General features: G+C 42.9%; 4 protein-coding genes and 2 pseudogenes across 6 annotated transcripts; 2 read left to right on the plus strand and 4 right to left on the minus strand.

Moving 5' to 3' along the window:
* The first annotated feature begins 12,688 nt into the window (after window positions 1-12,688).
* Window positions 12,689-44,219, plus strand: LOC308422006 (bisphosphoglycerate mutase-like; annotated as a pseudogene). The gene is made up of 3 exons: window positions 12,689-13,036; window positions 42,203-42,281; window positions 43,456-44,219. The product of its transcript is annotated as a bisphosphoglycerate mutase-like (transcript).
* A 23,411-nt stretch (window positions 44,220-67,630) lies between these two features.
* CDC123 (cell division cycle 123) lies at window positions 67,631-113,651 on the minus strand. The gene is made up of 13 exons (XM_080917737.1): window positions 113,433-113,651; window positions 110,304-110,375; window positions 102,301-102,358; window positions 101,744-101,776; window positions 95,442-95,537; window positions 94,298-94,404; window positions 86,358-86,406; window positions 83,052-83,127; window positions 81,168-81,290; window positions 80,275-80,303; window positions 70,960-71,088; window positions 68,734-68,871; window positions 67,631-68,195 (listed from the first exon to the last, which is right to left on the minus strand). Exons 1-13 carry the CDS (start codon window positions 113,504-113,506, stop codon window positions 68,169-68,171), a joined length of 1,011 nt encoding a protein of 336 aa, XP_080773863.1. The 5' UTR covers window positions 113,507-113,651; the 3' UTR covers window positions 67,631-68,168.
* Window positions 113,652-113,835: 184 nt separating this feature from the next.
* Window positions 113,836-136,215, plus strand: NUDT5 (nudix hydrolase 5). The gene is given in 11 exon segments (XM_080917781.1): window positions 113,836-113,974; window positions 123,226-123,331; window positions 124,578-124,645; window positions 127,743-127,744; window positions 127,747-127,837; window positions 129,239-129,288; window positions 130,365-130,472; window positions 131,828-131,923; window positions 132,462-132,563; window positions 134,066-134,119; window positions 135,603-136,215. Coding segments are annotated over 10 exon segments (744 nt in total). The 5' UTR covers window positions 113,836-113,974; window positions 123,226-123,268; the 3' UTR covers window positions 135,713-136,215.
* A 1,817-nt stretch (window positions 136,216-138,032) lies between these two features.
* SEC61A2 (SEC61 translocon subunit alpha 2) lies at window positions 138,033-162,484 on the minus strand. Its single transcript, XM_080917916.1, has 12 exons — window positions 162,354-162,484; window positions 160,551-160,618; window positions 159,183-159,248; window positions 152,908-152,986; window positions 149,180-149,311; window positions 148,943-149,052; window positions 144,715-144,868; window positions 143,698-143,858; window positions 143,232-143,429; window positions 141,202-141,393; window positions 140,731-140,807; window positions 138,033-139,069 (listed from the first exon to the last, which is right to left on the minus strand). The coding sequence occupies exons 1-12, from the start codon at window positions 162,358-162,360 to the stop codon at window positions 138,883-138,885; spliced, it is 1,431 nt and encodes a 476-aa protein (XP_080774042.1). The 5' UTR covers window positions 162,361-162,484; the 3' UTR covers window positions 138,033-138,882.
* Window positions 162,485-164,551: 2,067 nt separating this feature from the next.
* DHTKD1 (dehydrogenase E1 and transketolase domain containing 1) lies at window positions 164,552-201,822 on the minus strand (the record flags this gene model as incomplete). Its single annotated transcript, XM_080917823.1, has 17 exons — window positions 164,552-165,104; window positions 166,290-166,375; window positions 168,237-168,406; window positions 168,846-168,928; window positions 169,863-170,027; window positions 172,665-172,771; window positions 174,112-174,262; window positions 176,473-176,612; window positions 177,379-177,463; window positions 178,596-178,908; window positions 180,041-180,239; window positions 181,320-181,491; window positions 182,878-183,147; window positions 185,894-186,088; window positions 187,017-187,228; window positions 189,531-189,686; window positions 201,657-201,822. 17 exons carry the CDS (start codon window positions 201,820-201,822, stop codon window positions 165,000-165,002), a joined length of 2,775 nt encoding a protein of 924 aa, XP_080773949.1. The 3' UTR covers window positions 164,552-164,999.
* Window positions 193,591-196,202, minus strand: LOC308421666 (large ribosomal subunit protein eL6-like; annotated as a pseudogene). The gene is made up of 2 exons: window positions 196,163-196,202; window positions 193,591-194,493 (listed from the first exon to the last, which is right to left on the minus strand). The product of its transcript is annotated as a large ribosomal subunit protein eL6-like (transcript).
* Window positions 201,823-215,260: the final 13,438 nt, after the last annotated feature.

A 215,260-nucleotide genomic window follows, 5' to 3' on the forward strand; every position in this document is an offset into this window, starting at 1 on the left:
CACACACACACACACACACACACACACAGGCTACACAAAGCTCCTAGAGAGGAAGTCCCATGACATTCCCACTACTGCAGACACACCCAGTATTGGCACTCAGTAATTTATACATTGTGACTGTTCCATAAAGGTATGTTGAATGAATAAAGAAATCAACCTAAGTCGACTATTTGATACTTACCATGCCGGTAGCAATGCTGTGAAGGAGCTTGCTTTCTTGTCCAAACTCCTTAATGATGTTGGTTCATTGATAAAAAGCTATTTCCATCTGGAGTAGGTTGTTGAAGGGGGAAATATAGCTTTTTAATGGAGAGCTGGCAAATCACACCCAGAAGAACAGACCCAGTGGCCCATAGAAAATGGGAATGCCAAAGACACATTCATCTGTGCTGCATTATTCTCATTCCCCCTCACCAGATGCCATGTAAAATCAACAAAAGCTCTTGTTCCTGGAAAGAGCAATTAAACGTCAAGTCTTCCGTCCTTTAAGAATGCTTTGTGAGCTGGAGAGATGGCTCAACTGTTAAGAGCATTGGCTGCTTCTCCAGAGGATGAGGGTTTGATTCCCAGCTCCAACATGGTGGCTCACAGCTATATGTAACTCCAGCCCTGGGGGGGGGGGGGGGGGGTCTTTCGCCCTCTTCTGGCCCCTTTGGGCACTGCATGTATGTGGTACACAAAAGCAAACCCCCATCTACATAGTTTTTAAAAATAAGAAAACGTAAACAGAATACTTCAACCTTGATTTTGTAAACTTCACAGTTCTACTCATTGGAAGATCAGTCCTTAGACTCTCCTCCGAAGTAGATGCCCATTCCTTCCTGCTTGCCTATTTTCTGGCTGGAGGAGCTGATAGCTGCCAAGCTCTGTGATTCATCCCTAAAGGGTATGACCCATCACTAAAGGGTTACTAGTTTTACACTCATAAACTCTTTCCATCTAAACCCAATCTATATGACCCAAGTGGAGTACTGAGCAAATGGTATTGGAGAGGCTGCACTATCTACAGAAAATGTGCAGATTAAAATTTGAAAGTTGCCTCTCTCTGGACCATTATGCCTAATGTGATAAGCCAGTTAGACAAGCAGGGATCAAGTAGCAGTTTAGCAGTGAGGTCCAAGCCCCAGGTGTCCCTTAATTCGCACATATACTTGAGTGTAATTCAAAGCAGTGTGTAGACAGGCTGGTGGCACATCACCTGGATAGATCATTTTTTAGAACACCCACATCAATTCAGGTTTTCACATGGTGACAAGCTTATTCACGGTACTGCTTACTTTATCTCTGAAAATGTAGTAAGTTCTGTTTAGATTTTTGTTTGTTTGGTATTTTTGCCTAAAAATGTATTAGTCAGAAGCTGAAGAGATGGCCCCACAGTGAGAAGCACCCACCTTTCTTGCAGAGAGCCTGGGCTCATTCCTAGAGCCTACCTGGAGTCTCACAGCCTCCATAGCCCCAGTCCCAGAGGATCCCACGCCTGTTCTCACCGCTGCAGGCAGCAGGTACATATGTGCTCACAGACATGCATGCGGGCAACACGCTCATACATAAAGATACATACAAAATTTTTGAAGAGGTGAAGGGAAGAGCTCTCATAAGTAAGGCCCTGGGGTAAAAAAAAAGAGAGAGAGAGAGAGAGAGAAAGAGGGGGGAGGGAGGGAGAGAGGGAGGGAGGGAAGGGGAGAGAGAGAGAGGGAGGGAGGGAGGGAGGGAGAAAAGGAGAGAGAGAGAGAGAGAAGGAGGGAGGGAAGGGGAGAGAGAGGGGGAGGGAGGGAGGAAGGGAGGGAGAGAGGGAGGGATGGAAGGGGAGAGAGAGAGAGGGAGGGAGGGAGAGAGGGAGGGAGGAAAGAAGAGAGAGAGAGAGAGAGAGAGAGAGAGAGAGAGAGAGAGAGAAAGGGAAAAAAGAAAGGGGAAACCCCAAATAAAACAAAAATATATGGATAGTCAATACCAAGATGTACTAATAAAATTAACTTATCTCCAAAGAGATACTTGAGCTTTCTTCTAAAAATGTCAGTTTACATGTATTATGAGGATATACACCTATATTTCTATACCCATATGTATACATCACCCTGTGGCAGACTTTTTTTTTTCTGGGCATTGTGATGGAGGAGTTGTAACCCTAGCTTTTTTTTTACTACTTAAAAAAAGGTGTTTCATTCTATTTTATTTGTGTGAGTGTTTGGCTACATGGTGTGTCTGTGTACCACATTCATGCTTGCTGCCTTCCAAGGTTGGCAGGGGGTGTCGGCTCCCCTGGAACTGGGAGGGCTCTAATCTGTGCTGAGAATCAAAGCTGGGTCTTACCTGCTGCCAACCACTGAGCCATCTCTGGGATTCCTTACTTACTTTGGAAGGAAGATTGTTTTTGTTGTAGGAGGTTATTTGTTTGTTTGTTTGTTTGTTTGTTTGTTTGTCTCAAGACAAGCTTTCTTTGTGTAGCCTTGGCTGTCCTGGAACTCTAGATATCCTCCTGCCTCTGCCTCCCAAGTGCTGGGATCAAAGGCAAGTGCCACCACAGGCCCTGCTCTTACTATTTTCAAGCTAAGCTCTCACTAGGTTGCCCAGGCTGGCCTTGAATTTACAGATTATCTGGCTCAGCTTCCCTGGTAGTTGAGATTACAGGCCTACAGTCTGGGATCCCAAGGACCAGCCTAACCACATTGGTAAGACCTCCATGTTTATCGAGAGACTCAATCTCAAAAACTAAGGTGGAAAAAGACTGAGGAAGATTACCAGACATTAGCCTCCGGATTTCTATACACACACACACACAGAGAGAGAGAGAGAGAGAGAGAGAGAGAGAGAGAGAGAGAGACATCCCACCACAACAACAATATATGAATAAAATAAAGTCCACAAGGAAGGGACTTGTAATATAGGAATTTCGAACTAATAGCTAAGAATTGCTGGGTACATATTTGCCAAAGGCCCTGGTCTAAATGCTTTGCCTGCCTGCAAACCCATGCCACATTTTACTCTATACAGAGGAAGAGACCAAGACTTGGGAAAGCTAAGTCATATGTCCCAGGTCATATGGGTTGAGTGAAGGAAACCCAAGTTGTCCTTCTCACAGCTCGTACTGCACAGAGCCTCTGAAAGTGTGTAACATATAAAAAATACTTTAAAAAGAAAAGAAACATACAAAAGAAAGAACCTGTAGGTCAAAACCAAACTAAGATTATTACATCTCCTGAGGTGTATTTTTACTATTCAAACCTCCTCCCTGATTTCATTTCTTTCTTTCTTTCTTTCTTTCTTTCTTTCTTTCTTTCTTTCTTTCTTTCTTTCTTTCTTTCTTCTTCTTATTCCTCTTCCTCTTCTTCTTCTACTTCTTCTTCTTCTTCCTCCTCCTCCTCCTTCCTCCTCCTCCTCCTCCTCTTCTTCTTACATAAGGAAGTTTTAAATGAACAGGGACATTAATGATTCTGCATCTGTGTGCCTTAGGTCTGAGAAAAGTGCACACTTTCCCCAACTATCTCCCAGATGTGCATTTTACTTCTTCTGTTGACTAACATTGAGACACTACCTTGCCAGTTCCTATTAGAACTAAGAGTCTAATCTTAACAATAAAATGTTTTTGTCAGTATGCAGAGATGTGCTGTGGGAAGTAAGGGCAGTACTCGCTGCCTTTCACATAGGGAACTAGGTCTAAGAAATGGGATCTCCCATGGTTATCTACCCCAATGTCATTTTCTCCATCTGCTACAGGTACTGAGAATCTTATCCATTTGCTCTGTGTGTGTGCGTGCATGTGTGTTGTATGTGTGTGGTCACATATGGCCACATACACGTGTAGGCACACATTCATATGTATATGTGCTCATGGAGACCATGAGGTTAATGTCTGGTGTATTCTCCACCTTATCTGTGTGCATTATTTTGAATTTTTATTAATTCAAATTAATGTCTGTGTGGCTCTGCGCCTGTTGTCCTGAGGCAGCTGACAAGAGGACAGACCTACTCGAGCTAGTTACAGGCAGTTCTGGAATGCCCAATGTAGGCATTGAGAACTCACTCAAGGCTTCCTTAGAAGAAGTGCTCTTAGGCACCGAGCCATAGCTTAGGTGCCTCCACGTCCCTTTTTGAGATGGGATCTCTTGCTGAACCTGAAACTCATGTTTCTGCTAAACTAGCTGGCCAGCAAGCTCCAGAGATGCTTCTGCCCCCCCATCCCCGTGTTCCCCTGTTTCTCTGTTCCCCTGTCTCCCACACTGGTATAGGGACAGGTATGCCCCCATACAGGGCTGGGGATCTGACCTTGGGTTCTCATGTTTTCACAGTCACGTGTTATGAACTAAGCCACCTCTCTAACCCATAACTGGAATTTAATAGTATATTTCAAATTGCTGAGAAAGACAGAATTGATAATCTAGATGATACACTATGAAAATGAAAGATATTTAACAATGTTTCCTTTTATAATATGCATACTCACTTTAAAATAAAGGGAAAATCTATATAGTTATTTACAGTAAAGACATTTTTATTATTCAAGCTTTATTTTCAGTTTTATCTTCTTTCTTTTTTTTTCTTTATTTTGTAAGCAGAGCTAGACTTAAACAACCACTGAAGACTTTATTTTTGGTTGGCTGGCTGGTTGGTTGATTGGTTGGGTTTTGGAGGCAAGGTTTCTCCATATAGCCCTGGCTATTCTGGTTGTAGACTAGACTGGTCTTGAACTCAGATCTGCCTGCATCTGCCTTCCAAGTGCTGGGATTAAAGGCATATGCAAACATACCCAGCTCAGTGAAGACTTTAAATAAAGTTTTCCCTCAAAAAACCCATCTCTCCCATCTTTTAAAAAACCTTTTCCTATTTAAAAACCAAATTATACGTCTTAGAGAAAGTATGATTTTAAGATTTTTTTCTTTCAAGTAGTTGAAATATATAGATATTAATGTTGAATCAAGAAAAAATTTAACTTTAACAAGTGTCTTCAAAAATTTGGTAAATACTGGATTTATCAAATTATCAAATGATCATATATATTGTCCTATATCTGGGAATTTAAGGACAATAAATTCTTGGTTAAGGCCTGGGTAACTGTAGCCTATTTAGCCAGCCATTTCACACTGTTCTAATGTTACAAGAAACCTTTCTCCTACCCAGCTGAGTGTATATTCTGTTATGTTCTATGCCTTGGCATTCTTAGAAACCATTGACAATAGAAGTTAGGTAGAACTGTTTTGTATAGTTCCCCACAATAAACTTGGACCACAGACCTCCCAGGCTTTGACATCCTACTTAGCAGGAAGAGACACACATGTGGGTAACTGATGTCCTGGCTGGCTTGTTGGGACATGAACGTTAGGCAAGTCAAGTGGCTAAGCCACAACTGAATAACCCACCCAATGAGGACAGGATAACTGTACTACAAATGCATGCTCCTAAGGAAGTCTCCTGTCCCTAATTCCTGATTGGTGGAATAATTTGGCACAGATGTTCATGGATTTCAGGCTTCAAAACACTGTAGGAGTCTGGCTCTGGGTCACAGGCAGCTTCCTAGTCTGGTTTACAGCCCTGATCGATCAGTCCTGGGGTAAATGCTCAATAACCTGTCCCTTTCTGACTGAGTCCAGTGTACCTGTGGTTTGTGGGATAACTCCTGGGCCCTAACACTGTTCCCTAATTCCTTCTCTTAATCTTTCTCCTCCTCCTCCCCCCACCTCCACCTTTTTGCAGGGTTGAGGATTAAATCAAGTTTTGTGTATGTCTGGCAAACATTCTACCACTGAGCTACATCAATAGATGTAAAGTCCACCACTGATGTGCTGGCCTCGGGAGTGTCCTTCAACATTCCAGAGAGCCTCAACTGCCCAGTGAAGCATTTGTAGCTTAAAATAGACACTATGTTAGAATACAAGTGGAGTACAAATCTTACCCTGGAGATGTTTAAATCTAAAAGAGGAAGGAAGACTCATACATAGAAGTAATAAAATGGATTTAGGCTCTGTGGTGGTCCAACTTTATTGTCAACGTCATGGGGTTTAGAGTCACCATGGAAGCCCATATCTGTGATATTGAGAAAAGTTTGCCTGAGGAGGGAAGTCCCCCTCAAGCGTGGGTAGTACTGTTTCACGGATTAGGGTCCCAGACAGAATATAAAGGAAGAAGCCGGTTGAGCACAAGAATCTATTAGTCTCTGCTCCCCAGCCATAGATACAATGTATCTGCCTCCTGCTGCCCTGCCTTTCCACGTCCTGATGAACTGTATCCTCAGTCTATGGGACAAAGGAAACTCTGATGCTGCTAACTGTCCAGTATTTGGTCCCAGCAACAGGAAAAGTATCTAGTACAGACTGTGATGAAAACACACACAGAAATCAGTGCCAAGGGCAACTGAAGACTGCCAAAATCCAGCAAGCATCAGAAGTGACTGTGCAGTAAAGATGCTTGGTCAAGACTGTCTGGAAGGACCAGGGAGAAGTTGCCAAGAAGACAAAGTAAGGTATGGATCTAAAGATGGAAAAGCATGCAAAAACACCAAACCAAGAATGGTGAAATCATCATAATAGTATACTATTTGTCCCAATCCCAAAATTACACTGGGTTATAACGACAAAGATTTCTTTCTCAACATGTGCCATAAGTTGTTCGGGGACCTGAGTGCAGTATGGTCTCAGACTCTACTAGCTGCTGTGGCAAAGAGAGCTCAATTCAGGTCTTAAACTAGCAATTAATTGTTGTATCTCCAAAGTGACACATATAAGTCATTAGCTGACAATAGTAGCACAGCCCCACCCAACATATAGGAGCCAAAACATGGGATCTTATCATTGTACCCAGAAGGCAGAATGGTAGAAAGGCAGCCATCCCTTGGTATTCTCTAGAGATTTGGTCCTTGATCTTCCTCCTATCCCCAGGATACCCATGTTTGTGGATGCTGGAGTTCCTCACAACATTGTATTTTCATAAAATCTACCTACTCCTCCCTTACACTGTAAAGCACCTCTAGTTGAAGTATAGTGCCTAACAAGATGTAAATGGTATGTAAATAGTTGTTCCCTTGAACTACTAAGGGAAACATGGCAAGGTCTATGTTCAGGACAGACGCAATTTAAAAACAAAAGACACAAAAGCAAACATTTCCCATTCCCAGTTGGTTGAATCTGCAGGTGCATGGAATGGAGGGTTGAGCACATTTGGCAAACAGCACTAATGACCAGCAAAAATACCACTATAGCCTCCGATTTCAGCCAGAGTGTGCTGTGTATTGGGTTAGAGAGCCTAGCAGGGAGTCCTGTAGCAGATGAGCCTAAACAACCTTAAAAGGTCTGTTGGATTTGCTTAGACTAACACGAAACTGTTAAGTGCTTTGATGAATGTAGCAATCAATGCTCTACACTGACTCTGTAACCAATAGGGAGTATAAGACCATGTGGTTGGTAGATTTTCTGCCCAAGGTGTGATACAACCTTGACCTTGGTAAATAACTGAGTATCTTTGAGTTCAGACCAGAGACTTCAGAGAAAGCCAAGACACTGGATGTCGGTGATGGATCCGGATAGCTAGTGTTAAAGGATCTTCAAGTCTGGGTTGAAGTCCTGAGGATGTGTCAAAGACAGCCTCATTAGCCAGAGTTCTAGATGGTGTCTGCCATTGCAGAGTCCCTACAGGTGATGAAGTCTCTCAGCGGGAGTTCATTCATTCATGATCTCCATAGATCTGTGCCTGAGCATCCTGTGGCTGCTGAAGGACTTTGCAGAGAGCCTGATGCTGGAAGCTAGTCAGCAAGTAATTGGCTCCATCAGTCCGCCTAGTGAGAGCTGTTTGCTCTTTCAGGCTTTTGCCTTAGGGCTACGGCCATAAACAGTCTACAGGGCACAACAGAGAAGGGTTTTGTTTGTTTACTTCTTTTTTTAACATAACTTAGCCTAAAGAAAAGCACCACCCAGCACCCCAGTGTTGGGTGCCCTAAACACTGAGCAGAGCAGGGTGTTATGCAGAATAGAAGAACCAAGAGCTCCTTTGACATCTCACATTCTCCTTCCTTTGACCTAATAACTAGGGATAGTGAGGTATTTCTGCAAAGCAGTTTGGACTGCTCAGGAAAGGCAGCTGACAACATATGGTTTTAATAGTATGCATCTTTTTTTTATTAGCTGTCACATCTGCTCCTTTTTTGAGGGGACAGGGATCGGGAGTTTTGTTTTCCATTTGGATTACAAAATAAATGATTTCAGAAGAAAAGCCATTCCCTGAGTCACCACCTGGAAGACTGGCAGTAGATGGGACATTTTATATTAGCTGTAAATAATACTAGGGTGTCACAAGACTCTTTGTCCTGCTGGAGAAACATAAAGCAAAACAAAACACTATCAGTTAACAAGTCCCTACCAGGACAACATCCCTAGAAGCCCCTTGGCTCTGCAGGCATCAGCCTTGTATAAATAAAAATAAATAAAGCCTATGTAATCTATCCGTGTTCTACATATATGGCTTAGTGGCAGGGTACTTGCCTAGAATGCCCACAAACATGGGTTCAACTCCCAACACATATAGAATCCATAGTAGAAACACGTGGTAGTTTTCTACTTAAACCAACTTAGACCTATCCAAAAGATCAATGCTTTTCTTTGGGGAGTGCTGGAAACAGAACCCAGGATCCACAGATATTAAGCATGCACTTTATGCTATAACCACAGTTTTTTAGGAAATGTGAATGATGAAGGGTAAGAGAGGAGGAGGCTGGGTGTGCTAGCCCACATGAGTCTCAGCACTGGATTAGGCAGAGAAAGGAGGATCGTGGAAAGTCTAGGCCAGCATGGTCTACTCAGGAGTTCCAGCCCGCCCTGGCCTACATAGCAAGACACTGTGACTTTAAAAAAATAAAAGGAAGGCTGTTACCATTTTGTCTAGGCTCCACCCCAGAGTTACCTGGCAACAGCCAGGTGGGCCTGACTCACTATAAAAGGGGCTGCTTGCTCCTCCTCCTCCTCTCTCTTTTGCTCTTGCTTTTGTCTTCTTGCTCGTGCTTGGCCTCTCCTCCTCCCCCTCCCCCCCCACCTCTCTCTGCCATTCTCTGCCTCTATTACCCTCTCAACTCCCCTCCCCATGCCCTGAATAAACTCTATACTATACCATCATGTGGCTGGTCTCATGGGGAAGGGATGCCTCACCATGGGCCCATGGAGGCCCCTCCTTCACCCATACCTCACCATACTTCAGACATCCACCAAAACACATCCCACCCCCCGCCCCCACCCCCACCCCTGTTTATCTGTGCTTGCCTTCCATGCACACAGCCTCACAGCCCCAGGATGTAATTCTTGGCATCACAAACCTAGGATGGTGATACACACTGTGATCCCATGGGGAAAGTAAGAGTAGAAAACAACGTTTGAAGTTCAAACTTACCTCAGCCAAGAAGTGAGTTTGGGGGTAGCAGGAGCAATAGGAGACTGTCTCAAGAAGAAGGAGGACTGACCGGGCTGCTGTGGTTTTCCAGGTTTCCTCAGTATCCCTAAATGCACCCGAAAGGAGAGGGAAAACAGTCATCCAAAATGTTACAGTGCCACAGCTTTCCCAGCATGCCTGGTCGGGCTGCTTTTCTCAGAGTTCACCAGCTGAGTGAGGCATCTGAGGAATTTACACCTCGGACATAAGCAGTCTCTGGGAACATCAGAGGATAACTCAGCTCTGGTGTGCATTTGGACACTTAAGCTGACAGTTGGGAGAGATTCTTCAATCAGCCTGGACAGGAGCCTTCTACTAAGCAAAGGCCACAGAAAAGAACTTGGGCCCAAATACTCCATGGCCCTTTAGCCTTCCACTGAGCTCTTCCTCTCTGGGAGCACTATGCGTCCACATCTCAAGCATCTCCGGTCCCCTGAAGGTTAACGAAGCTATTTCCCTCGGAACCAGCCAGAAACAACACTAGACGTGGGTTTATTTTTACCCCACGCTTTGTCATCTATCATTACTGAAAAACTAAGAGACAGGTTTTGGCTGAATATGCTGTGGAATATTCAAGATCTCCATGCAGAGTCTGTCTGGCCCTCCGCCTGCCCACATTTATCGCCCTCATTTGCAGTGGTCCCCCTTCCCTCTCCTGCCAATGTTCCTCATCAGCAAGATGGTTTGGATTCAAAACAGGACCCTGTCTATCTCTGTCAGGCTCCAGAAGGATCCTGTGATGGCATCAGAATGCAGCACAGGTGACGTCATCAAAATGATGCCACTGTGACGTCATCAGAGTGCCGCACAGGTGGCGTCATCAGAATGCGGCGCCGGTAGGGTCATAGTTCCTTTCATGGAAATATTTCTGGGTTTTTTCCCCCCACGTTTTCAGAATGTTTCATTGGGGTGGGGTGGAGCACTGAGCAGGACAGTATGAGTGGGGTGGTCAGAGGACAGCTTTCAGGAAGCCACCCTAGCCTCCTACAGTGGATTCTGGGGGTTGAACTGGCTGATCAGGCTTGCTCAGTGACCCCCTTTTACCCATGCAGCTATTTCACACACCTGAAACAAACCTTGAGAGCCTTAGATGATTTCTATAACCAGAGGGACTGTAGATTGGGAAACAAATTTTAACTTTTTTTCCCCAGTGTCTTCGCTGCAGAGGCTAAGGAGAAAAGAAAGATGTTTCAGTAAGGAGTCTTTTCTCTGGATTTAAGGATATTTTTCTTGGGAGGAGTGTCTTTTTACTGACTTCTAAGGAGGAAATCAAATTGCCTTCTGATGCGGTGCTTTTTTGAAGCATGCGATACACTGTTGAAGCATGCAGAACTAACTCCCCACTGCCTTCTACCCTCCAGCCCCTTGCTTTTAGCTTCCAAAGCCCTCAGTTTAACTGGCCATTTGTCTCCCCCACAATTTCAGCTTCTTTTCTAGTCAAGAAAAGAAGCCTCTTAAAGTAAATCCAGAAGGTATAGATGGTTACTGTGGGTCCAGGTTCAAGTCCTGCCCTGACCTCTTGACTTATTTGTATATTTCATTTCAAACTTCCTTCCATTCTGTCTTCAACTTCTTTGTAAGAAGCATCAAACTAGTAGCTGCTCTTTTCAAACACAGAAATCGTTCTTCTAGGGTAGCCTTTGACAGGTAGGAAAAGTGAGCAACAGAATTTTCCCGAGGTCACAGGGTAGGTGGGAAACACCTCAGACAACACTATAGACTCGAAGAAGTGGAGAGGTTAATGTGTCAACTTGATTGGGTCCCAAAAAACCCAAGTTAAAGATGACATTAGGCCTTTCTGTGAGGCTGTCTGAGGTGAGACTAGCATTTGACTCAGTGGATTGAGTACCCCAAGGTGTGTGGGTGTCACACAATCCACACTGGGATCTGGATACTTTCAGGCCTTCCGGTGTGGCCTGCGGTTATACTGTGGGTTCTTGGGCCTCCAGTTCAGACAATAGATTAGGAGACATCTCAGCCTTCACAATCACATAAGCCAGTTCCTCCTCGTATCTCACGATATACTCACCATTGCTTCTGCTTCTCTACAAAACCCTCAACTGGGCCTCAGTCAGTTTAGTACTTGCTATGCAAGTATGAGGACCTGAATTCAGATCCCCAAGAAGCACATAGAAAGACAGACTGTATGACTGTAACCCCAGCTAGCTGTGGGGCTGGATGGGGCAGAGACAGTGCAATACCTGAAGCTCACAGACCAGCCAATCTATTCACACACACAGAGAGAGACACACACACACAGAGACACACATACACAGACCCCAGACACACAGACATACACACAGACACACACACATACTCACAGAAACACACAGAGAGACCCCACACACAGAGACACACAGACATACACACACACACACACACACACACACACACACACACACACACACACGTGCACACACGGCCTTAAATGAAAACTAAGGGTTTCCATCCATGATCTTCAGGGTTTACATTACAAATCTCATCCGAAAATCTCCATAGCAAAACACACAAAATTCATCTGTTGTGTGACTAAGTACTAAAGCCTTTCCAGTGTAGAAATACCTGGAAAGAAGTTTCTATTTCTTTGTGTGTCACTATCTGGGTCAGAGACTAGCACAGGGGCATGGCTCTGCAGCCAGGGAGCCTCTTCTGTTGTGCTGCCAAGGCCTGGCTGGGACAAACAGCTCTCCTTCTGTTGAGAAATGAGAGGAACAGCACTAGGTTCTCAGCTCTGACTTATATGCTGGCCTCTCACACATTCATCCCGGCCAACATCTCAGGCTATCCCCCTAAGGGGTTTAAGTCACTCAGCAATTAAAAGCCAAGATGCTGGGAATGTGTAGTTGGGAGCTTGAAGCTTATTCAACACCCAACAATAACAAGGAAGTCCACCACTGCGTCCCTGAGCTTGCTTCAAGATGTCACTTGCATTGCCCAAGCACAGAGCCCCGGCTTTCTTCTTCTTACCAGGCCAGCATATTTAACAGTAAGTAAACAATCCAGGCTTAGGATTTTCTCCCAAGCCCTCCCAAAGCGCCTAGAAGGTCAGTGCGGGTTTTTCCCCTGGTGTTTGGCTGATTCAGATCTCTCCTCTCTCCACCGTTGCCTTGAGGAGGCCGCAGTTCCAGGTTTTCTGGTTTCAGAATAAATTGGCAGAAATCTGAGGCGATGCCAATACCGCCCTCCTGCCCGCAGGCAACTGGGTCCCAGTGGGAGGTCTCTTAGCAACCGGGCTCAAATCAAATATTTGGGCGTCTGGACACATTCTGATTGGAATGAGATCATGAACGAAAACTTCTCTCTTTCCTTCAACTTAGCTACCGAACATTACGAAAGGATGCTGAGTCCTTGCGCTGGCTCCCTGCACTGGGTAAGCGTGACTCACGCGGCCATTCAATTAGAGCCAATCTACACCATCGCAGTCCCAGACTGGCAGGCCACAGCTCCAACGTCTATTTCTGGCTTCGTATATATCCTTAGACAAGAGGCTCTAACTTTTTGTTGCCGCTGCTGTTGCTGCGGCGGCTGCTTGCGCCTGCGTGAAGCTCAGAGTTTTAATTTGATCCGGTCAGCCCCTCCGTGCAGCCCTTTCCGAAAATCAGATGTTCATAGGACCACAAGGGCAGCAAAGGTAAGTCCAATTCTGAAGGTGCCAGGAGGAAGGAGAGCTCCGGGTACTGTCTTGTTCCATCTGCCATGTCATCCTTGCCTCCAGTCCTCTGCAAGCGACAAATGGCAAAGGAGTGGGAGAAGGGGCAGACAGATGCCAGCCGAGACAATGTCACATCTTTTATTTTCCAGCCTCAAGTCTTAGGTTCACGCTATTTTTGTTCATTCAGAGAAGACAATCTGCATGGGATCTGGCGTTGATTGCTAATTGAAATAGGTAATTTTTTTTAATGTACAAAGGAGGCTTTATTTTAGCTTTTGTCTATAAAATTGAGCTTTTAAAAATAACTAGTTTTTTTTTTTTTTTCAGCCTGACTGTGGTGCACACACCTTTATTCCCAGCTCGGCAGAGGCAGAGGCAGGCAGATCTCTGTGAGTTTAAGGCCAGCCTGATCTACACAGAAACCCTGTCTCAAAAAATAAAATAACAATAAAAAACAACAACAAAAAATTCTAGTGTTTAATTTTTTTACTGTTGGACAATTTTATACATGTATATAATATATTCTGGTCACACTTGCCCTTCCAGCCTTCCGAAATCTTAGTCTCTTTATCTCATGAGAGATAGGTGGGTGGCTCAGCTCACCCAATACCACACAATAGGCTCATCTGTGTGTGTATCATTGGTAATGAGCAAACCCCTCCATTCCTGACATGAGTTACTTCTGTGTGCCCAGATGTCCAGCTTCTCCATCCAGACCCAACGGCACTAGCATGACACAGCCCTCATCCCTTTGTGCGTGCTTGCATGTTCTTACCCACTCGGGTGTGTTTTCAGGCAAAGGGCACACAGAGGCCAAGGGTGAGTGTTGAGTGCTTTCTTGGTCTTCTCCATCTTTTCTTTTGAGACAAGATCTCACTCTGAACCTGGAACTCTCCAGTTCTGCTAGATGGCTGGCCAGGAAGCCCCAGGGCCCCTCCTACCTCCGTTTCCTAACTCCAGGGCTACAGGTGTTACTGTACCACATCATTTCCGTGGCTTCTTAAGATCCAAATTCAGGTTCTCATGCTTCTGTGGCAAGTGCTTTATCCACTGAGCATCTCCTCAGCCTCCCTTGTCACCTTTTAAAGACACTGACCATAGTCTTGGTGGCAAGCATTGTAAAATTTCAAATAAACACTCCATGAATTTAATTGACACTCAGACCACAGAGAGGTATCTTCTTTGGATAGTACTGGAACACCAGAAGATGTCCAGAAGGCAGGAAGGTAATAAATGGGGTGACACTGGTTTGTCACCTCCTCTCCAAGGCTTTTGGCCTTGGGCAGGTCAAACAATTCCTCCCAGCTGATTTCCTTACTCAGAAAATGGATTTGGCACCCCAGCTTTGGTTGTTGATTATTGAAGGTAGCCCAAGTTTACTAAATCAACCCTTGGTTTAAAACACACATGCACAGACAGACAGACACACACACACATGCACACACACACCACTTATGCTCATGTTAATGACAGAACTTTTGCTAAAAGAATTCTGATTAGAAGAAATATTTAGGGTGAGGACTCTATTTAAAGGCATTAAATGAGAAACCAAAGCAGAGCCAGGTTAATGTTGACTAGCTTTGTAAAATAATAAAAGTGAATAGGGTTCTCTGCATCAGAGGTGAGTTAGGGACTTCATCCTGAAACCCATATTTTGCAATATGTTTTTGGTTTTAAATAATATGTATTTTGGCTGAGTCCTTGGTTATATTTACAAAGTAACCCTTTCCCTCGGGGCGAGCATACTATACAGATTCTCCTTACTGAGATTTCTTGGGAAAGAAAAAAATGGAGAGAAAACCACAAATTTTCCATAATCCCAGAACGTACCTTCTAGCTTGGGACACAGTCAGGGAGCGCAACTGCTCCTGTGCTACTTTACCCAAACCAAAAAACAAAGGCTTCCACTTTCAAATTACGAAACCATGAAGATTAGTTGGTAGGGTTCAATGTGTTTGACTAAGGGAGAAGAAGACAGTTTGGCTAACCCAGTTCAGTTGGAAATAAGAGCTGGGATTTGAACCCAAGTTATTTTGTAGGTCTCCTTTGGCAATGACAAGATGAATGATTAAGACCAAAGCCAGTGCACAAAGCTGGATGAAATATTTGCTTAATTTTCTTAAAAGTATCCAAGCCATAATGAGGTAGTGAAGAAGCATGAGCCAAAGTCAAGAAGACAGCTAAAGCAAGGTATTCCTGCTCTGGGGGCTTTCAGCCTGAGGCATCAGTCAATCCCAAAGAAAAGCAAGTGGGAGGTGAGCTAGCTCTTCATTTGATAAGGGAATAAAAATCCCAAAGCCCAGGGACAAAGGTCAGGATCAAACCATTGCAAACGTGTTAAGCCAGGTCCTCGAGGTTCGGAGACATTTATTTTACATTTGTTTTTATATACTTTCCCACCCAGACCTGGCACTGAGTCAGCACCTGGACTGCCACAGGAATTCAGCTGTTAATTCATGAGTGAATGAATCAAAAGACAAAGTGATTCAACCCTATCATCTAATATACTCTAATATAAGGAATATTGACTACCAGGAAGGTCTCCCAGACAAGGGAGAGAGTGGCAGCTGAGGACTTACCTCTTGATGTTGCACAAAACAGAGGGAAGACTAGAAATAGCCTGTGATGGTTTGAATATGCTTGGCCCAGGGAGTGGCACTATGAGGAGGTGTGGCCCAGTTGGAGTAGGTGTGGCTTTGTTGGGGAAATTGTGTCACTGTGGTTTGGGTTTTGAGACCCTTAGAAGATGTAGAACTCTCAGCTCCTCCTGCACCATACCTGCCTGGATGCTGCCATGCTCCCATGATAATAGACTGGCCATGCTTAGTCTACTATTTTCTCTCTCTGCTCTGGACTGTACCCTCCCCAATGTCTACAATAAAAACCTTCTCTATACCTCAGAGTGGTCATGTACTCATTTTGTATGTCTAGTGCTGAAACCGCCACTCTTACACAGAGACTAAGTAAGAGTTTAAAAATGAGTCTAGTAGGATAGTCTCATTTAAACCAGAACAGTAGCCTGACTCCTGGGAAACAGAAAAACTCATAATTTCTTTAACTCCCCCTATGATACATTTGCAGCAGTATCTCTAAAATTACTAGTTTGCTTTATTTTTTTGTCAAAGGGATCTGGGGCTTAACTCAGTGATAGAATATTTGCTTGTCATAGTCAAGGCCCTAGCTAGGTTCGATCCTCAACACTTCCCTGCAAACTAATTTAGGATGAAAATAGGCTTATATGAAATACATACTCTTTATACAAAAACCAACAGTTTTTGAAATCCTTAAAGAAGCACACACCAAACTCTGTGACACATGGTGGTCATCTCAGCATTTGGGAGGCAGAGACAAAGACTGCTTGTTTAAAGAAAGCCTGGGCTACGTGGTGAGTTCAAGACCGGTCTGGGCTCCATAGTAAGATTCTGACTTGAGGAGGGAGAGGAGGGAGACGAGGAGAAAGAGGAAGTGAAGGAGGAAGAGAAAGAGGGCAAGGACAGAAGAGAAGACGGCCGGCTACCCTGAACTCAGCGCCAGCATCAGACCGTCTCTGAAAAGACTGAAGTCAGCACCGAACACCAAGACTAAGTTTTCACCACAAAGAAGATTTATTTGCCCCAGTGGGACAGAGACAGGGCATATGAGATGAGAGAGAGACAGAGACAGACAAAGAGAGACAAAGACAGAGAGACAGACAGAGACAGAAAGAGGAAAGAAAGGGGGGGGGGATATTTGCCTTTGGGATAAAGGCCTGCTTCTGGATAGAAAGGACACAGATATGTCTCCTCCGAAAATGTTGGTTTATAAATGAAATAGGAGGGAAGCCCTGTGTTAGGACGAGTTGGTTTGTTTTGATTGGCATGTTAATTAGAATAGCCCAAAAGGGACTTTTGGTTGCTGGGTTTCAATGCTTTGATAGAGGGACCTTGGTAATCAGCCTTAGGAGGAGGAAGTGGCCAAATAAGGGCCAACAGTTTAGGTAAGGAAATGGAGAAAAGGTCAAGGCTCCCGGAGCTATGTTGGCCAAGCTCAGACCTATGAGACCCCTTCACCTTCTATACCTGAACAGACTTTCCATGGGTTTGTTATGTTTTATAACACAGCATAATGCGGCGGGGAGGGAGTACCTTAGTGGGCCTGCGCCAAAGTGGCCCCCTGAGGAATGGTGCCATATGACAGGCCTAGGTTAAAGTAAATTTATTGGGGGAAGGGAAGGGGGGAGCACAGTAGGAGTAGGCGTAGTAGGCTTGTAGGTCGACTGAATAGCTGAACTAGAGAACCCATGAGCAGGTGGATGTTCCGGGTAGGAGAGAGATGAGAAGGAACAGAATCCAGCGTGGACTTTGAAATGTATAAAAGTACTTGTGATACTCTGGGAGCCTGGAGCCGAGCCTCCACTGTGATATGCCATAGGTAGCCATTGGTCCTGTCTGTCAGAAGTAAAGGAAACAACTACTTTTGGAAAATGCGAACCAGTTTTTGCAAGTTCCCGAGGAACGCTGGTTTTTATTTAACTGCCAGAAACCCAGGTTGAGTTCAGGGTGAGCTCACTTCTGGACATTTGGAGTACCTTTTGGAGTCTGGGAAACTGGAGTTTCCTTCAGACTAACAGTAAGTCGTTCTAACAACTCCTGCTTTGTTTGGGGGGGGGTGTCTCCCAGAAGTCTTTGCGCCAGGATCAGCTGCCTCGGGCCACTAGGGAAACCCTGTGCTCCACGTCCCGACCACACTCTTTCCTCTCTGCCCCACCAGAGTCCACCCTAGTCAGAGTCCGAGGAAGTAGAGTTTGTATAGCAGATCTTGCCCAAGCTCTGGCCTTGCAGTTGCTGAAGGGCTAGGCAGCAGATCTCAAAGCCACTCTAGGGGCAAGCCAGCTCAACAAACAAGCTAATTAGCAGTCAAAACGAAGCCATTTAAAGTAGCGTTATGGCCAATCGAAGCTGACAGCAGAAGGACCCCATAGGCAGTGACTGGCAAGCCCTGGTTCTCTTTCTCTCCTTTCTATAACCCCTAGCATGTCACAGTGTCCTTGTGACTGCAGGAGCTTAGAAGAACAGGAAATGGCAGACGGGAGTGATTCCTTCCATATTGTGCTAGCCTTCACAGTGTGGACAGCCTTTAGCTCTGGAACAGTGTACAGGGCTTCCAGAGGACTTGGGAGTCCTAGTGGAGTGATTAGCTCTCTATTCAAGTGGCTATGTGAACTTTTCTTGACCTTCCTGGTTGCATCCTACAGAGGACTCCAAACAGTCACCACCTGTACTGGCTGGTTTTGTGTCAACTTGACACAAGCTGGAGTTGTCACAGAGAAAAGAGCCTCAGTTGAGAAAATGCCTCCATGAGATCCAGGTGTAAGGCATTTTCTCAACTAGTGATCAAGGGGGGAGGGCCCAGCCCATTGTGGGTGGTACCATCCCTGGGCTGGTAGGCCTGGGTTCTATAAGAATGCACACTGAGCAAGCCAGGGGAAGAAAGCCAGTAAGTAACATCCCTCCATGGCCTCTGCATCAGCTCCTGCTTCCTGACCTGCTTGAGTTCCAGTCCTGGCTTCCTTTGGTGATAAACAGCAATGTGGAAGTGTAAGCTGAATAAACCCTTTGCTCCCCAACTTGTTTCTTGGTCATGATGTTTGTGCAGGAATGAAAACCCTGACTAAGACACCACCTTCAAAACTGATGAGTGGCCAGGAGGGAGACCCATGTCATACAGTCGGCCAGTGGTCATGTGACTTTGCTGCTCCATCAGTTGGGCACTGAGTTAAGTGACCAATTCGTGTATCCACACCTTTGGTCAACCCTCTGGCCTTATGTCTAGGAGCAAATATGTAGAGACTGTCAAGGAGTTGGTTATAGCAATGGGAAAAATCAAAGCTCGCTGGCTCAGACCTGTTTCCACCTGTTCTTCATAGGCAGAAAACAAGGCTGGAAGGTTGGCTGGAACTACGGAATTGCTGTTTACATTTAGCAATTCTGTAATTCTTATAGAAACCAGAACCACAGAAAATCCTAAGCAACACATGACCCACGGCATCAGCAGAGTCTCTAGATATAACTTGTGCAGCCACAAAAGGTGTTGTCTTAAGTAGAAAATGTTTTAAATACAGATTTTTTTTTTAGGGGTTGATTTAGTAATTAAGATCTCTTATTGCTTTTGCAGAAACTCAGGTTCAATCCTAGCTCCCACCACAACTACCAGAAACTCAAGTGTGGGTATTGGGGGTTAAATAGGAATGACTCGTGTTTGAATGCTTGGCCCATAGAGAGTGGCACTATTAGGAGAAATGGCCTTGGGGTAGGTGTGGATTTGTTGGTGTCACTGGTGGGAGTGGCTTGAGGTTTCACATGGTCAAGCCATGTCCGGTGTTGCTCACAGTCATTCTGCTGCCTGCAGATCGAGAGGAAGGAGGTCCTTCTCCAGTACCATGTTTATCTGCAGATAAACATGCTGCAAGGTTTCCTGCCTTAACAATAAAAGATTCAACTGTAAGTCAGCCCCAATGAAATTATTTCTTTTACAGGAGTGGATGTGGCCATGAAGTCTCTTTACAGCAATAGAAACCCTAACTAAGACAGTGAGTCTGACCTCCTTGGAAACCTAGCACACATGTCTCTCTCTCTCTCTCACACACACACACACACACACACGCACACACACATGCAGGCAAACTTTTATACACATAAAGTACTAAACCTTTTTTAAAAATTGTAATGTAGATTTTTATACCAAACTCTAGACCCCTGCATTGGAAAATGAGAAGCTTGAAAAACAATTCTGTTTAGCTGTCACCACATAAGGCTGAGTATCCCTTAGGCAAGGATAAGCTAGGAAGCCTAGTAGACCAAAGGCACAGCAAGGCTTCGTGGGCCCCAAAGCATTTTGTATGAAAAACCAATTTTGTTGGCATAGTTTTCTTGTACAACCATGAGAACCAGAGCTCAGACCCCTCTACCCACACTCCCAGCCCCCAGAGTCCATGTAAAAACTGGGCCTATCTGCAATTCTTGAGCTGGGATGGAGACAGGGCCCAGGAGTTTGCTGGTCCGAGACATCAGGTTCCACAAGAGACCCTGACTCAAAAAATAAGATCGAGAACTACTGAGGAAGATACCTGATATTGACCTTTGTCCTATACACCACACACACCACAAATATACACACATATACATACACATATACATACACACAAACACACCACACACATACACACACACCACACCTATACACACACATATACACATATACATTCACACACATACACACCACACATATACACACATATACATACACACACATACACACCACACATATACACACATATACATACACACACATACACACCACACATATACACACATATACATACACACACATACACACCACACACATATACAAACACACACACAGCACACACACACACACACACACGCACACTACAAAACTGCTAGGGACTCTCTACAGGCCTAAGCAGGTAAAAGTTTAGGTCACTCAACATGCCTTGCACTTTCATGGTAAATCCATCGAAGCCCCACCCACAGCCAGACCCAGGAAGATTCAGCCTGGAGTCCGGGTATCTGAGGCTGTGACTTTCTGCCTGTACCTTATGGCCACCAGCCCTTGTTACAGTCCTAACTTTCATATCTAGTCTCAAAGGCAGCCAGACCCTTTAAACTCTAGCAACGCAAATGAATTTCATGTCAGGTAAAAGGTAGCAAAGGAGTCGTTATTCTTTACATTTCTTCTCTGCTGAGATGGACACAAGAGGCTGAAGGTGTGTTTGGGTGAAAGGGCACTCGCTCAGCATGTGTGAGACCCTGGGCTCTATCTGCCCCAAGAAAGAGTCCAAATATCTGCCTAGTACTAACACATCAAATGAAGTATAAAAATCAACAAAAAGCAAGGGCAGGGAGAAGGGAAGTATCTGTTTAGTCTACAGTCAAATTTCTACTCGTTCTGGAATGTCCCTGTAGCTTACTAAGATTACCGATAGTCTGGACTACTAGTCTCTAAATGGATTTGTTTTGAAAGGTAAAAGAAGGACATGCAAACATTTTCCCAAATGCACAATGAGCCACAAATAGAATAGGAAGTAGACAATCTGAGGACTTACTGAGCTGTGTATGGCAGCAATTTCTATGTACTGAGCACTGTAGTAGATATCACAAGGGGCTGCCCCATAGGGTCTTCCAGTCTAGCTGCAGAAACAGGTGCCCACAGAAAAAGCCAGAAAACAGACCTGCAGCAAGCTCTGGTAAGAACTCAGAGGCTGGACTTGGCAGATGCCCTCGGAGTAGAGAAGATCCCTCTTGTACCCTGAGACCTAGCTATGTATGTGACTCTGAGGAGGAGAAGGGCTATCTGGGAGTGTCAGAGGCTGGGCGAGGGAACCACTGGAAATAGGAAGAGAGACAGGAAGCCCACATGAAAGGACCTGAATTGCAGATGACGAGTTTTGGATTCTTCACTGCAGTGATATGGAACAATGGAAACAAGAAAATTGAACACGGGACCTGTCAGTTTACTGATAAACATGGCTGGCCATAGGGTTCTTGTGGAGAAGACAGAAAAGCCCATAATTCACCTGCAATCCTACCTAAGATGACTGGTCTTGCTTTGTTTTTGTTTGATTGATTATTTTCCTTCTGCTTTTTATTTCTAAGCATTTTTTAAAACATGGAACATGTTTCAAACATGGAATGTATCTCTCACACAGTTTCATAACTGGAGACTTTCTCGTGTGTGTTTTTTGAGAATAACACTCATACTGGTTACCTAATGCTACATTTTCTTTATTGTCTCTATTACTAATGATTATTCTCTATTGGACATTTAAGTCACTTATCTAATTTGGCAACTAATTAATTAATTATGCTACAATGAACATTCTGGTGTGTAAATATGGGTCTACTCCACTCTAATTAAGTCAGAAAATGAAATTAAGTATAGAAAATATTTTTGGGGTCAGATAGATATTGACACATTGCCCGTGTTCCAGTGGATCGGCTCCAGGCCCACCCTGTGGGCAGCGCTAACTGGACTCACAGAGTTATAAATAAATAAATAAAATAAATGGAGGGCATGCAGTTGAAGAATGTGATGGGGGGGGGTCCTGGGGAGGGCTGAAGTAGGGGAGAGAGATACAGATATGATCAAGATGCATTGTATGCATGTATGACATGTTCAAATAATAAATACTTCTTAAAGTTTGCCAGTTTACACGTCTATCAGCAGTAAATGAAGGGACTGTTTTCCTGAATATGCAACTCAGAACACAGTGTCTTCAACACGGGTGGCAGTCTCCGGTAAGGTCGTTCAGCTTGCATGTGAGGGATTGAGAAAATGTGGCTGCAGTTAAAGATTTGTGAATACGCCATAGTCAAGAATGAATTTAAGGGCTGGAGAGATGGCTCAGTGGCTAAGAGCACTGACTGCTCTCCCAGAGGTCCTGAGTTCAAATCCCAGCAACCACATTGTGGCTCACAACTATCTGTAATGAGATCTGGTGTGCCTGAAGCCAGCTACAATGTATTTATATGTAATGCATAAATAAATATTACTTTTTTAAAGAATTAATTCAAAATCGAATACACACAATGAATCCGACTCCCACCTGTACATGTCTGTCCTGTCCACGCACAACATCGTAGCGCCCATCACCAGATACAAGGCACATGTGTGCTGTGACCTGCAGTGCTTTGCCAGTAAGTACAACAGGATTCTGCTCCTGTGAAGACATGCTTGTCTAGTTACAGAAAACCAGGGCTTCTGATATTGTTCCTACCATCATCCCTTAGCATGTAAGTGTCAGAGTCTGGATTGCATTCCGTCTAGAACATCTGATTTCTAAAATCACTGATTGAACTGCTAACTTAAGATTTATTTTTAAAATTGTCTAATGAATTTTGGCTTGGGATTAGCACAGAATTTTCAACAATTTCCAAAATGCCCTAAACATACATCTACCATTTTGTTCCGTATATTTATGCAAAGTGGTGTTCTCATCATTGACAATAACAAAATCAAAATATTGATCAACTCTGAAAAAACACTGAAGATGCTCTGTGTACTGCAGAATCAAACATTGAGCCAAGGCTTAATGTTTTACATAAAAAAATAAGTTCATCTATCTCATCAGAATGTAAATTTGCTTTCACAGTTAATAAATATTAAAATTATATTTATAACAAAGAACTGTCTCAAGATAAATTTTCTTAGGATTTATTGTCAGTAAATGTTTGAGTTGTAGCCTTGCTTTTATATATCCATGTACTTTTAGTCAAGTAAAAAAATCCTCAGGGCAAGAAAGGATCATGAATTGAAAAAGCTTAGGAAGTCTTGTCCCAAAGTCAAGTATATTTTAAATCCTTTGCTAATTGAGAAGTAAAAAATGGACACATGAAATTGCACCTAACCATCTGTGTTACTTGAGTCTGAATTTTTCAAAATATATTTCCACTAATGAATGTCCCTATTTCAGTTCCTTTTTTTTAAATCTTTGCCCAGAGCAGTTATTATAATCTGGTTGTCTTCAATACTAAATAAATAAATAAATAAAGTAACAGCACAAACCCAAGGGCACAAGAAGCATTGTGGCCCGTGTACTTCCAGCCACTAGTGAGGCAGAGGAGCAGGCTGCTTGAACTTCGGAGTTCAAGACCAGCTTGAGCAACATAGAAAGGTGCTATTGGAAGAAAGAAAGGAGGGGGGAGAAAACGAAGGGGGAGAAGAAAGCAAAGAAAGAGAAAATAAATAGAAAGAAAAGCTCAGCATTTAGGAGGGCTTGATGCTATTCCAGAAGACCCAGGTTTGGATCCAGCACCCATATGGTGGCCCACAGCCATCTGGAACTCCAGCTTCAAGGCACCCAGTGACCCCTTTCGGTGTCAGCTATCACCATATACAGGATATCCATAAATATATGCAGAAAAAAACACCCATAAGCATGAAATAGAAAGAAAGAGGAAGGAAACACACTTAATTGACATTAATGTGTCTTTAATATGTTTATATTGTAACCAAAGCTAGTTTTATATAATATATATGTTTTTTAAAGATTTATTCATTTTATGTATATGAATACACTGTAGCTGTCTTCAGACACACCAGAAGAGGGCATCAGATCTCATTACAGATGGTTGTGAGCCACCATGTGGTTGCTGAGATTTGAACTCAAGACCTCTGGAAGAGCAGTCAGTGCCCTTAACCACTGAGCCATCTCTCCAGCCCTATAATATATTTTTAATGTATTCATTTTTCCATTGTTTATTTAATACATTGATTATTTTGTTATCTTCAAATCTGAAGCTGTTTATGTTTTTACTGTCTCCTTAAAACTTGTTTTTCATGACTTACTTTTAAACTACCTTGAATTCAGTTTGATGTGACTTCACCTTTGACTGGTAATATATACCTGAGGAGGTAAATATACCTGAGACTTTTCCATCCTTCCTCCAGGGTTCATCTTACGATAAACATTTATTACTTTTCCTGGTGTCTGCTTGCATGTTTGTTGCTGTAGTTAGATATTAGCTATTCTCTGAAGCCCCTGGGTCAATTGCTTGGTCCCCCGCTCAGCACTATTGGGAAATAGTGGAGCCTTTAAGAGATTGAAGCTCATAGAAGGTTTAGATTGCTGAGGGTATGCCTATGAAAAGGACCGTGGGACCCCTATTTTCTCTTCTCTATCTCTGTACACCCTTCTCAGGTAAGCTTTTTACCATCACACCACCACAAGATGCTGCCTTACCACAGACCCAAAATCACTGGGGCCAACCAGTCCTCCCTGGGGACCTCCAAACCCATGAGCTAAAACAGCCCTCTTCATAAGCTGATGGCCTCAGGTATTTGTGACAGCAGCAGAAACTATCCCAGCATCCTTTTCTGTTTCACCATCCATTCCAACAAATATTTTGATGTCAGGATTCTTAGAATGTCCATGCAATATTCTTCTGTTCAGTTTTGTTTCTGTGGTCATAGTTACCTGTGGTGAACTGTAGTCCAAAATATTACATGGCAATTTCTAGGAAGAAACAAACCCTAAATTTTAAGTGGATTTTTTTTATTACAATGTGTAGTTATAATAGTCTTGCCTTATTATGGTTACTCCTTGCCATGCATCTTAGTTGCTGTTCTATCACTATGAAGAGGAAACTCTGACTAGGACAACTCTCACAAAGAAAGCATTTAATCAGGGGCTTGCTTATCACCACAGGCAGGTGAGAACTTATCTCCTGATGCAGAGAGAGAAAAACCTCAAAGCCACCTGTACCTACTTCAACAAGGCCACACCCCCTAATCCTTCCCAAATGGTTCTACCAACTAGGGACTAAGCATGCAAACATGAGCCTATGGGAGCCATTCTCATTCAAACCACCACGCCATAACTAATTCATAAAACAAACTTAGTCATAATTATGTATGAGTAGGAAAAGTACGTTACACACTCCATATCTTTTGCAGTTTCAGGCATCCATCAATGGTCTTGCGACATATCTTTTGCACACTACAGGATTGGCTGAAGAAGAAGCTTGCTCCTGCTTCAGAAGCCTGCCTGTGCTTTTATAAATAATCCCCCATGGCAATGAAGAGCATCTATTTCTCTCATTTCTTTTCTCCTAGTTATTACTCATGTAAAAAGACAAATGTTCTTCAGAGAAACAGATGTCTTGCCTGAACCTAAGAAGGATCTCACAATTCTCTGCCTCTTTTTTGGTGGGGAAAAAAATAAAAATAAAAAGCGTGTCCTGGTTTTGCAAATGAAACACTTACTGAGTTGGAAAAAAAAAACAAAACAAAACACTAGTAAAATCGGACCATAAATTTGCTCCATTTTTTTTTTTAAAGAATTGGGAATGAATGCGTTAGCCTCAAAGGCACCATCATCTGTAGTGGAACTAAAGGTTTTGATCATAAGAACTGACTTTCTTATGATCAGAAAGAACTGCGTATCCACCCTCTCTGGGAAATCAGGTCAATGTGCCTTACCAGCTAGCATCTGTAAGAGCTCATAAAGGCATAATCTGTACTTAGTCATCACCAGTATCAGTAGATGGTCCTTGCTAGTCAATCATCGCATACTTATAGGAGGAAGAAAATATGGGAGGGAGGGAAGAAGGAAGGGAGGGAGGGAAGGAAGGAAGGAGGGAGGGAGGAAAAGATGGAACTCAGACCAGAGCTCTAGGATAAATAGTATGTTGCCATCTTTCAGCATGGGTTTTGCTGTTGTTTCTTTCTTTCTTTCTTTCTTTCTTTCTTTCTTTCTTTCTTTCTTTCTTTCTTTCTTTCTTTGAGACAAGAAATCAGTACATAATCAAAGCAAACCTAGTTTGTAGCAATTCTCTTAGCTCAGCCTCCCAGTTGCTGGGATTAGAGGCATGAGCCACCATACCCTGCTTAAGTCTTTATCAGTTAAGTTTATGATCTTAGCAATTTGGGAACTTTTACATGCCTTAAATATGCATAGGAATTTGTCTGTCTATCTTGAACTGCCAAAATAAGTTACAAGCAAGATAATACTAATAAAAATATAAATCAAGTAATGAACAACCTCCTTCACCTCCTGGACTCCTTGAGATCAGAAAGGCAGCCTGGTGTTGTTTGTTTTGGTTTGGTTTGGTTTGGTTTGGTTTTTTTGTTGTTTTGGTTTTTTTTATGTGAGTTACTGAGATTGAGATGAAGGTGAGGTGTGGAGTGGGGTGGGGAGGTGTCTATCTGTGAGAGTCCATATGCTAATGTTCTGCTGTGTAGATTAGCACTGGGCGAGGGGACAGCCCACTGAGGCATACATGTAAGGGGCGGACTTTTTCCCCATGTTTTCTTTGGGTTGGGTTCTTATGAAAATTCATGTTCCTAAGGAATGTCTGAAAAGAAGTTGGCTACATCCAAGCCTCCTTCCAGCCCCCAAATCACACGGATGTAGGAGCAGCTGGTCTTTCCCAATACTAACTATCCTTAAGAAGAATTCCAAGTGGGCAATCAAGCCACATACAGCAATTAGTTAGGTTTTGCTTTGTTGAAAGCACTCTGTATACACCCTAAACCTGTGTTCTAGACCACTGCACATATTGGTCACTATTAAACTATTGTGAGCACTATAATGAAACACTTTAGAGACGGCCTACCCTCACTAAATCAGAGGAAAGTCTGATCAAACTCAGATACAATCTAGCCCTAACATTTCAAAGAAAAAGGCGACAAGCCCAGCTAGCTGGTTATACACCTAACAACTACCTCTGCAAAGGGCCCTTTTAATAAACTGGGAAAAGAGGTGAACTTAATGAACCGTGTATCCAAAGCAGAGAACGTGTCAGCCAAACCATTTTCTCTGAATCAGCCCCCACTTCCTGTTTTTTATTCACCCGGGCGGTCTTTAGTGAAATGGACTTCTTGAAATGGCGTCGGGCTGTTAATTCTAAATAAGGAGTGTATGCACTTGGTGAGCCTGTATTGTAGATTAGAGTGCATCACCCTACCATTCACTATCAGCCAAGCACATGCAGCCAACCCTTGGTTAACCACTGCTACAACCTCCTTCCTGTCAGTTCCCAGAGGCTGACATCTTGGGTTGAGTTGTTTGTCGTGTGTTTTGTGGAAACATCTTGTTTTGTAGCCCAGGCTTGCCTCAGGCCCTCCCAGGTCCCCATCCCAAGTGTTGGGATTACCAGTGTGTACTACCGTCTCTGGCTTTAGGGGTTTGATGTTCAAATTTATTTTCTCCTTGTTTCTCGGGATCTGCGCTCTTCATTCAACCTGCTTATCTCCCCAGCTGTCAAACCCTGAGCTGTTAAAAGCACAAAATGCAAATTTTTGCCCATAATCGCCCAAATAAACCCAGTCAATCCCAGCAATGGGTCCCAGAAGCAGGTGGGAAGTTTTACAAGCTGCCTTGTATGTGATTCACGCGTGAACATCCCTTCATCCCTACTGAGACCCACAACAGCTGTAAGCAAGACAGCCTGGTGGGCAGGAAAACAGTCTTTGGAGTTTAGACGTGCCCAACTCCCAACCTCAGCCCTACCTGTGGTGTAAATCTATCCTCTAAGCTCCTGTTTCCATGACGGTAAAATCTGGAGGATTCACACAGTGAGCAGGACATTCTGCCCAGAGCATAGAGCGCATGCGTAAGGTAAGAGCTAGCAGCCGCAGCGACCCTAGAATTCCTTACAAGGAGGTACTGTGCTCGGCCTCTTAATAAGGGACAGAAAGGACGAGATTCTCTTCCATCTCCCCGCTGCTGACATGTGACTGGTGTGTGGAAGGTGTTCCCATTCAAGTGACAAGTAATAGTTAAAATATTTGATAATCCCACGAGCTGCCCAGTAAATCAGACCTCCCACATGGGAGCTGGCTCTTGACGCAGCACAGCTGTCTCCAAAGGAGCCACTGGAAACTAGGCCAGGTCAGGTGGATTGTCCAACACATAAAGCAATTGCTGGAAGCCTTCGAGAGCTGTTGATATGGAAGAATGAGCCCCAGAATGTACAGGGAGTAAGCAGGGAGTTGGGGGAGCACCTTTTAACTCAGCTCAGCGCCACAGAGGCTCAAACCTCCCCCCACCTACCCCCCACCTCCCAGCAGATTGACTTTCCACCAGCAGATTGACTAATCACCAGCAGATTGACTTTCCAAAGGGATCTCTCTCCAGAAGTTGGAAAAGAAGTTGGCTTTGGGAACTGGAAATGCATGTTCTTCCAGAAGGTGTTTCAAGGAGTCATTTGAATTTTCTAATCAGGTCCCCAAGGTATAGGTTATCAATCGGGTCATCAAAGGTAAAGCTGAAGCAGAAACTCAAAGCTTGAGCAAAGATGGCCAGTGACCTACTTTTTTGAGTCCCAGCAGCAAGGCAGTGAAGAAAGCCTCCATGTGCCTCAGTTTCCCCATCTTCTTTTTTAAAGATGGATCTATTTTATGTATATGAACACATTGTAGCTGTCTTCAGACACACCAGAAGAGGAACATCAGATCCCATTCCAGATGGTTGTGAGCCACCATGTGGTTGCTGGGAATTGAACTCAGGACCTCTGGAAGAGCAGTCAGTGCTCCTAACCAGTTTCTCCATCTTCAAGTTGTACAAAGATAACGCAAGTTGGCTCACATAAAGCATTTTGACCACGTGATGCACTTTCTTTAAATAAATTGAGATTATCATCAAGCCTATGAGGTCACAGATTAGGAGCTTCAGAGGGCTGCAGGGAGGAGCCCAAACATCCAACAATAATTGTGATTTATACATGAGCCCTGTGGCCAAGGAGAGGTCTGCCAAGGGCTTTCTGGGAGTTAGTTCAGGAATAGCTATCACCTCCAGTTTATCCAAGAAGAAACTTGGATCCAGGGAAAGCAAAAGAGTTTATCTAGAAAGATTGATATCACTTCCTATGGTGGTTTGAAGAGGTTTGGCCCAATAGACTCATGTCTGGCGGGGGGGGGGGCAGTGCGTGGCACTATTAGGAGGTATGGCCTTGTTGCTGTGGGTGTGGCCTTGTTGGAGAAAATATGTCACTGAAGCAGGCTATGAGGTCTTCTAGTGTTCAAGTTCCACCCAGTGTGAAAATCTCAGAGCCCATTCTCCCCCCACCCCCTGCCCCGGCTGCCTAGAAAGGCAGTCTCCTCCTAGTTCCCTTCAGATCAAGATGTAGAACTCTCAGCTGCTTCTCCAAAATTATGTCCACCTAGATGCTGACATGCTTTCTGAACGTATAGGCCAGCCACAATTAAACGTTGTCCTTTGTAATAGTTGTCTTGGTCATGGTGTCTCTTCACAGCTGTAAAACCCTAAGAGACTTCCTTTTTCTACCATTACATCCCTACCTGTTGCCTCTCTCAGGTGCTGTGGCCAGAAAACAAGTTCCCTTTGTAAGCAAGATGTTTATCAATAATTTTCATCTTAAAGTGCCAAAAGGCTCACACAACAGAGACAGGGGAAAAAGCTTAATAGATACACCTCCAAGGAATATCCATCCCTCACGCTGACTCCCCATGAAATCTAGATTCCCTAGAGCAGTGGTTCTGAAACTGTGGGTCAAAAGCCCTTTGGCAAACTTCTACCTCCAAAAATACTTATATTACAATTCATAACAGTCACAAAATTACACTTACGAAGTAGCAGCAAAAATAATTTTATGGTTGAAGGTTACCACAACATGAAGAGCTGTATTAAAGGATCACAGTGTTAGGAAGGTTGAGAACAGGGCTCTAGATCATTTCCCAAGGGCTTCTTGAAGGAGCCTCTGAACACTGATACACCATTGGCTCCTGAATCAAGAGGTGTATTATATAAGGAGAGGGGAACAACTGGGATGGCCCAAGTTCATGAAGTCTTGTCTTTACCTGTCCAGGTAACTCAGAAGGAAGTCCTCACTGCCCACAAAGACACAGCACTGAGGAACTCTGTGTCAGTCATTGTTCTATCAGGAGACAGAGAGAAAATACTCGGGATGCAGCTCTGTAGTTGAGCACTTCTCTAGCACATACAAGACCCTGCATTCAATCCCTAGTAGCACAAAAAGAAGGGGCAGGAACCAGATTAGAAAGGGAAGGAAGGGAGGGATGGGCAAGAGAAAGAGGAGGAGAGGGAGGAAGGACAGGAGGAGACAACTTAACAAATGCTGTGCCCCTGGAAACAGAAGCCAAGGGTGCTGTAGATATTCACCATGATTGTTAAGCTACCAGGCCTGGAGACGTCAGCCAAGAAAGATGAGTGAGGGAGAGATGTGATAAGTGAACCTGAGCATGGTACAAAGTCCTTATCATCTAGAGGGTTAGTATTGGCAAGAAAGCATGATTCTAGGTGCCTGTAGAGAGGGAGGAGAAAGTCTGAGGAGCAGCAGGTCCCCGAGGACTAACTACATATATCTCTAAGTAGCCAGAGACTGGAAAAGAGGAAAAGACAATTCTTAGCCCTTTGGTCTCAAGTGGAACATCTGGTTTACTTAAGAGAGAGCAAAACTATTTATCCCATGTTGCCAGCAAATTCTCTGTTTACGGAGAATGACTTTGACCTTCGGCTACTTGCCCACCACTCCCACTGCTGGGATTTTAGCTGTTTCACCATACCTAGCTTTATACAGTCCTGAAGTTCAATCCCAGGGTGTCAGGTATGCCAGGCAAGCACTCTACCAACTGAGCCACATCCCCAGGCTCTAAGAAAGCAAATCATTACTGGGTATCGACCGCAGGCCCAGCACAGGGAATGTTAGAAAGAATCTGACGGTTGACATTCTCTGAATGTCACCCTGGGACAGAGGTAGAATCTATTTCATGGGGCAGACTGACTCATCTGAGGTGGCTGAAGACAAGCTCCGGCCAATAGCAGGAAGCATTTCTCTCATCTGTTTCCCCAAAGCCCAAAGCTTGGTTTAGGGAGGTTGAAAGTCATAATGCTGCAGACTCTGAGGGGATTCATATTTTGACAGAGGGATAGATCATTCCATTCCTAATGGATGGATTATTGCTTTTCTTTTGGTTTCTCTCGCCTTTCACAGTTTCCAGTTTTTCCCTTATCGCATGGTTGTGAAGAAAACATCTTTAAATCCTTGAAAATCAAATTAAAGTCAGGAACCTGTTTTTTTCAACTTAATAATTTAAGAACCTTTTCCAGGGAAGCCGCCTGGCACTCAGTCAAAATTTATTCTCACAAATGTGAGAATGTTCTGGAAGCTGACTCTTGTATGTTTGACAATGAAATTCCTGCATTGTGCAGGATTTTTTTTTAACCTTTGTTTCTTCTCAAATAAACAACTTTCCTTCCGAGGCGCATTTTACTAAAGCCACAGTTTGTCTTGCAGATGAAAATGGAGCAAAATCTCTGTACTAATGAAACTAGGGAGATCTATTTTGTTTTTTATTATTGTCTGATTTGGCTTCTTCTCAGATTAAAAGATAGTAAAGGGGTGTATCAAAAGCTGTTGCCTGTCCATGGGATATGTTCTTCCAGCTGGGCTGCCTTGTCTGACCTCAGTGCTGGAGAGGATATGCCTAGTCTCACAGACTTGATATGCCAGGGTTGGGGATAACCAGGGGAGGCCCCACAAGCTCAGAGAAGAAAAGGAGGAGAGGGGGGAAGGACTGGGGGTAACCAGGACAGGAGCAGTGAGTGGGATGTAAAGTGAATAAGTAAAAAAAATTAATTAAATTTTAAAAATAGTAAAACAAAGATACACTCAGTTCATTTGGGCTTCATTTGCTCCACTGTTTGCTTTTGTGAGACAGAGTCTGAATATGAAGCTGAAAATGGCCTCAGTCTTTAATCACCCTTCTTTAGTTCCCAAATGCTGGCTACAGGCATAGACTACCACACTGGGGTCGGATCATTTCTAATGGCAAAACACTGTAATAAGTTTTCCGAAGTAATATCACTAGTGAAAATGATGCTTTATTTAATAATTTGCATTTTAAAAGTTAACCATCCTGAATTTACCATATGGCCTCCTAGAACCAACCACCAGTGTTTGACTAAGGGGGATGAAAAATACATTTTAATCCTTGCCCTCAGGGACCTATCTTCTTCTATACTTGGGTTCTGAACTATTCTAATAAATACAATGAAATAGCGCCAGTCTTGACTAAACCGTCCTTGGATTAGCCTCAGAAATAAAACAAACAAAAAGATTATTTGCCTCAAAATTGTAATTGATTTGGTCCTTAAAGCAATTTACATAAATGGATCCAATGGGTATTTTGTTTGGTTGCAAGTATTCAATCCACTTACTGACTCAACATTTATTGAGGAACATCCCAAGTATAAAGATCTATCAGTGGATAAAAGCCCCTGTGGCTTGTATCAGCTGGTGAATTCTATCAGCTTTCTTCATGCTAGAATGCAGTAACAATGAGAAGATGTTCCTAGAGCAACTGTAGTAAGTCAGGGTGTCTTAGTTATGGTTTACTGATGTGAACAGACACCATGACCAAGGCAACTCTTATAAGGACATTTAATTGGGGCTGGCTTACAGGTTCAGAAGTTTAGTACATTATCCTCCAGGTGGGAACATGGCAGTATCCAGGCAGGCATGATGCAGGCAGAGCTGAAAGTTCTACATCTTCATCTGAAGGCTGCTAGGAGAAGACTGGCTTCCAGGCAGCTAGGACAAGGGTCTCAAAGCCCACACCCACAGTGACACACCTACTCCAACAGGTCCACACATCCTAATAGTGCCACTCCCTGGGCCAAGCATATACAACTCATCATACAGGTCATCACTGTAACAAGTACAAGACATGATTTAAAAGAAGGAGAGATTCTTTTCAGTCCATGGGCACTTGGGTAATTATGTCCTGGACAATGGTGAGTCCGGACACCATGGTGGAAGAAACTGGAGGAACAGGGTCATTCACCTCACAGAACCCAGGAAATGGGGAAAACATGGAAAAACTTGAGAGAAGATATGGCCTCCTTTAAGTAGGCCCCACCTCCAAAAGTTCCCATCATCTCCCAATGATTCTATAGAATGAAGACTCTGTCAAAAGGTTAACCCACTGATAAGGCAGAACTCATGCACCAATCACCTTTCGATGACTGGGTCCACTGGTTTAACTCATACCTTCAGCACTTGAGTCTTAGTCGAACTCAACAATACTGGGATAGATTCTCTTCTCCCCATCTTAAAGTGAACCATGGACCTGAAAGATGTCTTAGATGATGCTTTCTTCATGACTTTACCTGGTTTTCTTCAACAGGACATCTTAAAATTGCAAGGGTCTGGTTCTATTTCTGCCTCTAAGCAGCTTCAAATGTTCCCCTGGCGTTTCTACTCAGTGAATCCCTCTTTGGAAATTAAATGCCACTTAAATGAAGCCTGAAGTATTCCAAGTAAAGATTCTGCAGAGCAAACCCTTCAATGGGGAGATTTCTCCTGTCTCTCTTTAGGTGAGAAATGTCTTGGTAGATAGAGGCTATAGCCAGTGTGGTGGTATTCAGCTGTTTTGGTTTCCTGGTGCTCACAGTTGTGGTCTTCCCCATCATTAAATCTGTTAGCATGACAATATTCTATTTGTGAGATTAAAAGAACACGGCTTCCCTCAAAAAGCATGCTATGTGTCTTTCTTTACATATATGGTAAATTTCTTACGTGGAAGCTTGGGAAATACATTTCAGTATATCCTTTAGGAGGCCTCTCTTAAGCTTTCTCCAAATGGAGATTTCATTTCAGGCTCTAAGGTATGTGTTATCAGTTCTTTTCAACTACTATTACTGATCATCTACTGTAAAGGATATATGCCAGGATATTGATAGAAACAGTGCCTTTGAGTGGGAGTGGAGATAACAGAGGGGCTATAATGGAGTGAAGCTTGAGTAGAGTCTCTTAGTGTATGCCCAGTTCTATGGTAAAACAAACAAGCAAGTACACGCTTCTGAAACATCAGGGAGAACTCCTCAACTAAAGTTTAGGATAATAATATTCTAGTCAGGAGCAACATCATGAGACAACAGTCATGTTAGGAAGCACAGTATTGGAGGAACTTCAGTGTAACCATGCGTTACACTAAAAACTTGGGAGTGTTGAGAGCTGAAAGGCCCTTGGGTATGCGTCATGCTATGACTGCCATGGATCTGTAGCACAGACGTGTTATGAATGGGCATGTGGGGCTGATGAGTTGGCTCCTTGGCCAAAGACATTTTCCACCAAGCTTAACATCCTGAGTTGGATCCTTAGAACCCATATGGTAGAGAAAGAAGACTTTCACAAATTGTTCTCTGACTTCTATATGCATGCTTGTGGCAAATGCATGTGCACACATGCACATACACACACACACACACATACAGGCACACACACACGCATAAAATGTAATAAAGATGTTTTAAATAGGTAAACAGGTATACAGGCTTTCTTTATGTCACATAGTCATGGGTTATCCTCAACAGGTAGTATCAGGGAAGGAAATCTACCTTCCTGTAAAGGCAGGATTGGGGAAAGAGAGACTAGCGCAGAAGTAGAAGAGGCTGAAAGTCCTTGGATCCTTGAAGACTAGCCATGTCTGCCCCTTGTCATGGAAGCCCATTTCTCGGACCACAGAATAAAATAGAGCTACATCATGGAAGACCTGATTCATCGATCCGAACCCAATACCAGAATTCTTTCCACCAAAGAATCCAGGAGGCCGTCTGCTATAGTTTGAATCTGAAGCATTCCCCAGGAGATTATGTATTAGAGGTTCAATCTCTAAGTAGGTGATCCGAGTGCTACCTTGTGGAAGGAACTTTGCTCACTTGGACACCATGCGCTCAAGAGGACTTGGAGCTCTGCTCTGCTCTCTGTCTCTCCCTCCCCCTCCCTCTCCTACTCCCCCTCCTCTTTCCTCTCCCTCCCCACCCTCTCTCTCTTGCTTCTATGAGCACTTTCCTGTTTTATGCATTTCTGACATGCTATACTGCCTCACCACAGGCCCAAGAGCAATAAGGCCAGCCAACCAAGAACTGACACCTCTAACACTATAACTAAAAAGTAAACCTTTCCTTTTTAAAACTTTCCTCTTTAAACTTTTATTAGAGTAACAGAAATTTACTAGCCCACCCTTTCAACACCAAGCTGCCATCAGATGGGGTTTGACTGAAGAGAAGCCACCCTATTTGTGTTAAGCCCTCACTTTGGGAATATGACTATATGCTTAATGGGACTTCCAAGCCCTTAACATCCCAATTACAACCATATATATACACTAAACTGTGTTTAGTAGCCTGTGTGGCCTTGTAAAGTCCCTGAGGATAGTACAGCACATGAGTTAGAAGTACCAACAGATGAGAACCCATCTGGCCCTGGAGATGTATCTCAGTGGTATAGCCCTTGCTTGCCTAGGATGATCAAGACCCTGAGTTCAATCCTCAGTACAAGAAACTGAGGAGGTGGGGAACAGGAAAAGGAGGGGGAAAAATAAATCAGAACTCACACAATTTTCCATGTGGGCCTTTTCCACAACATTACCTTTCTTGCTAATACCTTGCAAGAGTACTTGTAACCATCGTCCCAACTCTTGTCCTGAGCAGTTGAAAGGCCTGAATGTAAGTCTGTGTTCTGGTGCTGCTTCTGAAACCGAAGAGCAACACTAACCAAACTCTTGGCCAAGTGGTTTTTTTTTTTTTTTTTTTTTTTTTTTTCTGTCTAGATTTCACAGAGGTTAGGACCAACTCCAAATGGTTCTGGTCAAGACCAAATGGAAAGGCTGAGATGGCTTATAAATTCAACATGATGTGGTGTGTCAGCTGTTAAAACTCTATCATTACCTATGATCAAATCTCGTCCGATGGGGCCGCATTTGCAGTGCTGAGTAAAAGCAAAAGCCATGTTCACCGTCGCCAAAAAAAGTCCATGAATAGAAGAAGGCTTTCCGGGTTTCCAGTTAATGACATCAATCTCATATCAGATGTATCATCTTAAGATTCTTTCTTTTTTTTGGCAGAACTTCTGGGTCCAAAGCACAGTTCAGCATAAGCTAAGGCCTGGCTCCGTCCCAGCATATTAATCAATGGATTAATTCTCACCAGCCATTAACTGCAGTGACTTGGCTGTGGCAGTGTGTGTGAGGAACCCAAAACCTCTGGAGAGAACAGCAGGGAGCCTTCCGTCTCCTGAAAAGGAAATGTCAGCTCACCTTTGTCTTCTGCACTTCTAAAATCTTCTGTGGAACAAAATGGTAAGAGGAAGAGAGTGTCACTGAAGTTGAGAGTCACAAGGACCCATCCTCGTCCAGGCTTCAGTCTCGTAAGGTGATCTGCCAAACGATTAGAACTGTGTAAGATGGTTTTCCTTGAGGTGACTTACTCCTCTGACTGGCACCTTTTCCTTACATACACATAAGTAGATCTCCTCCAGGGACTTAATCTTCATGTTCTTAATCATGTATCCCAGCCCGGTGCCAGGACTCCCATCTCTCTTTTTATTTCACCTCCACGAGTTCTGAGGCTTCAACCATAGCCACAAGCCTCTACCACAACTGTAACCACTAAGACTACTGTCTGCCTAGGCCACCTAATCCTGGGCCCCCAGGTCCCCCAGGTCCTCCCACTGCATAGGAATCATCCAAATTTGGTGTTTCCCTATTGTGATTATTAAACTTCTATGTGTATCATATTTTGCATGGTTACACGTGAATGCACATTTGGCAGCCAGAGGTCAGCAATGCCTTCCCTCAGCTGCTCTCTATCTTGTTTTTGAGGCAGGGTCTCTTACTGAAGAGATCACCAACTCAGCTGCATTAACTAGCCAGCAAGCCTTGAGGAGGATCCTCCTTCTTGCATTTGCCCATCACTGGGATTACAGGCATACACCACTCCGCCTCTGGAATTACAGGCATACACCACTCCGCCTCTGGGATTACAGGCATACACCACTCCGCCTCTGGGATTACAGGCATACACCACTCCGCCTCTGGGATTACAGGCATACAGCACTCCGCCTGGGTTTTTTTTTGGGGGGGGGGTTGTTTTTGTGTTTTAACCATAGGCGCTTATGCTTGCCCCTAAGGACTTTGCCCAGTGAAGCGTCTCTTCAGCACCTAGCTGTGATTTTGAGTAGTGATAGCATAAAGCTTACAATCTTAACCATTTGAAACATTGTATCGTTAAATACATTGTGGTAGACGGGGTCTCCAGAATGTTTTCACCATATAAAGCAGAAACTCTAGACCCATTAAGCAATTCCTCAATTTCCCCTTCCTTTTTTCCCCAAGGACTTTTAGTTCATGACAGAGTCTCCCTTACGTAACCCAGGCTAGCCTTGAACTCACTAGTAGCCCAGGCTAGACTCAAACTTCCAATCTTGACCATCTCTGTCTCCTAAGTGCTGGGAATACAGGTGTGAACCCCAAAGCTTGGTTATTTCTATGGCGTTTTGAATTTCTATTGCTCCCTTCCAATTATTTTGTTCTCCAGCTTTGTGCCCATCCCAGTCAATCACTGGCGTATATCATCTTTACCATTGTTACAGTTTTATGATGCTGGATTTCTCTCTCCTCCACTCCTAGAAAAACAAGCATTCCTTTCTGTGCTGATGCCTTCCCTCAGGGCGCACTTCAGGGTAACTGAAACAGGTACTGGTGGGTATGTTTGGAGCCATTTCAGAGAGAAGAGGACATTTCTTGATGGTCAGTGAGGACCAGCAACCAGACCTTTGCCAGCGTCTTGACAACCTGCCTGCTCTTGTGGAACTGACCACCTACACAGGAAAGTAATCAAGGCCAGACAGTGTTCACTTATTTGTTTATTCATTCGTTATTGCAGTTCTGGGGATTGAACCCAGGGCCTTGGGTGTGCTAGGTCAGCTGCAGTCCCCAGCCAAGGTTATAGATTCAGTCAACACCGTGATGGCAGCTCCTTCATCTGGGGGAGCTAAGAAAAGTAAGTCTAGAGTGACTTCACATGAAACATTAGAGTCGTCATGCTAAGAAGGCAGTTTAGGTAAGCAGAGACCCAGTGCTGAACCACAGCGTGTGCTGGGATAGGTGAGGATGGAATGTTCCAGCAGCCAGACTGTATTGCTAAGAGTTCAATGACGGAGGCTGGGGGATCAGCCCAGAGGTGAAGAGCTGAGTGACTGGGTTTCATCCTCAGCAACATAAAGAAAATGAAAAATCCAGAGATGAGATTAGAAAGATAAGACTATACCAAATTGAGGAAGGTCTGTGAAAAGTCCGTGAGATCTCCTGCCTGAAGGGGAGGGGAAGGGCGCTTGCACAGGGCAGGGGTGCAGGCCTGGAGCAGCTACCACATAATAAAAGCAATGTTACCAAGTACCTCAGCAAGATTTTGAGGGTGGCTAATTGCTGGAGCCGTGTCCTTCTTCTCCCAGACAAGCCCACATGTCCTGTTTTACCAGTCCCTTGTGGTTTTAAACCATATAAAACAAAGTCTTTCTTTCACCCCAACCATCAACTCCCTTTCCTGCTTCATTTAACCCACAAATGTTTCCATTGCTTCACAGAAATTTCCCTAAGAGGAAAACTACCCCGCCCTCCCTCCAGCTAGCAAAGTAATCGATTTCTACCTGGAACAAGACCATGTTGTGGCCCCGACATGTCACAGACTGGGTGTTCCAAGACGACAGCTAAGCTTTCTACATCACTCTCAAGATGTTCACCAAGAATTTTCCGAGCTGGGTAAGCACTTAGAGACCACCATCGGAACGCAGGCAGTGGGCTCCTGCAGTGGTGAAGGGGACAAACTTTTGTCTCTATTTGGAAATATGGGCACTTGAACACAAAACAGCAATGCAAGTGAGCTGCTATGGAACCATGAAAGGCACCCTGGTTCCTGGCTGGGCTAAGGCTAGAAGCTGTAGAGAAGCCCTTTGCCTACAGAGCTGTTGTCTAATCTGCAGAAGGCTTTTCTGTGCTCCCAGCTGTGGCCTACAGCCCGCCACCTTCAAGCCAAGGACTGACGACCCCCGTGGGACCAGCCGGAGCTTCCCTTCTCCCCCTCATCCCCCGGGCTAAATCCAGCCCGTGGGCCTCCATTCTGTTCTCAGCTCTTCCGCAGCATTCAGAGGCGCCTGGGTGTCCAAGAGCCTGATAACCAGACGACCCCCCAGCCTCATCGCAGACCCAGGGACCCCAGAACCAGCTCTGTCTGTTCTCCTGCCTCAGACTGTGCTTCCCCAAACCCCCAGAGGGGTGCCCTGCGGCTTAAGACCTGCCCAGCAACAGTGTGGGTTGAATGCTGTCAAACTTCCCATGTCCTGCGTCCCCCGTCCCCAAGTGGCTGTGCCCTGTGGCAGAGTAGACATGGGAATATCCCACTAACCCTACAAGCTGATCCTGATCTAGAGAGACAAATGAGAGGCTGAACTTGCAGTGAATCCCCTGGAGAACACTACTGTGGTCCCAGCCTTGTGGGTCTTGTCTCAAGTCTCTTCCCCACAGCTCAGCCTCGAAGCTGGGGACAGAGCTCAGTGATTGTACTATCAACTTGAATTGTTAACTTGACGCAGTCTATGGTTGCCTGAGAGAAAATCCATAGAGGAATTGTCTGGATCTCATTGGCCTATCGCCATGTTTGTAAGAAAAGGGCAAGAGGCCTGGGGAGACAGCTCAATCAGTAAAGAGCCTACTGTGCAAGCTCAAGAACCTGTGTTCAATTCCCAGCACCCACACACAAAGCCAGGCTGTGGCGGTGGACACTTGTTATCCCAGGACCAGGAGGTGGACACCGGAGGGTCCCTGAGGCCTACTCACCAGTCAGCCTAGTCCAATCTGCAAAGCCCAGGTCCCGCTGAGAAACCTTGTCTCTGGAGTGAAGAAATGGCCCAGGAGTTAAAACTGTTCCTCTCACAGGATCCTAACATCCACGTGGTGGCTCACAACCACCAGTAACTCCAGTCCCAGGGGATCTGACACCCTCTTCTGGCCTCCAGAGGTACTGCACGCATATGGTACGTATACAGACAACCAACCACACAGAGAAAAATAAGTGAGCATTTAAAAAAAAAAAAAAAAACAAACAAAACAAACTTGCCTTATAAGACAAGATGAACGTATTCTAAGATGCAATACTGCATTTTGACCTCTGACATCCACATATACACAGATGCACATGCACAAATATGAACACACAGAGTATAAAATACCACTGAGAAAAATTAAATACTCGAATGTGTGGCTGGTGCTCCTGTGACTCAGAAGACTCAGTTTGTTAAGGTATCCTCAACTTCCTCCAAACCTGTCTGTAAACGCAATATTAGCTCTATCAAAATCCTTCCAACAATTTTCGTAAAAATTAGCAAACTTGTCCTAAAGTAAAAAACTTATCTAAAATGAACTACGGTTTTTTTTTTTTTTTTAAATAAAAGCAAACTGGGATTTTTTTTACCACCCAATATTAGAAGATACTAAATTACAAGAGAGTGTGGTATTGGGGAAAAATAGTAAATAAATCGACAGGACAGAATACAGAGCAAAACATTTGTCAATGCGTGTGCATGCCTGCATATAGAACATATAAAATTCATCGCTGGGCTTTCAGAAATGGTTCCCAGAAAGTTCATTTTGACAACTGCTCTGGATGTACTAAACATCCATATAGACAGACGGTAAGGTCTGATATAAACAAGGCTGGACAGCAGCTGCCCCCCTTTTATTTCTTTGGTAACAACAAGCTGGAGTCTGTAAGGAAAAGATGACGGGGCACCAATGTTGTGAAAGGATAACGATCCGAGTTACAGCACCAATGTTAGGGGAAGGATGAAGAGAGTGGGGGGCACATGGCCCATGGAGGTGCGGGGAGGCCTGGGGGCAAGGGAGATGCCTCTGGGGGGCCCATGTTGCGAATCCCTTCCCTGAGGGACCAGCCACACAACAGTATAGTACGGAATAGAGTTTATTCAGGTCATGGGAGAGTTAAGAGGGTGGTAGAGGCAGAGAGAGAGAGAGAGAGAAGTAGAGGAGTAGAGGCCGGCCATGAGCACATGGGAGAGAGGGGGTAGGGAAAGGGGAGAGCAAGAGGGCAAGAGCACAAGGGCAAGAGAGGCCAAGAGAGAGAGGAGGGGGCAAGCAGCTCCTTTTATAGTGTCAGGTCACTGGGGCGGAGCATACCTGGCCACTGCTGGGTAATTTAGAGGTGGGGTATACCTGGCTGTTGCTAAGTAACTGAGGGGTGGGGTTTACAGAATCCCAACAGAGTCACCAGGAAGAGGAGTCTCCACTGAGAAATTCCTGCCATCAAGTTGGTCTGTGGGCAAGCATGTGGGGCACTACATAAAAATTATTTAAGACGGCTCTTAGACTCCCTATGTCAAAACTAAAATTAAACATCCTTAAGAGAAAGCAGCTGGGGCGCCCCTGTGCTAGTGAGGTCTGCAACAATCTTCTCAGGCAAGAGATGGAAAGGAAGAATCATGTGAGAAAGGATGGGTAAGTCCAACGTCGTCAAAGATTAAATACGTTTGCTCCAGCCATATCATCAAGAGACTGAAGACCACAAGCCACGGGCTGGGAGAACTGTGCACATCTGGCAGCGACCTTAACTGCAACGGGCTGGGAGAACTGTGCACATCTGGCAGCAACCTTAACTGCAACGGGCTGGGAGAACTGTGCACATCTGGCAGCGACCTTAACTGCAACGGGCTGGGAGAACTGTGCACATCTGGCAGCAACCTTAACTGCAGAATATAAAAAGGGCTTTTCTAAATCAAAAGTAAAATGACACCCCCTTTTTCCAATGAGCAGAAGACTCTGGTGGCGATTTTGCAGAAGTTACAGTATGTAAGCAGTGTCTGGGAGGGTGAGCAGAATCCTCAGTCCTCGGGTAAGTGTTGGCAAAAAACCATAACAATCAGAACATTCTAATATTAAAGGGACTATAATACCCATGGGCCAATTTGAAGATGATTCCCATCTAAGATTCCTTCTTTGAGGTCACTCCAGCTTGTGTCAAACTACTGGGGGGAAAAGTACACATACCAGCCAGCATTGTTTATATTCGGCTTATTCTTAATAATCCAGAAATTTAAAAGATATATATACAGAGAGAGAGGGGAGGGGATTTAAAACATTTTGGCGCATTGATATAATGGAACACTACTTATCAATAAAAATTACTAACCTCTATTAGGATCAAATTACTAATACATAGAACAAAATTCATGAATTTCAAAACTACTATGGTTGAAAAAAAGATGTCAGACACAGAAAGAAAATACCAAATTAGCCTATCTGTATGAAATTTAAAATAGACAAAGAAAAACGCTAAATGATAGAAATTAGAATACTGCTTGCCCCTCTTCTGAGAAACCAGCTAGAATGGAGTATACAGGACCTTCTTGGGCTAACAGAAAGTGGTTCATCTTGAGGAGATGGAGTGAACAGATGTCAAAATTCATCAATGGTACACCTAACACCTACATGATTTACTGTGTGAAACAACACCTCTATCTGCTAAGTATTGACTAAAGAGGTTTGCCATGTCTTCTTTTGTGTCCCCAGCTTAAGGTCAGCAATTAAACCAACCCCTAAAACAGACTGGCTGATCCCCAATTCTGTACATTCTGTGACACAGCCCCTCTTTGGGCAGTGACTGCTCTCTACATGGTCTACTGGATAGTGGGAGCTCATCTTATTTGCATAAGGCATCTTATTTGCATAAATTGAGTTCTAAAGGAACCCTTATAGTTATTGGTGGCAAATGTAAATAAACCTCACCACTAGGGAAATTAGTATGACAGTTCCTTGAAGTAAAAACTATCATATGATCCAGCTATGACGCTCCTGGGTACATAGATATCCAAAGGACTCAGAGGCAGAGGACAATAGCCAAGCTATGGAACCAGCCTAGGCACCCATCAATAGATGGATGGATAAAGAATGTGTGGTGCTAGGTTCTGGCTTCTGGGCTACAAAAGAGCATCTGTACTGGCAGTAGCGTCGCTGAGGACCAGTTTCCTTGCAGAGGTACTGATGCTCTTGAACATCCTTCCATTGAGAACTCCAGGGCAGTTCAGCCACCAGCATATCCAACCACAGACTTATTATACTAAGACACGGAGAGGGTCAATGGAATAAGGCGAACCGATTCCGTAGTTGGGTGGACCAGAAACTTAACAGTGAAGGAGGCTCGGAACTGTGGGAGGCAGCTTAAAGCTCTCGACTTCCAGTTTGATCTCGTCCTTACATTCATCCTTAACAGGTCCATTCTCATCGCCTGGCTGATCCTGGAAGAGCTGGGGCAGGAATGGGTTCCTGTGGAGAGCTCTTGATTGGTCAACAGGGAGAAAATGGCTTTGAATCATGGTGAAGAGCAGGTAAGGCTCTAGAGGAGAAACTACAACGTGACCCCACCTCCTATCCAGGAGTCTCATCCCCACTTCCACGACCTCTATAATGGCCGGAAGTACAGACTGTGCCATGTGCCTTTGGCTCGACTGCCACGTTCAGAAAGCTTGAAGGATGTGCTGGAGAGACATCTTCCCTACCGGAAAGAAAGGAGTTCTCCGGAAATATTAAAGGGCAAAACCATTTTGATATATGCTCACAGGAATAGCAGTAGAGCCTTCCTGAAAGATCTGGAAGGTATCTCGGATGAGGATATTATCAACATCACTCTGCCCACTGGAGTTCCGATTCTGCCGGAGTTGGATGAAGACCTGCGTACTGTTAGGCCTCGCCAGTTCCTGGGCAACCAGGAGGCCATCAGCCAGCCATCAAGAAAGTGGATGATCAGGGGAAAGTGACACAGAGCAAAAAATAGTGTGACCAGGAGCGAGTGTGGGGTAGCACGCAGTGCGTTCCAGTGCGGGCATCTCCCCCGACCCGCTCTGACTTGCCCACTTTCTCCAAGGCTAGGCTGTGTGGTAGAGTTTGTGTGGATAACTAGGAAATGTGTCAAGCCTAACTTAACTTTTCTGCTACTCACGTTTGAACTAACTTGGCAAAGTAGTAGCCAGTGGGGTTTGACCAAGGGTGTTTTGTGTTTTGGAGACAGGAGAGTAGCAAGTGGGGACGAAAATGTTTAACACTTAACAAGTCATTACGGGGACACCACTGACAGCCCTGTTCCAGTGAGCGCGTCACCGCTTCAGTCAGTCACTTCCCAAGAAGAATGAAGACTACTAGGTAGCACTTGGGCAGTTTAGAACAGAAACCCATCGAATGGCAGTCACAAATGAATCCTTGGGAGGGCATCCAAGCACAAAAATAGCACAAGGCCCTTTGATTTCCCCTAGCCCAGTGCCATCCTGTTTGCCGCCAGTAGAAATCAACTTCCGACAGTTAGAAGGACCAGGATATGCGCAGAGGCAGCAGTTTATATTCTTCTGTTTCATTCTTAGCTTTTGAACTTCAATCTTTGGGGACTTAACAGTTAGATTAAAATAAAGCTTTGTGACTGCAAATAAAAAATAATGTGTGGTACTATATATATGCATACATACATATATGTGTGTATGTATGTATATATGTGCGTGTATACACATACATACACATACACATATTCATATATATGATCTGAACTGAGATTCCCCCGTACCCATGAGCATGGTACCAAGTGCTGGGGGACAGAGATGGGCAGATCCCAGAAACTCACTGGCTAGTCTAGATGAGAGTGACAGAGAAAGCACCGGATGACCTTCACACACTCATGCACAGGCATACACAATAAAAAAATAATCGAATAAGAAGAACAATGAAATTCTGCCATGTGTAGGGAAATGAATAGGCATAGAGACCACTGTGTTACACCAATTAAGGCAGACTAAGAAAAACACATTTCTTCTGGTTTCTCTCATGGGTGCAGTTTAGATTTTAAAAGATAAAACCACGGAAGCAGGAAGATTATTTGGGAAGAGGAAGGGAAACAGACAGGGCTGGAGGAGGTGGGGACAGAGAGAGTAACAGGAGCAGTCAGAATGAGCAAAGTTCACTCTGCATCCAAAGACACCAGAGTGAAAACCACTGTTTTTAATACCATATGCTGGTTTTAAAACACGATGTTTTCAAAGAGATGTCCACTGGATGGAAGAGCATGGAGAAGTCAAAAGGCTAAGAGGATAGTATGTGCTCGTGACTGAGATGGACTTCCAAATGGGGCAAGTCGGGGTGTGAGCCAGAGGGAGGGGACTAAGGACAGTAACTGGTGTGGGGTGGGGTGGGCAGAACACAGAGCGAGATTTATTACAAGACAGTAAGCATGTATCATCGCAAACCACACCAAACACCAATATAAATTTCGTTGGCTTTTGAACCTACTATTGACCCCAGGATCTCTGGCATCCTAAATATAAGTTTTGTCAGGCCACCCGAGGAGATATAATTTAGCTGTGAGAAACTAAAATATGAAACAAAAGTTGGGAGAATTCTTAATAAAATGTCTATAATATAGTCAACAAGAAGAATACAATTATAAAAATTACATCCACAAAACTTGTAATAAACTATCTCCCTTGTCTTTCTAATAAATTGTGTGACCTAATAAATAATAAATAAATGCGACCACAGAGAGCCCTATAGGTATCAAGACAATAAAGTTGAGTTGATGTGAAATGACTATAGGTTTATTTTGTAGCTACCTATAAACTTGTATATTCATAGAGAAGAAAGTTTCCTCGTATCAAATCATCAAGTGGAATTTTTTTTTAATTGAACAACTTTATTTTAAAAAACAAAGATAAGTGTACAGATTTTAAAAGCATTTTTGCATAAAAGTATATGAATACATTTTTGTCAGTACTTGATGTTTTTTAAAGGTTTGATAGTATGCATTAAAATCTTACTAGTTACAATGAGCATAAAGTACATGTAAAACAAGATGTAACCTGGAAATAGTCAAAGTTTTCTTGGTGTGTAAAGATTAAGCATAATGGTTTTTCATTTTCTTTTTTCTTTGTTTTTTTTTTTTTTTTTTTTTGGCCTTTCTTTTTTTTGAACTTCATATAGTCTGTGAGTTGTTTCTGGGGTGTTCAGAGCTTTCTGGGGTTAGTATCCAATTATCAGTGACTGCATATTATGTCTGTTCTTTTGTGACTGGGTTATCTCATTCAGGATGATATTCTCTAGATGCATCCATTTTCTTAAGAATTTCATAAAGTCATTGTTTCTGATAGCTGAGTAGTACTCCATTGTGTAAATATACCACAATTTTTATATCCATTCATCTACTGAAGGACATCTGGGTTCTTTCCAGCTTCTGGCTATTATAAATAGGGCTGCTATGAACATTGTGGTGCATGTGTCTTTGTTGTATGTTGGAGCTTCTCTGGGGTATATGCCCAGAAGTGGAATAACTGGGTGTTCAGGTAATAGTACTATGTCCAATTTTCTGAGGAACCGCCAGACTGATTTCCAGAGTGGTTGTACCAGTTTACAACCCCACCAACAGTGGAGATGTGTTCCTCTTTCTCCTCATCCTCACCAGCATCTGCTGTCATCTGAATTTTTGATCTTAGCCATTCTGGTTGGTGTGAGGTGGAATCTCACAGCAGCCAACAGATTGGGAAAAGATCTTTACCAACCCCACATCTGATAGAGGCCTAATATCCAAGGTATACAAAGAACTCAAGAAGCTAGACACCAGAGAATCAAACAACCCTATTAAAAAATGGGGTACAGACCTAAACAGAAAGTTCTCAACTGAGGAATATCGAATGGCTGAGAAGCATCTAAGGAAGTGCTCGATATCCTTAGTCATCAGGGAAATGCAAGTCAAGTGGAATTCTTGATGCTGAAGAGAATTGGCCTCTTGGTAGTGCATGCCTATAATCCCATTTTTCAAGAGGCTGAGGCAGGAGGACTGTTGTAACTTTGAGGTCAGTTTGGACTATATAGTGAATTAGAGGGAAAAATGAACTTGATAGCAAGTCCCCGTGGTTCTCAAGACAGGGAAGGGGAGAGAAAGAGGAAAGAAAAATAAAGAGAGGCTAAAAGAAGGCCAGATCCCTTCTTCCTTTGTTGACCTTGACTATAGCTGAGGAACACATCACTTCCTGTCATTAATCATTGCCAAGTTTTCCACCTTCCTAAGGAGCATCATCAGCTGTCTCTTCCTTACAGAGTCTGTTCCTTCCTTTCTGCAGCTAGATGAAGGTAGAGGAGATGGGCCACACTCTGATATGCCTTCTTCATCAGGGAAATAAAGCCATATTTCCCATACCGGAAGTCTGTTTTCTATTAGTTCAAAGCCCTCTGCCTACTCAAGATAATTATATGGGGCTCTGAGTTTAATTGTGTTGTGAATTGTGTGTGTTGATTTCATCTGTAGGACACCAGGGTAGCTTTGTTTTGTCTTTAACATGTTGATGAAACCCAGGACTTTGCTTATGTTAGACAAACTCTCTCCCAATGAGATCCATCACAGACCCAACACCAGTATTTCATTTTATTTCCTTGTTTTAAACAATGTCTGGCCATTAGAGCCCTGACTGGCCTTAAACTTATGGTAATCCTCCTGCCTCTGCCTCCCAGGTGCTGGATTATAAGCATGTACCATCATGTTCAACTCCGAATACCAAATACTTGATGGTAGGGATAAATGCTTTAGGTGGTAAAGTTGGCTCACCACTTCAAGCTCAGCTACTGTTTTATGGAAGACTATTCTATTAATTGTTCAATATAAGTATCTAAAGGTAGTTGTGAATTATTATGTGAAACATTATGAATATTAGAGCAAACAAAACCAGTGACATCATCTCAAAAGCTAAGGTATAATTAAGTCCATGATCATTTTATTCAGCTTATATTGAACATCTACTGTGTTCTAGTTGTTTCTCTAAGTATGACAAACAATTCTCACATGATCATGAATTCTGGGCATCCTGTATGTTCTGGGATTTGACTTATATCTCCACCGATTAGTAACTTAACAAGAAAAACTCAAAGATTCCCATAGCAGTTCATCCTGCCCTTAGCTGGCCCCAACTGCTTGCAAGTTCTCCTTTGGGATAATTCACAGTTTCACTCATGACAGCTATGGGAGTTATGATTGGCTCTCACCCTCCACAAAGAAAGTCAAGTTGTTCCTTTCTCTTACTGGCAACCAAGTATTCTAACTACCTTCTATGCATGACTCAACATAAGTTGAAGGACTGTTTTTCTTAGACCTGGAAGTTGACAATTTGCCAAAGAGATGTTCTGTTTCCTGCTACTCTGTCAGAAAGATGTGCTTCCTAGGTTCAAACAATGTTAAGGTGCTAAAGTATAGTCGTCTTTCTAGCCTCTGTTTTGGTCCATATAATTAGAAGCACAAGAAGAGCAAATTAATCTTTAGGGATTTTGTTAGTGAATCACAAAATCCATAAAAGGTTCAACTTCTGGCCCCTGGCATGGAAGACCTTGGCTTTTCATCCTGACTGTGGTCTCCTCTGTCCCCTGGAGGCAGCAGCTCTCAGGACTTCTGATGAAAGTGTTCACTCACTCTATGATGAAGAAACGTCCAGCTTCAGTAGAAGGGCAGTGGAGAGATGGCAGAAAGAATTAGCCTGAAAAAAAACCCTACAAAGTTTTAAAACTTAATTATGCTTCAAGACAATAAAATAATTTGTTCAAAATGTTTGTGGGAAATGAGTTTGCATTTAGATTCTCTTCCCACTCAAATGATCAATAGCATCTGAAAGGGCAAGAGAGAATCTAGTTTTCCTACCCACGTGCTCACCGTGAAAAGCTAGTCAAGAAACTACTTTGGCAAAACAAAAAAGAATTGAGAAACAAGAATGAAATATGGTCAGAGGAATGGCATCAGTTAAGTGGGGACCAGAAGGGGAAGCCATTAGGCTGCGCAGGCAGAAAATTGTAGAACCAGAAGACAGAATTTCTGTTTGGCTGAGCTCATTTATATTTCAGGAAAGGCTCTTCTGGAAAAACTCACAGCTCTCTGAAGATATTTAGCTCCATTTAGCAGGAACTTTGGTCCATCTCATCTTATTCCACAGTTTCAAACCCACTTACATGTAGCAGTATCACACATTGTTTTTGACACCAGTAATTTTCAGACCCCAGCCTGGTGCCTTGTCAAATGATCCATCTCTAGCCGTCCCCCAGGGATTTCCTACTAACAAAAAAAAGAAAATGGCTGATTTCAAAGATCTTAAATGTGTGCTATTTTTCAGAGGCAAAAAATTAGGACATGAGACCAGAATTGTAAGTAAAATTATATTTTTCAGAACCAAACAGGAAGAATACTTAAGATCACACAAAATTCTTGCCAATTCAGAACAGATGTAACTAATATTGTTCGGGAGCACCTGTAGAAGCAAGACCAGGTGAAAATCTGAGGTCCCCAGACAGTAGCTCTCTGATGATCTCCTTGCCAATGGACCCCTTATCCCAGAGACTCACCCTCCTCTTATCAAGGTGAGCACCCACGGTGTTCCCACTGGCTCACTCCAGAATTCCACATTCCTTACATATTTGTTTGATGATTGCACATGACATCCTAGATCAGGGACAGGTGGTTATGTAGAAACCATCAAACCCAGCCTCTTCTCTCTTATCCCTCCCTGGTGGCCCCGCACTGTCTGCCCTACTTAACCAACAAGTTCTGCAGCTGGGATATTTGGGAGCTGTAATGCTATTATGATCTTGGGAGTAGGATGAAGTTGGGGTAGGGCATCTTACTAACAACTGCAGCTACTTATCAAAAGTGTTTCTGCTTACCTCTTGTAGCAGCCTGCTTAGATGGTCTTGGCTAGGTGCAGTGGCACCTACCTGCAAACACAGAACTTGGAAGGTAGAGGTGGAAGGATCAGGAAGTTCAAAGTCATCCATGATTACACAATGAGTTCATGAATTCAAAATAAACAAATAAATAAGGTTTGGAAAGTACAACATTCTATCTCATTGCAATCCCTGTGTTATTTTGATGTTTATTATTGAGTGGGATCCTCAGCAAACATAGAGCTATCTGGTCTACCTCTTAATGAATTCTGAACACAATCCCTTAGAACAATTCTAAGAATTTACACCCACAGCATACACTTCTAGCCCCACCTCCCGTTTCCAGGGCTCCAGTAAGTGACTCATCGGCCTTGGCCACCAGAATGCTGTGGTGACAGCTGAGAGATAAAGAGCTGCAGGCCTCCCTTCCCTCAGGACATTGTGTCATATTAAGGGAGTTCTAACCACAGAAGCTGATAAGACCTGGGCAGATTCACTTCCCCACGGAGATAGTTTCATACCCAATGATGCTGGTCCTGAATCTAGAGAGGCAGTAGAGCCCTACAAATATTTACCTTGCCACATGGCAACAGGGAGGTACCAGAGAGAGGTTTATTTCACTTTAAGGACATATGCGTCTCATTCCACTCCCACAACAAATATTGAAAAAGATAGTTGTCCAGGCTTGGTGGTCTAGGGCTTTAAATCCAGCACTGAGAAGGCAGAAGTTGTTGGATATCTGTGAGTTCGAGACCAGACTGTTCTGCAAAGAACATTCTAGGACAGCCAGGGCCATACAGAGAAATCCTGTCTCAAAACCACTCTCCACCCCCAAAAAAGAAAAAGTGGTTACTGTACCAGAAATGAAAACCATGTGACTGCTGAACCCATTTAACTTCTGATTCACTTGCTAACCCAGGAACATCCAGTGGTGTGCTATCAGGCTTGCTGACATGTGTGTAGTTAACATCACTTACCCTGGAATTCAGAGTCATCCTTCCTTAGACAAACGAGTTATCACTGCTCCACTGAGTTTCCTAATTATGCTGCTAGTCTCCCCACATTTGAATTAAGGAAACCAAGGGTCTGGAGCTTAAATCAACAACTACAAAACACAAAAGAGAGAGGGCATAACACACAACCCTCTTACATACTCCACTGGCAACTGGGGAGAAAACCCAGTGTCTTCAGAAACAGAGTTAACCAGGAATTTCTCAGAATCTGGAGTCAGAAGCCAGGTGGTGTTTCTTTAGCAGCTGTTAATAGGGAAGACTTAGTTGAAAGGCACAGCATAGTCAAAAGATGTAAGAGGAGAGTCTCCATCATTAAAAACTCATACAGTGATTCAGACTTTTGTCTCCATGGAAACAACATCATCAGCTCTGCCAAGTGTCTCCACTCCAAGTACAAGGACCTAAAGTAAGGAAGGCCTTTCATTAACTACAACACACTAGGCGCCATCTTGTGGTAAGTCTCTTAGCAACGTGGAAGAAGCCACAGACTGAATTTTTTCCAAAATTGTCAGCAGTGGAAAACACCAAGAGTTTTCCCTTCCAATTAAAAACTAAAAAGAAAAAATAAAAAGAAGAATAAGGAAATGGAGAAGGAGAAGGAGAAGAAGAAGGAGGAGGAGGAGGAGGAGGAGGAGGAGGAGGAAGAGGAGGAGGAGGAGGAGAAGGAGAAGGAGAAGGAGAAGAAGAAAAGAAGAAGAAGAAGAAGAAGAAGAAGAAGAAGAAGAAGAAGAAGAAGAAGAAGAAGAAGAAGAAGAAGAAGAAGAAGAAGAAGAAGAAGAAGAAGAAGAAGAAGAAGAAGAAGGAGAAACCGTGACACTCTCCCTGGGATCTAAGAGTTAATAAGTATCAGTTGTGATTTCTTCACCCCAAAGTCAGCAATCTTTAGAAAAAAAAGGAAGAAAATTTGAGGAAGTAACTTGGCAGTTTTACAGAAACATGTTCTTTAAATGACAATGAGCGCCCCTTTTATTGGAGAAGCGTCCCCCAGAGTTTCAGGGCCTAGGCCCTGTTGCTCTGTTTGCTGCCTAGATGGTTTAAAAGGAACAATGTGTTCCACATAGAGTCACGGAAGGTTTCACAGAGCCCTGGAGGAACCTGAGGTCTGAGCATGTGGATCCTAGTTCCTACTTAACTTTGTTTTTCAGAAATTATTAACCAAGGCCATCCCTGTGGATCTTATGAGAACCAGGTGTAGGCAGTCCACTTACTCAAGAAAACTTTCCCCTAAGTGTGTGTGCCAGCGAGACCAGGATTGCAGCTAAGCTCGTCCGTCCACGGTGGCTATCAGTGCTCTGTTTCAACAGTACACCACACTGGTTAGAGGTGGTGCGAAGTTCTGTATTTTGTGTGGTGACAATACTAACATGTTTGTTGACAGTGTTGTAGAGCTAGACTATGTTTAGTGTTTTGTTACTCCACCCAGCTTCACAGCAGAGAGACTCCAAAGTTCACCGTTAGGTGGGATGCAGTTACCATAACACCTGAGACCATCACCCTACAAAGAAAAGGCTTGGATCACAGATTTGATGCTCTACTCCATGACCAATTATGTTTATAGCTTTGGACTTTCAGCAAGGCACCACATCATGGTGGACGTGTGTGGTGGAGCTAAATAGCACATAAAAGAGAGAGGAAGCTGGGATTTCTCAGCCCCCTTTAAGGGCAATAATCTAATGTTCTGAGGCAGCACACTAGGTCCAATGTCTTAAAATTTCTGCCACCTCTCGGTAGTGCCCATCAGGGAACAGGCTTCTATAAGCATGTCTAACATGTCAACCTATTCTGCTAACAGGAGCTCTGAAAGTACCCTAGCACAAATTTAGAAACTTAGTTAAAACATTAAGAAGTGTGTGTGTGTGTGTGTGTGTGTGTGTGTGTGTGTGTGTAGGCCCAAGGACAACTAGAACTGTCATTACTCAGATGACCCACACACACATTTGCTGAAACAGGCTCTCTCTCATTGGCATGATGCGCATCAAGTAGGCTATAGTAACTGGTAGTGAGGCACAGGGATCCACCTTTCTCTGCCTCCCTGGTACATACCACCATGTCGTGTGTGTGTGTGTGTGTGTGTGTGTGTGTGTGTGTCTGTCTGTGTGTCTGTGTTCCACATATTTTATTTTATTTTTTACTCACTCACTTTACATCCCACTCAATGCCCCTCCCTCCTAGTCACCCCCTCTCACAATCCTTTTCCCATTCTCCCTCCCCTTCTCCTCTGAATGGGTTGGGGTCCCCGGGGATCCCCCCACCCTGCATGCCCAGTTTTTTAAATGTGAATTTTGAGAGAGTGAACTCAGACCCTTTGGTGCAAAGTATTTCTGCAACTTTTCACCTCAGTCTCAAGACATTTTTGTGATTTTTTTTTTGTAACCTAAACTTTTTTCAAGCATGAACTTTGTAAATAATACAGTTACTTTGTTCTTGCAACATAAGTACCTTTGACAGTTTTGCAGAACATTGATTAGCACAAGACCCACAGACCTTTTTCTTCCTGTTTGTGTGAGGCATGAGCTTAAGGGCCATTCACCAGGCAAGTTATAGCATTGCAATATATAGCTTGCAAAATAATTCAGCTTCTTCACTAAAGCCTTGTAAATCCTTCTCGTCCTTCACAGAGTCAAGTTCATAGAAGATACTCGAGGAGGTTCGAGGCTGTCTGGCTGTTGACATGTCTCATACTGATGAACAGAAGACACTAAGGCCCAGACCACAGTGGTATTGAGTAAACACTTGGTTGTATTACAGAAAGTTTAATCAGAATTCTTATCCCAACCCCATGAGTTCTTCGCTTCAGAGTAAAAGGTAACCGTTATCAACCACCCACTGGCGTACAGCAGTGTCAAGATCCTCACTTGAAGATGAATTTGTAGAGCCTACAGGATGATGGAGAGACAGTATAAAGCTTTTATGCGATCCCAAATCAATTCCCAGGGAGAGATTCGGGGAATGGCTGCATGCAAATGACGTCTGTGTCAGGGAGCATCTGACTTTAGCTATCTGAAAGCTAGAAAAGTGTGACATGGAATGCCACAGTGCTGACAGGTAGGCAAAAGATGGATGTGGCTAGAGAAAAAGCAGATCAAAGCAATGGGGCTGCAAGTCAGCCAGCCACTCCTGAGGAGGGACTTCCTTCATGGGGAGCTACCACAATCACCACAACCACCACCACCATCATCACTACTACTACCAGCACCACCAACAACCACCACCACCATCACCACCACCACCACCACCACCACTGGCAAATGCCCACTCTTTCATGCCAGCTCGGCCCTGCCTCTGCTGTCCCTACAGCAGATCCAGAATCAGGTAAAGTGGCTATAGATAGAAGAGGTATCACACATGGCTTTTGGTGGCAGCCCAGCCTAGGCATCACCACAGCCTCAGGTAAGCACAGGCTCCTCGTAGCTACCTATTCCTCACTGCCATCAAGTCTCCAGTTCCATCTTTTTCCACACTCCTCCTGGGTGTCTGTGCTGGTTTGTATATGTTTGCCCAGGGAGTGGCACTATTTGAAGGTGTGACCTGGTTGGAGTAGGTGTGTGACTGTGGGTGTGGGCTTTAAGACCCTACTCCTATCTATCTGCCTAGGAGTTAGTCTTCTACTACCTGCCTTCAGGTGAAGATGTAGAACTCAGCTCCTCCTGCACTATGCCTGCCTGGATGCTGCCATGTTCCTGCCTTGATGATAATGGACTAACCCTCTGAACCTGTAAGCCAGCCTCAATTAAAGTTGTCTTTATAAGACTTTCCATGGTCATGGTGTCTGTTCACAGCAGTAAAACCCTAACTAAGACGACATTCCTTTCTTCAGGCAGGCCCGGGCTGTGCTAAATATATGTGGTTTAATATTGAATAGTAGTTCTGAAACTCAGCAGTACAGTAGACTCACTTGGGGGAATTTAGAATTAGTGGGCCTCTGAGATTTCTGTTTAATTGTTCTGGTGGAATCTTTTACCGTTGAGATCCATACATACTCTCCAAGAGACTAGAACACACAACTCAACTTCTGGATTAAGTGGGTAGATGAGAAAGACACTCCAGGAAAGCAGGGAGATATAGAGGAGCGCTCTCCAAGTGGAAAAGCTGTCTGGCTGCCGGGAGATGAGGGTCTTTTTAGGGTGGTGGAAAGTAGACTTAGATGGACCAGAGTGACATAGTAGTAGAGTGGACACACTCTGGCAACAAGAAGAAACACAGGAAGCTAGAAGAAGCCAGACTAGCAGCCTCTGCCCACTGCATGCTGGGTGTGTAAGTGTGAGAATACCCGGGTCTTTACTGTTGGAGTGCTGGGATATAAATGCGGAAATGGGCAGAGAAAACACTGTGCATGACGGTAGGCTGGGTTTGCCACGTGGATAGATGTGTATGGAGAGAGAGGCGGAGGTGGATCTATATGATGTATATGTATATATATATATATATATATATATATATATATTATATATATATATAATATGGACATTAAGGGAAAGCTTAAGTTGTAAGGATTCCACGCTTTCAAGGCTGAATGTCAAGGAATAGGCCGTGAATGGGGGAGAAGAGTTGCTGGTGAGTAGTTCAAAGCATACAGCTAGCAGGCGTCCCTCCATGGGATTTTAATCTTCCTCAGCAGAGCCAACATCTCACCTGTTCATATCCGTGACAGCTTAGGTGGAACAACTGCTCAGCCCACTTTGGTTGGCGAGAAACCAGTGAGGGAAAGTGGGGACATCCAGGTAGCCATGCAGCTATGGGACAGGGATTAGGGACAAACGCCATCTTTAAAAGAATATTTGAGGGCGTTAGAGGTGTATCGTAGAGCCTATATTTAGAGTGCCTGACTGCTGGGTTCCACCCCTCCCCTGCCAATCAAACAAATCACTAACACCTAACACAAGCGTGAGTTTACCACTGTTATTATCATTACTGGTACGTGCACGTGAGGCCCCACTTTTCTTGTATGTGAAGTAGAGATAAATTCTGACTAGGATGTTTGAGCATTCATTGGACAGAGATATATATACCTTTTACCAGGGAGAAAGCAAACACCCTCAACGCGATAATGTCACTTGAGGCGCATGCACCATTTTTCATCTTCAAAGCAGTTTGTAGACCCTGAAGAACTGACTGCCAGCTCTCCATAGATAACAATAAATTCATGCCGCTGGGCACAGCCTGACCCATGTCTTCAGACGTAAACAGCAGATCCTGCTGGTGCACAGTGGCTGGACAAGATCACTCTTGTGAGGACAGATAGGGTGGAGGTGTGGAAGCCAGAGGGACTAATAAAGGAAGAAAGACAGAGCAGACCTGCAATCTATCTACTGACTGCTGTGAGCCTGGGAGAACAGTGGGGAAATCCTCACAGGGGTCTGGCCAGGCTCCCCTTCCATCCACCCCTGTTTGTGACTGCACAGAAGTGTCCAGAGATCATGTCATTCCAGCACATCCCTAAAGCCTGTTATCTCTGATGCTCCTTCCCCCGGGTGCCTGGCACACATGCTTTCTTATTTCAGATTCAGGTGTTGCATGGCATAGCCAAGGGAGCCAGCATTAACAGCCTGTGTGTGTGTGTGGTGTGTATTTGTGTATGTATGTATATGTGGGGGGGTGTGGCCCTGGCACTTTTTTTTTTTTTTGCTGTCTGCTCATCTTTCTCATTTGAGGCTGATGGCTGTGTGCTGGGGATGCACACACCATGCCTCTGTGTTCTGTTCGATGTAACTGGAGGCAACACAGTGAGATTAAGGTCTGGCTTACTCCTGCTTAATAAACCATCCCATGAAACTGAAGATGAGCCTGCTCCTGGTCAGAGAATTGCTGGCAGAACGTTGGAGCAGACCCATGAACTATGACGCTAAGGGCAGACCAGTGGTTCTCAACCTTCCTAGTGCTGTGCCTCTGTAATACAGTTCCTCGTGTTGTGATGAGCCACAACAACCACAACATTGTATATCAGATATGCAGGATATCTGCTATGCAACCCCTGTGGGGGTTGAGACCCACAGATCGAGAACTAGAGCGCCTTTTTGGCAGTTCCTGAGACTGCTGATCCCTTTCTGTTGGTAGCTAGTCCCCAAAGCCAGTCCTTTCTGGATGGAAGTGAGAAGTTCACAGGGCACAGGAAGCAAATGTAACTTAGGAGGCTCGGGAAGCCTCTTGTGGTGGATTCTCTTCTTTGTCAACTGGATTGAATGTGGAATCACCTAGGAAATGTACATCTGAGCACATTTGAGGATAGTTACCAACATTTATTAAGGAGGGAAGATCTACTATTACTAGAGGGCACCATCCTATGGAGTGGAGAACCAGATGGAATAAAAGGGAGAAAATGACAAAGCCAGCTAAACACCAGCATTTATCATCTCTCTCTGCTTCCTGGCTGCACATAATGTGACCAGCTGCTCATGCCCCTCAAAGTGTGATCCAAAATAGACTCTTTTCTCCTTAAGTAGCTTTAGTCAGTATTTTTGTCTCAGCAATGGGAAGAGTAACTGTTGGGTTAGAACTAGCAGGTCTCACACAGTGCCTGTGACTGCCCAGCACTTTCACCTCACCCCTACCCTAAGCCTCTTCCTCCCGGGGCCTGGGCTTCCCATCCCTTCCTTTCCTATCCCTTCCCTTCCCTCAGCTTCTCTGATTCTATATAACTGACCATTTTAGTCCCCTTCTCTCTCAGCTCCTGGCTGGCCCTGTTCCTGGAGGTCTCTTGGTCTGCTTCCCCACTTCATCTCCTCTTCCTCTCCCCAACTCTCTTCTCATGTCCCAGTTCAGCCTACGGGCCCTGTTTCGTCTGGACCCTTCCAGATTCCTCTGGCTGTCCTTTCATCTTCATTATCTACAATAAACCTTCTCCTCAACAAAGAAAACTTGTATTAGGGATAACATTTAATTGAGACTGGCTTACAGTTTCAGAGGTTCAGCCCATTCGCATCAAGGCAGGAAGTATGGCAGCATCCAGTCAGTGCTGGAGAAGGAGCTGAGTGTTCTGCATTGTGAGATAGCTGTAGCTAGGAGAGACTGTCTCATGGGCATCTAGGAGGAGGGTCTCAAAGTCCACCCCCACAATGGCACACTTTCCAGCAAGATCACACCTACTCTAAGAAGGCCATGCCTCCTAATAGTGCCACTCTGTGGGCCAAGCATATTTAAACCACCACACTTGGACTTGCCCATTTATGGTAGATTCTGGCAAAGGATCTGGCTGTGTTTTGTCCATATCCTGGGAATGTAAGTGAGGCTGAGTAAAAAGTAATGGGCTAAGTTGTAAGGCAGAGGAAATTTCAAGTCAACATAACTTCTAAATGGCATGGTTACTGCTCGCTACGCTTACTCAGATTTACAGGAAAACAAAGCAGACACATGTGAAAATGAACAGTTTGGCAAAGAAAGAAGCATAAAAATGTTTTTAAAATTGGAGATAAGGGGGAATTAAAAAGAGAAATTAAAAAAAATAGTACCATTACCGAGAAACATCTGGTCTTTAAAGGGAGGGGTAGGATAGAATAGGAAAGATGCCCTGAAAGCAAAACCCAACCATCAAAGAAACTAAATTGTAGGTGTAAATATTTTCCAATCTACTTTAATAAGGGTTCAACCTCTCCTCTAGCCCACGACCCACCAGAGATAGTGGAATAGAAAAGTTATTAGGATGTAGGGGAAGTGGACCCATTCAACAATAGTTCTTTGGAGGCAAACACAATCTTCTTGGCAGCAGTTCAGTACTGTAGCAAACACCAAACCTGACTCAGCAACTGCAGACCAGTCCTCTAGGCAGGCAGACACCACACACGAACCAGCAGCTATAGTTCAGTCCTGAAGAAACTGCAGTGCTCGCCAACTGGCCTGAAGTGAGGCCGTGGAAATGGCAAGCTGCCACAGGAGCCTAACAAGGAGCTCCTTGGTGAGTTTTTCACAAGCTGAGCTAACACCACTATATAAGGCAAACCGGTACGTGCTCAGAAACACGTCATGTCCTCTCTCATATGCACATCCCAGATTCTATTTTTTGTATATGTATTCATATATCACTGCGGTAACTTACAGGGGTTCAAACGCTCAAATGCTCCTGGAGAGGTCTGCACTTATCTTAGGACAAGCAGGAAGCTGAGGAAAAACCTTGAACAGTAGACCATGACCAGAATTGTGGATGACCAAGGCTATCATCAGCCTCCCATGGACTAAGGCTTTCTAAAGCTGGCATCTAGACTTGGGAAGACTTTGGAGCCACGGCATGAGGGCATATGACTGCAAGCCCAGCACTGAGGTATAGAGGCAAAGACTGGGGCTACACAGGAAGATCCTGTCTTAGCTGAGGGCACAGCTCTGGGGCAGAGTGCTTACTTGGAATATGTCCAATCCTAGGATTCAAACCCCAACACTGCACAACAAAACCCTTCACCCAGTGATGTGCACCTTACAAAACAAGACTAGCTTGTTACCTTATATATAACACTATATTTGTGAAGGAAGACCTGCTGTAGTCTGGCAGCAGAAGCGCCCTCTGCAAGGAGATCCCTCTGTGGGATGGCCTTTGTTGTGTGCACTGGGTGTCTACCATCCCTAGTTGCTGTGAAGAAACACCATGACCAAGGACATGTCTATAAAGGAGACCGCTGTGGACTTCCTTAGAGTGTTAGTCCATTATTGTCATGGCGTAGAGCATGGAACCAGACAGGCAAGCATAGTGATGAAGAAGTAGCTGAGAATTTATATCCTTATCCACAGGCATCAGGCAGAAAGAGAGACTTTGGAAACCCCAAAGCCCACTCACAGTGACACACTTTCCCCAACAAGTGACACACTTTCCCACACCTCCAAACCCTTCTGATCCTTTTCTAACACTTCATCAATTGGGGACCAAGCGTTTAAATATAGATACTGTGGGGAACATTTTTATTCAAACCACCACACTATTATCCAAGCTATGAAGGGACCTTTACTGATGTACTTAAAGCTACCATCGGTCAGAGTCAGGAGAGGGTATCTTGCTGAGCCTGACCAATCCACTAAAGCATTGGTTCTTAACCCTGTGGAATCAGACATATATACATATATTTTATATACAGACATATATTTTGCTACCCTTATGAGTTATAATGTATAATACATAATAATACACATATACATTATAACTCATAATGGTAGCAAAATTACAGTTATGATGTAGCAATGAAATAATTTTATGGTTGTGGGTCACTGCAACATGAGGAACTGTCAAAGGGTTTTGCTTTAGGAAGGTTGAGAACCACTGCATTGGAAAGATTATTGAGGAAGATCTGCAGCTTTTCTGTAGAGAGGCCATTCCACCTGGTGATGGGTGAAACCTGGGGCTGTGAGCCTCCAGACCACTTGCCTTCCCTGCCTGCCCACAAAATGCCATTGCTCGGCTAGCCCACTTGAAGTCAGAGGTCAACCTCTTATCACAAGTACTCACACATAACAGGGACATTTAATACGCACGTGCATATGTTACAGATGTTTATCTCACCTTAGTCAACCTCTTTGGTTGGATTTCAATGCACAGTTTATAATTCCCTTGTTGATGAAAACTGGCAAATTATGTTGAGGAACATGTATTCTAAAGGGGTTTATTACATCAGCACCATGGCTAGAAACTGGTCACTAGTAAAACTGAGGACCTGCCTTTCTTCTAATACATTGTATATTGTGAGAGCCCATGCCCTGCCTGGAGGCTGGGCTTTTAATTTTATTTGCTGTGACTCAAACAATGGATTCTTAATCAACAATCCCTAAAAACAGTGCAAAGTCATTCTGAGGAAAGCCTATGTTCTTACCAGATTCTCAAAGATCCATTTCTACTCCATAGAGTAGCAGTGGCCTATGTCCAAGTCATGTCATTTATACTCATTTTCCCAGTGAATCTACATAGGTCATTAATGTGAAGTAATATCTTGTTCCAAACTTGCTGTTGACATTTTGTGGATTCTCTTTTAAAGAAGGGGGCATGGAGTGAGCCACTTGTAATCAAGAGGATGCAGCTGAAGTCTTTACTCGATTAAAAGTCCATAAACAAGAATGAGATAAGAGCCCCTAAGAATTCTACACATTAAATATTATCTTACTTAGCTAAGGCAATCACTGATGCAGAAAACACAATTCCATGTTCTTCAGTTCATCATGGGCCTGAACAAAACGAAATGGTGATAGAGACTCTCAATGTCGTTCGTTTTACAGAGCCAAAATGGTGGTGCACACCAGCAGTCCCAGAGCTCAAGAAGCTGAGGAAGGAGGACCAACAGTTTAAGGCCAGTTGTGCTACTTGGGAGACTCTGTCTCAAAAAAGTCAGAAACCAGGGGATGAGGAGATGGCTCAGTTGTTAAGAGCATTTGCTATGAAAGAAAGAAGATTCAAGTTAAAGTCTCCAGAAGACACATAAAAACCAGACATAGCCAAAGGTTCCTAAAATCTCACCCAGCACTACGGGACAAGACAGAGTGATCCTGGAAAGTTGCTGGCCAGCCAGCCTACCTGAACTAATGAGTTTTGGTAAGAGGATCTTGTCAAACAAACAAACAAACAGAAGAATGACAGAGGAAGACATTTGACACCTAGCATGTCTGAATGAAAATGGCCCTTACAGGCCCATAGAGAATGGTACTACTTGAGAGGGATTAGGAGGTGTGGCCTTGTTGGAGGAAGTGTGTCACTTGGAGGTGGAGATTTCAGAAGCTCAATCCAGGCCCAGAATAGTCTCTCTTCCTGCTGCCTGCTATTATAGATGTAGAACTCGTGGCTCCTTCTCCAGCACTGTGTCTGCTTGCATGCTGCCATGTTTCCTGTCATAATGACAATGAACTAAACCTCTGAACCATAAGCCAGTCCTGAGTAAGTGTTCCCCTTTGTAAGAGTTGCTATAGTCACGGTGTTTCTTCACAGCAATAAAACCCTAAGATAATACATTCCTCTTGCCTCCATGTGCATATATGTGGGTAAATATAACCCCTACCAACATGCATACACATACACCACATGTACCCACAAAACCAGACAGGAAGAAAAAGTTTGAAGAGAGATTTGTACTTTATAGATCTGAAAAACATGAATGGCCTAAATTTATGCTAAACAATCTCCTTAGGACAATGAGCCACTTCATAAAGGGTTATAGGGAAGTTCTCAGAATTGAACCAGTTATCTGTGAAGGTTTTAACAATGACGATGAAGAATAAAGTTAGGCAATTTAAAGGAAGTGTTCTCACAGGGGCTTGGTTACAGCTGTCTTGGGGTTTTATTCCTCTGAAAAGACATCGTCATGACTACAATTGTTATAAAGGAAAACATTTGGGCAGGGCTGCCCTACAGTTTAGAGGTTTGGTCTATTATTATGGTGGAAAACGTGGTAGCATCCAGGCAAACATGGTGCTGGAGAAGGAGCTGAGAGTTCTACATCTCGATCTGCAGGAAGCAGGAGACTGTCCACTGGGCATAGCTTGACCAAAAGAGACCTCAAAGCCCTCCCCCACAATGACACATTTTCTCCAACAAGACCATGGCTAAATAAACATGGGCACACCTAATAATGCTACTCCCTAGGGACCAAGTATTTAAACACATGAGTCTATGGGGGCCATACCTATTCAAACCACCACAAGAGTTAACCAATCATGAAGACCCACAGCCTTGCACAATAAAAAAAAAAAAATCCTGTAAGCTCTCTGTTCCACTTTAGACTGTTATAAACTTTGATTCAATCTACCTTTTAAACTTTATTTACTATTTTGTAAAATCTTCATCCAGATAAAAACTGACATCATTATACCCAAGAAAATAATTTTAATTTCCTTTCCTAACTGATTCTACTCTCATTCTTTCCCTTTAAAATTTTTTATTTTATTAATGTGCATATTTTTTTTAGTACTTTTTGGTTTTTAAGACAGGGTTTATTTGTGTATCCCTGGCTATCCTGGAGCTAGTTCTATAGACCAGGCTGGCCTCAAACTCAGAGATCTGCCTGCCTCTGCCTCCTGGGTGCTGGGATTAAAGGTATATAGTGCCACTACCTGGCTTCATTTTTTTCTCATTCTTAAAGGGATAAAATCATATTTGTATTCATGTTTTATGACTATGACAAAATACATGAGGGAAGAGGGGGAAAGGGGAAAGACTTATTTGGCTCAGAATTTAAGAAGTTTCAGTCCATGGCTGCTGGGCCCTATGCTTTTGGGTCTATGGTCCATCTCTGTGAAAGTGAATGCTGGAGGCCATTTACCTTGTGTGGTGTAGCAACAACCTCTAAACTGAAACATTTTAATCCTGTAGGGAAGGGTGTAAAGACTAGAAAGATAACTAGCAAGTCTCAGAAAGACCAGGAAACTTAAGGTTCACAAAGCTCCTTCTTTGTTAGGCTATGCATGCAGAGGATTGCTGGGGAGAGAAGGGGCGCTTTGAGCTGCCTGCAGGTCATGCAGAGAGCTTTTGTGAGTCAACACCCAGGTTATCGTGGGCTTTCAGTGCTGCCTTGAGTTGTGCATGCTTCTGTACATAACCCCCAAAAAAGGTCATGTGTGGTAACACATACCTTTAATTCCTGCACTCAGAAGGCAGAGGCAGGTGGATGTCTGTGAGTTCGAGAACATTATAGTCTACATAGTGAGGTCCAGGAAAACCAGAGCTACGTACGTAATACAGAGACCTTGTTTCAAAAACAAAACGGGAAATTAATCCTATTTGTTCACTACATGGGATTTTAGTCTGTTACTTGTTCCCTCCCTATCTGGGATGAGCAGACATTTGTTCCTTTCTCCTCAGGAAGTCAAACACCACCTTATGAGAAGCAACAAGAGAATGGGATAGGTAGTAAAAGTGGTACACGTTTGTGGCCTCATTACTCAGAAGCAGGAGACTAAGAGCTGGGGAAGGCTTGATGGTTGAAAGAAGTGGCTGCCCTTCTGGAGGACTGGGATTCAGTTTCTAGCACCCGCGTGGCAGCTTGTAACTGTCTGTAACTCAATCAGGGGATCTAGCACCCTCTTGTGGCATCCACAGGCACTGCACACACATACTTGTAGACAAAACACCCCCACCCCCATAAGTATTAAGAGGAGAGAGGAGGGAGAGAGAGGGGGAAGGGGGCGGAGATAGAAAGAGAGATGGAGGGAGATAGAAAGTGGAGAGAGACTACTGTCCCAACATTCTCTTTATACCCCAAATGATCTAACCTCTATCCACTACATCTTATTTTCTGAGGCTCTACCATCTCCCACAGGCTACTGACCACTCTTTTAGCATATGGGATTTGGAAATGATTTAAGACCCAGACAACTTAAGGACAGCCTTCTGCCCACTTATTAAAAAACTCTGTAGCAGTCCAGGCTCCTCCTCTTCCACTGAACCGGTGAACCCACGTCCCTTGTTACAACTGAATCCCTAATGGATGTGTTTGCATTCACAGTCCTGAAGACTGGGAAGTTCAGATTCAGAAAGCCACATCTGACAAGGTCCTCATGCTCCACTATAACATGGCAACAAGGATGAGTCAAGGAGGAGCATGGGGAGGGGGCGTGGCAAGACAAGGAGGAGCATGGGGAGGGGGCGGGGCAAGACAAGGAGGAGCATGGGGAGGGGGTGGGGCAAGACAAGGAGGAGCATGGGGAGGGGGCGGGGCAAGACAAGGAGGAGCATGGGGAGGGGGCGGGGCAAGACAAGGAGCATGGGGAGGGGGCGGGGCAAGACAAGGAGGAGCATGGGGAGGGGGCGGGGCAAGACAAGGAGGAGCATGGGGAGGGGGCGGGGCAAGACAAGGAGGAGCATGGGGAGGGGGCGGGGCAAGACAAGGAGGAGCATGGGGGAAGGGCAAGAGAGCTGACCTCTAATATAACCTGCTCTCCAGAAACCAATCCATTCTTGTGAGAAATACTCAAGTCTCTTCAGAAATACATGAATTCCTTCTACAGGCCGTGCCTTTCACTACAGCTACAATATAAACCAAATTCTAGTGTGAGTTTTGGTGGGGACAAACTACATCCCAATCTATGTACCCTGAAGTCTTTCACCCTGCTTCTCACCTTTACTGCCCATCTTTCCCCCTTATTTAATCTCAGTTACCACAGATTGAAAACATGATCTCTGGCAGATAGCCTTCTAATCCACCACCCTACTTTCCAGATAAGAATCAGAAAAACAGTTCAGGAACATGGATCAGATCATGTCTCTCTTTTGCTTAAACTGAGTGGCACATTTCACTTCAGAATGAAATCCCAACATCTAACCTTGGGATGACCTGGCTCTCTATTCGTTTCTTATCTTGTCACTGTGGTCTTCTGATTGTTCAATTTTAGGGTTGTTATCTTCTGTGCATGTGTTCTTGTGTGGAGTTTTGTGGTATGGTGTGTGTGCGCGTGCATGCATGAGTGAGTGAGCCCATGTGCACTTGTGAACATCAGAGGATTCCAGATGTCTTACTCCATCCCTCTCCACTTTATCCCTCGAGACAGGGTCTTTCATGTACCTAGGGCTCAGCTAGCAACCAGCATGCCTCAGGAATCCTCCTGTCTTCATGCCTACACAGTGCTGGGGTTAGAGGCGCAGGCCACCATGTTGATTTTTATGAGTGCTAGGAATTCAAACTCAGTTCTTCACACTTGGAAAGCAAGCACTTTTACCTACTAAGCCACTTCCCCAGTCCCTCACGTGATGTTCTTGTGACTGCTTTCTGTTCTGTCTAGTCTGCCTGATTAGGTCCTCCTCTCTTTAAATTAAATGTCCATTTTGAGTCTTTGTTTGTGTTCCCTGCTTATCACAATGTCAGCTACTTAGTTGTTTGTTTTAATTAGGTTCATGCAGGTAGGGTCATCCAAGCGCCATACCTGTCACTTAAAAGTCCTAGGCCCTGCAAGCATTTGCTGAATGACTGAGTACACAGAACTCAATACTCTGTTTATGCTCCAGTTTGTGTTCAGAGCAATGCTTTAGATTTCTCTGATTAAAGGAAGTCACATGTGAAAGAGTTATTTCTTTACTTAAGTCTGACAGCCCAGCTCTATGCCATGGAACTTTTAGCTAATATTTCCCTACGGTGCCCTTTGTCTTCATTTCTCAAGCCTCTTCCTAATGCAGATCATGCAAAAAACAGTGGGCCATCTCCAGGAAAGACATCTGCTGGCCTTAGCCTCTCCTAGATGGCTCCTGACACCCTTATGTTTTCAGTAAGTGTTCTCACCCACTGAACCATCTCCCTGATATCTTTTTGAACCAGTAAAATACCTTTTGACAAAGCCAGTTTCCAGAGCTAAATTTAAATGAACTCCTAACACTAACATTAATTTCCCTCTAACATAGTTGTGGCACCCCCTAAGCAATAAAAATAGATAAATAAGTAAATGGTTTTTTAAAGCACAACACTTCAACCCACATTCACCACAAACAATTATTTTTAAAGGCAGTGATATGTTGAACTGGAAAGCCAAGTGCTGAGCATGTAATGCTATAAAGATAACTAAATAAAACAACAACCAAACCCTTTAAGTCCTTACGTATAATATCTTACAAGCTTAGTAGGGGGAATCCGTTTTACTCCAGCATTCTTGCTGAGGCACACCTGCAACAATTATGATGGTTTTGGCAGCACACCAGACCCACGGCCTGGGAAGCTAATGGCTCTTCCTTCCAGGCACCTGGGCAGTCAGTGAGTCCAGAGCAGACAAAGGCTCCTTTAGGGAAGAAGAGAATTACTACAAAGAAGAACTTTTGATAACAGTGGTTCTATCAACTTCGAGTCCAATATAGTTTTGAAAGAGCCAAAGTACAATCAAGTCTGATAATGTCACTAATATGTGTTATTACATATGGAAGCTGTCTCGGTGGCTTGATAGTGAGAAATGTCTTACCTGTCCTTGTAGTTCTGTGCCCAAGCTGAAGTTAAACTCAAAGGAAATTGTAGGGAAATTCTCAAGGCAAGAAAAATAATCCCTATTCTAATGAATTTCCTATTTCAATATTTAATTTTTACATGGAAAAGTAAAGTTGATTTTATTGCATTTTATGTTTTGCTTACTATGTCCGTGTGTCATCATATTGTGGATGTAGAACTCAGGAAGTCAGGACCACTGGCAGGAGTCAGCTCTCTCCTCAAACTCGTTAGGCTCTCTCACAAGGCCCATATCCTTAGGTCAGCACACAAAGTGCCATGTCTCACCACAATATCGTCATACATACGGATCTTTAGGATCATTATACTTTGCTCTCAGTCAGCCCCTTCCCGGTGCCCTAGACCGTCCTCAACCCCCGACCCCCAACCTCTGACCCAAGTTGCTCCCTTTCTTTCCTCCAGTGCTCACATCTGCTCTCCTTTTACATGACATCTAATACCCTCTCCCTTCCCACTTCAGTTAAGCTCTCTTCCTCCTCTCACGATGTCCTACTATTTCTGTAAATCATAAATGTGGCCACCTACCTGAAAGGTATAAGAATAGAAACAAAAAAAAAATAGACAGATCTAAATAGAACGAATAAGAGAGCAAGTATTTCTTAGAAAGTTATTTTATTTTCAGAACAGTATGAGTCTTAATTAGGCTTTTACCACTGTGAACAGACACCATGACCAAGGCAACTCTTACACGGACATTTCATTGGGGCTGGCTTACAGGTTCAGAGGTTCAGTTCATTATCATCAAGGCAGGAACATGGCAGCATTCAGGCAGGAATAGTGTAGGAGGAGCTGAGAGTTCTACATCTTCATCTGAAGGCTGCTAGCAAAAGACTGGCTTCCAGGCAGCTAGGACTGGGGTATTAAAGCCCACACCCACAGGGCCACACCTACTCCAACAAAGCTACACCTCCTAATAGTACCACTTCATGGCCCAACCATATACAAACCATCACAGTATGCTTCCTTATGTTTAAGATCTATTTATTATGTTATTATTTTTTACAAGTACCAAAGGCCCTCCATCTTTCTCCAGGTAAATATACATGAATATAAAAGCTGATGATTTTGCATCCTGCCCACCCATCTGCACCTAGTTTGCATCACTGGGAAGTTGTGTTCTATACGAGGCCTCTGAGTAGCTGTTTCCCTCTTGACTTATTTTCCAAGCACTCAGTCATCCTCTTGCTGATTTCTTTTCTGTCAAAGGAAAACAAGAATATGTTGAAAAAGTATAATCTGACCACTGTTTTGTTTTTTCTTTTTTTCTGAAAGTGAAACTTTCTAAAGGTCCTCACAAAAGGTGTAGCTAGAAATTATAGAAAGATGATCTTTGACTAGCTTGACTCCTTGGTGACAACCTCTGGCATCTCAATACTTTCTTCTCTTTATTACATAGGAACACACAAGCCCACATTCACAATTACCATGTGGTAGCAGAAGAGACTAGATCTTCGAGCCCCATAACAACATACACAGTTCAAAGATAGCAGAATGCAGATTTTTCTAAATGACTGTGTGTCATAAAAGTATCTTCTGTCATCCCAATGATAAATCATTCCATCAGCTCATAGTTTCTGGTTACTTATAAAGCAGCCTAACTCCTTCATTGTGACTCTTTAATCTATAATCATAGAATAAAGGTCCAGGGGGACAAGGGCTGAAAGAAAGTGTCACAAAGCACAGCTGAACCCCAACCTGAAAAGATGACAGGCACATGAGTTCCCGTATACGTTACCAGCTTAAGAAGATCTATGAGCTTGTGAGCGTCTTCCCCGGTGGAGAGGTCGACGAAGTCCTTGGGCAGCCCATAGCTCAGATAGGGGCTGGGCTGGACCGTGACTTCACTGTCTGTGCAACGGAAAGCCGGAGAGTCCTTTGCACACAGAAAACGGGGAAGTCTGTCATTTTGCTTTGAAGGTCTATTCTCCAAACTGAAAGAATGACACTAGCACAGTCCCCATGCCATTGTTCTCATCTGCACCAGAGCAGGAAGACAGCAAGTCCCAAAGCTACCAAGGAGAGGATGGTTGATGTCCAGCAGAGGAAGACAAGACAGGAACTAGGATACGTTGGGACCAGGAAGCCCTAGAAAGTGGCCACATCTTACACAGATAAACTGACCACCCGACAAGCATCAGCAGCTGTGTGCTGGACCCTCTTCTGGGAATGAGAAGTGGTGAGACTGGGAGACAGACGGTCAGTAAGTGACAAGAACGTGAGCCAGACTGTGTCACACAGTGAGAAGAGTTACAGACACAAAACTGAGCAACGTGCTAAGATGATGAACGACAAGGATTGTCTTTAGAAGGGTGACCTCACTAAGGGACATCTGGGCACACAGCAGCCTTTGGGGGTAGCTGGAGCACAGACTTCCCAGCAGCAATGGGCTTCTAGGGTTTCTGGAGTAGAGGGAAGTGTTTGTCCCTATAGTCCAGGGACAAGCAGGGCATGTGCTGGGGAAGAAGTCAGAACCACGTGCTGTAATATCCCAACCTCTTATAATTTACACGTATAAGAGATGGTGCACATGGAAATGAGTCCTGTAAAGCCACTTCTGTTCAACAACTGTGTCTCTCCTACTTAACTTACGGCCTCTTTCCATCTTTCAACTTAATGGCTAACATCAAAACGGCATCAGTGACAAAGTCCCTTCACTGGCTGACATGACAAACATGAACAGCGTTTAGCACTGTGCCAGCTCCACAGATAAGCCAAGGACAGGAGACGCCAGCCTTTGGAAACCTGAGTCCGGTGCAGGGTGTAGCACATCAACAGGTACTTGGAGTGGCTTGGCAAGGACCGCATTAGGTTAACATTGATCTGACTCAGAAGTGCAAAGGAAAGACCAGAGATGGTTCAGGACAGAGGAACGATGGAAGAAATGGAAAGACGAGCAAAGTACAACATGCTCCTCATGAAGGCAAAGAAGCCAGGAAAGCAGAAACAGAGTGCGTATGTCTCCAGAGAAGAAATGGCTTAAGAGCAAGAAGGTGCCTGCTGGGCATGCCACTAAGAGAAGGGCTGTGTGTCCCTCACCAGAGGTCAAAAGTCACTTAGGGTGCTTGCAGGGCAGGGTCTAAAGAGTGGTAGGACAGAAGCTGGCTGCCAGAGGACTGAGGAAAGCAGCTGACAAAGTGAGGGGGGCAGGTGGCGAGGGACAAGGGAAGCGGGCTGCCTTGAGACACAGCTCAGAAGCGCTTACAGCAGTTCCACAGCTGGACTTATTTAGGGTTCCGGCCTGGGCGTGACCATGGCCAGGAGGTTGTTTACTCCAGCAAGGGCAACTTAACTGCAGCTACCACTCCACACGCCTCTACCTCTCCTTTAACCATAAACTTTGTCTATGGATCCTCAGGCAAGCATGTATTATTACGTTTAAGGGTAGAAAAGGGTAATACAAATGTATTTAAAGAAAGGCTAGCTGTGAACATGGGAGAAAAGAAGACTGTAAGTGAGTTAAAAATATGGTTAAAGGAAAGAAATTAAAATGGGATCTTCAAGAACTTGGTTGAACTTTAATGGACAGGAACAGACAGAAAGGAGGCTGAAAAGCAGACAGCGCAAGGCTTAGGAGGGCAGGCAAGGCTCTGCAGACAACTGGGCGGAGTAGTTTCTGCTTCCTAGAGGAACTGAAAGGATCTGCTGAGAGGAAGGCAGGAACTACGACAGCTGGAAGAGGAGAGGAGCCTAGGGAGTGGAACCAGCCTGGGACCAACTGAGATGAAAGCTGACCAGGACAGTCATTATGAGGACAGAGGTGACACTGTGAGGGTGAAAGTTCTAGAATAAGCAGAAAAACTCAGCTTTCCAGGTAAGGGACTGAGCCACACAGCCACCCTGTTTAACACTGAGACAGCAAGGAAGGTAAGAAAAACTGTGTCTTAGACCCTTTCCTAGTGGTCCAGGTTCTGACTACGCACAGTCAAGGAGGCAGTGAACAGACTGAAGTGGTTGGTCTTACCTGCTCCTGAGCATCTCCTTCACTGACTTCACCTCGTAGGTTATTCTCCGATGTTAGCTCTTCCCAAGTAAACAACAGTGAGTCTGTGACTTCCCCAAATGGATTAAAGTCAATCAGCCACACCTTCCCCTAGTACAGATAGAATAAAACAAACAACAAAAAGAAAAAAACCCAGCTAAGTATAAAATAAAAGCACACACAACCTATGTTTTCTTATTTAAAAGGCATTTTCCACTCAGGAGGCAAAGGCAGGTAGATCTGTGAGTTCAAGGCCAGCCTAGTGTACAGACTGAGTTCCAGGATAGCCAAACACAACCTCAGAAAAACAAAACAAAACAAAACAAAACAAAAGGCATTTTTCTATATTTTCCCTTACAGATCATCAATGCATTTATTCCATGTGTCTGACAGAAATTGAAAGCATATAAAGGAAAGACGAAAAAGACTCTATCAACCTCTAAAAGGGCTTTCTTGTCTTCAGAGACAGGCTATTAGGCACTCACTTAAGGGAAGAACGCCCCAGTCTGTTCCGCTGAGTGGAGCGTGATTGGTCGGTATAGACCTGTCTGAACTGTGCAGTCCTATGAAATCAGAGCCAGTTTCCTTGACATTTTTATCTTTGTTCTTCTGGTTTACATTCTGTAAAGCTCTGTCCCCACCCTCCAACCAGTGTGTGTGTGTGTGTGTGTGTGTGTGTGTGTGTGTGTGTGTGTACAAATTTGGACCTGCCAAAGGAGAATGCTGAGACAGCATTTTAATCTAGGTTAAAACACAGTTTTAGAGGAGAGGTCTTAACAGCGCTTGCTTTAGAAATACCCAGCCAACAGCATTTCAAGTTTTTGCCATGTGTTAAGTGAGTAAGGTTTCTATTTTATATAATCCCCAAGAGAAATTCTACCAGTTTCTCTTGCCACTTGAGTCATTTGCACACATCAGTCTAGCACCTGATTCTATATTCTTAGATGAAATAATACTAAATAATACTAGCTATCGGTCAAAACATAATGCCAGATTTGTTTAAGGAGCTATTAATAGGAAAAAGACACAATTGAATTCACACTGCAACAGGTAAGTGAACAAAACACCAAGGTGATCAAAGAAAAATCATGAAGCAAGAGACCAGATGACAGGAGATGAGGATGGTGATTGTCTTTGTCAGGGTTTCTGTTCCTGCACAAACATCATGAACAAAAAGCAAGTTGGGGAGGAAAGGGTTTATTCAGCTTATATTTCCATATTGCTGTTCATCACCAAAGAAAGTCAGGACTGGGACACAAGCAGGTCAGGAAGCAGGAGCTGATGCAGAAGCCATGGAGGGATGTTGCTTACTAGATTGCTTCCCCTGGCTTGCTCAGCCTGCTTTCTTATAGAACCCAGGTCAACCAGTCCAAAGCTGGCACCACCCACAATGGGCTGGGCCCTCCCTCCTTGATCACTAGTTGAGAAAATGCCTTACGGTTGTATCTCACTGAAGGCATTTCCTCAACTGAGGCTCCTTTCTCTATGATAACTCCACCTGAGTCAAGTTCATACAAAACTAGCCAGTACAGTGATTTATATCTGTAATTCACAGCAGTCAGGAAACTGAGGCAGGATGGCCTTGAGTTCAAGGCCAGACTTGGCTACTTAGAAAGATCATGTCTCTAAATAAAACAAGAAAAAACATTCCAGTTTCCACCTGTGCCTGAAGCTGACCTGGTGCCAAAGCACTCTGTACACAGACCCCACTGGGAGGGTGCTGGTCTCCCAGGAGGGCTGACACATCAGAGAGCACAGGTGAGACCACCACTTCTGCTCTGAGGGTCCCACCTGGAGCCCTCAGGACACAGGAACCCAGGAGCAGTCTGGGACAGGATCTTTCTGGTTTCCACCTGAGCCTGGAGCTGACCTGGTGCCGGAGCACACTGTACAAAGGCCCCACTGGGAGGGAGCTGGTCTCACAGGAGGGTTCACTGTCAGAATCAGCAAGACCAGCTAACACCAGAAATAAGCAGATGTTGAGAGGCAAGTCCAAGAACCTAAACAACAGAAACCAAGACCAGCTGACATCATCTGAACCCAGTTTCCCCACCACAGCAAGTTGTGGATACCCCAACACACCAGAAAAGCAAGATTCTGATTTAAAACCACAACTCATGATGATGTTAGATGACTATATGAAGGTCATAAATAGGGCTGGAGAGATGGCTCACTGGCTAAGAGCACTGACTGGTCTTCCAAAGGTCATGAGTTCAATTCCCAGCAACCACATGGTGGCTCACAACCATCTGTAGTGTAATCTGATGACCTGTTCATGTGTCTGAAGACAGCTACAGCATACTCATGTACATTAAATAAATAAATAGCCATAAATAACTCCCTTAAAGAAATACAGAACAACACAGGTAAACAGGTAGAAACCCTTAAAGAGAAAACACAAAAATCAACAAAACAGATGAAGGAATTGAACAAAGCCATCCAGGATCTAAAAATGAAAATAGAAACAACAAAGAAATAAAAAATGGAGGACAACCCTGGAAATAGAAAACATAGGAAAGAGATCAGGAGTCAAAGACGCAAACATCACCAACAGAATACAAGAGATAGAAGAGAGAATCTCAGGGGCAGAAGATACCATAGAAAACATTGAAACAACAGTAAAAAAATGCAAAATGCAAAAAGCTCCTAACCCAAAACATACAGGAAATCCAGAATACAATGAGATGGTCAAACCTGAAGATGATGGGCATAAAAGAGAGCAAAGCTTCCCAACTTAAAGGGCCCAGAAACTATCTTCAACAAATTTATAAAAGAAAACTTCCTAAACCTAACAAAAGAGATGCCCATAAACAAATAAGAAGCCTACAGGTTGTGCCAAACAGTATGAACCAGAAAAGAAACCATCACATAATAGTCAAAATACCAAATATACAAAAAAAAAAGAAAGAATATTAAAAGCAGTAAGGGAAAAAGGCCAAGTAACATACAAAGGCAGATCTATCAGAATCACATCAGATTTCTCAATAGAGACTATGAAAGCTAGAAGATCCCGGGCAGATGTCACACAGATCCTAAGAGAACACAAATACCAGCAAAACTCTCAATTAACATAGATAGAGAAACCAAGATATTCCATGACAAAACCAATTTTATACAGTATCTTTCCACAAATCCAGCCCTACAAAGGATAATAAATGGAAAACTCCAACACAAGGAGGGAAACTACATCCTAAAAAAAGCAAGAAAGTAATCTTCTTTCAACCAACCCAAAAGTAGACAGCCACAAAAACATAATTACACCTTTAACAACAAAAACAAGGAAAAATAACAATCATTGGTCCCTAATATCTCTCAACATCAATGACTCAATTCCCCAATAAAAAGACATAGACTAACAGACTGGATACTTAAGGAGGACCCAACATTTTGCTGCATACAGGAAACAGACTTCGGGGACAAAGACAGATACTACCTCAGAGTAAAAGGCTGGAAAAAAATTTTCCAAGCAAATGGTCCCAATAAACAAGCTGGAGTAGCCATTCGAATGTCAAATAAAATCAACTTTCAAACACAAGTCCTTCTTAGAAGGAGGAACAAAAATATTCTTAGGAGGAAATACAGAGACAAAGTTTGGAGCAGAGACTGAAACAAATGCCACTCAGAGTCTGCCCAACCTAGGCATCCAACCCATAGACAGCCACCAAACCCAGACAATACTGCTGACAGGAGCTGTGTCCTGAGAGGCTCTACCAGAGCATGACAAATACTGAAGGAGCTGAAGGGGTTTGCAATCTCATACGAACAACAATATCAACCAACCAGAGCTCCTGGGGACTAAATCACTATCCAAAGAGTACACATGGACCAATCCATGGCTCCAGCTACACATGTAGCAGCGATGGCCTTGTTGGTTATTAATGGGAGGAGAAGAAGCTTGATGCCCCAGTGTAGGGGAATGTCATGGCAGGGAAGCTGGACGGGGTGTATCAACACCCTCATAGAAGCAGGGGAAGAGGAGATGGAATAGGGTTATGAAGGAGAAACCAGGAAAGGGGATAGTATTTGAAATGTAAATAAAATATATCTAATATTAAAAAAAAAGAAAAACCATCCCCAAACCAAAACCCTTCCCTCATATAACCCAGCAAGATTCTGTTTATACGACAGCTTAACATAAAAGCATTCAAAACAATGAATAATTCTCAAAACAAACCCAAGCCTGCAGCACTATTAATATCAAATAAAATACATAATGAAAAACACACAAAAGCCCATTTTACTATTAGGAATATAGAGCGTCCCTACTTAATGATAAGATTTCAATTGAAATGATCTGTTATGGTTAATCTCACTTGCCAAGTTTATTGGACTGAGAGATACCCAGGAGACTGGTAAGACACACTTCAGAGTATACAGCTGAGGCGTGTCCATGGAGAAGACCCACCCTAAATACTGGCAACACAAACTCCAAAGGGCCCTCAAGGGGAGAAAAGCAAACAGAAGCCTACAGCGCAGCTCTGTTCCACGGCCCCCTTCTCTCATGTCTTAGGCCCCAAAGGCTCAGTGATGGGGCCTAGTGACCATGATCTGAAACCTCTGAAACAGTGAGCCAAAACCCACACTTCCTCCTTTTATTTATACTGTGTTTCATCAGAATAGAACACAACTTCCAAGTATATTACTTAAAAACCAACACAATTAGAAACCAAAAGATTTTAACATACATGGTCATTCAGTAACTAATAAATCAAGTAGCAAAAAAAAAAAAAAAAAAAAGAAAGGATTGTTTCCATGTGATAAAGTCTACACATAAAAAATAAATAGCACAAGGAACCCCCTGCCAGTATTGCTCATCTGCAACCCTTCCTTGAAAGTGTGTTTGATCTGAAAGGCATGAACATTTCCTCCTGAAGCTATGGATTTCAGCAACAAGCCTGGTCTAGATCCATGCCTCTGCAGAACACAGCACACAATAGACTTCCTTTGGCATAATCAAGTTACAAAGCTAAACTTACAATAGCATGGCTCAAAGTTAAATAGCATTCTGCCCAGAAAGCAATGAAACAAGTTAACAGCAACACAAGTCACAGTTGAGAAGACTAGAAAGACAAAATTGATTTTCTAAGACTCTAAAATAAGAGGCAGATGGGTCTCTGTGAATTCCAGGCCAACTTAGTCTACACAGTGAGTTCTAGGGTGGCTAGAGCTACAAAGTAAAACCCATCCTCTTCTCCCATCCCCTCCCTCCCTCTCTCTCTTTCACACACACACACACACACAGACACACAGACACACACACACACACACACACACACACATACACACACACACACACTCATACACATACACACACACAGAATGTAATAAAGATTTTAAGTTCCAACCATACATCATCATCCCTAAGGGAGCTTCTGAAACATTACTCATTGCCCCATCCTAGACTTACAGAATGGGTGGGCCAACGACCTGACGTGCTTAGAACAGTTAAGACTCTACAGCACTGAATCAACTTGCCCAACCACAATAAACAGAGACATGTCAAAGTGTCACCAGGTACAAACCCTTCAGTTATATGTCACGAACCAAACTATTTACAGACACAAGTTAGCTTTCTACAAGAATAGCCACAAAATAATATATTCAAGAAAGTGTCTAACAAACTCTGACACACGTACCATTGAGTAAATGCAAATGAGTTTTACAATATGGTCTACGTCTCTGAACAGAAACTGTCAGGATGTTTAGACTGGCGTGCTTCTCAAGTTTAAAAATGTAACTAGCTTCAGATCCGCAGGATCTCAGCTACCATTACTTATGAACTGGTCCAACTTCACTTTAAGAAATTCCTCAATTCTTTTACAGGCTAAACAGCTGCCTCTACCTGTCAGCCCCACTGAGTTTCTGATCAGGACATTTGCCAGGGACAGGAGGCAGTTTGACAGGTTCTAACATTTCAACTGCCAATATGAAAGAACTGGTTTAGCATCTGTACAATGTAGGCAGATAACACTCACAGCATTATACAGACTGAGATGCAGAATTAAATGATAATAAAAGCCTTCTAGAAAAGGAGCTTGTTCTAGACAGAAGGCTGACTTTATCTTGCCCTAATTGCCTAGGTACTGCCTGCAGCAGACCATTCCTCACAAACACGTACGACACTTCCACATCAAGATAAATTCCCCCACTGTCCAAGGTTGTCTTGTTTGATGCTTCCTGTGGGCAGCACAGCAGACACACCGCTGACCATGTGAGCGATCTGCCAGTGTCCTTAGCAAGAAGCAGAGAACTGACTCCTGCCTACAGTCAGATTTGAACTCACCCTGCTTCCTCATCTTCTGAGGTGTCTTTCCACCCAGCTGAGACTTTCCCAAGCATCAATCCTTGTCTTTATGTCCATTCATCTATCTTTTTGTGTTTGTGATTGTGAGTGTGTGTGATGTGTTCACATGTGTGTGCATACATGCATGTGGAAACCAGAGCTTTATGCCAAGGTGTCTTCCTGCATTTCTCTACACTCCACTGATTGAGGCAGTCTCTCACTGGACCAGAGTTTGCTGATTTGGCTACCTTAGCTAGGCAGCCTACCCCAGGGACTTCCAGCCTCTGTCTTTGGAGTGCTGGGTTCACAGGTACTACACCACGACCACCCAACTTTAACCAGAACCCAATCATTAGGTCATGAACACGTCATCCACTGGACCATCTTCCCAGCCTCTAATTCATCTCATCTTAGAACCTTCTTTCTATGCTCAGAAGCTACCATGACTCTAGAAGACAGGGGTGAAGCTCTGACTTAATAGAAGGAAACAGCTAACAGTGAGTAGGGAACACGACTCTCTGGGCTGCATCCTCTTGGTCAAGACATGATTCAAGGTTGTGACAGGCATCAGTTATACAGGAGAGCAGGAATAAGGCACTGCTGGTCAGATATGAAAAAACATGTCTTCTAACAGCTCAGTCCTCAGGTGGGAATCAGAACAATAATATTAAGATCGAGACTTCTCTGAAGCCCTGGCTTAGTCGGTGAGATCTCTGCTGCAGGAAGCTTGTACTGCGAGGCTTCTGTTTCTCTGTCACCAGTTTGTGCCACTTTTAAGATGTTAATTGAAAGTTTTATAGGTTTCTTCATTGAAGACTTGGAGATGGCCAACAGACATGAGAAATGCTCAACATCCCTATCAGTGCGTGTAAATTAAAGCTACAGTGGGATCCCACCTTTCGCCAGCCAGAAGTACAAAGATGCCCAGCACTGGCAAGGATTCGGGGAACAGGACTCCTCATGTACTGCTGGGGGGAGGGTAAGCAAGTCCAGACCAGGAAGAACATGGAAGTGCCTCAAAAGTTAAAAATAGGCTCCTAGGAAGGCACTTGCTGACAAACCTGACGACCTGGGTTTGATCCATGGAACCCCCATGGTGGAAAGACAGAAGCACACTCAAGGGTCTATGTTCTCACACAATCAGTGTAAATAAACAGATAAAAACAGACACACAGTATGACCCCAAATCCCAGTCCTTGGGCATACATCCAAAGACATGAATATTCGAGAAACCGTTGCCCCTCCCCCATCTTTATTTGAAACACCAGTCATAGAAGCCTGAAAGTGCAGATAGCTGAACAGTCAACCAGCTGATAAATAGATAAGGAAAATGTGATCCAAACACACAACAGAAGACTACTGAGCAATAAAAAACATTGCTGCCTAGTAATCTGAGACATTGTGGGTGAACTGGAAAGCCTTACGTAAGTGAACTAATGTAGGCAAAGGGCAAGTATCACATGATCTCATTCATATGTGAAACCAAAACAGGGATCTTACACAGGTCAAGAGTAGAAAGATGGCTACCAGAGGCTGGCGTGAGGAGCAATACAGACAGAAGTTGATCAGTAGTTGATAAAGAAGAATAAAAAGTTCTGATATGCATTGCACAGAAGGATGACTATTGGGCCATCCAACATTTTAATACTGAGATAGGATACTGTCACCTCCCATGTACTGGGTCACATTTATGCCTATGCCAGAACATGTGGCCACAGGCCAGAGGTTGGCAATGTCTGCTAGATAAGGAGGATGTACTGTGTAGTTCAGTGAACTCAGTTCAATGAAACAAGAGAATTTTGAATGTTCTTCCTATTAAGAAATGACATATATTCTAGTAGAAACTATTTTAATTTCACATATAAATGAGATCATATGATACTTACCCTTTGCCTGGATTAGTTCACTTATATAAGACTTCCCAGAACTGAGCATTCACAATGTAGACATGTATAGAAACATTAAATTCATACACATTTTATGTTTTCATGTATTAGACAAAAAATAAATTTAAGTTAAAAATGTTAATCTGGAGCTAGGGAGATAATTCAGTTGGTAAAGTGCTTGCCTCATATTCTTGGGGACCCAAGTTTGACTCCAGAAACCACAGAAAAAACGTTAGGCATGGTTGTTACGCTTTTTAACCCAGCAAGCCCCGAGGCTCACTGACCAGCCTGCTTTATTTAATTGATGAGCTCCAGGCCAATGACAGTGGCTGCTTCAGGGAAGACAGGCAGCACTTCTGAGAATGACCCCTGGGGTTGTCCTTCGGCTATGTGCACAGCCCACATGAATACACACACTTATGTGCAGCCTTCCCACATAATATGAATATAGACACACACTCAAAAATTTAAATAATAAATCTATTAGAGGAAAAAAATAAAAATAAATGTAAACAAACTTACATCTTTGCTTAAGCAAGTCACACGAAGACCCTTTTAGTTGACTTGAGAAAACATAAGTACTAAATGACAAACTGCTGCTCTTAAATGTGTATAATGAATTCTTTTCAGCAGTCCCAGACTTCCCAAAAAGTATGAAGAAGGACATAAGTGGTCATTGATTCACTTGTTCTATTGCTAGTCCTACATTTAGGGAACACCCTGTAATCCTAACACACAGGAGGCAAATGCAGAAGGGTCATAAGTTCAAAACCAACCTGGTTAAAAATAACAAATGCATCTGGGTACACACCTTCAATCTCAGCACTGAAAAGGCAGAGGACAGACTGGTCTATAGAGTGAGTTCCAGGACAGCAGGGCTACACAGAAAAATCCTGTATTTAAAAATCAAAACCAAAACCAAACCAAAACAAATACCAGGCCAGCCACAAGTAAATTGACGAGAACAAGCACACTGACTGCATTCGTGCTGGGCATGCCACTGTAAGGATAACCTCGCAGTGTGAATCCACAGACTTCAGCTCAGGAAATAGACCCTTCATAAATGTAATGGCTGTGTCCTGTGTTCACTATTCCTTGCCTTAAAGCGACTTAATTCAGTCTACTTACCCTGCTGTCTCTGTATATATCGAACACAACTGTAAAGAAGAAAAAACTCAGTCACTAATAAGCAAATCATTTTATAGTTCAAATCTCTTTTTGAAAACTCAAGAACACTTTGTTACTAAACACAGCAGAATGCAATTAGCCTCAAATACTTATGGTGGTCCATACTCCTTAGCACTGGGGAAACCAAGGCAGGAGGACGACTACTGGGTCAAGGCCAGGTGGACTACAGTGTAAGAATCTGCCTAAAACAACAATTAACAGACTCACTGATGAAAGAAAAGTCTAACTGTAACGATTCCTCATGCTTAAAAACCGCAAACCAAGCAGCAACATAGTCTGAACCAGTTGCTTGCATGCGCAGAGGAAGCTGTCACCAAGACAAATACCAGTGAAAGGAACTCCCATTGCATACTTGAGTACCAATTCTCATAAGAAAGCATGGGATGTAATCATGAGACAGCGCGATTCATCTCCTCTTTTAATTAAATATGCTATGGAACCAAGAAAAGGTGTAAATCATAGATTTAGTTCTATGCTATTTGAAAACTCTCTTACACACCACAAATTTTCAGTTCCTCAAAACCACCCCCAGCTGCTTGCTTTGCAGCAGCTACTTCTGTCTTAGATAACAGACAACAGAAGCTAAAAAGCAGCACTCGGCTCCCCACAGACATCCTGTAAAATGCACCAGCATCTCCGAGCGTGAAGAGACATGCCTTGGTATTGGATAACATCATCTAATTAAACAGGATGAAGTGAACACAAGTCATCAGTGACACTGGTAACATAACAAAGCACAGAACTTTGAGCTCAGTGCTAAAGATGGACACTGAGGCTGAGGCTCGGCCACCACCGCCAGGTCTCACTTCATTGCACCCATAGCAAATACTCACAGTCTTCATCTAAGAATTTATACTGTAGGTGTTCCTTGAAAAAGTCTTGAATGCATCTGCAGATTTCTTCTTTCTGTTTAGAAATATGGTCATAGTACTGTGTGTAGTCCCTCTGAGAAATACCTGACAAGAGAACATTCAATAGCTGTTATTACTCAATACCGGTAAAACAACAATTAACCTAATTCAGTAAGCAAGGCCTTAAAGCTGGCCAGAAGAGCGCGCACGAGGGGAACGTGGCCGCGCAAACACTCAGCTACAAAGGTCAGTGGGTAGGTGCATCTCAGGCTCCATAGTGTCACACACTCCCAATTTTGGAAGCAGTTATTTTATTTAGCAGGATACAAAGGAATCAGTCACAAAAAGGCTTGCTTAGTAAAGCCTCCAAGTGACAATTCTAAAAGTGTGCACATGTGCACTTGCTGCTGCTTTTGTTTCTAAAGACAGTCCCTTTAAATCGCTATCCTCTTCCACGTGGGGTAGTGACACGTAAAAGAGCTCTCCCCCATACCTGCCGTGATCACACCGTACTTCACTAAAGCAGCCTATTTTTCTTGTTTTGGGAAAGGCAATTTGTCTTCAGAGCCTGATCTTTCAAACCGCTGTAAAGAAAGGCTTCTGAGTCCTTAGCCACACACCCAAGTCTCCCTCCTTAGCACACTTAAACTATGGAATATGTAACCTTGGAACACCTACACTTATCTCAGCTATAAGAATAAATGCCAACATTACATTCAGTGAGAACTGCTGAGCTGATATTTAATTACATGTCCCTGGGTCAACAAATTTTACTTTACGGAAAACACACATTGGCAAACATTTTAAAGGAACAACTTATCTTTGGTCCTTAGCTGAGTCAGTGACAGCTAATAGAATAATAACTTCAGAGGTACGAAGACAAGAAATAGACTTGTTTGTTTCACGTATTTCCTCCCGCTCATGTAATAAACAACCCTAATGACAGCCAGACGACGGGGCTGGAGAGACAGTTCAGTTAACAGTGTGTGCTGTCTTACAGGAGACTTGGGCTTGGTTTCCAGCACCCACATTAAGACATATGATGACTCCCTGCAGCTTCAACACTAGGCAAATCCTACACAGGCATCTGCACATCTTTCCACACAGACACAGACACATAACTAAATAGAGAAGAGTGTTAAAACTTAGCTTTTGATGATGTTTATTTTACAATCAGTACTTTACTGCCAGTAAAACAAAACTTCTAACAAGAAGCAGGTACTATTACACTGGTTGAGAATGGGCAAAGCTGTTGTCCCCGGCTTCTCTAGAGTCCAGACAGGATCAACTGCGCCACCTCCTGTATAGAAACTAACATGAGCTCAGGACCCTTAGTAACACATGCCAGACCTCTGTCCTAATTACTGAAGTTATTGCCATCAAAAGCTTCCTTTTTTTTCTCTTTGATTATTTTATTTTTCAATGAAACATGGTAATTGTACATATTTATTAGTTCAACAATCTAATATATATGTGATCAAAGTAACAATTGAAATTAACATTATCATACAATGAAATATAACTCAACCATAAAAATTAAATTCTAATTTTAAAAATAAAGTTTATTATTTATGTGTTTAAGGTGCATGGGTACACATGAGTGTGTGAGGGACACACACCTTTGATTAAGCAAGTGCACATGTGCTCAAAGAGTGGGAGTTCATTCTCTCCTACCATGCATTCTCCGGGATTGGCCTCACGTTAGTTATCAGACCTTTACCACAGAGCCGCCCTGCCAGCCATCTTCTTTAAAAGGCTACTTCGGGGAAAGGACTGTAACAGAGCACTTGCCTAGGATCTGCTGGGCTCCATTTCTGGGAAACATACACACATTAAAGATTACCTTCAAGGACAAAAAGAACTCACCAATAAGCTTGTTTTCTTTGACAAAGCATCGAAACTCAGCCCCAGGAATTAGCTCACACCATTTTCGGAGAACAAGCTGTGGAGAAAGGAAAAAATATAAGAGTGAGGAGACCCCGTCACATGGCGATCTTAGTATGATTGCCATTGAAAGTGGTTTAGTGACAAAGAGGCCACCTGAAACAGGAGATGTGACAGGAGATGCAACCTTGTCGAAATTGGGGTTTAGGTTTGGCTCAGTGGTTGAGCACTTGCTTAAGAAGCTCAGAGTCCTAGGAGCATCCCAGCCAGGGTGTATCCATCATTTTGAAAGATTAGATACAAGAAGTCAAATCTCTCCACCACTGTGTCACAAGCTGCCCTGTTGCTTATATATTGTATGCCTCTTGAAGAGTGTCTGTCTGTCTGCATGTCCATCCGTCCATCCATCCACCCATCCATCTTCTCAGCACTGAGGTCCTGGGTTCAATTACCAGCACAACTATTTGTAAAGCTTTAAGATGGGCATACAAACTACTTGTGAGAGTCTCAGTCTCATTCGTCTTTCAAGAAAGGGAAGAACCAAATTATTATCACTGAGGTCATAGCTGGGTAGTGGTTCCTCAATTTTTCTGGTATTTAAATTTTCTGATAATAATTTCCTCTTCTTAGAGAAAAGTAAGATTTTTATTTTTAATTAAATGTCTTAAGACTTCCAAATGCACTGAGTTCATCCTTTATTAGCATGAGCTCTGGTCTAACCTTGCAAATGTGGTATTTTAAAAACACAAGGGGCTGGGGAGATGGCTCTGCAGTTAAGAGCACTTGCTGCTTTTGCTGAGAACTGGATTCAATCCCAGCACTCACATGCTGGTCTACAACCTCCTGTAACTCTCGTACTAGGAGGATCTGATACCGTCTTCTGCGATCTGTGGGCACCAAGCACACATACAGTACACAGACATGTTTGTCAACACTCATACATAAAGTGAACAATTACAAATATTAAAAACAGACAAAAATCCTGTGAGCTTCAAACTAAAATATTATATATTCTTACGTATTAAAAGTTGATCCTGGGGTACGAGTGTGTGGAATATGGCTATGGTCAATTTTAATCTAGCAACAAATTAAGCAACTGTGGAACACTAACAGCAATAAGTCATACACAGTAGTTGGTTTTTTAAAAGTAAAAAATGGTAAAGCCGTTCCCCTGGCCCAGTTCTTCTGTTGTCCTCAGAAGCAACCAGAGCTTTCTGGTTCCTGTTTGTCTTTCTGAAGTGGTCCAGAAATATGTAAGTATTCAGCAGAAGGAAACATGTTTAAAATGCAGGCAGAAGCATATGCTACATGGGATTCTGCTTGCAAGATTTTCCACTTTAATTACGAGGAACATCACTTCCCTAGCTTGAACTCTAGTGTCTCACGGTGATGATGCTGTATCAAACAGCAAAGGACTGGGCGGTAAACTTAGCTTTAGACAACAACATTTCAACCAGCACTATACCTTATAGAACCGACTAGAACCATCTTCACAGTCCTGTGCACCTAGCCCTAACAGGTGCTTCACAGTAAGCTGTTCAGCAAACAGTAGATATAAATATGCAATGTACATGTGAATAGTGCTATAAAAGACCGAGAAAACACCCTCTGGAAATCAGGGGGGGGCACATTTGTATGTAAAGACCCCAGTAACAAGCACTAAAACCTAGTAACTATTTCGTGGCATAATAAACAATAGATTCAACAGTCTACATATACAATATATTCATAGAAGATCTATCAATAAAAAAATATTTGATACAGTGAGTATCAGTGGACAAGATTTTTCTTCATGGTACTAGAGACAAACCCAGGACCTAAAGGAGGCATACAATCACTTCACCACTAAGCTGCAACCCCAGTCCCTAGGCAAATCTTGAAAGCACATATGCTGAGTTGTCAAGAAGCAAATAATGAAGAAAGGAATTTTAATCATGGAACTAATTCTAAGATATTATAAAACCAAATATGAAAATGTTTTACAATTAAAAAGCAAAGATGATCAGTTACTTCAAACTTTTCAGAAATACTGTATTTTGACATTGCAAATTAAAAAAGAATTAGAAATAATTACAAGTGATAGCCTACTATGCAGGATTTAAAGGATAAGAAAACTCCAGAGCCAGCTAATTAGTTAAGAGTTAGCTGTATTTAAGAATATCGCCCATTGAGAGGTACCTATGTGTACATCTTCAGACACGGGAGCAAAGCCTGGAGTTTGCAATGACTCCGATCTTTCCTAACTCAAGTCACTGAGCTCCACTTCCTCCGTGCTCTGCGAGATGAGCGGGTAGCGTAAGGAGCGAGTGTGAAAGTGAAGATGCTGTTGCCCTCCGCAGGTTGCATTTGGGATGCCACTTTGGTTCCCAGCTCGCGGTGCTATTTGGAAGGCTATGGAGGAGCCGGTAGGTGGTGGCTCTGGCTGGCAGGCATGGGTCGTGAAGGTACAGACTCTGAGCTAGATTTGGTGGGGTGAAAAGTATAAAGGCATTTATGTTTTTCAAGAATGTGAACATTCTCTGTGTATAGCATATAGCATATATATATATAGAGTCTATAAGTAGTACATTTTCTTTTTCTGTGGAGATTTGAATAAAAATGGCCTCAATAGGCTCATAGATTTGAATGCTTGTTCATCAGGGAGTGGCCCTATTAGGAGGTGTGGTCTTATTAGAAGAAGTGTGTCAGAGCTTTATAGGAAGAGGGTGAGTGAGTTCTGAGGTTTCAAATGCTCGAGCTTGGCCCAGTGCTCTCTCTTCCTGTTGCCTGTCCATCTGGACGTAGAGCTTCAGCTACCTTTCTAGCACCATGTCTGCTGCATGCCACCATGCTTCCAATCATCCCAATAATGGACTAACCCCTTAACAATGGTAAGCAAGCCCTAATTAAATGTTTTCTTTTATAGGGGTTGCTGTGGCCATGGTGTCTCTACATAGCAAGAGAACATTGACTAAGATACTCCCCACCCCCATCTCTTTCGTTTGAAAGGAAGTCCCATTGTATGACTTTGACTGGCCTGAAAATTGCTTTGTAGACCAGCCTAGTCTGGAACTCAGTGATCTGTCTGTCTTGGCTGGAATTACAGACATGCACCAACGTATCCCACCATAACCCAACTAAATAATAGGTGCTCTTCTATATGTAGGACAAATTTCTTAAATTTAAAAATTTAGTGGTTTTATGTTTCCAGAGAAATTAAACTAAAATGTTTCATTTACATATACGCATCACTACTCCATGAACTTTGTCCAGGATTCTCAATATTATAAGGGTGAAAAAGTTGCTTACCTCGTACTCTATACAAGGATCTGGAGAATCATCATTACAATGAATAAATCTTTGAAGAGAAAAAACATGCAATTTTTTGTTATTTTATGTATAGACATCTTCATAAACAGTATAAGAATTTGATTCCATACAAAGTATCCAGAAACAAAGAACTAATGCAAATCCAGTCTATAGTTACTAAGCATTATTTGGTGTGAAGTACTATGCAGTCTCATTTAATCCTCAAAACAGCATGAGCAGTTCATATCATCTCCGTTTTTTCTGTCAATGGGCAAAGAATCTAAGATTCAAAGTAGTCCAAGCTTGGCAAATAAGCTAGGACTATACACAACTCAGCTGTCCAGCTCTAGTGATGGGAAGACTGTCCGCTCTCAGTGTCTGTCCTGCTGTTGAGTCAGCAGGCTGCACACTGTTGTATGACCTCAGCTCTGCCTCTGAGAGCCTCACAGCATGGCTACTCTCCATCTTCAATGAAGATAGGATGGAAGCCACTACCCACCTTAGTGCTCATCCTGAGGATGAGTCAGCACACTGAGAGCTGCTTCGTGGACATTAACTTGGCCATGGAAAGCCACAATGGCTGTCATTTCAAAAGACATTGGACAGAACAGTCCAACCCTCCTTTAAGCACCCCCTCTGAGAACTGTTTCATGAACAATAAAATATAGTAGTATAAAACGTCCATCTGTGCTAAGCACTGGACCAGGCACCAGGACCACAAAGTCGCTTAGGACTCCAATGTCCTTTAAGAGGCAAAACAGAGAAAGCTGCAGGTACACAGATCATTTCAGAACACTGCGGAGAATAGAATACTCTGATATAAAAAACAAGGAAGCATCTGGCTGGCTGTCATGTGTAGGAGGGAGAGGAGGAAGTAGAAAGGGGACCCACTGTGAGGCAAAGGGAAACAGGTCATAGCAGGACAGGAATCATGGGTGCCTGTCAGCAATGAGGACAGTGAAAGTTGTGGACATGAAGTGCTGGTTACTTTGTGTCAGTTTTGCAAAAACAGAGAAGAGGGAGCAGTGATGAGAGCCGGTCTCCATCAGACTGGCCTGTGCACAGGTCTGTGGGGCGTTTCTTTTTTAACTGATGGCTGATATGAGAGGGCCCAGTCTACTGCGGGCAGTGCCATCCCTGAGCAAGTAGTCCTAGGTTGTGTAAGAAAAGCTGAGCAAGCCATGGGGAGCAATCAGTAAGCAGCACCCCTCCATGGCCTCTGTGTTAGTTCCCGCCTTTGCTTCCCTTAATGACTCTAAGCAGGAGTAGGAAATGAACCCTTTGCCTCCACAAGCTGCTGTGGGACTGTACTTTATCACAGCAACGGAGAAGTAAAGCAAACCAGGACAAGGAAGAAAACCCCGGTGATGCAGCCTCAACAGCTACTCAATTTTATTTTTAATTAACACTGACACGAATTAATGGAAAGAATTTAGCAAAATGGGAGCAAAACAAAAAGAGATAGTTATTAAATGGCTTGAACATGTCCATAGCTTGTCATATATAATACACATGAAGAAAACAAAAGCACTTCCCTGTTTGTGGCTGTTATGGTTGGAAGTGACATGTCCCTCACAAGTTCATGGGTTAAATACTTCTCTCGAGCTGTTAGCGTGGGAACTTCAGACTGACCAACGTGGGGGTGAGTTTTTGAAGTCAGGCCAAGTCACAGTCCCTTGCCCTGTCTCTGCTTCCCGAGCACCGTGAGGTGGGCAGCTCTCCACTATGATGCTCTGCCTCGCTGTGGGCACACAGCCTGTGGTTAACGCCCATGAACTGTGAGCAGAACTAGATCCTCTTCTTGTCTTGTCACACCAGTAAGGATCCAGTTAACACAGCTGTGCTGAGCAAAAGAGCTCTACCGATGAGAGCACAGCTTCTCAGGCACAGAAAATTCCTTTTAAGGCTGCCTTGATGGTGGCGGGCAGTCAGGCATTGAAGTTCATGCTTAGCAAGCATGAAGCCTTGGATCCAATTTGAAAAAGGGGAGCATCGAGTCAAACTCAAACCCAAGCGTAAAGCCTTTTACTTCACTGAACGCGTGGCCATGTCAGCACTCGCAACCATTTGTTTTGACGTTTCAAACATGATAATTTTGGTTTATCTGACTGGCTGAAATCCAGAGAAAGCAGACTTCTCTAACCACTAATAACTGGGAACCTAATGACACAATCTACAACATATTTCAAAAGAAAGGTGCACAGTGTGCTTTATTAAGCTGGCAGTGGCCTTTCTGTTTTACAGCAGCGAATGTTTTCGTGTGCCATGCACTACTGAGTAACAAGTGCAAAAGAAGCTCACAGTCAGAAGCTACGCTTCTCTCATGGATGGAGGTGCTAGAACGCTTACTAAAACTCTTAGGCATGGGATGGGGGAGAGGGGTGGAGAGGGGAGAAAGAAATAGACAATATACATACTGATGAGACTTTAGCCTCAAACAGTATCAGTGTTGAAAAAGAAAACAAAATCTATCATTAACCAAATTTTATTTCCTTAAGAAAGTCAGGAAACGTTTGTTTTAGCGCACAATACTACACAGAGATGCTACATGAAGACTCTATTTCCCTTAAAAGCAAAAAATCCTTTGCTTCAATTCAACTAGAGTATGTTACCCAAAGGAGCTACACTTCCAAAGTAACTCTGAGTATATTTAAAATTTCTTAAGCAAAAATAAATCTTACAGGCCGTTTGATGTTGATCAAAATTGAGGCCATGAAATGTAGGGTCATTAAAAATTACTACAATTGTTCTTTAAAAGTAACTCCCCTTTCCCCACAAGGAACGGCATGAGAAGCACTAAGAATAGCGGTGGAGTGCCTATGTTTTGACCCCAGCCACTACAGAGACAAGTAGAGTACCCTAGGTTAGAAGATCTATCTCAGACAACCCAATCTACGTCAGGAAAACAGGAGCTGCTTGATGTGATGGTGTGTGTCTGCACCATGACCGGGAAGGCCGGCTGGTCCAGGAGCACTATTGCGAGCTCTACGCTAGCCTAGGCTATACAATGAGTTCCAGGCCAGCCTGGAACAGTGTGTAAGAAAATAAAAGGAAAAGGAAAAGAAGAGAGAGGAAAAGAAGAAGCAAGAGGAAGGGAGGGAAAGAAGGAAGAAAACAATTAATGAACCAGAGGTCAAGAACAAAATCAATCAAGAGCTTAGGCTCTACAACAAGCCTCTCCGCTGCTTTTCTATTGCCTCGGCAAAACACCATGACCGTCGACGTGGAGCATGGCGGCAACCAGGCAGGCACGGTGACGGAGCAGTACCCGAGAGCTTACAAACTTGATCCACAGCACGAGGCAGAGACACCAAAGGTGATGTTAGCTTTTGAAGCCAAGACCACCCCTCGTGACACACCTGCTTCAACAGGCCACCTCTTATCTTTCCCCAACACCTGCACCAGCTGTGGACCAGGCACTGCATCCTAGCCAACCATCAAGCTCTGCTCCCACGTCTCCTCCTCCACCCCTAGTGCCAGGGTTTCAGGACGGACAGACCGCCATATCCAGCCTCATGTGGGTCTTGGAAACCCACTCAGGTTCCTATGCTTGCGCTTTATCAACTGATCCATCGCCCCAGCCTCAAGTTTTTTTAAAAAATGCTTCTAAATTCCTACAAATACCAATTTCACCCTTAGTCATCATATTACAACTTAAAAATAAATACACTTTAATGCAAATGTGCATTCTACCACCCTGTATCATTATTTTTAACTGATTTAACATTTATGGAATTTTTTAAATGAGTAGTTTCAGAACATATGTGGTATCGGAGGTTATTGCTGAGAGCATTTTCTTCTGGAGATAATTAACCAGACGGATAAGTGTGTTCGTGGAGGTGCTGCTGAGACAGGAAAGGGTGACGAGAAAGGCCATTGGGAACCTGTCCAGGAGCTCAGCTTGAGCAGAAGATGGAGCAACTTGATCATAGCAAGAGCTCCCTTCAGAAAAACGGAAAAGGAAGATTACAAGACTGTGCTTCCCAGTAAACAAGGTCTTACTACACAGAACGAAACCTAAAGCAGAGGCAGAAAACAAAGGACAAACTCCGGCAAGGGACAAATCCACGTTTTGGTGGTATAGCTTTCCTTACAAGCAGATGCCATTTCTTTAGATTTTTTTCAACTATCAGTAGAAAGGGAAAATAAATGTGAAGTAAGGGAGATTAGAATTATCATAAATCTTTTCTCCAAAGAGGCAAAAATGCTGTATTTAAAAGTCAGACCCCCTGGGGTGATTTAAAGAAATGTCCTCTATGGTCACAGGCAACAGAAAACTTGGTCCCCAGGTGATGGCTCTTGTCCTTGCTGCATATTAGTGGAGCGTGCATTGAGCTTTCATAGCCCTATAGCACCCTTAACTAGCTCCTCCTGCTTCTGCTCATGGTTTACGATGAGAGCGCTCCTGCCAGCACACCTTCACTCCGCTTTCACGGGCCGTCAACCCAAAGACAGCCTTTCTTCAGTGTTTCACTGTAACACAGTAACTAAGACGAGATCTAAATCATAGGCACTGTCATCTAAATAAAGCAGGCTGAAAAATCACATGGGCACGGCTATGTCAGATCCACTGACGCACAAGAAATTTACACCTGAAACTTTGGCTGAACTTCATCTGGGATTATGTAAGTCTTATCAGCAGTTTAGTTACCGGGGATTACGATCATTTATTTTTAAATGTTTCAGAAACAACTTACAATTTTAAGCTAAAAACTCTCCTGCATTCTGCTGTCTTGCTTCGTCCTTACCCCGTCTAGTGTATCTGTTTGGTATACACTACCCATGCATTAGTAGTGCAGTAGTTGTCTTGGTTGTCAGCTGGACTACCTTGGTATTGTGATACTTGTGTTCAAGGAACCCTACTGTACAATTAGAATGACCCCCAAGCGCTAGCAAGTCAAGTATGTCAAGAGACGCCATAACGTGCACTCTGGAAGTGAAAAGGTGGAACTTCTCACAGGCACGTATGTGTAGGAAAAGAAAACCAATATATACAGTGTTCAGCACTATCTGTGATTCCAGGCATCCATTGGAGGTCTATGGGCATCTCCCCTGCAGATGGTGGGCGACTTATGGCAATAACCAGTTTTGTGATAATGTTAAGTATTATGCTAAGTGTAAATTACTAAGACCAATATATATATATATATATATCTGGTCAAATCTATTTCTCTTTAATCTAATTCCTTCATGACTGGATTTACTTTTTTATTCACTCAGCTTTTTCTTCTAATTGTTAACTGAACATCCTGTGTTTTTTTTCATATTGAAGTGACAGTCAATAAAATAATTAATAAAAGTATAGTAAGTCAGTAAGTATAATCACAGAATGCTGATGTGTAGGCGAATAATGTAGTCAGCAAATATTATGCAGATTCACGGTAAGCGCTGTAACTCAACCTCTACTTTTTAGAGCATCTTGTCTATAGTCATCAAGTGAAGAACTGGAAAGACAAGGACAAACTTACTATTTTACAGTGTTTGCCTGTGGCAGACACTGTTCCCGCTTGGCAGCCTTACTAACAGAATCTGGACTGTCCAGACTCTGAGGTGCCCGTGCTTCACAGTCACCCCTGACACACCGTGACACGTAGAGTCCCTCAAAGGTCAAGTTTGAGAGCATCTGGAGGGACAGTGGAGCCTCTAGTATGTGGGACCTACTGAAGAAAGTTAGGTGAGTGGGGTGTGCCCTGTGTCACTTCTGTTTATGGCGGCCATAGGTGGACAGGCCTCTCCTATGACAGCCCTGCAATGGTATACTATGCTGCTGCAGACTGAGGAGAACAGGAGCAATCGATGACACAGGCAAAACCTCAAAACATACAATAAACTTTTGCACCATGTAAGTTGTTAAGCTTAGGTATTCTGTCAGTGACAAAACTAACCAACACATCTAACTAACTTCCAGAAATATGTACCCGGCTGGAAGTTTTACATCCACTGCTGAATGTCAAAGCTGATTTTTAAAACCAGCAGCTTCAAAATTAAAAGCAATGTGAACCTATGTTTGGAAAGACAAAGATGTCCTCACACTCTCACTGCAATGAAGAAAAAAGTCAGTGAGAGGCCCTATCAATTAGTCAATGGATACAAAGTAAGAGGCCCTATCAATTAGTCAATGAATACAAAGTAAGAGGTCCTATCAATTAGTCAATGAATACGAAGTAAGAGGCCCTATCAATCAGTCAATGGATACAAAGTAAGAGGCCCTATCAATTAGTCAATGGATACAAAGTAAGAGGCCCTATCAGTTACTCAATGGGTACAAGGCAGTGTGAGTGTGACTTAGTTCAAGATCTCTTTATTCATAGCTTTAGATTTTTTTTTTAAAAAAGGGCAGAACATGAGAGGCAATAACTTTGATCCACACAGAGAGATCTTCCAGAATACAAATGTAAAACCACTTCTACATTATTAAAATGACAAATGAGAGCCATAAACCCCCAGTGACACCTGTGCCAGTGTGACCAACCACACAAAAACAGTGTTTTGTTTTGAATTTTGTTAATTTCTATAAAGTCAGAAATACCTGCTTAACACTCTTGCCCCTATATGTTTTTTTTTTTTTTTTTTTTTTTTTTTTTTTTAATGATGCTAGGGACTGAATGCAGGGCCTCATGCAAGCTGATCACACACTCGATGACTGAACTACCTAGTCCTGCTAGATCTCCTTCAAGATAGGAGTGGAGGCTGAGGCAGAGTGAACTGGAAGAACCAGCCCAACTGCATGACTAATAAATACATGTGTGCATACTCATGCAAACACTGGATTTCTGTAGCTTAAAGCTGAGTTTACAGGCTCGTGTAACTGAGACAAACTGGTGTTTAGAAGATGAACAGAAAGGGGTGTCTAGAATAGCTTCCCTGCTAATGGGACAAAGGAAATACTGGAGCACACACTCAGTGGTATGTGCTCTGCCTTGTCATAGTCAGCAGCAGGTTGAGTTTAGTCAGACAGTGACCATCAAGAGGAGACAGTAATTCTATACTTTTTAAAATGCATCCTCAAATCTGCTTTAAGGTTCTTTATTGCAGAGCTTTATAGAAGAAAAGAGGATTGTTCAAACAGATCATATTATCGGTATCTAGTAGCAGACATGACCTATGGAGCAGTAAGAAGAACTGGATCCCACTCGCCAAGCTGAACTGGAGAGTTGGCCCAGTGGTTACGAGCACTGGCTGATCTGCCAGAGGACCCAGGTTCAATTTCCAGCACCCACACAGCAGCAGGCAACATCTACAACTCTAGCTCCAGGGGAGTCAGTGCTTTCTTCTGGACTCCAAAGTCGCCAGGCATGCAAGTGACACACAGACATAAACACGCAAGCAAAACACCACATACATAAAACAAATTAAAAAGTCCAGTATTAAAAAAATGGGGCAGGTGGGCTGGCAAGGTGGCTCAGGAGGTAGAGGCACTTGGTACCAAGCCTGAGAACCTAGTTTGACCCCTGAATCCACACAGTGTTGGGAGAGAACCAACTCCCACAAATTGCCCTCAAACCTCCACGTATTCTCTGTGACACTTGTACAAACATACAAACAAAATAAAATTATTTGAAAAATTTTAAATAATCCTTTCACAGACAGAAGCAGGAATATTTACATTATATCTGTGAGGGAATAGACACCTAGAATATATACAACTGCCTGTGTAGCTTGCTCACCTCACTTTCCTGTTTTTCCTCATCAGTAGTTATTTCTATTATAAGCATACTTGAATTTTATAACAGGACAAATTACTAAAATGTTTACTATATATAAATCTTGATAGGCATACCCACGGGTTAGCATCTATTTAACAGAAAAGGGGAAGTTTGCTCCAGTACTCATTTAGCGTTAGGACCAGGAAGCAGCTCCTGATGCAGGACTGTTAAGAGTCCTGCACGAGAGACAGCGCAATGTCACCAATGGGACGCAGCTACTCACAAGACACTTACGGCTGTGTGAAGTCACGAGTGATGAAATCCGAACTCTTGAAAAGCAGGAAGATGTCACTGAGGGTTTTACACTTCAGAGAACTGTTCATCGCTATCCAGTATGCATCCTAAACAATAAACACGTGTGAGTTGAGACGCACCCCGCCAGTGCGGCTCAGGAACATACATGAGAGCGGTGACGCAGCACCTCCAGGGGAAAGAAAGCAGCCGAGGCAAGACTAGAACTGCCAATCAGAAAGAATCTTCCTATCTTACGTGGAAAACAAAGAAAATTTAAAACATTATTCATATAGATAAAAAGTTGACTGAGGAACTAAAATGAATTTAGAAACTTCTACATGATAAAAATCTTTACCATTTCTCCCAATGAAAAAGATAGTAAATGTCTGGTTAAAGAAAGTACACCCAATATCATATTTAATTCCACAAAAATATCAGGATGTACATAGCAAACCACACAGCTGAATAAAAAATAATGCAACTGTCAACTCTGAGGATGGAAAAATATAAAATGAGAAGATGCTAGTGATCACAATAGCACACCTCGGGTGAGGACGTGGTGTGTGCGAAAGTTACAGCAAACACTGAATACATAGAGTAACAAAAGTGAGTCCTACACTTCCTGCCACTGTGCACAAGCGTGTGCATGTGTGTGCGTGTGTGTGTGTTCTCGAGTGTCTATATTTGTAAGGTTAGAGGACAACTTTGAACAGTCAGTTCTCTCCTGCCTTGTGAGTCCCTGGCATGAAACTCAGGTCATCTAGCTGGATGGCAGGTACTTTTACCCACTGAGCTATCTCTCTGGTCCAACATACATTAGTACTTTTCAATGGAGAAAATCTTACTCAACTGAATAGGTGAAGTTTTAAATAATGCAGACTATGAACATACCCAGAATTCTAGTCCAATTGGCAACACAAAAGGTCAAATTATCTTTTGGCACAATACACAGTATTTCACAGAAAGTACAAACAGCAAAGTCAAAAGAATAAAACAACAGAGGAAACAATACAATAATCTCAATGGTATTTTTCCTGAAATTAGGAATACAATGGAAGGTACAGTAGGTCCTCTGTGGGAATAGAAAATGAAATAAACAACAAAGCAAACAACTATTCAGTGAGATTTCTTTATGTCTTCCTACCCTTGGCGCACTCCAGTTAAGCTTAGGGAAGACACTACCCCCCAGCGAATTGATAGCTTCTTGGACTTGAGTGTTGAACTCAGGAAACTCTGGAGCCTATAGAGACAGAGAACAAACTGTGAGCAAGTCAACATCATTAGAAGAGGTACAGAAATCATAATTAATATTTCAATGCTTTAGTTAGGGTATTAAAAACAAAATTATCTATAATACAAATTATTGTTCCTATTCTTGCATTAAATTAAATAAAATCACCAAGAAAACAGTATTTACCAGAGAAATAATCAGCTTCTTAAACGGTACTTTCCAAAACAATCAAAACCCACATGTCAGAAAACACAGATGTCACCAAGTACACGGTACCTGAGGAACAAACCAGTGGTTCTTTCTGTGATGGCAGACGCCCTGTATCCCCCCACAAGGCAAGTAAAGGCAGGAATCAGGTTAGAAATCCTTGACTATACAGGAAGTTCAAGGTCAAGAGGTGCTACATGACACTGTCTCTAAGGGGTCTGAGTGAGGGTGGGGAGAAGTGAGGGTAAGGCAGTGGATGAGTGTGCTTTGCATGGGAAGCATAAGGACCCAAGTTTAACCCCTCAGTACAAAAAGATTTGACTGTTTCCCTTAAATCCTCAAAATCATCCAATCTTATGAAACACTAAACCATGAATCCTACAGAAAAACTTAAATTATAAAAAAGTCTACATATAGCACAGCATTATGTAGTTTTTCACTGTACCTGAACTATGAACTCAGTAAAGTGTAGCTAACTCATAATGCTGAGAAAGAGTCTCTGGATATCCTGTCTGAAAGGGGTTCAGGGGTCATGTAGTAACTTAATACTCCTGATCACCCGGTCTTTTTCCATTCTCATTTGAACCAGTTTTAATGCCTACTTGGTTCCTCCAAGAGTTAGGGGTCAAATCCTGAAAACATGCTAACCGAAGTCCCTATCTATACTGGAGTTAGGACTTTATACTCTGAAAACTACTTATAAACAGACTACACAAATATCACTGTTTGAAGCTCACAGCTCAATTAGCCGGTCTCGAACATAAATAGCAGTGAGTTGTCTAGGAAAATGTTCCTACCGTGGGCGAGATAAAAACCCATTTTCATTTGCTATCCCTAGACTTTCTGAGACCTCACCGGCTGCCTTTCTAATCTGAATGCTGTACCACTCACTCAGAAAGGGTAGGCTTCTTTTCCTCCCTTTTCTCTCTCTCTCTCTCGTTCTCTCTTTATTATTTTTGTTGTTGTTGTCTTAATTGTTTTTTAAGAAACACAAAATGCTGTGGGGGTAGGGAAGAAGGGAGGAAGGGAGGGAGGGAAAGAAAGAGAGAAAGGGAGGGGGAGAGAGAGACTTGGAGAAGAGGGAAGAAAGAACTGTAGATGGGATGTAATATGTAAGAGAATAATAATGATTTAAAAAGAACCACGAAATGTATACAAAAGGTGTATTTTCTCATGTTCCTAGATTCAAACATTGGATCTGGTAGACTTAACTCACACCTGTCTGTGTTCTTGTTTTGTTTTACTTTGCTGTTTCTTTCCAGCCAAATAAAGCTAAGTGAACTGTTATCTCTGTCTTCCTTTCTTTCAAGTTTTCAAGACAAGGTTTCTCTGTATAGCCCTGACTATCCAGAAACTCACTGTGTAGACCAAGCTGGCCTCAAATTCAGAGATTCGCCTGCCTCTGCCTCCCAAGTGCTGAGATTAAAGGTGTGCTCCACCATGGCCAGGTGTTAGTGTGCATTTCTTTTCTTTATTCACTAAGTTATTTTACCTCACATCCTTGTTCCTCTCCTCCCTTCCCACCCCATCTACCTCTCTTCCCCTTCTCCTCAGAAAAGGGGAGGTCCCCCCATGTCTATCAGCAACCTTGGCATATCCAGTTGCATAAAACTATGGAGGGAACTCTTCTATTGAGGCTAGACAAGGCAGTGCAATTGGAGGAAAGGGATTCATCGGGAATGCACTCAGAGACAGCCTCTGCTCCCACTTCAAGGGTCCCACATGAAACCCAGCTGCACAACTGTTGTTATATATGTGCAGAGGGCCTGTCAGTTTCATGTATGTTCTTTGTGAGCCCCCTTGGGTCCAGGTTAGTTGACTTTGTAGATTTCCTTGTGGTATCCTTGACTCCTCTAGTTCCCACAACCCTTCTCCCATGCTCTTCCACAAGCTTCCCCAAAATCCACTTAATGTTTGGCTGTGGTCTCTGCATCTGTTTACATCAGTTGCTGGGTGAAGCCTCTCTGATGATGATTATGTTAGGCTCCTATTTGCAAGTATCACAGAATATCTTTAGCAGTATCAGGCTTGAGCTTCCTTTTATGGTATGGGTCTGAAGCTGGGCCAGTCATTGGTTGGCCCTTCCCTCAAATTCAGCTCCATCTTTTATCCCTGCACATCTTGTAGGCAGGGCCAATTGTGGGTCTAAGGTTTTATGGCTGGTTTGGTGTCCCCTCCACTGGAAGTCTTGCCTTGTTATAGGAAGCTGTATATTTCCTAAAGGGGGAAAATGACGAGGAGGAATAAAGACCCTGGCCATCATTTAAAACTGGTTAATGCATGAATGCAAAGTCTACATTCATGACTTTGACTCTGCACTGTGCACACTTGTATGGGAACCTAGGGATTTTATGTCACTTGCTATCATACTGTCACTTGCTATGTACTTTTTTTAAATTTTATTTTGTTTCATGTGTGACTGTTTTGTGTGTGTGACTCTTTTGCCTACATGTATGTATGTATGTATGTACTGTGTAGTATCCGAGTCTTATACAATAGAGGCCAGAAAAAGGCACCAGATCCCCTGGAACTGGAGTTACCGATGGCTATAAGCCGCCACGTGGGTCTCCACTGGGAACACAGCAGTGCTCTTGACTGCTGAGCCATCACTCCAGTCCCTGTGTACACTCTGAGCCGATTCAGAGGAGGGACACTGAGAGTGTAAGTTCACCATGGTGCTTCTGAAATCTTGATTGTTATTTCCCTCTTTGTTTTCCAGACATGGTTTTTAGCCCAAGATGGCCTCCAGATTGCAGCCCTCACACTTGAGCCTCCTGAGTGCTCAGATGATATGCCTGTGGCTCATACTGTCCCTCCTCCCTCCAGCTGTGGAGAGGAGTGCTCCCATTTGATGACCTTTTACTTATACTGAGAATGATTTACTCTGGATTTTCCTTCCCTGGACCAGGCTTCAGTATCACTCGACTAAGAGTTCTCCATCCCTGAGTGTTCCTATTGCCCATCTCCACTTACTTCTACCTGGAGAACCTAATTACTTAAATACCCATTAGCTTTTTATTTTTATTAGAATGGTTAATGTCAGGCTGGTGAGAATGCTTATACACCATTCACAGATTCTCCCTTTCACCCACGTGCTTCACCATTGTTCTCCAAACCTTATTCTCTATGCATGTCTACTTCTAGTTATAATCATGCAAGGAGTTCTCTTCCCATGCCATTTTAGACCACACTGCAATTACTAAGTTCCTTTACCCCTAAATACAGATTATGTACATATTTCTAAATATATATTTATTTACTTTTATAAAAGAGTAAAATGATCAATCAAGAGGCTTACAGAAAGAGAACACTATTGTCTAAACTCTAGATTGTACTGAAGCACGCCCACTGTTCTAACAGAGCCTTTTATAGTAAAAGAAAATCAGAACCTTCTCCTTATATAGACTCCAGTCCAGAGCATCCACTGTAGTTAGGTGCCATGTTTCATTGCTCTCCTATACTCTCTAACAGCTCCTATTGCTATCTTTCTTATTGGTTGTGACTTTGATATTTTGGAAGGGTATATAGAGAGCTGGTTTCTGGGATCTGCCTTCTAACCATTATTCTCGTCCATTTCCTTAGTTTCTGACACAGCAAGCTACTGTGGACCAGTCCACTTTCCCATCTTCATTCCTGGAGTTCTGTAAGAAGTTTCAGGTTAGTGGAGAATGGTATTCAAAAGCCAGCATAACGGCATAAAGTACACTCTCTGCTACCATGATGAATGTCACTGATTCTGCACCTTCTCAGTACACCAGAGTATGGAAAACACACACACATACACACATACACACACACACACACACACAGAGAGAGAGAGAGAGAGAGATAGACAGACAGACAGACAGACAGACAGACAGACAGACAGACAGACAGAAACAGAGAGAGGAGAAACAGTGAGAATTCTGATTTTAAAAGATACATCAAAAAAGACATATCTATTTATTTGTCTAGTATACAAGTTTTTGTGCAATGTGTGTGTAAGTGCCCATGTGTAAGCCAGAAGCCATAAATATGAAATATCCTGGAATTACAAGTGGTTATTTGCCACCTGATATAGATGCTGTGATTCGAACCTAGGGAGTCTGTATTAGTGGTAAGCATTTCTGCCCATTGAACTATCTCTCCAATTCCCACTGTTCTATTTTAATGTTTGCATCTCTCCAAAATTCATGTCAAACCTAAACCCCAACCATTGTGACATTAGGAGGTATGACATTAAGAAAGTTAAATCATGAGGGGGTTACACCTTCATGAATAGTTAACAGCTTTATAAAAAACATCAGAGTCTCCTGGCTTTACAACTCTCCTGTCTCCTTTGACACAAAAATAAGGTGCCATCTTGAAGCAGAGATAAGCTCTCCCCAGACATTATGTGTAGCTTGTTCTTGGACTTTCTTTGAGAAATAAAGTTCTATTATTTCTACATTACTCACTAGAAATGGGATCCATGTGACAAGAAAGCAGAAAGAGGAGCTATCTGAGAAAAATGCGAGCAGCATGGAGAAGGGAGAAGTCAATGGGAAAATGAAGAAAAGCAAAGCGAAACAATATACACGTATGGAGACATCATGATAACACCCATTTCTTTATATTAACCAAGAAGCTGATTTTAGAAACAAGGCACTAAAGAGACGGTTCAGTAGGTGGAGGACCTGCTTTTCATGAGTTGATCCCCAGAATCCACATAAAAACTCAAGGCCCACATTATGGCGCATACTTACAATCCCCCTAGTTAGAGGTGGGGTGGGAAGAAATCTGGGGTTTGCTGGCCAGCTGGCCTAGCCCATTTGGCAAGCATCAGGGCAATGACAGACTCTATCTCACAGGAAATGGATGGTGTTCTTAAGGTTGTTGTCTAGAATCTACATGCACATGTATCTGTGCCGTGCCCACCTATAAACGTGTACCTGCACATACATACATAATAAATGGATACTAACAAGTAAATCAATAATTAGTATACTTTGTTATGACAGCAGGAACAAACTAACTTACAGACATATCTATCCATCCATATTATTTAAAGGTTAGCTCTTACACTAATCACCGTTATCCTCTTTAAGATCCAGGTCAGATGTGTCAATGGATGGACAGTTCCACACTCAAGAGTGTATACACGGCACTGAGTGGGTAAGTAACCAAAAAAGGAGGACATAGGGTTCGGATGGGATGGGAGAGGGTCTGAGAAGTTAGAGGGAAGTAGGTATGAATGTGGTCAGAATATACTGCACGCAGGTATGAAATTCCCAAAGAATTCATAAGAATATATCTTAAAAATCTTGGCGACGTTGCTTCCCATTTAATTATTTCTGGATGCCCTCAGTTAACTGTTCTCTCCACTTTCACACCCTGGCATCTACCTCCTGCCTTATATCATCCTTTCCCCTGTTGGCAAACCCTCTGATGGCCGGAATCAAATGTCCACCATAGTGTCCGGGGTAGGACAGAATCACCCTGAATGGAACATGATTTTCCTATGTAAGAGCGGTATCCATGGCATCCAGAGTAAACAAGTCATCAATTTCCCATCTCTGCGTCTGTTGCCATGGTGCCTTAAGGAAACAACACCACTTTTAGACCTCTCCATATTTTTTTTTCCATATAACCTTGAAAGGATCTCTCTTCAATCAAAACAAACAGAAGTACCCTTGAGTGCTTCAGTCTCACTTGAAAGGAAGAACTTGATGCCATTTAACTATCCTTGAATACGTAAATGCTGACTTTTCACTTTAATTCCCACTCATCTGGGATCCCCAGAGTTAATATTTGACTTGATTGCATCTTTCAGAGTCTAACAAAAACGAGCAGAGCACGTTGAATATGTACTTTTAGATATTTCGTTTGTAAGTAGAAGGGGAAAGCAGGCAAACAGTGCTTGCCTGTCAAACAGTGATGAGTTTCTTTTTACAAATAGTAAGTGATCATACACAGATAGTGAGCTGCCCCAGGCAAACCCATCAAGCCAGAGGCAGGCACTTAGGCCTCCTGTGTGACTGTGCTCTTACCGTGAGTGTGGTTGTGCTCTCATCATCGGACCACTGCATGAACAGACAGAAAGAAAACATTCCATTTAAACACCATATTGGGATAACAAAGGCAGTGCACAATCTGAAAACAATGCTCAGAAGACATCTTCTGCTGGACATAGTGCAGGAGGAAGTGGCTCATCACGTAAATGCATTTGCTCCTTAAGCATGAGGACCTGAGTTGTCATCCTCATGGGAAAAGCCACAAGTGCATGCCTGGAACCAAGGTGTTGGAGAGGGGTTGAGGGTGTCCCTGGGGCTGGCTGGCCAGGGCTATCCTAGCTGAAAAACAGTGAGTTCCAGGTTCAACAAGAGAATATCTCAGGGGAGGAAGACAGAGCAGGATACTAGAGGCTCTTCACAGGCCTCTGCATGCACATGCTTGGGGCACTTAGAGGTGTACACAGTCATATAGCACACACATACACTCGTGTGTGCGTGTGTGCGTGTGCGTGTGTGTGTGTGTGTAAGATCTATGGAAAGCATTTCAGAGTTGCTAAAATTAGGACAGACACTACAGAATATTCTCTACCTACCTGGGTTTCCTCCGATTCATTATCGCTGTCTGGCTGGGAGCATGTAGGGGGATCTTCCCTAAGAAAACACGAAGCAAACTTAGGTGAGGAAAATACTCTGCTCACATAAAGTCCTAATTTTAAATGTACTGAATTTATAAAGTAAATTAAGGCAAAGAAAAAAAAAGCAGATCGCTTTAAGATTGATAAGTAATATAAAGAAATGTTCACTTCTTGAGACAAAGCAAATTAAAATATGGAATTAATTAGAGTATACTGTCAATAAAAGACGTGAGAATAAAAACATCTGGCTGCGTAGAAAGCACTGAAAATAGCAAGAAAAGCCCAGACTCCATCTTTCCTAATACTGAAAAAAATCATCTACAACTTTGGCCCAAATATTTGAGAAAATGGTAGCAGATATGGAAGGTCAGACAAGATAAGGACAGACAGACAGAGGAAATGAGAAGAGCCATCTACCCAGCCAGTGGAACAGAACTGAGGGCAAAACCAAGGCCTTTCTTGTCTTTTCTTTTTTATTTTGTTCTTTTGTTTGTTTGTTTTCAAGACAGGGTTTCTCTGAAGATCTTTTCTTCACACAGGGAAAGCTGAGCATACCCAGTGGTGCCACAGGTTAGTCTGGATCCACACTGAATTACACAAGCACGTGAAGGCAGGATGGGGAGAGGGTAGGCAGCGGGCAGGCAGGCCCATAAACTTGCCACACATTTCTTTGCAGTTATTCTGCCTTTGCTCCCATCACACCCCAGAAGGAATTTCTCCTATTAGACTATCATCAAGGCTCATCCTGACAGTGGAGTTCCTCCCACGCAGTACCACCTGGTTCTGCACCTGGCCACCGGAAGTCCTTGCAGCTTCTGGAATGCTTTCACCGCTCTGTAGGGAAGACTGAACTGGCCTTATTGAGGATAAGGAGGTCACATGGAAAAGAACACCCAAGTACAACATTAACTGTCAGGTGTGTGAGGAAGTCCATCTTATGATGTCCCACCTCAGTCTGTTTACCAAAGGACTACATCCATATGACTTTAACAAGACAACAGAAGACTTGCCCAGGAAGTTTTCCTTTAAAGAAAGGTCAGATTTTTACCATATGTATAAACTAACAAGAGTGCCCCTCCTACAGCTTGGCTGGCACCAGATGTCATGAGATTCTTGACTCCAAACTGAAGGCGCTGTTACTCACGGCACTGCAGAAAGCATGAGCTCCATCTCTGAACCGTTTCCCCTTGGCCATCAAATCTTACAGGGCAGCACAGGGTGGTCCAGGTTTGCAGGAGAACCGAGAGAGCAAACTCTCAAGGAGCTGCACCTTTTACAAAGGGATCCAGGCATAACCCAGGGGACATATCTAACCTGCTCTATTCTGGAAGGAGACACCTTCTTCTCAGGCTGCCTGACAGGTACACACTCTTGGAAAGATGGTCAAGGACACAGCTGGCAGTGAATCTCCTCAGCAAGATATGCAGCAATGTGAGAGACACCACTAGGAAATTAGTTTTAAAAAAAACCCAGAATGTGCCCTGGTTTAAGCTGCTAAGTTTGAGGTGCAGGATTGTGCCACACTAGATAAGGGAGCAAGATGATTATCATGCAATATAAAACATAGCGCAGAAAATCCCAGGACTATTACCTAGGGAAAAGGCACAAAGCAGAATGACGTAGGGCCTTAGAGCACATTGAAAGACCGTGAGCTGTGCCTTCCAATCTTGAATGTGGGCAATTTTCTGCCTAGAACTGCATAGCAAGCCAACTACTCTGCTCACCAACACCAAGCACAAGAGAGAGGAATAAAACTGTTCTCATACAGATAACTACCCAGAAGCTTTCCCTAGACATTCCAAAACTGTTTCAATAAAAGAGTAAACCAAGAGAAACAAAATTCCAACGCAGAAGCAAATCCCAGCTGAAAATGGTGTGCTCACCCTACAGAACTGTCAACTGAAGTCAGCTGTGGAAAACATGAGCTATATGTACATGTCCATGAGAATATCTATAAAATATCAAAGATAAACAGAGAAAACGAAGCGAAATGTAAAGTATACTCATTAGCTCCACTGAAGTTAAAAGATGTCTAGACACCATCATGACACAAGACAGCTAGGCACGCCTATCATTCTAGCTGCGTGAAGGACTAAAATTGAAGAAATCAACTAAACCCAGGACAGACTCGCCTGTGAGACCTGTATGTTAAAGGCAAATAAACAGCAACAAAAAACAATGTACCTACAGCAGTCAGCAGCAATGGCCTAAGACAGTAAACCTAACAGCGCTGATTCATATACAGTTATTGTAAAGACAGATGGTATAACAGCTAAGTCAGACTGGAGAGAAGGCTGAGCAGTAAAAGTGCTTTCTACACAAACATAAGGCCCCAAGTTCAAATCCCCAGACCTCCTGGAAGCTACAGCTAGTAAGCCTGACATATATGAAAAACAATAGGAAACTGTCTCAAACAAGGCAAAAGGTAAGGCCCAACACCTGAGATGGGCCTCTGACCTCCATGGACAGAGCACAGACACAGGACAGAGGCACGAAGTCTGAACACATCACAGAAAATAATATTGAGAGGTAACATTTGAAAAGAATGGTGATAATGTAACTGATCTGATGTATGAAGCTACATACTGAACATACTTGTTCACACTACAATGTGCTCTTCCCACACTAGAGAAAGCAGAAGAGCATAGTCTCTTTGTGAACACAAAACTGGTGCTCTTAACTCACCAATCTGTAGTGATATCAGTTCCTCAAATCCTAATAAACATTCCACACTGAGAAGGGCTGAGTTCCCAGCTCCAAAGCCTGGTAACCAGACACCACCTTCCAGGGAGTGACAATACAGTGTGTTGTGCACTTGTGAGTCCTTACAGAGCCAGCCTCGTCTCTTGCATTTAACTGAATGCCACACTGTAATTTCCAATGAAATGTGACCGTTAACATGGTGTACTTAGCCGTACAAAACAAAGATCTTCAAAACTTGAAACTGTGGGGGCTGAAGAGATGGCTCAGCAGTTAAGAGCATTGGCTGCTCTTGCAGAGGACCTGGGTTCAATTCCCAGCACCAACACAGTGGGTCACAGTCATCTATAACTCCTGTTCCAGGATATTTGATGCCCTTCTTCTAACCTCCACAGTGAGCAGGCACACATGAAAGGCACACATGTGGCAAACAGACAAACATGAAAGCAAAACTTTTATTCAATAAAAAATAAATAACGATATAAAAATTGTGCTTTTTACTCTAAAATCAATATTGTCCTTGCATATGTGTGTTTGCATATATCTGTATAGATATATAGATATATAAAATCAGCATATTCATAGTTCTGCAGAGAACTTATCAAAATGCCACTTAGTATGACACAAAATAAGGCCACTGTGAACAATGATGACATTTTTAAAGTGCAGGTTTAATAGGTAAGGTAGCCCAAGGTACCAACCTAATATTTAGGGCTCTGTGTATTTTCTTTTTGCAATTTAGGAGGTCAGGTTATTTTAAAACTCTCTCTCTCTCTCTCTCTCTCTCTCTCTCTCTCTCTCTGTGTGTGTGTGTGTGTGTGTGTGTGTGTGTGTGTGTGTGTATCTGTGCATGGCATGGTATATGCATAAAGGTCAGAGGACAATTTGCAGAAGTCAGGTCTTTTCTTCCCCTATGAGGGTCTCAGGGTTCAAACTCAGGTCAGGCTTAAAGACAAATTCCTTTGCCTGCTGAGCCATCTTGTTGGCCGGAGATATTCTATACTTTTTTTTATATAAAATATTTTTACATTTACTTATTTATTTGCTTACTGTATGCATGTGTTGTGTGTGATTGTATATGCATGTGTGGTGACATATATGTGGACAGTAGAGAATAACTTGTGGGAGTCAGTTCTCTACCTTTGTAGGTTTCAGGTATCAAACCCAGTTTGCTAAGCTTGGCAGCAAGGGCTCTGACACACTGAACCATCTTACCAGCCCAGGAGTCTACCTTTCTGTATTGCATCTTACACACAGCCAGCACTTAAGCACCGACTAGGGAGTCAGAAGGACAGTTTAAATGTCCAACTCCAAAAGAGCGGGTTCCTCAGGTGATCTGTACATAGTGCACAGTACTGTTGCTATAACAACTTCCTCCCAGCTGAAACCTCCATCTTGGAGAAGCTCATTAAGTCACAGGATGGTAGAAGGGAAGGAAATGTTCCATCCTGTGGGCAGGCTCTTCAAACTCAGATGTAGAGGGCACCACAGAGAAGTACCAGGGAAACCAGGAATGTTAAGCATGGAAGCTTGTCTCATCAAGGGAAGGGATGTGTATACCTGTTTTCCATCCAGGAGGCTGGGTATACACGTTAATAGCCTGGTAATCTGCTAAATGCAGGGCCAGGTCACACCCAAATCCCTCAGACTATTAATGTTCATCCCAAATTCTTCCTCCCTTTTATTTTGACTTTTGTTTTCAGCATTGCTTCTCTGTCAATAGAACCCTTTCTTAGGGAAGATGTCATATGTACTTTATAGCCTGGTGACTTCTTATGCTATCTATATGACCACACAAGATACTAGGCTTTTATGCTATAGAATCCATCTTTACGGTACAGGTCACATGTACTCTGCAGAAGATTTCAATACAGCCACATCTTAAGCTTTATTGTGCATACAGGATTAAGAGCACTGTTACCTGAAACTTTCTTCCAAAACTGTAGCATACTTAAATATGTCTAAACTATACTGCCTGGTGTTAATACTCTAGAAGTTTGAACCAGCACTAGCTAACTTAAGTCATGTTGAACCAGAATTCCTTTTTCCCTTGAGGATTGAATTTCTCTACCAGCTGTAGCATTTTCAGGATATATACAACTCAAAGGGTCTAGGAAGTCTATGAAACTGACCAGATTCACTAGGACTTCCCTCCACAAGCATGTATAAAGTTGTAAGGACTGCTGTGAGACACTTTCAACCAAGGCCAACTGGCTAGAATAGAGACAAGCTGAGCTTTCCACAAGCCCTGCACACAAGTTGAACTGCAGAGACCAACCAGCAGAGCTACCAGAGAGAGGGCCAGACTACCTGACCTGCCTGAGAGAGGTAGTCTCTAACCTGCTGCGTTGCCTGTGAGCTGTGTTTTGTGCTCTAAGGCTCCAGGGTGATGCAGCTGTCTGCCAGTCATTTCTGCTTCGGGAAGTAATCCTCACCCATATTCTTCTAAGTGGTTCCAATAAAGCAAACTGGTTCACCAAGTTGGACTTAGGTCTGTCATCAGGGCCCTCTGTAGGGTGAGGAGACACCTGCTTTCTTTTTCTGAGGAATAGGGTTATACAGCACTATCTGACAGTGTTCACTGTTATACAACACCGACTGACACTGTTCACTGTTATACAACACTGTCTGACACTGTTCATTGTTATACAACACTATCAGACACTGTTCACTGTGTTATACAACACCAACTGACACTGTTCACTGTTACACAACACCGACTGACACTGTTCACTGTTATACAACACCGACTGACACTGTTCACTGTTATACAACACCGACTGACACTGTTCACTGTTATACAACACTGACTGACACTGTTCACTGTTATACAACACCGACTGACACTGTTCACTGTGCTATACAACACTGTCTGACACTGTTCACTGTTATACAACACTATCTGACACTGTTCACTGTTATACAACACTGTCTGACACTGTTCACTGTTATACAACACTATCTGACACTGTTCACTGTTATACAACACTGTCTGACACTGTTCACTGTGCTATACAACACTGTCTGACACTGTTCACTGTTATACAACACTATCTGACAGTGTTCACTGTTATACAACACTGTCTGACAGTGTTCACTGTGTTATACAACACTGTCTGACACTGTTCACTGTTATACAACACCGTCTGACACTGTTCATTGTTATACAACACCAACTGACACTGTTCACTGTTATACAACACCGTCTGACACTGTTCACTGTTATACAACACCAACTGACACTGTTCACTGTTATACAACACCAACTGACACTGTTCACTGTTATACAACACTGTCTGACACTGTTCATTGTTATACAACACTGTCTGACACTGTTCACTGTTATACAACACCATCTGACACTGTTCACTGTGTTATACAACACCGACTGACACTGTTCACTGTTATACAACACCAACTGACACTGTTCACTGTTATACAACACCGTCTGACACTGTTCACTGTTATACAACACTGTCTGACACTGTTCACTGTTATACAACACCGACTAACACTGTTCACTGTTATACAACACTATCTGACACTGTTCACTGTTATACAACACCGACTGACACTGTTCACTGTTATACAACACTGTCTGACACTGTTCACTGTTATACAACACTGTCTGACACTGTTTACTGTGTTATACAACACCGACTGACACTGTTCACTGTTATACAACACCAACTGACACTGTTCACTGTTATACAACACCGACTGACACTGTTCACTGTGTTATACAACACCGACTGACACTGTTCACTGTGTTATACAACACTGTCTGACACTGTTCACTGTTATACAACACTGTCTGACACTGTTCAATGTTATACAACACCGACTGACACTGTTCACTGTTATACAACACCGTCTGACACTGTTCACTGTTATACAACACCGTCTGACACTGTTCAATGTTATACAACACTGTCTGACACTGTTCACTGTTATACAACACCGACTGACACTGTTCACTGTTATACAACACCGTCTGACACTGTTCACTGTTATACAACACCGTCTGACACTGTTCAATGTTATACAACACCGTCTGACACTGTTCACTGTTATACAACACTGACTGACACTGTTCATTGTTATACAACACCGTCTGACACTATTCATTGTGTTATACAACACCGACTAACACCGTTCACTGTATGATAACATTACTGAAAAGATACACTGTCCTTACAAGTGCAGGGTCCATTCCACAGGTGCTTGTCAAGTATCTCTGAGGTGTCAAGTACTGCTTGCTATTCCAAGAGCTGAGTCCAGGAAAGCCCCTGTCCTCATCAGACTGTACTGATTTAGGGATGAAAGAAATAAATATCACCACAAAACAGGAGGGGCTGAGGGACTGAAGAGAGTGAGGGTGAAGCTTTCAGTCTCAGCAGAGGTCTGAATGAAAACTGGAGGGACTCCGGGAGCAGCTGCTAAAGCTCAGAGGAACTACAGTGTGTCATCTGTGAAAAAGAAAACGTTGAAAAAGGTGGTGTGGCGCTGCTCACCTGTAAGCCTCACGGCTCGGGACAGGACACAGCTGACCCAACCTGGCGTACACAGCAAACTTCAGGCCAGGAAGTGTGACAGAATTCTGTCTCAAAAACAAAAAAGAGGAGGAGGAGGTGGCTCAGGAGAAAAAGTGCTTGAGCAGCTGTGAGAACCAAAATACAAACCTCCAGGACCTGCTTACGTGTTTATTCTGAGATAGGCTCTCACTATGTAGTTCAGGCTAGCCTGAAATTTGCTGTGTGGATCAGGCTGGCCTTGAACTCACAGAGATTCATTTACCTCTGCCTCCCGAGTGAAGAGGATGGTGTGCCCAGGCCAATCTATTTATTCATGCAAAAATGTTGAGATTGGTACACTGTTTCTGTTTCTTTATGATTACAAAGAATGGTTTTCTGGCCTAAAAAGAAAGCCATCAAAGAGAACTCTTTTTTTAAAAAAATGCATAATAAGGATGCTGAAGTGTTGCTCTCCACAGCTGATGGTTCCCGGGGTCAGGGAGAGGTGGGAGAAGAAGGACTCAGTTCTATTTAACAATCAGGCCCCTGAGATCTTGACATGCTCCAGTGAGTACTAGCTAGCACAGATTGGACTCTTTTCCCTTTTTCTTGGGTGAGGTCACAGGGATGGGAGGCAGACGCTGACTGGGAATGAGTGTGGTAATAGTACATAGTGTAAAATTCTTAGAGAACCAATATAAATGTTATGTTGGAAGGAGAAGAGAATTGTTTTCTCATGTACTTTACCTTCCCGAGACCACCAGAGTTCCGTCGTCAAGTAAATAGTCTTTCACATTCTGAGGAAGCGGGAGAATGACACTGGGGAAAAATACACCAAAAAAAGGCATCTTTAAGAAGGACCAGCCACAGCAGAGAGAAAAGACTCACATGACTCATTTTATAATCATTTGTAAAGATAAAAACGTATGTAAGTTATTTTAATTTTAACATGAAACAGAGAATGTATAACCAGGAACCATATAGTATGAGCACACAATGTAGCTTACACAATCGCCACAGTAGCCAAATCTAAACAAAGAGACAGGAATCATAGCTGGTCAGTGTGGAAAATGAATGGCTGAGTGAATGAGTGAATGAGTCTCTGTGGAACGCTCACTTCTCAACGGGACAGCTACATCAACCTCACACCCAAGCTCAGGGAACATCATTAATGGGCTGAGGATAGAGGCCAGAGAAGCACGCTGTAAGCTGCTGTCTTCTGGGCATGTCTTCTACACTCACCAGCTCTGATTGCCACCTAAGGATCAGGCCAGGCAGAGTTCCAGTACAAACAGGAACTCTCAGCCCCACTCCTAGCTGAGAGCTATTGACAGTTGCCTGCAGTGGGAAGCAGTTGTTTTTGCTTAGGGGCCGTAGACAATGAAAGATTTCTCAAGCTCCAAAAGATGGCCCTACCCCCATGCACACACAGGCATCTTTACATTGAGAACTGGATCCTGTTACTTAGACCTGAGAGAAGTGGGGAAAACAGAGGGTAAATAGGATCAAAATACATTGTATACATATATAAGATTCTGGAAAATAAATTTTATTTCTAAAAATGAATTTGCATAATCAGCTCTGAACCAAAAATAATAAACACAAAACAATGCTGCTATGACAGTAGCCAGAATGTATACTTTGAGCATTGAAGCAGACAATTGAAGCAGGCAGCCATCTGACTCCACCCAATTTGTCTGGAGTGGAGAAGGGATGTCCAGCACTGTTAGGTGCTGGTGATATCACCACTGAATCATACAGATAGAGGAAATGGTTTCAAACAGAATACATGCTCTCATGCTGGATGGGGAAGATGGCTAAGCAGTGGGTAAAGGTACCAGCCATCAATCTGGCAACTGGAGGTTCAATCCTCATGGCTCACATGGGAGAGGAGAAAACAGACTCCTGCAAGTTGTCCTCTAATGTCCACATGCCCAATATGCACACATGGGCTTGTGTGTACACATATGTAGTCACAGGCTTATTTATGCCAGAAAATCCCAGTTACTGATTCACATACTTCTTGCTACTACCTCCATAAATGCATACACGGCATACATTTTACATGAATTAAAATAATTCACTTTAATGAGGCCTTACTAAATCCAAAAGGCAACAAGCAACATTTTTTTGTGTGTTAACTATGTGCTACAAAAGAGCAGCAACATTTTAAATATTTATCCTTAGGCAATACTTGTGAAAACCCATTACTTTTCTAGGTTTTTCAAATGAGGTTTAGAGAGATTAAGTAATTTGCTGATAGAACCAGAACTGAAAGCCAGACAAAAGGTTCTGACTCTATCATCTGATTCTTAATCACTGTATGCTTATTCTGCGTAAGGCAAAGGACCACTATGCCAGAGGTTACAACAGACATTTACAGAGAAACCAAAAGATAGTTTGTAAAATGTTTTCTAGGCTCTTGAGAGATGACTTGGTGGTTAAGAGCACTGACTGATCTTCCAGAGGTCCTGAGTTCAAATCCTAGCAACCACATGGTGGCTCATAACCACCTACAATGCGATCTGATACCCTCTTCTGGTGTGTCTGAAGACAGCTACAGTGTATTCATATATACAAAATAAGTGCCTAAATAATTTTTTTAAATGTTTTCTATACAGGGCTGGGAATGGCAATACATGCATGTAACTCCAGCACTTGGAAGGTTGAGGTAGGAAGGTCAGCAGTTCAAGAACAACCAGACTTTCTCAAAAAGAAAAAGTATATTCTGCACAAAAAAATGACTGCCAAGTTCGAGCAAGTGGACTATCCGTCACACCAGAGAAATAACCCAAACATCATTTCAGACCCACAGCCTACACTTAATTATGTAACTTAATGAACTAATCAACTAAAAAAGATAATTTGTGATGGACCGGAGTGACTAACGTGGCAACTGCCCTTCCTTTTGTTTTGGTGTGACTGGCCATCTTCAAATGCAACAACCACCTTCTTTTGTGTTACTATAAATGCCATTACAATATGTATAACTAGCAATAGATTCTGTTTGCATAGCAAGCTTGTGAGGAAATGTCTTTTGAGTAGCCCTCAAGTGCTCTTCCAAGCCTTCATAATTCCAAAGGAGGGCAGAATGAAAAGGGAGAGATAATCGGTGTCCAAATAAGTGGCAATCTAAGTAGGCTTACAGGCAAAGAGTAGAAAACCCTACCTGTCTGTGAATACACACTTTGACCTACCTCTGTTAGTAAATGAGAAAGAAAAGCCTTACCTACATCCTTCAGCTTTTGAATGGCTGGGGAAATTTTCCTGGCTCCCTTGCATTTGAATGACAGGATAAAGGATGCAAAAATTCACCATTGGCATTGTGTAAACCTGGACAGACTCCTTGTTCTAGGCCAGAGAACTAGAGAACAAATAAGATTCTACTTTCTTTCCAGAAGGATTGCTTCTTCTCAGAATACTGGACCATCAGCAGCAATGCAACCTATACACACTACCAAACTGGAGCTTCAGACAGACTTGGAGGTAGGGTCTGTGTCTCTGTCTTCATTATACAATGACAGAACTCAACTGAAACCAGTCGGGTTTGTCAGTCAGCGGCAAGACAGGGTATCCAGTTTTGTTTTGTTTATTGCCTTGCGCTTCTGGCAATTACAAAAGTATCTATTTCAATTTACCCAACCTAGGACCCTCACTTTCCTTTCCTACCTACCTCCTACGCGCTCTTTGATTACGGACAGGGAGCATGGCATATACTGATCTACTCCGTTAATCTTGCCACCTCAAATCCAACAGAAAATCCACAGCTCGACACCGTCGCTCCCACTGAGTAGTTAGAGGGCCTGTGGTTTTGTTCAGTTTTCTGAAGGAGATGGGATTTGCCCAAACACCCCAGTTTGCCTCCAGATACCGTACCTTTTGATGGTGAGGCTTCGGAAGAGCGGGTACCACGCGGAAAACTGACAGTGACTAACATGCTCCTTCTTCATCCTCCAGCTGCCGCGTCAGTCGCTGCCTGTCCCCTTCTCCCGCCAGCACGCTCCCGGAACCCTGCGCATCACTTCCGGAAGCGCCTACCGAGCCGTTTTGATGAAAGGACTCTTCCGGTCCGTAAAAGTCCACGGGCAATGGTAGAAAGTACATTTATCACGTCCGCATAGACGTGCAAGACACACACACAAAAAGAAGAGTCTGCAGAGAAGAGTAATGAAAGTGTAGAACTTTTAGGAAGCTTACACCTCCGCTTTCGTCTGTATGCACCTCGACCCGGAAGGTAATCATCGGAGGCTAGCAGAGCTTCTACGGGTGCCTGGAGGAGGACGTGTGAACATCTTCCTTGCACCACGAGAGGCGCGGGAGTCTCTAGCGGTGGCGCCTGATTCTACGGAGGCTGCTGCTTCTGCCTGATCCTTTTTCTTTCCTCCTCCATCCCCTCCACATCCCACAGCTTAGTGTAGGTAAGTGGGCGCGAGCCAATCTGGGTACTAAGTGTCCTTGGAGAGGGGAAGGGAAAGAAGGGCGCGAGCACAACTGACGGTGCACAGAGTGCAGCCAGCCGCGCGCGCGTGTCTGCGCCTGAGCGGGAGAGAACCCGGGATCCAGACGGACTAGCCTGGACTACGAGAGGAACACGGGAACGGCGTAGTAAATGTTTGAACACATCAGTTGAGGCACCTACAAGAGGAATGGCCCCTTCTCGTTCCCGAAAGTAGATTTTTAGAGAGCCAGGGAAGAAATCCCAAATGCACGATCCTGGGGGAGGAGGGAGGTATTTTACTATCCTGAAGATGAAAGAAGCGATGTTAGTCTGAGTAGTCAGAGGAAAGTTGTGTCTATTGAGATTAAGGTTTATTTAGTCAAATCCCTAAAAAGTTACCAGTGTGGAAAAGCACAGATGTTTATCAGTGTCTCTACAATGGTGAAATCACAAAGGTTTGGAAGAGTTCTGTACGACAACTTGTGGCATCATTTTTCTCCCTAATCCCTTTTCTACCTATCATTCTACAAAGTTTAGTTTTGTTCACCAGCTGCAAGAGACAGGCCTTTAAAACCCTCTGGTGCTTTCTGTCATTTACAAGACTTGGGCATGTTCCAAGCACGTATTTGTCCAAAAGCACCGAATTTCTGATACTCGTTCTCACAAAAAAACATAAATTGCATTTCCCCCAGTGCATCTAAGCAGTTTAAGTTAGAAAGAGCGGGGGGGGGGGGGGGGGAACCCAAGACACTGTCAACTTCTTTAGAAAGGTTTTTATTAGAATTGCTCAATAGAATCCTCTGTATTTTGAATTAGAATACACACACCCCAGGAGAAGTATAATTTGCTCAAAATGTTCCAGGTAAAGTGGTTGGAAGCATTGCTTAAAGAATACATTTCAAAATCAAGGTAAATGGATTACAACGTTGCAGTATATACTAATGGGTTGTGGGTGGCAGAGATTTTTATTTGAAAATCCGTGATACCCAGAATTAGTCAGTCCTGGGTTTTGTTGTTTGTTTTGTCGTTGTTTTGATACATACTGTCTTTCTATATACTGTCTGACCTGGAACTCTTTGGTTCTCAATCTGTGGGTCGAAACCCTCTTATAGGTCCTATATCAGATACTCTATAGGCCACATATTCACATTACCATTCATAACACCAAATTACAGTTACAAAGTAGCAACGAAATAATTTTATAGTTGGGGATCACCACAACAGGAGGAACTGAATTAAAGGGTGGATGCATTAGGCAGGTTTGTGTAGACCAAGGTGTACACAAACTCACAAAGATTTGGTTGCCTCTGTCTTTCAAGTGCTAGGATCCAAGGGGTGAACCACAGGTCTGACTAGTCCTCTGAGATTTGAGAGAAAGCAGTAGTAATCCCTGACTTCTTTTTGCTTTTTCTGGACAGTGGTGCTGCTTCCAAGAGACAGAGAGAATATGAGAGACACCGTGAATACTTATTTTATTTGACCTAGAAACAAAGTTGCAGGGGGAGGAGATGTGAGCAGCTAAAGTACTTGTTGTTGAAGATAGGAATCTTACCCATCTGGGTGAAGCAGTACTTTATGGCCCAGCAAACCTTTGGGGTAGAAACTGAAGCAATTATTTGTAGAGAATCGGCTAAGTTGGTAAACTTCGAGAAGAGGGCAGGGAAGGAAATTGGAACGGTCTTGCATATTCTGTGTTTTCAGTGTCTGTTTTTAGTGCTGCGGTAGGTTCTGCTACAGACTTAGCCAGCTTTCAGTAAGTTGACACCACAAAGGATGTTCAGGTGTTTGGAACAGTAGAGCTCGTTTGTTAGCTATTTTTTAACTACCATGTTTGTCTTCATGAAGCCTTGCTGGGTTTTTTGTATTCGGTTTTCTTCAGTGAAAGCCTTAAATACAATGGTGGAAAAATCATCAAATATTTTAAAATTTTAATTTGCCATTAGTGTGTGCCAGTGCAGGTGGGTATATACCGAAAATATATGGAGATCAAAGGACAACTTTTCAATTTTAGGGAAACAGTTCTTTCCACCAGGATCCTGGGATTTCACTGGAGGACTCATGTTTGTACTGCAAACACTTACATGCTGAGCTATCCCACCAGCCCCTTGGGATTTTTTTTTTTTTTTTTAATGTTATTACTCAAATGGTTAGGGCAAGGTGACTTACTGAGCAATTCCAAAATGGAAAACAAAAATAAACACATTTTCTTTCTCGAATACATGACTTTTAGGTTACAATTTCCAATGTTATGAACCCTGACTCAGATATTCCTTCTAATGTTCTAGTTTCCTTTCAAATCTTATTGGTATCACCTTATATTCACTTCCCCAAAAGCTGTTTCAGAACAAATAATAAATTCTCATTGTTGTTGTTACTACTAACACCCTACTGCACACTCTCATTATCTCTCCCCTAACACTGTTACAAGAAATTCCTTCCAGGACTCATTACTTTGTGGCTATAATCAATTAACCTTCCCAAGGGTCATTACAGTCAGTTCCCTCTTGCTCATCTAGAATTAAGCGCTATAATAATGAACTTCCGGGACTGGTGTTTTTATAAGTCACCGAGTAGTATAACCTCAACAAATGCCAGTTCCCTCCTTTAGCACTTACTCCCCATCCTGCTGGGAGGAAGAACACAGCATGGGTTTGAGTGGCTTTCTACTCTTCCCAATGTGAGCACAAGAGTTCTTCAGTCTGAGAATAGTTTTCAGCGAAGGAGATCCATCCGATATGAGTCCCAAAATGTTACCATGTATAGTACAAGAGAACGCATGTTTTCTGGTTTGTTTTGTTTTTTCATTAAACTTTTAAAGTTATAATAATAGCCGAAATTATTTTTAATATTTTTACACTAGGTATTTCATTTGTTCTTTATTAAATAAGATGGCTTTTCTTTCTTTTTTAAAAAGTTAATTCTTTGACAGTTTTATACATGTGTATACTGGTTACATGTTGGTTATTCTTTCTTCTAACTCTCCCTTATCTCCTTCCCAACCTTATCAACACTTCCTCCTCCCTATCAATTCATTTCCTTTCTAGATTCATCACCTGACCAGCTCTTAAGCAATCATTGCAATAATCAATAGTTTGGGGAGTTCTTGACTGCAGTGGCTGTTTATAGGATGGCATTTTGCAGCCCCTCTTCCTGTCTGCCAGCCTTTCCCATCTTTCTCACAACCTTCCACAGTGTTCTCCTGAGTCTTGACAGGAAGCTATAGATGTCTTGTTTGGGGCTGAGTACTCAGTCATTGCTAACTCATAGCTATATGAAGTCACAAAACTAACTTCATCTTAACTCACTGGAAAGAGGCTCTTTGGTTAAACTGAGAGTGTTAATTCTTTATGGGTAGAAATATGTGCATTTAGACCCAAGCTCTCTGGCATTATGTGCTTTTGAGCCAGGTTTCTTCTTTCTGTACCAATATGGATTCCCTCTTGTGAAGAGTAGGTCTCTCCTATAAATCCAAATAAAAATCCAATAAAAAGATGGATGGTTGCTCTTATAACAGTTGTGCCACTGTTGTATAAGTGGGCACATCTTTGCCTGGCAAGTTGGTGTCAGTTCCAGAGCTGACATCTGGATAAGGTTGTTGGTAACTTGTCTTCTCCCGGCAGCTTGCTGGACACATTCTGGCATTATAAAAGGCACTAGAAAGGTGTCTAGCTCAGGGCCAGCTTCTTTTCTCTATGCCATGCAGCTGAGATGTGTGGCAAGAACCTGTATTTCTATGGGCATCCTAAGGCCTCCCTGACTAACAACTCATGCTCCTGACATGCACATTTTTGTTTGAAACTCATTTCAAGAAGAGGGTTTTGTTGTTGTTTGTTTATGTGTGTATTTATTTTGGGGGTTTGTTTGTTTTCTTGCAGGGTATCCAACTTTTTGGAAAATTATAGGTTTCTCTGAGTGTGTGTGTGTGTGTGTGTCTTTTTTTTTTTTTTTTTTTTTTTTTTTTTTTTTTGGCTGACCCTTCTCTCTTAAAAAAGTATGTAGTTCATGCACATGAGAGTGCAAACACACATATACAGCATGTGTGTGGAAGTCAGAGTACAAACTCAATGTCAGTCCTACCTTATACCTTGTTTGAGGTAGGTTATCTCTTGTTTGCAATTAGAGGTTGGCTGTTTTACACGATTCTTGGTGTGCTCCTGTGTTGGCCTCATAATATTAGTCTTAGGAGTGCTGCCATTACAGAGATGAGCCACCATGGCCTGCCTTTACGTGGGTCCCAGGGATCTGAATTCAGGTCATCAGACTTGCTTGGCAAGCACTTTTACACAATTAGCTATGGGTTTTTATAGCCAGGCTGGCCACAAGCTCAGGGTATCTGAGGATGATTTTGAACTTCAGTCTACCTCACTCTGCTTCCTAAGTGCTGGGTTGACAGGCATGCACCAAGTTTATAAAGTGCTGGGACTTGGGCCCATGGTTTTGTGGGTACTAGTGAAGCACTCTACCAACTGAGCTATATATGAAACCCCTTCAGATGGTGTCCGTCTTTCTCTCTTTCTTTTCTCTTTCTTTCTCTCTCCCTTTCCTTCTCTTATTTTCTTCCTTTCTTTTTGCTTGTTTTTCAAGACAGCGATGTCTGTCTAGAACTCTGTGTAGACCAGAATGGCCTCAAATACACAAAGATCCGATTGCCTCTCCCTGTGGAGTGCTGGGATCAGCGGCGTTTGTCACTGCTCTTTTCTTGTTTAAGACAAGACCTCACTGTATAAAGCTGGCTGACAGAGAACAACTTCCCGGATCCTCTTCCTGTATGTGCCTCCCAAGTGCTGGATTTAAAGGCATGTGTTGTCAGGTGTGGTGTCACACACCTTTCACCCCAGCACTTGGGAAGTAGAAACAAGCAGGTATCTTTGTTCAAAGCCAGCCAGGGCTACAAAGAGATCCTATCTCAGAGAAGAGAACAAAGAAAGACACGTTACCATACCCAGTAATATCTTACTAAATTATTTCTTCAAATTCTTTAATTTGTTGTTGTTGTTGTTGTTACATTTTTAGGACTAAGACTTAGCCTAGTCGGAAAATGCTTAACATTAACATTAATGCATTTGGTCCCCAGCACCCATATAAAAAGCCAAGGATGCTGGTTCAACTTGTAACTCAGTGCTGGGGAGGCAGAGACAGGAGGCTCTCTAGCATGTGGTGGACAGTCAGCCTAAGCTAATTGTTAAGCCCCAGGTCCCAGTGTCAAACCTTGTCTCAGAACAAAAGGCAAGCCACTTCTGAGGAACAGACACTCAGCGTTAACTTGTGGCCTGCTCACACATGTGTACATGCATGAATGTGTGCCATAGCCACACGGGCTTGTATACATCCCACACGAAGACTCACGAGTTCCCACTCAGGTTCTCTCAAAGTGCCTCGTTGGTTTCTCTGTCATAGAGCTGTCCCGACTGTCCTCTGTCCGTCGGGGCTTTGCTTAGGGTTTAAACTTATACATCTTTGTTTATTTCCTTCTTTGAACTGTAATCTCACCATATTATTTATGCTGGTCCCGAAGTGTTAGCCTCCCAAACGGCCAGGACTCGAGGCATGCGCCATTCGTCATACTTGGCAAAGTCCTACTTCTGAAACACCATGAGCTTTAAGCAAGTCCAATGACTCAGATTTTATCAGAGAATGCAGAGAACGTGTTATCTCTTGTTAGGATTTGTGTCACTTTTCATTTTTAACAGATTGCAGGGATTTAAGGAAAGCTTTATTTAGTTTCTAGTTTCACTTTTGCATCTTTACTCGCACTTAACCTCTTTTATAATTTTTTATAATTTTTGAGGTTATATTTCTTCTTTCCCTTTCCTTCCTCCAAATCCTACCGTATATCCTTCCTTATTCTCTTTCAGATCCATGTCTTCTCTTTTCATTAATTGTCATTGCATGTTACAATCCTAAATATAGCCTGCTTAGTCTATCTAGTACTGACTTGTTTTCAGGGCAAACCATCTGGTATTGGGCAAGTAATTGTATGTCTTCCCTGGGGAAGACTTTTTCTCGCTCTCCGATTTCTTTAGTTGCCTGTTGGTCTTTGTGCTGAGTTGAGGCCTGTGAGATTGTGCCTCCCACTTACCTTCTACCCAGCTGCTGTTGCACATTGTAAAATACACAGGTTTATTTAGTATTAGCCACCTAGTTTGTTCCCCTTACACGGAAACTTGTACTTGTGCCTTAAGCCAAAACCACCTGAAGTAATAACAGGCCTGTGTGCTGTGCCAGTCAGGGTTATGCGCTTAGCATGCAGGGACCCAGCCAAATGTGGGTTCCAGCTGTTCTTGGGAATGTGTTTGCAGATGTCAGCGACATCGGTTGGGTGTAGGGAAAGGCTGCGCTTTAGAGAGCTTGGCAGCCATGTGTCTCTCTGTGCTCGGACTGCTTGCTGTCACTGTTTAATTTGGTGACTCCATCTCTGTGGAGTACTCCCTGGCTTTCTTGGCCTCCGTATTATTAAACCATCTTTCGAAGTCTTTTTCCCTGCTGTTTCTCAAGGTGTGTGGCTGCCCTGCCTCTAAACATCCTGGTATTCATTGGTGTGGTGGCTCACACCAGTATTCCCAACACTCAGGGTGAGGCCAGCCCAAGTTCCACCAATTAAAAAAGAAAAAAGAAAACTAAAACATTTTTAGGGGGCTGAACCCTTACTGTAAACATTTTGTACCATTGTAGACTATTGAATTTGTCTGTTCAGTGGAGCTGCATGGTTGCCTAAAGGTTAGTTTTCTTTAGCATTAGAATTCAAAATGCCCTTGCACCAGCACATTTCATTCATCAGAAGGAAAGGCTCTCTTGAAGATAAAAGGATCTCTAGCCAGACTTAGAGGCATAGGCTTCTCTAATCCCAGCACTTAAGAAGTGGAAGCCCAAGGATCCCACCTCAACTCCACGAGGACTTGTCTCAAGAAACAAAAGAAACATCTACAGTTTTCTGTGAGTACAGAGTGTGCAGGGCGGGGCCCACTAGGTTCCCACTTCGCCAGTTGTCTGTTTCCTACATCAGTTACCTGTGGTGGCAGAAGCCGTTTCAGCTTTAAAGCTTACCTAAGTAAAAGGCCATCTGAGTCACTTTTGAGAGGAGTAACGAATGAGCTTGCCTGTTGTTCTCCTAGGCAGGCTGTACATGTCAGCGTGCCGAGTGACTCTCTGAGTTGTAGCATCTGTGTTGCTTCCTTCCTACGTCCAAAGTCTGTACTCAGGAGTCACATGGAACCTTCCTCTCGGCTGGGCATCTTCCTCCCTGTTTATCCTTCATAATTCTCCTCCTTAAAACTGGGGCTCACTTGACAGACTTCTCATATTGATCCTTGCTTTTTCTCCTTACCGCCCCACTAGAGGAGAGGTCCCCCGAAGGCAGGCAGAGCCTTTCTGTCACCTGCCCGCTGTGTATTGGGGTCACATCTAATGGTCGCACCACAGTGAGTGCTAGCCTGAGGCAGGCAAAAAGGAGCATGAACACATGTTTTGTTGTGGGTGGTGTTTTAGGTAAGGGGAATGCTACGTTTATCTTTGTAGACTGTTGGCAAGAAAATCCATGCCTACACAGTTGTACTGTAGAGTCTGTAAACTCAGTTTCATCCAGGTACGGCTGGGAAGTATTAGGGGTGAGGTGGAAAATATATGTTGAACTTAAGTACTTATATTTTTTCATTATTCCCTAAGCAATACCATATGTTTATATAGTATATATATAGTATTAAGTATGTGTATCTGAAGATGGTTTGAAATGAACAAGAGGATATAAATAGGTTAAATGCTATACCATTAACTTAAGTGACCACATGAATTTAAGGGGGGTCCTGGAGTCAAACTCATGCCCTAACCCCTGGAAACAGAAATGAGAAGATGATATAGTTTTGAAGACTTAGGAAGATTGGAACAGTCTGAGAAACGTAGATATCGAGGAATGGCAGCAGGGATGGAAGAGTGCCTTCGAGGGGCTTAGGAAGTTCTGAGTGATTCTGCTGGCGCAGCTAGGACTAGGGCCAGAACTCAGGTGTTTAGATGAGCCAGGCAAGTGCTTGAGAATTTGAGACACATCCCAGCCCAGTCTGACAGCTAAATAGCAGTTCTAAAGAGAACAGAGGGAATTCTGAGAACAGTTTATCAATAAAAATCGCTTTAAAACACCAGAACAGCCTATTAATTGTAATGGCTGTTTTTTTGTTTGTTTGGTTGGTTGGTTTTTTGGTTTTTTGTTTTGTTTTTGTTTTTTTGTTTTTTGTTTTTGTCAACTTGACAAACTGGAGTTATCACAGAGAAAGGAGCCTCCCTTGAGGAAATGCCTCCATGAGGTCCAGCTATAAGGTATTTTTATCAACTAGTGATCAAGGGGAGAGGGCCCAGCCCATTGTGGGTGGTGCCATCCCTGGGCTGGTAGACCTGGGTTCTATAAGAAAGCAGGCTGAGCAAGGCAGGGGAAGCAAGCCAGTAAGCAACATCCCTCCATGGCCTCTGCATCAGCTCCTGCTTCCTGACCTGCTTGAGTTCCAGTCCTGACTTCCTCTAGTGATGAACAGCAGTGTGGAAGTGTAAGCTGAACAAACCCTTCCCTCCCCAACTTGCTTCTTGGTCATGATGTTTGTACAGGAATAGAAACCCTGACTAAGGCATCAATAAAAATCCCTTTAAAACACATATATACGCACATATACTACGTACAGCCTAGTGTATGGCTACCTGTAAACTTCCAGGCAGTGAAAAGAGAACAGCTGGAAAGCGAAACAGAAGGTGGAAATCCCTTTTTGACTTCTCAGTGACAATACGGAAAGCAAGACAGCTGATAAATGACTCTGGATGACTAAGCAGTCACATGGGCAGTGTAAAACCAAGATTTTAGAAAGGCAGGGTCCAGAAATGGAGCAAGAAACCAAGAGATAGTGTACCAAAGGCAGACGTCTACCCTTAGACTCTCTGGCTAACTATAGCTGGACTTTGATACTTGCTCACATTTAAAGGCAAATGGGACGCAGCAGTGTATACGCTTTAATGTGCATACATAATCTTTCTGACTTTAAAGTGTGTAGCCCTCACTGGGACTGGGCCCTGGTTAATGCAAGCTGAAAGCAAGCAGAATGGCTTTGACTTCTTGCCTGGGTGTCTGAGAGCCTCTGCTGAGGCAGTTCTCCCAGAGCCCAGGATGCTTTGTAAGTAGAAAATCCTTATTAACTAGTAAGTTCTTTGACTACCCATGTTAGGGGAGCCTGAACAAAGCTCACTTACTTCTTACAGCTTGAACTTTCCACCTGAGGACTGCGGAGACCAGAAGGTTGAAATGGAGTCCCAAAAATCAACAGACTCTTCTTCTCCCTCCAAGCAGCACATTATTTCAGAGGAGGTGGGTGGAGTTTGTTTTCCTGCCCTTCCCCTTCCCCACAGAACAGCAGGATTAGAGAGAAGACAGCTTCTGTTCCATGGACTTTTCATTCTTGGAGGTAGTTTTCACATGCTTTTCTCTCCCATTTTAGACTAAGCCAATTGTGCTCTTAGCATAGGTCTATTCATCCTGTTTGCGTGTATTAATGAAATTGAGAGTAAGTAGATTTTGGCTCCTGAAAGAGAAATTCTCTCGAAAAAATTCCCTGGATAGAAAAACAAATAGATGGTTTTGCATTTAAGTGTTTTTGAGATTTCAGATTTAGTAATTACATCTTAACTGTCTATAATCCTGGCATAAACATTTAAAATAATAAAAACTTGAATTTTTTATTGTAGCTCAAATTCCATTGAGTTCTGGAACTAATGTCTGCCTCTTAATATGTTATTGAGTAAAATTTTTAGGGTCTTTTTCTCTCAGGAACCAATTGTTGTGATGAATAAATTTTAAATATTTCATCTTGGGACTCTGGTCCTTAACACTTTCCTGGAAATCTTTTTGATTCAGAATCTTTTCCATGTTTGTCTGTGAACAGATCAGATAATGATTAGATTGGTGTGTGGGATGGGGGTGAGGGGACTAGTAAGAAAAGGCTTCAAGTTCACAGTGAAAATCTCAGCTCAGCGTAGAGGCTGCCTTAGGTGAGTGACCATCCCAGACCCCTTGGTGTGTGCCAAGCAGTTCCTGATGTCTGTCTTGGATTGGGTGGGAACTTAAGTGTTGGAAAGAAAGCCTAGTCTTTATTTTCCTCATGGTCCACTGCCCTAATAAAATCTTACATCTGACTACACAGCAGTATGGCCAGCCTCTAACCCTTCTTGGGGTCAGAACTTAGCCAGCTCTCCCTCCTCCCTCCACCTGCCAGCCTCTTTGCACCGCCCAGGAGTCTATTAGGTTTTTCAGGTACCAGGTTCCTGCTGTCACTGAGCCACACCTGTACCACTCTCATCCCTAGACGTCAGTTCTTTCCCATTCTTGACTCTACCTGAAAAACTCAAAGACAAAACCCTGAAAACCCAGAGACACCCTTAGGAAACAATGTTGAATATTTATTCCAGGCTAGAAGCCTGCCCACAACTACTTATGGGGGAAGCAAATTAGAGAAGGAAACAGAAAATTTGAAAGAAGTACACTTTTTGATTTTTTTTTAAAAAGACCAACTTCATTTGAAAGTTTCCAACCTTATAACTGTCTGCTTTTGTTTTAGTTGATCTCAGAAGGAAAATGGGTCAAAATTGAAAAAACAACTTACATGGACCCCAGCGGTAAAACTAGGTAAACGTTCTTCCTTTCTGTCTTTGGTTTTACCGGGTCTCTATTGAGCATGTGGGCACCAGTGTTTTTTCAGGAAGCTCCATTTTAAATATTAAAGACTCCAGGGCAGCTCTTACTGAAATGTTTGGGTCATAGATATTCCATGAATAAAACAGTTATACTTGTTACTTTAAGTAGTCTGGAATCCTAGCTCCATCCTCCATGTATAGTGGACCTAAAATTTGTGATTGTGGCCTAACAAGCTCTAGAATATTATTCTTCTAGAATTCTTCTATTGCTTCCTTTGAGAAAAATCAAATTTTTAGTGTCTAATTTAGAAGAACTAAAAAGAAAGTGAAACCATTGTTGGCTTTGAAGTAAAACACAGATTTTTTTAATTTTACTCAGAAATGTAAATTGGAAAAAATTCCCTAAGATAGAATAACATATATCAAGATAATGTGACTTTATACCTCAGAGTTCTACTTCTGGGAATTTGCTAAGAAAATCACCTAGTATTTAGAATTCAATTTCTGCATTAAAATGCTCAACAAAAATTGAGACAGAAGGCAAACTAAGCACCCTAATATAGAGGACATGAATTAGAGTCTGGCCCCACGGGAGTGCAGGCACCTACTTGGCCCAGGACAGGGTGTCGGATCCCCTGGGGTTGTAATAGAGCACCCGTGAGCCACCCTGCATGGGCACTGAGAACCAAATGCTAGTCCTCTTCAAGAACAGCAAGTGTCCTAACCACAGAATCCTCTCTCTAGCCCTGATATGTGTGCTGAGCTCTGGAAAATGGTGGATAAAGGAAGGCTAAAGGGACAGAGCATGTGGTCCATGTTTTTATCTCAGCTCTAAGGACAAAGGCAGGCAGATCTCTTGAGTTCAAGGCCAGGAACTATATGAAGTTCAGGCAAGCCAGGGCTACCTAATAAGACCCGATAAAGGAATGGAGGGAGGGAGGAAGGGAAAGAAGGAGCCAGCCTGCCTATATTAACTTTTCCTTCTGTTTTCCATTACTTTATTAAAACTAAAAGGAAAACAAAACCATTGCTGGCTATTTAAAAGGAGCTATGGATACAGCTCAGTGGTATAGCGCTTGTCTGGCTTGTGCATACCTGGGCATGAGCCCAAACACCACAAAAATTAAATGGAAATCACTAGGAGAAAAATAATGTATTAAATAGGTTTAGTATTTACTTCTCAATGAAATGTGATAAGAAAGAAAATAGAATATAGCTGAATTTAATGTCCAGATTCTGTCACACCAAGTTGTTAGAAACAAATCTCATCTACTACACAATCACAGGAGAATCATTGTGTGAACAAATGCATTTATCATCAAGGTAACAATATATGGATTTGTTGATAATCGAAACAAATTTTGAGTGTTTCTGCTGAACTAGCACAAACCTTAGTAAAGCCCATTGCTAGAGAGAGATGGGAGACATTAGCAGAAAGCACATAGAGCTAAACAGAGGATAGGTGCGAACCCAGGACAATCAAAGCTGCGGGGAGTACAGTGTATTTATGTTGTGAAATATATTCAGAGACTAGAACTCAGCATAGTGAAATAGTTTGGCTCTATTTTTCCTGAAAATAGAGTTTGTAGCACATAATACAGCGTGTAACATTAAGAAATCTGGGCTAGAGAGATGGTTTAGTGGTTAAGAGCACTGAGTGCTCTTCCAAAGGTCCTGAGTTTAATTCCCAGCAACCACATGGTGGCTCTCAACGGTAACAGGTATACTCCCATAAATAAACAAATCTATAAAAACAAAACAAAACAAAAACACACACACAAAAAAAATACCACTAAGAAATCTAATTCAGTGTTTCTCAACCTGTGAGTAACAGCCCCTTTGGGGGTCGACTAGTCAGAGGGGTTGCCTAAACACTGATATTTATATTATGATTTATAATAGTAGCAAAATTACAGTTATGAAGTAGCAATGAACTGTATTAAAGGGTCAAAGTATTAGGAAGGTTGAGAACCACTGTCCTAAAAGAAGTCTGTCAGTTTACACCCAGTTGTCTTTACCTGACCAGCCTTCAGGCATTTATTGATCAGAAAAATATATGTCTACGTACTGTTGCTGCAGTGAAGCAGCTTGGGGAGGAGGAACGGGTGGGTTTGGTTAGGCTTTCTGGTCACTGTTCACCAAGGAAGTCAGGGCAGGAACTTGGGGGTAGGAGATGAAGCAGAGGTGAAGAACTGCTGCTTACTGGTTTGTTCCCCATGGCTTGCTCAGCCTGCTTTCCTATAGATAGAACCAAGGACCACCTGTCTAGGGGTGGCACCACCCACAATGGGCTGGGCCCTCCCCATCAATCACTAAGTGTCTAATGGCTAGCCTATACCCAGTCTTATTGAGACATTTTCTCAGTTGACGTTCCCTCCTCTCTGGTGACTCTAGCTTGTGTCAAATTGGCATAAAAGTTCTTGTACAGAGTATATTTGCTCCCCTTTTCCTTCTGGTCATTAACGACATCCATGCACAGCGTTTATAGTTCTTACCATAATGTCAAGCTCTGAAGCATGGCTGTAAACCATGTTTTGTTCATTTGTAAAAATTCATTCCCTGTTACCCCAAAGGAAAGCATATGGATAGAGGATAAAATAACCAGAGAATGATTTGCTGCCTCATTCATGGAAGAAGGATATAGAATTAATTCTAGACGTGCTCAGTACTAGCGTTAAGTGCTTACCCTTGCCTTTAAGATGGGACGAGTTATCCTTTGCTACCTCCTAGCTCATGCACCAGTGGCTAGATGTAAAAAGCTGCCGGATTTCTAACAAGAAAACAAGCAATGGAGTAATTGAAATGGAGACCCAATTCTAGGGCTGGAAGAGATTTTCCCAGATTGTTTTACTCCTGAATACACAAAGAAGGAAACTGCCATCGCTTTGGGTTTAGCTGGTGGAGAAATAGAGTTTACTCCCCATAAGTGTACATGTATTGAATCCTAGGAGAGAGGCTGAGCTGCCTGGGGCACTGTTGGGCAGCTTAAACGTGTGTGTTCTACTTTCGTAGTTTATGGTGCATTACTGTTTATTTACTTGACCTTAACCGTGTACTGATGCCCCTCTCTTTGTTCTCCTTATTCCTAGTGTGTTGGGATGGGACCTGCAGTGCTTTGCCCAGCACTGTCTTCAGTCCTTAGGACTAACCTTAAGAGACAGCAGAGAGCTATCTATGGCAAAAGGTGTCTTGTCTCTTGTGATCTGTATTACTTATTGGAAATTGCTTGTTGGTTGGCTTCTTGCTACTAACAGGAGTGTTAGGCTGCTGTAAGCAGTCGTAGCATCTCCCAGAAAAAGTCTGCTGGGTTTGTTTGTTTGTTTGTGTGTGTTTTTTTCATTTTCACAGATTTGCCCTGTAAAACTTGGGTGCATTCTAAAAGATTTGTAGTCAGAAAGGATTTTGTTTGTTCTTGTTTTAAACCAGATTAAATATCTGGAACTTTTTGTAGGAACGTGGTATTATCAAAACCCAAGAACAACAGGAAAAGGAGTATAAGCAAGAGGGTCCTTTGTACTTAGCCTAGAACCATCCAAATTATTTAATCCTGCCTTTCGAACAGTCTAACCATGGCTGCCTGGCCTCCTCCATCACTACTTATCGTTCCCCCAAGAGATGGGAACTAAAGGGAGGGAAGTTTCTTGTTATTCCTTCCCCCTTTCCAACAGTGTGGGTTTTTTTTTTCCCCCTGTAACCAAATTCTTTAATTCTGCATGACATTCCTCTAAGAACAAGTAGACTAGCAGAGCTATTACCAAAATCTGAGAACAAGCAGCCAGGAACCGGGGGCTGGAGAGATGGCTCAGTGGTTCAGAGTACTGACTGCTCTTCCAGAGGTCCTGAATTCAAATCCCAGCAACCACATGGTGACTCACACCATCGGTAATGAGATCTAATGCCTTCTTCTGGTGTGTCTGAAGACTGCTAATTATATATATATATATATATTTTTTTTTTTTTTTAACAGCCAGGGACAAACTGCTCACACAAAATAAAGCTGTAAATGGGAGCAAGAATGTGACATCCAGCATTTCCCCAACTCTAGGGACCTGTCTTTTCCTCATACATAAGGCCCCAGTCATGCAAAGAAAATCTGAATTCCTCATAAGTGGGAAGGTTCTGTGAACTGTGTAGTTTAGTCACATATTTTAAACCTGCATAATTTCAGTGGTTCACGTTGTGCATGGCATCCTTTGTTCTTGGAAATGTGTCTGGAATGTCCCTAGGGGCAGACTGTATCACTGTGGCAAGGCCTAGACAGCTGTACCAGCTTCTGCTTCTCACTGTAACTCGATTCAGACCAGAGTGTCCTGAGGATGCAGTGACCCAGTTAGTGCTCAGCCGGTTTCTGCTTAAATGGTAGCCAGAGGCTGAGGTGGATGGTGGTGAAGTTCTTTCTCTTCACAGGAACCACAAGAAAGCTCAGTTGGCTATTTAAGTACAGATCTTCACTGTGCTTTTTGACTACCGTTATTAGCATATTTGCATGTCTTGCATCTATGATGTGCTGATAGTCTACAGAAAACCTAAGAACATTTTCTCTTTGGCACTAATGATTTTTTTTCTTTGTTCTCTGCCTGCATAGAACTTGGGAAACAGTGAAACTTACAACCAGGAAGGGAAAATCTGCTGATGGTATGACTGTTATAACTCTTTATGAAGGAAGTTAATACATTATAAGACAGTGTTTAAGATAAACAAAGAGCTCAAAGCAGAATTACTGTCAATTGGGATCTTTTATGTGTGACTCTCCTGTTTTTACAATGCTATGTTCCAAAGCTCCCTTCTAAGCTAGGAACAGTTTTTGATGGAAAGGTGTGTTAACTTTTATAGCCAAACATATATCAGTATACTCTGAGGCCAGTACAAGGTACATAGAGTACCTTGTATTCTGAAGGTGAGTGCCTTTGGGTGTGGCCTCTCCACTGCCATGCTTCAGCTAGGGGGAAGGGAATTGTGAAAGAGGTTCAGTTCGGTTCCCCTTCCTTCCAGGCAGAAATGGCTTGGCTTCAAGTGCACCAGAAACATCCTGGGGAAGCTGAGCTGCTACCTGCCTTTCTTTTTGTCTTTCCATCTTGATTTGACTTGTTTTTGCAGCCACTTCACTGTAGCTGCTCTTGTCAAAGTATTTTCGAGGCACAATCTCTCCTTGTGGTGTCAGTCTCCGGAGCCAGTGGCTTTCTGGTTTTATCTTAAGGCCCAGTTATCTGGAGGGGAAGAGCTTATATGCTAAAGCAACAAAAGCCATTCCCTTGACAGACACAGTGGATTTAACTGGCTTCTGCTTACAGGCGATCCAGCAGCATGCAGACCACTTTTTCCATGTCACCCCCCTAGCTGCTGCATGGGGAGGAGGGGCTTCCATCCTCAGTCCTGTGTGACATGCTTCGATTTCAGTCTCATTCCGTAAGGAATTATTCTGGGCAGTAAAGACAACATACATAGAAAGACTCGATGTAAAATAAAACAATGAAAGGAAAGCAATTTGTGACACTTAAAATGAACTTTTTTTATAATTAAAAAAAATCACACAGAGTGTTACTTTTTACATTTTAAAATGAGACTAGTTTCAACTTAGGCTACCAACTCAGTAGATTAAGTTAATTTGCACATTCAGAGTGATTTGGATGCACTTCCTTCAAATCTGGGGTTTCTATTGGGTTGCCATGAGCAGGCTGCTGGCCTTCCACAGCTGTGTTTCTCTTTGACAGCCGTGTCTGTCATACCCGTGCTGCAGAGAACGCTCCATCACGAGTGCATTGTTCTGGTGAAGCAGTTCCGGCCCCCGATGGGCGGCTGCTGCCTGGAGTTCCCCGCAGGTGAGGAATGAACTCAGGTCCTTAGCCTGAGACTGGGCATTGCTTGTTTTAGCATCTTTTCATCTGTCCATGTAGCTATAAATAAATACTACATGTCTAAGGCTAGGAAAAGGGCTCAGCTGTAAAGTCCTTGGAATGCAAGCAACACGACTTGAGTTTGGATCCCTAGAATCCTGTGTCAAAGCCAGGTAGGTAGAGAGGCTTACCTGGAATTCTAGCCCCGGAACAAGCTGGCTGGTGTGACTAGCCATATCAGTGAGCTGTGGGTTTGACTGAAGATCTTGGGTAGAAGAGTAGTTGAGGAAGCTTCAACATTAGTGCTGCGCATGCATACACACAAATATATAAGAAGGAAAACATTCTCTTTAATAAGGCTCCTTTAAGCCCCTGGCCATATTTGGGCCAGCCACAACCCCTGTCCACATAGCCTCAGCCTCAGCAGAGCTCTCCTGAGTCTCTCATTTATCAACCAACGGGTCTCACCTTCTGCCACTAGCAATCCTTCACTGCAGACTCTGAATTGCAGAAGCTGTAACTAGAAGTCACCTTCATCTACTGTAAACATATGGAACAAGAAAACTGTCTTGATTTTATGTAGAGGAATTTTTTAGTTTGACTATAATTAAGCCATCCAGAGTTTGATGCATAGTATTAATTTATTGGACTGTAACCAGATGAAGAGATTAATAAACCCCATGCATCTGTTGCAAATGGTGTACTTATAAAGCCAGGTTCATGAAGTTCGGTAAGGTTCAGGTACAGTGTTTACCCAGAATGCACAAAGCTCTGTGCCATATTTCCCAAGCTACAGTGGGAAGGCCCAGTCCATGGCAATATATAGGTAACTCACTTGCCATTTTAAGAAATAAATGACGCTGAAAATGACACTGAAAGTGACTTAATGGCCTACATTTTCCTTGTTCTTTACATGGCTGTGTTCAGGAAAATAAGCCTGAGTTGTTACCTTCATCATGTGTGGCCTATTTCTTCCTCAAAGTGACCATAATAATGACCTAGTCTGCAACCCTCAGCACTCTTTCCTGGCTCTTCAGTGTTGGGACTCAGTATTTTTCTATGAGGAACAAACACAAGATAAGTACACCGTCACAAAGAAAGGAAGCACAGATTCAGCTTCTTGTACTGTAGTCACACAACTGACCCCAAGACCTAACCCTTTTGGCCACATGAATCACCTTTCCTCACAACGCTGTCCCCTTGGACAGAATGTGGTTGAGATGTTCATGAGAAACCTACTTGGTATACAAGGGTCACTTTGACTCTCTGCAAGCCAGCTCCTTAGCAACTGTGAGAAAGATAGTCAAGGGACACTGGCTTCCTTCCCGTCTGTCCTCCAGGGCTCATTGAAGATGGAGAAAGCCCAGAAGCAGCTGCTCTTCGGAGGCTGGAGGAAGAAACTGGCTATAAAGGGGATGTTGCTGAATGCTCTCCAGGTTTGTATTCTTTCAGGTGTCAGCTCCTTGAACATTAAAACGCTGGGGTTCTTTATGGTTGGGGTACAGGCAGAGAGGAACCAGGGATTTAGGTTGGTCTCTAGATAGGTACAGTGGCACATTTGTAATGTTAGTCCTCCGGGACAGAGGCATGAGCTATACAGTAAGACAGTGTTCCAGTGCCCCTTCCTCCAGATGAAAAGAGAATTTTCTCCATCTGGGAGTGAACTGCTCCTCTGCATGGGAGCAAATTGAAGGACATGCACACAGTCAGCCTTCCTCCTTCCTCACCTTGCCTGTCCACACTCCCTGGAGTTTGTCCTAGTCAGAACTGTCTAGACCCTCAGACTTCCCAGACATGACTCTAAAGCTCCAGGAAGCTTGAGCTTTCTAAGTCCATGTTCTACAGTCCAGTAGAGCCTCCTGAGCAGACACCATGTTGAGTGAACCTGAGCCCCTTCCAGGACAGTTAGTGAGGCAGACGCAAAGGGACCGGAGCCCTTGTCTCACTTCCTAAGACAGTTGTGACTCTTCACAGCTCTGTGTCTGAATCCAGGCTTGTCAGACTGTACCACACATATTGTGACAGTGACCATCAATGGAGATGATGCAGGAAATGTAAGGCCAAAGCCAAAACTAGGTAAGGATGTGGGGGATATACTTAAACTGGTTAAGTTGCAGATTATCTTTAACTTGCTAATGCAGCATAATTTCCACTGAAAGAAGCACAGTCGCTCCACAGCTTCGAGGGTTCTCACCTGCTTGTCCGTGTTGGTATTTTGGCACTCTCTGCATTATGTCATTGCCTTTTATATATCTTTTAAATGTTAAACTACAGAAATTATAATGTATATAGTACATTACATATATTATAATGTCCTGAAACTCACTCTGTAGACCCGGCTGGCCTCGAACTCAGATCTGCCTGCCTATGTTGGAATTAAAGGCTTGAGACACACTGTCCAGCTGTGGGTTAAAAGTGCTAAACCCAACTAGAATATGAGAAACTTCAAAAACCTTGAGTTTGTCTTCATGTGTAAGAATAGCAGATGCTAAAGGCTGCAGGCTTTATTGAGTCAAATTTTATATTTAGAGAATTTGTAAGGTTATTCTTTGCACTAAAATATTTACTAGCAAAGTAGGGTTCTAAAACATTAATATTTTGTCAATTCCCTGTCCTTTCTTATACCCCTTTGAAGATGGATGGATTTTCAATACACACACATACTTATGAGTTCCTCAAAAATTTAAATTTTGGAATGACAAAATTGTGAGCCTAAAACTCAAAATTAAACTGAAAATATTCATAAGACTTGAAGACACAGCTTCTCAAAAAGTTAAATGTAGAATTATCCAGGATCTAGTCTTTGCAAAAGAAATAAACTAAAAACAATTGAAAGTAAAAGACTGACCTTCTAACACACTTAATAGTATCCTCATAGTTGCCAGTAGAGGCCAGCCAGGATTCTACCAACAGATGGATAATCAAGTGTTCAGTTTTGATACTAAGGGAAAGCAGCTTCATTCTAAAGGGCAAGCGTGTGATTCTACTAGATTAGACACAAAACAGCAAGCGGAGCTCGCAGGAATGGATACTGTTGAGTGAACTCCATTTGTTTAATTGTTTATAATGCAAATACTCATAACACATGGAAGACATTTAGGAGTTCCTCAGAAATCTAAATTTTTGGATGACAAAATTGTGAGCTTAAAACTCTTCATCCTACTAGATTTTTATTTAAAATCATTAAAGTGATAAATTTTGTATTATGTGGTTTTCCACAAATATAAATGTAGTAAATGTACATTGTAGGATATGCTAAAATTTTGCTGTGAAATGTTTGATTTGGAGAATAACAGTCGAAATTAACTTTACTGTGATATATTTAGTTTAGAAATTGTAGGTTTATTAGGCTCTTCCATAGTCTTGATATGACTTGCACTAAAGTTTTCAAAGACGTGCCATAGCAGGGTGTCCTAAAATATGTACTTCCCTCCTCATTTTCAGGGGATGGAGGTATGTTATTCAACTTCCAGTGGCTGGGCCTGTGATGGCTTAATGGAGTGGTGATGGGTGCAAACATGGGGCTGATGGTTTGCTGCTGTTCTTAGCTCTGTTTTCACTGCATTCTGTTTGTTTAGAATTTGTGGAAGTGATTTCTTTAACAAAGAACGATCTGCTGACAAGACTTGACGGTAGGCACTCTTAAGGTCCTTACCCAGCCTTCTCTTGGTTTCCTGTCCCCATTGCTATCCACTAGGTCATTAAGTATCATTCCTTTATCTTCAACTCATTAACCTCAGACACCTAGAAACTGTTGAACTACTGTTGAGCAGTTCTGGTTTTCCTTTTCAAATGATGTCCAGTTTGAAAATGTTAAGAAAAACTGTGTCAAGGGAAGGCTTTAGTAGGGGCCCTTTATAAGTTTTTTTCCTACATAACAGTGGTTATTTTCCTGCTGTCTAAAATCAAAACTATTGAGTGCTTAAGAACCTTGATCTTTAACAGAGTGTAGCTCTGTTATGCTGGTACATTGGATGTTCCTTGTAGAAAGTTAAATCTTACAGCAGTTAGGGACTCTGAGCAGCTCCTCAGCACATACTTGACTGTTAGATATAACAGACCACTACTCGGCGTTCCTCTGCACCATAGCTTTGTGGATCCGGATCCCTGTTCATCCATTAAAGAGGCAGAGCCTTTGCATGGTCCCAGCTTTTTATCAGTCCTATTTCGGGAAACTGACAACTTACTTTTTCTGTTTTTTAGTTACTCTGGAGATTGACACAAAATAACTTGATGTGTTTGTTGATCTGAAACACTGAGAGCAGTCCCTAATTCCCTGCCTCACCAGTGGCTTATGGCTTCTCTTAAGCAGAGAGTTCTATTTTGAAATGTCTATTATTTTTTTGAGAAGTTTCAAACTATGATTTCATATTCCTAGACAGCTTCGAGTTCTTCACCTTTTCAAAAACTAGACCTAAGGTAAATTAATCTCAGTACCTAGAGCCAAATTAAATGTCATTTATTCAGAAAAGCCGTGGCAACCAATGTCAGGCAGTACAGCCAATGATCTGATGGCCCTGAGAAGTTTGAGCTCTGCCACCATTACCATTTATTGGCTACTAGCTTCTTGTTTTCTTAAATCAAGAATAAGTCTCTTTTCTCGGGATGCATGAGAAAAATTAAACAGATAATGTAGGCAAAGTACCTTGTCCCCGAGTGCTTAACAATATGTGATAGATGTTTTATTTATAGAATATCCTTTTTAAAAATTTTTTCTCTATTCATTTTACTTTCCTTCTGGTCTTCAAAGGAGATACTTAGCAAAAACCACTTTACCTAACCTCAGTATAATCAATATACTAATCAATACTTCCATGTTAGTTTGTGAGAGAGTAGCAACCAACACTCCTGCCATTCACAGACTTGGAGAGTCATTCAGTGTTGAACTTGTTCAGACAAGTGGCTAGGAAAGCAGGAGACTGGGCCAGTGTGGCTGACAACTGAGCCTGATCAGTCATCTGCTGGGCCACTGCCTTAATCCCTTACTAATTCTAAAGGTAGATATGTCCCCAGCATCTAGTAATGCATAAAACTGGCATCCTGTGTCAACAGTGACTGACTTAGGCTCTCCTCACTGTCTCTGCAGTCTCTAAACTGTCATCTTTGCTTCTTCAGCTTTGGGAGCAGAAGAACATCTTACAGTGGATGCCAGGGTCTACGCCTATGCTGCGGGACTGAAACACGCAAACTGGAAGCCATTCGAAGTGCCCTTCCTCAAATTTTAAGGCCAAGGAGGACACTGGCCATGTTTTGTAAACAAAATCATGATGCCTTCACTATTCAGTGTATTCAATTAAGTTTAATGTAGATCATAAACCAGCTTTTTCATGAAATAAAAGCAGCACAGACTGCATGTGGTATGGAATTGTTATTACAGAGAGGATGCAACCTTCATGGAACTGAACGTATAGTTAGGTATATTTAAATTTCTTGAACTTCATCTACTCTAGAAGGTGAAGGTATTTCTCAGGAATAGACTCAAGCACCAAATTAGGTCAGCTATTTCTACCCTCAGTTCCTAAAATAAAAACCATGTACTGAAGTCTGCACATAGCTATTTATTAGGCTCACATTTAAAAATTGGAAGGTTATTGTTTTCTTTTGAGACGGGGTATCATTGTATAGCCATGGCTGGCCTGGAACTTACTCTGTAGACTGGCCTTGAACTGAGAGATTCATCTGTCTCTGTCTCTCCAAAGTTCTAGGAATAAAGATGTGTAGCACCACTGGTGGCAAAATAAGAGTTGGGTTTTTCTTTTGTTCTCTCTAGACAGGGTTTCTCTGTAACAGCCCTGGGCTGTCTTGGAGCTCACTCTGTATCCCAGGCTCAGCTTGAACTCAGACTTGCCTGCCTCTGCCTCCTGAGTGTGGGGATTAAAGGGCGTACACCACCACCACCACACCCAGCTAAAATAAGTTTTAAAAGAGAGACCCTAGTAGGGACAGACTTCACTTCTTCTAATTCTAATGTAACATATGGGATTCATTTGGGTAGATGTAAAATCAGCAGAACAAAACATTTGTGGTAAACGTAGCATGTGTATGCTTGTAACCCACCTTCTTGAGAGGCTGAGGCAGGAGGATCATAAACGTAGCCAGTTTGGGCTGCATTATGAAACCCTGTATCTCAAACAGTTTTTTAAAATGTACTTAATATCATAAGGCCATTTAATTCCTAAAAGTGTACCAAGATATTGCTTCAGTAATGAACATCAATGTTTAATACATTAAGGCTAGGCTAAGAGACTGAAAACCTCGGGATCCTTCACTCAAGTGTGACATTCTTTAGTTTCCTAACCTTACCTCAAAAATACTTGTTTTCCAAAACTAAATCCATTGTAAAAAGATTGTGACTCTGCGTGTATGTGGATGTCAGTAGCCATGGGTATAGACAGATATATTAGCCAATATCTGAAACATAAATCAGACTACACAAGAAACACACAAGTTTCTAGTATGTGCTAGGCCAGTATTCCAGGCTCATTTCCTCGTTCTAATGAGCTCAGCTACTGTGTTGCTTGCGCCTTTCATCCGCTCCAGCATTCAGTTCAGCCACTAGCAGCAGTCAGCATGAGACTTGTTGGCCAGCTCAACATACTTGCAACCTGGATACAGTGGTAGGGGAGATCCCAGAGAACCTTATGAAAGCAGTTTTCCCAGAAATAGTAGGTACAGACACTAAGTGTTATTGCAACACACATTTTTATGCACAAAAATGTAAGCTCCTTTTACAAATCTTTTTACTGGACTTCCTAAGGATGGAATAATTTTGGAACTCTATGGACCAAGTCTGCTTTCCTAGTGACTGAAAATTAGTACCCATGGTAGCACAGTAGCCTTCCCTGTGACTCTAACCCTTTACATTCTTTCTCTGGTTTTTAATCATGGGCCTATCTCCCCAGATATACCACACAGTGTTGCTTCTCTCATGCACAAACTCCTCCTTTCCACAGAGCAGGGACAGGGCCCGGAACAATGGGTGTTGGCCAAGATGTGGGGTGTATCCCATCTTCCCTGGCCCCATGCCTCCTTCCTCAGTGCAACTAACAAGTGACAGCTACTTAGACTTGTCCTTCTGCATTTTATGAACAGTGCCTGTACCTCCGAGAGCTGCCCTTTTTTTTTAACCTTTTTAAATTTTTTTTTTAAATTCCTTTGGAAAACTTAAAGTGGTTCTAATACCCCAGGGTGTTCTCCAGTGTCTGGCGTTAGCTCAAGTCCCTCCTACCTCCCACTCCTACTAAAAGTCAATTACTGAAAACTGTACTTCTGAAAATAACAAGTTAAGTTTTCTTTTTTTTTTAAATTGGAAAATAAAGTATGTACTGTAAAGAATACACAGAACTGGAGCTTTCACACTAAGACTGAGTCTCTTTGAAGATGTTCCTGTCAAGTGCCCTTGTTCCTACTGCCCTGGAGTAATTTACAACCAAAATGACTACATTGGACCTTTTCAAGAATATCCAGATATGTCCTGTATAAATACAGTGAACCTACAGAAATACTCTTAGAGAACACTTAATAGGAATCTCTTTATTTTTCCAACACAACTGCAACACTTTTATTAAATAAAAGTTTATTGTCTACTGTTTACACGTGGGTCCTGCTATGTGTGCCACAGACATGAAGTCCTAGTGTGAATTACTCGTTGCTCACTTCCACTCAACTACAGACACTGCCTGAGAACTGGATCTTGCTTTGGGGATTAGGGAAGGGAAAGAAATACTTGGGGGCATTGGAAGTAGAAGGCATAGCCAATACAGCTAGCTGGACAGCACTCATAGCTGTCACCAGGAAAAGAGGACAAATGAAAAGCAGAAAAATAATTAGTTAGAAGCAATTGTTTCCAGTGACAGAAATAACTTCAATGCTTGATTTTTGCCCGTCCAGGCAAAGTGGCAGTTTGAGGATGGATTAAGAAGGGTGGGGAGGTGAGGGAGGAGAGAATGTGGATAAAATGAGTTAAAAAAGTATAAAAATTATCTAAAATATACATTAGATACAAATGCTCCATAACTCATTAGGGAAGCTCAAAATACTGGAAAGTGGCAATCTGCACTGCATTTATTTTTAAACAAGGGAATATTCAGTGTTCTGAATGTTGTGTGCAAAGCTAACCCATGTCACTGTCTCGCTGTCTGACCAACAGCTTGGCAGATCCACACTTCCCAGCGTCATGGCTAACACTAGACGGACAGTGTCAATAAATAATGTAAACTTCAGTTTTAAGGCAGCTGGTACTGATGCTGCACACAGGCTTAGCTCTGCGCCATTTCAGAAATGGGACAGTGAGCACTGAAAACAACAAACCGAGGGAAGAAAAGGGAACCAGCATTATTTGACAGAAACAGTATGCCAAAATATTTTCCCTTCACACACACAAATAGATGAACATTTAGAAAAACAAAGCACCCATCCCACCAACTTCAGCCTGTTCCTTAACAAATATTTCAAAATACTGATAGATGATAGTGACTGCAAGCAGAATTCCAGTACCAGAGCCAATGGCCCCAAGGAAGTCTGCTAGTACCGACAGGGCGCCGATGCACAGACCCCCAAACGCAGCTGCTGTGGGGATGTACCTAAAAGACAAAAGACCTCTGTCAGACAGCGGAAAGAATGAGGAAAGAATGTCATTGCTAGAAGCAGTGCAACCTGCAGTCTTGCTAAAAGTAACTCCCTCTACATAAACTCGTCAGAGCAGTCCTCACTACCAAAGCAGTGTACACGAGGTAGACTGTTAAGGCAATGAAATCAAACCCCCAAATTTAAAAAACTGTAATAGCTACAAGGCGGTGCAGTTTTTAGCACAGATGATTAGAATTTCAGACTGAAATTAGTATTTGTAATTATATATACAGAGTATATGTACATTATTTGTATGTGTAAACACAAAAATACATGCTCTATACATATTGTATGTTACAGCATACATAGTATATATTTTTTCAGACATGTTTCTATAGCCTCTGGTTGGCCTAAAACTGATAGCAATCCACCTGCTTCAGCTTCCAAATACTGAAATTACATTAATAAGCCACCATGCCTGACTACAATTTGGGAATGAAGGAAGTGGTTTGTTTAGTCTGGATCTCAAATAGCATCTTATCTCCACTTCCAGAGTTTCAAGATCAGAGAGACATGTGGCATCACATCTGACTAGAATATTTCATATTCTTAAACAGGTAGCCCTAGATTTTTCTCTTGTGGGGTGAAAAATAGAGTTCAAACCAGATACATGTACACACTGGCACAACACTCGTCTAACTGCTGAACTAGGGATTGCATTGGCCTGGTACTCGATGGATGGCCCGGAATGGCCCTTAACTTGCAGCAGTCCTGCATTAGCTTCTCCAGTGCTGGAATTACAGGTGTACACTATGTATTTCAACTGAACGCATTAAGTAATGTATGAATTTTACCTCAATAAAGTTGTCAGAAAGACCAAATACCTGATGCCTGGGACAAATGCTATTTCCTGGAGATGGGGGTATATCTATTTTATAAGCTCTCTGATACTTTTATGTGAAGCCAGCCAACACTGAGAACTACTAACATGTATCATTTTAACAGTAAAGTGAGCAATGAGAGCACAGTCTCAATTTAAAACTATACAGGCTGCTGTGGTGGTTTTGAGTAGGTATGTCCCCCACAGACTCATGTGTTTGACCAAACCTCTGAAACTAAGCCCCAATTAAATGTTTTCCTTTTAAGAGTTTCTGTGGTCATGGTGTCTGTTCACAGCAATGAAACCCTAAGACACAGGCCTAAACAAGATCTGAATAAGGACAACAACAGACATGCTAACATGGAAAGGGTCCCAACCCTAACAACTAGGCAAGTAAGGAGTACTGGGAGCAGGAGAAATAGTCTTCCCCAGGGAGGAAGCCGAAGCCACAGCCAAATAAACAGCTCTAAAATCATATATGTACAAATACCGTCATACAGACTGAGAAGATTGTATTTACATGTTTAGGAATGTGTGTGTGTGTACATACACATACACTTGTTTAGGAAAGTATGTGAGAGAGAAAGACAAAAAGGAGGCACTGTGAATTTGAGATACGGGGGGGGGGGAGGAGGATATTTTCAAAGAATAAATTTAAAAGATTATAAAAGGACTAACTTTTGAGGAAGACAAGTTTTAGTCAAATTTCAGTTCTCTTGTAAAGAGCAGGAAACAAATTTGAATAAAGCAATGACAAGACTAACATCTTAGGAAGAAATGACCTTGTGACCTCACCTGTTCAGCTCATGGACCATTGATGTATCTCTGTGGCCCCTCATCACCATCTGCTGTTCCTTAAGCTGCTTGGCCACCTAGCCAAAAAAAATGGGGGGGGGGGGGGTTGGGGAGAAAAAGCTTTTGAAATTAACCTTTTTTCATTTGGTTGCTTTCTACACTGAAAATGTAAGCACCTCAACACAGACATCGTCTCGCTCCATTGAACATAAGGAACCAGAGGCCGCAGTCCTTACCACATTATTGTATGCTCTCAGCCCTTGTATTAACTCTGTAAGGAGGAAATGGATACTAAAGAGGTCTTTTGAATAGGACTGAGTTTTAGAAGATCACAAAGCTACTGTGAAAGTCCAGAAGAACCAATTTTTTGCCTGTTAGGGTAAGTCTAACACAGCTTAAAACTATAAAAGAATTTTGGTACCTAAATACTATGATTTTTGCAAAATTATTTTTAACTAGCCACATACTTACATCTTTGGCTGAAGAACCAGAAACTTCTATCCATGTCTTAGAAAAGAATGCACATGACCCCAACATGAAGATAATATATACAACTACATGAACAGGATCCTCAAATATGGCTCCCATGGACTCAGGAGGAGAGAGATAGTAACAAAGGCCACCAACTGGGTAGGAGCGAGCAGGTCCTCCCCCGCTGACATCCTAGGAGACAAGAATGAAGAGACAGGTCAACCTGATGAGCTGAGAATATTAGGGGTTTTGTTTGTTACAGAGGATTACACCAGGGCCTAGAAGTATCAAGCGTGTGACTTACAATGAATTGTACCATAGACCTTAACGTTTGTCTTCATTCTGTCATGAGGTCTCTCTATGTTGCCCAGGATGACCCTAAACTCTTGAAGTGATCTCCTACTTCTTTAGCCTCCTGAGTATTTGAGTTGTCATGGCCAGAATTTATGTTTGAATTTTTCAAAATAGATGACAATGTTTTAACTTTTAAAAAGCTTTATTACTATGTAATGTGTATGTCTGTGGGTTGGTTACTGGGTTGGCACATTGCATGTGTGGAGGTCAAGGGACAACTTCATGGAACTGTTTCTCTCCTGCCATCCTTTCATGGAATCTGAGGCTCAAACTCAAGAGTGTCAGACTTGCACAGTAAACACCTTTACCTGCTGAGCCATTTCACCAGCCCTATAGCCAATGAACATATACAATTTTAGGAGTTAACTTTGCATCCTTCATTCCTTCAGAATTATGTACTTCATTTTGTGTAAGACACTCAGTGTCACTAACAGAAACATGAGTTTTAAAAATATACATCTACAAAATCTTGAGGATAGAAATGGAATTGTAATTAATCTCTGATTACATAGTTAGAATCTGAAATATTTCGCTGTTATATTCTACAGTATTAAGAATGCAGGCACACCAGGCAGTGGTGGTGCGCGGCTTTATTCCCTGCAATGGGAAGCAGAAGCAGACAGATTTCTGTGAGTTCAAGGCTTTTGGTCTACAGAGTGAGTTCCAGATCAAAGACAGGGCTAAACAGAAAAACCTGTTCTTGAGAAACTTTAATAAGTAAATAAGGCAAGCCATTCATCTAGGCATGGAAAAGCTACCTATAATCCCAACACTCAAGGTTGAGTCAAGAGGATCAAGTGGCTGAGGGCAGCATGAGCCTCAAAAAGCCAAGACAAAAAAATAGCTCACTGTCCAAGTTATACACTTTAGCATAGTTATTTAGAATAAGCACTGTATTTCAAGAAGAACTCCAAAATACTATTTTTTGGTATGAAGCAAATTCTAGAATTTCTATAAATGAATAAAGAAAAACAGGAGATTGCCCTTTTAATTCTGTAATTATGAGAGGGGAAATACTCCTATTATATGATCAAATTTCGGCTGGGTTGCTTTTTAAAAAAATAATGATTTGTAGACTATTTTGCTTTTCTGGACTTAATGGATTCTGTTTGCGGTTTTCAGCCTTGTTAATAACTGCATGCCCATCTCCAGCCTAGTCAAACCCAAACTAGTTTACTGTCATTCAGGTTACAGAAAATGAGAGAAAGGTAGAAAAAGAAGCGCCTTCCCATCTTTACAATGATCTGTAAATAGCTCTCCTCTCCCTATATTGGCAAATATAAAATGTTATAACAGACACAGAACAAGATGACAAGAGGCCAGATGTGGTGGTGCGAGCCTGTGATTCCTACGTACAGAGGCTGAGGCAAGAAGACTCCCTAGTCAGCCTGGACTATAGCATGAGACCATGTCTCTAAACAAAGACTACAAAACAGAAAATCACTTTCAGAGAAGCACTTTTATGATTTTTTTTAGCCTAAAAAGCTATTTAAATAATACACAAAAAATGTTTCTAATATAAAAAATATTAATCTTAGAATATTTACCAAATTTTCAAAATAACAAAATGGTACAGCTAAATAAATTTCAAAATGTTTCAATACCTATCTCAACCAGCTAAAAATACAATTATAAAGTACAAGTTTTAAATACTTAATAAAAATAAATATACTCACGGCCCACTGTCCTAGTAAGTTTACTAAGAAGTTGCCACTAAATCGAACAGACAGCATCTGGGAAATGACGTACAAGTTTGAAACCAGAGCAGACTGGAGGATTATGGGGATATTCGACGTGTAGAAGAGCTTGATGGGATAGCTGCTGTACTGTCCGCGATAGCGGGCCGACTTAATGGGCAAGTCAACACGAAACCCCTAAAAGTAAAATTAAGAGTAAGAGGAACTACATATCCAAGAGTGCACAGAAGGGAGGGTGGCTGCAGAGAAATGGGACAAGCCAGCAACAGAACTTGTATCTTCCCCAAAACCTTCGTTTTTTGTTTGTTTTTTTTTTTTTTTCCTATTTTATGGCAATGTTTTCCCTTCAAACTAGAGTTCAAAGAGTGGTCCTTGAAGCATGGCTTGTTAGACAACACCCTTTTGAACAGCATTCTTGTTACAGCAGTGAGAACATTACACTTACCTGAAAATAGATGACCACAGCAAACACGAAAACTGTGGCGATGAGGTTCATGAGGTTGGGGAGATTCTGCCGATAGAAGGCCTCCCTCAAGGCTCGGACTTTGTCTGTCCTGGTAGCCAACAAATGAAACAGAGCTATGACTGCACCTTCAAACTCCGTACCTGAGAAATCAGACAGAGATGAACTGTGGATACCTCTTGCAAAGTTGCCTCAAAATTCTAAACAAGTAACTTAAACCTAGAGTCAATTTACCAGTTTATGACTCTATGTTGTATGGATTTATGGCATAACCATGTGTGTGGGTTCTAAACATACTTCTCTCATGGAGGCAAATTTCAACATAAATCTGCAATTTTGATTCATAAAGGTTTGCCTCTCGGTTACTCTAGGTAAACAGAGGAAGTACTTTAAGGGATGATAAAAAGCAGCAGCAGCAAAGCAGAACACGAATATGAGACTCAGAGTAGGTATGTATCTACCACACTTGCCACTGGCTCACTGCACCAAGAATCTTAGTGAACTAGCAGTGCTGTTTTCTTAAGGCTGGAATCCAAGTTAGACACTGACTAGTTAGGACAGATGACAACTGAGAAGTGGAAAGGGATATGGGGAAAGAATGAAATCTTGCAAAACGCAGATGCCATTACAAAGCCAGTTAGAGGCAAGGGTGTGGGTGCTCCCCGAGGACGGCCAAATCGTAATGCACTACCTTTCTGTCCCTCTGCTCCATTCAGGAAGGTAAATGACTCTGGCAGCAATGGCTTAAGCAAGATCAAAAGACAAAATTGCAATATTGTTTGCAACCACTGGAACTTTATATGAGCAGAGGTTAGAATGCACTCTTTTGGACTTACTACTGCATACTTCACACATCTGCTCAGTAAGTTTAACATTTAGCATTCATGGTCCCCTGGGTAGCAAACTGGTGTGGCTACAGGCATGTGCTGCTGCATCATGAACTCATTTTCAGCATACATCCAGCAAAACTCGTGCAGTTGCAGTCACTGTGCGATGTACCTCTGCCAGTGTTAATGGTAGTGGGACTAAAGGCCTTCCAGACAATGGTTTCACAGATGTTGGTGGCAATAAAGAGGGAAATACCAGACCCCAAGCCGTAACCCTTCTGTAGCAGCTCATCTAACAGCAGCACAATCAAACCAGCAACAAACAACTGTGGGGAAAGAAATGCACGTAAGCGGAAGCAAGAAAAAACTCAGGAAGGGGCAGACGATCAGCTATTCAGTTTGTGCATTCCCAGTGTCGGACCTGAGCGATGCTCTTCACCACTGTGGCGTGTGCTCTACTAGGCACAGGGCAGTTCTGAAAGTCAGTACTAAGAATACTGCCTCATTACACCATCTGAAGGGTTTCCTTATAGTGTTTACATTACGCCCATGGGGACGGCATTAAATAACCACATCTTAAAATTTAATATGAAGAAACAGAAAATAATCCAAATACCTCCATGTAAGTAAAGGCCAAATAAATTACAGAAAACTTAAAAGAAACCCTCTACTCCTAAAGAATGAAATTGACGCTTTTTACAAAGTACTGTATATATTTTTCTATATAACATAGTATGTACAGAATAAGCCAAAAAATAGAGCACAACAACAATATAAAAAATGTATTCTATACTTATTATGACAAAGATTGAATGTAAATTTGAAAAATTAAGACTTTACCGTGTTTTCAAGCTCATCTTTTTACGAAAACATACTAAATTTAACTTATGCCTATTCTTAGAGAAGACATGCCTATAAAAAATATGTATCAATAAAACCAAGTTTCAATTGTGTCGCTCCTTCTAGGCTGAGGGAGACACGGCATGCTGTGAGCCCTACTTTACACTCTCCCACAGAAAAGGAAGGAGCTTCGATCCCTCCCGCTCAGCACCCCACCTTCATTCCCCTCTACCTGTCAATGAACTGCAGGACTCCATTAGAGCATGCTTACCTTACACACCCTAGATGCCATTTCAGTGCATGTGCAAAGCCTAACTTGTCTACTCGAAGTTTAACTTTCAATCAACTGGAGAAGGGACAGAGTTCTCAAACTCCTAAGAGAGGTCATGGTAGCCTTTTACTATTTGAAAACCCAAGTTTGACATTTTGACAAAGTAAGAGAGAAGTTAGGGCTGGATTTTATTTTGACCAGAGTAAAGTAATGATCACTGAGTATTCCTTGTCATAAATACAGCAACCATCCCCATGGAGGGGACAGTACTTACAAATAAGCCAGTCATGGTTTTGATAGATGAAGAAGTTCTACATTGCCTGAGGCCCCCAATGCAGAATAATGGTGGCCTACAGAGCCATGAATGAATACCCTTTAGGAATGAGACTCTTTTTCCCAGGAGGAGTGATGTATAAATACATCTAAATAAGAAATGGTTTGTGCAATTTGAGAAATAGGAGAAAATAAAGTAATAAGTAAATAAACAGGCACACTGTGTAAGAGGGGACAGAAATGACTGGCAGCAACATCTCCACAAAGCCCAGTAAGAATAGAACAGTGACCGAGTGTCCGTGTGGAATGAACCCTATGAACCTCAGAGTGGACACAAAATCACAGTGCATGTCAACCTCACGTGGGCATACCCACACCACTTAGTTTGACAAAAACATACTCATCTTTACTATGTGCCATGGACAACAACACTTTCTATTTTGTTTCTAATTTCAATCAGACCCAATTTAGATTTCAAACCCAACTAGTGGAAAGGGCACTATGTGAGTGAAACAAAACAAAGTGAGAAACACCTTCCACAACAGCATGCAAACAGTTCTCAAAACCCTACGCTTCTAGGTGAGCACTCACTGACCCAATCATAGCTCTGTAGTGTAGCCACGTTTTCAATGTAAGCAATCCCTTGAAAAGACACAAATGGGTCACTGCCAACCAACAATCAAACATGACATTTTTCTTTATACACTAACACTAAAAAAATCCATCACATTATATACCAGTTATGCCAACAATACATATTTTCCTCATTTCCTTCTAAGAAATAATGAGATTCTGCATGTTTAAAAGATACATCAAAATGCCCTGAACTCTGTATGTCAGTTTAAACGTACGGCTGTGCTGAAAAAGCCACCTCACCCACACAGCTACTCAGCTACATTCTGTGACTCGAAGCCTAGTTTAAGAAATGTAGCAGAGAAATTACAGGTACAAAATGTTCCAAGGGTCTACTAGTTCTGAACGTCTTTTTAAAGTCAAGGCGACTTTAGGCTCAAGAAATATCACAGCAGCAGTGTGCACCTGGTATTCTCAGGCCCTGGACACACCTTCAACTCCAAAAGAAAAAATTTTAAAACGCCAAACTTTATTGGCTACATAAAGCAAACGTTTTAAACCAGCGGTTCTCAATCTGTGACCCTTTGATACTTGTTGACTCCAACCATAAAATGACTTTCATTCATAACTGTAATTCTGCTGTTTTGAGTTGTAATGTAAGTATCTGATATGCAACCCCATTGAAGGGTCCTTCATTCCAGAGGGGCTGACACACACTGCTTTAGAGAAACAAAAACAAGCATGAGGTAGGTCCTATCAGCAGCTCTTTAGCACTGCACCAGCAATAAAAGAGCCCTAGCACTGACGGACACTGACGTCAGAGTCTGGAGGACCTTCTCCCCGTCCTCTGCAGCTCTTCCTTCTCCAAGTCCCAATGGCTCTAAGGTGTCAACGAGTTATTTGTAAATGGAGAAATACAGGAACTACTAATGCTTTTGGGAAACACACTTTACACTGTAAGTGAACTCACTAGGCCTTAGCAAGTTACCAGAGACTCAATAATCCATTAAAAATCTGGCCCTAATGCAGACAAAAAAGTTATTATTTTTATTAGAGTCTAACCTTGTCCTGAGTCAGGCTCACTGACTTGCTTATTAAAAAGAAGAAAGAAAAGAAAGAAATGGTAAATTATGTTCAACTGAGACAGCCATTTATTTCCCAAATACTGATATTTGAGACTATTTTAAAAATAAGAACTTGATCTTTTGAACTGTTAGAAAAAAATCCTGAATTAATTCTAATTTCAAACAGTAAATAAAGTAAATTTCTACAGTAACTAGGACTCTAGTATACATATTAACTTAAAATTTTAAAAAGAAAAAATCCTCTGAACATTACATACAGTCAAAGTTATGTTGGTCTTTAAAAATTCAATTCTGAACTATCCTTGCACAAAGCCCTAGGTTCAATCCCCACTCCTGCATAAACCAGGCATGGCATACAGCATAGGAATAATGTTTGCACCTGGGGCATAGGAATGGGAGGAGCAAAAGCTCAAGGCTATCCTCAGCTATGCCTAAAGTCTGAGGACAGCCCAGGCTGTATGAATGACATTGTCATAACAAACAAGCAAGTCCTCCATGGAGCACATGTATGTGAGTATATATGGTATTTTGATGGCACTAAAATTATTTAGAACATCACAGTTTTGTATTCCACCAAGAAAGAAAAGGGTTAGATACCGTGGTAAAACGCTAAAATCTAAGCATTCATGATACAAAGGCAAGGAGCCTCCAAGTTTGAAGGCTGCCAGCTAAGCTACATCGAGATATCTTATTAAATCCAATTTATTTCAGACATGGACAGCTGTTTTTAATCTAGCTTGCTGTTAATGTACTTCCTGAGATTAGCAAGTTTCATTTCCATGATAACAGTTTAATGTTGTACAAGCTTGACTCTAATTGGTGGTTCAAGAAATCCTTTCCTGCAACCTCCCAAACAACTGGGACTCTAATGTGTGCCACAATGCTGGGATTCACAATTACTTTTCTCAAGTGATTTTGGCCAACAAGTAAACTCAAACATTTATCGTACCAACAGGGCATAAACTAAGTAAGAGCTAGGATGCTAACCTCAGCCAATATGATCACTAGGATCAACTATGGCCAAGCTGACAGTCACCCAAAGGCAGTGAATACCCAACCGCTGCCACCTTGCTGGCAACAACAGGAATGCACTGTTAACTGAGGGAATACAGTTGATTTCAGAGGCATCAGAATGTAGAAAATGAACATCATAGAACAATGATAGAGCGATATCCCTAACAGTGACAGACTGTGAAGCTATTAGAATGAACTTTTTTACATCAACATATTTATGTCATTTCAGTAATAATGTAATTAAATAATTCAGTAGGACATGATTTATATCATTCACCAAAAGAACTGTTAGATAATGGTGCCAAACTCTTTTTATTAGCATATTAAAACACAAGATTTCTTACCTGTATAATGATAAGAAGACAGATCCCAGCACCCATTTCTGCAGGGTCCCCGTACATCCCCGTCATGACATACACAATGGCTTGCCCAATGGTAATGATCATACCAAATACTGACAAAAAAGGAGTATATGCTTACAACCAAAGACAAAAAAACAATAAAACCAAAAAACTAGGAAACATCTTTACCACAAACATACTCAAACTTGGAAAAAGCCCTTTAATTTTATGATTGCTCACGTTTCTGGGCTCCATTGAACAGAGCTCTATCTTTGGGTGTATCTCCAACTTCAATGATTTTGGCTCCAGCTAACAACTGCATAATCAAACCAGATGTTACAATTGGGGAAATACCCAATTCCATCAACGTTCCTGTAAAGGAAGGAACAAAGGGCAAATAACTTTTATACCTAATACTGCTCAGTTTAAAGCATCCCAGCCCTGAACATTTAGACGTATTTAAATATTACCAATTTCCATTGATTCCTTAAACATTAATTAAAGATCATTTATTAACAAACCAGCAACTATGCAATGGGTAAAAAGTGTTAAGCTATAAAAATTTTAATTTCTATAAACTCTAAACTTAAAATATGAAGTCCCTTTAAAAAGAAAACTTTTGGGTCTGGCAGGTATAGCTAAACTGTAGAGAACATGAAACCCAGGGTTCAATATCCTGCTTCAAAGCAGAAAAAAATGTAAAAATCAAGAGGCTAAGGGCTAGCAAGATGACTAAATCAGTAATGGCACTTGTGAACATGCCCAACAACCTGAGTGCAGTTCCCAGGTCCTGCATGATATAAGGAGAAAACATATTCCTGAGAGTTGTCCTCTGACTTCTAAATCCTGCCTGACATGCATGTGCATTTATTCACAAATACATTTATATTTGTAATTTATAACGTGATATAATATAGCTTTGTAGTAGCATACAACCTAACATGTAAGGCCCTGTTGAACTGTCAGCAACACAAAATTAAAAAACATGGGCTGGAGAGATGGCTCAGCAATTAGGAGCACTGACTGCTCTTCCAGAAGCCATGAGTTCAAATCCCAGCAACCACATGGTGGCTCACACCATCTGTAATGAGACCTGATGCCCTTTTCTGGTGTGTCTGAAGACAGCAACAGTGTACTCATATATATAAATAAATAAATCTTTAAAAAAAAACATAAGGAAACAGAGGTGAGGGTGTAGCTAGCATCCTGCCTAGCACATGCAAAGCCCTATTTAATCTCTAGCACAGAGGAGGGTGGGAAGGAGGAAGGGTGGGAAAAAGGAAGAGCTTCCAAGATTTTTGTCTAAATCATTGTTTTTAATATTTACACTAAAATTGTGGGTTATTTAGGTTTTTATCATATTTATTTATTTGTTATAGTCCAGTTCCTCTTCAGATCATATAAACCTTTTACTCTTTTACTTTATTACTTATTTACATTATTTGTCTGGTGTGTGAGTGTCAGTGTGTGGACTGACACAGTGCAATTCTGCATTGTCTTAGTTCTCTCCTTCTATCATGTGGGTCCTGGAGAATAAACTTGAAGATCATCAGGCATGGTGGCAAGTGCCTTAACCTTGCTGAACCATCTCATCAAACCCTATTTGTTTCTAAGACAGAGGCTTGGTATTTAGTCCAGGCTAGCCTCAAACTATCTATGTGTCTAGTGATGACCATGAAGTCCTAATTCTCCTGCCTCTACTTCCTAAGTGCTAGCTAGTCATAGGTGAGTACATCCTTGGGAGGCTCAGGATACTGTCTTAGGTGTTATACTTAGCAAGTGGTACACAGTAAGATCAAGAAGTGCTTTCGGGGGCTGGAGAGATGGCTCCGCAGTTAAGAGCACTGGCTGCTCTTCCAAAGTGCAATTCCAAATAACCACACAGTGGCTCGTAACCATTTGTAATGAATGGGATCTGATGTCCTTTTCTGGTGCTACGGTATCCTCATATAAACAAAATAAATAAATAAATCTTTTTTAAAAAAAGGAATACTTGTTGAATCAATGATTAGATAAGTTAATTATATTTTCATATTGTAATATATGCCCATTAAATGAAGTAACTCACTAAAGACATTAAAAAAGAACAGTACATATGTATATATGTGTGACTATATGAATTTGGGTATGTATATCCTATTTTAAGCATATAAATGTTAATATAAATGAATATGCAAAGGAAAGGTCTGGATGAATATCTGAAACTTACCCACATCCCAGGAATGTGCATCATATATATGTTGGTGCATTTTACAAATGCCGATACATTGAAGACATAATAAAACTTCCAAGAACCAGTGACTGCACCGATCAGAGCTATATGAGCGTGAACAAAGCAGCTGCTCTCTACAGTGACAGTGTGCTGAAAACAAGCAGCTAGTCCGTTCATCCTTCCAGAGAAAGAACTGTCACCACTACCATCCACATGCTCAGGGACATCTCAGAGAAAGGGGTGGGAAGAACGTGAGAGCTGGGCACTAGGAAAGGCTGCACACGCTGTTATGCACCTTATGGCTGAGGCACTCATGGACCCACAGTAGACACTGACCATTTCTCTTCAGTGATCACTGGTAATTTACTTACATCCCAGTGGACAACTCCACACCAAGCGCACTAGGTCACAAAGCAAAAACAAAACAAAACAAGAGGACTGGAGAGATGGCTTAACAGTTCTAGAGGACCCAGGCTTGATGCCAGCACCCAAATGGTAGTTCACAACGATCTGTAGCTCCACATCCAGAGGATGTCTGTACTAGTCTCCATGGGCACGCATGTGAGGCAGTCACCCATAAACATAAAAATGAAGAAGGAAGGAAGGTATGAAAATGGGATAGGGTCTCGGCAGGAGGGTGAGGCTGGTGGGCGAGGGGAATGAGTGCAACCGGAATATTTGAAACTAAGATAAGATAGAAGAAGGGGTACAGCTGGTGAGATGGCTCAGTGAGGAATACACTTTAGTGGCAAGCCCGGCAACCTGAGTTCAATCCCTGGCACCCATGTAAAGGTGGAAAGAACAGCTCCATAAAGTTGTCCTCTGGCTTCCACATGCTCACTGTGACTTGTTTGAGCACACAAACACACACACATACAATTTTAATTAGTAAATGAATCAATAGTACTCCTATATCTAAAAAGCAACTACCAAAAAAACTACCACCGGTTCAAAATATTTCCCGAAAGCATGCAAGCACCGTTTGTGAAATTCAAGCAGCCTCATGATCCGGCCACAACGGGCCAGTCTCACTGCTGGCATCCCTTATTCCCATCTCCTTGTCTGCTGGTCCTGCTGTCTTATACTTGAGGGTTATAGCTCAAGCTTTCCTCTCCCACTGGTCCAAGACCTAAACTCCAATTCGAGTACATCACCTCGCTGACACTGCAAATCATGGGACTTCATACGGGAAAAACCTTAGGATAGGGCTGAGCAGATGGCTCAGTGGGTAAAGGGTTTGCTGCACAAACGAGGTTCAGATCTCCAGCACCCATGGACACATAAGCTGGTGTGGTGTCCCACCTGTAACCTACGCTCTCAGGATACAATATGGGTTGTCTAGAGTAGGTCAGCTAGATCATCAAGATTGGCAAGCCCTAAGTTCAAATGAGAGACCCAGCATCCGTACAAAAGGTAAACTGGTCTTGATGGCACACATCTTTAATTGCAGCATTTAGAAGGCAGGAGGCTATCTCAAAGGGAGAGGCCAGCATAATTTATATAAAGAGTTCCAGGCCAGCAAGGGTTACATAGACATTGTCTCAAAAATATATATGGTAAAGAATGACTGAGGTAGACACTAGTCAACCTCTGACCTTCACTGTGTACACACACAGACATGTACCCACACACCTGAGCCAGTGCTGTCATTATTACGAGCTGGATTCTCCTCCTAAGCAACGGGTTTCTGTTTGGTCTCTCCCATAAAACCACAAAGCAGCTATTTGACAGCAGGATGGAGGTCAGAAGTGCGTACCTCTGTTGGATGCAAGAATAACTCTCATCCAGTAGAAGGGATCCGCAGAGTCCGATGACATGATCCCAAACAGTGGAATCTGAAACATCATCACACAAAACACTTAATGGAACAACAAGGTCGCTCTACAGGCAGACTAGCTCTTAATTAAAATGCACTTCCTTGTGATTTCTAAGAAAGCAAGGATACTTAGTACTCTTGCCAGGTGTGGTGGTGCACACCTTTAATCCCAGTACATGGGAGGCAAAGTCAGGTGGATCTCTGGGAGTTAAAGGCCAGCCTAGCCTACAGAGCAAGTTCCAGGACAGCTAGGGCTGTTATACAGAGAAACCCTGTCTCAAACAAACAAAACCCTGGAATAAAAACTAAAATTCAAAATTCTATAGAATACATACAGAAAATAATACTGGAAAAGACAACTTTTTAAGGGTTAAATACTGATTATATCTAAGAGGCGCGGTTACGATTAATTTTTCTTCCTTACTTTTTTTTTAGGGATTATCAAATACTCTATCATAAAACATCATCTCCCAACCATTTTTTTTTCACAATTTTCTCACTCCATAATGCAGGCTAGTCTACAACTTGCTATGTAGCCCACGATAGCCCTGAATTTTGAGCACTCTAATACAGCCCAATATATAACTTTTAATCCAGCAATAAACAAAATTCTTTTGGGTAGACCTGATGGGTTACACCTGTAATCCCAGAATTTAGAAGACAGAAGCAGCAACAGCAAACAAAAGGAAAGAAGGGAGGGAGGGAGGAAGGGAGGGAGGGAGGGGAGAAGGGAGGAGGGAGAAAACAAGAAAAGAAAAAAAAAACCCTTCAAACTATTGCCTATTACACAACCCATGTTAAGTGTCCTTAGCATACTGGGGAGAAACCCAGAGCCTGGCACATACTAGGTAAGCCCTTTACCACTGATATTATATTCCTCCACGACAACCCATGTCTAAGAAACAGCATTTGGCGAAACCCCCTTCTCAAACAAGATTCATTCCTTTCTCAAAAATGCAGGTTCACTCCTCAAAAATTAGACCTCGAAGCAAACCTTAAGGAAGGAATTGACAGATCTGTGCAAGTTTCTTCTTGCTATTGTATGCACAACTGTGTGTTGAGGCACAGGATTCCATAGTGTGCATGCTAGGAGGTCAAAGGACAACAACAAAAAAATGCAGGTTCCGGCACAAAGAAAATTAAAACGCAAAAATCTGTAGGGACTGAGGAAGTTAGCTCAGTTGATAACCATGTTTTCACACAATCCTGAAAGTGGGAGACGCCATCCCATGGGTTGGATCAAGTGCTAAAGCAAGTCAAAGGGTCAAGCAGGTCCAGAATCACCATTCAGCATTCATATCTCTCTGCTTCCTGACAGTAGACACAATGTGACCAGCCACCCTAGGCTCCTGTCACCGCACCTTTCTGCCACCATGCACGGAAAGCAAACCCTTAAGGTGTGAGCCACAATGCACTATCACATCCTTTTCTGATGTTGCTTCTGTCAGGTGTTTTATGGCTGAACAAGGAAAGTGACCAGTACAGCTGCTAAACAAGAAAAGGGTGACAGGTATGAGACACCTAGAGCCATGGTGCAGCGCACTGAAGGTCAGTCAGTAAACTACCAGCACCTGTATTCTTCCTGCATTTGTTAAGAGGAATTAGAAACAGCAGCTGAGAAGGAAGGGAGTTGAGCGGTGGGGGCAAGTCTCTTAAAATAAAACAGATTATGGGGCTATGCTATGTCTGAAAACTGAGGAATGATCTGGAGCCTAGAATGGAATATAGACCTCCACAGTTAGGTGATGAGGAACTCTTAAGACAGCCCACAACAACCAAAGAGAAAAAAGAAAGAAAAAAGGAAAAAGAAAAAAAAAAGAAACCTCAGAGTCCTGGAAGCATTTAATGTAATGATCTCAGCTTATCTCACCTCCCACCATTCCCTCAAGCTAGAGAAAACTGGCTAGAACTTGTTTTATATCCAGCTGAAATCACCCACACTGGGCAGATCTGCCCAAACATGGGAAAGACAAAAAGCAGCAGAGTACCAACTATATAAACAAAGGGAAAGTAGGTAACACAAAAGCATAAATGGGCCATGCATGCATAAGACATTCCTGAGAAACAGCACTGGTTTCAAGTACGAAAAGTCAGGGAGGTGGGTACTTTTGTTAGGGGGTACTGAATGTAGGGCTCATGCAAACTAGACAAGCCCCTTTAGGGTCAGGAAGTGAGCAACTGGGTTTTTTAGTCTGCCATCATTTTAACTCTGTAGACAATGTCTCTCTAAGCTGCCCAGGCTAGCCTTGAGACCCTCCTGCCTCAGCCTCCAGAGGAACTAAGATCACAGGTCTACAACACTAGGCCTGAATTATCTGTACTTTTACAGGTTAAAGTTTGCTGGTTCTTATATTAAAAGATTAAGTATTTTTAAGATGACAATTCTCATGAATCAACTTATGAAGTTAAATCAGTGTGTGTGTGTGTGTGTGTGTGAGAGAGAGAGAGAGAGAGAGAGAGAGAGAACAAAAGGAAGGGGGAAAGAGATTCCCAACAGGCTTTTTTTTTAAACAAAAATACATATAATTCTAGATATTTATATGGAAACATGAAAGACCTAGAGTTAGTGCTTTTCAAAAAAGAACAAAGCTGCAGGACTTTTCCTGATTAGCGTATCAGTGTAATGTTAGAATCCAGCTCCTGCTCAAAATACAATACTTCAGGCAGTTTTCCCGTCAGAGAAACCAACAGGCACCCTGAGACATTTGAGTCCCTAGCTAACAGACACTCCAAGGTTCCAACATCTCTCCAGCCTAAGTGAGTTTATATCAAGGTGAACGCTGATGGCCACTCCTTATTCTTCTTCTATGCCTCCTGTTTAGGGATGAGAGCCTGCCTGCAGGCTCAGACTGTGAAGCCTTCTATTCTCAGAAATGTGTAAGAAGAGACCCTTACTTTTCCCATAAGGGATGATTCCTTTCTTCAAAGACCTACCATGCTGTCTGATACTGGGGCCTCATTGTGCTGTTGCCTCTCTACCTATCTATGGAATTAATAACTCATATTCCCTGTCTTAATTAGGGTGTCTACTGCCATGAAAAAACACCATGACCAAAAGCAACTTGAGGAAGAAAGAATTTCTGTCATTATCTAGAGAAGCCAGAACAGAAACTCAGACAGGAACTGAAGCAGAGGCCATAGAGAAGAAATGCTTACTGGCTTGTTCAGCTTGTTTTCTTATGCCATCTAGGAGCATCTGACCCACAATGTCTAGGCTCTCCTATATCAATCATTAATCAAGAAAATGCACTGGGCATAGTGGTGCATGCCTTTAATCCCAGCACTCAAGAGACAGAAACAGGCAGATCTCCAAGTTCTAGGCCAACCTGGTCTATACAGTGAATTCCAAAACAGCAGGATACATAGTGAGACCTCGTCTCATTAAAAAAAAAAAAAAAAAAAAGAAGGAAGGAGAGGAGGGAAGAGGAGGAGGAAGAGAAGGAAGAAGAAAGAAGGAGAAGGAGGAGGAGAAGGGAAACACCTGTGAAGCAGCTTCCCCTCAGCAGATCTTAAAGAAGCATTTTCCCAAATGAAGTTCTCTCCTCAGATAACTCTAGCTTGACTCAAGCTGACAACAAAGTAGCCATCATACTCCCTAACAGTCAGTCTGAGGCTCCTCCTGAACCCTCATGTGACACCTTTCAATTACTATTTACTTTGACGCTAAGGGTACTAATATAGGATAGTTTACTATAAAATGGCCATATAGATCAAGACAACAGGAGATCAAGATGTGTTTGTTTTAAAACTGATTTTCAATAAGAGTTCAAGGTAATTCAACTGGGAAATTTCTCAATAAATTGTTCTAGAATAAATTGTTCTCCTTTGGAGAAAGAAATAATCCTCAACCCCCACCTCATGCCACACCTCACAATTAATTTGGAACAGATCAAAAGCCAGTATGTGATAGCTAAAATGTTCAGAAGAACACAAAAGAATCTTCTTGACCTTACAACAGGCAAAATTGTCTTAGCTTGTTCTGACCCAGCATAGTGATGAATTCCTTTAATGCCAGCAGTTGAGAGGCAGAGGCAGGAGGATTTCTGTGATTTGGAGGCAGCCTGCAGCTTGTTCTACATAGCAAGCTCCAGGCCAGCGAGGCTGCACAGTGAGGTGCTTTCTCAAAAAAGAAAAGAAAGCCTTTCTTAGCTGGGTAAGTTAAGTGACACACTCCTCTAACACTCTTGAGGATGCACATGCAGCTCACAGGCCTTCATGGGCTACAGAGGCCCATCTCAAGAACAAGAGCAATGATGCTGGGTTAGTCCTTTAGTCCCAGCACTTGGGGGCAGAGACAGGAGGAGGATCTATGGGTTTAAGGTCATCCTGGTCTACAGAGTGAGTCCCAGGGCAACCAGGACTACACAGAGGAACCCTGTCTTGAAAACAACAACAAGAATAATAAAAATAAGAATAATTGTAGTGGTGATAAAAATAAATTCTTTATACTTTTATTGAACAAAAAAACGTACATATTATATCCAGGAACAAAATTATTAAAGTTCACAGTTCAATAATGAAACAATAACCACTTCTGAAAATTTAAAATAGGCAAATGACATTGAAAGATACTTTACAAAAGACAAACTTATACCAAATATACATCACACAAAAAAAGTTGTTCAGTATCATTTATCAAGGGAATACAAACTAAAACCCCACCTATTAGGACAGCCACCATTCAAGATAGATGAGCTAACTGAAAACAAACAAAACCTTAGCACAAAACACAAGGGAGTCTCAACTGGGGGCACCACAGTAAAAAACATGTAACAGTTACCACGTAGACCACCAACCCTATCCTAGTCATGCACACATGCCTGAGAGCAGACAGACCTGTACACCAACATTCACAGCAACATGTTTCCATCAAAAACTGCACATGAGCCAAATATGCAATGCAAAAGTGAATGCATAAGTGAATATGATATATTCACAACAGAAATAAAACTGCTGGCATGTTGACAACATGAATAAATGTCAGAAATGTTAAAAAGTCAGATGCTAGACACCACAACAGCATATATGTAGAATGCTAGAAAAGACAAATAGTAGTGAGAAAGGGCAGATGGGAGCTTGCCTAGGACTGAAGGCTAGCTGAATAGTGGATCAACAGTTACTAGGAACATTTGAGGGGAAGAAAAATGTTCTGTACCAACTTAGGTAATAGATTCTTGGGTGCACACATCTGTCAAAATTCTTCAAAATGCACAGTTAAAAGTGTTACTGTGTATGTAATAACTCCCTAAAGTTGATTTTTTTTTTTATGAAGGAAAACTACGAGATGTTAAAAGCCTATGGTAGGAATATAAGTGCATGCTTTTTCTTTGCACTTTCTAGATTTAAAAACAAAGACAAGCAACAGCAACAGCAACAACAAAAATCACTCTCTTCCTGACCATCCTAAACAAAATCAAATCAAGTACAGAAATAAAAGTACTTTAATGACCTGATAATTTCAATCTCCAACACAGGGACCAGCAAAATAGCTCGGCAAGTTATGGTACCTTGTTGACCTCAGTTCAATCCCTAAAACCCACAAGATGAAAGGAGAGAACCAACTCCCACACACAGGTCATGATGTGAGGTATACATGCCCACACCCAAACATCCACCAATAATAATCTGGGCAGTGGTGGCCCATGTCTTTAAAACCAGCACTAGAGGCCTGCCTGGTCTACAAAGCAAGTTGCAGGACAGCTTTGAAATCCTGTACACATAGAAACCCTATCTGGAAACAAAACAAAACACAGTAATAATAATAATAACGATGATGATGATGCTCAGCTTAAAATGCAACCCAGTCACACAGCACCTGCCTAATATGCACAAAATCCTGAGTTTGATTCCCCAAACTACAAAAAATTAAAAACAGCAGAACACAGAGCTGAAAAGATGACTTAAGAGCTAGGTGTCCTGGGTGCTTTTCCAGAGGACACAAGTTCAATTCTTAGAACCACAATGGGCAGCTCACAATCACCTATAAGTCAGCTCCAGGGGATCTAACACATAATTCCAGCCTTCATTGGCAACACACATCATACACACTTCACACACACACACACACACACACACACACACACACACAAATAAATCTTACCAAAAATAAAGCAACACTCAATATATTTCAGTATATTGTTTTATCAGTTTTTCTAACTCTTACTAATCAAACCTTAAAATAGTACGGACGTGCGCGCAGTAGTTTGGTCACATACCTGGCAGCACACTAAGAAAATGAAGAGTGTTATAGCAGTCCATAGTACCTTCTCTCTGAACTGAATCTGTACAGAAGTACAAAGAACCATCAATCAAAACCAACAAAAAGTCATTTCAAAGCAAAAATCCACACTAAGGTACCATAACCATCCCCCATTGGTTTGTCGCAGCTAAAATAAACAGCCCAGCATCTCAAACACGTCTTTCCTTTCAAAATGAATAGTATTTTTTTTTAAGTTTTCTGAGTTCTTTGTATATTCCAGATATGAATCCTCATGTCAGATGTACAGCTACTGAAGGTTTCCTCTCGTCCTGTAGGCTGTCTCTGAATGCCCCTTTCTTTGCTGTGCAGGGACTTTTAATGTCATGAAATCCCACTTGTCAGTTGTTGGCCTTGTCTTCTGAGTGACTGCAGTCCTATCCAACTACACCTCCATCTAATGGTGCCTTCTCTCCTCTTTCTTTCTTCTCATGGTTCACAGTTCAGGGTTCCTTTGCTGCATTAAGGTTTTTACTCTATTTAGTGCTGATTAAATTTGAAAGATTCAAGTACATCTTGTAACAGTTAAATCTTTATCTCCAACTAGCTCCTCTATGTTGCCACAAGAAAGACAATTTAAATATAGACATTCTCATGTACACCATACAAGGGTAGAAGAAACTGAAGGGGAGGCAAAGTAAAGTAAATCCGATGATCCATGAGTGTCAAGACAGACAGGGAACTTGGTGAAATACTGAATGATTTTACACAGGAATCCTGGGATATCTCACTAAAATATGAAAAGTTACACTTTAGGATGTCTAAAGTATAACTGAGTAGCCATCTCTACCATCACAAGCCATTAAAAATTAAAAGTACTTCTAAATAAAATATTAAGTCTGATGACAAGTCTTATCAATCTCTTTGTCTCTACTTGTTATTAATTTCCTAAGAACTAACAGTATAGAAGAGGATAGTCTGGTAACTGGAAAATTTGAAATGAATATTATTTCTGAAAATTTTAACACATACATAGGAGAAAAATAAATGTAACTGAAAAATCAAAAACAGGCCAGGCGGTAGAGGTATGTATACTCCTTTAATCCCAGCACTGGAGAGGCAGAGACAGGTGGCTCTCTGAGTTCAAGGCCAGCCTGGTCTACAGAAAGAGCTCCAGAACAGCCAGGGCTATTATACAGAAAAACCCTGTCTCAAACAAAAGAAAACAAAACCAAACAAAAACAAAATTTATACTTGTTTGCAAGAAAAGGAGGTAATGGTTTTCCCACTTACAGCCAGAAATGGTTGGGGTAAGCAAATCAACCTTGGTGGTTTTGCAAAGTCAGTCACTCTGTTACCTGCTAGGTTACTAAAATATTATACTTACTTTCCTTTCAGGCTTCTGAATTTCTGGTAGAACTGCACAGAAAGGTTTAATAACTTCTAAAAACTTGACTGTAAAAAGAAAATGTATAGTTTAAAAATGTATCTTTGAATGGTTCCAAAAACAATTTTTCCTTAACAGCAGTTTATCACATCCACCCAAATTAAATAATCATGACGTTCTCAAGTTCAGATGGGTAGGTCTATAAGAGACAAAGCCTCCCAGAGAGCTGCTAAATAAACAAGGAAAATAAGTAATGAACCATGACTTCTTTGGTTCTTCAGATTTAAACCCAACCCTTTTATATATGCAGAACAGAAGATAATCAGATCATCACTAGATGAAATAAGCAAACAGTTTATCACAGAACTTAGCTAATTTGGCAACAGCTGGTAAAATAGCAGACGGAGCCTTTCCCAGGGAACGGTGTAGTAGGATATGAGCTTAACATTCACTAGGGGAAAAACAGAAACAAAATACAAAAAAACCAGGATCACCTCCTACAGACAACGTTTTTAAACTTGACAATCCCTACTTCATTTCAGTTAGCTGCAATTCAAGGTCACTCTCTAAGTAACCACAGAAAGTACTGGCTGCAAGTACTCACAAGAATCAACTCAGAGACTGGCAACTACATTTCATTAGAAAGGACTGCTTTCCCAGGCTACCTCTGCAGTGAATGGAAGACAAACCAAGGTTTAGGGATAGACACTGCCTAAGGGGGAAGTCACTGATTATGGTTATAATCTATAATTGTCATGTTTGTTATCTAAGTACGTTTTGGACTATTTAGAAAGTAAATCTAAACTCTGAAAACAGTCATCTGTAATATAAAACAAAAAACAAAACAAAAAAACCTAAGGGTCACATCAGGAAACTCCCTAGAATCTCCTTATTCCCCTTTCCTTCCCATCTCTGCCCAGGCGACTCTCCGAGATTTCTCGGCATTTTATGATTTACTGTACTGGCGTTCAGGTTCAAACGATGCTGTTGCATGCCGCCATGTATGGCCTCTCCCCGTGGTGAAGAATTCTATTTTTATTCGCAATTCAAGGCCAAGGGTCTCTTCTATTTCCTTCCCAATTTCCCCCAAATGTCTACCGTTGGCCAACTGGGTGCATCACTTGGACATGCAGTTTACGGGTCACTTTATATACTAACATGTGAACTGCTAGGTAACTATTTGTGTGGACATACATGAGGGTGAGTGATTGGGCAGGGCCCTTGAAGGATCTTATAATACGAGGCCTCGACCATACCGCGCGCACCAACTTACAGTTTTCAATGAACACTACAGAATGACTGGGAAGTATTAATCAAGAAAAATGCTGAGCTACCGATCACACGCCTTTCCTCCCCTAAAACCATGCTATGAATCACATTTTTTTTAAATGAAGGAGACTTATTCATCGCAACACACCAAGGAAATGTAATTCAGAAATAATAATTTTTTAAAAAAAAAAAATTAATGAGTTCCTGAAATCCAGAAAAAGCCCAAGTGGTACAAGCCATGGAGTGTGCTAACTCCCCCCGCCCCCAGCCAATGGTCTCCCCGCGCCATCCTCGCTCCTCGCCTCCTAAGGGGAGCAAACAAGGACCTCTGGGTCCCCGTGACCCGCCGGGCAAGGCCTCGCTGACCGGAGGCGCCTTGGCTGAGGTCCCCAGCTCGCGCAGTCCGCGGCGACGCCAGCGAGGCCTGCGCATCCCCCGCCCCCAAGACGACCCCAAGAAGGAAGTGAATCCACTGCCCACAGCCCGAAAGGGACCCGCGGCCCTCGGGGTTCGCGCTCCAGCCACCACACTCACTGCCCATGGCGGCGGCTCAGCACACCCGGCGGGCACCCGCGGCCTCGCTGCAGCCTTTGCTCCTCTCCTCACGAATCTGGCCTAGGGAGCCGAGGCTCAGAACACGCTCCGGCCGTCCCCGCACAAGCTCCGCCCACAGAGTCATGTGACGCGCGCTCTCGGCTCCTCCCAGACCCGCCCCCAGACCTGGCCTCGGCCGTTGGCGGACGGCCACCGCGTTGCTATGGTCACCGTTGGCGCGGCGGCGGCGGGGGCGGCACTGGACTCCAGGAGACCAGGCGGCCCGCCATAGTGGGCGGTTCTTGGTTGCACTACCTAATTCCAGGACTAGGGTTTTCCTTTTCAGAGCTGTTTTCTAGATAAGGTTTACCAGTCCAGGCGTCCTGTTGGTCCCCAAAGGCCTAGAGCTGAGCTGCCAGAACCAGCCTTTTCTTTCCGCCCTATCTTACCTTCTTAGACATTTGTGAAAACTGGTAATAACATTGCAGCCAGCAGCTTACAAAAGTACTTCCAGTTTTCTACCATGCTCCCTCCCCATCTTCAAAACAGACAGCAGGTTTTATGCCTCTTTATCTGTCTCTCAGAAATAAATCTTTTAAAAATCTTTTTAAAAACAGTAAAACTTCCAAGGTAAAACAGGTAAACTAGAGAAGTTAATTTCAGAATATTTTCCCAAATAGGAAGTATATGGAAAACATAAGAAAATTGAGTAAAATGTTTCTTACAAGGTGAAAACTTTTATTTTGCTAAGAATAATGTATCGTTTTAAGCAAAATTCTCCCATTGTTTTTAATATTTCAGTTTACTAACTACAGAATTGAAGCTCTATTTCTCAGTGAACATTAAACATATATAATTATGGATAACAGATATGAGAAATTAATATTTCTAAGAGGAATAAAATACAGTAGTGTTTCATTTGAAATCTTTCGAATGGTCCCTTTCTTCAACACAATTCAAACTGTGGTTGAGATAAAGGTGAAAAGACAGAAGACACTTTTATGGCTCATGCAGGGAAAAACCGTAAGGAGAAGTAGTAAACTTGTGAGGTGCAGTGTAGGAAGAAATTTTAAAAGAGTAAAAATATTTCTAGATATATTAAATTCCATCTTATTTTGTATCTAGAGTTTTGATATCTTTTCACTTAGGAAACCAAAAGATCTGAGAATAAAGGTACATCATTTTTTAACTTAAATATACAATATTATTCTTATTAAACTTGCCTTTGAAACTTTACTGATTTATATAAGTAGTACTAAGTTACAAGATTCATAAGGCAGAAAGAAAAGGGAGGGAAAGGGTTAAAGAACTGCCTCAGTGATGGAACCAGTAAGTTCAAAGCACTGGAACTAACACCCAGCCTCAGAAAAGACTGATATCATTGCCGTAGCCAGAACCACCCGTACATCAATGATGTAAGACATGGTCCATTGCTGGTAAAATTGGAAAGGTGATGGGTGTGTTTCAGCACTTCCTATGTGCCCATCACCTTTTAGAAAAACTGTCATAAAGCCAGAATGGTACATGGTAGATGCTCCTCAGAACCAACTCAAGTGATGCCACATTGCTACTGTTTAGGTTTGCTTCCAACACTAGGTTCAAACTCTATGGAACCCCAAGTACCTGGTTTGGGAAGGTGGCTAAAGCTTACTGTAATTTATAACACAAATATACATACCTACAACTTTTAGAGACAAAAGTGATTAACCTGGCACTGAAACCCCTCTATCAGACACCAAAGTTAATGAAAAGGTTAGAAGATATCACAGCAATATAATGGGGGGATGGGAAACATAATAGAAAAAAAACAAGTCCATTTTAATACAGCTAATACTTCATAACTTAAATTTATTAGGGGCCAGGGCTGTAGCTTAGTTGGTAGGGAGCTTGCCTACCATTCTTAATGGACACTCATCGCCAGCATGAATTGGGCATGGCTGCACAAGTCTGCATTTCCAGCACTCAGGAGGTAGAAGTGAGATCAGAAGTTCAAGGTCATCCTCAGCTATCCAGTGAGCACAAGGCAGCCTGGACTACAGGAAGCTCTGTAATGGTGCAGAGCTAGATCAGACAGTCAGGAATTTGTACATAACAGCATTTACTTTTAAGGATCATGGATAAAACCTGAAAGAATCCAGAATGGTCCAGTTTTAGTGGTATCTGTTGGAACATTTTTGTAGAGCAGCTCTAAGATGACATTTAAAACAAAATTATTGCTGACTTTAAAAGGGGGGGAAATATGGCAAGTTATGCGTATGAAACCGTTTAAGAGGTAGTGTTGGGGCCACCTCTTCACAGCCCCACATTCTGGCCAAAGAACGTTCTCTACTCGTTTACGGTCAGTGACAGTGGAGTCAGAATCCGACTGCCTAATGACCTCCTCTGCCAGTTAAACTCATATCTAACCAAAGCATGAAAAACACTATTGTCCCACAAAGCGCGAAATCTACTGCCTGTTTCATGTGCTTATAAAATCAGTTCCCCTGGGTAGCCCATGTACTCCAGATTCAGTTGTCCAATTCAGTCCAGAATTTCAGAGGCACACAAACTTCCACACTAAGCTAAAGGAAAGGAGAGGGAGGGAAGGAGCAAGCTTTCTTCCGTTGGCACGTTGCGTAGAAGGCAATCCTGCGTTCTCCGAGCACGTTAGGAAGTGAAGGTCTTGGAGAGGATGTCTTCATGCTGCTGCTGGTGCACGGTGCCAATTCCCACTGCAGGCGCTGGCAGAGGGGGTCGGCTTACGAGACGGAGCTGTCGTTGGAGTGAAGAAATCAAGTGACATTTAAGTGCACTAGAGTTCTGCTCAGTTCTACTAAGAAGGTATACATATTCCCTGTTCTTGTTCAAGCGAAGAAGAAATATTGAATTTCAGAACAGAGTAGGAGGAATAATCTACCACTGAGTTCAGGCATAATAAGGTGGGAAAAACAAAACTATGTTTTGGTCTTAGCTCGTTTTTTAATTAGAAATATTTACATGTGAAAATGATTTGAGCCTAGCAAACTCACACAATGAATGAACTACATTCTAGTGCACATGAAATAAAACAATGCACAGAGGTACCACTATTCTTGTTGTTTCTCCTTCCCTGAGGAAAATAAAGACATATAGTCTAACAGCATTGTATAGGCACATAGGCTGACAGTGCTGTAATCATGTTAAAAATCAGTGTTAACGGTGTTGGTACCAAGGTGTAAAACAAGCCAAAACCATTCGTCAGCATCTTTCTCTAGTACTTGTGCCAGACACCATGAGTGAGCAATAGGGAAAGTAAAAACATGCAAGGTTCATAGGGTTGTTTAATTTTGTTTGTCTTTTGGAATGCAAACATGTTTTAGCCTAATATTATAGGTTGAATATCCTTAATCTAAAATCTGAAATTCTCCCAAATCTGAAACTTTGAAATTATCATTTCAGTCCTTAAAAGTCTTAGGTCTTGGAGCACTTTTAGAGTTTGATTTTTTTTAAGGATTCTCAGGCTAGAAAGTCTATGCAAATATTCTAAAATTTAAAAATAGTTTCACAAACTCAACATTTTCCTCCAACAGAATAACCTAAAGCTAGATATTTTTTTACTCCCTCTTCCTCTTGCATGTCATCAGATCTGACTATGTGCCCTGAGCTGGTCTCAAACTCATCAACAGGAGGGAATCCAACCTCCCAATATAGGTATGCATCACCATGGCCACCCTAAAGTAGATTTTATTTCACTTTGTCTTTAAACAAATGAGCAGTCTGGCAAAGTAATCCACATGCTGTTACTCCAAGATAAATGAGAGACAGGGGTGGTGTGTGTGTGTGTGTGTGTGTGTGTGTGTGTGTGTGTGTGTGTGTGTGAAAGAGAGAGAGAGAGAGAGAAGAGGAGAGAGAGAGAGAGAGAGAGAGAGAGAGAGAGAGAGAGAGAGAGAGAGAATGACCCTAAGAGTAGGCACTCACCTTACAAGCCAGTTGTTTTTCAAACCTTGGAGAAACAAAAGACCATGGACCCATGTTCTGAGGCTCCTCCTGACTCCAGACAACATCTACAAAAAGAAGAAATTTACTTTAACTTTCAATCAGCCAAAAGATTGATTGTTGCTAATGTGTGGGACCGGGAAGACTCCAGACAATCAGGATGAGGAGCCGTGGGGGTTGAAAGGGATTGTTTGACTCAAATAAACTTCCATATCAAGAATGTTCAGAAGAACAGCTGGATGGATGGTTAAGAGATAAACTTCCAACCTCATTTAGATATATGCTTTTCCAACATGTTAGCATGTTTAAAATTTTATGTATAGTATGTATGTCTATATAAACATATGTCATGTGTGCGGGTGTCCAAGGAGGCCAGAAGAAGACACTGGATCCCTTAGAGTTGGAGGTATAGGTTGCTTGAGACACCGGGTGCAGATACTGGAAAGCATCTCAATTCCTGAGCCATCTCTCTAACCCCTGCTGTGTTCTCTCTCTCTCTCTCTCTCTCTCTCTCTCTCTCTCTCTCTCTTCTCTCTCTCTCTCTCTCTCTCTCTCTCTCTCTCTCCCTGCCCCCTTTTTCTTTTTTTCTGGCAAGTACATAAATACGTGTTCACAAGAACGATCACAATGCAAAACAGTTCTTCGAAGCCCCACGGCTCCTCGTCCTGATTGTAGCCAGGACCCGCCCCAGCCCACACATTAGCAACAGTCAGTCTTTTCTCTATCTGTGCTGTTTCACCATTACCAAAATGCCGCATAAATGGACTCATGAAGTTTTGGTTCTTGCACGAGTTACCAAAATACATTTGTGATGTATCCAGGTTGTGGATAGCAACAGCTCATTCCTGGGGTTCAGTGCTAGCCTGCTTGCTTTTAGCATCCTTGAAGCCCTGCAGATTGATACCACACAGTATCTCCTGTTTTATTGACAAGTATGATATTACACATGATTCTTGCTACAGGGGAACTGTGTTTATTCATCCCCTAGGTGGAGAACAGTTTGCTTTTTCCCAGCTTGAGACAATTACAAACGAAGCTGCTTTAAAAAAAAAAAATAATTAAAGCTGCTAAAAGCACTTGGATGAATGTTTTTCTGTGACTCTGTTATCATTTTCTGGGTAAACCAGCAGGAGGAATTCTGGGTTACATGGCAACTTGGGTTTTTGCATGGAAAGAAACCAGCTTGCAGAGTGGTTGCAATCATTTGCAACCTCAGGAGTGGTGAGTGAGGTTGCTTTGAATCCTAGTGAGCACTTGCTATCACTTTGCTCGTTTGTTTGACTGTTCTGGAGGAATTGTTTTTCGCTTGTATTTTAAATGTATTTTTGTGTATGGATGTTTTACCTGCGTGTATATCTATTAAGCACATATGCACCTGGTACCCTTAGAACCCAAAGGAGGGTGTCAGATCCTTTGAAACGACAGTTTCAGATAGTTATTAACAGGTCTTGGGGATTGAGCTGGATACTTTGAAAGGACAGCCAGTATCCATAGCCACTGAGCCATCTCTCCAGCCCCTGCAATGATTTTTACAATGCAAGGTTTTCGTGCTGACTAAGCCCATCTTTTGATGACACAGCTAAAAACGTTTCATCTAATCAAGCCTACATTTACATGTAGCTCTGTAATCCCTTAGTTTCCACAAGATGCCTACAGATACCAAATTTTCCAAGTACCAAAAGTAAAATCATATTGCAATTATCACATATGATGGTAGCATCATATGACCAACAAATTCAAGGAATGTTTAGATGATAGTGGGAACACTGGGTGGGACCCCCATGAGAAACCTGGCCCCAGTGGTAGTCCACAACATGTCCTCAGAGCCCATGAGCTTTGATATTCTAGTATCTTTCACATCCCCCTCCCTGCACTCTACAGTTCCGGGTATCTGTAAAGCAGAGGGCCCTAACCTCAGCACGCCTTTACCTTGAACATGTTTGTATTTGCCCATCTCTTGTTGTAATGAATCCAGCGGGAAAGGGCAGAGCTCCTCCAGTCGAATGATGGCAGACGCATGCTTCTTAGCCCCCAAAGACTCTCTCTGCTTCAGCAGGGCATAGAAATGTTTGCCGGAGCAGAATATGAGGGTTTTGACACTGTTGGGGACAAAGCAGGCAATGATGTGGAGAGAAGCATCCCTAAGAACTGCATCAGAAGAAGGAGGACTAGTGTTGCTGATAAAGCTGCTTAGGGCTTTGCTGGTGGACTCGTCTGCTGAGCCAGGCAGCTCACCTTCCATGACATCTGTTCCCAAAGTCTGCTCTTTCATACACACCCCTTAACGCATGCCTATAAGGAGAGGGGCTGAGCTGTACCTCAGCAGTATAATACTTCCCTAGCTGGTGAGTGTATTCAGTCCCCCCCATGTGCATACACACACAGGTGCTCACACACACACACACACACACACACACACTCAAGGGCACTCATATGCACACACATACACATACATGCACAAAAGAAAGCTTATATGATGGAAGAATTTTGTTCAGTTAATAAAACCTGGAAGCAGGAAACAGAGAGATAACAAATTACTTTTTTGGGTCTACTGACGAATCACCAATGACAGGTTTGAATGCTGTTCCTGGCGCCATTTCTTCAAGAGTTGACACAGCTGCCTAAGGGAGAAAAATGGCCAAATGCATATCAATGAATGGAGAGCAGCTATGCCATAGCCCCAAGCAGGTCTTCTAAGAGCAGCTCCAGAATTCTGGCATGGAACTGCACATAAGGATACATATCTATACCATGTTCTCCAAGATCCTGTTCTGTGTATTTCTTAAAAGATAAGAGCTTGTACAATAACGCAGTTTTGTTTTCTTCTGTGTTTTTATCTAAGACAGAGTCTCACTACATAGCTCAGGATGACCTAGAACTTGCTATGTAGACTAGGCTTGTCTTTAAGCAACAGAGATGCCCCTGCCTCTGCTTCTGTAGCCAGAAGAAGCTGACCATTGTGATAATTTTACATTTTGACTTGGCTTCTTTGAGACTTTTATTTCAAAATTGTTATATCACAAGAGCACTTTCAGAGAAAAACAACAAAAACAACATACACACACACACTTTTCTTAAAGAGATTGTATGACTTCTTGAATTTCATGTGATGTCTCAGGAATCCTGAGACTATTGATGGAAAGAACTACAGAAAAAGTCACAAAATAGCTGCTTGGGACTGAGAGATGGGTCAGGGATCAGGAGCACTGGCTGCTCTTCCAGAGAGCCAGAGCTCAAGTCCCAGAACCCACAACGCCCGGCTCACAACCACCTTTAAGTCCAGCTCCAGGGGATCTGACACTTCTTCCTGACTATGAGGGCACATGCACACACATAGTGTGCACACATACAGTGCACATACACACACAGCACAGAGCACAAATAAAACTAAAATAGGCTAAATACAGGACACAGAGAAAACAGAATACAAAACAAAGGAAGAAACCCCATGAGTGAGCTCTTTCTACTTACAGGGTACCAGAGTAACATTCTGAAGGGGCTCTTTCTACTTACAGGGTACCTGAGTAACATTCTGAAGGGGCTCTTTCTACTTACAGGGTACCTGAGTAACATTTTGGGAGATGCAACAATGAGAGGCTTTCTGAAGTTCCGGATCATCTGTCTTCTAAGCAAGTGGAAATACTGAGCGGGGGTAGTCGGGTGTACCACAAACATGTTCACAGTGTCGCTGTCCACACCTTCTTCTTTACTATCACACATCTAGATGGATGGGAAGAGAGCACAGGCATGCTGAGATCATCTAATTTAGTCCAAACAATCACACTGGCCGAAGAGAAGCACATGCATTCTCAGTTAATGGTGATATTTCTCTTCATTATGTAACAGAAAAATACTAACAGGCATTTTCCTTGACCCATAAAGTATTAACCACAGAAGAGACAGAGGGTTGTCACCATCTAACCATTTCTAACATAGCTACTTCTAGACAAGGCTATTTGAAAAAGACATCTGGGAGAGACTTTTTAAAAACATATCCTGGAGACTTTCTCTTGAGCAGCCAGCACCCACACATGGGTATGGGATGTAGAGGCAAAAGAATCAGATGTTCCAGGTTATCCTCAACAAACACTGAGTTCCAGCCACCTGAAAACCTGTCTCAAAAGAAGGGAAGGAAGGGAGGGAGAGAGGCAGAGAGGGAGAGAGGCAGAGAGGGAGGGATTCTCTGTCCTTTGCATGTTATGCTCCTATCCTTTCTTCTTCCTCTGGGCCAAGTTTACAGTTATCATTATTCAGCATGTTTGTTCTGAGTTTTAGTTTCCTCTGAGTGCAGTGTATACACAGAGAATACAGTGGTGCCCAGTGTGCAGTGTATACACAGAGAATACAGTGGTGCCCAGTGTGCAGTGTATACACAGAGAATACAGTGGTTTCCAGTGTGCAGTGTATATACAGAGAATACAGTGGTCCCCAGTGTGCAGTGTATATACAGAGAATACAGTGTGTATATAGTGGTGCCCAGTATGCAGTGTATATACAGAGAATACAGTGGTATACAGTGGTGCCTGTGTGCAGTGTACATACAGAGAATACAGTGGTCCCCAGTGTTGCGCGAGCGCACACACACACACACACACACACACACACACACACACACGCACACACACACGCACACAGAGTCACTCACTTTCCACTGCCTGGCCAGCAAGAGTTAAGCAACAGAGATGCAGAGTAAGAAGCCAGCGCTTATTAGCACAAGACAATAAGGAAGAGTTAAGTCTCCAGAGGCCGTCAGCTTCTGGCCCCAGAACAGTGAGAATTACAAGGCCATATCCATCAGTCTTTGGTCTTCTTACAGCTATGTCCCAACTCAATACCTGTGGTGCCAGAAAAGCCCAGCAGCCCAGCTGGCCTCAGACTTACTATGTGGCTGAGGATAGCTCTGAACCCCTCTAATCCTCCTGCCTCTACCTCCTGAGTGTTAGAATTAAATGTACTCAACCATTCCTAAGTCCAGGTTACTTAGGAACAACATAAATGTATCTCTCCCATTTATGGGGCTGGGAAGTCCAATATTGTTCAGTAAACTTGGTGTCTGGCCAGGGTCCTTTCCCTGACTCCTCACATGTCCTTCAGGGTGGGCAAGGCTAGTAAGCAGCTAGCGAGACCTTTACTAAAGACATTCCCAACCCTACGAGCCCCACCGTTAGGACTACATAGCTTACCATAGGCCTCACCTAATTCTCTCGCCTGGTTTTAGGTTAGGGGTGTAATTTACTGAATGGGCTTTTGAGAAAGCACAGCCAGACTGTGACACAAGATAAAATCCTTGGTATAACCAACAGGATTGTCTCCAGAAGCTCCACTTCGTGCATTCTCCTTTCTGATCACAACTTCCTACCTATCTAGCTCACTCTTGTGATGTTCTTATTGCATTCTCTCCCCACCCCCTTTCTCTGTGTGTGTGTCTGTTTATGTGTCTGTGTGTGTGTGTGTGTGTGTGTGTGTGTTGGGTGACTTCCTCAATCGTTTTCCACTTTATTTTTTGAAATAGGATCTCTGGATGAACCTAGATTTCACTGACTGGGCTAGGCTGACTGGCCAGTGACTTCTAGGGATGCACCTGTCTCTACATCCCCAACAATGGTATTCCTCCTACTGCACCCCCTTCTCTCTACCACCCCAATCATGTAGGTGGAGCTAGGAACAGAATGATGGTCACTCACATACTAGGTAAGTACTCTGTCACTGAGCTACACCTCCAGCATAAAACTCTTCTGTACCTGTAAATGTGTGTTCAAGTGGGTGAACATATGTGTGTGTCGTGTGCATGTGTGTGGTGTGTGTGTGTGTGTGTGTGTGTGTGTGTGTGTGTGTGTGTGAGGGGGGAAGAGAGAGTCTGTGTATGTATTGTGTGCATGGCTAGCAGTAAGCCCCAGGGGTCCTCCTGTGTCCTACCTCACTGACATCGCTATTACACGCATGACTTTTAAATGTAGAACAGCCAGCATTTTACTAAGCTATCTCCTCAACCTGCTTTCCTATCCCCCTCCCTTTTTTCAGACTCTATCTTCCTAAATACCTCCCACCTACTCGAAAGCTGAAGAAAATCATCCCTCCTTAGCTTTCTGAGAGCTTAAATCACAGGCATACACAACCATGCCTGACTCTAGGATCTATTTTCTTTGCCACTTTATCTTTTTGATACTGTGACACTATGAAGGCTGAGGCATTGCACCTCCAAGGAGAATTCACATTGTATTGAGTTGGTTTTACTTAGCTATAGCATCTTATGGATAAAGTGCACGAGGTTGCTACAGGAGGTAGTCTATGAAAGAGCAAAGCGCCTAGGAAATAGGAAAACTTTGTTTAGAATCCAGAGGCATCCCACAAACATACCTGCAAGAAGCGCTCTATCCGACAGGATGAGTGGTCAGGCCCAGCCCCGTCATAGCCATGTGGAAGGAGGATGACAAGGCCGCTCTGCAGGAGCCACTTGGCCTCTCCTAGGGAAGCACAAGATGGGGTTTCTCTATGAAACAGGAGCATATATGGACAGGGCTTGGGGGGATGGAACAAAATGCTAGTGTGGTTTCTGAGCCTCCCAACTGCTTCTGTTACATGCATCTTCTAGTGCTGTTCTTCTAGGCTTAAATGGAAATACCCACTTGAATGTGTGGGTCTGTGACATTCCAATGCTTTGGGCTTAAGTGACTAGAAGACTCAATGGTAAATGTCCTAGGATTTCAGACAACATATTCACTATTGAATAACTGGGCAAAGACAAGCAGCTCCTGCCATGTTCACAGCACAACAGACATTGGTCATCATCTTCAAATGGAGAAGAGTAGACACTTGAGAATAGTCTCTGGGGGCAAAAGAGACAGCTCAGTTTGTAAAATACTTGATGTGTAGGTACAAGGACTTGAGCTCTATCCCCAGAACTCACATACAAAGCCAGACTTGGTGCACACTGTAATCCTGAGAAGCCAGGGAAGCAGACAGGTGGCTCCCTAGGGCTTGCTGGCCGGCTAGCTACCTTAGCCTAACCGGTGAGTCCCAGGGTGGGTTAGAACTTATCCCAAAAAACCAAGGAGGAGCAAGTAGTGGTGGCACACACCTTTAATCCCAGCACTCTGGAAGCAGAAGCAAGGGGATCTCTTTGAGTTTGAGGCCAGCCTGGTCTACAGAGTTCCAGGACATCCAGGGCTACACAAAGAACCCTGTTTTAAAAAAAAAAAACCAACACTAGAAATGAAAAAGTAGACAGCTCCTGAAAAATAACACCTGAGGTTTACGTCTGACATCCATTTGCACCTACCAACACATACATATGCACATACACTTGCACACACACACACATACACACACACACACACACACACACACGTAAACCTACACATGCATGTACACCAGCACATTCATGAACTCACACAAAGTAGTTTATGAACATGTCAGAAATCTAGGTTCCTTCTCTCTGGGCAGATTACAAGGGTATCATCAATCCGTACCACCCATTGTCACCATGTCACCACAGAGTCCTGGTTAATTATGCTACTCCACACTCCGGGCACAGGTATGGAGCCACATAGCCTAGGAGCTGTCAGGTCCAACTCTGCTCCCTGCAGCCAGACACATTCCTCAAGAAACAGGGGCAGGTGACATGCTGAAAAACAGCTAGGATGTGCTCCCCAGAAGCTCATCAGACTGCGGATGTCTGGCACATAGGTAATTCCCCAAACTCTCTGGAGATACTGTGGCACAAGAACCCCAGAGGTAGCCCCTTTCCATTCACTTATGATACGAGACCGGAATCGGCCACAACCCGGTCACTCACAACACCAACCTCCAGAGATGAATGTGTCGAAGATGATCTGGGCTCCATTGAAGAAATCGCCAAACTGAGCTTCCCAGAGGGGCAGCAACTTTGGGCTTTCGATGCTCATTCCATATTCAAATCCCAAGACGGCCTCTTCTGACAGGGGGCTGTTGCTAACCTAACAACGAGGGAGAGAGACGTGCAGAGATGTGTTGTAGAAAAGCTCTGCAGGGACGCAAACCTCTCCGGAGGAAGAGGGGGCCTGGAGGGGATCGTGGCTCTCGCTCACAGTCCTTCCTCAGCAGAAGGAGACCTGCCGCCCAGTATCAATGGCGCTGGGGAAGTTAGGACAGGGAGGAAAAGAGAAGACACTGCAGTCCGGTCATTTAAGATGTTCTTCAAGAGTAAGTAGTGCAGGGCGGGAACACCCTGTTAGCCATCAATGCAGCAAGATTCTAACGTGGGCACGAGAAGGGTGGGGAAAGTATCACTGGTGTGTGGGGGGTGGAGGGAAAGTATCACTGGTGTGTGGGGGGTGGAGGGAAAGTATCACTGGTGTGTAAGGGGTGGAGGGAAAGTATCACTGGTGTGTGGGGGGTGGAGGGAAAGTATCACTGGTGTGTGAGAGGTGGAGGGAAAGTATCACTGGTGTGTGGGGGTGGAGGGAAAGTATCACTGGTGTGTGGGGGTGGAGGGAAAGTATCACTGGTGTGTGGGGGGTGGAGGGAAAGTATCACTGGTGTGTGGGGGGTGGAGGGAAAGTATCACTAGTGTGTGTGGGGTGGAGGGAAAGTATCACGGGTGTGTGGGGGTGGAGGGTGGAGGGGAATGTCTTTATTGAAGCCAACACTGAAGGATGTCATGTTGGCAGTTTGCTTTCAAAGGGCTAAAGATGAGGAAAACACTCCTTTTATACACTCAATTTTTAAAACAAGAATTCTGTATTTGTCTGACAAAGAATTCTGTTTGAAACGGGGTCTCACTCTGCGGCCCGAGCTATCCGGGGACCTCACTTTCAATGATTAAGCAGGAGCTGAGGTTTGCACCATGGCTCTCTGATGTCTCAAAACTGGTACTAAACATCAAATCACAGAGAAATCAGAGAAAACCTAATTTGAGGTAAGGGCCAGGGGGACACACACTCAACACTTCTACCCTGGTTCACAAGTCTCTCTTGATCCAATACAGATTTTTTTAAAAAAGTAAAGAAAGGGAGTCATCCCCTTATACAGCTTTCACCAAGCTCCAGTGAGAGGAGAGTCTTGAAACCTGCATCTTCTTTCACCTTAATTTTTTAAAATATTTATTTATTATATATGAGTGCACTGTTTCTGTCTTCAGACACACCAGTAGGGGGCATAGGATCCCATTACAGATGGTTGTGAACCACCATGAGGTTGCTGGGATTTGAACTCAGGAAGATTTGAAGAGTGGTCAGTGCTCTTAACCACTGAGCCATCAGCCCTCACCTTAATTTTTAAGGTAGACTATCTCACTGAACCTGAGGCTCACAGATTCAGCTAGACTGGCTGACAAGTGAGGCCCTGGATCCTTGAGTCTCTACCTCCCTAGTGCTGGGCCTGCCGTGTCTGGCTTTCTACTGGGTGCTCGGGAATGAACTCATGCTTGCATAGGAAGCATGTACTGACTGACTGAGCTCTCTCTCCAGCCCCAACAAATACACGGGTTATATTCTCAAACCAAAACCTACAATAGAAAAGAAGGCAACAGACTACTAAATTGACCTTAAAAGAATCGTTTGTTTCCATAAATACCATGGGCTGTTCACTAAGGTAATTGTTGGAGACACAAGAACGCAGAGACACTGCTCTTAAGACCTTAAAAATCCAAAGAAGTACCCGGGGAGCAAGACAACCTGGAGGAAGTGTTTCTGTTGCATTCTGTTTTGTTTAACAGGCTAGAGATGTTGGCTTCTTAGGCACATCCTTGACTGACTTTAACAAATCTTAACTGTTTATGAACTGCAGTGTTGACTTCACATCTATGTGATATGGCTTAATGACAGATAGGCAAGCCAGAGTAATTGCTCTAGCCTTCAATCCCAGCTCCGATATGGCTCTCATTTGTTTCCTCCAAGTTTACAGACCTCCACGGCCTCCTGACTCAGCACTCCTCTATTTTAAAAAGGATCAAACACAACACTTCTGACATCTGAATTCGGCTGCTTTAAGAATCTACCTGCCAGGTGGGGCCGCGTGCCTGTAATCCTCAGCACTTGAGCAGTGGAGAGAGAGTAGAGCAGAATTCACGGTCATCTCCAGCTACTGGGGAATCTGCAGGCAACCTGGACTCTATAAGACTCCAACCCCAAAACTAACGGTAATGGTTGGCACATCAATATGTAGATGTGATATATAAACATCTTACCTCCAGAAACCCCTTCTGGTTAGGGTCCATATGGTTCAGAGGGATGTAGGCGTTATCAGTGTTCTGGCAAACCACCATGGCATGCCTCTGACTAAAAGTTCCACGGCCAACATCTTGGCCACTCAGACGAACATTGAAACCTGAAGCAAGCAAGCAGGGAAGAGGATTGCTGTGGATAACCAACACAAAAACAAGATGTAGCCCTAGGATCCTTTTTGTTTGGAGACAAGAATCTATCAATGCTGTCCACACTGGTCTTAAACTCTTGGCTCAGTCTCTTGTGGAACTTGGTTAAAGATATGTACTGTTGGGCTGGAGAGATGGCTCAGAGGCTGCTCTTCCAGAGGTCCTGAGTTAGATTCCCAGCAATTGTACGATGGCCCAGAACCATCTGTAATAAGATCTGGTGTGCATACATGCAGGCAGAACATTGTATACAAAATAGATGAAGAAATCTTTTTTTTAACTTAAAAAAATATATACTGTCACACACAGCTATTTGGTACCTTATACTGCTCATTCTGAGAATTTCTCTTAGGATAGTAGAGTCAGTCCCCTTATTAAAATATATCCTCCCCAATGCTAGAGAGAAGGCTCAGTGGTTAAGAGCACTTGCTGCTCTTCCAAGTTCAGTTCCAAGCACCCATAAAAGGTGACTTGCAGCTGCCTATAGTTCCAGCTACAGAGGGATCTGAAGACTCAGACAATAGTATGTGCACATACCCACATTGAGACTCACAAACACGTAGCATTAAAAGCAATAAATGTATGTGTATCTTTTCTATATTTGAAAATCTATAGAAACCCTCTAATCAATGAAAGTGACAAGTGGCCACTGAACTCGGAAGATCGCATGGAGCTCAGAGCCTTTTCTGTTAGCTGTGAAGCTAAAGATAAATGCTGTACCTTGAGCAAGTAAGGAGCCCAAAGCGAGTGTTTCTGCCGTGGCCCAGTCTAAATTGGTTCCATTCTTCACCTTCTCCATTCTTGACTGCAAAAAATTAAGAGGAAGAGAATAAAACAAACTTTTAAAGTTTTATTTTATGTATGCGAGTACATTGTAGCTGTCTTCAGACACACCAGAAGGGGGCGTCAGATCCCATTACAGATGGTTGTGAGCCAACATGTGGTTGTTGGTAACTGAACTCAGGTCCTCTGGAAGAGCAAAACACCAAAGCACATAAGATAAAAATAAATTTAAAAGTTTAAAAACATCCAACAGTTCTGCTAAAATAAAAACTTAAAAAACAAAGGAAGTGTTAAAAAATAATTCAGAGGGCACAGGTCCTACATCAGTGTTTCTAAACCTTCCTAATGCTGCAAACTTTTAATAGTTCCTCAAGTTGTGGTGACCCCTAACCACAATTATTTCTGTTGCTACTTCATATTTGTAATTTTGCTGCTGTTATGAAACATTATTGTAAATATCTGTGGTTTCGATGGTCTAAGGTGACTCCCGTAAAAAGATTTGTCTGACTTTCCAAAATGGCCATGACCCTCATGTTCCAAATCACTCTTCTACATCCTTACTAAAGGAAGCTAAAGACCTTTAGCTCTTTGTTTTCTTCATTTTAGTAACAAAAAGTCCTACACTATAAAATAAATAAATAAAAAACCAAGAAGGGTAACGTCAAGGCTTCCCACCTGAACATACATCAGTCATGGGCAAAAACAGAATATCTAACAAAAGACAATATGTATAACCTTAATAAGTTTAAGAGTATAAATGGTCATCTTTGGAGTATGTGCGTTGATTTTCATTACTTTAAGTTTCCTGAAAGGATTACAGTGTTTTCTGTTTACTAGTTAGAACAATTAGACATATTTCAGTATTTTTCTAGTAAGCATGCATTTCTTAAACATAAAATGTGCTCACCATACATAAAATCCCATAGAGAAGAACAGAAGTTAAGGAAAGCCAAATCAACTGAACCAAAGCTCCAAAACCAACATGAGGACCAGTTGCTACAACCCAATAACATACCATAAATATTTCTCCACAACTGAAAAACTTACAATAAATATTTCTTAGCAACTGGAAATATCAAAACAACATCAGTTTCTTTGCTGAGAAAAAAATAAATAAATAAAAAACCAAGAGGGGTAACGTCAAGGCTTCCCACCTGAACATACATCTTTAGAAGGTGGCTATGTAACTGCAATTCCTCTGGAACCTCCACGGACTTCACACCGATAAACCGCAGCAGCTCTAGAGGCACGCCTGTGTTCCAGGTGGTGATGCATGCTTCCGGCTGCACCAGGCCCTGCCAGCGGGCCTGCAGGTTAGTGGCTGGGGGGCTGTAGTGGGCCACATTGGCCAAGTGGTCATTTAACTTGGTATAGTAGGAGGCTTTTATGTCAGAAACCTCCTCCTGGGTCATGAGTCCACTGGCAATGAGGTGCTCTGCATAGGTATCAGGAATGCTCTTTCGGGCTCTGTTAGAAAGAAACGGGTGGTGGGAAATAGAGATCTAATGCACACAATTCTCAGAGAATCATTGCCAAGAACCTTGTAGGATGTTACCATCCTTAAATTCTAGAACTAGACAGAGACCATGACTGTAAGACACTATAATATATTAAATGTTTCAGAACTGTTACATTTAAATACTGAAGGAGACTGGCATTTTTTATTTTTAAGAAAATGCATCTCAAGAGTTTGTTGTTCTCTCAAAAGACCTGAGTTCGGATCTCAGCATCCATGATAGGTAGCTCACACATGCCTGTAACTCCAGCTCTGAGGGGCCAGATGGCCTTTTTTAGCCTCTGTGGGAACCTGCTCACACATGTGCAAACACACATCAGTTAAAATAAAACTGCTGGGGATGTTAGCTAGTCTAACCTAATTGGTAAACTCTAGGCCACTGAAAAATCCTGTGTCAAAGGAGGTGACTGGCATTCCTGAGGATGTGTCTACTTTACACACACACACACACACACACACACACACACACACACACACACACACATGCCCAACAATTTCTCAGGATACTTCCTCTCAAGGTAGAAGGAGGTACTGGGGTACAGTTTAAAGAAATAAATCATGGGAGTTCCACTCCTAATCCTGCCAGAATCATACTAACTAGCCTCAATCAGGGCTTACCTAGTCTTGCTGTAAAGTTACCATTTCTCTACTTAATGAAGAGAAGTGTGTAAGAATGAGAGGCACTCCTGAGCCTTGTAAGATGACCACTATGGTTTCTATAGGACAGGCACCATTTGCATAGTCATCCCACTTCACAGAATCTATCAGAAGACAACAGGGATGCAGGCTGGCAAGAAGGTTCAGCTGATATGGACACCTGAGTCTTACTCAAATGACCAACAGAAGAGAACCAATTACCACAACTTGTCCTCTGACCTCCACATATGTATGTACATATACACAGGCACACACACACACATGCTTATACACGCTCACACACAGCTCTAAGTTGAATCTCCATCACCAAAAAGTGAGCCACCGATTAACTGATTGATGATAATGATAAGAGGACGAGGGGGAGGAGAAGAACAAGAGGAGGAGGAAGGGCTAGCATGAGTGTTGAGGGAAAACTTGTAACTGTACCTGATGATTTTGTACATGACTGGGTTGGTAAAGAAAGGTTCGTCCAGCTCGTTATGACCCCACTGCCTATAGCATAACAAATCAATAATCACGTCCTTGCGGAACTGACGCTGATATTCAAAAGCAAGTCGTGTCGCTCGGACCACTTCCTCTGGACTGTCTCCATTGACATGGATGATAGCACAGCCTACCAGCTTTCCTAAAGAAAAGAAGACCAAGATTTAAAAGTAAAAGGCCAGTTGCCATGGGCTATTGTGAGATGTTTCCCAAGACCCACTTGCCTAAGCGGGAAGACAGCCCTGCAGCACCAGGGTAGCCCGGGTGCTATGCATGCAAGCTTTGGAGCTCAGCTGACTACTCTCGGATCCACAGGACTGTGTGGCACTGGAAGACTTAGAAATCTGTCAGGAGGCCAAAGGAGCTAGCTGTGAGTCCCAGCACGCACGTAGTGGCTCACAACTGCCAGGGAGATCCACACTCTTTTGGTACCGTGCATGTGGTACACAGACATATACACACATACAAAGCAGATAAACACACATGCACGAACACACACATACACACAAAATAAAAAGATAAAAATTCAAAATTAAACAAACAAACAAACAAACGAGTCTAGCCTGGACTCTGAGTGGCACTGTTAGTCCCTAACTAACAGATATAAAGGGTCACTGTCTCATGGTGCCTTGTACAGTGACCGCTAACATCGTTTTGTTAATTGTTAGCACTGCAACCATCTTTCTTCCTAAGACAAAAGATCATTAAAGCATGAATCCCAAAATAAGATTTACTCCCAAGAGAGTTCCAGAACATCTTTTGGATTGCCTGACAATCTGAGGCACCAGTCCAGACTCTAATTACGTGACTGTCTGACAGTTTCTGCAAAAGTTGTATGTGCTCTGAGTGGTCAGTAAAAGCCCTGATGTACTGCTAAGACTGCTACTGGCATAGGTCAAAATAGGTTGGGCCGGAGAGATGGCTCAGTGGTTAAAAGCACTGACTGCTCTTCCAGAGGTCCTGAGTTCAATTTCCAGCAACCACATGGTGGCTCACAACCATCTGTAATGAGATCTGATGCCCTCTTCTGATGGGTCTGAAGACAGCTACAGTGTACTCATATAAATGAAATAAATAATTCTTTAAAAATAAATTAATTAAATAAACTAAATTAAATTAAAATGTGATAACCAGCAAAACTCATTGTTGTGAATGAACTAGAAGTTTCTCTAAGTCCCCTGGCTGGCTGGCATGGCAACAGCCGTCCCAGTGAGCTACATACCGATATCACTGCTGTATAAGGATGACCGTCCTCTCTCTGCTGGAGTGGTGTAACCCAGCTGGTTATTTACTATTAGATGGATGCTCCCCCCAATTCTGAAATGTGGGAGATTAGAGAGCGTGAACGTCTCGAGAACAATCCCTTGACCGCAGAAGGAAGCATCGCCGTGAACCTGAAACACGCACGTATCAGATGGAGGAGGTAAGGAATCGGCAAGCTCAGTTCTGATCGAAGCAAACTGCGCAAGAATCCCAATAGGAACACCAGTAATGACCATCTCACAGCTCCCCTGATGTAAAAACAGAAGCCTTCAGGACTTCTTACGTGAAAGTACTTTTCAAAGAATACCATTTCTCCCCGTCAGCACTGCACGCTGGACCCGACTCCTCAGTTTCACATTTGAGCATCTACAGCAGCAGAGTGGGAGGGAGGAATGGGAGGGATAGCTACTACATACATATGCAATGAAAGCAGTGACCTAGGGATTGCTTTTCTCTGTGCTAGGGATTGAACCTGGGCCCTAATGCTTCCCAGGCAAGGAAGGACTCCACCACTAAGCTATGGGCCAGTTTCAGCTCTAGGAAATTCTGCATGAAAACAGCCTTAAGATGTGAGAAACGGGATTATCGAGCTGACACATGGGGTAAAAGTGCTCCTTGCACTTTTGATCTGAGGTGGGACCCTTGGGATCCACATAAAGGTAGAAAGACACAACTGACCCCACAAAACTGTCCTGCACATGCATGTTGTGGCGTAAAAACACACTACACACAAACACACATACACATCACACACACACACACTCCAAGCACACACATATACACACACCACATACACACAAACACATACACCCACACATATACACATACACACCACATACACACATACATTCACATGTACAACACACACACCCCATACCACACACACAAATACATAACACTCAAAACACATATACACCACATACTACACAAAACACACACCATACACACCACACATACACACACCACATACACCACACACCACACAAAACACACACCATACATACCACACACACATATACACCACACACACATATACACCACACACACACTCACACACACACACCACACATGTCTGTAAGGAACAATGCACACTTCTGAGCTCCTCCTCTCCCCAGTCACTCACCGCTGAAGAGAGACAGAGAGAAGTAGCTCCCATCACCAAATCCTGCCTGCTGCCATGAATATAAGAGAGGAGGGGACAGCACACATTAAAGTTATGGCACAGGAGGCAAGATAAACAGGTTTGAAAAATTACAATGATTCTGGAAGGACTCTCACACTCAAAGCCACCAGATCACAATATCACCATAAAGCCTGGCAGACAAGGTGGCTTTAAAACCTGCTGCAAATAATAAACGTATCATGAAAATTTTTACAAATAATTTTTTTAAAGCCCAGAATTCTCCTCTTTCAAAATGTCATTCCATTTTCCTCTTAAATATTTGCAATATTTAGTATCTCCCTTCATATTTACCGACTGTTCTTTCCGCCCCCCTCCTCTCCAAAAGTCCAAGTACCTGCAGGCATATGACTTTGTCCCCAGGCTGAGCAGAACCATTCGGTGAGTAGTCCCCGTCTTCCCGAGACTGCTGCCTGCCACGAGTTTTCCCTACAGCCACGGGGTTAACAGCCTCCAGATGTGAGGGATTGGGAAGCATTGTCACATGGAGGGGTCGATGGGCACCAAAGTCTAGGTCCACTGAGGCGGTCAGATGGGACAGGACATCACCAATGGCGGCAACATTTTCCGGAAATTCACTTAAGCCTCGCATTTTACGGAACATCAGCTATTAGGACAAAAATGCAAGATGTGAAACAAGTCTTATTTCTGTGGATCTAAAGTGAGCTTAAAGAAAGATAAGCATTGTGTAAAATCCTGTAAAGTGATTGCAAACATGCATTACTTAAAGACAGACACAGATCTCTAACTGCTGGGACACTTGGCATTACTTTGCGTTCTTCAGAATGGACATGGACACCTCCACAGTGACACAGACACACAACAGACCCTTCTGGTGTCTGTCTCTGAACCTAGCATTTGAACATTTGTGTACAGATAGATTAAAAACTCACAGGAAACACAAACCCAAAGAACCGTGGATACTCTGGCCAGACCTGGGACCCTTCTGCCAGACAAACGCTTCTCAGAAATGGCTGGTAGGCAGTTTCCACCAGAACCCCCAGCAGGCTCAAACCCTCCACAGTGGGGTATTTCCAGGCCTGGTCAGGGTTAGGGTTTCTGTAGGCAGTAAGTTAAGAAGATTCTCATCACTGATGCTAGTTTATGTCACTTCAGCAAACTTGCACCTAGGTCTTCAAGAAGGGACAGCTGTAAGGATCTAGGACATGCTAAATGGCAGGACTGGAGGATGCTCCCATGAAGTCCCTTGCCTTCTGGATCACTGAAGCCACATTGCCTCTGGCTACCATCGCTGCCCTGTGGTGGTTTAAATGGGTGGCCCCCATAGGCTCATATATTTGAATGCTTGGTCCCTAGTTAGTGTAATCATTTGGAAAGAATTAGAAAGAATTAGGGGGTGTGGCCTTGTGTCACTGCAGAATGCAGAGGTTTCAAAAGCCCAAGCCATGAAGTTAGCTCTCTCTGCCTGCTGCCTGTGGATCAGATGTAAGCTCTCCACTACTGCTCCAGCAACATGCCCGCCTGCCTATCTGCCCTCATAGACCCTCTGAAACGATAAGCAAGCCACCAATAAATTCCTCTCTAAGTTACCCTGGTGATGGGGTCTAGTCACAGCAGCAGAAAAGTAAAAAGTATCTGAGACATGGCCCATGCTGCAGGAGTCAAAGCCTAAACTTGCAAGTAAAACTGCCGATGCCAATGCTGTGCTCCACTGTGTGTGTGGTGTGTGTGTATGTGTGGTGTGTCTGTGTGTAATGTGTGGTGTGTGTGTGTGTGTGTGTGTGTGTGTGATGTGTGGTGTGTCTGTGTAGTGTGTGTGTATGTATGTGTGTGTGTGATGTGTGGTGTGTGTGTGTGTGTGGTGTGTATATGTGTGTGCGGTATGTAGTGTGTGGTATGTAGTGTGTGGTATGTGGTGTGTATATGTGTGTGTATGTGGTGTGTATGGTGTGTTGTGTGTGTGTGTGTGTATGTGGTGTGTATGGTATGTGTGGTGTGTGGTTTGTGTGTGTGTATGTTTGGTGTGTGTGTGTGTGGTATGTAGTATGTGGTATGTGGTGTGTGTATGTGTGTATGTGGTGTGTATGGTATCTGTGGTGTGTGGTGTGTGTGTGTGTATGTGTGGTGTGTGTATGTGTGTGTGTGGTATGTAGTATGTGGTATGTGGTGTGTGTATGTGCTGTGTATGGTGTGTATGTGTATGTGCTGTGTATGGTATGTGTGGTGTGTGTGTGTGATGTGTGGTGTGTGGTGTGGTGTGTGTGTTGTGTGTTGTGTGTTGTGTGTATGTGGTGTGTGTGTGTCTGTGTGATGTGTGGTGTGTGTGGTATGTGTATGTGTGTGGTGTGTGTGTGTGGTGGTGTGTGTTGTGTGTGGTGTGTGTGTCTGTGTGGTGTGTGTGTGTGATGTGTGGTATGTGTAGTGTGTGTGGTATATGTATGTGTGTGTGATGTGTGGTGTGTGTAGTGTGTGTGGTATATGTATGTGTGTGTGGTGTGTGTGTGTGGTATCTGTGGGTGTGTGTGTGTGTGTGTGTGTGTGTGTGTGTGTGTGGTATCTGTGTGTGTGTGTATGTGTGTGTGTGGGTGTGTGTGTAGTGTGTGTGGTATATGTATGTGTGTGTGGTGTGTGTGTGTGGTATCTGTGGGTGTGTGTGTGTGTGTGTGTGTGTGTGTGTGTGGTATCTGTGTGTGTGTGTGTGTATGTGTGTGTGTGGGTGTGTGTGTGTGTGTGGTGTTATGGCAGTAGGAGGGCAGAGGACAACTTGACCATGCACCTTGAAGAAACAAAATAACTGTTAATTTCCCTGGGAGAAGAGTCTATAGAACTTATTAACGGAAAAGTCGACCTCAATTCTGCCTGTCAGCATGAAGCTCCACCCCTTCACTAAGTTATCCCCCCATCAATTGTTCATAAGCCCCATCAGTTTCTAAAGGAAATTACCACTGTCACCTTCGTTCTGCTTCAGTCCTGCTCTAGCAAGAAAGACAGAAAGTCTCCTAGAGACGTCAGAAAAGCTACATCTGTGAAGTCTCATCAATATGGCTGCCCAAACAAGACCTGAATGACTACCTCAGTTGACATGCCATCATGGAAAGGGAAAAGCTCCCAAGACTAAGAACTACAGGCAATTGGGGAGTGCCCAGAGTGGGAGGAGTGATTTACCCCAGGGAGGAGCCTCCGGTTGTTATCCAGTACCAAGTGGTTAGCCCTGAGATCATATAGGTACAAGTGACATTATATAACTGTGTGGGCTGTATTGTGCACTTAAGAGTATAGAAGTGTGGGGTTAAGTGGGTGGGATTGTGTAAAACAATTGGAGGTAAAAATAAAATAGTAGTCTATTGACATTAAAGGCAAACCAACCAATCCCATGTAGAGAGGAACCTTACCTCTGGAGGTAACTGCAGAAGTCCTGTCAACAAATTCAGCCTCCCTCTATGGGGCATTCCAATAATGATATCGGTTACGCCACCATAGGCCGACAGCTTCAGCAACTCGTGAAAAAAGCCCATCATGCTCTCTGCCCCTTCACCTCCGTATCTCTTCACCGTGGCGAACTTGGTGGCCAAAAAGTGGTCAAACTCCTACGGAACAGACATTATTAGCTGCTGGAAAGACAGTAGAGTCAGGCAAAAGGCAGGTAAGCTCCATGTAGTGTAAGAAGGCCACAGATTACTGCAGTGGCCACATCTGTCTCCCTCCACTGCATATCCACGGAGAGAGGCATCATGGGATAGCACAGCTCTGCGAAGGACCTGAAGAACGAGCTGTGAAGACCTGAGTGGTAGTCACGACTTTTCCAGGCCTAAGGCTGGACGTGGCTATCTGCTGCTTGGTCTAACACTGTGGCTTTTGTAGAGGCTCTGTGGTATTTTTTTTTTTTTACCAAGTTCCAATGCTATCCAGATACTCCCACTGGCAAGAACAAGGTTTTTGGTTTCACCAGTTTACATTGAGAACCTCTGCCCGGTAGTTTAGCAATCTCCTCAGGAAACAACAACAAAAGATGTCTCATCTTAAGAACTTTGTCAACTTTTACAAAATAAGCAGACAGACAAGCAGACAGACACACCAACACACTCTGATGCTGAGGAGAAGCAACAGCTCGTATGTCCTGTCACCTGCTCTGCTTCTGCCTGGAGGGAAGTGTTGCCAGTCTGCTGTGCTGAAGCAACAGGGAGCGACAGGGACAAGGTCTAATGCCTTCTTCCCTCTCTTTAGTGGCTACGTATCTTTGTGGGAAATGAGAAGACCGGGTTCACTGATATTAGCTAGTACTGATTTTTTGCCATTTTTGGCTATACAGTTGTATGTATCTGTACATCAATACGTACATATTAGTGCAGGTGTCCTCAGAAGCCACAAGCATTGGAGGCCCTGTTGCTGGAGTTAAAGACAGCAGCATGAGGTACCATGTGGGTGCTAGGACTTGAACCTGGGTTCTCTAGAAGAACAGCAAGTGATTTTAACCACTGAGCCACCCCTCCAGTTCCTAGCTGATACTGCTCGTACCTGAGACTCTAGTAATAGTTTTGACAGGTGTTTGCGCTCTTCTGTGGTAAACGTCTCCTTTTTCAGCTCCTCCAACCTTCTGGCAAACCAGTCTCTCTCCTCCTGGCTCTGAAGCTGGGCGGTTTCAATAGAAATTGGCCCACAGTAGATATGGTTCAAATAGGCTAATACTTCCTCAAGAGAAGCCTCTTCTTTGCCCATGTTTAACAGTCCTGTGAAATAGAACCAATGGGATCATTTCAAAGAATAATCAACGATGCAGAAAATAAATTGAGGGACAGAACTGAACACTGTTGCTGCTCAGTTGTGAGCACTCCATTACAAATGGAATCACTGGTGATTATTAATACTTCATTTAAAAAGTAATTGTGTGAAATTATATCCAGGATCTCTCACATAACAAGCAAGCATTCTGCCACTGAGGTACAGCCTCTGACCCATCTAGACCTTCTCTAAAGGCAAAATCAAAATTCTGGTTCATGGGGACCCCAATGGAGGAGTTAGAGAAAGGACTGAAGGAGCTGAAGGGGTTTGCAACCCCATAGGAAGAACAACACTATCAACCAACCAGACCCCCCAGAGATTCCAGGGACTAAACCACCAACCAAAGAGCACACATGGAGGGACCCATATGTAGCAGAGGATGGCCTTGTCTGGCATCAATGGGAAGAGAAGCCCTTGGTCCTGTGAAGGCTCATTTTCCCAGTGTAGGGGAATGCCAGAGTGGTGAGGTGGGAGTGGGTGGGTAGGAGGGGGAGCACCCTCATAAAAGTAGGGGGAAGAGGGTTGAGAGAGGGGAGAACCGGGAAAGGGAATAACATTGAAATGTAAATACATAAAATACCCAATTAAAAAAAATTTTTTTTAATTCTGGCTGATGACCGTAAGGTAGTGAAATTCAAAGGGAGGAGAACTTCCCCATGAGGACAGCTCTAGGTTATGTCAGGTTTTGATTCTACAGTCACTCCATACTAAAATTTAAAACTCTTGGGATAGGAATACACGTCAGTGTAGAGCTCTTGCCTGGCACACACAGGACCTAGTCTCATCCTTGCACCACAATTACACTGATAACATAGAAGTAACAGGAGATAAACTCCCAAAACCGTGAAATGTGACCCAGGTCTCACTGTTCTGTTTGTTTTCTTTTGTTATAGTGTCCAGACCAGGAAAGAAATGGAATGACGGGTTTGGGGCTTTGGAATGAAAGCAGATCTAGGTTGTTTCCCACCTCTGCCATGTGACAGCTCCACAGTTACTTAAGTTTTCTGAGTCTGTTTCCATCTGTGGTAGTTTGAGTGAGAAGCCCCCATGGGTTCAGACATTGGAACACTCGGATCCCAATGGTGGTGCGGTTTGGGAAGTTTAGGAGGCCATGATGGATGAATGATGTCACTAGCATTAGGCTTTGAGATTAAAAGCCACATGCCACTTCTAGTCTAGATATATGTGTGCTCTCTCAGTTTGCTGCTCCAGCCTCAGGCCTGCCTGCCACACTTCCCCACTGAAATGCTGATGAACTTTCACCCCTCAGGAACCGACAGCCCAAATCAGTCCTTCCTCCTCTAAGTTGCCTTGGTCTGGGTGCTTTATCACAGCTCTAACAAAGTAACTAAGTAACAAAGTAACCAAGGCACCATTTCTAAACTAAAGATGGCAACAAAGACTTTTAGGAGCAGCTATGAAAATAAACCAGCATTCTATATGTAAAATGTGTGGTACAGACATGATTGGACTTTTAAATGCTGTTGTTTATGTATGGGAGGTCACCATGTGCATTTCATTATACATGGCATATGGAGACAGTAGCTAGTTCTCCCTTTCTACTTTCTGTGTTCCACCCACTTTGTGGTAGGCACCTCTACCCACTGAACCATCTTCCCAGTCTGCTCTATATGTTCTTTACCACAGAGAAACTAAGACCTTTCTAGAACTTCAAGACAGCTCCTACTCCAAGACAATTAAATGTGTCCTTCCTTGTTCCTTCTCCAAGTGGAGAAGTTCTCAAGCTATGGGTCATAACCCCATTGAAGGTCTAATGATCTTTCCACAGGGGGTTGTCCAAGACCACCAGAAAACACAGGTATTGCCATTACAACTTATAACAGTAGCAAAATAAGTAGCGGTTACAAAGTAGCAACAAGGGCTGGAGAGACCTATGGCTTAGCGGTTAAGAGCACTGTCTGCTCTTCCAGAAGTCCTGAATTCAATCCCCAGCAACCACATAGTACCCCATTCCCACCTACAATGTGATGTGATCTCCTCTTCTGACATGTAGATTGAGCACTCACATACATAAAATAAATAAATAAATCTTTTTTAAAAAGCAGCAATAAAACTTACTTTATAGTTGGGCGACACCACGGGTAACAACTGTATTAAAGAGTTACCATATTAAGAAGTTGAAGAACCACTGCCCTTACCTGAGGGAAGTCTCCAATCCAGGCACCCAGTTCTACAAGGAAACAAGGCTCTTCCTGTCAGGTTCCTTCTCACACCCAAGGGTCGCCTTACCTGTGGTAGTGAAGGGTCCCTGAAGTGTGTGGACAAGAGCTTGGATTTCAGGCACAGTATCCAGGAGGGCTTGTCCCGGGAAGAGAGGGTTGATCTGGGCAGCTTTGTGGCCATGCTCACAATACACTGTCACCAGCCTGGCAAGGCCATGGTCAACTGCATTGGGAATGAAATAAGACAAGTGAGGAGATGCTCAGGACTACAGAAACACTCGCCACAGAAGGACGGCCTTAGACATTTACTACACACTGTTCCCCCTCGCCTCTGCCAGGGTTCTCAGGATTAAAGGCTGTCAGATACTAGGTAAACACACTTATTTCCTTAAATAAGGAAGGACTTCCAAAACTGACGTACATCATTTCCACACTGACTAATATTAAAGACATGGACCCCTTCCTTTCCCTGTTAGTGCAGGGTTTTGTTTTGTTTGTTTTTTAAGATTTATTTATTTGTTGTGTATACAGTGTTGAATATATATGCTTGGATACCAGAAGAGGGTGCAAAGATCTCATTACAGATGGTTGTGAGCTACCATGTGGTTGCTGGGGATTTGAACCCAGGACCTCTGGAAACATAGTCAGTGCTCTTAACCACTGAGCCATCTCTCCATCTTAGACTGCACATTAAAAAAGAGGGTGAATGCTGGGCACGGTGTCGAATGCCTTTAATCCCAGCACTTGGAAGGCAGAGGCAAGCAGGTTTCTGTAAGTTCAAAACCAGGGCTAGAGAAATGGCTCAACAGTTGAGGATACTTGCTGCTCTTGCAGAGGACCAATTCAGCTCCCAGCATCCACATGGAAGCTAGTAGCCATCCATCACTCCAGTTCCAGAGGACTCACAGCTCTCTTTTGGACCTTTCAGACACCAAACACATACATAGTACATACTGGTACATGCCTCTAATCCCAGTACTCAGAGTCAGAAGGAGTGGCTTTCTGTGAGTTCCAGAACAGCCTGGGCTACATCATAGTGAGCTCCTGTCTCAAAAAAAAAAAAAAAAAAAAAAAAGCAAAGCAAACCTCTTCAACATCTAGTTTGAGCAATTACCACCGAGAAATGGTTTCCTAGCAACGAACGTGCTTTAGTCTGTGTTCTATGCGCTGCCAAGTTCAAGTCTTCACATGCGGTAGGCACAGTGAGGGAAGATCAGGGATGCAGTCATCAGACATGTTTGCATCAGCAACAGCTAGGCAGGCCCACAGTGCACCATATTCCCAGAGAAGACTCGGGTTTGCCCCCCCACCTAAGTCTTAACTGCTGAACAAGTCCTTCAGTTTGAGGAGACATCCTTTCAGATAGCCCTGTGCGCTTGGGGTAGCCACAGCTAGGTTCTGTTGCTTGTGACTGGAAGACAAGCGAAAACAAAAGTGCTGCTTACAAAAGACGACGGTAAATGCTCCCATCTACACTGATACTTGGTTATCTTCCACAAATTAAAATGTTAATTGACCACAGTTCTGCTTCAGGAAGGAAAATGCCAAGTTACCCAGCACAAAGCACAGTATCAGCTAAGTTAAACTAAACTTAGTATTTCATCTAAAAGCCAGGCCAAGGGGAGATGGCTTAGCAGTTCAGAAAATTCCAATTCAATTCTCGGCACCCAGGGGATCTGGCACCTCTATGGCCTCTGTGGGCAGTGCACACCTCCTCACATGATATCTAGTTTGTCTTTTCCTTTTCTTTCTTTTTCTCTTTCTTCTTTGTTTTGTTGAAGATATCTCAACTTTCCAAGTGCATTACTAAACATATACTTCCGTGTTTGATGCTCCTGTTTTGGAGAGTGGGGAGAGGTTGTTTTTTGTTTTTGGAGACAGGGTTTCTTTGTGTATCTATCCGGAAGTTGCTCTGTAGACCAGACTGGCCTGGAACTCAGAGATCTGCCTGCCTCTGCCTCCCAAGTTCTGGGTTTCACCACCCCCTCCTTGCTAGGTTAAGAAACCTCTAAAAACTGACACTGGTAACAAAAAAGTTGATTCCAATATTCCATTATACTTACACACTTACACACACATACCATACACATACATACACATAAACACACATACACACCACACATATCATACACACCACACATATACACATATACATACACACCACACATACCACACGCACACCATACAAACACACTATACACATATACATACATATACACCACATATACCATATACACACACATACCATATACACCACACACATACACATATACAAACATATTCAATACACACCACACACACACACACACACACACCCCATACACATATACACAACACACAACACACACACATACATACATACAACACACACACCATATACACACACCATACACAAACATACCATACACACACACACACACATATATACCACACACACCACACAAACACACACAATACACACATACCATACATACACATACACACCACACACACACACACACCATACACACACACACACACACACACACACACACACACACACACACACACAATTTTCCCCTTGAGATAAAACCCAGGGCCCTAAGCATTCTAAGCAGACATTCTGCCACTGAGGCAAATCCACATCCCTTCATCTATTACAATAAACATTGAAGAGGTGCCTTGAACCTATAGAAAAAATGAGGAGGGAACTGTATCAGTAAGCTGACATCTTTTAAGGCCTAAAGCTGTATACTTTTACATCTGCATTAATAATTTAAATTTGTCTACAATTTAAAAAATCACTTCAGTTTCTTCGAAGTATTTTTTACAATTCCAGTAAAGGCCCCTGTGGTCTGAAATACACAACACCCCCACAACCTCACTTCAACTATCACAGTTCAGTGAGCGAGACGGTAACCTCCAGATTTGATCTAGAATCTGATGGCTTTCTCTATCGAAGGTCACTGAGTACAGTTTCAGCGGGGAAATGTTCCCTACGGATTTCTGTGTTTGAACATGTTGCTCCTAGCAGTTTTAGGAAGTAACAGGACATCTGGGTTTTGGGGACTAGTGTAGGCTCATTGGGCAGGCCTTTAGAGTTATAGTTAGTTTCGGCTTTCTGACTCAGCAAGAGGTAAGGAGCAGGCACTATAGCCTCCCCATAACCCCACCCCTAAGATGCTACCTTAGCTGCCACGCCTTCTGCTTCACAATGACTGTCTCCCCTGAACTTGAGACAGCATAAGCAAGCCTTCAGTTGGTTTGTAATCTCAATAAGAAAGGTAGGGAGGGGTTGAAGACAGGGGAGGGGGCTGCAATTGGAATGTAAAGTGAATAAAGAAACTAATGGAGGAAAAAGAAAAAAGAAAAGTAACCACCTTGGTTTTTAAAAAGATGCCTTAAAAAAATATAAAATGTATCCTTGTGAATTGCCCTTCTTCAACTAACCTCCACTATGAGCTGGGAATTTGGATGAATAAATCCAAAATCGATGCATGAGAGTCTGAGCACAAATAAATAAAGGAAATAATTTGGCAACTACAGAGGGTCTACAGAGGGCAAAGTACAAGATACTATCAAGAGTGAACTACAAAGAACACTCAGTCAAAGTTTAACTGCTTGAAACATCGACCATCAGCTCAATCTACGAGGTCTCTAAAGGCGAATGTGCCACTGCCTCAAACCCTCAGTACAAAGGGATGCTTAGTGAGTGGTGTGGGCACCCTAGACAGGTGCTGGCTGTACCCGAGACAAACCTGTGAAGGGTAGGGAATGACAGTGAGGCTGCAGAGCCCTGAACGACCTTCTCTTCATTCTCTCTTGTTACTATAGCCTAGGCTGGCCTTGAACTTGTTATCCTCCTATTTTAGCTTGTGAATGAATAACAGGTATGTGTCACCAGCTTGATCACTGTGTTACATCTGAAGTATCAAAGAGTCTACGGAAGGGTTTGTCTTTTATTTTATAAATAACCAAAAGTTAAGTACATAATCTATAACAGAAAATCATTCCTCTGCACTAAGACAGTACTTTCATGGCAACTGATAAACATGAACACATTTAAAGTCATGCCCATTGCCTTAACTGACTCTTATTTTTTTTTTTTTTTTTTAACTATGAGGCTGTTTAATTGAGTTGTTAACAATTTAGAACACCAGTTTGTGAGGATACATCCCGTTTGTCAGGGAGAACTGAGATCACAGGTAGCCCTGGAGCTGAGGAATGGCTTTAATCTTTGGCAAGAGCTGTGAGGCCACAGTTTTCTGATCAGCCTTTCGCTGCTCTGTAATCTCGTATTTCTCCTTCTCTGTGTCAAAGATCTCGCCCTCCTGATGCCTGGGCTTTCGCAGCTGCTTCTTCTTGAAGTAAGCGTCAGTCAGGTGTTTGGGGATTTTAACCTCACTGATACCTACTTTTGTAGATGTGGCGATGACAAACTTCTGGTGTGTTCTGCGCACAGGAACTCGGTTGAGGGCAAGAGGTCCAGTCACAAGTAGCAAGCCACTGCCCCTCTGCTTCAGGAAGACCATCCTCTTGCCCCTGTGGTGCCAGGTGAGGATGATTAGGACAGTCCCAGAGTGATGCTGGAGCGCAGCCTTCTCACGTGCTGACTGAAGGGCTTCTTGCGGTGGCTCAGTAGCTTCCGAGGCACTTCTTCAGTAGGACAATACCTAGGCGTTTTTCAAAGCTTCACCACCATTCCTGTCCCCACCAACTGTTTTTGTGACAGTAGCAAGGATCTTCTTCTTTTTCTTCTTTTTTTTCAACCTTGGTCTTGGCAGCTGAGTATTTCCTTTTGTACAAGGTCTTTCTGGAATACATAGCAGATTGGGAGTACCTGCCAATTCCTCTAACCAGGACAGGGTTTTGGCTGCAATGGGGCTTTGCCACCTTCTTGGACGTTTTAAGCTTTTTGGCTGCACCAGCGGGCCAGGCCTTGGAGGCAGGAGCATCCCCGCCAGCCTTCTTGGCTGCAGGTTTCTTCTCCTTTGTATTAGGCTTCTCCACCTTTTCACCCACGATCGTGCAAGACGGGAAAGAGACTGACTCTTATTCTTTAAAAAATACTTAGTGTGTTTGTTTGTTAATTCGATGTGTGTGCATGTGTGTCTGTTGTCCCATATCTAATAGGCTTTCTCTCTTGACACTCAGAAGCAAGATTCAAACATTTCAAATCTGTCTGTCTGTCTGTCTGTCTGTCTGTCTCTCTCTCTCTCTCTCTCTCTCTCTCTCTCTCTCTCACACACACACACACACACACACACACACTCACACAAACTGCATAAGCCTAGCATGGTGGTCTATGATGTAATCCCAGAATGCAGTAGTTGAAGTAGTAGGACCACCAAGCGTTGAAGGCCAGTCTACACAACAGCAAATATATGAGGTCAACTGAGGTCAACCAGAATTACAGAGAAAGATCATGTCTCAAAAAATAAAATAAAACTGCATATATAAGAACATATTTATTATGTTTCTATTTCTTTTTAACTTTAAATTTTCTTTTATGTAAACAACTATTTTGCTTTGTGTCTGTCTATGTACCTGGTACCAGCCGAGGGCTCTGATGTAATATCTCTGACTAAGAAATAAATAGTGGGACTGGAGAGGTGGCTCAGAAATCAAGAGCACTGATTGCTCTCCTAGAGGACCTGACTCAATTCCCAGCACCTACATGATAACGCACACTTGTCTGTAACTCCAGTCTCAGGGGCCTCTATTGGATTCCACTTGCACCAGGCATATGTGGCACATAGCCATACACGTATGCAAAACACACATAAAAAGAAATCTTAAAGAAGGAAAGAAAGAATGGAGGGAGAGAGAGAGAGAGAAGGAGGGAGGGAGGGAGGGAGGGAGAGAGAGAGAGGGAGGGAGGGAGGGAGGGAGGGAGGGAGGGAGGGAGGGAGGGAGAGAGAGAGAGAGAGAGAGAGAGAGAGGGAGAGAGAGAGGGAGGGAGGGAGGGAGGGAGGGAGGGAGAGAGAGAAATGCATGAGGTCAAGTAGAAGCTATCTCATCAACAAATACTTAGAAACTCAGCACTGTTAACAGGAGAGACTCTGTGTCTTAGAGCCCAGAACATGGAGTAATAACAGTGAAAACAGAACAGGACCCAGAGGCAACACACTACAGGCAAAGTGCTTGCCTCAAGTGTCTAAGGCCCTGAGTTCGGTTCCTAGCTCCAAGTTAGTAAAATAACAAGAATGGTGGCTCTGAAAAGTCTATCCAGTAGACTCATCCCTTCTTAGGCTATAGCACCTGCTAGAAACATAGTTTTGTGAGGTGGGAATTTCTGGTTTTGTTGGAGACTCTGTTGTCATGTGATGTTTTTCTGGAAACTGTCTTGTGAGAGGATGTTTTGCTGAAGCAGACACCTGGTGTTTTTTTTTTGGGAAGTTGCCTGGTGAAAGAGCAATCAGTGATGATCTGCTAGAATGAATGTATGAGAGGCATATGGTGTTTAGAAAGAGTATATGTATAACCCAGCAGACAGTGGACAATGTTCTTGCATTGATTCGCCTTGCAACTCTTTGCTGGTCATTGTTGTTTCTGACACTGGTCTTTGCTGACCATACTCTGGCATTGGTTCACCTTGCTTTCTTCATTGATCTTCACATGTGATTTCATAGAGAGAAATGCACCAAAGCACTTCTGGTGATGTTCTGGCTGCTTCATGCTGCTTCTGAGGACTTGTGGACTCCTGTCAATCGGTAGAACCTTGTGCTTTCTCTGGATCAAGCTGCTGCTGCTTGATCATGTTTGGTGTTTGCCAAGTGGATTGGACTGCTGCTGATGATTTGTGTTTGGTGTTTTGCTATTTGACTGGACTAATGGAGAATGGAATCACCCCAAAGAACTATTTCTAAATGGGTCCACAAACCCCATTTCCTATTGACCTTTCTTTTCTCCTACCTCTAGTGAGTGGTGGGCTGGAAGGGAGGTTGAAATATTACAGAACCATAATTAAAGAAGGTTTTAAAAAAATCTAAGCCTACAGTTTTGTGGGTTTTTCCTGCTTGTTTGTTTTTAACTTAAATACATTTACTCTGTACCAGTTAAGCACTGGGTACTACAGTAGATCCCAGAGATTTAGATATAGACAATGCATATTCTACATTGTTCAAGTTTCTAACATCTGGCAAGTTGAAAGAATAAACAATTTCTTAATCTTAGGGGAGACATCCTTTAGCTGGTGTGGTCAGCCTTTTGTATGCAGAAATAAATTGCCATTTATGAAGTTTATGGGGGTGGAGCATGGCTCAATAGTTAAGAGCACTGCTCTTACATAGGACCCAGGTTCAGCTTTCAGTATCCATACTAGGTGGCCCACAACCACCTATAACTCCAACTCTGCATGCTCTCTCTCTCTCTCTCTCTCTCTCTCTCTCTCTCTCTCTCTCTCTCTCTCAAAACCCAGTTATGCTATGTGAATGTTTTTGTTTTAATCCTAGGTATGGGCAATGGGGATGCTTCAGATTGTCCATAGCAGCTATGATTTGTCTCCTGCTCTGGCAGGGGAGTGATTTTGCCAGCTGAGGACATATTACATTTGGTTCTGGGTATCTGGGAAGTAGAGTCAGAAGCTTAAGGTCACCCTCAGCTAACACAGTAAGTTAGAGGCCAGCCAGGAATACCTGAGACCCTATCTAAAATGAACATGTAAATAAATTAAATTTAAATCTTAGCCTGGTCTACAGAGCAAGTTCCAGGACAGCCAGGGCTATACAAAGAAACCCTGTCTCAAAACAAACAAACAAACAAAGAAAGAATCTTACAATGTCTAAGTAACTTTACGAGTTTGTGCATGGCGATATTTATAGCTATAGTTGGCCAGCTCATAGGCCCATATGGCCATGAACTCAGGCCTGTGTTAACAGAGCTTCCACCCTTCATATTCTACTGAGAATGCACCTCCCCCACAAATTTTTGTAAGATAACTCAGTCTAACTCAATGGTTCTCAACCCTTGGGTTGCAACCCCTTTGGGGTTAAACCACTCATTCATAGGAATCAATATCAGCAACTCTGCATAACTGATGTTTACATTATGATTCATAACAGTAGCAAAATTACAGCCATGAAGTAGCAACAAAATTTTATGGTGGGGGTCGGCACAACTGTATTAAAGGATCACAGCATTAGGAAGGTTGAGAACCTCCGAGCTAGCTTAACCTTAAAGATCAAATAAAGAGAGCTAGTCATAGTAGAGCATAACTTTAATCCCAGCACTCAGGAAGCACAGGAGCTCTGTGAGTTTGAAGCCAGCCTGGTCTACAGAATTCTAGGACAGCTAGAGCAGTTACTCAGAGAAACCCTGTCTCGTAAAACCAAAAATCAAAATGAATGTAACCTGAAGGTCAGGGCATAAAACACACCTTTGGTCCCACTTGTGGGTCAGAGATAAGTCAGATAAACTTAGATAAGTCAGAGGTAAAGTCGGGGGCAGCCTGGTTTGTGTAGCAAATTCCAAGTCAGAAAGGATTACACAGTGCGACTCTATCTTACAAAAATAATGTTGCCTTCATACTAAAATCTGTAACTCAGAGTCCAAAGGCAAATATCATTAAATTTAGAGAACAAAGGTAATTAATGAGAGACCAAATTTCTCAAGCTTAACTCTTTTCTTAATGCGTTTTCTTCCTCTCCCTCGCTGTCAGTCTCATTCTGTCTCTCTCTCGAGCGTATGCTCTGTCTCTCTGTGTGTCTGTCTGTCTCTGTGTGTATGTTTGTCTCTCACTCTCTCTGTGTCTCTCTCTGTCTCTGTCTCTCTCTGTCTCTGTGTGTCTGTCTCTCACTCTATCTCTCTATGTGTCTCTGTCTCTGTCTCACTGTCTCTGTGTGTCTGTCCATCTGTGTCTCTTTCTGTCTCTCTCTCTGTCTCTCTGTGTGTCTCTCTGTCTCTGTATGTCTGTCTGTCTCTCGCTCTGTCTGTGTTTCTCTTTGTCTTTGTGTGTCTGTCCATCTGTGTCTCTCTCTGTCTCTCTGTGTGTCTCTTTGCTTCTGCCTCACTCTGTCTCTCTTTCTCCTCTTTCTCTCTCTCTCTCTCTCTCTCTCTCTCTCTCTCTCTCTCTCTCTCTCTCTCTCTCTCACACACACACACACACACACACACACACACACACAAAACAGGATAGAACCTAACTTGCTGTGTAAATCAAGCTGATTCAGAACTCTTGCCCATCCACCTCAGCTTCAGCCTCTTGGGTGCTGGGATTAAAGGTAAGGCTAGATAAAAATTTTAACCTAAGCAACTTGCCCATGGAATAACCAGAAACAATGGCTGCAGATCCATGAATTTTATAAGAAACACGTACTGCCAAAAAAAATGCCTAACTCTGGCCTGAAACACACACATACACACACATACACACACAAACACACACACACCAGGACTGAATGTGCATACATGGAATGAGGAGGTAAACTATACAGCCAGCCCCGTCAAGGAAGACTGCACTCTTGCCAGATAATGATGCTAACTCATATTCAGAAAAAAAAAACAAAACAAAACAGTGGGCGTACAGAAATAAAATTTAGAGACATCCAGGTTTGAGTTGGGTAGCCATGGCTACCAGTTTTCCCCTTCCTTTCAGATAATTAGATAATTTTTAGCTGATGCATGGCTATGCAAGTAAAATACTGTGCTCCTCAGTCTCCACTACAGACACAGATTCATAGCAACTGACCAGGTTCCACCCTTGTGATGTGAATACAAGTCACCCATGCGGCTCTCTTCTCCCCTTTCCGCCATGCATCATCTTTATAGATGATGATCTGTAAAGAGTTGTGACAAAGTAACTTCCTAAAGCAGAGGAAAAGAAAACTATCCCAGACATTCATTCATACAATGGTAATTCCGAAAGGTGACCCTACTCTCCTTTAAGATCAAGTCAAAGCATGTTTTAAATAAAGTAAAAACATTTTTTACCCCGTGGGCCAGATGCTGCCACTATGACACAAATATTCTCAGCATTGACTCTGTTCTTCCCTCACAGTGGCCCTAAGACACATAAGATCAAATGCATGACCTGAAGCTGTCATTCAGTTCTGAACTTTCAGACGTGACCAAGTAACTCATAACAAAGCAAGTTCCCAGTTAGGGGGACATGGAAAGTCATATTTTTTGAGGCCAGAGATATTTTTGAACCCTACCGGCCTGCAGCTCCCCAAAATGATTCTCATATAGTCTTCTGAATAACAACTATAAGCCTAGGTTTTCCCATGACAAGCTTAATTTTTAGGTCAGTAGGTCAGTAGATCAGAAGGATGAAAAAGAAAAGCTCAAAGGCAATCACAGTAGGTTTGTGTTGAGTGCCCAGTAGCATAACTTTAAGTAAAGGCATGTCCCGTCCACATACAACACACATCTGCTTAGGAAGTCCTAGCCACCCAGCCACAGGTGGACACACATAGACACACACACACTCGCATGATTTCTGGGATGAGGGTTTATGTAGCTCAGGGGTACAGCACTTGCAAACCCTCATTCTGATCTCCAAGACTGTAAAAAAAAAAAAAAAAAAAAAAAAAAAAAAAAAAAAGAAGGGTGGGGAGATCATGTTTCTGAGCCTCACCTAAGGTCACTCAATCAGACCCTGGACAAAGAGAAAAAAACTGCACAACTGGGAACTGGCATTTTAAACACCAAAGAAGAACTGGAGAGATTCAAATGAGAGAGATGAGGTTTATTTTCAGTGGTCCCAAGGTAAAGGGCAAAGTACTAAGGTTCCAAAACGTGAAGAAAGAGTCAAAGGTCTGGTCAGGCACTTAGAAGTTAAAGAGGATTTGTTTGGTTTTGTGGCAACAGCTGGCCTGGAACTTGCTATGTAAGACAGGATGGCATTGGACTCACAAAAACTGACCTGCCTTTGTCTTTCCAGGGCTAGGGTTAATGCTGTGCACTGAGCCTGCTAGACTTAAATCAAAGATGCCAACTGGGGGTGGGGGGAGGGGAATGGTGACACACATCTTTAGTCCCAGCACTTGGGAGGCAGAGAGGCAGAAGATCTCTGAGTTTGAGGCCAACCTGGTCTACACAAGTTCTGGGCCAACCAAGGTTGCATAGTGAAAGCCTATTTCAAACAAATAATCAAACAAGAAGCTAACTAGGGGCCAGTAAAATGGCTGAATTAAAAGCATAGTTGCTCTTGCAAAGGACCCAGATTGGATTCCCAGCTACCACATGCTGGCCCACAGCCATCGGTTACCTCCATATCCAGGGAATCCAGTGCCTTCTGTGGACACCAGATGTGCATGTGGTGTATATACATACATACACACATAAGATAAATAAATATGAAAGATATATAGCAAATAAACAAATGTAACTGGGGGAGGGTCATGGCAGGGTTTCTCGGTGGTGCTCTGACTGTCCTGGAACTCAAATCTGTAGACCAGGCTGACCTCAAGCTCAGAGATCTGCCTGCCTCTGCCTCCCCAGTGCTAAGATTAAAGGCATGTGCCACCACTACCGGGCTGTCAACAGTTTTCTCTAATAATCTGCATTTTTATATCCTATCATATATGTGATATATATGATATATATTTATATCATATTATATCATAATTCTGTATGAGGACAAATAATGATAGAATAACTTCATACATAAACCAAGAACTTGAAAGTATTCTTTGACAATGCTACAACACATTTCCAAAACTGCTATTCCCGGTGGCATTTAATATGTCAAAACATGTTTGTAAGTTCAGCAGTTTTAAATAGCAATTAAAGTGAAGGCTAGCTAATTTCAAGGGGCAAGTAATACCGCTGTTGTGTAGGATAATGTACCAACTGCCCTCTTACAAATAGCACAAGTTAGCCCTGGAAATGTATCATCCACTTAAGAACTGTGAGATCTTAGAACGCGTCTTCTCCCACAGATCCGTCTCTCCCCAGAGCCAAATTCCCACTTCTTTATGGGAAAGGATTTAAAAGAGGAAGCTGTCCCCAAACCAGTACCCAACAAGAAAGATGGGGAGATCACTTAGAAACAAAGCCAGGGATGCCCAATTGTGGAGGCTAGACACTGGTGTGAACTGTGACACTGACAATTCCCAAGCTTTCCTCCTTCCGTATTCTCTGCTCCCCGGGCTGCTCTCCCTCACAGGCCAGACGCTCCCTGGAGCCCAGCACCCACTTTCAAGAGCACCCCACACAGGGAGGCTCCTTAGGTCCTTGCTCTCTACCCACAGTGTCCCGCCGCATCCCCAACCTGAGGGGCCTGCACGGTCGCCTCGGGGCTCGCTGCTCTTGGTTTTCCTAGGCCGGTATCCATAGACGCCCCTCTCCGTCTGGTAACTGCGCCGGAGAAGCGGGGCAGTCCGGCGGAGAGCTCTCCAAAGTGGCCACACTGCAGCTGCCAGAGTGGCCGATGCCATGTCCAGTCTGGGGTCGAAGATGTCGTGGAAGAATTAATAAATAGGAGCTGCAACCAAGTCGGGGTCGAGGGTCCACTGTGGCAGAGGAGGGAGACCCTGAGCGCACCACGTGAGTCTGAGGACCCGCCCCAGGACAACGCCTCCGGACCTCATTGGTCCAGAGGTCAGCCTCTCAGAGCCAATCAAAGGCTGGAATCTGAGGCGTAGCCACGCCTCGTATCCAGAGTGGTTGGTTTGGGGGCGATCCCCGGGCCAAAGGCCTCCTGAATTTGGACCCTGTGCAAGGCTGGCGACCGAAAAATGCCAGCTTACTATTTCCAAAGGAGAACTATATGTACATCCTGAAGTTTCCCGCCTTAATATTCACCCTCTGCTGGAAGTTCCAGAGTATAGCCGTGTAGTTTTCCTTGGGAGAAAAGAAAACTCAATTTCACCATTTTTTAAAGTTATCCTGCAAATTGATCGGTTTCATTACTACATTGCATTTTCTTTCATGCTTGGTTCTCTACGGCCCTCCTTTATTCCTCTGCCCCTCCACTGTGACTCCATTCTCCTGTGCCCCCCTCCCCCCACAGGGTTTCTCTGTAGCCCTGGCTGTCCTGGAACTCGCTCTGTACATCAAGATGGTCTTGTACTCAGGTCTGCCTGCCTCTCTGCCTCCTGAGTGTTGGGATCAAAGGCATAAGCCACCACCACCCGACTAAGGTCTTCTTATATTGGGGCTATAACATACGGATGCTTCTGTATCAACCAACATATAGAAGGAAGTAGGTAGATACAGTAGCCAAACAAGCCCTCCATTAGCAGGTATGAGGCTACAAGTTCTAATGCCATCTTCACTATTAAATGACCATGTCGTCAGTTAGACCTTCAATTTATTAGCATATATGATTTGTGAAGACGGATGGAGCTAATCTTTACATTATCATATGTGTGTGTGTGTGTGTGTGTGTGTGTGTGTGTGTGTGTGTACATTGATCTTATTTCTCACCCCATTCAACCTCCCCTTGTCCCCGCCCTGAACTAGCTCTTCCTTCCCCGAAACTATGACTACTTCCATTTTCACAGTTCTTATCATGTTCTATGTCCGTTCTGCCTGCATGTGTGTCCGTGCACCATGTACAAACAGCGCCTGTGGAAGCCCAGAGAGAGCATAAGCACCTCAGAACTGGAATAACAGATTCGTGTTGCCACCTGTGGGCACTGGGAATCCGAGACAGATCCACTGGAAGAGCAGCCAGTGCTCTTAACTATTGAGCTATCTCTCCAGTCCTTTTAAGCTCATATATAGATATAATATAAAATATTATATACAATATTATATTATACATTATATATATTATATAATATATTACATATTATATTATAGTTTATATATTATGTATTACATTTATATGTTATATATCATATATCTCATATTATATATTTTATATATTACATATAATCTACATATAAAAACCATAGTGTTTTTCTTTCTGAGCCTGGCTTACTTTGCTTAACTTGACGTGGTGGTCTGAATAAGAATGGTCCCCATTGACTCATACATTTGAATGCCTGGTCATTAGGAAGTGGCATTACTTGGCAGGGATTAGAAGATGTGGCCTTGTTGGAAGACATGTGTCCCGAGGGGTGGGTCCTCCTGATGCCTGCAAATTCAGATGTAGAGCTCTCAACTTCCATGTCCGCCTGCATGCCACCATGCTCCCTACCATGATGACAATGGACTAAACCTTAGAACCTGTAAGCCAGCCCCAACTAAACTCTTTTCTTTATAAGAGTTGTGATGGTCATGATGTCTCTTCACAGCAAGAAAACATTGACTAAGACAAATGATGGTTTGTATTTTCCTGCAAATGACTTGATTTCATTCTTTATGGCTGTGTGGGTGCATGTATATGTGTGTGTGCGTGTGCGTGTTAATATCTTCATTCATTCACCAGCTCACAGGCTGACATAGCCCGGCTGTTGTGCATGCGGTCACAGTGAACACAGGTACGCAGGTATCTCTGCCATATGGTGACGGAGATATTTAAAAGCTTATACCTAGGAGTGGATCGTACCGTAGTTTAGGTTTTGCTTTTGGGGTTTTTTTTTTCTCTTTTTGCTTCTTTGTTTGTTTAAGAATCCCTTACTACTGTTCTATTACTGTGAAGAGACACCATGACCAAGGCAATGGTATAAATGAAAGCATTTATTTTGAGACTTGCTGAGTTTCTGAGGATTAGTCGGTGACAACCGAGGCAGAGGCATGGCAGCATGCAGGCTTGCAAGATTCTAGAGCAGCAGCTGAGAGCTTATTTCCTGAGCTACAAGCATGAGGCCAAAAGAGAGACTGTTCCTGGCATGGACTTTTGAAACCTCAAACTCTACCCTATGACACACCTCTTTTAATAAAACCAAACTTCCTAAGCCTTCTAACACAGCGCACCAACTGGGGACCAAACATTCAAAGATGTGAGGCCTTTCTTATTTGAACCATCACAAACCTCCATCCTCATTTCCATAGCGGCTATAATAATTTCCATTCCCTCTATCAGTGTATGAAGGTCCCCGTCTTTTCCATCCTAGCCAATGCTTCCCATTTTCTTTTTCTTCCTCTCTTTGTTCTTAGCTCTTTGATACAGGGTTTTACACTGTAGCTCAAGCAGCCTACCTAACCCAATCCTGAGATTGCAGGTGCACTGTACCATACCCATCAGTTTGTTATCATCTGTTTCTTTGATAACAGGCTAGCTATTCTGACCTAGGTCCAGCTAAAGATCTTGGATATTTTTAAGTGTATTTATTAACCATCTATACTTATTCCTCTGATATGTTTAATTTATTACAACTTGTTGGTTGGATAATTTATTGGGTTTTTGCTGAATTTTTTTAGTTATTTATATATGCTGGACATAATCTCATATCTGATGACTATATGATGTAGATTTTTCCTCCCATTCTATGGGCTCTCTATTCCGGCTAGCAACTGTTTCCTTCACTGCTCAGAACTTTTAAAATCTGATACAATCTCATGTTAATCTTTGTCCCCAAACCTAAGGAACATTACAAAATTACAAACACTCAGTGAATACTCAGTGGGACCTAGGACACTTAGTATCTTCATTGTGTCCAGGGCACCATTCAACTGTTTTCCCTGTGGGTTTAGAGAAAAAAGGTACCTGGGTTTGGTAATGAACAGCTGGAATCCCAGCACTCAGGATACTAAGGCAGGAGGATGGCAAAATTGAGGTCTGCCTAGGTGACATGGTAAGGGTCTGTCTCTGAACAGCAACAAATGTTCCAACTCATTCAGTGATTGGAGAAGGGTCACTTGGAGTTTGTGGACAAATGGTAAACAGTCCCTTTAAATACAAGTGATAAGAAAGCAGGACCCCCCCCCCCCCACCTACAAGCTGAAAGAGATACCTCAAAGTTTTTATCTCTGGCCACCAGTTGGCTCCATTCTGGGGGAGTCGATGAGAGACAACTGTGTTAAGGGTGACTGAGTGCTACTTCCACTGTGGGTAAGTTAAAGTCAGAAGGCCAAAGCTATATAAAAGTGTGCCTACAAGATATAAGGATATAAATATGTGGATATGAAATATTAAAATAAGGATTACAATTGTCTTACTTCTCTGTTAACCCACAATTTAGAACCTTGAAACAACAAAGATAAATTATCTCAGAGTTTTCATAAGGTAGTTTATCTCAGGGTGTCTGGCTCAAGATTTCTTAGGACGCAGCAGTTGAGTGAAATTTCCATTCATCTGAAGGTTCAACTGGAGGAAAACCAATGTCTATATCATTCACATGGACTCTGGTAGGATTAAGTTCTCTGGCTGCTGGACAGAAATCTCCCTCAGTTCCTTGCAGCCTGAGCCTCTTCAAAACGCATTCAAAAGCAATGTCTTCCTTTTCAGCTTTTAAAAAATATATATGTGCTGGGTGAAGTAGTGAATACCTTTAGTTCCAGCACTTAGGAAGCAGAGGCAGGCAAATCTCTGAGTATGGGGCCAGCCTGGTCTACAGAGCCTGTTCCAGGATAGCCAGGGCTACACAGAAAAACACTGTCTCACAAAACCAAATGTGTGTCTAATTAATTAATTTTTCATTATTTGTATGTTTGTATGCATACACATGCTAGGGCAGGTTACCACGGAGTCCAGAAAATAGCGCAATGGGTCCACTGAAGCTGGAGCAAGTGCTGGTTAGAGGTGTGAGTGCTGAGAACCTAATTCAGGTCTTGGGGAAGAGCAGGAAGTACTCACAACAGCTGAGTCATCTCTCCAGCCCTCCAGCCTTTTTTCTTGAAGCCACAATCTGTATATTAGTCCTAACATCCCATCGACACTGTGGCATCACAGAGACATAGCCACAAAGTTCAGCCTACATTTGAGATGAAGGACTGCACAAGGGCGTGCATACCAGAGGCAGGAACTTGGCTGTTGAGAGTCATCTCAGAGACGACCAGCCTCACATGCCATTTCTGTGAAGTGTGTGAATGGTGGATGCACTGTGCTTCATGTATCTGCTTTTTAAAATTTTATTTATTTGTTTTATGTATATGAGCACACTGTAGCTGTCTTTAGACACACCAGAAGAGGGTATCGGATCCCATTACAGATGGTTGTGAGCCACCATGTGGTTGCTGGGATTTGAACTCAGGACCTCTGGAAGAGCAGCCAGTGCTCTTCACCACTGAGCCATCTCTCCAGCCTGAATTGTGCTACATGTGTTGCTCTCTCTCCACTCTCTTGCCTTGCTCCAATTCCTGTCACTTCTAGTATGACTCCTCTAACTCCTGGCTGTCTGGGTCTGGACTCACTCCAAAGCGCCATCTGTTACAATGGAGACTCCCCAGGTCTGGCCCTTTTGGGTGTATTCTGTAAACGCATTAACCAACACAAACATCACTGCCTTATTCAGTGTTCTGTTAACTGTGAAGAAACACCACGACCAGAACCAACTCTTATAAAGGAAAGCATTTAATTGGGGCTTATTTAGCGTTTCAGAAGGCTTATTCCATTGTAGACGGGACCTTTGTGGTGTGTAGGCAGACATGGTGCTAGAGAAGTAGCTGAGAGTTTTACATCTGGATTTTTAAGGCAGCAGGAAGAGAGAGACACTGTGCTTAACTTGAGCTTTTGAAACCCCAAAGCCCACCTCCAGTGATGTATTTCCTGCAACAAGGCCAAACCTACTCTAGCCAGGCTACACATATTCCAACAAGGCCATGCTTCCGAATCCCTCTCAAGTAACACCACTCCCTATTGACTAGGCATTCAAATATATATGCCTATGGGGGCTATTCCTATTCAAACCACCACAGTCACATTCAAAACAGTGTGAATTCCTACTGCACAGAGAAGCAAAGTCGTTCTGTTTAACCGTCTCCTCCATTCCCTTTCTACAATCCCACATTTCACTTAGAGTTTCATTGCTGGGAAGAGACACTATGACCTCGGCATCTCTTTTTAAGGACTGACTTACAGCTCAGAGGGTTAGTTCATTATTATCATGGTGGGAAGCATGGCAGCATCCAGGCAGACATGGTACTAGAGGAATGGAGAATGTTCTACATCTTGATCCATAGGCAGCCAAAGGACACTGTGTGCCTGGACATAGCTTGAGCATAAGAGACCTCAAAGCCTACCCTCACAGTGACACACTTCCTTCAACAAGACCACACCTACTCCAACAAGGCCACACCTCCTAAAAATGCCACCCCCTATGAGGTCTTAACATTCAGACACATAAGTCTGTGGGGGCCATATGCTGCATTTCTCTCTCTCTCCCTCCCTCCTCCCCCCTCAGAGCCAGGCTTATTAATAGCCTTTTATTTATTTATTTTTGTTTATGTGAGCACACTGTAGCTGTCTTCAGACACACACCAGAAAAGGGCATCGGATCCCATTACAGATAGTTGTGAGCCATTATGTGGTTGCTGGAAATTGAACTCAGGGCCTCTGGAAAAGCAGTCAGTGCTCTTAACTGCTGAGCATTTCTCCAACTCAGGTCTACATCTCTCTCTCTCTCTCTCTCTCTCTCTCTCTCTCTCTCTCTCTCTCTCTCTCTCTCAAGATGTATTTATTTATTATATATAAGTACACTGTAGTTATCTTTAGACACACCAGAAGAGGGCATCTCTGCCTCTGAGCATCCATACTGTCTCTGCCTTTCCAGCACTTGGATTATAATGAATGCTATAATGATTATAAATAAATGCTACAATGCCAGGGGTTTCCACACCAGTCTCAAGGGATCAGCCCCAGTCTTTATTCTTGCAGAGAGCACATTGCTGGCTGAACCATTCTTTAACCTGTACATTTTACTTGCTCTTCATTTTGTATCTGCCATTTTCTAGTCAGGACCTTGGACAGATTTCTAATTTCTTTACACATTCTGTCGCACATCTGCAAAATAACAGTATCTACCACAAAAGCTTAATAATTAATGCACATAAAAAACTTAGTTCTGTAGCTGGAGGTATAGCTCAGTGGAAGAGTGCTTGCCTACCACACATGAAGCCTGGAGTTTGATCCCGAGGGAGTGGGTCAGGGGAGTGGAAAAACACCTGTTTGTAGGAAGTAAATTCTAAATGTTAACTGTTATTACTATATTGAGCTGTTTTAAAATAGAGAACAGATTACAGTGATTGACCTATAATAAGTACCCAAAGGTGGTAGTGATTGCTATTAGCTTATTATTACTGATATTAACCTTTTAATGTGAAAACATTAATATAAAGTAACGTCTATATTTAGGCGAGTCTCCCATTAAGCAGAAAACAATGGATTGACTCTTCCTACAGCTTTCATTGAGAAATATATTAGTGTTAGCATTGTAGCGCTTTCCAGAAGAAACACATGCTAGAAAATGATAACTCTGTCTTTATCTCCAGCAACTGACACAGAAAGTGAGAATATGAAATATTCTCTTGGAAAGAACTCCCCCCCCCCCAGTGATATTTATTTCTCAACACAACACTATCACTGAGCTATGAACACATCCAGTTTGCACTAATATCTTAAAACCCTTAGAAGCAGTGGTGACAGCATGTTGCTAGAATCAAAATAATGCAGTTTAAAATTCTAACTTAATTCTAAAAGAAGACACCTGACTCCTAAAGTTACAGTGACTTGGCCTCTCTTTGAGCCACCAAGTCTCGGCTCTGCACATGGAAGAGGTTCATGTACCATGCCCAGCTAAGATCACGACTGTTGGGAAAACTCATTTACAATACTCTCTGTAAAGAGGTCTCCCTTTTAAGACTGTGAGGAGAGTGTTTAACTCTCAGAAGGCTGCCTGCTGGAGATGGTGTTGGCAAGCTGGTAATGAGCAGGCTGTGAAGGAATTCACAGAGACAGAAAAAAGGCAGAAGCAGAGTCTATTAATATATTGAATCCAAGCATGGTGGCGCATACCTTTAATCCTAGCACTTGGGAGGCAGAGGCAGGCTGATCACTGAGTTCAAGACCAGCTTGGTCTATACAGTGAGTTCCAGGACAGCTAGAGATACAATTAAGAAACTGTCTACACAGAGGTATTGAGAGGTTTCCCACAATCATCGAAACAGAAACAGGTACGGGCCTCCAGGGGGGTCAAACTTCTGATGATCTGTGCGAACTCATCTTGACTTTATGTGTATGGTGTGAATTGCCTGCAATCACAGGCCTGTGAAGCCACACGATCTGGAACTCAGATACCATGCAGATGCTGGGAATCAAACCAAGGTCTTCTAAAAGAGCAGCCAGAGAGTGTTCTCAACCCCTGAGCCATCTTCTAGCCTGGTCATGCTCATTAAAGAGCAAATTCTCAACAGTTACAAAGTGCCCCCAGACAGACTGCAGCCAGGGCTTGTTAAGGTTACCTTTGTTAGATCCTGGCCAAGGGTAGCAGGTACTGTGCTCTGAGCCAAGTTTGTCCTAAAGCACAACAGCCCTTTTCATGGGCTAGAATGGCTCACAGCAGCCAGCTGTCTTGGAATGGATCTATGAAATCTACTCACTGTATTAAGTGATCAAGAATTCGATCTTTCTTTCTTTCTTTCTTTCTTTCTTTCTTTCTTTTTGAATTCGATCTTTCTAGTGAAGGTGGTTCCAGAGAAGAATCAGTAGTTCAGGGTCATCTTTGGGTACAGAGTAAGTTTGAGGCGAGGGCTATGTGAGACTCTCCTATGGCACACAAGTGCGCACAGAAATACCTTCATTAAGATGAAGTGGAGGTGAGCGGGAGGACTCTGCAGCTGAGCCCTTCTGAGGGATACTCCTGGGCTTGAAGGACCTCTTCCAGGCACCCCTGAATAGCAGCAGTTCTAGGGGAGGGGCACCATAGGACCTGAGCTTATCTTCCCTGATCAGACTAAGGGCTTGAAGCTACATTTGGGTCCTACAGAAGATTCGGGGACACAGCTGTGAAGAACCCAAGAAAGATCTGGAGGAAATAGGGGCAGACTGCTCCCAGCAGCCCCTCAAACAAGATCCTTGACAAAATGCGGAAATCGCACCAGTGACCCTAGTCTTGTAGTGAATGACATTCAAGACCAGGATCCAGGCCCTAGGGTTAGCCTCACCTTTAGAAGTAGGATGAAGATAACCCAGGGAGGTTTAGCACTAAGCAAGCACAGAACAGATAAATCTAGTGAAAAGAATGCCCAGGAAAGCCTGCCTGCAGCAGGGTTCCTGCCTGGATTGGGCAGGTGTCACTGAGATGTGATACACAAAGCCTTTCCTATCTGCTGTGTCCTGCCTGGAAGTAACCACACCGAGAGCCTCCTTATCTTCTTCATCCCAAGCCATATTTCCTCTCCACTGCAGAACCAGCATCGAACACATCTGTAACACCCATTTCCCATCAAGGCCAACTGGACTTCTGAGAGACCCACTTTCTTCAGTTCTGTTCTGTACATACGTTGACATTAGGCCAGGTTGATATCTTACCACACATCACTTTGTCACGTTTGCCAAAACATCCTACATATACACACAAGAAAAGGTAAACAGGAGAGGGACCAGTCTTCATTTGTTTTGGAAATTATAGTTCTGAATTGTCTGTGGGCGATTTCATCCCAGATAACTCACACCAGGGGACTCAGGATTTCAGCTAGTGCACGCTTTTAATACCAGCACTCAAGAAGCAAAGGCAGGTGGATGTCTGAGTTTGAAGCCAGTCTGGTCCTCAAAGTGAGCTCCAGGACAGCCAAGGACAGATTTTAAAAAAGATCTGTCTCCAAACAAACAAACAAAACAAAGACAAAAGAAAGAAAGAAAGAAAAGAGGGGGGAGGAATACAGCTAGAAAGAGAACTGACTTTCTTTCTCTTTTTTAAAAGATTTATTTTTTTATGTAAGTACACTTCACACACACCAGAAGAGGACATCAGATCCATTAAAGATGGTTGTGAGCCACCATGTGGTTGCTGGGATTTGAACTCAGGACCTCTGGAAGAGCAGTCAATGCTCTTAACCACTGATCCATCTCTCCAGCCTGAGAATTGACTTTCTTACCTTACCCATTTGCTTCCCCAAGGGTACCATGACTGGTTATTCTGTGCACATTTACAAACCTTGGCCATTACTGGCTACCATGATAAGAAAAATCTTCCTCCCCACCCTGCTTTTACGTTTCAATCTTCATCTTCAAGTTCATTATTTCCCCTCGACCTCTCTCTAGGAAAAAGTACTATCAGATGCACACACACTCTCTCTCTCCCCCCCATCCTCCCTCCCTTCTTCCCTCCCTTCCTCTTTCCCTCCCTCCCTCCTTCCCTCTCTCCCTCCTTCCCTCCTTCCCTCTTTCCCTCCCTCTCTTCCCATCTCCTAGGTGCTAAGATCCTAGGCCTGCACTGCTATGCCCAGCTGCTATTTGAACTGGTTAAATTAACTTGAGTTGGAGTGCAGCTCAGTGTAGAATCCTCTCCTAGTATGTGTTAAGACTCTGGGTTTGATCCAATCTAGGGGAGCAAACAAAACAACCAAAAGCCCTAAAGTTTGGTTGCATACTTAGCTCTAGTTCAAGAAGGCCTTGAACTGATGCTGGACAGTTGCATAGTTGGGTGTTCTCTATTTTCCATCCCTGCTTCTCAACTGCTTCTCTTGCACACTCAAATTCACCAAAGTTTAGACTCCCGTCTCCTTTGCATCCTTTCCTCCCATCGGGCTGTGAAGCCCACACACCCCCTCATCCATTCTGCGTTTGACTTCTTCCTCCTCCCTCAGCTTTAGTTCCACGACCTTCATTTTAACCTTGATCTTGCCAACGTTCTTTCTCTTTATGTCCTCTTCCTCTGGCATCTCTGTCCCCTACCCACCTGTTCAGTCCCTCCACAGAAATTGGCATATGAGGTCTTGCTGGTTTTCCTTCAAGTTAGCGATCATAAACTTCAAGTAGCTAATTCTTCAAAGCGTGTTTTCTGTGTTCTCTATTTCAAATTTCCCCACTCCTGTCCCTCACCCTCCTCTTAGCTGATGACTTTGCTTTAGTTCCATCACAAAAACAGAATCTCTGGCTTACAGGAAGCTACAGCTTTGACCCTGAGCGACTGTCAAAAGGAAGGTGTATGTGGGGGGGGAGACTATGAGTGGATTGGAAAATCCCAGTGAAGTCCTTGCCACAAAAGCATGATCCCAACACCTGTGTAAAAGCTCGGTCGGATGTACACCTGTAACCCCAGACCTGGGGAAGCAGAGACAGGATTCCTGGGCTGGTTGGCTGGCCAGTCTAGCCAAGTTGACAAGCTAGTTTTAGTGAAAGCCATGTCTAAAAAAAAAAAAAAAAAAGTCAAGTGGAGAATGTTCAAGGAAGACATTTGGTATCAACCTTGGGCCTTAGAGTGAATATTCACACACACTCAAAGTAAGAGTGAGGAGAAAGTCCCTAATTGCCCCCTAATCTACAAGCTCACTTTTGCAAGCGTCTATTGTCTTCTAACATCCAAATGTCTCTGCTTCAACTCAAGGCACGGCTTTCTACTACACTTGCAAATCCCAGCCTTCACACCACAAGGGGTTTGCCCCTACGGTGTCCTTTTTCTCTCTTCCATGCCATCAAATATTTCCCTCCCCATTGGATCGTTCTCATTAGAACATAGTCTACACTTCTCCCATATAAAAATACTTCCAGGAAAAGGGAAAACATGGCAGGGATCCGGGGAGCTTGTGGTAGAGAACTTCCCCAGCCTGTGCGACAGTGTGTTTCACCCCAACACTGAGAAACAAACAGCAAACAAATCCCAGGCTCTCTCTGTCATGGCTGTGCTTTTTTCCTGCTGCTCTTCACTATAAAAATATCCAAAATATCTTTTTTTCCCCTCCAGCTCCAACTTTATCTTCATCTCTCCTGAGAGAGACCTTTTAAAATATGAACCTGCCATCTGCAAGGCCAAGACGGTTCCTGAAAGCTCATCCAATGGTGAGCTCCTCTTATCGTTGTATTCTTCATTTTCTCCCCTTCCCTCCCCAAAACATCTCTTCCTTTGCTTTTCATGACACCAACACTTAAAAAAAAAAAGATTTAATTTATTTTACACATATGATGAGTATGCTGTAGTTGTCTTCAAACACACCAATAGAGGGCATCGGATCCCATAACAGATGGTTGTGAGCCACCATGTGGTTGCTGGGAATTGAACTCAGGACCTCTGGAAGATCAGTCAGTGCTCTTAATCATTGAGCCATCTCTCCAGCCCGAGACCAACACACTTATTGGCTTTCCTTTTTCTCATTTATATCCCATTCACTGACCTAACTTTTATATCCTTAGAAGTTTCTCTGGGACTAGTCCTGAGCCTTCTGCTTCTTGACACTTTCTTTGGCAATCTTACCCATTCTTACGACTGTAAGAATGGTCCCTTATGTAGCTTCAGTTTTAGGGTGTTTGACTTTACGATGGTACAAAAGTAAACTTCCATTAAAAAAAAAAATAAACCCTCACATTTTGAAATTTGTGATATTTTGGCCTTGAAATAGCAAACTTTGGCTTGGATGCTAGGCAGCTGCAGCTCCCAGTTAGCTACATTAAGTGCCCACAAGAGATAACAGTTGATACTCTAAGCGTACTGTGCTGCTGAGCTAGGATGTTTAGTAGGCTAGGTGGCTGAAATGTTTTCAGTTTGGACTGAAGAAGATGCAAGCCTGTTGTAAATGGAGCATCACCTGTAATGTTTAGGTTGATTAAAATTTCATCTCTTGGCCAGAGTTTCTTCCCATGTTTCAACTGTTCACTTAATTGTATTTAGCAGGATAACATAGGCTTTAGTGTACTAAACATATGGTTTAGTGCTGGTCCAGGGGCAAACCCAGAGTTGTTTGCATGCAAAGCAAATGCTCTACCATTGAGCTGATCCTTAGCTCCTCCTCTTTTTCGATCCCTGTCATTACAAGATTTCCTAATAACACGTTAACAAGACAGAGGTTGGCTTGTTTAGGGTGAGAACTTGTTCATCAATACGGGGTAAATCTTTTTATTTTTTATTTTCTTCCTTTTTGAAAATTTAAAAGGAAATTCTGTGTGTCTGGATGTATAGAAGTCAGTAGAGGGCACCAGAGTCCCTGGGTCTGGAGTTATACAGTTGGTTGTGAGCCACCATGTGGGTGCTGGGAACTGAACCCAGCTTTCTGCAACAGCAGCAGGTGATTCTAACTCTTGAGCCATCTCTCCAGCCCCCACATTTTGTTTTTAAATGGGGTTCTGAGTTATAGCCCAGGGCTTCATGCAAGACAAGTCAATGCTGTAAGCTATATTTCCCAGGCCCAGGAAATAAATTCTTTTGTTTTGAGATAGGATTTTGCTATGTGTGCCAGGCTGGCCTCTAACTTGTAGCAACCCTCCTCCTGCCTCCTGGTGCTGAATTACAGATGTGAACCACCACACCAGATCTGGAGCAGGGTAAGACTGACAAAATAAGAAAAGAAAACCCAGAGACTTGCAGGCAGTCCTCAGTTGTGTAGTATCATAGAAAAAAGAAAAAAAAAAACTTCTCATAATTACTTATCAATGGTATAGAATTGCAACACTCACCTCTCTCTCCTTTGGTATCCTTAATGTGATTGACCTACTGGTTGTTTTGAACAAGAAAAACAACACAGGAAGCGCATGATTTGAAAGAGAATTTACTTGCTAATAATAATGAAGGAGCGGGGAGAAAGCAAATGGGCAAAGACATCTGAAGAATTAAGGTTGCTAACAGATCGTTGTACAGGCTTGAACACTGATGTGGCTCCTTGTGTCAAGCAAGAATCCAGACTTGTTTTGCACCGTTGTTCCTTTGGCTACGGGCCAGCCAGAGCGGAGCCATATGCACATCCTAGCAGACCACAATTTCAACACGAATCGGAGGTCAGACGCACATTATATCCACTTGGGAAAACAGGCTGTACAACTGATAACACACTTCAGAGTCAATTTGGTTCAAGTTCGTAGCCCCATCCTTATAAGGGGGGGGGGGGGGCGACTCCACT

This window comes from Micromys minutus, assembly GCF_963924665.1.
Source record: "Micromys minutus genome assembly, chromosome: 6".
Taxonomy (NCBI): Eukaryota; Metazoa; Chordata; class Mammalia; order Rodentia; family Muridae; genus Micromys; species Micromys minutus.

What these genes read in the sequence shown, in the direction of transcription:
- CDC123 (XM_080917737.1), bottom strand. Translation starts at nt 113,506, where the DNA reads ATGAAGAAGGAGCATGTTAGTCACTGTCAGTTTTCCGCGTGGTACCCG. An exon ending in AGAGCACAACCACACTCACG is followed by an intron (nt 95,538 to 101,743) that starts GTAAGAGCACAG and finishes CTGTCTCTATAG; the next exon opens with GCTCCAGAGTTTCCTGAGTT. An exon ending in ATCCTTGTATAGAGTACGAG is followed by an intron (nt 83,128 to 86,357) that starts GTAAGCAACTTT and finishes CTTTCTCCACAG; the next exon opens with CTTGTTCTCCGAAAATGGTG.
- SEC61A2 (XM_080917916.1), bottom strand. An exon ending in TACCATTAACACTGGCAGAG is followed by an intron (nt 143,859 to 144,714) that starts GTACATCGCACA and finishes CTGATTTCTCAG; the next exon opens with GTACGGAGTTTGAAGGTGCA. An exon ending in CTGGTTCTTCAGCCAAAGAT is followed by an intron (nt 140,808 to 141,201) that starts GTAAGTATGTGG and finishes TTTTTTGGCTAG; the next exon opens with GTGGCCAAGCAGCTTAAGGA.